General features: G+C 38.3%; 2 protein-coding genes, 4 long non-coding RNA genes and 3 pseudogenes across 11 annotated transcripts; 1 reads left to right on the forward strand and 8 right to left on the reverse strand.

Moving 5' to 3' along the window:
• Nucleotides 1-6,713: 6,713 nt before the first annotated feature.
• Nucleotides 6,714-55,053, reverse strand: LOC118611445. 5 transcript variants are annotated; one of them, XR_004954441.1, is made up of 4 exons: nucleotides 54,393-55,052; nucleotides 48,405-52,008; nucleotides 8,996-9,082; nucleotides 6,714-8,520 (listed from the first exon to the last, which is right to left on the reverse strand). It is a non-coding gene; the product is annotated as an uncharacterized LOC118611445 (long non-coding RNA). The 5 variants fall into 5 exon arrangements; XR_004954444.1 differs by lacking the exons at nucleotides 6,714-8,520; nucleotides 8,996-9,082 and adding exons at nucleotides 14,686-17,211; nucleotides 38,407-38,475 and having other exon boundaries at nucleotides 54,393-55,053; XR_004954443.1 differs by lacking the exons at nucleotides 6,714-8,520; nucleotides 8,996-9,082 and adding exons at nucleotides 22,705-25,822; nucleotides 38,407-38,475 and having other exon boundaries at nucleotides 54,393-55,053.
• Nucleotides 7,272-34,579, forward strand: LOC118611446. The gene is made up of 3 exons (XR_004954445.1): nucleotides 7,272-7,403; nucleotides 20,817-20,911; nucleotides 33,116-34,579. It is a non-coding gene; the product is annotated as an uncharacterized LOC118611446 (long non-coding RNA).
• An 18,903-nt stretch (nucleotides 55,054-73,956) lies between the features above and the next one.
• Nucleotides 73,957-189,078, reverse strand: LOC107504812 (zinc finger protein 160-like). Its single transcript, XM_036232349.1, has 10 exons — nucleotides 188,946-189,078; nucleotides 185,930-186,017; nucleotides 178,575-178,701; nucleotides 177,978-178,106; nucleotides 163,455-163,541; nucleotides 161,613-161,680; nucleotides 92,644-92,682; nucleotides 87,103-87,229; nucleotides 86,524-86,652; nucleotides 73,957-77,990 (listed from the first exon to the last, which is right to left on the reverse strand). The coding sequence occupies exons 2-10, from the start codon at nucleotides 185,942-185,944 to the stop codon at nucleotides 75,541-75,543; spliced, it is 3,171 nt and encodes a 1,056-aa protein (XP_036088242.1). The 5' UTR covers nucleotides 185,945-186,017; nucleotides 188,946-189,078; the 3' UTR covers nucleotides 73,957-75,540.
• On the reverse strand, nucleotides 112,555-112,673 carry LOC118611798 (annotated as a pseudogene).
• Nucleotides 170,783-178,055, reverse strand: LOC107504813 (zinc finger protein 160). Its single transcript, XM_016134351.2, is given in 3 exon segments — nucleotides 170,783-171,455; nucleotides 171,457-172,843; nucleotides 177,978-178,055. Coding segments are annotated over 2 exon segments (1,395 nt in total). The 5' UTR covers nucleotides 172,767-172,843; nucleotides 177,978-178,055; the 3' UTR covers nucleotides 170,783-171,370.
• A 4,779-nt stretch (nucleotides 189,079-193,857) lies between the features above and the next one.
• On the reverse strand, nucleotides 193,858-194,612 carry LOC118611442 (annotated as a pseudogene).
• LOC118611443 lies at nucleotides 194,591-195,253 on the reverse strand (annotated as a pseudogene).
• Nucleotides 195,254-208,564: 13,311 nt separating this feature from the next.
• LOC107507361 lies at nucleotides 208,565-218,053 on the reverse strand. Its single transcript, XR_001596152.2, has 4 exons — nucleotides 217,892-218,053; nucleotides 215,133-215,330; nucleotides 214,143-214,974; nucleotides 208,565-209,514 (listed from the first exon to the last, which is right to left on the reverse strand). It is a non-coding gene; the product is annotated as an uncharacterized LOC107507361 (long non-coding RNA).
• A 20,148-nt stretch (nucleotides 218,054-238,201) lies between these two features.
• Nucleotides 238,202-257,908, reverse strand: LOC118611449. Of its 2 annotated transcripts, none has more exons than XR_004954451.1 (3): nucleotides 257,572-257,908; nucleotides 256,407-256,561; nucleotides 238,202-238,520 (listed from the first exon to the last, which is right to left on the reverse strand). It is a non-coding gene; the product is annotated as an uncharacterized LOC118611449 (long non-coding RNA). The 2 variants fall into 2 exon arrangements; XR_004954450.1 differs by lacking the exon at nucleotides 238,202-238,520 and adding an exon at nucleotides 254,659-254,819.
• Between the last annotated feature and the right edge of the window lie 5,062 nt (nucleotides 257,909-262,970).

Below are 262,970 nucleotides of genomic sequence, written 5' to 3' on the forward strand. Positions count from 1 at the left end.
ATGTCAGCCATAATATCCCCTCTTTCATCCCCGATTTTGTTTACTTGTGTCTTTTCTCTTTTTTCTTTAGTGAGTCTAACAAGGGGTTTGTCAATTTTATTAACCTCAAAGAACCAGCTTTTTGTTGTATTTATTTTTTCTATTGTTTTGTTGTTGTTGTTTTCAATTTCATTTATTTCTGCTCTAATTTTGATTACTTTTTTCCTTCTGCTGACTTTAGGCCTCATTTATTTTTCCTTTCCTAGTTTTTTAAGATGAGTGTTAGGTTGTTTATTTGGGCTTGTTCTTGTTTTTGGAGATAGGCCGGTAATAATGTGAACTTTCCTCTTCTGACTGCTTTTGCCGTGTTCCAAAAGTTTTGATTTGTTGTACTATTATTATCATTCATTTCTATGTATCTCTTGATCACTTTTTATTTCTTTTCTGATCCAGTTGTTCTTCAGTAGCATGTTGTTTAATCCCCATGTATTCGTGGTTCTTCCTGATTTCTTTTTGCAGTTGATCTGTACTTTCAAAGCATTACGATCAGAGAATACGGTTGGTATGATTTCAAGCCTCTTGTATTTGTTGAGGCTATCTGTGTCCCAGTATGTGGTCGATTCTTGAGACTGTTCCATGTACACTAGAGAGGAATGTATAAATAGCTATTTTGGAATAGAAGGCTTTATAAATGTCAATTATGTCCGATTGTTCTAATGTGTCATTTAACAATGTTATTTCCTTATTGATTTTCTGTTTGGATGATCTGTCCCTATCTGACAGTGGGGTATTTAGGTCTCTTACTCTGATAGTGTTTTGGTCTGTTTCTCCTTTAGTTATGTTAGTAATTGCTTTACATATTTCAGGGCTCCATGATTGGGAGCATAGATATTAATAAGTGTTATGTCTTCTTGGTGCATGATTCCTTTTATCATTAAGAAGTGCCCCTCAGTATCTTTCTTTACCTTTTTTATTTTGAAATCTATTTCGTCCGATATTAGTACCGCTACTCCCGCTTTTCTCAAATGCTATTTGCTTGAAATATCATTCTTCACCTTTTCACTTTAAATCTGTATTTGTCTTTGGAGCTGTGATGTGTCTCTTGGAGGCAGCATATGGTTGGGTTTTGTTTTTTTTTATCTATTTTGCATCTCTGTGCCATTTTATTGGTTTGTTCAGTCCATTTATATTTAGGGTGATTATTGAAATATGAGGTCTTCTTATAGCCATTTTATCTTTTTTGCTTTCTGGTAGCTCAGTGTTTCCATTGCTTCTTTGTCCTTGTGTTTCTGTTTTCTTTATTTTGGTTGGGTTTTGTAGGTTTTGCCTCTTATTCTTCTTGTTTTATGTTATATACTTCAGTTTTGACTCTATGGTGTGTGGTTACCATACATATATGAAAAAAATAGTTATACATATGCAGTCATCCATTTTCTTCTGTGTGTGCCATATCTCTGTTCACTTTGAGCATCTGGATCTTTGAATCCTCCCTTTTTCAGTCATTGTTATCTCAATTTGTTTCTATGTATGCTGAATGTTCATTTCTCCTTTGCTACAGCAATTTTCTTATTATTTCAGCTTAAAATGCCCTGTTTTTAGTAAGTATTGCACTCCTCTGCTTCTATTTGCCTGATAGTCACTTTACTCCTAATTATGTATTTTTTGTTGTTTTTATTTTGTTTTAGGTGAGCTGACCCCTTTCAGAATTTACTATAGTGCAGACCTCAGAGTGGAGAATTCCCTCAATTTCCATATATCTGAAAAGATCTTAATTTCTCCTTTATATCTAAAGAAGAGCTTAGCTGTATATATTGTTCTAGGCTGGTAGTCCCTTTCACTTAATAGTTTAAATATTTGATTCTATTCCTTTCTGGTTTGTAAGGTCTGTGCTGATAAGTCTGATGATAACCTAATGGACTTTTCTTTATATGTTACCATTTTCTTCTCCCTCGCTGCCCTGAGAATTCTATCTTTGTCATTGAATTTTGATAACTTTAATACAATGTGTTTTGGTGAAGGCTTTTGGGGGTTGAGATAATTAGGTGTTCTATTGACTTCTTGAATTCTTAGCTCCAGCTCATTCCTTAGATTTGGGAAATTCTCGTCAACTCTTTGTCTTAAAATGGTTTCTAAACCCTACTTCTTTTCCTTGCCTTCAACAATACTCATTATTCTTACGTTTCCTCTCCTGATGGTATCAGCTAGTTCTTGTATTTTTCTTTCATTATTTTTCATTCTTTGGTTTCTCTCTTCTTCCTTCTAATTTATTTCTAGTATTCTGTCTTCAGTACCACTTATATTTTCCTCCATTTGTTCAATTCTATTTCCCAAGCTTGCTATTTCATTTTTCAACTCTTGCAGTGTGTTTTTTATCTCCAGAAGTTTTATTTAGTTCTTTTTGAGGGTTTCAATCTCCTTGCTCTGCTCATCTGTTTTTTGCAATTTCTGAAATTGATGATATGACTCATTTTGGAACTCATTGAGATTTTTCAGAGTATCATCCTGAATTCTCTGTCACTTAAGTCACATATTTCTATGTCTGTAAGCTCATTTTCTGGAGATTTTTCTCTTTGTTTCTGAGATGCCTTGGTTGTTCATGATATTCAATGGACTATTTCTCCACCTGGGCATTAATAGAAGTGTATTCTGTTGTTTTTCCAGAAAGAAGATTTATTATATAAAGGTCTCTTTGGCCTGCTGCAAAGAAGGCACTTTTCTTTTGGTTTCAAGTAGGTGGTGTCTAAGCCTCTTGGATCCCTGCTTTATATAGAGTCTAACGTGTTTTATTTTCATGTAGATTTTAATTACACTCCTACTCTCAGTTTCATTCCCTCTCACTGTTAGCAAAAGTTTTGATAGCATTTGCTCAGATTCCCCTGGGGCTCAATGTGATCAGTCTCAGAGGGTATGGGGGGAGGGGCTCTCTGGGTTGGGAGTTGGGAGCTGCAGCTTAGCCTGTTCTGCAACCAGGGCCAGTAGAAATCAACTGTTGTTCCTCTGCTCTCCAGTCCCACTTCTCTGCTTTTTGACCTGATGATTGAGCCCTGCTGCCGGGCTGTTCAGGGAAGTTGATGCACCTTCTCTCCTACCCCAGACCAAGCTTACTCCTGGGGTTCTGACCTGTGGTAGCTCTTATGCACAGATCCCATACTCAGATGTGCTGGTGTGCAGTTTGGGTGTCTTTTGTTGAATTTTAGATGTTCAGCTTATTGTTGTTTCAATTGGAGAGATCTGAGGACATCTTGTACCCCTCCATGTTTTCCCAGAATCTACATTGAACTTTAAATTGCTTTGGGTAGTATACACATTTTAGTCATATTAAATTTTCCCACCCATGAACATGGTATTTCCTTCCATACATTTGTGTCATCTTCATTTTCTTTCATTGTTATTTCTTACAGATTTCAGAATAGAAGCCTTTATCCTTCTTGATTAAATTTATTCCCAGAACTCATTTTACTTCTTCCTTTTTGATTTAGATGCCTTTTATTTTTTTCCCCTGCCTAATTATTTTTGTTAGGATATCCAGTATAATGTAGAATGAAAGTGGTAAGAGTAGGAAAGATTTCAGTCTTCCACTATGGGGCATGATGTTAATTAAGGTAGTTTTTTTTTTTTTTAATTCCTAGTTTTTTTTAAATTTCTGAAATGGTGTTGAATATCATCAATTTGATTTTTCTCCATCATTTGATAATATCGTGTGATTTGACCTTCATTCTGTTAGTGTAGTCTTACATTTTCTGATTTCCATATGTTGAAACACCCTTGATTTCCACTTGTTTGTGGTCTATAATTCTTTTAATGTGCTTTTGAATCTAGGTTTCTGCTATTTTATTGAGAACTTGTATTTGTAGGTTTCTTTCTTTATGGTGCCTTTGTTTGACCTCAAAAAAATGTTTTAATAATTTTTTACTCTTTAACCATTGGAAAGGTTCATGGAAAATTAATAATTCCACAAATAGCTGTCTTTTTGATGTTCTTTAAATATTGCTAGAATTATTCAGTGAATTCATCTAGTCTAGGGTATACTTTGTTGGGAGTTTTTAAAAATTATTATTACTGTTTTGATTTATCTACTAGTTTTAGGTCACCTGCAAGTTTTTTTTTTATTTCTCCCTGTAAATTCTAAGTAGGTTATATTTTTATAAAAATTAATGATTTTATCCTAGTCATGCAATTTGTTGTCATATAATTGTTCATAGTAGCCTTTTATAATTTTATATCTATGATATTATAACATCTCTGCTTTCACTTCTGATTTTAGTTTTCTTCTCTTTGTAATTCTTAATTAGATAAGGGTTTACCAATTCTGTTTTTCTTTTAAGACACAAATCTTCACTGATGTATTTCTATTTCTGCTATTTTCTGTTTTGTTTCTTTCTGCTCACCTTTTAAATTTCCTTACTCCTGCTAATTTTGGGCTTAGATTGATCTTTTATTTTTTCCTTGAGGTGTAATATTATTCATTTTAAATCTTATTTTTATTGTAAGTGTTTATCTCTATAAAATTCCCTTTTATATTATTTTCTCTCAATCCCATTAGTGTTGGCATACTGCATTTCATTTGTCTCAAGGTATTTTCTAATTTCCTCTTGAATCCTTTTTAACTCAATAGTTATTCAAGAGTGTGTTCAATATACAACTATTTGTGGAATTATTAAGTTTCTATCTGGTGTTGATTCTTGGTTCCATTCCCATGTGGTCAGAAATTATATCTGGATGATTTCCATCTTAATAAATGTGTTAAGACTTGTTTTGTAGACTAACAGGTTGTCTGAACAGGAGAATGTTCCATGTGTGATTGAGAAAATTGTGTATTCTAGTTCAGTGAAGTGGATTGTATTTTTACTAATTAGTATATAGAGTTGTTGAGGCCTCTTGTAATTGATCTTGTTTTTATCTAGCTGAAATTGGGGCATCGACATATCCTACTATTACATGACTTTCTCTTTTTTGTTTTTATTTTTCAATTATTGTTGACATTCAATATTTTATGTTAGTCTCAGGTGTATAGCACATTGGTTGGACATTTATATAATTTATGAAGTGATCCCCTCGATTAGTACCCTGCCTGCACTGTGCATAGTTATTATAGTATGATTGATTACATTCCCTATGCTGTACTTCATCTATTTCATTTTAATTCTGTCTTGCCAACTTCATATATTTTAGAGTGCTAATGTTAAGTGCATCCATATTTATAATATAATTGTTATAGCTTCCTGTTGAATTCATCCTTTCATCATTCTAAGATGTCCTTTGTGTTTGACTCTTTTTGACACTGTGTATTTGTCTGATATTAATATGACCACCCATGTCCTTTATTGATTACCATTTCTATGGAATATATTTCTATATCCTTTTAGTTACATTTCATGTGTGTCCTCACATCTAAAGTGAGTTTCTTGTAAACAGCAGGTAGTTGGATTTAATTTTTAAATCTATTCAGCCATGTCTTTTAATCCATGTTTTCTGGCTAGTTGAGTTCCATCTGTTTACATTTAAAGTAATTTTTGAAAGGGTAGGACTAGTATCATTATTTCAGAATTGTTTCTTGTCATTTTGTAACTATTTTCTCCCACTTTTCCTCTGTTTTTCATTGTGTTTATATTGGTAGTGATAGGCTTTGATTTTTTTACTTCCCTTTTGTTTGTCTAGTATAGGTTTTTTTCCTGGTTATTATGCAGGTTACTTGTAGCTGAAAGCTATAAAAATATATCAACAGCATCAATTGCATGTAAAATCCCTACTATGTAATATCTCAATCCTGTACCCACTTTATCTTATTAGTATCACATATTCTAGTTTTATATTGTGTATCTTAAAACATAGATTTATAATTTAAATGCTTTTCTAAAATTCGTAGGAGAAATATGAGTGATTTGTGTTATATCATTACAGTACTGATTTCTGTATTTGTGTGTATTCATTTATGAGAGAGCTTTATATTTCCATATTGTTTTGTGTTGTTTAGAATCCCTTTATTTCAACTAGCAGGATTTTCTTTAGCCTTCTCCTACCTCTCCTCCCACTTCCCCTTCTCCTCCTCCTCTCCTCTGCCTTCTCCTCACAGGTCTAATGGTGAGGAACTTCTTGGGATTTTTCATCAGGAAAAGTCTTCATTTCTCCATTGTTGAAGGACAGTTTTGCCAGATATAGTATTTGAGGTGGATATTATTTGCTCTTTCAGCACTTTGAATATTGTATCTCACACTCTTCTTCCTGTAAGGCTTTCGCTGAAAAACTCACTGAGACTCGTAAAGGAGCTCTTTTGTACATGACAAGTTGCTTAAAACATTTTTTTTTTTTTTACTGCTTTCCAAATTCACTTTTCGTTTGTGATTTTGGATAGTTTAATTATTTTTCTCTCTGTTGTTTTTACATCCATCCTACTTAGAGTTCAGTGAGCTGCTCGAATTTGTATTCTGTTTCTTTACTCAAATGTAAGAATTTTAAGCCATTAATTTTTGATATAAGCTGTGTGCCCTATTTCACTCTCCTCTCCTGCTGGGGTCTATTTAATATGCATATTGGTCCACTTGTTGGTGTCCCATGAGTCCCTGATGCTGTTTTCTCTTTTCTACATTTATTTTTTGCTTCCCTAAATTGATAATTTGAAATGAACTGTGTTTGAATTGTCTGAATCTTTCTTATGTTTCACCAAGGCTATTGTTGAAGAGTCTAGTGTATTTTTATATTCAGCTCACAATTTCTGTTTTGGTTCTTTTTTATTCTTTCTGTCTTTTTGCATTTTCATTTTGGTCATGCATAGTTGTCCTGATCTTACATAGTTGTTATTTCTATTGAGAATCTTTAAAGTGGTTATTTTGAATTTTTTCGGGTATCTAATAGATCTCCATTAATTTAGGGCCAATTTCTTCTGGTTTATTTTGTTCCTCTGATTGGACTAAGTATGTGTTTTTCTGTATGCTTTGTGATTTGTTGTGTCATGGAAGAAGAAACAGCCACACTTCTAGGTTTTGTTAACTTGCTTTGTACAGGACAACACAAATAATAGGCAGGTGTGCAAGAAATTCGAAGGCTTGTTAGAACATTTCTAGGAATGTGTACTCTGTGTCTGTGTGTGTGCACGTGAGCACGCATGTGCAAATTCCCCACTTAAAATGTGTGTGTGTGTGTGTTTTTTTAGAAGCCCATGATATATTCCTTTACCTTATGTCTGTCTTCAGTATTGCAAGCTCCCTGGTGTTTGAATAGTTAGTCACCTTTTTTTCTTAGCAGCCATTTCAATGCATCCACACTATACTGCTATTCTGTCAGCACGCTACGTCATGAGTCTCTCAGACAGCTGCAAAAAGCCCTGATCATTGGATCCACAGTACACTCAGCTATTTCTCTCCTAAGAAGAAACTTGGAATTGGGAGTCTCCTCACAAGGAGGGTGAGCAGCTATTTTCAGCAAATGTAAGCATTTGATTGGAAACTAACAGTGCAGGTGCTATGCTGAGATATTAGGAAGAGTGAAGTCTAGTCACAGGAGGGCAGAGTGTGCTGCTGTCTTCTGGGCATGTTTGAGTGTGGAGTAGGGAGATGTGGGAGAGATGTCACACTGAGTCCTCAGGCCATGCTGCATCCAGGTGAGATGTTGAGGTGCTAGATGAGAAAAGTGCTCAAAATGAAAGGTGGAACTGTGTGGTGTCAAAAGTTAAACTGACATGTAAATTTGCCTGTGTTATTTTGAGCTGCATATTCAAATCAGGAAGTGCCAAACTGAAGTTGGTTAGGAGGCTCCGTGAGCAGGCGGAGGCTTTTATAGAGGAGATGTGGAAATTAGACAAGGACAATATTTGATTGGCTACAAGTTAACCAATTTCTTTATTTTTAGAAAACCTAGTTGGCTATTTGCGATTTCCATGCTTTGTGAAGTAAGTTGTGGTTTGCCAACATAGGCTATAAAACATTAGAGCCACCTCAGAGTACTGGCCTGTTTAATTACTTTAACTGTGGAGACACAGTTGGCATATTACATTTTTATTCATTTGCAAGAGTGGCTTAGCAGTTGTGCATTCAAGGTCAGAATGCAAAATCATGATGGTTCAACAATCTCATTTCCTACATCACCCAGATGATTGACACATGCATAAATCAAAGATGCACTTCCCATGACGTAAGGCATAGTAGGAGAAAGACATGGTGGGAGGGACTCTGGGTGCAGGTTGCAGCCACCATTGCCTGTGTAAAAGGGAGGCAGCCAGAGCCTGAAATTGGGATAGTGGTCCTGTGACCTTACCTTCCTTCTGAAGTACTATTGTCATTGTACTATAGTGGCAGTGTAGGCTTGGGAACCTGGGAACGTTATGTGGGGAAAAAAATCCCAGTTGGTAACAACTGAATACAGTTAGAACCTCCTCATTGGCATCTCCCAAGAGATCTTTGCTGATTTTAGGACAGGCTCATCTTTTCCCATGATCCTTGGAGGCAGGCAGGGTCTCAGAGGAAGCAGGAAACGCTGAGGCCCGACAGGTGATAGACTGGCTCATTTTCTCACTGGATTCTCTGCGTCACTGAATTGTTCTTATACCTAAGAATGAATTCTTCATGAATGTGCAGATCACAGAGAGGCACCATGTCTTAATTTACAAGCAGACATGTGGAATCTGACAAAATATTTGGTTAAAGATAGTTCATGAGACACACTAATGTGCATTAGAAACTATTGGATTCATTTGCACAACTCAAGCCAATGGAAAATTAGATGATGTGGAATTTTTGTAGGAAAATATAACTTAGCAATATTGACCTGAGTATGATAAGAAGTCTAAACAGAACAGGAGCTATAGAAGACAGATTTATAAAGAAATCAATGAAACACCATCATTAAAAGTTTTAATAGGTGATGTCCACCCTTTTCTAAATATTTGATAATTCTGTTTTTTACTGAGTTTAAGAACATTGACGAATTACCAGAATCCTCTATAATTCTTTTTATTCTTTTTTATCGATTGAGCACGCATTACTATTGTGTAAATGAAGAAATATAAAATATGTCTACAAACCAGTTCTTGATATTTCCATGAACAATTCCAGGGTTTGATCCTGCTTCACCATCTAGTTTTCCTGGATTTCTAGGTGAGGGATCAGAGCTGTAATGGTGGACCAATCATAGTTATGTCACATACACATGTGAACACTTGTGTGCATACACACTCATGCAAGCACACACATCCCCCCACACTCAAACTTCTCTATCACGAGTACCCCCATCTACATACTTACTACCAATTTAACTCACATTCACACTGATGACAACACATACGAACTCACACATTCCCACTCACGTTCATAGGAGCACACTTCACAACTACAATGCAAACATGATCTTATATGGAAGAATAGCAGTGCCTCCAACCTCAGGATGACTGAAACTCGGGACCTTGTGCCCCTTGTATGTTCCTTCCAAATCAGGATGGTGCATACACCGGGAATTATTTAAAACGTGCTGTGAACATTGCCTTTGTAGGGTAAGGGGTGTGGCAAGAAGCTGAGGAGCATTTGTGGAGCGTTTGTGGAGTAATCCACAAACTGCTTTTTCTCTGTGTGAAAGCACAGGGAAAAGGGAGTATAAACACAATATGGGGTGCAGGGGACATGGGGACATAGAGAGATTAGGGATTCAAGGGGAGAGGGCAGATGCTTAAATGCACAGGGGTTAAAGGTCATAGAGTAATAGAGAAAAACTGAGACTACAGGACAGAGTGTCAGAGTCAGGGCAAGAGACAGAAGGGAGAGGCAAGAACAAGGGTGCCAGACACTGTCTCCCTAGGTAGGTTAATGGCCCCAGCTTTGTCCCTAGTGACCATGTGCCAAGAAGTTGATGATGCCTGCTACATCTAAGAATCACTGTGACCCTACTGGACTAACAGGGCAGCCAGTCCCTGTGGCTCTGACCCAGCATAGCCAGGAGAGCCCTGGGGGAGATGATCAGATATCACTCCCCAGAGGACTCTGATGACTGCTCTTGGCATTTAACTGTGGGACTGATGTGAAGAGAGAAATTAAAATAAATTTTACTGTAAAATTCAGCTTCCAATATGAGACAAATAGACTTCCACTGTCCCTTTTATTATCAGAAGCTCTCATTAGACTCACATAGTAATTACAGAGTCCCACCCAGGGCAAGAGCTGACAGTGTAGGAGGGAAAAATACAACGAAAGGAGAAAAGAAAGAAAGAAGTTAGTTCTTACAAGACCACATGCCTTGTTTCCTAGTTATTATCCCAGGACTGTGGACCGGAGGCCTATCAGAGAGACCTCTAGAGGGAATGTCAGAGAGTCCTTATACATCAGTGTCAACAGCTGCCCCATTTGCTACACGGGACTCTGGCAGGCCACCAGGCCCACTCCTGCAGTAAAGCCAGAAGAAACAGCAAAGCCAGGTTTATCTGCCATCCACAAGGGCGAGCAGGCAAAATGGGAGAACACATCACAGGCAGCCGTCTGTACAGATCAAGGGAGTTTCAATCCCTCCATTTATGAGTTTTGTACATTTGGGTAGGTGACTTGATCTGGCCATGCCTCAGTTTCTTTCTCTCAAATCACACACAATTATACTAAGAATAACAGAGACATTACATGAAGTACCAAGAATAGTGCTTGACACCTAAATTGTCAGATGTTGCCATCATCATTTGTATTATGAGGTGCTGAGCCCCAGGAGAGAAAGGGGCTAATACAAAGGAGCTTAGCCTCTGAGAGCACTAACTTGTCTCACCCCTGTCATTGTCCTTTTCAGGTAAACTTATCATGTCCCCAGAGACATGAGAGCCAGCCTCAAGCTGACCCTTACCACCTATGTTAAATAAGAACATCTCCAAAAGTGACAGGTTGAGAAACAGTTATATGAGCCAGCTTCCTGAGGAAGAATGGAGGCTACTAACTACTATATGGAAACCTAAGTAAGGGAAGACATTAGTCAAGCAGGACCTACTACCTAAGTAGAAACCAAATGGCGGGCAGGCAGAGAGACAGGCAGGCAACTATCTGAGTGAAACATAATTGTGGGCAGGCAGGGAGGCAGGCAGGGTACTAACTCCCTAAGTAAAAACTTAACTGTTGTAGTCACCGAGGCCAGTAACTAGCTTTGTAGTAAATTAGGTATGGAGTTTGCAGCAAGATATCTTATTTTCTCTCTCCAATCCCCAGGTTATGTAGCATACTTTTCATTGAGTGTGGATTTTTTTTTTTTTTTTTTTTTTTTTAGGTAAAGTCTTGTCAATTCTGGAGCCCAGAACCCAATCCCATTGTGTGTGGACAACAGACACAGCCTGTAGTAAACAGCTTTGTAGTGGGCTTTCTGGCCAGGTCCTTGTTGTCATTCTTATATTGCTCATCATTTATGCATCTTCCTCACCCTAAGTCTACGTGCCTGACATGTACCTCATTGCAGATCCACAGACTTGCCTACTATTTTATAGTAAGCATGAAACTCATTTTGTTGTGGTGACTCCAGAAGCACTTCCCCCACCAAATGATTGCTGAACATTGGTGTTCCTTGCCTTAGGTGGCTTTTTCTGAGAACCAGTATCCATGTGTGCTACGACACCTTTATCCCAGGGACTGAAATTTAGGTACAATCACAGAACAAGGATGCCTGCTGGCTCATCATTTGTGGCCCAGGCACAGCAGGAAAGAAGTGCCTTGGTCATGGGTGCCCCTCAATGTCTTCCCATGAGAACTGTGGATATCCACCCCCAGGACCAGGGAGAATAATTCATCTTTAATTTTGAACTGACTGAAAACTATGTTTGTGACATCACAGTGCATCTTCTGTGATCCCCACTTCATGTCACATTTGGGGTGCCCTAGGATGGGTGAGTGCTGATCACCCAAGACTGGCCATGTTTGCTAAGTTTGGCAGAGTGGATGAGCCACACCAGACATAGGCACAGACACATGGTGTAGCTTCCTCCAATACTATCGAATAATTCATAAGTCTGTAGACACTGATTGGACAGGCAGAGAAAAAATCTTTAAAGATTGATGCCTTGTTGCCCCCAAAGAAGGAATCTGGGTACGTGGCAAAAGTTTTGGCCATATCTCCCCAGTGGACAGACAGGCCACTATACACTGGACTTTCCTACCTGACAAAGGAAATTCATGAGACCTTACCAGGAAGCCCTCACACCTTACCTGCTCCAAAGTCCAGGTGAACTCACAGTCTGTCTGGTGGGAATGGCCTGGTCCCATCTTCCCACCCAAGTGGGCCGGGTCAGTGCCAGGCTAGGAATCCAAGCTGTGGCTCAGTTCACAGTAACTGCCTTCAGTGGTAATTCCAGACAGAGCGTTTATTTTGCCGAACCAAGAAACTGCTCCGGTAAGAAAAGGGTTTTCTCAAAATTAGATGGCTTCAAATATTCTCATTGCAACAGAAGGTGGGACCTGTGCCCTCACTAAATAAGAATATGGTACTTATACTCCTTTGTATGACTAACATTACTGACCTCCTACCCCATATGGAAAATTGCTATAGGTGAATGTGGTAGGATTCCTTTGTTGATTCACTGAAGTGTCAGATTCCTTCTCCTCCTGGGAAATGGATTTCAGCCATGTTGGGGTTATCTTACAGCTGGTGGCTCCCTATGCTCTAGTTGCTGCTGTTACTGCTATTTTCCCTGGCCCCAGGGAACCTATGGACAATGGGCAGATAAGATCGTGTGGGCCACCAAGATGTTGGAGGTGGAGTGTATAGGCATCAATGTGAACAATACCGTCTCCATCTTTCTGTCCTTACATTCTGTGACCTTTGACCCACCTCACTGTCCTTAGCACAGCATAGCCTTCTAGTTACTGATGATCTCTGTTCCTTATACTGTAACCTCAATACTTTTATTAGTAATGGCGAGGATGACAACCGAGATGAATATCAAACTGTGACAGTACTGACCACCGGGATGTATAGCCCCTGGTGCTACTGCATTTTCTTTGTCCCTTTGTCTTGTCAATCATTTGTACCTGTTATATTATACAAACAGTACATAACTAGAGTCTTTCGCAGAGACTAATCTGCACAGGATTGCTTGGTCGTCTCTTCTGCTTCAACCAAACTTTTTCATGAGTAAATTACCTCATAATGAATTCTCTTGTATTCTATGGAACTGCCTGCTTCATTTGTCCATCTTAAGGTACCTTCTTGTTATGGTGGCCATTACGCCTTTGCCCTACTGTCAGATATCGCACTGAGCAATGAGGCAAGGAAAAAAATGGACAGTCACCCAAATCAGACAATGTAAAATCATCATTATTCACAGATAATACAATTTTGCATATAGAAAATACAAAGAACTCAAACAATAAGCTGGTGTAACTCATCATCAAATTAGGTAAAGTCAAAATATACAAGAAACATTAAAAAATCACTTGCATTTTATACACATAGTAAAACATCTGGAAAAATCCCATTCACAATAGCATTAAAACCAATAAAATAGGTATAAATTTAACCAAGGAGGTGGAAAATCTGTATGTCGACTGTGACAGTCCATTGATGAAAGAAACTGAAGACATAAACAAATGGAAAGATATCCTGTATTCATAGCTTGAAAAAATAATATTGTTTAAATGTCCTGCTACTCAAAGCCATCTGTAGATTCAAGATAATGCTTATGAAAAACCTAATGGCAGTCTCCACAGAAATAGGAAAAATCCTAAAATTTGTATGAAACCACGAAAGACCTAAATAGCCAATGTTATACTTAGAAAGAAAAAAGCTGGAGCTATAACACTTCCTGATTTCAAACTATACGACAAAGCTACAGTAATCAAAACAGTATGTCATCAAAATAGACACAGACAAATGGAACAAAATAGAGAGCCCAGAATTAAATGCCCACATAAACAGTCAACTAATATTTGACAAGGGAGCCAAGAACAACCATGCGGAAAGGGCTTTAACAACTGGTTAAACCTGAAGAATAAACACATGGGGAAAAAGGAAATTGGACCCCTATCTCACACGACTGACCAAAAAATGACTGAAAATGAGTTGAGCACTTGAACAAAAGAACTGATATCATAAAACTCCTGTAAGAAACATAAGGAACAAATTTCTCAACTGTGGTCTTGGCAGTAAATTTTTTGGACACAACACCAAAAGTACAAACAACAAAATCAAAAATTAAAAAATGCGACATCAGATTTAAAAGCTTTGTATAACAAAATAAATAATCAACAAAAAGAAAATACAACCTATAGAATGGAGAAGACTTGCAAATCATGTATTGGGTAAGGAATTAAAATTTAAAATACATAAGGAACTCATGTAACTCAATAAAATCCCAAAACGATCTGATTAAAAATGAAGAAATAGACAATATTACAAATAAGACATACAGATGATGGCCACCAGGTACCTGAAAAAGCACTCACCATCACACATTATCAGAGAAATGCAAATCAAAACCACAAGGAGATACCATTTCACAACTGTTAGAATGGGTGTCATCAACACAAGAGGTAATAAATGTTGGTGTGGAGAAAAGTGAACTCTTGTGCATTGTTGGTAGAGATTTAATCAGTGTAGCCACTATGAAAAACGGTATGGAGTTTCCTCAAAAAACTATAGGTAGATATATGATATGATCCAGCTGTTCCATTTCTGGATATTTATCCAAAGAAAGCAAAAACACCAACTCAATAAAATATATATGCACTCCAATGACTATTGCAACATTATTCACATTGCCAAGATATGAAGTCAACCTAAGTGCCCATCAGTGGTCGAATGAATGAAAAACATTTGACACACACACACACACACACACACACACACACACACACACACAAGCACGTAGTGGTAATTCCACAATGCTCTTGAACTGAGTAAGGAGAACTGAATTATATAATATTTAGAATAAGGTAGTCATGGCCTGTTAAACTCTCTAATAATGGTGCTTCATTAGTTTATTTCTTTATAAATCTCTCTCCTGTCTGTTTAGACTTTCTATCATACTTGGGTCAATATTGCTCAATACGTTTCCTTCAAAACTTGCATATCATCTAACTTTCAAATTTCTTGACATTAAGTTGTGCAAATGAATCCAATAATTTCTAATGCGCAGTAGTGGCTTCATGGTCTTTTACTTGTAATTCGCAAAATATTTTTAATCAAGTACTTTGTCACATTCCACATCTCTGCTCATAAATTAAAAATGGTACCTCTGACCATGTAACATATTTAGGATTACTTGATCTCCATTCTCTTTTTTAATAATTCAACATTAACTTTTGAGAACTAAAATTTTATTCTTAAAGAAATACCCCCGAAAAACATTGTAAATAACAATTAAATAGAACGAAACCTTACCATTTGCAATAACATGAATGGACCTGGAAGGTATTATGCTAAGTAAAATAAGTCAGATGGAGAAAGACAAATATCATATGACCTCATTTATATGAGCACTCTGTAGAAAAAAATAAAAAAAGAAAACAGAAACAGAAACATAAATGCAGGGAACAAGCCGATGGTTGCGAGATGGGAGGCAGTTGGGGCTGGGGACTCAGAAGTACAAATTGGAAGTTACAAAATAGTGGGATGTAAAATACAGCATAGGGAATATAGTCAATGATATGGTAATAACTGTGTATGGTGCCAGGTGCGTACCAGTAGGGGGATCACCTTGTAAGTTATATACATGTCTAGCCACTATGCTGTACACCTGAAACTAATATAGAATATCGAATGTCAACTGTAATTGAAAAAAATTTTTAAGTGGGGGAAAGGTGAAAGAGAATGAGGTTCAGACCTTTGTGTGTAAAACAAAAGTCACTCATGTACAGCGTAGGGAATATAGTCAATAATATTGTGATAGCACTGTATGGTGTCAGATGGTTGCTGGACTTATCATGGTGATCACTTCTTTAGGTATATAAATGTTGAATAACTATGGTGTACTCCTAAAACTAATATAATAGTGTCTTTTAGCTACATTTTAGTAAAACTCTTTAAAAAGATGTGAAAAATTAAAGTTAATTTTTAAAACCCTATGTTCAGGAACACTATAACAAATGTTTATTGTAGAATGTTGGTAATCAAATTAAGTATGTCATTTCGTTCTTTTTCTTTTCTTTTTCTTTCTTCCTTCCTTCCTTCCTTCCTTCCTTCCTTCCTTCCTTCCTTCCTTCCTCTTTCTTTTTCTCTTTCTTTTAAATTGCAACTGTTGGACATCAAGTCTCCTCCACTCCTCTTCAGACATCAGATGGGTTTTGGGTACTTGTCTGGAAAGTTCTCTGGATAACATGACATGCCAGTACTCGTAGTGCTCATCAAAGTACTTGTCTGAGTAGTAGATCTGCTTGTAGGCCATCCTGCTGACAGGCAGGCAGTGCTGAGGTGCAGTGACCGGGCAAGAAAAACAGGTACAGTGGACAAACAGTCCGAGTTGAACCAAGACAACGTCTCAAGTATTGCATTTCTTACTGAAATCAACTATTATCCAACTTTTGAAAGCATTTAATTAAATATAGTTGGAAATGTCAGCATAAGGAATACTTAACATAACATATATGAATAACATGATTGTCCAAACTGTTTTTTTTCTTATTTACTAAATTTAACTCTTGTTTGAACTTTTTTTTTTAGAAAAATGTGGTTTGTAAGAAAAAAATTGAAAACTTACTATTTTAAGTTGAGGAATAAAGGTGAATCATAACAACAGTAACAGATGAGATTATGTATAAATTCACTATTAGACACTGCCGTCTAGCAGGAAGCCAACAAATCAAGAGTTAAAAAGAACTCTCCGTGGCGCCTCTTCGTGGACTGCAGGTTACTGAAGAATTTGTTTTTAGGCAGAAGAACAACTCAGTGAGGCAGAGAATTCAGTGAGAAAATGAGCCAGTATATCTATCACCTGTCAGGCCTCAGCATTTCTGGTTTCCTCTGACACCCTCCAAGGATCATGGGAAAGGACAAGCCTGTCCTAAACTTGGTCTTTGGTCTCTTTGGAGATGCCGACGAAAAGGTTCTAAATGTTTTTAGTTGTTTTTCTCCATAAATGTCCCCAGGTTCCCAAGCCTGCATCGGCATTGCCACTAGATGTGAAATGACAACTGCACTTCAGAAGGGAGGTGAGGTCACAGAGCCACTATCTAGATTTCAGGCTCTGACTGCCTCCCTTTCATACAGGCAATGGTGGCTGCAACCTGCACTCAGAGTCCTCCATCTCCATGGCAGAAATGTATCCCTGTAGTTTCTGTTTCAGTCTCAGGACATCTGCAAGGGAAAGAGGCATGTCAGAGGAGGGTGGGTCCACTGGAATCACATGATGCTTTTCAAAAATGGTGTATCTGAAAGACAATTTCAGAAATAGAAGCGTTTTTCCTCTAACTATGGGTTACTTATGATGACCATAAAGGTGACATTAATGGCATTTCTACTGGGAACATCCATAGCCTTATGACTGTGGTGACATGGTTTTCCTTCTCGAAGTGAGGAAAAGAGCTTTCGCAGAAAGGCAGCATTATATTTGTGTTTCAGACAGGAACTCTTAGACTCAAACTCATCGTGTGCTATTTTCTCTGGTTTGAAAACATGTTAATATTAAGCCCAAGCTCTGCACACATTTCTCTACAATGTCATCCCATGGACAAGATTTCACAAATATCACCTTGTCGTTCATAGTCTCGCCGAAGTCAAGTGTGAATCAGTAGGTATGAGACTGGATCTCAAGTTATGACAGACTGTTTCATAATGGGTAATTACTTTCAGTTACTGTGATCTTGCACTTGTGATCCTGGCTTGAAAGCAAACAAGTATTTCCTGATATTGAGTCAGTCTTGTGGCCATTACTCCAAGTTGGCCATGAGACAGATCCCTACACTATTATCCTGCTGTAGTTCACCTAAGTTATCAGGAACTCTAAATCTTTCTTCATAGTTGATGTTGACCTATGAACATTTATACAGAAAAAGAAACTTGTGAAAACAAAAATGATAAAATACCATCCATCTAAAATATAATGGCAAGGTATAAGAAGCAAAACTGAACCTAGATCTGAGTTATTTGAAAATCCAGCATGTTCGATTGTAGCGAAGTGGTTAGGAAAACTGTCCCTGCTACATGCCCAGCTGCTCTGCTCGAAGCACTGTGTGCAATATTGACAAATCACTAACATTCTGTGCCTAATTTATTTTCCTCTGAAAGAGAAAATTCACAGAAGTGCCTATATCACAAAGTTGTGAAGATTTAAAAACTATGCACAGTATTCATCCTAGTGATTCATACGAATTGTTATTTAATGGTTAATACACTCAAAGGAGCCTCTTAAACAAAGAAACCCTTAATTGTAATAAATATTTTTGAGGAAGAACTAGTAGTGAATGCAAAACACTGGCTTTCAGTTGCCATGCTGCATGTAACTCTGCCGCATGTGTCCATGCAGGATGCTGGGCCTAAAGGTGAATGTCAGTCATCTAGAACGTACCAGAATGGCCTCCAGACGCCGGGCAGTAAGGGTGGTGTTTATTTTGCAGACTATCTTAAGAGTCCTGGGGAACTTCTCTCTTCTTCACCGTTATGTCTTTCCATTGGTCACTGAGTGCAGGCTGAGTCCATGGATTTGATTCTGAAACACCTGACCGCATCCAGCTCCTCGGTCACTCTGTCTATAGGAGTCCCCTGGACAATGGTAGGCTTTGGGTTGAGACATTTCCTTGATGACTTGGATGCACATTTGTCTTCCATGGCTGCAGCATGGGCAGGGGTGTCTCCACGGGCACCACCTGCCTCCTGAGTGTCTTCCAGCTGGGGTGATGGAGATTGCAGGGGTGGATTGGAGGTCACTAAGACACTCTTCTCTTCATTAATTCCATAATATTCCTTTTGCATGGTAATTGTGAATAGTTTCTATTTTGAGCCCATGAGGCAAAAACCTTATTTATATAGAATACCCCTGATGAGCCCTTCAAATGAATATATAATAAAGGGCCAGGGGAAAGGTTTGAGTGAAAAATAGGATAAAAATTTTTCTCTTTTTTGGAGAAATACATAACCATGGAAGGGTCATGTGGAAACTTGGAGAAGGAAATAAATTCTGCCAACAGCCTGTGTGGGCCTGGAAGTGGATTCTCCCCTCGCAGCTGCAGATAAAAGCCCATGCCTGATGAAACCTCGATTTTGACATTCTGAGACACTAAGCAGAGCCCAGGCAAATCCTCTGTGATTCTAATGCATGAGTTGTAGAATGGTATGTAGTAGCTGCTAAATGCACGGTAATTTGTTATGACAGTGATAGAAAACTACTACACATAGGAACACATTTATTTCCAAAATAATAAAAATTATAAAATAGAAATTTAGAAAACATTTACACAAAATAAAGCTAAGATCTCCATTAATTGTCCCCCAATCAATCGATCTCCACATGTAACAGTTTTAATCAGCCTGAGGTATATCCTTTTAAGCAATGTCAGAGTGTATCTGAGTTTGCATAACACAGACCAAACATTAAAAGTTTTTGTATATGGTTCAACATTTATCCAAATATTGTCATAAAGAACTGTCGGATTGCTTTCCTTAACCAATGATACATTAAGGTGAGTTTTTCACACCAATAGAAACAGATCCACTATATTCCCTAAATCATAACATCATGTTCCATGGTGATTATGAATAAACGCCTTTACTGACATGTTCCCTGTTTATACATTTACATGGCTGAATGTATCTTTCTCCTGCTATCACACATATCACGGAAAGTGAGTCTTTGATTTGTGCACATGTCAGTCATCTGGGTGGTGTAGGACATGAGATCTTGCACTCTCATGACTGTGCATTGACCTGGGATGCACAACTGCTCAGTCACCCTTGCAAGTGAGTGAAAACCTAATATGACACTGGCACTGTCTCTACCACTGAAGTAATTAATGAGCGGGCCTGAGGTATCTGTAATGTCTTGTAGCCTATGTAGACAAACCACAACTTAACCACAGTCAAACTAATATAGGGAAGAGGCAAGAGAATTAAAATGTTAAATCAAGCTACATTTGGAGATTGCAATATGCAAATTGACTCTGCAGCCAGGCCAGGAGGACACCTTCAGTACAAAGGAAAATGTCTGCTAGGATTGCTAACAACCCATTTCCCACACCTGTGAAGGAGAATCGGGAAATATCATCTTTAAGTGGCTAACCTACATAAAAAAAAAAAAATCATTCATTCCCTATGAGGAAACTGGATTGAAGGCTGGGAACTGCCAGCAGGTCTTTCATGCTATATGCTCTGCCCTTTCTCCTTCCTCATTCTATGTCCATATCGAAGGGAATAGGTAAACGAAGTCCTTAAACTGTAACTCACAGAAACTAAAGAATGATATATACACGGAATTCCCTGAACACAAGGTCCCTCTCACTACTTTTACTCAGTCTCTTTCTCTCAGTCCCTCTCACTGTCCACGTCTCTTTTGGTCCCTCTCACTCTCTTTCTCTTAGAGGAAACCACACTTTGTCTAATAAACTTTGTTTGACTCCGACTTTGTCATGTGATGAATTCTTTCTACACTCTCCGCCAAAGGACCCTCTTCTCTCGGTGCAGGGCTTGGTTTGACCCAACTCAGGGAAATTTGCCTTACCCTGCATCATGTTTTCTGGCAACTACGAAGGAATCAAAGGACATAAACTCATCCCTCCCAAGTTCATGGCTCCTCTCAGCTGAGAGTGGCTGAGGTCTCCCCTAACGCCTCTGTGCAGATCCATTGGCTTTGGGCAAATGGTTGATGGCATTTCTAGGAGGCTGGTAAGAGACTTGTTCTCTAACTAAGCAGAAGTCCCCCGGTCCTATGTACTTTTCTTACTTTTCTTCCTCTAATTTCCCTGACTTAGCATCACCCTTGGAATTGGAAAAGACCTGCTGAGTGACCCCAATCCAAATTACAAATTAAAAGACTGCACAGAATATTTTGGCCACAACAGGATGGGTAAGCCCCCAGGGAGTCTTCTGTTCCTTCCTCTCGGCCCCTTGTTTTCATTTTTGCTAGGGGCTTGCAACTGGGAAGCAGTGGGCTACGGAAGCTTGTCCAGGCTTACTCCTCCATCTTTCCCCCTAGCCTTTTCTCTGCTTCCCTCCCTCTCCAGTGGGAACTAACAGGGAGGAGGCAGGTCCATGGTAGTAGCTCCACTGAACTCTCCTAACTCATCTCGTCTTTCCTATCCTCATTTCTTTCTTTCCCCACCCCCTGGCTTTACTGAAATATAACAGACAATTAGTTGCTTGTATTTACATTGTACAATTCAATAACTTTTTTCATTTATAGTTGGCATACAATCATATATCAGTTTCAGTTGTATATCATAGAGAAGGACATATAACTTGCAAAGCAGTCACCCAACTAAATCGAGTACCCCTTATCCCCCTTTCATTTTATTACATTATTAACCACCGTCCCCATGTACACTCTATATCTCTATGTCTATTCTGCAACTATCCATTTGTACCTCTTAATCCTTTTGCCTCTTTTTGCCGTCCTCCCCAACAGCCTTCCATATAGTAGCCCTCAAAATACTTTCTATGAGTTTATTTCCACTTTTGTTGTTGTTTTGTTGTTGTTGTTTATTTTGTTCTTTAGATTCCACATATACATGATATCATGTGATATTTGTCTTTCTCTATCCAATGCATTACATTCAGCGTAATACCCTCTAGGTCCACCAAGGCAATATCTTTTTCCATCCCCTTCCTTTTATTGTGTGTGTGTGTGTGAGAGTGTGTGCGCGTACGTGCGTGCCTTTTAATCTGAAGTGAGTCTCTTATAGGCAGCATATGTAGGGGGTCTTGTCTTCTTGTCCATTCTTCCACTCTATCTTTTGGTTGGAACACTTAATTCTTTTCCGTTTGAGGTACTTGTTGATAGGAATGTAGTTATTATTCTTTATTTCTGTTTTTGATACACATTTTTCTTCTACAAGAGGTCCTTCCAACATTTCTTGTAATATTTGCTTGGTGTTGATAAATTCCCTTAGCTTATTTTTGTCTGGGAAGCTCTTTATCTGTCCGTCGACTCTAAGTGATAGCTGTGCTGGATAAAGTGTTGTTGTTGTTGTTGTATAAAGTATTCTTGGTTTTAGATCCTGGATTTTCATCACATCAAATATTTTGTGCCAAGTCCCTCAGTCCTGCATGGTTTCTTTAGAGAAATCAGCTGCCAGTCTTAAGGGTGCTCCCTTGTAGGTAACTAACTGCTTTTCTCTTGCTGCTTTTAAGATTCTCTCTTTGTATTTAACCTTTGGCATTTTAATTACGATGTGTCTTGGTGTGGGCCTCTTTGGGTTCCTGGTTTTTGGGACTCTTTGAGCTTCCTGGGGTTGTAGGTGTATTCCTTCACCAGGTGAGGGAAGTTTTCCATCATTATTTCTTCAAATATATATTCGACTTCTTACTCTCCCTCTTTACGTACCCCTAATGTATTTTCACATTTGATAGTGTCCCATAGGCTTCTTAAATTATTATTATAGTCTTGGCTTTTTTCTTGCCACTCTGAGTGTCCTTGGCTTCCCCATCCTCTATATTGGTGGTTTGATCTTCTTTATCCACTCTGTTGATTCCATTGAATACACTCCTCACCTCTGATATTGTGTTCTTCATATCTTACCAGTTCCCTTTTATAATTTCCATTTCTATTTTTATGTTTTCTATCTCTTTGTTAAAGTTCCCAATGAATTCATCTACACTTCCTCTAAGTTCATTAAGCATCTTTATAAACAGTGTTTTGAACTCTGCACCTGTTAAATTGCTTGACTCCATTATTCCTGGATCTTTGTTCTTTTCTCTCATACGGTTTCTGCTACTTTGTCTTCCCATTTTGGCTGCATTTCTGCGTGTTTCTATGGACTAAGCAAAGTTTCCAAGTCTTCTGGTCTCATTAGTGTGGCTTTGTGAAGTAGGCGTCCAGTGGCACTGTCCTGAGAGGGGTTCAGCTGCAGGCCAAATTTAGCCCCAGCCTGTGCCCCTCTTGGGCCACCTGTTAAGATTCAACAAGCAATCCACAGATGTTGTGCTTATAATTTCCTGAAGAAGCAATGCCAGAAACTGCAGTCAGCTGCCACTAGTGTGAGTCTAGGTGCTGCTAAGCAAAGGGCACCTAACTCTCCGAGGAAACATTTGGATATGGCTTGGGTGGGGCCATGAGTTGGGCAAGGCAGAGTTTTAGGGAATCCTCTCAGTGGAAAGACCTCTGCCATCCAGTTTGATGATGTCTCAGTTATGACGGTGCTGAGTCTTCACACTGGGAGGGAGAAGGGTTCAACAGAGTAACAATGCATACCTGTGAGTCCCAGGTCTGGCTGTGATCCAGGCTCACAGCTAGGGATAGGACTCTGGATTTTAAATGTTACATTAATGTAGTAAGGCCCCTGCACCTAACTTATGCGTGTATGACTCAGCTTATTGTTTATTATGTATGTGTGGCAGAATGCCACTATTGTTCTATGACATATGTAAAGCCCACAAAGTCCCCTAGCGCAGAAGCGCATGCTCCCCACAATAAAGTTGGTGCCTGCCATTTCATTCGCATGTCAGCTCCTTGTGCATTCTTTCAACTGGGCATTTCACCACTGAAGCCTTCTCTTCTTGATCAGCTCAGTGCTGACAATACCGCCAGTACTTCTGTATAGAGTGAGTCTCTTCTCTGGCCCTTCGACAACTCAGTGTCCCCCTCTAAGTCCCTGGTGCCACTTGTGTAGCCAACTGGGTGCTGTTGCTCAGAGATAGCAGGTCGGGTACCGTGAAAGTCTGCTCATGGACACGGCCTATTTTAGAGGCATCTACAGCTGTCTATTGCTGCTGTCTCACTTAGTGGCTTGGGACCAGGCAGCCTCGCGTCCTCGCCCTGTCCTACCTCCTCCCATTGCAGGGGGATTTCTTAATTCTCTCCTTAGTTGTAGGGCTTTTTCTTCTAGATCCCAGGCAATTTTCTTTGCTATTTGCTCCTTGTTTCTGTCACAACTTTGATTTGGTCGCCAGAGGGATGAACAGAGCCTCTATCATCTATGCCATTTTTTCCCTCCCCTGTCTTCATTTTCTTGATTGGCTCCACGAAGCCGGAGTAATCTTAGGATGGCCTAATCATTCAGAACTGAGCACTGGGCCAGCCATCCTCAATCACATCAGGTTCCCTGGCCTGCATCCCCTACAGTGCAAGACTCTAAGGTAGTTTTTTCCCTGAAGAAAACTAGCCTTTACTATATCTCTCTATCTCTGTCTGTCTCACTCTCTTGCTCGAGGTGCAGATAAATCCCTACACACACTTGGGGCAGCACGAGCCCAGGCCCATGCTGCCATTCCCTCTTCAGCAGTGGGACCCAGGACCCCCATCTGTATCCCTGCTGTTGGAACCACAGGTAAACCCCCATGCACGCTCGGAGGAGTAGCGGGCCCAGATCTCTGTTGCATTCACTCCCACAGGCAAACACCAAGATCAGTCACATGAGTACTCTGGGGAGCTATGTCTGATTCTCTCCCCTAGAGCTCTCCTTGCCATGCTGGGACAGAGCCGCAGGAACCAGGCTGCCCTGTCAACCTAGCAGGTTCACACTGATTCTTAGATGCAATGGCATCATTGACTCCTTGGCACATGGTCACTGAGGACAAAGCTGGCACCATTAACCTACCCTGGGAGATAGTGTCTGGCACCCTTGCTCTCTCACACCTCCCCTGTCTCTTGCTCTGACTCTGATACTCTGTCCTGAATTTTGTCTGTCTCTATCATTCTGTGACTTTTAACCCCTGTGCTTTTAACCACATGCCCCCTCCTCTTGCATCCCCTTGTCCCCATGCTCCCTGCACCCCATATCGTGCCTATGTTCTCCTTTCCCTGTGCTCTCACTCTGCTCACCTATCTCACACTCACATTGTTGCCCCACAAATCCTCCAGCTTCCTGCCACACCCCTCATCCTAAAGAAGCAATGCTCACAGCACTTTTTAATTGATGCATGTTGCACACACCTTCCTGGTCCAGAAGGAGCATAAAAGGGGCACAAGACACCATGTTTCAGTCATCCTGAGATTGGAGGCAACACTACCCTTCCATATAAGAACATGCTTGCATTGTGGTTGTGGAGTGTGCACCCATGAATGTGAGTGGGACTGTATGAGTTCATGTGTGTTGTCATTAGTGTGAATGTGAGTCAAGTTGGTGGTAAGTATGTAGATGGCGGTACTTGTGATAGAGAAGTTTATGGGTGTGTGGGGGACCACGTTGGATTGTGTGAGTGTGCATGCACATGAATGTTTCTGTGTGTGTGTGTGTGATATAACTATGATTGGACCACTTTTACAGCTCTTATTCCTGACCTAGAAATCCAGGGTAACAAATGTGAACCAGGATCAAACTCTGGAATTGTTCATGGAAAATGAACTCATGTTTTATGTTTCATTTGTTGCAAAAGAGATGATTACCCTTTCTATAAAATTCAAAAACAGCGACAAGTATAGAGAACTTTGGTAATTTTTCAATGCTCTTAAATTGAGTTAAAAGAATAGAATTGTTGGATATTTAAAAAAGGGTAGACACCACATGTTAAACCATCTGATGATGGTGCTGCCGTTGGTTTATTTCTTTACAAATCTCTCTCTTCTGTGGCTCTTGTTTTGTTTATACTTCCTGTCATACTCGGGTCAATATTGCTCAATTACATTTTTCCTACAAAAATCCAACACCATTTAACTTTCAATTCATTGGCTTCAGTTTTACGAATGAGTCCAATAGTTTCTAATGCACATTAATGGCTCCATGATCTTCCTTTTATTTGTCTTGTGTAATATCCTTAATGAAACATTTTGTCAGACTCCACATGTCTGCTCATAAATTAAGAGATGGTGTTTCTTTGCAACCTGCAAAACAGTATTTATTTTTATGCAGAACAACTCAGTGAGGCAGAGAATCCAGCAAGACAATAAGTCAGGGCTCAGTATTTCCTGCTTCCTCTAACACCTTGCCTGCCTCCAAGGAACATGAGAAAGGATGAACCTGTCCTAAACATGGCAATGGTCTCTTGGACATGCTGACTAGAAGGTTCTAGTTGTTTTTAGTTGCTACAACCTGCGATTTTTTTCCTCATAAACATCTCCAGTTCCCCAAATCTGTACCATCATTGCCACTTAAGGTGAAATGACAATTGCACTTGAGAAGGGAGGTGAGTTCACAGGATCACCACCCCTATCTCAGGCTCTTGCTGCCTCCTTTTCACACAGGCAACAGCTGTTGCAACTTGCAGACTAGCTCTGGGTCCTGGCAGCAGGTGACTAACTGTTCAACCACCAGGGAGACTACAGTACTAATGACAGACATGAGGTAGAGGAAAATATGAGCTCCAATAAGGAAACAAAAAAATTTTAATCTGGGAATTTACACGCACGCGCGCACACACACACACACACATCCCCAGAACTGATTGACAGGCTTTAGAACTTTTTGCACGTCTACCTGTTATTTGTGCTCTCCTGTACAAGGCAAGTTAACAGAGCCTGGGATGGTGGCTGTTTCTTATTATAAACCTCAACGACAAATCACAAGGCTCACAATGAAATAGAAAAACTTGATCCAATCAGAGGAACAAAATAAACCTAAAGAAATTGTCACCAATTTAATGGAGAATTATTAGTTATCTGACAAAGAATTCAAAATAACCACCTTAAAGACACTCAATAGAAAAGAGAAAACAACTAAATAAGATTGAGACAAATATGTATGACCAAAATTAAAACGCAAAGAGACAAAGTATAAAAAAGAACCAAACAGAAATTAAGAACTGAAGAATACAATGCCTGAATATAAAAATACACTAGAATATTCAATAATAAACTTGGTGAAGCAGAAGAAAATTCAGACAGCTTAAACACAGTTCATTTTAAAATATCAATTTAGGGAAGCAAAAACAAAATGTGCAAAAGGGAAAACAGCATAAGGGACTCATGGGACACCAACAACTAAGCCAATATGCATATTAAATAGATTCCACAAGAAGACTAATATAAAATAATATTGAATGTCAACCGTAAGTGAAAAATAAAAATGCAAACAAAAAAAGAAATAGAAAGTCATGGAATAGTAGGACAAGTGAATACTCCAATTTCAACTAGATAAAAACAGAAAAACAAGATCAATATGAAGAGGACTGAACAACACTATAAACTAATTAGATATAACAGACAGATACAGTCCACTTCACCAAACTAGAATGTACAGTCTTCTCAATCACACATGGAACATTCCCCAGTACAGACAACCTGTTAGTCCACAAAATAAGTCTTGACAAATTTAATAAGATGTAAATCATCTACATATCATTTCTGACCACACAGGAATGAAACCAAGAATCAATAGCAGGTGGAAACTTGGGAATTCCACAAATAGTTGGATATTGACCAACACACTCTTGAATAACTAGTGAGTCAAAAAGGAATCAAAAGGAAATCAGAAAATACCTTGAGACAAATGAAATGAAACACAATATACCAACACTTCTCAGATTGAGAGAAAGTAGTACTAAGAGACAAGTTCATAGAAATAAGCTCTTACATCAAAAATAAGAGAGATTTAAAATGAACAACATAACATTATACCTCAAGGAAGAAGTAAAAGAAGAACAATCTAATCCCAAAGTTAGCAAAAGTAAAGTAAGAAAATTTAAAAGGTGAGCAAAAATAAACAAAATAAAGAATGGCAAAAATAGAAAAATATCAATGAAAGGAAGATTCATATCTCTAAAAAAGATAACTAGAATTGACTCTTACCTCATCAAGAATTATAGAGAGAAGAAAACTAAAAGCAGAAATGAAAGCAGAGATGTCCTAAATAATGCCATAGAAATAATTGTAAGAGGCTACTATGAACAATTATATGACAACAAATTGGATATCTAGGATAAATCATCAATTTCTATAAAAATACAATCTGCTTAGTCTTTACAGAAAGAAATAATAATAATAATAATAATAAAAGCCACAGGCGACCTATAACTAAGAAGTAGATCAAAACAGTATTAATTATTTAAAAACTCTCAATAAACTGTGCACTGGACAAGAAGAATTCACTAGGTAATTCTAGTGACATTTAAAGAACATTAACATTAATTTTCCATGAACACTACTAAAGATTAAAGAGTAAAGAAATTATCAAAACATTTCCTATGAGGCCAGCATTGCCCAATATCAAAGCCAAACAAAGGTGCTACAAATAAACCTACAAACAAAAATCTGTAATGAATACTGATGTACAAGTTCTCAATAAAATACAAGAAACCTACATTCAAAATCAAAATCACATTAAAAGAATTGTAGACTATGAACAAGTGGAATTCAAGGGTATTTCAACATATGGAAATCAGAACATGTACATTAGCTCTTGCACATTAGCAGATTGAAGGTCAAACCGCAAGATCATTATTAAATGCTGCAAAAAACACCAAGCTGATGATATTTGACAGCATTTCATGATAAAAACACTCACCAAACTAGGAATCTAAGGAAACCTGAATGTAATAAACGTCATATATCAAAAGCACTGAGCTAACATCATGCCCTATAGTGGGAGACTGAAATCTTTTCTCTACAATCAGGGGAAGGGCAAGAATGCCTCGCCTTACCACTTTGATTTAACATTGTACTGGATGTCCTAGCAAGACTAATTGGGCAGGAAAAAAAGATAAAAAACATCTAAATTGAAAAAGAAGAAGTAAAATGAGTTCTGGCAATAAATTTAACCAAGGGTATAAAAGGACTCCATTCTGATATCAATAAGAGATAATGATGAAAGAAAATGAAGAAGACACAGATAAATGCAAGGGTATACAATGTTCATAGATGGGAAGATTTAATGTCATTAAAATGTTTATACTACCCAAAGCAATTTAAAGTTCAAGGTAATACCCATTTTTCACAGAACTAGAACATACAACCCTAAGATTTGTATGGAACAACAAACGACAACAACAACAACAAAAAGCCAACCAAAATTGTCTTGAGAAAGAAATACAATGTTAGAGGTGTCATGAGCCCTAATTTCAAACAACACTACAAAGCTACAGTAAACAAAAGAGTAGGGTACTGAAACACATGAAAAATAGACCCACCAAGGGAATAGAAATAAATCTACACTTATACTGTAAATCAATCTATGATAAAGGAGGCAAGAAAATATAGTGTGAAGATGTGGGGAGACAGTCTCTTAAATGAATGATATTGGGTAAACAGGACAATACATGGAAAATAATGAAGCTGGACCACTTTCTAACACCATATATAAAAATAAACTCAAAATGTATTAAAGACTAATGTAACACCTAAAAAGTCCTAGAAAAAATCATAGCCGGTAAAATCTTTGAGATGGGTCTTAGCAACTATTTTTTTGTTATGTCTCCTAAGTCCAGGGCAACAAAAGCAAAAATAAACAAATAGGACCATATCAGACTACAGTTTTTGCACAGCAAAGGACGCAATAAACAAAACAAAAAGGCAACCTATTGAATGGGAGAAGATATTCCCAAATGATAGATCCAGTAAGAAGTTAATATCCAAGATATATAAAAAGTGCATATGATTCCATATCAAAAACACAAAAGAAATCTGACTGAAAAATGGGTGGATGACCTAAATAGACATGTCTCTGAAGTGGACATCAGGGTGATCAACAGACACATAAAGAGATGCTCAAATCACTCATCATCAGGGAAATGAAAATCAATACCATGATGAAATGTCACCTCACACCTGTCAGTATGGCTATTAACAAAAAAGCAACCAGTAATGAGTATAGGTGAGGGTACAGGGAAATGGGAATCCATACGCACTGTTGATGGGATTATAAAATAGTGCATCCAAAATATCCTCAAATTACTACCAGAACTTCTATACAGCCCAGCAATTCCACTTTGGGGCACTTATCCGAAGAATATGAAAACACTCATTCTAAAAGATACACAGACCCTTACATCCATTACAGCAGCATTTACAATAGACAAGACATGAAAGCAACCTAGGTGTCCATCAATTGATCAATGGATTTAAAAAATGTGATAAATATATACAATGGAGTATTTTTCAGCCAGGAGAAAGAAGTAAATCCTGACACTGGCAACAATATGCATGGACCTGGAGGGTTTTATGCTGAGTGAAATAAGTTAGACAAAGATAGAGAAATATCATATCATTTCACTGATATGTGGAATTTGAACAAGAACAAACAAATCAGAAAAAGACTCAGATACAAAGAACTGATGGTTGCCAGAGAAGAGGGGGCTGGAGAATGAAGAAAAGGGTGAAGGGCATTGAGAGGTATAAACAAGTTATAAAATGAATGAGGCTCAGGGATGTAATGAACAGCATGGGGGATGTAAGCAATGATATCGTGATATCTTTGAAAGGTGACAGATGGTTACTTGACTAAGTGTGGTGATCACTTTGAAAGGTCTATAAAGGAAAAATTACTATGTTGTCCACCTAAAACTAACATAATATTGCATATTAATTATACTTTCACAAGAGAAAATAGTTGATCCCGTAGTTGACCACAAAGAAAATCTTGATAATCTTTCTACTGTTTCCATTTTTACTATAATCTTGTATTACTTTTATAATGGGAATAAACAAAATTATTTTTGGACAAAAAAATCTTTATGATGGTGCTGTACAATTAGAAGTGAATTAAAAGATGTCAGCATAATTTATATATATTACATTGTCATTAAAGTAAAAAGTCATCCTCATACCTACTTCTCTGCAATCTCTTTTCTTAGCTCCATGTGTCTTTCCAGTAGTCTTTTATGCATATCTAAGAAATAAATGTTTGTATCTTCTATTTAAAAGCAACACAAGAAGATATCACCTCACCCCAATTAGGATGATCATTATCAAAGAAACAACAAATATCAAGTGTTGGCAAAAATGTGGAGAAATTGGATATTTATGCATGGTTGTATGAAATACAGATTGGTGCAAACAGTATGATATTTCTCAAAAAACTAAAAATACAGTTATGCTGTGATGCGGTCATCCCACTTCTGGGTATATATATCCAAGAGACTTCAAAGGAGAGTATGTGTTGGAGACAGAGTAAGAGAGAAAGAATAACAGAGACTGTAACACCTCAAAATATGTCTCTCTGACATAGAAATTATATTGAGATGAAGGCAAAAGCAGTAAGCAAAATTGCTCTCCCTTTTCTGCCTAAAGAGAGGAAATAAATTTTCCTTTTCCCAGAGACATTCATATCATCCCAGAGATGGCACCAGAGGAATCTGCAAACACAATCTGTCCAGAGTTGAAGGTGTCTGTCTCTCACTATCACACACATCACAGATGTGGATTGTTCCTTTGTGCATAAGTAGATTACCCAGGTGCATCTGGGGTATGAGATTGTGCCCATCATAACTGAACATTGCCAATGTAGGTGAAAGTTTTCAAAACGGTCCTTGCAAATAAATATAAAGCCTAAAATTCCACCGTGTTTCCGCACGTTCCACGTTTCATTTTTGAAGCATTTTTGTTATCTGGCTCCTTCATGTCTTCCCCAGATGCAGTGTGGCCTATGGACAGAGAGAGTCTTTGCTCCTCCCCTTTCATGACACCAGCACACTCTGACCTCACTCAGCATTCGTCCTTGCTCATCACTCACCACTGCGCCTGTGCTGTTGAGTTCCCCAGCCAAATGCTGCACATGCACACATGCACACATGCACACAGGAGGACTTTTGGCCCACACACCCATCTCAGGGCCAAAACCTGCAGTCGCGTGCTCCGTTTTTCCCAGCCCCTATCTTTAGACCATCAGCATCAAATCCCATCTCAAGCAGGTGCACATGCCAGAGACCAAATTCAGGGAGCTGGGCCTAAAATCTGTGGCACAGACTAGATCTCCCACCAACTGGCATAGTTACTCGGTTTTTTATGCTGTCTCTCATTTCTGTCTTTTCCTTTGCTGGCCCCTCACCCATGCACACACTGGAAACCCCAACCAAGGACCTAAATGGAGCCCCTCCAACAATGCACATGACCCCAGAGAGGACCGAGGATCAGGGACTGGTCGCCCAGAATCACTGTGTGTAATACAGACACATAAGGTGTCCATCAATCTCACCTCTAGACTCGTGACTCTTGTGAGGTTTCTACAATTTTCGACCCAACTTGTTCAATAGAGAAGAGAGGTCATTACAGATGGTATACAAAATGACTTCACAAACACCTGGCTGACAGCTTCTTGAGAGTACTTAAAAATTATTTTCAATTTCTAGATCCTTAAGTTAACCTCCAAGTACTACTGAATCAAAAATCAGAAGTGGAGATATAATTTTTAAATGTGGCAACAATATTTCAGAATTCTAGTAATTCTCACTAATCTAGACTGAGGGATGCAGATCACCTCAAGAAAGGAAAAATGAAGGTTAAAATGAAACACCCTGCATTCTTCTTCTTTACACCAACAAATCCCTAATTATTCCCTGGAATTTTATTTATCATTTGTGCTGAGTTTTATGATAGAATTTGAAGATATCTGAACATATGTTAATTATATGATTGGTGTTTTCTTTGATGAAAATACAAGAGCTGTCTGGTCATGACTGGAATACAATGGAAATGTACAGGCCCCAGGTCTGACTGAGAACCTCACTAGCAAGAGCCATTATCTCCACTGAAGAAAGGCGAGCGCTTCCATTTTCCAAAACAAACTACAAGCAGAGAGGAACTAAAAAGAGAGAGTCTTCAGATGAAATGTGATGGCTTACTCACCTCTCTTGGTAAATCCCTACAAGACCGTGATGAATGATAACAGGGAAAATATTGACTTCATAGAAGAGGAAAGTGGCAGAGAGCCCCTGAACCAAGGGAACAAAGATCACATCAGCTGGGGTGAGACAACCTGATTATCAGCTGTCTGATGCGCTCATCGTTGCTGGGATGTTTGCAAAAATCCAAAAAACTAAATAATATGAATGTAATCATGAAATTTAAAAAAGTTTCACACAAATTTTGAGCTCCAGACAGCTCCCACACACTAGGTTCCTGTGTATTTTAAATCGGTTTTCTCTGTGGCAGTCTAAGGAACAATACTGTGCTTGAGCTCGTGCTCTTGAGATCTCTCTCACTCTCTCTCCCTTTTTCCCTCCCTCCCTCCCCCTCTCTCTCTTTCAGATCATGGGAGTTATTCTGGGCCACATAATGATTGTTATTTGTGCATTTTCCTAATCCTGGTCTACACAAGACAGGTGTCACATCCAGATGGGACCTAAACATGAAATGCTCTCCTTCATCACTGATCCCCCAGGACCCAATCCCACCCCCAGTGGGAATCTTGGTACCAACACATTCTTGTGTGGATCTGTCACAAGGGAACATTTGCAGCAGGTACGGGTTAGTAGTTCATGGTGAGACTCCTTCATGCCAGAAGGGACAGTTTAAAGACAGGGTCTGGGGGACAAGAGGAACACCCAGAGTAGACCTAGACTTTCATCAGAAAGGACACAAACTAGTTGAATACTACTTTGTTTACAGGACCACCAGACATAGAGACGGCAAGGTTTGAACCTTCTAAATACGTAGTATTTTATTTAGTAAGAAAAGAAGACATAACCTCTGACCTTGACACCATGTTTACCTGAGAAGCAGTCATTTCGTCCTCATCCTCCTCCTGCTCTAGGTCATTTGCTCTGGTGACATTATGTGAAGTGTCACAGCTTCATGGTGAGAATGTGTCTTCAAATGCATTGGCACAGCCCCTTCATCTGCTTCCCCCACACTCACAGGCAGAAGGACCTGGAAATGCTGGAGACCACCCTCCCCTCATCTTTATCCTGGAAGTCATGAACTGTGAACTCCAACATGGGGGACCTAACTGTGTAGTCATCCCTTCTTGTCCTCAGTCACCAGCTGACTCTATCACAGTGCAGGTAGTACTGCTGCTCTTCTGCCCCTTCTAAGTGTAGGCACAGCCAACATCACCTCCTCCTGCCCAGAGACTGTGCACAGCACTCACTTATCTACTGAGCCCTTGTGCCCAACACTGATGGTCTGATGGTCGTCCTGCAAATTTGCCACGTGATCTGCTGCAAACTCGAGCTGACAAGTGCACACAGACACTGCATCTGTTTAATGTGTGTGTGAATCAGCGGCTGTTCTCGGCCCTACTGGAAGGAACTGCGATTGTCCTGGTCTATGGAGGGCATGGGGGCGATGAAGGGGGCTGGGCAGGGACCAGCCTCTTTAACAGGCTCCCTGACACTGCAGACATTGACCCCGAGCCATTTTTAGGAGTAGTGTGTTAAAGGAAGCAGACGCAACACACTTGAGACCCCCATACTAACCATCATTTCAATGCACCAAATTATGTTGAGTTCCCAGCAAAGAGTTGACTGCTTATCGTCATCTCTCAGTAAAGACCACAGCCACAGTCCTGAAGGATCACAGGCTGTGCTGGCACTTTCAAGTTTACAGGAAACCATTGAAACAGTAATGGCTGAGCAAGCATGTTTGGAAAATAATGTGTACATGTTCATTAATGCAGGTCTGTTGAGCATCTACTGTGTGCTCATGGGGTTAGCAACCTCCCCACATTATGAGTTAATCCTCATGACACCCAGAGGTGACATTAGGTGTCCCATAATATCCATGAGCGAGTAGATCCCGGGCCCTTTCTCTCTCCTTCTGTTCCCCAACACTGATATGTAACAGCGAGTGTATACAATAGGAGAAAAATAAGGATGGAAGGATACAGAAAGGAGGGTGGATTTAAGTTAATACTGTTTCCATTGTTGTTTACATTTACTTGTTCTGTAATAGGATAAATGTTTAAGTTTATAAGTCAATGCCAAATACGTTTCCTAATTGCATGTACTTTTCACACTCTTATCAGCAATGGCGGATCACTGAAGGATCCTCTGCATCCTCAAAATATTTTAATTTTGCCATTCTAGAAACTATGAAGTAGCATCTCACTATTGTTTCCCTGCTGTCCAGGAAGAATGGATAAATAAATGCATATATGAATACATAAAGAAAAATATATATAGTCAGCCAAATCCCTGCCTGACATCTAGTCAGTTTTCTGGGAGTATTTTCCTTCTGAGCTAGAGTTTCCTGCATAGAAATATGAGACATGGGCTACATGTATCATATATCCTCTTAAATCCAACATTCCCATTTGTCACTGGTTTCCAATGAGAAATAGTTAATATTTTTCTTTCACTAAAAGCTTTCCAAGGTTTGAATCTATCAACATATGAAACTGCAGTTATAATGAACAAATCACTGCTATAAAGATCATTTATGTACTGGGGAATTTCTTTATTCTTCCCAGATCCATAAGCCAGGTACTATTAAAATAAAAGAATTTAGGCATGGGTGAGGGAATAAGTGATTTGACTCAATTCATACCCTAGGTACAAGCAGGATGGGACTTCAACCTTACTGGGCTAAAAATGAACCAAACACATTTATTTCACGACTATGATACACAGAGATATCTACTTAGCTATGTCCTTCCAAAAGTCTAGATATATAGACAGCTCTTCGTATAACTTCCCTATATATTTCAAGCTGGTGAGAAATGATTTATAATTTTGAGTTGTAACAAGTTTCCACTTTGTGTAAAAATTTATTTCTTAAGCCAATATAAAGGATGCATAAGATTTAAGGTCTTAACAAGATGTAGATGCTCTGAGTGCAATACTACTGAATGCAGCCAGATGATCAACTTGCATTTAATAAACACAAGAATAGCTCAAGTATAGCATGGCAACAAAAGGCTCATTTGCTTTTGTACTAGGAACAATATTTAACATCATTTGTCACAGAAACTGTTAAATGTTACACTGTGCTAGAAACTAGGACGCGAATCACTAATATGTAATAAAATTACGTAGATGAAAAAATATTACTTATTTCAAATCACATACTCATTAATGTATTAATACGTGCACAAAGTAAAACAATTAGAAAAATGTTAAGATTTGTCTTATATTTTAAGATTGTTATGCAAAATTGAAATCTAATATGTGAAATATTGTGCATTTTGTGAAAATAATGCATTTTAAATAAATAATGCACAGGCAGCAATATCATGAAGTAGTTTAGCTAAACTCTCAAAATTACTCCCATATCACCGCATGTTAATGATTATAATATTCCAGTAGGTACAATAAAAACAAACCTATATAAACAATGAAGAAAAAACTGCTAATGAAGTGATTCAAGTATATTACCAAATAGCATAATACTTCATTCATTACACATCAGTGTGAACAGATTCAAATTTATTCAGCTTTATTAATCAAAATATATTAAGTTCACACATAGTCTAAGTGAAGCATGATAAAAACAATATATGAGCTTTTGCAACTCACAAATTATAACAAGTCAAGCAGCATTCAGGTTCTTCTGGTATATTCTGAGTATGGTGTTTTCTATCATTTTCAAGACTGAGGCTCACTGTTTTAGTAAAAAGATTAATTTAGTAAAAATTAATACAATAATTTTATGCATTTAAAATGACTTGCCTATAGCTTCTGTTATCTCAAGACTTCTTTAATTCATCCACATCACTTAATACTCAACTCCAACCATGGATACTACAAAAACACATTAGAACTTTAATGAACCGCCACTTTATTCTTCTTAAGGGAGCAACTGGTAAAACTAGTTAAAAAACAGAATGCTCCTCTATCTTATATTAATGCAAAAATTGATGACCTGAATACCTACGTTGAGCACGAACACCATCTCCACTTTGATGTTCTTCATACATCATCTATTACAGTGCCCTCAGTCATCAAGGGAAAAGCACTTGGGAGTGAATCCCACCTAATATACAAGGGCATTCAGCTCCTAAGTCATCATCAATCAACCCCAGAATATCCATACACACTGAGTAAAAACATAGGATCAAGTGATTTGATAGTGGAAGCACATACTTCCTTTCCAATAAACCTCAAGTACTGTCAATATATAAAGACACATAAGTAATTATACCTGTCCTAGCTTATTAACAAGTACATTTTGCTTTTTCTCTACAAGTATTCTTATTTAGAGTGGTCTCTGAAACACGTTCTTGGTTTACTACTTTATAATGTCAATTCTGTAATACTTCAGATGTGATTTTTGATTAAATACTTCCCTGTACTTTTTTTTTTTTTTAATCTTTAGTCCTTCGCAGAATGAATTCTGTTGGGCTTTCTGAAGTGTATAGTTTGGACAAAGTTCTTTCATCATGTATTAGGGATGTACAATTTCTCCCTAGTAGGCATTCTGATGTGCCATGAGACTGTAGGTCCAGATATAGAATTTCTCACATTCTTCAGTCTTAAGGTTTCTCTCCACTATGAATTCTTTCATGCTCAGTATACTTGAACACTGATTTAATTATTCACCACATTCTTCACATTTGTAAGGCTTTGCTTCAGTATGAATTCTGTGTACTAAGACATGAACACTAAAAAATATCTTTACCAAAATCTCCAAAAAGATGTCTTCTCTACACTGTTTTCTCTCACATTGAGTAAGCTGTGAAAGCCAATTAAAGGCTTTGAAACATTTTTCACATTTGTTAGGCTTCTGTCCAGTATGAATTATCTCGTATCATTAAGTGAAAAGGCTACATACTGTATGACTCTGACTATATGACTTTCTAGAAAAGGAAGGAATATAATGAAAAGGCATATATGGTTGTTAGGGTTTAGAAGAATGAATAAGCGTAGCACAAAGGAAATTCGGGGATGTGATACTAATCTATATGATATTATAATGTTGGATAATGTCATCATAAATTTGTCCATACCCACAGAATGAACCCTACTTGAATTCTAAGATAAATTATAAACTTTTGGAGTTAATGCTGTGTCAATGCAGCTTCATCTATGTAACGAATGTACCACTCTAATCAGGGATGGGAAAGACGGTGAAGCTATCCATGTGGGGAGAGAAGGCATATGGGAACACTCTGTAACTTCCATTCAATTTTCTTGTGAACCTCAAACTGCTCTTAAAGACGAAGTCATGCCCAGACTTCTGCTTCTAAAATATGTGTTCTCAGGTCCATGTGTCTTTTCCAGTAGTTCTTTATGATCATCCAAAAATATGTTTGTATCTGCTACTTGAAAAACACATACACAATAAGAGCATTTCATACTAAACAGGAAGAATACTATCAATAAAAACTCAAGTGCTGAACCAATGTTGAGACATTAAACCCTTATGTAGTCAGATGAAATGTAAATTGGGGCAAGCCACATGAAAAACCCTATGGCGATTCTCAAAAATTGAAAGTAGAATTATCCTATGATGCAGCCATCCGACTTCTGGGTAAGATATTTTGATTATAGCCTCCTGTATGTCATAGGACAGAGAGTGGAGAGAATAACCCAGGGGCACACAGTTAGTATATAAATGCTAACTTGTTTGATACCATCATGAAAGAAAATTGTTATACATACCTTTGACCTTGAGAGCCCAATGGCACATTGCTCATTTGTTATGAAGTACCCGAAAAAGGTGGGATGAAACTGTGTTGGTATAAGAAACACGATTCATTCAGGGTTGTAAAATAAAAATAATTTAAAAAAATATTTTCTAATTTTAAAAAATAATAAATTTTATTCAGTAAGACAAGAACCCTAGCATATAGTTCCAATAAGCCCAGCAAAAGGTAATGCCAGCACCTCAGTCACAACCACACGCACACACATTTTATTCTGGTTCTTTTGATTAAGCTCCCCTCTAAGGTACCAGCTCTCTCTACAATTTCCAATAAGACAAATTTCCACGCATATTTGATATACAACAGTTATTGCCATTTTATGGAGAAAGTCATCACTTATGCATTTCTACCACTAATCACCCCTTAGTCAGCTATCACTCTCCTCCCATGAAAAGCCCAGGACTTTCATGTCACACACTTGGTTGGTGAAGCCTTCTTTTCTATCAGCAACCATGGCTTGTACAGGAACTGTCACCCTGCATGTAGTAAATATGAAGACTGAGAACATAGTTTTCCATTATTCTGTGCTTTCCCTGATGCTAATTCATACAATAATGAATTAGATAATCAGTGTCCTTGTTTTTCCAAGGGACATGGATATAAATGAACCATGCCCAATGAAGTAGGCCCTTTCATCATATGTACTGCTTCCCAGAGACCAGCATGAAAGGCCTGTAAGAAAGGCATAAGTTCAACAGACTTTAGACTTCAGGTTAAAACTCATAGTCATGTACTCTTTTCAAGAAAATGAAACTAAATACTATAAACACTAAAGATAATGAGCTATTTGTACATGTCATTATTCCTATGATATATAACATGTCCAGAGTTTTAACACAGTGCAATTTGTAATGTTTCTGCAGTATGTAATGTCTTAGCTTAATCTTGGAGACCTGGAGACTCTGTTATTCCTAATATGGATTCTTGACTATGTGGTTAGTTGTGAGAATTGGTTAAAAAAATTTATTACATTCATTACATTTGCATGAATTCTTAGGTGAATCTTGAGAACACACTATTGCTTAGTATTTCCATGTTCAGTATATATGTATAGTTTCTGTCCTCACTTAATTTTGTCATTACCCAACCATGTAGGTATTTGATGAAAAGCCTGAATGACATTCACTACATCTTTAAGTATACTCTCAAAAATATGATCCTCTGATGTCCCAGTTTTGATCTTTGAGTAAAAGCATTAACACGTACATTACTGTTGCAAGGTTTCTCAAAATCTGTTGTCTAGTGACTTGGGCAGCCAGGATAAAGGTTGACACATATTTACATAATTTCTCCTCACTGTGGAGTTTGTTCTTGCATAATACTTGAACTCTGATGTCTTTGCCACACTCATTGCAATTGTAAAAAAAGCTCCAATGTTTTCCAGTCGTTGAACTTTGGATAAACACTTCGCCACACAGTAATTTCTGTGGTTTCTCTCAAAACGCATATTCTTACAGCTAGTAAAGAGTGAGTTCTACCTTAAAATTTGCAAGTATGAACTTTTTTGTAAATCCTGAGTTTAAAGCAACGCCTAAAAGCCATGTTATATCCATCACTTTTCTAAAACCTCTCACCACTATGAAGTATCTAATGAGTTAGGCTTGAAGAGACACTAAAGGTTTTGCCATTCTCAATACATTTTAATGTTTTTATCCAGGGTAGTTTCTCTGATGACTCAAAAGGTGGAATTTGTTACCAAAAAACATTGCCAGTCATCACATTTGTAAGGTTTCACTCTATTAGGGACAACCTGATATCTGGTCAGGTGTGCACACAAACTGAAGACATTGCCACATTTGTTACATTTGTAAGGTTTTCTCTATAGTCTGGATTCGCTGATGTCTAGTTAGGCTTGAATGCACAGTATAGGCTTTGCCACACTCATTGCATCTGTAACATTTCAGTCCAGTATGAATTTTCTGATGTCTAATTAAACCTGAATACACAATAAAGGCTTTGCCACACTCATTACATTTGTAAAGTCTCTTACCAGTATGGAATGACTGATGGTAACTGAAGCAGGAACGCAACCTAAAAGCTTTGCCACACTCATTACACTTATGAGGTTTCTCTCCAGTATGGATTGTTTGATGAATAGTTAGGCCTGAATGCAAACCAAAGGTTTTGCCACATTCTGTACATTTTGTAAGCTTTCTCTCCAGTATGAATTCTCTGATGTGTGGTTAGCATTGAATGTGCGATAAAGACTTTGCCACACTCATTACATTTGAAAGGTTTCTCTCCCCTGTGAGTTAACTGATGGTAAATTAGGCTTCTACGAACCGTAAAGGCTTTGTCACACTGATTACATTTGTAAGGTTTCTTTCCAGTATGGACTGATGGGAAGTGAGGTTACAACGCACCCTAAAGGCTTTGCCACAATCACTACATTTGTAAGGTTTTTCTCCACTGTGAATTATCTGATGACTAGTTAGCTTTGTGTGCACATTAAAGGCTTTGCCACACTCATTATATTTGTATAATTTCTCTTCACTGTGAATTAATGTATGACTAGTTAGCCGTGCATGCCCAATAAAGGCTTTCTCACACACACTACATTTATAAGGTTTCTCTCCAGTATGGATTCGCTGATGTGTAGTTAGGCTTGAATGCTTACTATAATTTTTGCCACACTCATTACATTTGTAAGGCTTCTCTCCACTATGTGTTAACTTATGGTAAGTTAGGCTTCTATGCACCCTATAGGCTTTGCCACACTCACTACATTTGTAAGATTTCTCTCCAGTATGAATTCTCTGATGTGTAGTTAGGCTTGAATGTTCTCTAGTCTTTTCCACACTCATTACATTTGTAAAGTTTCTCTCCACTATGCATTCTCCGATGACTTCTTAGGCTTCCATTCGCCCTAAAGGCTTTTCCACACTCATTCCATTTGTAAAGTTTCTCTCCAGTATGAATTCTCGGATGTTTAGTTAGGCTTGAATGTTCTCTAAAGTCTTTACCACACTCACTACATTTGTAAGGTTTCTCTCCACTATGAGTTAACTTATGGTAAATTAGGCTTCCACGCACCCGATAGGCTTTGCCACACTCGCTACATTTGTAAGGTTTCAATTAGAGCATTTTGACATTTCATTTTTTCTTCAAAAAAGGCTGTTTTAAATTTCCTAATAATTTCATTGAATCTGTTGATGGCTTTGGCTAGTATTGACACCTTAACAATATTGCAAGAAAAAATGGCAAGAAAAAAGATGCTGAGACTATAAAAATAATTTAAGCAGCATATAAGACACTATTAAGGGGTCAAACATCCATCTGACTGGTGTAACTGAAGAAAATCCAGATGTTGAATAGCTGTTTGAAGAAATGATAGAAAACTTCTCTAACTTAGTGCAGGAAATAAACATAAAACCCAAGGAAGCTCAGAGAATCCAAAAATCAGGGATCCAAAGAGGCCCACACCAAGACACATTATAATTAAAATGCCAAAGGTTAAATACAAAGAGCGAATCTTAAAAGCAGAGAGAGAAAAACAGATAGTTACTTATAAGGGAAAACCCATAAGGTTAGCAGCTAAATTCTCAAAAGACACTATGCAGGGCACAAGGGCTTGGCAAAAAATATTCGACGGGATGAAGAACGAGGATCTACAACCAAGAATAATTTATGCAGCAAAGCTTTCATTTAGGGTTGAAGGACAGATAAAGCTAAAGGACAAAAATAAGCTACAGAAATTTATCACCACCAAGCCAGTCTTACAAGAAATGTTAAGAGAGACTTCTTTAAAAAGAAAAAACATGTATCAAAAACAGGAATAAAGAATGGTAACAACATTCCTATCAACAAGTACCTCAAATGGAAAAGAATTAAGTGTTCCAACTAAAAGATACAGTGGATGGATAGAAAGGAAAACAAGGCCCTTACATGTTGCCTATAACAGACTAACTTCAGATTAAAAGACACACACAGACTAAAAGGAAGGGGATGGAAAAAGATATTCCTTTGATGGACTGAGAAGGTATTTAAGTCAGACAGAGAAAGATAAACACTACATGATTTCACTTATGTGTGGAAGCTAAGGAAAAAGAGCAAACTAATCAAAGACGGACTCACAAAAATAGTGGACAATTAGGAGAAGGGTTTAGGGGGCTGGGAGAATGGAGTGAAGGGTTAAAGAAGTGCCAATTAGTAGCTGATGGATAGTCACGGGGATGGGGAGCATGGCATACAGAATGCAATTAGCATATATAGGTTGGCTAGGTGGAAGGTGAGGGGAGGGACGGAGCATTTAGGATCATTTTATGAACTACGCAGATGTCTAATCAATGTACTATGTACTTGAAACTATTAAAATAAATAAGTTTAGAAAAATTATCCACTAGGAAAGTGGGTAAGGGTGAGGAATATGGGGAGTATAAATTAAATGAGACTGGTCATGGGTTGGTTAACTATTGAAATTACAAGATGAGTAGGAATTTATTATACTATTCCCTTAATTTTAATATTTGAAATTCTCCATAATGAAAATTTTAATCCAAAAAAAAAGTGGTACTGAAAGTTCTCACCAGAACAAAAATGAAAGTAAATAAAAGTTGAAAGATATGAAATCAAGATGCCAAAATCTATTTGAGTTTTATACATTAAGAAAGAACAATCTTCTAAATAATTCCATGACAATGCAACATAATAAAATAAAATAAATTTAAAAAACAATAAAGTAATATAATAAAATAAGAAAAATAAAATAATATCCTTAGGTGTAACCTTATGCAAGGAGAGGAAGATTTGTGTACTCAATGAAAAACAATACCGGAAAAAGTAAACAAGACACAAATAAATGCAAAGATATTCCAAGTTTATAGACTGGAAGGCAATATTGTTAAGGTGTCAATACTAGCCAAAGCCATCAACAGAGTCAATGAAATTATTAGGAAATTTAAAACAGCCTTTTTTGAAGAAAAAATGAAATGTCAAAATGCTCTAATTGAAAAAAAACACTTAAGAAATAAAAATCAAAAACTCACAATTCCGTATTTCAGAATCTATTACAAAGCTAAACTAATCAAAATATGTTGTATTTGGAATAAAGACGGACCAGCAGAATAGAGTCAAAAATAAACTGAGATACATATAATCAAATGATATTACACAGGGTTATCAAGACTACTCAATGGAAAAAGCAAAACAAAAAACACCAGGCTATTCAATCAAAGATGTTGAGGGAACAAAATATAAATATAAAAAAGAATAAATTTGGAACAAATCCTTACAACATAAGCAAATATTAACTAAAAATCAAATGGGCACCAAACCACACTGAAAGCTATAAAACTTCTAGAAGGAAACACAGGAAGATAACTTATATTGGATTCAATAATAATTCATGAGATGACACCAAAGTAAACAGATAAATTGAACTATGTCAAAATTACAAACTACTGTGCAGCAAAGGACACACTCAACTGAGTAAAAGAATACATGGAACAGGAGAAAATATACGGAAACCATAAACATAACATTTTACTGACTACATAACCAATTTATTGACAAAGGATAAAGGCAAGACAGCCAGATGAAGACATGCATTGGGAAACCTACAGAGGAAGGGCCAGAAGCTCCCATGCTCTTCCCAGCATTCTACTCCTCCCAGTCACCACTGGTTCACTAAACATGGAACACTCTCCTTTTGAGATTTAGAAAGTCTCATTACATAGGAATGACTAATTAAATCACTGACCATTGGTGATGAAACTCAATCTCTAGCCTTTCTCCCCTCTCAAGAGGTCAGGTGGTGAGACCGTAGCTCCAACCCTCTTAACTGTATGATTGGCTCCCCTGACAACTAGCTTTCTTGTCATTGAAGATTTCCAAAAGTCACCTCAATCACATACAGAGATGTGACTGAAAGAGCTGGCAATGAATAAGACCCCCAATTCACCTTTAAGGCCCTGAAGAGACTGAAGAAACTAATCTCTTGTCACAAGAGATCACCCCATTGCTGTTATCACTCAGTGAATTCTAAGCCTTTGGAGCTCAGATCAGAAATGGTTGTGAAGACCACATACATATTTCTTATCACAAATCACAGTTTTGTAACCTTCTACACTCAATGTGAACAAATCCACATGTCTCAATTAAAAGTGGATGAAGGATGTAAGTAGACACTTCTCTAGGGATGATGTGTAAAACACATGAAGAGATGTTCAGTATCACGGATCATTAGGAAACGCACATCTTAACTATGACATCACCAACCACCATTATGATGGCTACTGTCAAAAAAAAAAAAGTGAAAATAACAAATGACAAAGAGGATGTGAAAATATGGGCATTCTACTCTGCTGTTGGGAAGGTAAAATACTGTAGCTGCTATGAAACACAGCGAGGCAGGTTCCTGAAAATTAAGCACTGAATTACTATCTGTTATAGACTGAACGTGGGTGTCCCTTAAAGTTATGACGCTGCAATCCCCCAAATGACAACAGTGAACCTGTGGAAGGAACTGGGTCAGGAGGGAGGATTCTTCATGAGGAGTATTAGTGCCCTCCCGAGGGACCGGACACCAGGCCTCCTTCTGCCCTGCGAGGGACAAGGAGAAGTCCGCCACTTGCAATTAGGAGGAGGGTCCTCCTCCCAATCTAACCATGCTGGGCTCGACCTCAGACTTCCAGCCCAAGAACTGGGAGAAATAATTTCCTACTGTTAACAGGCTACCCATTTGGGTTCTCCGTTATAGGAGTGAGAACAGACGGACATACCCTGTGACTCAACTTGTGGGAACACATACAAAAAACTAACAAAAGGAAGTTGGCATCCTCGTGTTTACAGTAGCATTATTCACAATAGCCCAGGGGTAGAAACAACCCACATGGCCACTGGGAGATGACTGCACAAAAACATGGTAAATAGATACAATCAAATATCATTCAGCTTCAAAATAAGACATTTATCCAGTCATTTGCTAAATGTTGATAACTGAGAACATTATGCTAAGTGAAATTACCACTCACAAATAAGACAAATGCTACAGGAGTATTTATAAAAAGTACTAAAATTGTCAAATTATTGGGCAGAGAAAGGAGAACACAACAGTTACGTGCACAAAACATCTTCAGGAAGTAACGTGGACACCACAGAGGAGGTTGATGTGCAGACAGGTGGTCAGCAACATACAAAGGAAATAAGAAGCAGAGAACAACAGAACCTGGAGGGAGGACAACAGGGCCCAGGCACATGCTAAACAGAGTTCAGCTGCAAAGAAAGATGAAAAAAATTGTCTTCATAGGTTTGCTTGAAAATGCAATTCCCAGAACTTTAAAAATTTTACAGAAATTACAGGTGCTATAAACAGTGAGAGAGGTGTTTTTAAAATGAGAGAAATCAGCTTAGCTTCCTGTAAAATACAATGGAATATTTAAGGATTAATATAGTATAAGAATGTGGACACAATGGTTCCAGATACAGCAAGTATTATCAGAAAAGGTTATACCAAGATAAAAATGCAGTGAAACTTAAAAAAACTCAACAAATTATACATAGAAAAGAGAAAATGATTTATAGAAACGCCAAAGAATCATACACAACTATGACAAATTTAATGCTATGCCTGAAATTAAGACTGTGACACAAAAATATAGTCTCGAGCTATTAAAAATTCCAAATTTAAGACTTTAACTGAATTCAATTGACAGAAAAGTAACAACATGAGGTCTTAAATCAAGTGAAAAGGAATAGAAAAATTGATTGAGACTATCTTTTCAAGTATTCTAAACTAAGTTTAGAATTTAAGGTAAAGTGCTAGTGATCCGTTTTCCAATTCCACCCTCCAAAACACACCATATATAAAACACTACAGAATCACCGAAAATATAAAACAAATGACTAAATAAATAAAATTCAAGTTCATTTGTAATACTGGGGATTGTGTAAAATGAAAGGATCACTGGCTTAAACAAAAACAAATGACAGTGACTTCACTGAGGGAGGCACCATTCAACTTCATAACCTCCCTCAATAAGCTTCAAAAATGCACTTGCTGAGGCAGTGTGCACAACGGCACACACAGGGGATGAGAACTGTGGCATGAAAGACAGTATAGTCAGTAGCCTCAAAGGTAGGAGGCTGTGAATTTAGACGGTTCTACCAGGAGAAATTCTACCCTGGTTAGTACATGTGTGCATGTGTGATAGACGTACATGTGTGATAGATGTGATCACGGAGTTCCAGAGAGATGCTTATTGACAGTCCGGAAACGGGAAAGCAAATTGAAAACACTTATCAGTCAGGTTGTCGTGACACTTTCTATGTTGGTGTCCTGGGACATGCTGACAGCTCTACTGGGCACACCAAGTGCTGCTCTGTGCATAGCGGGATAATATTTCAACATACCAGTCAAAGTATCTTCATTAAGAATTTTCTGTGACCAAGGACACTCACTCTACAGTAGAGCCCACCAGGAGTTATCCATCCCCTAAAGGTGGATGACACCAGTAAAAGACTTTGAACTATCAGACCTTAGCAACGTGTAGTTCACAGGCAAGTTTCAGAGGCAAACCATGCAAACTACAGAGAACATGAAATCCGGAAGAGTCTATATTCCCAGACGATGTAGCATGGTGCAGAGAGAGAGATGAATACCAGGAATGGGGCCACACACTGTAAGATCATGATGGGACCATACACGCCACCACAGACACCATGCTATGAGCTTGGGAGATTGAAATGTGCTCCCCCCTTGAAGGACTGGAGACTGAAGAGATACTCTCCGTCCACTGTCTCTAGAGATTTCGTAATAACAGTTACAAAAGATCCGACCCACCTCCCTGTGACACACACCTCTGAAGTATAAAGCACAGGCATACAGAAAAAATGGCTGAGGGACTGGAACAGGCAGACAGGACAGGGGTGAGCCCCATGCAGTTCCTAGGGCGCCAGATGGAATAGACGGAGAGATAGTACATCCCCTCTTCTGGTCAGAGCTTCCAACCATAGGAAATGGGGATGAGACCGGAATGGGTCCAAAAAGCAGAACTGCAGGGCTTCAGCTTCACTCTTTACAGACTGAGAACTGAGCATCCAATGGAACCCAGTTCAGGAAAGACCAGAGGGACAGAGACCGACTGAAACAGCCCATACCACGCTCAAGTCAAAGAAACAAAGATTTCACAGGTGGTACACAGAAGAGTATTGTGATTATGATAAAGACTCTGCCTTAGACTCTGTTGGAACTGCAGTCCTGCTGAGGGTGAAAAAATAATTTTTTTTATTTTTGGAAAGTTGGAAAGAAAAGTTACCTCCTTAGAAGGTTCCCACACAAAAAAAATTCTGTTTGCCCATGGAACATTCTCCCTTGGGGTGGCTTTGGCCTCCTCTCTCCCTTCCTGAGATCTTACTTGTTTTTATCCCTTTGATACATTCCTGCCGATTTGTTTTTTGTGCTATTTTTAACTCACTCTCCAGAGTTCAGAGTGCTTTCCCTTGCTCCAAAATGGAGACAATATACAGATCAGAAACAGAAATTCCTGCACATAGGAAGAAAGCAGCACGAAGACCTGTAGTTCTCCCAGAATCCCTGACCTCTGGTCACCTGAGGAACAAGAATAGTACAGATGGCTCAAGAAAAATAGTTCTCAAATCCATTGACTCGCCTCCTTCTGTGCATAGGGACCAGTGTTATATGCAGATACTGAGTTCTCTTCCAAAAGCTACTCAATCAATACATGGGATAAAAGACAAAGAATTCAACATTTTAAGTTTGCCACAGGGTGTTATAAACACGTTAGCTCTGGAATGACCCCTGATGTCGTGGGCAGATAGATCATCTGAAGAAAAGGCAATGTTAAAGTCCTGACGCCACCTCATGAAACCTTTTCATGCCTCAGTAAATGAAGCTTCGATCTTGGTCAAGCAGGCAGGGGCTCCCACGAAAGCACCTAAGGGGAAAGGAAGAGACACACAGGGCAGATCCTGACCCTGGAGGGAAGTCATCCTCACCCAGGAAGCACAGGCTCTGGTAGCTCTCCAATATCACCTCCCTGTACAAGGCCCTCTGAGCTGGAGCCAGGCATTCCCACTCCTCATGAGAGAATTCTATGAACACATCGCCGAGTGTCAACTGTCCCTGAAAGGAAACATATTTCGGCAAGAGGAAATGGTGACAGTACTTACCTTCACATAGAATGAGAAGGGGAAAGAGATGTAAAATTGATTCAGTTAGTGTGGTCTGACACATTCACATCAGATACTTCTGAGCAAGTTATATGCCCATAAATTTGGTTTCTACTACTTCCCCATAAAAGGTTATGATATCTGTATATCAGGAAGGGTATCTCATTTTTCGGACAACATATGGAATTACAATTAAAATTCACTACTGGGCTGTCTCTACAGAGGGGTTAAATGTTATCTTCTACACACTGAGTACTATTCAGTGTCTGGATGAGTGAGAGCATGAGCAGTATCTTCAGAGATGACAAAGTCCACAGCATCTTGAAAAAAATTCAGACTCTTAAATTGTGATGAGGATAACAACAGCCTCGATTAAAATTTTTTGAACGTGTCCTATGATCATTATTCTAAATGTTTTACATATTTTAACCTGTTATCAACATAATAGCTCCCTACAACCTTTTCCTATCTTACAGAAGAAAAAGGCGTGACTGACACTCTGAGAAACTCGCCTGAGGTCAAAATCTAAGATTTGACCCAGCAAACACATTGACTCAGGTGCTGAAATTTATATTTAAACCTATGGAATCAAACAGTTATGTTAACAGTCAGAACCTCACAAGCACACAAAGCTTTCTTTGAGAAAACTTGAAATAAGTTCAAGGTTAATGACACTGAACTCTGTAAAAGATCATTTCCTTTGCACGTGCACACACACGTACATAATGTGACATTTCCTACTCTAGAGATATTATGAACATGAGGGTATAGAAAAAAAATTAAGATCATGGACCATGTTTAAGATATTTCAACTGATAAAAAAATTAAAACTTATTTATGAAATATTAATGTCTTTCACAAAAACCATGACCTTTTATAAAACTATTCATGTGTTCATGCACACACGTATAAACAAACCAATTAACTGAAAAAAGTTGTCTCTTGACATTTTTGGATGATTTTATACACTGCCATTTTTATTCATGTGTATTTGAGTATCTTAGGTCCATAGAAGTCTATCAGTGGTACTTATTTTCATTTTTCAAAATTGAATACTAAAGGAGACTATTAAAAATTATACAAACTGAAAATAAAGACTACCTCAACTACTATTTCTATAAAGTACTTATTGGAACATACAAAATATAATTTTATCCATTTACATTAGATATGTAGGCTTTAACAAAAGCCAAATAGCGTACTGGTTGATTTGAAGAGAGTAATATAAAAAATACATGAAAAGATTACATAACTTAGAAATATATGGGTAAATTCCTAATAACATATAAGAACCAATCATGAAAAAATAAAAAATGTGAACCAAATGAGAACTACAGAGGTTCAAGCACTAACCAAAGATGTACAACAACAAAAACAAACCCAGAACAGATGGCTTCACTGCTAAATTCTACCAAATACTGATAGAAAAATAAGAATAATCCTGATACGCATCTTCTCAAAAATTCAAGAATGAACACCTGCAAACTCATTTTATAGTCTTCATGACAGCAAACCCAAGAAAGGCACAAAGAAAAAAAAAGACTAACATCCCTGATCAGTATTTATGCAAAAACAAGTACAAAAGAAATTCAGCACACATTAAAAGAATTATACATCATGACCAGGTGAAATTTATTCCTGTAAGGCAACAATGTTTCAACATACAAAAATCAATTAACTCACATTAAGAAAATCAACACAAGGAAAAAACACATGATCTCAATTGATGCAAAAAAGCATCTACTAAATTCAACAACCTTTAAAGAAACTATTAATAAAATACCTGAACAGGGTAAAAGCCACATATGAAAAGCACAAAGCTACTGTCAGACACAATGGTGAATGTCTGAAAGCTTTAGCTCTAAAGTGAGGAAAAAAGCAAGGACGCACACTCTCAACATTAGCATTCAACAAAGCACTAAATCAATTAGACAAGAAAAAAAAAGTCATCCATTTTGAAAGTAAAATACTCTCTTTTCCACATTAAATAGGCTTACATGTAGAAAACCATAGTGATTCCACACACACACACACACACACACACACACACACAGAATAAGTGTTACAAGTGGAAAACTATTTTAGAAAAGTTGCAATAAAACTAATAAAAAAATTTTTTAAAATTTATGATAGCATCACAAAGGATGAAACACAGAAAGAAATGTAGTCAAGAAAGTAAAAGACTTATACACCAAGTACTACAAAACATTACTAAAAGGAATCAAAAGAGGTAAATATAAATAGAAAATATCCCTTACTCATAGATCGTAGGCCTTACCATTGTTCAAATGCCCATGCTACCCAGTGTTCTACAGCTTCGATAGAATCCCTATCAAAATTCCAAAGGCAATGATGGCAGAACATGAAAAAAAAAACCCAAAACACACCACTAGAATTCATATGGAACCAACAAAAAAGATCCAGAAGTACCAAAACTCTGGAAATAAAAGACAAGTTAGAGCTCCACATTTTTAGATTGAAAAACATATTAAAAAGCAAGATTAAACAGGTCGATGGGACACTGGCATGAACCAGAGGAACAAAACAGAATGCCTCGAAAAATATCCCTGCATATATGCCAGACAACTTCCAACAAGGATGCCAAGACTATACAATAGAGAAAGGTCAATCCATTTAATGAACTGTGCAAAATAACCTGAACATCTACATGCAAAAGAATGAAGCTGGAACCTTATCTGCATCAAACAAAAAGTTCTGTGTGTCAAAGCATACAATCCATAGAATGAAAATGCAACCAACAAGAAATGGACGTGAGAAAAAGAATCTAAAGAATCTCCAACTTTCAGATTTTATGATTGACTTCCTATTTAAAATCCATGATGGAATAAAACACCCTCTGTCGCCGATGTCTGTCTGTGAACTTTCCGCTCCACTCATAATCATGAAGATTTTGAAGTCAGAGATTCACTCATTTAACTTCAAATGCACTGTAAAAGCAGTCAGAAACATTTCCCCCTATTGATTCCCTTTCCAGAACTTAGGTATCCTGGTTGACAGAGAAGCGGCACTGCATCCAGATGTGACCACTGAAAAATTCCCATTCCCTAATGACACTGATGCCACAAAGCCCAAACCCTATCTCCAATCCAAGGGCGTGAAGCTTTGCCCAAGATGATGCCCACTGGAGCCTCAAGTCCCATGTCACTGCATCGCCAGTGAAATGAAATCTAACTGGAGATGACAAGAACTGAGTGGGAAGGCTCAGGTTGAGTGTCAACAAATAAACATCACGAAGGACAAGTCAGAGTCAGAGAAGATCAGCAAGTCAACGGGCATTTCAGGAAGGAAAGGCACAACAATTAACAGGGAATATGACTTTACCTGAGAAAGAGCCATCACTGAACTTGTTTCTTTCCTCCTCCTCCTCTTCTGGGCTTCCTCCTTAGGCAACGAGTCTCTAAGAGTCCATCTGGAAAGTTAAAAATATCCTGTTTATCAACATGCCCCCTTCATGTGCCACCACAGCACACATAGGGAAGATCCCACTACTTGGAAAGATGGTATCTGCTGCCCCTGTCACAGGATGCATTCAGGGACAGTAACTGCTCCTCAGAGACCAAGTGAGGTTTCCCTCTCTGTAATTCAGATCACACTGCCCTCCTTGTCACACCTTTACATACACTGCAACAGCGGGGACCTCGGCTGACCTGACAGTCCCCCGTTCAGGTAAGAGACCTTGCCCTGATCACACCCTGTGTGCAGAGCCCCTTCACTCCCACACCAAATCTTAGCCCCCAGAAATGGAGGACCCAGAGCCTTGCTGCTCCATGACAGATACACACTAGAGTCACATGAAGCACTTCCAATGTTATTGAGGCTGGGCCCACCCCGAATATTTCAGTGCCACTTTTTAGACAGGGTACACAAAAGATGTCACTGTAAAACACCTCAGCAATCTAATGGGAAGCGAGATTTAGCACCACCCAGGAGGCAGGACTAGCATACCACCCACCTATTTTTTCTTTCCCAGGTTTATTGAGGCATAATGGACAAATACAAATTATGAGTGTTTAAGGAGTACAACATGAACATTTAAAATACATATCCAAAGTGAATATCACAATCAACTGAATTAACTTATCAGTCAATTCACAATGACTATTTTTTATGTCCGTGTGGTGACAACAAATTTCATGTATATAATACAGTGTGATTAAGTGTACTCACGAAGCAATAGACGGCTATATCATATTCATTTTACACCTGAAAGCTTGTACCGTTTGACCACTGTCTCGTCATTTTCTCCACTCCCAGCTCCTGGTAACCACCATTCTCTCTGGTTCTATGACTCTGACTTTTAGACAGCACACATGGCAAGACCATACAATACTTGTCTTTCTCTTCTGGCTCTATTCACTTAGCATAATGCTCTCCTGTTTCAACCATGTTCATTACTTCCTTCATTTTTAGGGATGAATACTGCATTGTGTATAAATGTATGGATCACATGTATGTTCTCCATTCATGTGTCAACAGCTTAATGGATTCCACATCTTGGCTGTGAATAACTCAGTAATACTCATGGGAGTGTAGACATCTCTTCAAAATATGATTTCATTTTCTTTGGCTATGTACCCTGAAGTGGAACCCCTCTTTCTTCACTTCTATGCAATTTCTTCCCTCCCTCTGTACATCTAAGGCCATCTTTCTTTCTTTCCTGCAATTCTGCTCATTTTGTTCCCCTCTCCTGTTGATGTTTCAAGAGTTTATTTGAGCCAAATTAAAAATACATACCGGGGAGCAAGATCTCAAATACTCCCTAGAATGACAGTTTTGCAGTTTCTTTTATGCATTTGCAATTAAGGAGGCAGGGATAGGTTACGGGACAGCTAACCAGAGGACATGCTCTTGAAGGTGGTCAAGTCTGGAGGGATAACACTTCTGACACATCAAAGATATGTTAACCTGAATGCATAAGAATAATGGACAAGGCTGCCTTCAAAACCTTTCTTTAAAGACGTCACAGGCCTGGGGTGTGACTACCACCATGACTACCCAGTTAGGGATTCCTGATTCAGTATAGAACCCCTTGTTCCTCCACACTTCCATTCTCCGCCCTCTCCAGCCCCACCCCCCTCCACTTTTCACTCTTACTATCTTCTTCCAAGGGCCTCATTCATTCTCCACATTGGCATGTTCTCCTCACTCTTCTCCCCTCACTTTCTCAACTTCCCTCTCCGAGACCTGTTTCTCTCCCTCACCCTGGCCGCACAGAAGGAATGGGATGGAATAAGATGTCTGCCTCCCTAAGGAGCGCACTTCCCAGTGGGGTGGAATGCGGGACGGAAGACTAGGCCCAGTTCATTCTCACAAGGGCGGGGTCAGAGGAAGGGGGCTACGAAAGGCAGGCCTGAGTAGAAGGACGGGACCTGAGGGGCACACGAGGACACAGCGGAGTGGTTGTCTCAGGAGAGGGCTGGGGTCTCCAGAATCCCAGCACCAGGGAGAGGACGCGGTGTCTCCTGAACGGGGATGACCGGCGCTGCCCCAGGGACCGCGAGGTGAGGCCGCGCCGCAAATCCACCTCATGGAACGCGGCGAGGGCGCCTGACTGGCGGAGAGGTCAGGAAACCCAGGCGAAAGGCGGGTCTATGTGAACCGAAGAAACGGAGGGCAGGGAACAGCCCCGGAGCCATTTTACACTCCAAGGGACTTGCAGCCCCTACCGCGACACTGGAACTTAAAAAGGGAAGGGCGGCTGCGAGGACGATAAGGTCCACGGCGACCCCAAACCCCTGTATGAAGAAGTGGGACTGTGAAATGCAAGTTTCAGCAGGAAAGAGACAAACTCACGCTGCGCAGAGAGATGTCCGCTCCTAGGTGCCAGATCCTTCCTCTGCAAGAAATGACGCTAAATGAAAAGGGGGGCGGGGAGGGGTCTGGGGGCGGCACCTGGTGGCAGTCAAGCCTGCCCAGTAGCCCCTAGCATAGGAGAAAATGACCGTGGGGCAAGGATAAACCGGGGGCGGGTCCTGGAGAGAGTTCAGGCATGCGTACTGTCCACAAAGGGGGTGGAGGAAACAGGCTTAGGGGTGGGACCGGAATCGAGCTAAACCGATGAGGGGGTTGCCGCTGGGGATAGACCGCACCTGCACGGCCACCACCAACGAAAGTAAATTAGGCGTTGGAGGTCCAGCAGCCTGAAGCGGAATGTTTTGAGATGCTAGGCATGCGCAGTGTCCGCGACGAAGTGAAATGGTAACGGCTTAGAGTCCGCGGGTCCCGGTTGGTGGCGAGGCTTGAGCATTCTGGGGTTTAGCTTCCACGATTTCTTTCCTGGTGTTCGGTTGCTCATGGGCGCCATTACGCCAGCGGGAAGGTGGCTCAATACCTAAGATGGCCCACGGCTCACAACCAAAGTTACAGCAGAGGCTTCCCGGGCTACGGGATCAGCCAAACAGAAAAGTCCCCGCCTGGTAACCCCTCCGACATCCTGAGATCAGCCAAACGAAAAAGTCCGCGCCCTGTAACCCCACATCCTGGGCCAAAACCTTTAAAAACCGCCCATATACCTCAGATACGTGCGACTTCCCTGGCCCCTTTGCTGGACCAGTGAATCTCGCCCGCAGATCCTAATAAAGCCTGTTTCATACTTTGCTTTGGCTCAATTTCATCCTCATTCTCATCTCCTCCGCGGATCACCTGGGTGTCTAGCTCCTGTTGGAGCTGTCTCTCCATTTTAAGTTAGTACGTCTGACAGTTTGAAGATAAAACATTAGTCTTATATGAGCCACTTATGTTGGAAACTAAAATGTTTTCCGCTTCACAAGTTGAAAGAGATTCAAATCACAAGCTATTTTTGCGGGCTAGTAGCACTCAGGTCCTGCTAGTTGGACTGCAGCAACAGTGGGAACTAGGAGTTGGTAAGTGGTGGATGTGGGGACGGGCGGGACCTAGGAACATTTCTGCTATTAGAACTAATATAAGCAGTTTAATTAAACAAGACCTCAGTTGTCTGTGTAGGGATTACGAACTAGAATGTGAAATACAAAGCTCTCCGTGGGTAGAATAGGCAAGTTCATACTGATACCAATGGATCAGATTTTTTTTTCCCTAGTTCCCATCCATCACGGAGGCCAAGACTCAAAGTTTCACACACTTCCACATACATGCAATGACCAGAAAGGTAAAACCATGGAGACAAAAGTCTTATATTGGTGTCCAGAGAGAGAGCTGGGAGAAGGTGAAATGGAAGCAACTGATTCATAGCTAAAGAGTTTTCTTTGCGGCTGACAAAAATGTGTTGGAACTGGATGTGATATTTGCACAACATTCTGAATGTGTTAAATGACACTGATTGTACTTTACATGGCAACCTTGTATTATTTGAATTTAACTTAAAAACGAATACAGAGATATAAATTCTTCCAAATTATCTAACATGGATTAGTGAGAATACTCGCTGGCCAAATTCATTTTTGTCTATCTCTGCTTCTCCCACATTGTGTAAAAATAAGAACTGCCTCTCTGTCCACTGGGTGAATGGCATTTTTTGTTTTGTTTTTGTTTTTTTGTTTTTGTTTTTTTCAAGGACAGTTAACATTCATGGTCGTGGCCAACAATTCCCTTAGGGGGAGTGGAAATGCCCAGACCTAGGTCAGAGGGCCTTGCACAGGAAAGTCACATTGAAGAATGTCAGCGCTGAGCTGATCAGGAAGGGAAGGTTTCGTGGTGAGACACCCAGGTGAACACACGAGGCACTGACATAAGAATGAAATGGCAGGCACCAACTTTACTGCAGGGAGTGCACTTCTGCATGGGCTTTGTATATGTCAGAGAACAATAGTGGCATTCTGCCACACATGCGTGATACAATAAGCTGACTCAAGTTAGGCATAGGCGCCCTACTACATTAATGTAACTTTCTAAATCCAAAGTCCTATCCCTAGCTGCAAGCCTGGATCACAGCCAGACCTGGGACCCACAGAGAAACCTGCTTCTCTATAAAAATCACTGAGTATATTCGTGTATCTGCATTTTCCCTCGTAAGCCTCATGGAAGCTCCAGACAATCACTCTCTAGAATCCCTGTTTTAAGAAAGTGATTGAAGCTTTTCTAATTTGGGAGCAAAGTCTTCCTCATGTGGTATATGGACTTAGACCTCCCCTCTCTTCATGACTTCTACTTATTTTATGCCTGATTAGTGCTGGATGCAGCACATGAGTTGTCGGAAAACCTTATGGAAAACCTTGTTCTGTGGTTTTCATCCTTATGCTTTTGATTTAGTAGTCATTGGAATACAGCTAGCTCTCTGCATACTCAAAAGAATTCCTCAGCCTTCAGGAGGAGGCAGTCAATTGACTAAGGTTTGAAATGCTTTCCTGAACCCATCTATCATATCCTCTTTTCTTAACTAAACAAGAGCTAGGAATGTGTTCTGGAAAACCAGAGCATGTAATGGTTTCTTTTTCTTTATATTTTGAAATGTTTGAGCTAAATATGATCTCCACTTTGCAACAAGAGAAATAGCTGTGGATCTGGAAAGTGAAGGGAAAATAGGAGGAAATCCAAACCGGAGAGAATGAATTGAGACATGAACAGAAGTAAGAGCTCCCATGAACACAGAGTAACCCGCTCCATGGCTGTTGGAAAAGTCTACTGAAATGGAATGATCTGTGAGAAATAAGTATATGTCTTAGGAGTTTTCAGGGGAAGTCTTCCTCAAATAACACTGCTTTCGTGAACAGGTGAATGTTGTTTCCCATCCACAGCCTCACTCAGACACCATTGCCTTCTCCATCCCCTTTCAATTAGTACATAGTGACCAAAAAATGCCATCTCTGGAGAAGCTGCTAGGTGATCTTCCCTGGGAACAAAAAGTATCTGTGCTGAGACAGAAGAGCAGGCTATAAAGCACTCAGATGGTCTTGCTTTCTCAGACTGAGTGCTGCTGGAAATGAAATCTAGGGGCAGCAACCTTCCCTGTTGTTAAAAAGGCAAATGAAGGGGCCTCACCTCAGACCTGGGCAGGTAGAGCGTCAGAGTGTGGGTCCCAGGTCCTATTCTTTATGGGATCCTCAAGCGATGTGTAAGGACATGAGCAATGGTCAACAAAGTCTTCAGCCTTGACTTCCCATTGGAATCCCTTGTGAAGTTGTAGAACTACCATCTCCCGTTTCCCCTCCCCCAGGGATTCCATCAGGAGTCTGTGGCACCAATGATGTCATCATGGAGTGGCCCAGGGTATTCTACCATGACGCCAGGGCTAAACACTGGGAGGATCCCAGAGACACTTCTGAGGACCGATTGCAGGTCTGGACCAGACAGAAGCCCCCATGGATGGTCTGCTCTGCCTAAGATCTGATAGGGGAGGTTCAGTCTATCCCACATTCCCTAGTTGGCAGCAAATTCGCAGGAGTCTCGGAGGCAAAGGCACAGAAAGATAGGGGAGGGGACACTCACATTTGGCCTCCATATAGGATATCCAGATGTGCTGATTGTCTCAGGCCCCCAAAGCAATGGAAGTACAGTGACACCATGCAGGCCCTCACTGGCCATGGGGAGGCCTTTGGCTCTCACAGGGAGTGTAATGGAGATCACAGGAGTGCGGGAGAATCTTTGAAGATGTAGGAGCATGATCAGATGGTACAGGATAGGTTGCTCTGTGACAAAAGAAACCTGGACTCCTCAAAATCACCTCCACTGAAGCAGATTTTCCCAGTCTACATTTTAAGGTCAGGCGTTCTTGATTTTTGGACCTCTTGCTGTGTCATCTGCTTTGCTCATTCCCACCTACCTGGGTGTATAACTATTGTCTCCTCTTCCTTGCATCCCAGCACTTTTTTCCTTTGCTTCCAAAGGAAGATCAAGTTTGGCTTACAGACAACAAGATCTGATTATTAGAAAAAGGAGCGTGACCTTTGCTGGGGACCCTACAATTTCCGACCCGATATTGGGCTCAATAGAGAATATATTATAGAAGGATACAGAAAATCATTTCCCCAAATACTGTTGTCTGACAGCCCTTTATGAAGCTTAGAAAGCTTTTTCAATTTACAGATTTGAACTACACGTCAAACATGGAATGAAACATAGAGGGTAGAATTGGGGTTTCAGATGTAGGCAACAATACTTAATGACATTGAATTTCTAGAATTAACCCTAATATAAAGTGAAAAATGCAGATCATCTCATGAAAGGTGAAGTTCAAAATGAAACATCATAAACAAACAAACCCTAAAGGGTGTTCATCAACGAGGATCAGACATTCAATCATTGCAATGCGGAAAACCTAAGACACATTCTACAAGTGAAACTGGACCTTTCAAGCGGACTAGGAATTCTGGAAGGAAGTCCTCCTCACCCAGGGCGACCAGGTGCTCATAGTTCTCCAATGATATATCCACATACAAGTCCCTCTAAGAGGCCCAGTAATTCCCTCTCCTCGTGATCAGTAATCCAAGTGGCAGTGGGAAGAGTTCTTAATTTGATCAAAGATAAAAAAGAGTTAAGAGACATAGCTTTGACTTAAGTGAATTAGATTTGGTAGTATAAAATTAGATTACTTTCAAATGGTAATATTCTCCAATACTTTCTCTAATTGAAAAAAGAAAGTGAATGACACTGATGTAAAAACTCACTATAAATACTACACGTTAGGGAAGATAAAATATGTAATTAAGGCATCGACACAGGCATGTACATATCTGAGTGTGTATATCCCTGTGGGAAATTCATGACGAGTTTGAAGTGCATTTTCCAAATTCTAATGTGCACAACAATGAATTGGAGATCCTATTAAAACGCAGCTTCTGATTCAGAAGATCTGAGGTGGGGCCTGGCTTCTTACACCAACATTCTAAGCCTAGCATAAACTGCATCTCCACTTCGATTTTCTTCATACATCATACAATACAGTGTCTTCAGTCTTCAAGGGAAAAGTAGTTCAGAATGAATCCCACCTAATATACAAGAGCTCTCAGATCCTGACATCAATAATCAACCCCACAATTTACATACACACTAGGACTAAAAACATAGCATCAAGTGATCTGATAGTGGAATCACATATTTTCTTTTCAATAAACTTCAAGTACTGTCAATATATAAAGACACACTGTAAGTAATTATACCTGTCCAACCAGCCATCCCCTTGATACTCCGAAACATATAAACAAGTACATTTTCTACGTTTTTTAACTTCTGCTTTTTCTTTACAAGGATTCCAGTTTAGAGTGATAACAAATGTTCTTGACTTACTGTTTTCTAATATGAATTGTCTGATATTTCAGATTTGATTTTTCATTAAATACTTCCCCACATTTCTTTATATCTTTAAAGTTACTTAGCAGCATAAATTCTGTGGGTTTTTCTGAAGTGTATATTTTGGACAAAGACCTTTCACCACATATTAGAAATGTAGAATTTCTCCCCAATAAGCATTCTCTTGAATATGAAGTGAGGCTGTAGGTCCAGATCCAGGGTTTCTCACTTTCTTCACAGTCTTAAGGTTTCTCTCCATTATGAATTCTCTCGTGTTCAGTAAGATTTAAAAACTAATTAATGACTTTTCCACATTCTTTACATTTTTAAGGCCTCTCTGCAGTATGACTTCTCTCATGTTCAGTAAGATTTACAAACTGATTAATGTCTTTTCCACATTCTTTACATTTGTAAGGTATCGCTCCCGTATTAATTCTCTGACGTTTAGTAAGACATGAACGCCAGAAAAAGGCTTTACCACAATCTCTACATTTGTAAGACTTCCTTGTAGTATGTGTTCTCTCGTTTAGTAAAGTGTGAATGCCAATTAAAGACTGTCACATTTTTCACATTTGTAAGACTTTTCTCCAGTATGAATTATCTCATTAAGTGAAAGAAAGCAATCTGAAAAGGCTACCTACTGTATGATTCCAACTATATGATATTCTAGAAAAGGCAAAATGATGGAGATGGTAAAAAGATCACTAGTGGCTAGGAGTTTAGAAGAGGGATGAACAAACACAGAGAATGTTCAGACCCAAGAAACTAGTCTGTATGATACTATAATGGTGGATACATTTCACCATAAATTTGTCCATACCCACAGAATGAATAACTCAACAGCAAACTCTAAGGTAAACTGTGAACTTTGGGGGATAATGATGTGTCAATGCAGCTTCACTTATGTAACAAATGTATCATTCCGGTGGGGGACATGAGGAGAGAAGGCATGTGGGAACACTCCGTATCTACTCTATTTTTACTCAATTTTGCTTTGAACCTCAAACTGCTCTTATAGAAAGTGTCATCCTAGACTCCTGCTTCTCTGAAATATCTGTCCTCAGGTTCATGTGTCTTTCTAGAGGTTCTTTATGCTCACCCAAGAACATAAATGTTTGTATCCACTATTTAACAAAAAAAAAAAAACTCAATAAGGTATCACCTCACACATAATTAAAATGACCACTATCAATGAAACAAAAAATATCAACTGTTGGCAAAATTGAGAAAAAATTGGATCCTTATATACAGTTGTATGAAATACAAATTGGTTCAAACATTATGAAAACCGGTATGAAGGTTTCTCAAAAAATTAAAAAGAAAATTATGCCATGATGCTGCCATCCTACTTCTAGGTTCATATCCAAGAAACATCTAAAAATGGTCTGTCTACAAGGGATATTTCCCACCATGTACATTGTAGCATTATTTACAAAAGCCTGTAACCGGTGGAGGCAACCCAAAAGACAGGTGAACAAATAAAGAAAATGTAGCATAAAACATACAAAAAAAATCATCCAGCCTAGAAATAGAAATGTATCTTCTCACCTAGTACAACACAGACAGACCCTGAGGACATTTTCTTAAGGGAAACACATGAGTCACAAAGAGGTACATACTATGATTCCACTTCTGTGAGTCTTCTAAGGTAGTCTGCCTCATTGGAAAATAAAAGTTAAGCGGTAGTAGCCAGGGGTTTGGAGTAAAAAGAAATGAGGAAGTAGAGGTTTAATAAACATTGGGACAATTTTGCAAGATAGAAATTTCCAGAGATCATTGTTCAACAATGTGAATATACTCAACACGATTAGAATAGACAGTTACAGATGGTGAGATCTTAGATTTTTGATGACCTGTTTTTCTGTTTCTTTTTTTGTTTGTTTTTAACCACAATTAAAAATAAATTATATGTAATAGACATGGAATTCTAAAACTTTTAAAATATTACCTTCATTTCAAAAAGTTTCACAAAGAGAATTTAAAAGCATCAGTAAATATGCATGAAATTAAGACTATTTCCATAATGACTTAACTTCACAGCATAAAAACAACAACAACAAAAACCCCCACAAAACAAAGAACAAAAAAAAAAAACCTCTGACCATTAACTAACAAAAGAAATAACAAGATATGTCATGAACAAAGTTGTGGGAAAATTATACAAACGTGATGAAGCACTGATTTACAAAATCATTTGAGATTAAAGTACACCATGAATAAGAGACCTGCTGAGCAGGGCAGATGAAAAACCCAATGATTACTTTTTGCCTCAAGTAAACTGAAATAGAGGACATTTTTCTAAATGTGGGAGTCTAAAAACTCTATAACTCCTTTCCAAAGGAGTACATTTGAGAATATTACATCGGCATATCTGAATCTAAAAGTACAAATTTGACACAGATCTAATCAGAAAGTGAAAACGTACAAGACACATACGAGGCAGCCTGGACAGAACAAGACAGAATGAATGAAATAATAGTTTTAAGAAACCAGGTAACAGTGGAGACTTTCCTCTTTGGTAGGCAATGTTCTAAGCTCCCCTATGGCATTAAGTTATTGACAAATGAGGTGAGGGAAACAGATACCTTAACCTATCGTAACACAGATGGATTGAGGAAACACAGAATTGGAATTTCTTATGTTTGTTGATAAAAAGCAAAAGAACATTTTGAAGTGAAACACAGAATGAGGTTTTCTCATTTTAGGAAGTGCCTTGGGCTGCGATGAAATTACTGAGTCTGACCTTTGTAGGGCCATGTTTGAAGGCTCCTTAGGATTAGAAATTATAAAGTAGAAAACAAGTGCCATCTGTCTCCAGTGCCCCTGGGATTTCTGCACCAAATTCCAGGATTTCCATGACTACCTTCACAAAGTCCTCACATGAGGCAAGAACAGAACTTAAAAAATGGCTTCTCATAGGATTCCTTAGTACATGCACAGACTCTCCCAGTCCTCAAGGCAATGGAAGACCAGGCAGACCCTGCCGGCACCCATAGGCCAAGGGCAAAATGTTGGTCCCACTGCAAATGTAACAGAGATGACAGAGCAGGTAGAGAGTCTCTAGAGGATATAAGCACAGGACATATTGGAGAGACCTGTCCCTCTGTGACAGTGACAGAAAGAAACTGGGACTTCTCAGATCCTTTCTACTGAAGCAGAGCTTCCCAAATGATGTTTAAAGATCTGGCTTCCTCCGAGACCTTTGGCCCTCTCACCTGTGTCATCTACTTCCTTTATTCCCACCTGCCTGGGTACATGAACATTGTGTTTCTTCTCTCCACATCCCAGGCCTCTTTCATGTGCTTAAAAAAAATGTGACCAAGACTGGCTTAGAGACAGCAAGAACTCTTTAGTAGAAAAAGAAACATGAGTTTTGATAGATTCTCCAATTTACAATCCAGTATATGCTCAGGTGAGAACAGAGGATGTTCCAGAATGTTAAAATATTCTAGAAAATAATTCCCCAAAAGACTTTTTCTGACAGCACCTTGACTCTACTAGACAACACATAAAGTTTCAGACCCTGAGTTCCATTTCCAACTACATAATAAAGACTTTTTTCTATACCAGAAAACCCCAATTAGCTTATTGAGAGCAGCCAGGATCTGAAACTCTACCAAAAAAAGCGCAGAAGCTCCCAGGAGATGCTATACTGATGAAGGAAACAAACCCCTGCAGGTGGGGTAGGAGTTCTGGAAGGAAGTCTTTCTTACCCAGGGAGACCAGGTTCCTATAGGTTGCCAACATCACGTCCATGTACAGTTTCTGTTGAGCTGGATCCAGGCAATCCCATTCCTTGAGAGAGAAACCTATGGCCATATGCATGAATGTCAACTATCCCTGAAAGAAAAGACATTTACCAAGTGGTATCGGGCAGAGTTGATAATGTGACCCAATGTGAAAACAGAGTTAAGAGAATTACTTTTGACCTAAGAGAGTATCCAGACTTAAACAGTAAGACCAATGTTCTAGCATATTTTCTAACTCTGAGGAAAAAAAAGAATGATGTATAATTCACTGAACCATTGAAGAGACTTTGCTTGCCTGAAAGGTGAATACTGAAGTTAAGGCATATGGATTTTTGACTATTGTCTTTGTATCATACAGAATTCATTGTGTACATTTCTCAACTGGAAAAGTCATGACAACTTAGAAATGTAAAGTATTTTAAATTTTTAACATTCATACCAATGAAAATCAAAACATGGAGATCCCAATTGAGGAGTTTTGGAATGGAGCTGTCATTTCCACATTTTTAACTAGCTCACTTTTACCCAGTGACGCCAATGTCTGGAAAATTTAATATATCCTGGATAATGTTTTAGCAGTTTTGTATATACTAACATATAATGCACATAGGTAACATGAAGACATTAATGTTCTTCCTCTTTAATGAAAATATTTTCTGAAACATCCAGTAAATGATAAAGCTGGGGCTTTCCTTTAAAAAAAAAAAAACAATACAGACTGATACACATAGACAACCTTCACAAACGCTCATAGCAGTTTGTGTAACTAAAAAGAATAGTGACAATTTAAGCATGACTAGCTCCAACAATGTTAACATTTTATGCACAGACAGACATATCAAAACTAAGTACACATGAAAAGTGATACAGAGTAGAATGATCATAGCCATGAAATCAAGATTATTTTGCAATTCTGTAAATCTAATAAATCTATTGCAGATGATCCTTTTTGTATTTTATAAACACGAAGGGGAGAGGAACACACAAAATAACATAAAATCAGAGCTATCATTTCATGGCCTTTCATTTCTTTGAAAAATTTTGCATATCATTCATGCTGAGCTACCCAATAGACATTTAACACACTTGAACATACATTATTAATATGATTCTTGTAAACTTTCTTGAAAGTACAAAAAGTGAAGTAGGGTATGTCTGTGACAAGTGTGCAATGTAATAAAAGTTTACAGGAACAAGACTTATCAATTAAAGCCTCCACTTCAGAAGCCAATGATCTCGCTTTATTTTTGTTCAGCAGCAGCAGGAGGAAGGTGGAAGAGACACCATCGGCCAGGCGAGTCATGTGGACCATGTGGCCTGGGCTGCAGCAGCTGTGAGCCAGTAGCCTGGATTCTTTATGTACAACAAGGCCCATTAGTTGAACATGAATAAAAGTTGTCACAATGAAAGTTTTCGAACACTTATCATAGAGGATGACTATGTCACAAGTTGGATGTTTTCAATAGCTGTGGATCATTAACTCCCAATGACAATTCTTCATGCCCTTAGGAAGCCTGGATGGACAACATACAGAGAAGGCTCTGGACAGGGACAGAAGTAATCTCAAGAGCTAACCTTGACTCTCTTAAGGAGGCAGAATGAAAACAAGTAGTTGAAAACAACCTCACTAGGCAGGAACATGAGAAGTAGGAAATCAAAGGTCTCAAATCATAAATCCACCGATTTTAGGGGAAAAAGTGGACATAGCCTCTGACCTGGGATGGAACCATTTGCCTGAGAAGCAGCCATTTAGTCCTTGTCCTCCTCCTGCTCTGGGTTATTGGCTTGGCTGATGTTATGTGAGGAATCATGGGCATGTTGGAATGTTTCTTCATGGGAATCAGCTTCCCCCTTCATCTTCATCTGCTTCCCCCACACTCACAGGCTAAAGGACACTGAAATGCTGAAAAGGCCACTCTCTCCTATCCATTGTCACAGGAGAGAGTCTACTACACTGAGCTCCTGCATGAAAAACAAACTGAGTCTTTCTTTCCTGTCTTCCTGTCCTCTCCCCTCCCATAGATATCCACAAATTCCCACAGCAATGAGAATAAGGGCTGTTCTCTTGCCCGCCACCCCAACCCAACAGGGCACCCTGTTGCCTCTCATTGATCAAAGCCTGCTCTCATCTCTCATAAATGCATCCAGGAGCCCTCCTGCCAACTTCTGGCCTCACCTTAGAATCACCTGGAACACCTCATTAAAACAGTGATGCGCCACCCAGACCAGTTGTCCAATCTGTGGGGTGCCAGGCACAGGCAGCATGTTGTATCTTAAAATTCCTCACACGATCTAATAGCAAAATGGGAATCATTTAGCTTGAATGAGCACCAACCAGATCCCTGGGAGATTTGAACCCACTCTAAGAGGTTATAGCTCTGCAGGTCTGTAGGGGGCTCGTGAAATGGTATCTTTTAAGCGCTCCCAGGTGGTGCTGATATTGCTCCTCAGACCTTTTTTCCAGTAACACTGGGCTATAGGTATCAAAATTGGCAACCTGAGACCTCTGGTGGTGTGAGGGGTAGGGTAGGAATAGAAGTCCAGGATCCCTGGGTGGATTTCCTCTCTCTGTTCAAGGAAATCACAGAGAATTATTTTCAAAATATAAAATAATGAACATAGATTTTGCTGCTGAAAACCTTGAAAACCTGTGAGCTGTGGAAATATGCTGACCAAATTACTTCACCATAAATGGATGGGTTGTGTAAGAACCAAGTTTCAGTTTGGTCCATTCCCTCCTTCAACATTTTCTTAGCATGGACAAGAGGGACTTGAGGGCAACAGCTCCTTTGTAGCTCCCAGCTCACTAACTCCCAGCTTCCTAACTCACGAAGCTATGTTCGGACAATGTGACCGCGTAGAGACTGGGGTCTGGGGCCAAGGGAATGCTGGATGGCCAGGAGAAACTCCGGAGAAACTGACCACAAGAACGCCACCACCTCTTACACAGAAATGCAGAAGTAGCTGATTATGTCTCTTCTAACCCTTTATTTCCGTACAGGTGTCGAAACCACTATTCCACCTGCCCCGTTCCTCAGTTTGCAGGCTTTACGACCTCTCTGGGCTGGCGATACAGCACTGTCGGCCACCTTGCCCCACAGCGCAGGCGCGAATACGATTACCAGGCGCTGTACCGGGTAAAGGAAGCCCGCCACTTTCAAAATGGGCCCGTTTCACGCAAGCGCTCTGCGTCCCCAGCTTATAAAAGGCAGCCAGGCAGAGCCAGCCCCTGAGTCAGTTCGGAGAACCTTCCTTTTGAAACGCTGTGCTGCCTTCCTTGTACTAGAGCATAAGCTTAATAAAATTTCTCTGGAAGTTTTTTCTGAGGTTCCTTCCACTTCTATTTCTATGTTGGAGAACAGAGGAGCCCCAACGCAGGTGACATTATGATTATCCAAGTGCACACTGAAACAGCCTAACATTATTTATTAAGTGCAAATGGATGTTTCAACATATGATAAAGATTAGAAAAAAATGCAGAAATTGTAATCTAAAATAGAAAATTTATTTAAAAGAAAACAATTCGGAATTTTTTTTAAATGTGATGATTTCTAGGGTCAATATTTTTCAAAAAAAATTTGAGACAACCTCATATTTATAAAAGAATAAGACCTTGTTAGGAGATGTCAGCAAAACTTATTTCAAAATTTGACTATTTACAAAAAAAGCAGAAGTTTAACAGACTAAGATTTATCTCCATATGCTTTAAAAAAAAAAACAATGAATCAAATGTAGATTTGGGAACCTTTGGATAATAGTTTTATGTAGATCATATGCTATTATGTAACATTGCCAATCTGCCAAATTGTCATGATAGAGATTTTAATGTGGACTCCCATGTTCACAAACAAATAAATTCATGGCCTGTGGACCCTTTTATCAAACTCAGAATAGTTTGGGAAAATCCAATTATACGTCAACATCAAAAGTTCATTTTGTTTGTAGAGTTTTGTTCCTTGTAAAATTGACAAAGCAGTATAATGAACATAAACACAAGGAAAAAGAGAACTTCCTCAATTGCTGGAAAATTTTTCACGTGTCTCACTGTAATATCATTATACTACAGATGAAAATTATTAGATTATTAAAGAAATCAGAATTATCGAAGACTTCAAAAATTTGAAAACAGAGGAACCAGTCTGACCTGGTGAATTAATCTGAGTCACAAAAACGACGACTGTACATTTTTAAGCACACATGGAACACATAATATTTACCATTATTAATTTTTAAAAATCAGAACTTAAATAAAGAGACTATATAGGAAAGATTATTACTCTAGAGGGACTGTTGTGAGTGCAAGATTTACAAGGGCTTCACGGATCAGACAGAAAATGGCTTTTCTTTTATAGAGAAAGGTTAACGAGAGTAGAAAGAATTTTAAAAAACATAAAAAGACCCAAAGATATAAAGAACAAATTGATGGTTATAAAACATGAGTGAGTGGGGAAAGGGAATAAAAAAATCGAATCCAAGAAAATAAATTTAAAAAGTATATAACAACAACAACAACAACAACAAGGGAATTAAACATTTTTTAAGTGCAAAAACACGTTTGCAGGTGGAGGAGGTAGGGAGGGGTAAAGCGCTTGAAGTCCTCATCATGGTTGGAAGGTTAACCTATAAACACTCTTAGAAAAATACATGATTCAATAATATTTTTAAAATTTAAAGTTAGTAGGAAAACAAACTCAAACAATGAAAAAAATAAAAATAAAAATAACACAAAGTCCACAAAAAGATAAGCCATTTGCATACTATTCAAAAGAGTAGCTTTATTAAGATCAAAGTGTTTTAGAGAACAAATACTATGACCAAGGATAATATTTTAAAATCTTGAAGAGATAAATTCATCACATGGACATGACTATAGTAAACTGTTTCCCTAGCAGCAGAACTTCAAAACCTCTGAAATAACTGACAGGGTTGCAATGAGAAAAAACCCATCCACACATATGTTAAGAGTGTTAGGTCTAGGAGGGCCCTACCCCTACCCCTGTATTGTGCGAACCAGACTCCTCCCTTACCTTTTGTGTGGGAGCCTAGTTGGCAATGCTACATGCTCACCTCCCATTTCACTGGATTTTCCTCCCTTCCTTGTCAATTAACCCCTCTCCCTGAAATATTCTCACCGAAAAAGCCCACCTCAAGCCCCATGTAAGTTTCAGATTCCCTCACATTCCGGGCCAACATCATCTTTGGCTCAGCCTGGCTGTCGTTCTGCTACAATAAACCTTTCTTAACGTCTTCAGCCCTGTGCGTTCCTCCTTCAGTGAACTCATCAGATTCCCGTGGACCATCTCTCCATAATAGATAGAACAAGACGACAGAATATAAACACCCAGAAGTTTCTATCAATTCTATCAATCAGAGATTTGACATAATTGGTATTTATTAAACTATGAGATAATACACTATACATATATTGGTCTCTGCCCCTGGTTCCTGACACAGAACTCCTAAAATCCTTGTGATTTCCTAAGTGATACGAGCAATAGAACATCTTTTGTTCTACTGAGGTGACTCTGGGTGGGCTTCTAGATGGGGACTGGTGACCAGAAAGATCACTACATGATTAGAAGTTTGGAATTATTAGGCTCATCCCCACTCCAGAAAGGAAAGAACTGCTAGATCTAGTTACTTATTGATCATGCCTACATGAGGAGCCTCTATAAAATCCTAATAGTAGGAAGTTCAAAAAGACTTCCAGGTGGGTGAACACATCCACATCAGGAGGGTGACACATTTTGACTCCAGGGAGACAGAGGCTCCTGTGTCTGGGACCCTGCTGCACCTGGCCCTATGTATGTCATCATCTGACTGTTCATCGGTATTGTCATATCCTTTAACAAACTGGAGATCTGTCAGCTGATCTAGGAAATAAATTGAACCTAAGGAGTGGGTTGTCGAATCCTCCAATTTATAGCTGATTACTCATAAGCAAAAGTGACAACCCAGAGCTCCAACTGGGAATCTGAAGTATGTGTGTGTGGCGGCAGGGAGTCTTGTGGGACTGAGCCCTTAACCAGCGAAATCCGATGCCATCTCTGGGGGATAGTGTCAGGACTGCATTAAGTTGTAGGACATGCAGCTAGTGCCCTAGAAAATTACTTGGTGTGGAGGGAAACCACCATATTTGGTGACCAGAAGTGTCAGAAGTGAAGTGTTGTGGGTGAGTGGGTAGTAGTGTGACAATAAAAAAGACACAGAGAAAAGAAATACACAGTAGGAAAGAGCTAGATTTTTCCCTACACAGGAGGAAAAAACAGATTTTCCTTCATAAAAACACTCCACCTAGCAAGGAAATGATACAAAATCTGTAAATGCACATAGTACTACACCAACATAAACCATATTCTTGGTTATCAAACAAGTCTTGATAAGTTTGAAAATAATTCAAATACACAAAATATGTCTATAACCACAATAAAATTGAGATAGAAATAAATAACAAAAAAAATCTCTGGGAAACCCTCTAATAACAACATATTTGGAACTAACCCTAGGATAATGAAGAAATTAGGATAAGAATTAGAATGTAATCTGAATTCAATGAAAATGAAAAAAGAGCATATCTACATTAACAACATAGCTACATTAACAATTTGCAGAAATTAAAATAACACCCTTCAAAAACAGATAACCATTTCAACAAACAACTATAAGCCTAAAGGTTCTTGATTGTTACTCTTTTGTTAGCTTTGGTTTTATGACATCATCGTGAACTTCCTACCTGTAAAGCTACTTTCATTGAAAATAGTTCATTTGTTCGGAGGCTTCCTTAGGTGAAGGCAGCTTGGTGAACAAGGGCAAGGTGCTTAAGGTCACTTACAAAAATTTGAAAATGTTGTAACTGAGAATACAGTCCAGAGAGAGCAGGTACACAATGAAAGACAATATATACTTAGATGAATTAAAAATAAACATTCTAATGAAAATAGAGAACATAAAATGGAAGGAATGAAGGTAATAACATAGAAAGAAAAATCTTGAAATGAAAATGTCAAATGTGGTATAATTACCAGGGATAAAGCGCTTCCATCTGTAACCTTGACTTTGGCAGGTGCAGGTGGGTAAGGGGAAACAAAATGTAATTGACAATATCAGTCAGATTTCTGAAACTAGCAGTGGTATCATGTATCCCTGAATTCTCTTTGGCTAATACAACAAAATTTTGCTTCTTTCTCTTATTATATTTATCATTATTCACCTCTTCCTTGGCTTCATAGTTCAATTCTGGGGTTCAGGGTAACATTTCAGTCTGTCTGGGATACTAGCAAAAAGAAAACAGGGTTAGAAGCAAATAAAGATGTTTAAAGTTCCCATTCAAAATGGAAATGTGGAAACATGCCATTTCTACTCACAGCAAACCAGCAAACTGGCCAAAGACATCACAAAAACTCACAAAGCAAAGGTTGCCTTAAAGTTGACATAAAGTACAATCTTCTCAAAGGAAGGAAGGGCTGCCTGAGTCAAGTCAAGCTTAATATCAAAGGGCAGAGATGGGTAATCTCACACAAGGATGATACATGAAAATAATACTATGATATATGAAAGTGCACCTTCCATCAGCAACAATGTGCCCCTCCTTTGTTTACACAAAACATATTTAATACTGTACAAAGGAAAATGATTAAAAGTTCTACCTATACATGACTTCAACCACAAGTAAGTATCTGAGGAACACAGAAATAACACTTCAACACCCCTATTCAGAAAAGAAAAAGCAAGGCCGTACCCTGTAGTCTCTGGTCAACAACAAACATGCAATGCTGTTGGGCGGAATGTTTCTTGTTCCGGATGTCACCTAACCACACCTAATAGAGTATTCAATACGATGCCTTCCTTGTTAAATAAGTGCCATTTCCCAAAGACTTCCTTCTCATAAGTAGTTATAGTTCCCATGATTGCTGTAAGTCTACCAGGTCACGGTGTTTTTATGGGACAACTTTGTAGAATTCTCAATGGTACAACAGTATATCAAAACATAGCACTTTTTAAAAATTAAAATTGGGGTGGCATTGGTTAATGAAACTGTATAGGTTTCAAGTGTACAATACGTCATATGTACATTGCATTGTGTTTAACAAAGATAATTTCCTTCTGTCACAATATATTTGACCCCTTTACCCTATCCACGTCCCCCGTCCATCCCTCTTCACTCTGGTAATCACTAATACGATGTCCCCATCCATAGGTATGTTTGTCATGTTTGTTTGTTGCTTTCAGTTTTATACCTCACATATACATGAAATCACATGGTTCTTGACTTTTTCTGACTTATTTCATTTAATGTGATCATCTCAAGATCCATCCATGTTGCTGCAAATGTCATTTTCCATCTTTTCTTATGGCTGAGTAATACTCCACTGTATATGTACCACCTCTTCTTTATTCAATCACGTATCAAAGGAGACTGGTTCTTTCCACGTCTTGGGCACCATGAACATTGGGGTGCATATATATTTGCAGATAAATGTTTCAAGTTTTTTGGGGGAAATACCCAAAGAAGGGATTGCTGTGACATAATGTAATTCAACTCTTAATTTTTTGAGGAAACTCCACACTGCTTTCCATAGTGGCTGTACCAATTTACATTCCCACCAGTGATGTATGAGGGTTCCTTTTTCCCCAGAACCTCTTTGACACTTGTTATTTCTTGACCTCTTGATGATAGCCATTCTAACAGGTACGAAGTGGTACCTCTTGCTTTTGATCTGCATTTCTCTAACAGCAGAAACATGGCACTTGGTGATAGCAAACAGCTCCACACTCTCAGATGCACCCACAAATTTAGCAAGACATGCCCAGAGCTTTTGATTTATTCCAGGGTCTTTGTGCTTCTCAGGCCTTCCTAGGAGAGCCACACTTGCAGTTTCCATTCACTAAAGCATTTTGCCCTGAAGGAGCAATTTCATGGATTTATTCTAACCAATAGGCAACTTATGTCAAAGGACATTAGGGCATGTCCTTCCCTTACACTTTGTCCTGTTTTTAACTTGTCCTTGACACTCGAAGTATTTCTTAACGGTAACCTTTACCAGAGACACAATTACACCCTTTCAATCCTGCCTGCAAATGAGTTCCTTCATTCTGATGTCAGGACTTTACTGGAATACTGTCATATGCAGTTGAAAACAACACAGCATGTTATCTGTTGCTTTGCTGAACTCTACATAGATGCGAGGTGTGATGCAGGAGTGGTCACGCCCCTCCTAGGAAATATTTGCAAAAATTGGAAATCATTTTTATGGTCACACCGGGGTGGAGCCTATAGTCCTGGCAACAGGAAGGACTCACATGAGTCTTTACTTCAGTCGGAGAGGCAGTCTATAAGGGAAAGAGGTGGATGAAGAGTTGGGGTAACTGCTCACCTCACAAGAGATTCCTGGGGGTAGAAACTAGTCCAGTAACAGACACAAGGTATAAAGAATGATTTGTGACAAGTTTGCTGAATGTGTGGAGGTAAACGAGAGGGCCTAACACCACTCTGATCTGGTGCTGCTAAAATACTGCAATGTGATTCTCACTGAAGATCGGTCATGGTTCACCATTTATCTTAGCATTTAATCTCAAATTGACCTAGTTTTGTCTGATTTGACTGACACCAAAAAGCACATGACAGAACTCTCAAGATGGCTTTCATATGTAACCAGTAATCTAATACTTTAGTGTATGACAGCATCAGTACTGATATGCAAAACAATGTTTGGACAGAGTTCCAACCTATTCCAACAAATGGTCAGAAATGTAAATTTAAAAAAAAGAAAAAAGATAAAAAGGTTTTAGAGTGACTAATGAAAATCTCTCCCCCTCCCGCCCCCAAAGTCTTCATTCTATTTTTCATTTAAATTATTTCCGAGTGATCCAAGCTCATAAAAATTTCATCCTTAATTTCTGAAATTTCCTTTCCTAATTTTACCATGTTTTAACTATGTTTCTATTTTCACTTCATGTAAATCAAGAAGCCATGGGGTGTATTTGGGTACAAATAGGACATAAATACAACACTACGGTGTATATTCATAAAAGACAGGCAGGTTTTAGAGGTCAGAATCTGGAACTGTACAGCTAAGGTATTTTGAATATCACCTCATAAATGTCATGGGGCAGAGTGTGGAGAGAAAAACCCAGGGGCACATGAGTATACAAGGACTAAACTGTGTTCTTTGATCCAAAGAAAATTGTTATAGATTCCATTGACCTTGAGAGCCCAAGGTGCACTGCTTATTTATGTTATGAACTACCTGATAGAGGTGAAATAAATCTGTGTTGGTACAAAAAAACATAATTCACTTACGGTTAGAAAAAAAAAGGTTAAATTTTGTTAAAACATGAGCATTAAGATATGTTCTAAGTAAAATTAGCAAATACCAACACTTCAATATGAATCACACACATGCTCATACTGTTCTTGTTCTTTTTATTAAGTTCTCCGGTCAGGTAACTGCTCTTTCTACAATTTCCAAGCTTAAGACAAGTTTTCCATTCATCTTTGATATAAGTTATTGCCATTCTATGGACAGTCTCCACTTGCTCTGCATTACTTCTACCCCATAAATTACCCACTAGTCACCCATCAATCCCCTCCCATGAAAAGCCCAGATCTTTCACATCTGGATCTGCTGTTTCATGGTCAGTTGGTGAAGCCTTCTTTCCTATGACCAACCGTAGCCTGTCCAGAGACGGGGCACTTTGACCCCAGTAAGTAGAAATACTTCGAACGTAGTTTTTTGTTATTCTCTGCCTTCTGTCATACTAATTCATATAATAATTAATATGATATTCAGTGCCCTTGTCATTCCAAGGGATAAGGATATAAATGAACCATGCCCAATGAAGTAGGCCTTTTCATCATATGGATTGCTTCCCAAAGACCAGTATGTAAGGCCTGGAAAATAGGCATAAGTTCAACATACTTTGGATTTCAGGTCAAAAGTCATAGTCACATAGTTTTTCTCAAGAAAGTGCAACTAAATATTATAACACTAAAGGTAATGAATGGGCTGTTTGTACACATTCTTGTTCCTGTGATACATCATATGTCCACAGTATTAAAATAGCTGGATTTGCAAAGTTTCTGCAGCACATAATGTCTTAATTTATTACTGGAGAGAAACCTTACAATGTAGTGAAACTTAGTTATTCTTAGCATGAAATCTGGACTGTGGGGTTGGTAGGGAGAATTGGTAAAAAGAAAAAAACCATTAACTACATTCGTTACACTTGCATAAATTCTTGGGTGAATCTTGAATACACACCGTTGCTTACTATTTCCATGTTCAGTATATTAGTATAGCATCTGTCCTCCTTTGTCATTACCCCCAAAATGTAAACATTTGATGAAAAGCTTTGACATTAAGTACATTTGTAAATTTACTCTCCAAAAAAAAATCTTCTGGTGTCCCAGTTTTCATCTTTGAGTAAAAGCATTAGCATGCACATTACTTTTGCAAGGTTTCTTGAAGAAGTTTCTCATAATCTGATGTCTAGTGAATTGGGAGACCTGGATAAAGGTTCTGACACATATTCACAGAATTTCTCTTTCCTGTGGAGTCTCTATTCTTACATAATACCTGAACTCTAACGGCTTTGCCGCACTCATTGCAATTTTAAGGATTCGCTCCAGTATTTCCCAACCATTGATCTTTGGATAAACATTTTGCCACACATTAGTTTGTGTAGGATCTCTTCAAAACTTATATTCTTCTAGTAAGTAAAGAGTTCTAATTTAAAACTTTGACATATTCATGGCATGTGCAATGAAGAATTATTTGGTGAATACTGCGTGTAAGGCAATACCTAACAGCCCTGGCACATACATTATATTTCTAAGGCCTCTCATCAGTATGGGATATCTGATAGAAGTAGGTTTGAACTCACATCACAGGCTGTGCCAACCTCAATCAATACCTTTTAGTTTCTTTGCGGTATGGTTTCTCTGATGACTCACAAGGTGAGATTTCTTATGGAAAACCTTGCAACACTCATTACATCTGTAAGGTTTTTTCTCCTGAATGGACTTGCTGATGTGTAGCTAGGCTTGAACGCACACTGAAGTCTTTGCCACATTCATTACATTTGTAACATTTCTGCCCAGTATGGATTCTTTGATGTCTAGTTAAACCTGAATGCACACTAAAGGCTTTGCCACACTCATTACATTTGTAAAGTTTCTTATTAGTATGGACCGACTGATGGTAACTGAAGCTTGAACGCAACCTAAAAGATTTGCCACACTCACTACATTTGTAAGGTTTCTCTCCAGTATGGATTGTTTCATGACTAGTTAGGCCTGACCGCAAACTAAAGGTTTTGCCACATTCTTTACATTTGTAAGGTTTCTCTCCAGTATGGATTCTCTGATGTGTGGTTAGCGCTGAATGAGCAATAAAGGCTTTGCCACACTCATTACATTTGTAAGGTTTCTCTCCACTATGAGTTAACTGATGATAAATTAGGCTTCCACGCACTCTATAGGTTTTGCCACATTCACTACATTTGTAAGGTTTCTCTCCAGTATGGATTCTCTGATGTGTAGTTAGACCTGAATGAACACGAAACTGTTTGCCACATTCATCACATTTGAAAGTTTTTTCTCTACTATGAATTACCTTATGACTAGTTAAGCTGGCACGCATACTAAAGTTTTTGCCACACTCATTACATTTGTAAGGTCTCTTTCCAGTATGGACCAACTGATGGTAAGTGAGGCTTGAACGTACCCAATAGGCTTTGCCACACTCATGACATTTGTAAGGTTTCTCTCCACTATGAATTAATTGATGGTGAGTTAGGCTCGAACGCACACTAAAGGCTTTGCCACACTCACTACATTTGTAAGGTTTCTCTCCAGTATGGATTCTCTGATGTACAGTTAGGCTTGAATGTACACTAAAGCCTTTGCCACACTCATTACATTTGTAAGGTTTCTCTCCGCTATGAATTATCTGATGACTAGTCAGGCTTGCACGCACACTAAAGGCTTTGCCACACTCATTACATTTGTAAGGTTTCTCTCCGGTATGGAGTATCTGATGTTTAGTTAGGTTCGAATGCACACCAAACTGCTTTCCACATTCATTACATTTGTAAGGTCTTTTTCCAGTATGGACAGACTGATGATAACTGAAGCTTGAACGCAACCTAAAGGCTTTGCCACACTCATGACATCTGTAAGGTTTCTCTCCACTATGAATTATCTGATGACTTGTTAGGCTTGCACGCACCCTAAAGGCTTTATCACACACATTACATTTGTAAGGTTTCTCTCCACTATGGATTCTCTGATGTGTAGTTAGGCTAGACTGAGCACTAAAGTCTTTGCCACACTCATTACATTTGAAACTTTTCTCTCCACTATGAATTATCTGATGACTAGTTAGCCTTGAACGTACACTAAAGGCTTTGCCACACTCATTACATTTGTAAGGTTTCTCTCCAGTATGGATTCTCTGATGTGTAGTTAGATTTGAACTCACCCAATAGGCTTTGCCACACTCATTACATTTGTATGGTTTCTTTCCACTATGAATTAACTGATGGTAGCTAAAGCTTGAATGCAAACTAAAGGCTTTGCCACACTCATTACATTTGTAAGGTTTCTCTCCAGTATGGATTCTCTGATGTGTAGTTAGGCTTGAATGCACATTAAAGGCTTTGCCACACTCATTACATTTGTAAGGTTTCTCTCCACTATGAATTATCTGATGTCTACTTAACCTTGCACGCACACCAAAGGCTTTGCCGCACTCATTACATCTATAAGGTTTCTCTCTGGTATGGACTATCTGATGTTTAGTTAGGCTTGAATGCACACTAAACTCTTTGCCACACTCTTTACATTTGTAAGATTTCCCTTCAGTATGAATTATCTGGTGGCTAGTTAGGCCTGAACGTGCACTAAATTCTTGGCTACACTCATTATATTTGTAGGAATTTTTCCTGCATGCTTTCAGGTCTTTTGTCAGTATTGAAGGACATCTAGAATCATTCCCATATACAGTACCAACAGTGGCTTGGACTCTAGAGAAAACTCTTTGAAGTGGAGAAACAAAGGAAATATTGTTGATAGACTTCTCGGCTGGATTACATTCGCCAACGTTCTCTTCAGTATGAACTATCTCCGTAACAGCCCGATGTGACTGAAACTTCTGTCCAAACCCGTTTTTAATAGGCTCCTTTCCAGCATGCTCACTACCAAGTTCACCTTTTCTATCAGTGAGATGTTTTCTAGGACTTATAGACATTCCTTTGCAATTGCTTTCATCATCTCTCTGCTGACAAGCAAAATCATGCATATCTTCCTGGATTTCCCTGAAGTAAAAATCTTTGATCACATGGCTTTCACATCTTCTGAACATCATCGATTGGAATGCTCCTCCTGTATTACTGGGTTTTGTTGGTTTTAATTTCTTGATAATATATGGAGAACATCTATCTACGAGGAAAAAAAAATTCCACATTTACCCTATTAGCTTGTAAATAAATGTTTCATATAGAAATCTAATATTACACCAAAAGTAAAGCTATACTGAACATAGTTATGAAACTTCCCAACATGACCCTCGAACTTTTGAACTAATAAAGAAACAGGATTCTTTACAAGGAAATAGTGGTCACATGCAATTCAAATTAATTTTAGGGTGGCCTAGTTTCAACATCCTATGATAAAAATATTCAAGTCATGTAAACTTATGTTAGCTTTCAAGAAAAGAATAACTTTCCACCATGACTACAAAATACATACCATTTGTCAATAATCATATGCTATCTCATAAGTGTAGAAAAACATACATGATACACATTTTTACCTAAATATTTGACATAAATGCTAAAGAATAAGTAGTACATTGTAAAGGTAAGTTATACAAAGTATTACCTAAAGAATAATCTGAATACAGAGCAGTCTAAAATTGAACAAATATAACACTGAGAAAATTAAAATGTCTATAAAACATTTAAAAAAACAAAACACTTTTAACTATAAGTTATAAGACTATCAGCACACATGAAAATAATGCATTTGAGAACATCAACAAGCGGTGCATTTTAGTTATATTGCATAATACATGCTGAAAGAATATCATCTGTACATCATAATAATAGTTAAAAATAAAAAAAAGGATCCTAGGAACCCGTGAGAAAACCAGCAATAAAAAACAGGTAACCATATTACAGAAAGTTAACTCTGTCGATCTCTAAGCATTCCCTCTTTAAGAAAAAAAGAACTTCCGTTCTAGAAGGAGCACACAACATGAGAATTGGAAACTATATGGGGATCACTGATGTCTAAAGATCAGATCAGGAAGACACATAACTTTATAGAGAACAATATTAGAATGATGCCAATACTCACCACTAAACTTTTATGACTGCTACAAAACAGCCAGTCCATAGAGCGAAACAATATGTATGCACAGCCATTTAAATATCTAGTACATTGGCCAACAAATTGACTAAGGTGAGGGAACATGTTAGACAATAAAAACACAGAATATGATGCAGGCAAAAGAATATCTCATAAGAAAGACACTAGAAAGTTGATATGTCTTGTTAAAGAAAAGTAACTTTTGAGTCTTCAGTAGAAAAGATGCAACGTCCTAAGCCATCTAACAGCACTAATGGGTTTTGAAAATTCTTGTGGGAAATTAGCAAAATGCTTTTAAATAACAGCAGTAGACTCACAGGGTTTATGTACATAACCTCGATTTACATAAAAGTGACAAAAACAGGATTGGAATCTGGTCCTACAGACACAGCTGACATGTTTTGAAGCATGACTGCCCACCTGGCTATACAGATCACAAAGGCTTATAACAGATACCAGGATCTTAGAAATACTTCCAGAAAATAAAACAGCTGACCTTTCTCACTATGAGACTGTTGCGCAGCCATCCACTCTAAAAATGGTTTCTGAGTCACCACCTACCGAGGCTGAATCATGAAGAGATAAAAAAATATGGACATATCTATAACTTGCAGGGAGATAAAATGACTAACTAAAACCATCCAACAAAGAAAGGCCAGATAACATCACTAAAAAATTCTACCAAATGTTTAACAAGAGCTAATGCCAATCTTCCTCAAACACCATGTGATGCAGCAATTCCACTTCAGAGGCATATATAAAAAACTAACAGGAGGATCTCGAAGAGATGTTTGCATCCATGTGTTCACAGAAGCATTATTCACAATAGCCCAGATGTAGAAACAACCCACATGCCTACTGAGAAAGGACTGCACAAACAAAATGCTGTAAATACACACAATGGGATATGATTCACTGTTCAAAATAAGACACTTATCCTGTCATTTGCTACGATGTAGCTAATCAAGGACATTCTGATAAGTGAAATTACCACTCACAAATAAGACAAATAGTATATGATTCTACTTATAAAAGTTATCTAAAATAAACAAATTACTAGGCATACAAAGGAGAATGCTGTTTGGCAGGCTCAGGAAAAAGAAGAAAATAGAAAGAAAACAAGATTCTGGGAAAACATGGCAGAGTGAGAGACATCCTCAGATCTCTCCCCTTGAAACAACAATAACCTGAACATCTACAACTGAACAAAAACACCCAAACTGCACATCAGCACGTCTGAGCGTGGGATCTGCGCATAAGAGCTACCACAGGTCAGAACCCTGGGTGTTGGGAGATGGGCTGGGACAAATAAAGACGCTGCCTCTCGCAGTCGCCAGAGCTCCTTGAAGAAGGAGGGCAAGGGGAGAAGGTTCAGCGACTTCCCTGAACAGCCCTGCCTGAAAGTGCCAGGACTTTTCTACACAGCTGGCAGCAGGGCTAAATCATTAGGGCAGAGGGAAGAGAAGTGGGACGAGACCACAGGGACACAATAGTTGATTTCTACTGGCCCCAGTTGCAAAACCAAAGCTGACACACAGCCCCTAACCCCAATCCAGAGGGACCCTCCCCCCATACTCTCCGAGACCGATCACCGCGGAGCTCCAGGGAAATCTGAGCAAACGCTACCAAAACTGTTGCTAACACTGACAGGGAATGAAACTAACAGTAGCAAGTGTGATTAAAATCTACAAGAAAATAAACAACATTAGGCTCTATATAAAAAGCAGGGATCCAAGAGGCTTAGACGTCACCTACTAGAAACCAAAAGAAAAGTGCTTTCTTTTCAGCAGGCTAAAGAGAGACCTTTATATAATAAATCTCCTTTCTGGAAAAACAACAGAATACACTTCCATTAATGCCGAGGCACAGAAATAGTCCATTAAACACCATGAACAACCAAAGTGACAAGGCATCTCAGAAAGAAAGAAAAATCTTCAGAAAATGAGTTTATAGACATAGAAACATGCGACTTAAGTGACAGAGAACTCAGGATGGTACTTGTGAAAAAGCTCAATGAGTTCTGAAACAAGTCTTATCAACAATTTCAGAAATTGCAAAAACAGCTAGATGAGCAGAGAAAGGAGAATGAAATCCTCAAAAAGAACCAAATAGAACTTCTGGAGAAAAACACACTGCAAGAGTTGAAAAATGAAATAGCAAGCTTGGGAAATAGAGTCGACCAAATGGAGAAAAAGATCAGTGATAGTGAAGACAGAAATCTAGAAATAAATCAGAAGGAAGAGAGAAACTAAGAAATAAATAATAGTGAAAGAGAAATACAAGAACTAACTGATACCATCAGGAGAGGAAACATAAGAATAATGGGCATTACTAAAGGGGAGGAATAGGAGCAGGGACTAGAAAGCATTTTCAAACAAATAGGAGACGAGAATTTCTCTAATCTGAGGAATGAGCTAGAACTTGGAATTCAAGAAGTCAACAGAACACCCAGTTAATCTCAACCCAAACAGTCCTTCACCAAGACACATTGTATTAAAGTTAGCAAAAATCAACGACAAAGATAAAATTCTCAGGGCTGCCAGGGAAATGAAGACAGTAACCTATAAAGGAAAACCCATTAGATTATCATCAGACTTCTCAGCACAGACCTTACAAGCAAGAAAGGACTGGAATAAAATATTTAAGCTATTAAGTGAAAGGAACTACCAGCCTAGAATAATGTATTCAGATAAGCTCTCCTTTAGATATGAAGGAGAAATAAAGACCTTTTCAGACATACAAAAATTGAGGGAATTCTCCACTACAAGGCCTGCACTACAGGAAATTCTGAAAGGGGTCAGCTCACCTAAAACAAAATAACAACGAAAAATACATAATTAGGAGTGAAGTGACAATCAAGCAAATGGAAGTAGAGGAGTGCAATCCTTACTAAGAACAGGGCATTACAACCTTAAATAATAAGAAGAAAATTGCTAGAGCAAGATAGTAATGAACATTCAGCATACATAGAAACATAATTGAGATAACAATGACGAAAAAGGGGAGGATTCAAAGATCCAAGTTTGCAAAGGGGAAAGGAGATAAGGCACACAGGAAAAAATGGACAACTGTATATGTATGTGTATATGTAAGTGTGTGTGTGTGTGTATAACTATCCTTTACATATTTGTATATTTGTAATGGTAACCACACACCAAAGATTTACAACTAAAGTATATAACATAAAACAAAAAGAATCAGAGGCAAAACCCACGAAAGCCAACGAAAATAAAGAAAACAGAAACACAAGGATAAGGAAGCAATGGAAGCTATCAGAACGCAAAAGATAAAATGGCTATAAGAAGACCTCATATTTCAATAATCACCCTAACTATAAATGGACTGAACTAACCAATAAAAAGGCACAGAGATGCAGAATAGATCAAAAAACAAAACCCAACCATATGCTGCCTCCAAGAGACACATCACAGCTCCAAAGACTAATACAGACTCAAAGTGAAAGGGTGAAGAATGATATTTCAAGCAAATGGCATTCAGAGAAAAGCGGGAGTAGCGGTACTAATATCGGACGAAACAGACTTCAGAAGAAAAAAGGTAAAGAAAGATACTGAGGGACACTTCTTAATGATAAAGGGAATCATGCACCAAGAAGACATAACACTTATTAATATCTATGCACCCAATCAGGGAGCCCTGAAATATGTAAAGCAATTACTGACAGAACTAAAGGGAGAAACAGACCAAAACGCTATCGTAGTAGGGGACCTAAATACTCCACCGTCGGATATGGACAGATCATCCAAACAGAAAATCAATAAGGAAATAACATCGTTAAATGACACATTAGACCAACTGGACATAACTGACATACACAGAGCCTTTCATCTCCAAACAGCTGCTTGTACATTCTTCTCTAGTGCACATGGAACATTCTCAAGAATCGACCACATACTGGCACACACAGATAGCCTCAACAAACATAAGAGTACTGAAATCATACCTACCATATTCTCTGACCATAATGCTTTCTTTGAAAGTAGAGATCAACTGCAAAAAGAAAGCAGGAAGAACAACAAATACATAATTAACAACATGCTACTGAAGAATAACTGGGTCAGAGAAGAAATAAAAAGAGAGATCAAGAGGTACAGAGAAACAAATGATAATGATAGCACAACATATCAAAACTCTTGGCACACAGCAAAAGCAGTCAGAAGAGGAAAGTTCATATTATTACAAGTCTACATCCAAAAACAAGAATGAGCCCACATAATCAACCTAAGCCTTCACCTTAAAAAACCAGAAAAGGAAAAACCAGAAAAGGTCTAAAGTCAGCAGAAGGAAAGAAATAATCAAAATTAGAGCAGAAATAAATGAAATTGAAAACAAAACAAACAAAAAAACAACAAAAAAATTAAATGCAACAAAGAGCTGGTTCTTTGAGAAGGTTAATAAAATTGAAAAATCCCTGCCTAGACTCACTAAAGAAAAAAGAGAAAGGATGCAAATAAACAAAATCGAGGATGAAAAAGGGAAAATTACGACAGCGCAGAAATAAAAAAGATCATACAAGAATACTATGAAAAAGTATGCAATAACAAATTTAATAACCTAGGAGAAATGGACCAGTACTTAGAAAAATATAATCTTCCTAGACTGAATTAAGAAGTTCTGGAAAATCTAAATAGACCAGTCAGCAAGATGGCAATTTAAACAATCATCAAAAACCTGCCGAAAAGTAAAAGTCCAAGACCAGATGGTTTCACCAGTGAATTCTACCAAACATTCAAAGAAGATTTAATACCTAGTCTCCTCAATCTCTTCCAAAAAATCCAAGAGGAGGCAAGACTTCCCAACTCATTTTATGAGGTCAATATTACTCTGCTACCAAAACCTGGTAAAGATAACACACAAAAAGAAAACTATAGACCAATATCTCTCATGAACGCAGATGCAAAAATGCAAAATAAAATACTAGTGAACTTAATGCAGCAACATATTAAAAAGATTATACACCACGATCAAGTGGGCTTCATCCCAGTGGCACAGGGATGGTTCAACATATGCAAATCGATCAATGTGATATACCACATAAACAAATTAAAAAATAAGAATCATATGATTATATCAGGAGATGCAGAAAAAGCCTTTGATAAGAGACAACATCCATTTGTGATAAAACGCTTAACAAAACACTTAACATAATAAAGGCCATTTATGACACTCAGCCAACATTATACTTAATGGTGAAAAACTAAAAACCTTCCTTCTAAGATCAGGAACAAGGCAAAGCTGTCCACTATTGCCGCTGTTATTCAATAAAACATTGCAGGTCCTAGTGAGTACGATCAGGCAAGAGAAAGATATAAAAGGCACCCAAATAGGAAATGAAGAAGTCAAACTGTCACTATTTGCAGGTGATATGATTCTAGGTCTAGGTGCACGTTACATGGAGTTCAGATACAAAGATGAAAAAAAGTCTTCATATCTGAGCTTAAGAATGCAACTTCCAGAACATTAGAAAATTTGCAGATATTACAGATGCCATAAAGAACAGTAGAAAAAAAGTTTTTAAAATGAAAGAACTCAGGTAAGGTTCCTGAAAAAATACAATGAAATATTTAAGAATTAGTTCAGTAAACCAATGTAGACATCGATGTTAGAGACAGGGTATTATTAGAAAAGAACAGTTAAAGGAAGAAGCAGAAATATAGTAACAAAAAAACTCAATATATTATGGACAGAAAATGTAACACATTCTGTAGAAAAAATAATAAATCTTATAAATATGAAAAATCAATTTGCTATGTCTGAAATAAGAATGTAACAAAAAATATACATAGCCTCAAGGTATTGAAAATTGCCAATTTAAAACTTGTACAGAATTCAACTGACAAAAGAGGAACTTTATATGAAGTAATTAGCAGGTAAAAAAAGTAAAAGAATTAAGACTATCTTTTCAAAAGACTGTAACTTTAGGATTTATAGAACAGGGCTAGTGAGCCATACTCTCCACACTAAAGAAGGAAATACTGTCAATATGGCAAACAATATCCATTTCTTAATTTTACCCTCCAATACATAGTAAATGTAAAACACTTGAGAATCATGAAAAATATAAAACAGATGACTAAATAAGTAAAACTCAAGTTCATTTATAATGCATGGAAATATGCAAGATAAAAGAAGCAGTGGCTTAATTAAAAACAAAGGACAGTAACTTCGCTGATGCACTATTCACCTTCATAACCACCCTCAACAAAATGCTTCAAAAGTATACCTACTGAGACAGCTTGCACAACAGCACACACAGGGAATGAGAACCATGGCATGAAAGGACAGTTCAGTCAGTAGCCTCGAGGACAGGAGGCCGTGAACTTGGACAATGTTCCCTCAGGAGAAATTCTACTCCGATTAGTATGTATGTGTATGTGGTCCACGTGATCACAGTGTTCCAGAGAGATGCTTCCTGACATTCCACAACTGGAAACAAAACTGAAAACACTTATCCGTCTGGCTGTCGTAACACTTTCTATCTCAGTGTCCTGGTACATGCTGATCACTTTACCAGGCAGCTCCAATAGCTGCTTCTGTGCATAGTGGGATAATATTGCAACACGGAGTCAAAAAATCTCCACCAAGCATTTTCTGGGACCAAGGACACTCATTTCGAACGAGAGCCCACCAAGAGTTGTCCATACCATAAAGGTGAGTCGCACCAGCAAAAGACTCTCAACTATCAGACTCCAGCAATGTGTAGTTCATGGGCAAGGGTCAGAGGCAAACCGTCCAAACTACAGAGAATTTGAAATCTGGAAGAGTCTATATTACCAGATGAGGTAGTGTGGTGCAGAGACAGAGAAGAATACAAGGAATCGGGTCACACATGGCAGGATCGTGAGGGGACTGTGAGTGCCACCACAGACACGACACTATGAGCATGGAAGATTGAAATGCGCTCTCCATGTAGGACTGGAGACTGAAGAGATGCTCTCTCTGTCCACTGTCTCTAGAGATTTCATAATAACAGTTATAAAAGATTCTAACCACCTCCCTGTGACACACACCTCTGAAGTGTAAAGCATGGGCATGCAGAAAAAACGGCTGAGGGACCGGAAAATGTGGACAGGACAGGGGAGAGCCTCATGCGGTTCCTGGGGTGCCAGATTGAATGGACAGAAAGACACTGCGTCATCTCTTCTGATAAGACTTTCCAACCACAGGAAATGGGAATGGGATCGGGAAGGGCAGCAAGGACAGCAAGGCCTCAGCTCTGCTCTGCATGGACTGAGAACCGAGCATCCAATGAAACCCAGTCCAGGAGAGACCAGGAGGACAGAGACCATGTCACACAGCCAGCCCCATGCTCCTCTAGCTGGAGAACCAGACTTTACAAGGGCCACAGAACAGAGTGTTGGGACCATGATAAAGACTCTGCCTGAATCTATGTTGACCTGCAGCCCCACTGAGGGTGAAAAATAAATTTTACATCCTGAAGGACAAAATGATAAATTGGAAAGAAAAATTTCCTTTGATGGTTCTCCATAAATAAACTTCTGTTTGAACACAACTTTCTCGCTTCAGGCGAGTTTACAAACACGACGAAGGCTGTGGCCTCCTCTTTCTCTTCCTGAGTTCTTACCTGTGTTCACACTTTTGATATGTTCCCACCAATTTGGTTTTTGTGCTATGTTCAACTCGCTCTCCAGAGTCCAGGGTGCTTTCCCTTGCTCCAAAATGGAGACAATATACAGATCAGAAACAGAAATTCCTGCACATAAGAAGAAAGCAGCATGAAGACCTGTAGTTCTGCCAGAATCCCCGATCTCTGGTCAGCTGAGGAATGAGAATACAGATGGCTCAAGAAACATAGTTCCCGAATCCATCAACTCCTCGTCTTGTTCTGCACAGAGAGATCAATGTCATAAGCAGATAGCGAGCGCTCTTCCAGAAACTAATCAATTCATGGAGATAAAAAAGAAAAAATTAGATATTTTAAGGTTGCCGCAGGGCTTTAGAAATATTTGAGCTTTGGAACAATCCTTTATGTAATACGATGTGGGCAGACCATCTGAAGAAAGGGCGAGGTTAAAATCCTGATGCTACCTTTTAAATCCTTTTCATGTCTCAGTAACAGGGTTTCAGTCTAAGTCACCCAAAGCAGGGGCTTCCAAGAAACACTTAAGGGAAAAGAAACCCCCATGAAGAAAGTCATCCTCACCCAGAAAGCGCATGTTCCGGTAGCTCTCCAACATCACCTCTCTGTACAAGGCCCTCTGAGCTGGGGCCAGGCATTCCCACTCCTCCTGAGAGAATTCTATGAACACATCGCTGAGTGTCAACTGTCCCTGAAAGGAAAACATATTTCAGCATGGGGAAATGATGATGGTTCTTACCTTCACATAGAATGAGAAAAGTGGAGAGATATAAAATCAATTCAGGAGAAGTGTTCTGACAGGTCCACATCAGATATTTTTATATCTGATCTGTGCCCATAATGTAGGTTTCTATTACTTTCTCATAAAATGTTATGACTGCCCATAAATCAGGGAGGGTCTCTCATTTTGGCGAATCATACATGAAATTACAATTAAAATTCACCATCGGGCTGTCTCTACAGAAGGGTTAGAATAGATGTTATGTTCTATACACTGAGCAATACTCAGTGTCTAGATGAGCTAGAGTATGAGCGGTGTCTTTAGAGAAGACAAAGTCCACAGCGTCTTTAAAAAAAATTCAGAGTCATATGTTGTGATAAGGATAACAACAGCCATGACTAAAAGTTTTGAACATGTCCTATGTGCATTAATCTAAATGTAGTACATATTTGAACTAGTTATCAACATAATAGCTCACTACATTCAAGCCTATTCCCATCTTACAGAGCAGAAATCATGTCAGGGACGTTCTGAGAAACTTGCCTAGGGTAAAAATCTAAGATTTGATCCAGCAAACACTTGAACTCAAATGCTGGCATTTAGACTGAACCTAAAAATAAAAATTATATAATAGACTGAACCTCAGAAGTAAACTGACAAAGCGTTGTCAGAGAAAACTTGAAACTAGTTCAAGGTTAATGACAGTGAACTCCATGAAAGGTCATTACATTTCCATGCATGACCAAACACAGGCACATAATGCGACACTATTTTTACTTTTGGTTAAATAAGTAACATGTTTAAGGAAGAACATTAAGAACATGAAATATATTTAAGATATTTCAACTGTTCAAAAAATATAAAACTTAAGAAATGATGTCTTTTAATAAAAATCTATTTTATTTTTTAAAAACATATACTTTATTAAAAACCATCCATGCACGCATGCACACAGATATAGACAAACCAATTAACTGAAATGAGAGTTGTCTTGTGACATATTTTTGGATGACTTTATAAATTATAATTTTTATTCATGTGTATTTGAGCATCTTGGGTCAATAAAAATGTAACAGTGGTACTTATTTTTATTTTTGAAGACCATATAGTAAAGAAGGCTAGAAAAAAGGTATACAAACTGAAATATAGACTACTTAGTTCTAATTTCTATAAACACTTACTGAAACATATAAATACAATTTTCTCCATTCACATTTAGACATGTAGGCTTTAACAAAAGCCAAATAGTGTATTGGTTTATTTAACTCATAAAACGAGGATTTCAGATTTTAAGAATTATTAGTGTTATACATCAATTTGACAAATTAAGATTTCAAAAATTTTCACAATTGTGGACACTTGAAAAAAAATTCTTTGATAATTAGAAATCAGAACAAAAATGAATTGGAGTAAAACCTGTTATTAACCAGAAACATTTCACCAACCATTTTGATTACCATGAAACAGTGGGTGCATTTTCGCTGAAATTATAGTAAAGAAAGGGGGCTGACCACAGCTCCTCCTTCAGCAGAGACCAGGAGAAAAGAGGAGGAAAAAGCAGACTCAGTGAGACAAAAAGTCAAAGAGCTCAACTGTGGAAATTCACAAATTGAAGGATAGAGATCGGCTATTAGTGAAAGGAGGAAACGAGATATTCCATGCAAATCATTTCCTAGAGAGCGCTGGGGTGGTTATGTTCTAAGATGCAAAACAGACTCTAAGACAAAAACAAAGAACAGGCAAAGGACATTATAACTGTAAAAGAGTCCATTCACCAAAAAGTTCTAACAATTTTAGAGATGCACATAACATTAGAGCTCCCAAACATATGAAGTAAATGTTGGCAGAAAAGCAGATAGCAATAGGCCCAGCATAGTAATCGTATGAGACCTCACTATTTCAGTTTTAGTCATGGATACAACAACCAAACACAAGATACCTAAAGAAAACAGAACATTGATAACCTCACAGAGCGATGGAGTCTAACAGACATACAAAACACTCCACCTAACATAAGAAAACACGTTTCTCAAGCATGCATAAAACTTTCCACGACCAACTACATGTGAGGCACAAAACAAATATGAAAAATTGTTTACAAACTACAACCCTAAAAAGTATCTTCTCTAACCACAAGGAAATGACACTAGTAACAAATAGGAAAACACACACACACACAAAATGTGTAAAGTAAAGAAGTCATTCTTAAACAACCAATAGTTCACAGAAATCACAAGAGAACTTTTTAAAAATCTGGATGGATATAACAATGAAACTACAACAGACTAAAAAGTTTACAGGATGCATTGATAGTAGCACTAAGAGGTACAAAGTAGATTTACTTACAAAAAAGAGAAAGAGCTAAAATCAGAAATCAAATTTTACACCTCAAAAAAACGTAAACCATATTTTAGAAGTAAATAAGATCAGAGCAGAAATAAGAGAGATTAGAAAATACATACAAACAATCAAACTAAGACCTGTTTCTGTTTAGTATATTAACAAATTTACAAACCTTTATGTACACTAAGAAAAGTGGGAAGATTTAAATAAATTAGAAATGAAATAGGGAGAAGCATGGCAGAGTGAGAGATGTCCCCAGAACTCTCCCCTTGAAACAACAAGGGGAACATCTAAAAGTCAACAAAAAAACGCCTAACTCGCACACAAGCACGTCTGAGCGAGGGATTTGTGCATAAGAGCTACCACAGGTCAGAACCCTAGGAATTGGGTAGACTGGGAGAAACAAAGAAGCTGTTCTAGCAGCCAGAGCTCCTTGGAGGAAGAAGGCGAGAGGGAGAAGGTATGGTGGGTTCCCTGAACAGCCAGGGAGAGCTGTAAGCTCCACGCAGTGACAGTGCCTGGGATCAGTGCAGAAAGTGGAAAAATGGGAATGGCAGAAAAGCAACAGTTGATTACAACAAGCCCCAGTTGCAAAACGGGAGGCTGAGCTGCAGCCCCCATCCCCCACCCCAGAGAGCCCCTCCTTGTATATTCTCCAAGACAGAACACTGCAAAGCACTACAGGAATCTGAGCAAACGCTACCGAAACTGTCCTTAACACTGACACACAATGAGACTGAGAGTAGCGGGCGTGAATGCATATTTATAGGGAAAAAAAAAAAAAGGAATTATTAAGACTTTATATAAAGCAAGGATCCAAGAGGCCTAGACGCTACCTACTAGAAACCAAAAGAAAAATGTCAACCTAGCAACAGGCTAGAGACCTTTTACATAATAAATCTTGCTGGGGGCAGGGGCGAGGAGTAATTCCCAGGTGAAGAAATAATCTATGAAACACCATGAACAACTAGTTGATAAGGTAGCTCAGAAAGAAAAAGAAAAATCTCTACAAAAACAAGCTTAAAGACAAAGAAATACGTGACTCAAATGAGAGAATTCAGGATGGTACTTCTGAAAAACTCGAGATCCAAAACAATTCATATCAACAACTTCAGGAATTGAAAAAAACTACTAGATCAGCAGAATGAGTTCTTTAGCGAGGAGACTGAAACCCTCACAGAGAATCAAGTAGAACTTTAGGAGATGATGAACACACTACGAGATGAAAAATGAAATAGCAGGCTTGGGAAATAGAGGTGGCCAAATGGAGGAAGAGATCAATAATAACAAAGACAGAAATCTAAAAATAAATCCAAAGGAAGAAAAGAGAAACCAAAGAATAAAAAATAATGAAAGAGAAATACAAGAACTAGCTGATATCATCAGGGAAAAAAAACATAAGAATAATGGGCATGACTGAAGAGGAGGAAAAAAAGCAGGGATTAGAAAGTATTTTCAGACAAAGAGTTGATGAGAATTTCCCAAATCTAAGGAATGCGCTGGAGCTTGGAATTCAAGAAGTCAACAGAACAACCAATTATCTCATCCCAAAAAGGCCTTCACCAAGACATTGTATTAAAATTATCAAAAATCAGTGATAAAGAAAGTATTCTCAGGGCAGTCAAGGAAAAGAAGACAGTAATGTATAGGAAAACCCAGTAGATTATTGTCGGACATCTCAGCACCAACCTCACAAGCCAAAAAGGAGTGGAATCAAATATTCAAATTATTAAATGAAAGGAACTACCAGCTAAGAATAATGTATCCAGCAAAGCTCATCTTTAGATATGAAGGAGAAATAGAGCTTTCCAGACATAAAAAAATAGAGGGCAATCTCTACTACAAGGAAATACTGAAAGGGGTCAGCTCACCTAAAATGAAATGACGAGAAACAATACAAAACAAAACATAATTGTGAGTAAGGTGACTAGCAGGCAGATAGAAGCAGAGGAGTGCAACCCTTATTAAGAATGGGGCATTATAAGCTTAAACAGTAAGAAGAGATTTGCTATTGCAATATAGTAATAACGTTCAGCATGCATAGGACAAACTGAGACAACAATAACAGAAATGGGGAGTATTCAAAGATCCAAATCCACAAAGGGCAATGGAGATAAGGCAAACACGGAAGAAAACGGACTAATATGGGTGTGTGTGTGTGTGTGTGTCCCTTACATATATATAAACTATCCTCTACATATTTGCAATATTAACCACACACCAAAAATTTACAACTAAAGTATATAACATAAAACAAGAAAAGGAGGTAAAATCCACTAAACCCAACCAAAAAATAAAAATAAAAAATAACATACAAGGAACAAAGAAGCAATGGGAACACCGAGCTACCAGAAAGCAAAAGATAAAATGGCTATAAGAAGACCTCATATTTCAATAATCACCCTAACTATAAATGGACTGAACTAACCAATAAAAAGGCACAGAGATGCAGAATAGATCAAAAAACAAAACCCAACCATATGCTGCCTCCAAGAGACACATCACAGCTCCAAAGACTAATACAGACTCAAAGTGAAAGGGTGAAGAATGATATTTCAAGCAAATGGCATTCAGAGAAAAGCGGGAGTAGTGGTACTAATACCGGACGAAACAGACTTCAGAAGAAAAAAGGTAAAGAAAGATACTGAGGGACACTTCTTAATGATAAAGGGAATCATGCACCAAGAAGACATAACACTTATTAATATCTATGCACCCAATCAGGGAGCCCTGAAATATGTAAAGCAATTACTGACAGAACTAAAGGGAGAAACAGACCAAAACGCTATCGTAGTAGGGGACCTAAATACTCCACCGTCGGATATGGACAGATCATCCAAACAGAAAATCAATAAGGAAATAACATCGTTAAATGACACATTAGACCAACTGGACATAACTGACATACACAGAGCCTTTCATCTCCAAACAGCTGCTTGTACATTCTTCTCTAGTGCACATGGAACATTCTCAAGAATCGACCACATACTGGCACACACAGATAGCCTCAACAAATATAAGAGTACTGAAATCATACCTACCATATTCTCTGACCATAATGGGTTGAAGCTGGAGATCAACTGTGAAAAGAGAATGGGAAGAACCATAAATACATAGAGATTAAACAACATGCTACTGAAGAATGACTGGGTCAGATGAGAAATAAAAGGAGATCAACAGACAGATAAAAACAAAATGATAAGTGATATTGTAAATATGGAGGAGTGAGAGACATTTCAGATCTCTCCCCTTGAAACAACAATAAGCTGATCATCTAAAACTCACCAAAAAACACCCAAACTGCACAACAGTACAGAGATTAAAAAACATGCTACTGAAGAATGACTGGGTCAAAGAAATAAAAGGAGAGATCAAGAGATACACAAACATGAATGATAATGATAGTATGACATATCAAAACTTTTGTGACATGGCACAAGCGGTAATAAGAGGAAAGTTCATATCATTACAGGGCTATCTCAAAAAACAAGAACAAGTCTAAATAAACAACCTAACACTTCATCTTAAAGAAACTAGAAAAGAACAAATGAAGGCTAAAATCAGCAGAATTAAATGAAACTGAAAACAAACAATAGAAAAAGTAAATGTAACAAAGAGCTGGTTCTTTGAGAAGGTTAATAAAATTGACAAAGCCGTGGCTACACCCACTAAAGAAAAAAGAGAAAGGACACAAAAGCAGAGATGAAAGGGGACAGACACATTACGACATACACCACAGAAATACAAAGGATCATACAAGAATACTATGAAAAGGTATATAACATCAAATACAACAACCTAGAAGAAAGGATAAGTACTTAGAAAGATACAACATCCCTAGACCAAATCAAGAAGAAGAGGAAAATCTAAATAGACTAATCAGCAGTATGGAAATTGAAACGATCATCAAAAACCTACCAAACAGTAAAAGTCCAGGACCAGATGATTTCACCACTGAATTCTACAAAACATTCAAAGAAGATTTAATACCTATTCTCCTCAAACTCTTCAAAAAATCGAAGAGGAGGCAATACTTTCTAATTCATTTTATAAGGCCAATATTACCCTGATGCCAAAACCTGGTAAGATAATGCCAAAGAAGAAAACTACAAACCAGTATCTCATGGACGCAGATGCAAAAAAGATACTAGTGAACTGAATACAGCAGGTAGGTTTCATCCCAGGGGGACAGGGATGGTTCAATAAATGCAAATCAATTAGTGTGATATACCATATAAACAAATTTAAAAATTTAAGAATCATGTGATCATATTAATAGATGCAGAAAAAGCCTTTGACGAGATACACTATCCATTTATGATCGAAACACTTAAAAATCGGTATAGAAGAAAAGTATCTTCACATAATAAAGGTTATGTATGACAAACCCTCAGGCAATATTATACTTAATGATGAAAAACTAAAAACCTTCCCTCTAAGATCAGGAACAAGGCAAGGCTGGTCCATTACCGCCACTGTTACTTAATATAACATTGGAAGTCCTAGCAAGTGTAGTCAGGCAAGAGAAAGATATAAAAGGCATCCGAATAGAAAACGAAGAAGTCAAACTCTCACTATATGCTGATGACATGATTCTCTATTTAGAAAACTCTTGGGCCTCCACAAGAACACTACTAAAAACAATAAGCAAATACAGTAAAGGCTCTGGATATAAAATCGACATTGAAAAATCCATAGCATTCCTATACTCTAACAATGAGGTGTCAGAAAAAGAAGTGAAAAATAATTCCTTTTGCAGTTACAACAAAAAGAATAAAATACTTAGGAATAAATTTAATGAAACATATGAAGGACCTATATAATAAAAACAAGACCCTATTAAAAGAAATCGAAGAAAATACAAAGAAATGGAAAAATATTTCGTGTTCTTGGACTGGAAAAGAAAAACAGTTCAAATGACCTTATTACCTATAAAGCATTACACAGATTTAATGCAATCCACATCAAAATCCCATTGGCACTTTTAAAAGAAATAGAACAGAAAATCATCATGTTCAGATGGAAGCACAAAAGACCATGAATCGCCAAAGCCACCCAAAGAAAAAAGAACGACGCTGGAACTATCACTCTGCCCAACTTCAAACTGTACTACAAAGTGACAATAATCGAAATGGCAATGGTATTGTCAGAAAAACAGACACACTGACCAGTGGAACAGAATCAAGAGTCCAGAAGTAAACCCATGTTTATATGAGCAAATAATGTTCGACAAAAGAGCCAAAAACATACAGTGGAGAAAGGAAAGCCTCTTCAATAAATGGTGCTGGGAAAATTGGAAGCCACTTGTAAAAGAATGAAACTAGTCTGTTGTCCATTATCACACATTAAAATTAACTCAAAATGGATCAATAATCCAAATATAAGATCTGAAACAATAAACTGCATAGAAGAAAACAGAGTAACTAAACTCTTGGAACTTGAACTTTGTGCGTTTGAGGATTTTATGAGTTTGACCTCACAGGCAAGAGAAGTAAAAGCAAAAATAAATGAATGGGACTACATCAAACTAAAAAGCTTCTGTACAGCGAAAGAAACCATCAACAAGGTAAAGAGACAACCAACCAAATAGGAAAATATATTTGCAAGGAACACCTCTGATTAAGGGCCTAAGGTCCAAAATATCAAAGAACTCATCGACTAGATAACAAGAAAACAATTGAATCAAAAAATGGGAAGAGGACTTAAACAGACACTTCACCCAAGAAGACATACAATGGCTAAACAAACCTGTGAAAAGATGCTGAACACCTCTATTGGGGAAATGCAAATCAAAATCACAATGAAAGAGCATCTCACACCTGTTAGAATAGCTGTTATCCACAGGACAAGTAATAACAAGTGTTGGAGAGTGTTAAGGTAAATGCATGACACGCTGAGAGAAGTTTTAAAAGCAAGCCTTTATGGGGAGAGCGCTCCCGGGCAAGGTTCTCTGGTCCAGAGAGGAGAGGGGCCAGAGAAGTCGCACCCTGGGACGGAACAGGAGGGCATAGTTTTTATAGGGTTATGTGGGGGTAGGATATAGAATGGGGAATGTCAGTTGAGCATCCGGATTAGGGTGGTGGCGCCAGGGAGGCCTCCAGGCAGCCCCGCCCCCACCCCCAACCTAACAGAGAGGATGCCAAGAAAAAGGAACCCTCATGCACTGGTGTTGAGACTGCAAATTGGCACAGCTAGAATGGAAAACAGTATGGAGGGTCCTCAAAAAACTAAGAATTGATCTGTCATATGATCCAGCAATCTCTCTACTGGCTATTTACCCCAAAGACTTGAAAATCCATATCTGAAAAGATATTTGCACATCGATGTTCATAGCAGTGTTATTCAGTGTTATTCAAAACCACATGATATCACTTATATGTGTGATATAAACCTAAAATCAACAAACAAACAGGACAGCGAGTCATAGGCACGGACAATAGACTATTGGTTATCAAGGTATGGGGGAGGTAGATAGGGTAAAACAGGTCAAATATATGGTGCCAGAAACAAATCTAATTATGGGCAGTGAACACACAATGCAATATATATGCCTTCCTGTTAAATTGTACACCTGAAACTTACTGGATTTCCTTAACCAATGTCATCATAATAAAAATAAAAATAAATAAATATAAAGAAATGAAACAGCGACCATTTTAACTAATGTCACAGAAAAATTTTAAATGTTCTTAAGAGGGTAATGTAAGTCATATAATAGGAAATTATTACATAATCTAGAAGTCAAGAAGTACATTCCTAATATCATACAAGAACCAATCATGAAAAAAATTAAAAATGTGAGCCAAGTGATAACTAGAGATTCAAGCGCTCATCAAAAGCATGCAATAATTAAAAAACAAAACAAAACAAAACAAAACAAAAAACCTAGACCAGATGGCTTCACAGCTAAATTCCATCAAATAGAAATAAAAAAAATAACAATAAACCTGATAAACATCTTCCAAAAAATTCAAGAATAAACCCTTGCAAACTCATACTAGAGTCTGTATGTTTCTGATACCAAACTCAATAAAGGCATAAGAAAAAAAAACTAATAATGTCCCTCATCAGCACTGATGCAAAAACAAAATACTAGTAAAACAAGTTCAACAGTGCATTAAAAAAATTATGCATCATGACCAAATGAAATTTATTCCTGTAAGGCAAGACCGTTTCAACACACCAAAATGAATCAATTAACCCCCATGAAGAGAATAAACACAGAGAAAATATGTGATCTCATCTAACCCAGAGCAGGCATTTAATTAAATTCAACAACTTTTCAAAAACTATTTACAGTAAACTACCTCGTTATAATAAAAGCCATACTTGAAAAGAACACAGCTAGGGTCATATTAAATGTTGAAAAACTGAAAGCCTTAACTCTAAGATGTGGAAAAAGATAATGATGCATATTCGCAGCACTACAATTCAACAAAGTACTAGGTGCTAGCCAAATTACAAGAAAAGTCATCCATATTGAAAAGAAGTAAAATTCTCTCTTTTCCACATGAAAGAGCTTACAAATAGAAAACCATAAAGATTAAAGACACAAAAGTGTTCAAAATGGGTAAGTGTGTTTGAAAAGCTGCAATAAACAATCGAAAAAAAATTTTTTAAGCCAATTTATTGTAGTATCATGAATGATGACCTATGTAGGAATAAACAGCCAAAAAAGTGAAGGACTTAAATACTGAAAGCTATAAAACATTGTAAAAGGGAATCAAAAGAGGTATATATAAATAGAAAGAAATCCCTTACTTGTGATTGCAGGATTTAATACTGTTTAAATGCCCATGTTACTTCAATATTCTACAGCTTTGATGGAATCCCTATCAAAATTCCAAAGGCAATATTGCCAGAAATGGGGAAAAACAAAACAAAACAAAACAAAACGCTAGAACTCAAATGGAATCAAGCAAAAAAAAAAAAAAAAAAAAAAGATGCAGAAGAACCAAAAGTCTCGAAATAAAAGTCAAAGTCTTCATTTTTTTACATTGAAAAACATATTACAAAGCAAGATTAATCAAGTCCGTGGGAAACTGCCCATGAATCCAGATGTCTAAACCGGTAGAACAAAAGAGAATGCCTTGAAATAACCCCCTGCATAGATACCAAATGATTTTCTATAGCCTCCCAGACTACACAACAGAGAAAGGTCATTCCATTCAATGAACCATGCAAAAAACCCTAAATATCTACATGCAAAAGAATAAAGCTGAAACCTTACCTACATCAAACAATACCTTCTGTATGTCAAAGGACACAATCCAGAGGGTGAAAATGCAACCTCTGAGAAATGGATGTGAGAAAAACAATCTAAAGAATCTCCAACTGTCAGACACGACAGTTGATTTCCTATTCCCTGTCACCAATGTATGTCTGTGAACTTTCCACTACATTTGCAATCATGAAGATTTTGAAGTCAATGACTCACTCCTTTAGCTTCAAAAGCATCATAAAAGCAGTCAGAAAGATGTCCGCCTACTGGTCTCTTTTCCAGAAAGGAGGTATTTGTGCTTATCAATATGTGACATCTATGTGCATAATCTTTTATCCTGGTTAACAGAGATGACAGTGCATTAGGATGTGGCCCCTGAGCAATCTCTATTGCAACTGCACTGACGCCACGGGATCCACACACCAACTTGAATCCAAGGGCATGAATCCCTGCCAGGGACGATGTCCAGTGGAGCCTCTTCACAAGTCCCATGTCACTGAATCACAGTGAGATGGAATCTAACTAGAGATGATAGGGACTGAGAAAGACCCAGGCTGAGTGTTAACAAACAAAATTCAAGCAGGACAATTCAGGGTCAGTGAAGAACAGCAAGTCAAACGGCAATTAGGAAGGACAGAAAGAAACAACAATTAACCAATATGACTTTACCTGAGAAAGAGACATAGCTGAACCCCTTTCTTTCCGCTTCCTTCTCAGGCAGCAAGTCTTTAGAAGTCAGTCTGGAAAGTTGAAAATATGCTGTTTATCAACATACCTCCATATTCTGCCACAAGCATATAGAAAGAAAAGACCTCACAGGTTGGAAAAGATGGTGTTCGTTACCCCTGCCACAGGACACACTCAGGGACCAACAAGCAAGCCTCCACTCTCCTTTCCTCAGATCACCCTGCCTTTCTGGTCACACTGCAGCAGTAGGCACTTCAGCTGGCCTGAAAATCCCCTTCAGGTCACAGCCCTGGCCACGATCAAACCGCCAGCAGAAGAAAAGCTCCCTCAAACTCACCCGAGAAATGGAAGACCAAGAGCCTTTTGCTCAAGGATGGATACAGATTAGCATCACCTGAAGCACTTTAAATAGAGGCTGGACCCACCTTGATTATTTGAGTGGCACTTCCTAGTCAGGGGGCACAAAAGATGTCACTGCAAAATGCTTCCGTAACTAATGTGAAGCCAGTTTAGCACTGCCCAGAGTCAAGGCTAGCACATCTCCTACCTGCTTTTTCTTTCCCAGGTTTATTGAGACATGATGGACAAATAAAATATCTGTGTACTTAGAAATACAATGTGATCATATGAAATACATGTACACTGTAGAATTATCATAATCGACCAAATTAACACACCCGTCCACTCACAATGACTATTTTTTATGTCTGTGTGGTGAGGACCTTAGGACTTATCTCTCAGTAAATTCCAAGTATATAGTACAGTGCAATTAAGTGTATTCAAGATGTGGTGCTTTAGAAGTGGCATCACATTCATTTCACAACTGAAAGTTTGTCCAATTTGACCACATCTCCTCATTTTCTCAACTCACAGCCCCTGATAACAACCATTCTCTCTGATCCTGTGAGTTTAACTTCTAGTTAGCAAATACCATGAGATCATGCAATACTTGTCTTTTTCTGTCTGGCTTAACTCCCTAAGCATAATGTTCTCCTGTTTCTTCTACATTGTTCATTCTTTCCTTCATTTTTACAGCTAAATAATATTTCATCATGTGCATATATGCATCACATTTATGTTCTCGATTCATCTGTCAACACTTTTAGGTTGATTTTTGGCTCATGAGAACACAGCTATTTCTTCGAAATATTTCATTTCCACTGGATATATATGATGAAGTGAACCCCCCTCTTTTCTCACTTCTATGTGTAGCCCTCACTCCTTCTGTATATCTACCTCCATGTTTCTTTCATTTTTGCTATTCTTCTCTTTTGTTCCCCTCTCCTCCTCATGTCTCAAAAGTTTATTTGCATGAAACTGAGAACATATGATGGGTAGCAAGATATGAAATGGTCCGGAAAACAAAACTTTGCAGTTTTTTCGACGCATCTGAAATTAAGAAAGAAACGTAAAATAAGATTACATGAAAAGCGGGGCAGGGATAGTTTACAGGACAGCTAACAAGAGGGTGCTCTCTTGAGGGTGGTCAAGTCTAGAGGGCATTACTTCCCCCACATCAAAGGTGTTAACTTGAATGCATAAGAACAAAGGACAATGTTAAATTCGAAACCTTTTACTAAAGAAGTCAAAAGGCTAGGGGTGTGACTACCCATTTGGACATTCCTGATTCATTACGGAACCCTTGTTCCTCCACGGGCTCCTGTTTGCTCGCTGTCGTCTCCCTGGAAATTCTAATTTTCTCCAAACTTCTATGTTCCTGGCCTCCCCCCCGTCGTCCCAACTACTTCCACTCTTACTATCTCCTTGCAAGTCCCTCACTCATTCTCCACAATGACATGTTCTCCTCACTCTCCCCTCACTTTCTGTATTTCCCTCTCCCGAGCCCGCAGAGGAGTGGTAGGGAATAAGCCTGCCTCCCAGAAGCGCACACTTCCCACAGGAGTGGAAGGTGGGACGGAAGAACAGTAGAGAGCACAGGGTAGACTCTTGTTCACCCATACGGCCGCAGCGTTAGAGGAAAGGAGGTTACGAAGGAGAAGCGTGAGGAGCAGACGGACTGTGCCTTAGGGGTACGCGAGGAGGCTGTCTCAGCAGAGGGTTAGGGGCCCCAGAATCCCAAGTCTAGGGAGAAGATGCGGCGTCTCCTCGGCCGGGATGGTCGGCGCTGCCTCAGGGACCGCGAGGGCGAGGCCCAGGCGCGAACCTACCTCACGGAATGCTGTGAGGGCGCCTGACTGGTGGAGATCAGGGAAGGGTTTTACGAAGGAAAACAGGTGAAAGGCGGATCTACATGGGCAGAAGACAGAGAAGCGGACCGCTAGGCCCTGACTGCACCACCTGAAAATAAAGAGATAAGGGCTGGCTGAGGGGACAGTAAGGCCCGCGGCGACCCCAGACCCCTACGAGAAAAAAGGGAGGCTGTGAAAAGCAGGTTTATGCTACAAAGACCGAAACTCACGGTGATAGGTGAATCTCCACTTCCAGCACTTCGTTCCCTTCTCCGCAAAACTGGCACGCGGAGGACAAAGAGGGTCATGTTGCGACCTGCCCTGGTGAGGGATCAGACCTGAGCGAATGCCCTTCAGTAAGATGAGGAGATGGTGGTGGGGCGGGGATAAGCCGGGGGCGGGTCCTGGAGAGTTCAGGCATGCGCATGTTCAGAAAGGGGGCGGAGGGCTTAGGGGCGGGAACGGGATGGAGGAACGTGGACAAGGGGAGGGGTCGGGGAGAGACCAGGCCTGCACACTGACCGCCAAGAAAAATAAAGCCGACACACGCACTTGGAGGAGGGGGGAAGGAGTCGAGCAGCCTAAAGCGGAACGGTTTGAGGTGTCAGGCTTGCGCAGTGTCCGCGACGAAGTGAAAAGAAAATCGCGTTAAGGTTCAGATGGGGGCGCGGCTTGGGAATTCCAGAGCTTAGCACCCAAGACTTTTTAGGGTGTCTTTAGTCCCAGGTGAAGCTGCCTCCCCATTTTAAGTTAATATGTCTAACAGTATGAAAATAAAATATTAGAGTTATCTGAACTCTAATATTGGAAACTAAGATGTTTTCCGCTTAACGAGTTTAAAGAGATTTAAGTCAAAAGCTATTTTTGCAGGCTAGTTGCACGTAGGTGCTGCTTGTTGAACTGCAGCAACCCAGCAGGAACTGGGTGGGTGTCGGTGAGCGGGATGTGGGGAGGGGTGGGAAACAGGAACGTTTCTGCGATTAGAACTATTTTAACCAGGTTAATTAAACAAGGTCTGCAGTTGTCTATGTGGGAATTACCGTCTAGAATGAGAAACAAAGCTCTCCCTGGGTAGAATGGGCAAGTTCACACTGACACACACGGAGCAGCAGTTTTCTTCCTAGTCGCCATTCACCATAGAGGCCAAGACTCCACATTTCACACAATTCCTCGTACCTGCAATGTCCAGAAGAGCTAAATCCACAGAGACAGAAAGTATATTCGTGGTATCCAGAGAGTGGGGGAAAGGAAATGGAAGCAACTGATTTATGGGTAAAGGGTTTCCTCTGTAGCGGACAAAAATATATTAGAACTGGATGTGATATTTGTATAACATTCTGAAGGTACTAAATACCACTGAACTGTACTTTAACAAGGCCAACCTTATATTACATGAATTTCACATAAAAACAAAGAGATATAAATTCCTCCAAATTACTTATCATGGATCGGTCAGAACACTTACCAGCTGAGTTAATATTTGCTTCTGTCTGCTTCTCTCACTTTGTGCCAAACTAAGAACACCCTCCCTGTTTTTTTACCTTTGTGCTTTTGATTCAGGAGTTCTTGAAAGACAGCTAGTGCTCTGCATATTCAAAGGTATTTCTCAGCCTTCAGGAGGAGAGAGTCAGTTTACTATGGTCTGAAATGCTTTCCCAGACCTGTGTATAATAGTCACTCTTAGCTGAACAAAGATCTGGGAATGTGTTCTGGACAAGCATAGCATGTAGTGGTCTATTTTTCTTTATATTTTGAAATGTTGTTTGAGCTAAATATGATCTTCACTTTGCAACAAGGGAACGATCCCTGGACCTGGAAAGTGAAGGGAAAATAGGGGAAAATCCAAACAAGTGGTAATGAATTGAGATCCAAGTACAAGCTCACATAGGCACAAAGCAAACTGCTCCATTGCTGTTGAAAAAGGCTCCTGAAATTGAAAGATTTCTGGGAAATAAGTTTACTTCTTAGGAGCTCTTAGAGGAAGTCTTCCTCAGTTAACACTGCTCTTGTGAACAGGTGGATGTTGTTTCCCAACCACAGCCTTACGGAGACATGACTTCCTTCTCTTTCCCCTCTCAACTGGAACATAGTGAGTGGAGAAAGTCATCTCTGGAGAATGTGCTAGGTTATCTTCACTAGGAACAGGGAGTATTTGTGCTAAGACAGGAGAGCTGGGTATAAAGTGCTCATGTGTTCTTGCTTTCTCCAGCTGAGTGCTGCTGAAAATAAGGTTTTGGAGCAGCAACCTCCGTGGTTGTTAAAAAAGGCAAAGGAAGGGCCTTAGCTCCGATCTGTGGAAGTAGAGTGTCTGACCGAGTATGGGGCCCAGGATCTGTTCTCTATGGGATCCTCCAGTGATGTGTAAGGACATGACAGTTTGATGAGCAATGGTCAGCAAAGTCCTCCTAGGCTTTACTTCCTTTTGGCATCCTCTGTATGGTTTTAGATCTACCATTTCCCATGTTCTACTTCAGAGATTCTGTCAGTTATTCCATGGCAGGGACGGCACCAATGATGTCTTTGTGGAGTGGCCCAGCGTATTCTATCTAGACGCCAGGATTAAACACTTGGAGGATCCCAGGGACATTTCTGAGGACTGGTTACAGGTCTGGACCACAGGAAAGTCCCATGGGTAGCCTGCTCTGCCTAAGATCTGATAGTGGAGTGTCAGTCTATCCCACATTCCCTAGGTTTTAGCAAATTTGTAGGATTCTGTAGGAGGCAAGGGCAACCAAAGATAGGGGAAGGGACACTCAAACTTGGTCTGTATGTAGGAACTCCATACAGACCATGGAAGTACAGTGACACCATGCAGGCCCTCACTATCCGTGGGGAGGTGTCGGCTCTCACAGGGAGAGGGAGTGGAGAATCCTTAGAGGATATAGGAGCATGATCAGATAGGTTCCTCTGTGACAATGAGAACAAAACCTGGGTTTCTGAAAACCACTTCTAGTGAAGCACATCTTCCCAAGCCACATTTTAAGGTCTGGCTTCCACTTTGACCTTTGCACTTCTCACCGTGTCATCTGCTTTCTTCATTCCCGCTAATTGGCTGTACAACTACTGCCTCCTCATATTCCAGGGCTATTTTCTTTACTCCAAAGCGAGACTAGATTTGGCATAGAGACAACAAGACCTGTTTATTGGAAAAATGGATATGACCCTTGCTAAAAACCCCACAATTTCTAAACCAGTATTGGGCTCAGTAGAGAATACATTATCAAAGGATACAGAAAATTACTTCCCCACTTTCCTGACAGCCTCTTTATGATGCTTAGAAAGTATTTTCAATTTACAGATATGAACTCCATATCAAGTACTAATATGGAATAGAAACATATAGGGTAAAAATTAGGGTTTCAGATGGAGGCAACAATACTTTGTGACACTGAATTTCTAGAATTATCACGAATATAGGGTGAAGAATGAAGATTATCTTGCAAAAGTGGAGAGTAAATAACAAGAGGAAACATCGTGAATTTTACACCAAAAAACCCCAAAGAGAATCCACCAAATAGGATCAGAAATTCAGTCATGCAATGCAGAAACTCCCAAGAGACATTCTATACGTAAAAGAAAATGGACCCTAAGGGCACAGTAGAAATGCTGAAAGGAAGTTCTCACCTAGCAAGACTAGGTACCTAGAGTTCTTCAATGACATGTCCATGTACAAGTCCCTCTGAGAGGCCCAGCTATCCCACTCCTCCTGATCAACTTTGATGGCCACATCCCCGAATGTCAACAGTCCCATTTACCAAGTGTCTGTGGGAAGAGCTCTTAATTTGACAAAAGATGAAAACAGAGATAAGAGACGTGGCTCAGACTTAGGTGAACTAGATTCTGAAATATAAAATTAGATTACTTTTAACATGGTGATATTCTCCAATATTTTCTCCAATTGAAAAAAAGTGGGAGGGGGTAAAGTGGGATAGACGATAGAAGCTTTGTTCATTCCTCTTAAGACCAAAACAAAATTGTAACAGAAACATGGAGCAAATGGCAAGGAAAGTCACCTAGAATCTAGACGAACAGAAGCACTAGAACTAAGGAGAGAAATAATTAATCAACCTAGAACAATAGAAGGTAGGAGGGGATGAAGAAGCAAGGCTGCCCAGTCCCCGCCGGGCAGGTGAGTGGGACTTAAGCTGTGGCAGTGGCAGCGGTAGCTGCAAACGCCTCTTAAAGGGGCCATGTCTGCCATTGGAGTTTCGGGGGACAGATCTGCTTGTTCTGAGCACCAGTGCCGATTTGGCTGCACACAGGGGCACCAAGGACTTATAGGGGGAAACTGAGTTGTCAGAGTGAGGGCTGGAGGTGAGGCTCTCTCCCAAACAGAAGTGCCGGTGGTATCCATTGTTCTTCCATTGAGTCCACCCCCCTCCCAGTCTGCACACGAAGTGCCACCACAGATAAGATTTCATCAAATTAGATAACAGGTCTCTCTGCCCAGAGGATTTCCTGAAACTCTGCCTTCCCCAACACACGGCCCCACCCAAGCCACATCCAGGTGTGTCCTTGGTGAGTCAGGTGCCCTTTGTGAGCAGTGCCAAGACTCACAGTGGTGGCAGCTGGCTTCGGTTTCTGGTGTGGCCTTTTGAGGCAACTATCAGCATAGCACCTGTGAACTGCTTGCTGAATCTTAACAGGTGGCCCTGGAGGGGCATAGGCTGGGGCTAAATTTGGCCTGCAGTTGAATCTCTCTCAGGACTGTGTCAATAGACTCCTACCAAACAAAGCCATACTAATAAGACCCAGAGACTTAGGACCTTTGTTTAGTACATAGAAACAGAAAGGCAGCCAAATGGGAAGACAAATGTTGTGGCGCATTCAAATCTAAGACCCATGGAGCCAATTGAGATTAATTACGAGCCTTTATTAGCCGGCCAGCGACTGATCCTCCCCACCAGTCAGCCCTGAGCCTCCGGAGGAGGCAGCTTATAAAGCCCGAAACTACGTCCTGGTTGGCCTTGATCAAGCAAGCAAGCAGATTGTAAAAGCAAAAGTTAGCTGTTAGCGTCCAGCACAAAGAAATATGGTTTCTGGTGGATAGCTATGTTTTCTGTACTCCAGTAGCAATATTGTTTTATTTTTCTTCTTGGGAGCCTTGGAGTTATTTTCTCCTAGGCAGCTGGCACCTGGAGATACCACTCTCTGCCCTGTCCTTGGGGCTGACTTACTGAGGAATCGATACCAATAACTATAACAACATATGTTCCAAAGCAGTAATGGCCAGATCAACAAGGAAGATATTATTGAAATGCACTTTTACACTGTTACAACAAAGAAGCAGAAACCATATGAGAGAACAGAACGGAGATCCAGGAATAATGGAGTCAAGCAATTTAACAGGTGCAGAGTTCAAAACACTGTTTATAAAGATGCTCAGTGAACTTAGGGGAAGTGTAGAAGAATTCATTGGGAACTTTAACGAAGAGATAGAAAACAAAAAGAGAAATGGAAATTATAAAAGGGAACCAGTAAGATATGAAGAACACAATATCAGAGGTGAGGAGTGTATTCGATGGAATCAACAGAGTGGATAAAGAAGATCAAACCACTAATATAGAGGATGGGGAAGCCAAGGACACTCAATCAGAGTGGCAAGAAAAAAGAAGCCAAGGCTATAATAATAATTTAAGAAGCTTATGGGACACTATCAAATGTAAAAATACATTAGGGGTATGTGAAGAGGGAGAGTAAGAAGTCGAATATATATTTGAAGAAATAATGATGGAAAACTTCCCTTACCTGGTGAAGGAATAGACCTACAACCCCAGGAAGCTCAAAGAGTCCCAAAAACCAGGAACCCAAAGAGGCCCACACCAAGACACATCATAATTAAAATGCCAAAGGTTAAATACAAAGAGAGAATCTTAAAAGCAGCAAGAGAAAAGCAGTTACCTACAAGGGAGCACTCATAAAACTGGAAGCTGATTTCTCTAAAGAAACCATGCAGAACACAAGTGGTTGGCACAAAATATTCGACGTGATGAAAACCTGGCATCTACAACCAAGAATACTTTGTCCAGCAAAACTATCATTTAGAGTCAAAGGACAGATAAAGAGCTTCCCAGACAAAAATAAGCTAAAGGAATTTATCAACACCAAACCAGTATTACAGGAAATGTTGGAGGAAACTCTTTAAGAAGAAAAGGCATGCATCAAACAACAGGAATAAAGAATAATAATAACTACATTCCTTCCTATTAACAAGTACCTCAAATGGAAAACAATTAAGCACTCCAACCAAAAGATAGAGTGGCTGATTGGATAAGAAGACAAGCTTCCTATATATGCTGCTCACAAGAGACTAGCTTCAGATTAAAAAGCACACACAAACTAAAAGGAAAGGGTTGGAAAAAGATATTGCCTTGATAGGTCTAGAGGGTATTGCATTGAATGTAATGGGTTGGATAGAGAAAGACAAATATCACATGATTTCACTACAAGTGGAATCTAAAGAACAAAATAAAGAACAACAAAAGAGGAAATAAACTCATAGATACAGAGAATATTTTGAGGGCTACTACATGGGAGGGGTTTAGGGAGGATGGCAAAAAGAGGCAAAGGGATTTAGAGGTACAAGTGGATAATTGCAGAATAGACATGGAGATGAAGAGTGTAGAATGGGGAAGATGGTTTAATGTAATAAATATATAAGGGGGAAGAGGGGTACTAGATTCAGTGGGTGATTGCTTAGCAAATTATGTGGATCTCCTAATTCATATTGTACAATGTAAATATGAGCAACTAATTGTCTATTATGTTTCAAAAAAGCCAGAAAAAAAAGGAATGACATAGATATAAAAACAACTGTAAATACTACACATTAGGGAAGATAAAATATGTAGTTAAGGAATCAATACAAGCATATCTATCTTTGAGTGTGTATATCACTATGGGAAACTAATGGTGAGTTTGAAGTGTATTTCCCAAGTTTTAACATGCACAATAATAACGATATTATTAAAATGTAGGTTCTGATTCATAAGTTCTGGGGTGGGACCTGATTTTGCATTCCTAATAGGCTGCCCATCCATGCTATTGCCTCAGGGCCCAGGGCCACATTTCTTTATCCCAAAGCAGTAAAACACATTAAATCACATGACAAATGATGTGAAATGGAGTTTTATAGCATTAACAGGTTTCTATATAATACCAACAATAAAGGATCATTCCTTTTTTAACATCTGATATTAGACATTATTCTATCATGTTTTTGTAAATTAATGGATAAAAGTAGAAAAACGTAATCTAAAAGAGCAATATTACCTTTCTTTTATAAGGATATTTTCCAACATCCAGAAATTGTAGAACCTGGGATTTTACCTAGTTTATCTAACCTAGATTTATCATAAAAAAAAAAGACACAATAAGGTGAATTTACAGAGAAAATCCTAGTAGATTTTGAAGCTGAAAAGAGTCATAAAAGAGAAGGTACCAAATCGGAATTCATCAAATAAATAACTTACATTTTATGCACACATTCATATCTCTATAAAGTAACCATGCACATGGTAAAAGTGATACTGTAGAAAAATTTCAATGTCACCAAAATTAAGAAATATTTTCAATTGTATATACTTAAACATCTATTTGTGCAGGAAGTTTTTGGTGTCTTTAAAAAATACTATGGAGACGAACATGCACAATGACATAACACATATAAAAAGTATCATTGGTGACTGTCAACTTCATTAAAAATTTCTTTGTTACCAGTATGCTAGGTTGCATTTTAGAATTTTAAGATACTTGAACATCTATTCATTATGATTACTTTTCTCTTATGAAAATACAACAAAGTCATAAACAATATGTCAGACAGTAATAAATTGAAAAGTTAAAAACTAAGCCCTGACTTAGAACTGCCAGTTGTTAAAATCAGTATCTCTAATAAACAAAGGTGAGAGCCTTCATTTTCCAAAGAAAACTACAAGCAAAGACAGACTTGGCAAAAAGAGAGTTTCCAGAGTAACTGTCATGGTTTATACACAACACTCAGTAAATCTCCCCAAATCCTTATTCATGACAATCAAAAAAATATTACCATTATGGTGGAGGAACCAGGAAGACAGGACATGAATCAGTGAATGAAGTTAACATCAGCTGTGCTGGGACAATCAGGCATTGGCGACCTGACGCACATTTATAAACACATCATCTATCCTGTTAACATTGGGGGGTAAATAATGACATGAATCTAATCATGAGAAAATAGCTATGTTATACAAATGTCAAGCCACATATAGCTCCCATGTCTTGTAATCTTCAGTTTATTTTAAATAGTAAATCTTTCTTTAGCATGTAGAGAGCTAGGCTCTTTTTCTTCATCAGAGCCTCTTTGGCGCAGGAAGCAACACCTGATGGAAGAAACTGGATGCTCAGACAACTTTGTTAGAGGAAGGAGAATTTATTGGCTGGCGGACCACATGGGGTTAACAACATCAAGCCTGAGCTTGCTTTGGTTAGATTTATTATAGCTTATATACCTCTGCAGTGTCCCTGTAAGGTGGGAGTGATTCCTTTGTCTGAGGTTTCAATGTGCGCCTCATGACTCATGATGGGGAGAGGGAGCTTCGAATGGCAGGGCTGCAAAGGGGTAGGAATTTCCACACCACTGGTCTTACAGGTCATTTGCCTTGCGACCTTGGCATTATCAGCACTATTATAAGATTTTCGAACAGAGGGACGGGACACCGAGGCTATAAGCGGGAAGCAGCACTTACTAATGCTGGCACCGGCTCAGCAGATTCCTATCCAAAGACTGAACTCCAATTGTAACATAACAGGCAATTTTATACAGTCTTGTTATTCCTGCACAGCTAGGGAGATAAGGAAGGACATTAGTTGGTTGTCAAGCCATGAATCGACGGATGTAAGTTGGAGAGTTCTTGAGGTGGGGGGGGGGGGTAGCTATGGAAAAACAGGTTAGTTGGAGAGTCCTGGAAGGGGGAGAGAAGGCAGTCAGGAATGGATTTTAACTGGCTGAGTTGGTCATTTCTGCAAGCTCTTTCCTTTGCATTTTTCAGATGCCTCCACTCCTCTCATCTTCATCTGCTACCATCATACCCACAGGCAGAAGGACCCTGAAATGCAGAAAAGGCCATCCTTTTCTGTCCTCTCTCACAAGAGAGAGTGTCAAGAACAGTCACCTCCTAGATGAAAACCAAACTGTGTTTCTCTTTTTGTCATCAGAGATCCTCTCTTCTCACAGGTGCCCCAAATTCTGGCACAGATCAGTGATGTGGGGTGTACTGACCTGCCCACCTTTCAAGCCCTTCTAGAGCAGATTGTTCCCTCTCCTTGAATCAAAACATGACTCCTAATTGTATTTCTTGTGACTTTGTTATATAAGTATTTGTTAAGCAGACCCCTTTGTGTTGCATGCACAGTTCACCAAAAGGGCACAAGGAAAAAAGAAATGGACAAGTTTATGACTCACAGGTCCTAGAGGAAGTACACAGCATGCCTGAAAGGGCTATACAGGGAGGCCAAGGCAGGATGCAGGCTGAAGAGGGCACATGCGTTCATTGGGGTCCTTGGGATAGTGCTTTGTGGTTCTTGAGCTAAGTCCAGATTGGCTAATTCAAACGAGAAACAGTGAGGTTTTGCTGAGCTCTGCAGAGATCTTATCTAGGGGGTATACAAGGTGAAGGCAGGGGAGACTTATTCACAAGGGCTGCTGGAGAAGTCCTGTTTGAAACTTACACTTGTGAATCTGCGAGTGGTTGTCCAGAGTGTGCCTAGTGGGAGGGGCTAGCATCAGTTTAAGGTAACTTACCTACAGAAAACGGATTCTAAGGTAGCAATATCGTAGATTGGTGAACTCTCAAAAATACTACTGTGCCACCTTTATATGCTCCAGTAGTTACAAGCAGGAGAAAAGGATACAATACATAACTTATGGGGAAAAGAATCTTACATCACTTGTGGATTCAGGCCAGAGGGATGTGGATTTCTAGTGATGTCATTCCTCTGCATTTCCAAATAGTACGGGGTAGATACAATCATGACTAAGGTGAGAGAGACTCATGTCAGTGGTAAATAACAAGCCATTCATTACACATCGGTGCTAATACATTAAAAACCATTCACTTTTTATTAAGTTTATAAGTGAATATAAGTTTATAGTAGTCTAAATAAAGCATTGCACACCAACTACACAATCCATGGACAAAACAGATTACAAGCATTTATGAAGCATTCTGGTCCTTCTTATATAATGATTTCAGAGCTCTGTTTTTCTATGGGTGTTAAGACTGAGGCTAATTAAACAAGGATGTACAATAATTTTACACACTTAGGGGTGAGTTAACAGTACTTTATCCCAATATCTCTGAAGACTTCTTTATTCAACCACATAAAATAGTATTCATGACTCCAACACTGGCTACTATGAAGACATGTTAGAATTTAATGAACTACCACTTATTTTCCTTAGAGGGCAATTGGTAAAACTAGTAAAAATTCAGAATGTTCCTATGTCTTACATTAGTACAAAGAACAATGCTGTGAACACCTACTTCTTGGTGACTTACATCAATGTTTTAAATAAAGTACAAACAACATCTCTATTAAGATTTTCTTCATACATCCTACACCACAGTGCCCTCAATCTTGAAGGGAAAAGTAGATCAGAGTGATTCCCAACAAATATACAAGGGCTCTCAGATCTTTAGACAGCAGCAATCAACACTATAATTCACAAACACTCTGGGAGTAAAAACATAGTATTAAGTGATTTGATAGTGGAGTCACGATTTCCTTTTCAAAAAACACCAAGTACTGTCAGTATATAAAGATAAATTGTAAGCAATTTTACCTGTCCAAATATCCATTCTCATTATACCTTAAAGCATATTAACAAGTATGGTTTCTAAGTTTTTAAACTTTTGCTTATTTTCTACAAGTATCTGACTGAGTGATATCTGAAAAGTGTTCTTGATTTACTGCTTTCGATGGTAAATTCTCTGATATTTCATATTTGATGTTCAAATAAATACTTCCCCACATTTTTTGGTATCTTTAAAGTCACTTTGTAGCATAAATTATGTGGGGGTTTTCGGTAGTATATATTTTGGACAAAGGTTTTTTTATCGCATATTAGGAATGTGAGATTTCTCCTCAACAATCATTCTTGGATATGGAGTGAGGCTGTAGGTACAGATGATACAGGGTTTCTTTTACTGTGTAGAAGCTTTCTAGTTTGATGTAGTTCCATTCATTTATTTTTGCTTTTACTCTCTTTGCCTTTGAGGTCAAATTCATAAAATCTTCTTTAAGTCCAAGGTCCATGAGTTTAGTTCCTACCTTTTCTTCTATGTAGTTTATTGTTTCAGGTCTTACATTCAGGTTCTTAATCTATTTTGAGTTAATTATGATGTGTGGTGATAGACAACAGTCTGGTTTCATTCTTTTGCAGGTGGCTTTCCAGTTTTCCCAGCACCATCTATTGAAGGGGCTTTCTTTTCTCCACTGCATATTTTTGGCTTCTTTGTTGAAAATTATTTGCCTATATAATAAGAGTTTACTTCTGGACTCTCGATTCTGTTTCATTAGTCCATGTGTCCTTTTCTAATTTATTTATGATGAAGCATTAGGTTGTTTATTTGGGCTCATTCTTGCTTTTGTAGGTAGGCCTGTAATTATACGAACTTTCCTCTTATAATCGCTTCTGCCATGTCCCAAAAGTTTTGATATATTGTACTATCATTATCATTTGTTTCTATGTATCTCTCTCTCTCTCTCTCTCTCTCTTTTTAGGTGAGGCAACCCTTGGTTGACCTCACAGATTGCAAGGACCTCGTCAGCTAACAATCTCTTATTTTTTCCATTCTATTTTATTTCGATTTTTATGCCTACAGCGCCTGGTCTTCCTAGGTGGTCTCCCATCCAAGTATTAACTAGATCTGACCCTGCTTAGCTTCTGAGATCAGACGGGATTGGGCTTGTTCAGGGTAGCATGGCCACAGACTTCTATGTATCTCTTGTTCTCTCTTTTTATTTCTCCTCTGACCCAGTTATTCTTCAGTAGTATGTTGTTTAATCTCTATATTTGTGGTTCTTCCCGCTCTCCTTTCACAGTTGACCTCCTGCTACAAAGCATTATGGTCAGAGAATATGGTTGGTATGATTTCAACCCTCTTATATTAGTTGAGGCTATTTTTGTGTCTCAGTAGGTAGTCAGTCCTTTGAATGTTCCTTGTACACTAGAGAAGAATGTCTAAGCAGTTGTTTTGGGATGAAAGGCTCTGTGTATGTCAATTATGTCCAGTTGGTCTAACGTGTCATTTAAGGATGTTATCTCCTTATTGATTTTCTGTTTGGATGATCTGTCCATATTCGACTGTGGAGTATTTAAGTCCCCTACTATGATAATGTTTTGGTCTGTTTTTCCTTTTAGTTCTGTTAGTAATTGCTGTATATTTCGGGACTCCCTGATTGGGAGCATAGACATGAATAAATGTTATGTCTTCTTGGTGTTTCATTCTCTTTATCAATATGAAGTGTCCCTCAGTATTTTTCTTAATCTTTTTTTTTTAAAGTCTATCTCCTTCAATGTTAATATCGCTACCCCTGCTTTTTTTCTGAATGTCATTTACTTGAAATATCATTTTCCACCCTTTTATTTTGGGCCTGTATTTGTCTTTGGCACTGAGATGTGTCTCCTTGGAGGCAGCATATGGTTGGGTTTTGTGTTTTGATCCAATCTGCACCTCTGCCTTGTTATTAGTGAGTTCAGTCCATTTACATTTAGAGTGATTATTAAAATATTAGGTTTTCCTATAGCCATTTTATCTTTTACTTTCTGGTAGCTCAGTGCTTCCATTGCTTCCTTGTAGTGTGTGTGTGTGTGTGTGTGTGTGTGTGTGTGTGTGTGTGTGTGTTTAAATTTTGATTGGATTTTGTGGGTTTTCCCTCTGGTCCTTCTTGTTTTGTGGTTTATACTTCAGTTCTGAATCTTTGGCGTGTGGTCACCACTATGAATATGTAGACGATAGTTATATATATATATATATATATATATATATATATATATATATATATACATACACATACACACACACACACACACACACATACACACAGCAGTCCATTTTCTTATGCGTGTGCCTTATTTCCATTCTCCTTTGTGAATTTGGATCTTTGAATCCTTCCCTTTTCTGTTATTGTTGTCTCAATTTGTCCCTATGTATGCTGAATGTTAATTACAATCTTGCAATAGCAAATCTCTTCTTATTGTTTAAGCTTATAATATCCTCTCTTAATAAGGGTTGCACTCCTCTGCTTCTATCCGCCTGCTAGTCACCTAACTCACAGTTGTATATATTTTTTGTCATTTTGTTTTAGGTGAGCTGACTTCTCTCAGTATTTCTGTAGTACAGGCCTTGTAGTGGAGAATTCCCTCAATTTTTTTTATTTTATGTCTGAGAAGGTCTTTATTTCACCTCATATCTAAAGAAGAGCTTTCCTGGATAAATTTATTCTTAGCTGGTAGTTCATTTAATAGTTTGAATATTTAATTCCACTCCTTTCTGACTTGTAAGGTTCGTGCTTAGAAGTCTGATAATAATCTAATAAGTTTTCCTTTATAGGTTACCATCTTCTTTTTCCTAGCTAACCTGAAAATTCTTTGACATTGATTTTTGAAAATTTTAATACAGTGCATCTTGGAGAAGGCCTTTTGGGGTTGAAATAATTGGGTGTTGTTGACTTCTTGAATTCCAAGCTCCAGCTCATTGCTTAGATTTGGGAAATTCTCAACTATTTGTCTGAAAATGTTTTTAGTCCCTGCTTCTTTTCCTCACCTTCGATAATGCCCATTATTCTTATGTTTCCTCTCCTGATGCTATCAGTTAGTTCTTGTATTTCTCCTTCATGGTTTTTATTCTTCGGTTTTTTCTTTTGATTTATTTCTAGATTTCTGTCTTTGATATCACTGATCATTTCCTCTATTTTGTGGGCTCTATTTCCAAAGTGTGTTTTTTCATTTTTCATCTCTTTTTAGTGTGTTCTTCATCTCCAGAAGTTCTATTTGGTTCTTTTCAAGGGTTTTAGTATCCTTGCTAAAAAACTCATTTTGCTGATCTACTTGTTTTTTCAATTCCAGGAATTGTTGATATAAATTGTTTTGTATCTCATTTATTTTTTCAGAAGTGCCATCCTGAATTCTCTGTTATATAAGTCGCATATTTCTGTCTCTTCAAGCTTATTTTCCGGAGATTTTTATTTCTTTCTGAGCTGCCTTGTCACCTTGTTTGTTCATTGTGTTTAATGGACTATTTCTCTGCCTGGGCATTAATGGCAGTGTATTCTGCTTCCCCCCGCCACCCCCCAGAAAGATTTATTATATAAAGGTCTCTCTTTAGCCTGTAGGTAAGATGGCATTTTTCTTTTGGTTTCCAGTAGGTGGTGTCTAAGTCTCTTGGATTCCTGGTTTATATAAAGTCTTAACAATGCCCTTTTTAAAATAGATATGCAATCACTCCTGCTACCCTCAGTCCCTGTCAGTGTTAGTGACAGTTTGGGTAGATTCCCCTGGGGCTTCACAGTGTTCAGTCTTCAAGGATATGGTGGTGGGGGTGGAGGTGGCTTTTGGGTTTGAGGGATGGGGGCTGTAGCTTAGTTTTGCATCGTGCAACAACGGCTGGTAATAATCAACCATTGCTTCCCTGCCATCCCCACTTCTCTGCTTTCTGCCCTGATCCCTGGATATTGCCACTGCATGGAGTTCACAGCTCTCTCAGGCAGGGCTGTTCAGAGAACCCTGCTGCACCTTCTTCCCTCTCCCTCCTCCTGCAGTGAGTTCAGACTTGGAGAGGCAGCTTATTTGTTTTTCCTAGTCTACCACCAGTTCTGACCTGTGGTAGTTCTTATTCACAGATCTCTTGTTCAGGTAAGCTTGTATGTAGGTTGGGTGTTTTTTGTTTGTTTCAAGGGGGAGAGATCTTGGGATATCTCTCTCCACCATATTTCTGATGTCTGGAGGATCATTTAAATTCCCTCACAACCTCACTAAAATTTGGTGTTCGATTTTTTTTTTTAATTTAGCAACTGGGAAGTGCCATGTCACTATTGTTTCCCTAGTGTCCAGGAGGAAGGGATATATAGATGCATCTATAAATATATAAAGAAAAATATGAATATTAGTGAGGCTAAAAAAGAGACATCCTTCCATTTGGGACAACATAGATGAACTTGTAGGACCTTTTGTTAAGTGGAATAAGCCAACACAGAAAAGCAAATATGTATGATCTCACTTGAATGTGATATTTCATAAATTAGAACTCAGATAAGCTGAGGATCGTGAGCAGGTAGCTGTGGGGGAAATGGGAGAAGTGGGTCTAAGAATACAAGATTATATCAAGCTGGATGAATAAATTTTGGAGCTCTAAACCATAGCATAATGACTCTAGTTCATTATAGTGAATATTATACTGGACATTTGCTGATTAAGTGTATCTTAGACAAGGATGCTTTGGGTGGTTATACATTCTGGAGTGGACCAAAGGAAAACATTACTCCTATAACTGTGCTGGACCATCTCCTTATACCTGTACAGGAGGAAAACCATAGAGCCAGATCAAGCATAAAACATCGAGGAATAATAGCAATCATACATATAGTGAACCCATGATTCTGTCAAGAATTATAGAATGACATAATCCCAGATCTTTTTCTTTGTAATGTATTTGTTGTTTCATTTTGCACTCACATAGGTAGTAAAAATGATATTTATCAGCATGTGTAGAATCCAGTAGAGGAAAATAGAGAAACCAATGTACTTGGGAGCTCTCACTTTTGGCTCTGCAACTTGGAGTTCATAGGCTTGGTCATGATGGCTTGAAAGAAACTCAAGAGGCAGGAGGTGCCCATTTACACACCCTTTCCCAGTCTGTGAGCACAGTCCATAAGTTTTCATTCAATATCATTGAGAAAATGTTTCCACCCCAAAACTGCCATAGTCTCAGGGATTCCTGTAGAGAGCATGACTAAGGAGTTGGCTACAGAAAAATGTGCAACAATCACATCGGTGGACAGCAGCCTGCAACCAGTGCAAGACAGAAAGAAATCATGGTAAAGCACAGAGATCCCCCAAGACTCCAATCTAGTCTGTAAAAGATCATTCTACCACCAAATCCCTGCCTGTCATGCTGTCAGTTCTCTGGGAATATTTGCCTTCTAGAATAGAGTTTCCTGCATGGAAATGAGACATGGGCTTCATGTATCCTATCCACTTAAATCCAGTATTCCCATTTGCCATTGGTTTCTAGCGAGAAATAGTTATTTCATGTTTTTCTTTCATGAAAAGCTTTCCAAGAAATGAATGTATCGATTTTTCAAAGTACAATTATAAAGAACAAATTACTGCTATAAAGGCCACTTATATCCTGGGTAGAATGTATTGGGTAATTTCTTTATTCTTCTCAAATCTCTGAGGCAGGAACTATTAAAGAAGAGAATTTAGGCATAGGTGGGGCAGGGGGTGGGTGCAGATATGTGATTTGACTAAATTCATTCCCTTGGTACAGGCCCGATGAAACTTAAACCTTGCTGAGCTGATAACAAACCAAACACATTTCACACCTATGATACACAGACAAATCTAGTTAGCTGTGTCATTCCAAGAGTCTAGATATATATTTAGCTATTCGTATCACTGGTCAATATATTTTAAGCGAGTGGTAATTTATTTTATAATTTGAGTTATAACAAATTTCTGTTACGTGTAAATTTCTACTTCTTAAGCCAATATTGATTATATATAAAATTTTAGAGGTCTTTACAAAATGTAGATGCTCTGAGTGTAATACTACTGAATCCAGCCAGATGACCAAGTTGCATTTAATAAACACAAGAATGGCTCAAGTTTAGGATGGTAACAGAAAGATTCATTTGCTTTAGTGTCAGGAGCAAAATTTAATAACACTTATCACAGGAATTATTAAATATTATAGTGTCCTCTATAAACTAGAGGACATGGATCACTAATATGTGACAAAATTATGTAGAGGAAAACTTGTTACTAATTTCAGATCACATACTCATCGATTTATTAATATGTTCATAAAGTAAAACTATTAGCAAGGAAGTAAGATTTGTCTTCTATTTTAAGATTGTTATGCAAAATGGAATCTCTAATATGTAAAATCTCATGCATTTTATTAAATTGGAATAATACATTTTAAATAAATGCCAAGGCAATCATATCATAAAGTAGTCTAGCTAAACTGTCAAAAATATTCCTATATCATCTCATGTTAATCATCACAATGTCCCAGTAAATACAATGAAAAGAAAATATATACGATATATTTAAATTATGAACAAAAAAAAAATTGCTAATGAAGTGATTCAAGTGCATTACCAAATAGCATTTTGTTACCTACAACCTTGAATAAGGTAGGATAAGTTAACAGCAGAATAACAATTCATTCATTACACATCAGTGTGAGTAGATTAAAATTCATTATTAATAAATTTTTATTAATTTCATACATAGCATAAATGAAGCATGACAAAAGCAATGTATGAGCTTTTGCAATTCACAAATTACAACCAGTCAAGAAATATTCAGGTTCTTCTGGTATAAAAATCTGGTGTAAACAAAGATGCAAAATAACTTATGCACTGAAAAATGACTTGTCTATACTTTGTCAGATAACTCTAAAAATTTTTAAAATTCAATCACATCATATAATATTCATGACTCCAACCATGCCCACTACGAAAACACATCAAAATTGTAATGAACCACCACCTTATTATTTTTAGAGACCAATTGGTAAAAATAGTTAAAATTCAGAATACTCCTGTCTTACACTGTTGCAAAAAATGATGACCAAAATTCCTACGAATAGTGACTTACATCAGTGTTCTAAGTCGAACACAAACTCCATCTCCACTTCAACTTTCTTCATACATCATGAATTACAGAGCTTACAGTGGCCTCAATCTTTAAAGGAAAAGTAGATTGGAGTGAAGTCCATATAATATACAAGGGCTCTCAACTCCTAAGGCTTTGACAATCACCCCACGATTCACATATATACTAGAATTAAAAACAGCATGAAGTGGTTCGATAGTAGAATCTCATATTTTCTTTTCAATACGCCTCAAGAACTGTCAATATATAAAGATGCATTATAAGTAATTATATTGGTCCAAACATCCATTCCTTTGATACTTTGAAGCATATTAACAAATACATTTTCTAAGTTTTCCAACATTTGCTTATTCTCTACAAGTATTCTGATTTAAAGTGATCTACAAAGTGTTGACATTATTTTCTACTGTCAATTCCATAATATTTCAGATATGATTTTGATTAAATGCTTTACTATATATATATTTTTTTTCTTTTTTTTTTTTTTTTTACATCTCTAAAGTCACTTTGTAACATGAATTCTGTGAGGTTTTCTAAAGTGTATAGTTTGGACAAAGGTCTTCCATCATGTATTAGGAATGTAAAATTTCTCCCCAGTAAGCATTTTGATATGGAGTGAAGCTTTAGGTCCAGATACAGGGTTTCTCACACTCTTCACAATCTTAAGGTTAGTCTCCACGATGAATTCTCTTGTAGTAAGATGTGAACACCAATTAAAGTCTTTGCCACATTCTTTAAATTTGTAAGGCTTCACTCCTGTTTGGATTCTCTAATGTTTACTAAGACACGAATGCCAAAAAAAAAAAAAAAAAAAAAAAAGGCTTTATAACAATCTCTGCATTCATAAGACTTGTCTGTAGTATGTTTTCTCTCATGTTTAGTAAGATAAAGGCTTTACTTCATTTTTTACATTTGTAAGGCTTCTCTTCAATATTAATTATATTATTAACTGATAGAAGCCAGTCTGAAAAGGCTACATACTGGATGACTCTAACTATATGAAATTCTAGAAAAGACAAAATAACAGAGATAGTAAAAAGGTAACTGGTTGCTAAGTTTTAGAATAAGAAAGAGTAAGCAGAGCACAAAGAATATTTAGGGCTGTGAAACTAATCTGTATGATACTATAATGGTGGATATATGTCACCATAACTTTGTCCAAACCCATGGAAAAACGACCCAACTCCAACTCTAAAGTAAACTATAAACTTGTGAGATAACGACATGCCAATGTAGCGTCATCTATGTAACAAATGTACCACCTTGCTGGGGTATATGGAGAAGGGGGAGGCTATACATGTTGGGCAGAAAGCATGTGAGAACTCTCTGTAACTTCTACTTAATTTTGCCATGAACCTCAAACAGTTTTCAAAGACAAAGTAATCCTCAGACTTCTTTTTATCCCCAGCTTTGTTGAAATATAAAAGAAAATTTGTTGCTCATATTTACATTATACTATTCAATAAGTTTTTTTCAATTATAGTTGGCATACAATAATATATTAGTTTCAGTCATAAAGCAGTGATTACAGATCAGGTGATCACCTCACTAAATCTAGTATCCCTGTTCCCACTTACATATTTATTGCAACATTGTTGACTATTTTTCTCATGCTACACTTTATATCTCCATGACTATTTTGTAACTATCCATTTGTATTTCTTAATCCTTTCACCCTTTTTCATCATCCCCACTAATAACCCCACAATCCAGTAACCCTCAAAATATTCTATTTATGAGTTCGTTTCCATTTTTGTTATTGTTGTTTATTTTGTTCTTTAGATTCCACATGTACATGAAATAACGTGGTAATTGTCTTTATCTGATTTTTTCATTCAGCGCAAATCATCTAGGTCCATCAAAGCAATATCTTTTTCATCCCTTTCCTTTTAGTCTGTGTGTGCCTTTTAATCTGAAGTGAGTCTCTTATAGGCAGCATATGTAGAAGTCTTGTTTCCTTACCCGCTAAGCCTCCCTATCTTTTGGTTGGAGCACTTAATTCTTTTCCATTTGAGGTACTTGTTGATAGATGTGTAGTTATTACCATTCCTTATTCATGATTTTGATACATGTTTTTTCTTCTTACAGAAGTCCCTCTAACATGTCCTGTAATACTGGATTGGTACTGAAGAATTCTTTTAGCTTATTTTTCTCCGGGAAGCTCTTTATCTGTCCTTCGACTCTAAATGATAGCTTTGCTGGACAAAGTATTCCTGGTGGTAGATCCTGGGTTTTCATCATGTCAAATATTTTGTGCCAAGCCCTTCTGTCCTGCAAAGTTTCTTTTGAGAAATCAGCTGCCAGTCTTATGCGTGCTGCCCTGTAGGTAACTGACTGCTTTTCTCTTGCTGTTTTTTAAGATTCTCCCTTTGTATTTAACCTTTGGCACATTAATTATGATGTGTCTTGATGTAGGCCTCTTTCTTGGGACTCTTTGTCTTTCTTGGGACTCTCTGAGCTTCCTGGGCTTGTATGTCTATTTCCTTCACCAGGTGAGAGAAGTTTTCCATGATTATTTCTACCCAAAGCAATCTATAGATTCAATGCAATCCCTCTCAAAATACCAATGGCCTTTTTCAGAGAGCTAGAACAAATAATCCTAAAATTTACATGGAGCCATAACAAACCCCAAAGAGCCACAGCAATCTTAAGAAAGAAAAACAAAGTTGGAGGTATCACACTACCTGATATTAAACTATACCACAAGCCTACAATAATCAAAACAGCATGGCATAAAAACAGATACATTGATCAATAGGATAGAATAGAGAGACTCAAAATAGATCCATGCCTATATGCTCACTTAATATATGACAAAGGAGATAAGAATATACAATGGAGGTAAAGACAGTCTCTTCAATAAATGATGTTGGGAAAATTGGACAGATATATGCAAAAAAAAAAAAAAAGAGCTGGACCACCTTCTTAAACCGTATACAAGAATAGATTCAAAATGGATGAAAGACTTAAATATAAGATCCCACACCATAAAATCTCTAGAAGAAAACATAGGCAGTAAACTCTCTGATATTAGTAACAGTAATTTCTTTCTGGATGTATTCCCCCCAGGCAAGGGAAACAAAAGAAAGAATAAACAAATGGGACTATGTCAAATTAAAATTTTTTGTACAGCAGAGAATACCATCGACAAAAGAAAAAGACAACCGACTGATTGGGAGAAGATATTCACTGATGATACTTCTGAAAAGAGGTTAACATCCAAAATATATAAAGAACTCATACAACTCAACAACAAAAAACAAATAATTCAATTAAAAAATGGGCAGAATACCTGAACAGATACTTCTCCAAAGAGGAAATATAAATGTCTAATAAACATATAAAAATATGCTCAAGGTCACTAATCATCAGAGAAATGCATATTAAAACCATAATGAGATATCACCTCACACCTGTCAGAATGCCTATCATCAGTAAATCAAAGAACAAGTGGTGGCGAGGATGCGGAGAAAAAGGAACCCTCATAAATTGTTGGTAAGATTGCAAATTGGTACAGCTGCTATGCAAAACAGTCTGGAGCTTTCTCAAAAAATTAAAAATGGATATACTTTTTGACCCAACAATTGTACTTCTGGGTATTTACACAAAGAAAACCAAAACAATAATTTGTAAAGTTCTATGTACCCATATGTTCATGGCAGCACAATTTACAATAGCCAAGATAGGGAACCAACCTAAATGACCATCAACAGAAGATTGGATAAAGAAGCTATGGTTCATATATACAATGGAATATTACTCAGCCATTAAAAAAATGAAATCCTACCATTTGAATGACATGGATGAACCTAGAGGTTATTATGCTGAGTGAAATATATCAGAAAGAGTAAGATAAATACCATATGATTTCACTTATATGCGGAATCTAAGGAACAAAAAGAACAAACTAATCAAAATCAGACTCACAAATATACTGGACAATTTGGTGACAGACAGAGGGAGGGGTGTCGGGAGGCTGGGAAAATGGGGTGAAGAGTTAAAGAAGTACAAATTAGCAGTTGATAGTTGGGCACAGGGAACGTGACAGAGGGAATGCAGTTAGCATTAATATGACGGTTAAGTAGAGGACTAGGGGAGGTAAGGAGAAATTGGGGGGATCATTTTATGAAGATTATAGATGTCTAGCCAAAGTACTATATACTTGAAACTAATTTAAATAAATAAATTTATATTAAATTTTTTTTAAAACAGCCAAAAAAAGTTAAGAATTTGAACACACCTATAACTTTTAAGAAGATCAAATAACTAATCAGAAGCCATTCAGCAAAAATATAACAAGAAATGTTACTACAAAATTCTACCCAATGTTTAAAAAGAGTGAACACCAATACTACTCAAAGAGCTCCCAAAAATTTGAAGAGGAGGGAATCTTTTCAAACTCATCCCATGAAACCAGAATTGCCCTAATTGCAAAGCAAGACAAAGACAATATAGGAATACCACAGATCAATATCTCCCATGAATACTGATAAAAAAATTATCAATGAAAGCATAAACCAAGTTAAACAACACATTGAAAGGTTAATTTACCATGACTAAGGGAGATATGTCCTTGGAATACAAGGATGTTTCCATGCAGGAAAATCATTCAACCATAGTACTACACTGTAAAAGAACAAATTAAAAAATACACAGGATCACCTCTACTGATGCAACAAAAGCATTTGAAAAATGCTTAAAATGATTAAAAAAATAAAACCTCAATAAACTAGGAAGTATAATCAAGTTCCTCGACATAAAAGAGAACCTATATGACAAGCTCATAGCTAACATCAAACTGGTGAAAGATTAAAGCCTTTATCTAACATCAGCAACAAGACAGGGAATACCACCAATATTTCTATTAAAAATCGTACCAGAAGCTCTCAAGAGAAAATATAGTTAAGAATAATAATTAAAAAAAAAATTGAAAGACATAAAATCAAGATGCAAAAATCAATTTGGGTTTCATACATTAACGAAGAACAATCCTCAAAACAATAGCCATGCTATGCTATGCCATAAATTAAATAAATTAAAATAAGATAAAATGAAGTGGAAATGAAATGAAGTGAAATGAAATAAAGTAAAAAAAATAATGAAATGAAATAAAATAAAACACTTAAGTATAACCTTACCCAAAGAGGGGAAGATTTGTGTACTGTTAATAAAAAAAATACTGAAAAAATTTTAAAAAGACACAAATACATGCAAAAATATCCCAAGTTTATGAATTGGAATATTGTTGAGGTGTCAATACTAGCCAAAGCTATCACAGATTCACTGTAATAATTAGAAAATTTAGGGCAGTGTTTTTGAAGAAATATAGAAATCTACCCTAAGGTTCATATGGAATCTCAAGAGTCTCTGACTAAAAAAACAAACTTGAGAAAATACAGGTCAAAGACTTACATTTCCTTATTTCATAATCTATCACAAAGCTCAAGTAAAGAAAATAATGTGATATTGGAAAAAAGACAGAAAGACCAGCAGAACAGAATACAGGTGTCAGAAATACATCATGGTATATATGGTCAAATGATATTCTACAGGGTTATCGAGACTATTCAGTGGATAGGCAGGCTGTTCAATAAAAGGTGTTGAAAAATGAAATATGAACTAGACAAAGAGTAAACTTAAAATAGTTATTTGTATCAATGGTCCCCAACCTTTTTGGCACCAGGGACTAGTGCTCCTATGAGAATCTAATGCCTAATGACTGAGGTGGAGCCAAGGCATTGATAGTAGCATTGAGGAGCAGCTGCAAATACAAATGAAGTTTTGCTCACTCACCCACATCCGCCTACTGCTGTGCAGCCCGGTTCCTAACAGGCCACAGACTGGTACCAATCTGTGGCCTGAAGGTTGGGATTCCCTGCTTTATATCATATATAATAATTAAGTAAAAATGAAACAAACACCAAAAAGTAATACTGAAACCAACCCATAAAACCCTTAGAAGAAAACACAGGAGGGTAACTTACACTGGATTCAATAGTAATTGATCAGATATGACACCAAAAGCATAGGCAATGGACGTATACCCAGATAAATTGAACTACATCAAAATTACACACACACAAAAACACAATCAAATTTAAAGCCAATTGAGTTCAGAAATAGAATATTTGCAAATCATATATATCGAATAACATTTTACTGATTAGATCAATGACTTATTGAGAAAGGATAATGGCAAGAGCAGCCAGATGAAGAAATGCCTTGGGGAATCTATGGGGGAAGGGCCAGAAGCTCTCATGCCCCTCTCAGAATTCAACTCTCCCAAGTCACTGTGGTTCACTAACTGGAAGATCTCAGAACTCTCTCCATTTGGGTTTTCATGAGAGTCTCATTACATAGGAGTGACTGATTAAATCACTGACCATTGGTGATAGACCTCAATCTCTAGTCTTCCTCCCCTTCCAAGGGGTGAAGAGGTAGGATTGTAAGGTCCAATCCTCCAATTCTATGGTTGGCTCCCTTTACAACTAGCCTTCCTGTCATTGGAGATTTCCAAAAGTCACCCCACTCACCTACACAGAATTGTGACAAAAAGGGGCTGTTTATGAATAAGGCCCCCATTTCACCTTTAAGACCCTGAAGAGAGTGCAGGAACTGAAGACAAGAGACTACATGCCATAACAAGAGATCCCCCATTGTTCTTATTGGTAAGGGAGTTCCAAGCCTTTGAACCTGGGACAGAAATAGGTATGAAGACCACACATACATTTCTTATTATAAACTATATTAACTGCCGATCCTACACCCATTATCACAGCTGCTATAAAAAACAAACAAACAAACAAACAAACAGGAAATAAAAGTGACAGAGAGGATGTGAAAAAAAACGAGCATCTGCAGTGCTACTGGGGAGCACTAGGTAAAATGCTGCAACTGCCAGGGAACCCAGTAGGGCAGGTCTTTGAAAATTGAACACAGAATTACTATACGCTATAGACTGAACGTGGGTGTCTCTTAAAGTTCCGATGCTGAAATCCTCCAAATGATAATGGTGGGCCTATGGGAGGTAACTGGGTCTCGAGGGCAGATTCCTCCTGAGGAGCATCAGTGCCCTCCTAAAAAACCAGAGACCAGCACTCCTCCCCTGTTAGGGAACAAGGAGACTTTGGCCACTTGCAACCAGGAAGAGGGTCCTCCTCCCAACCTGACCATGCTAGGTCTGACCTCAGACTTCCAGTCCTGGAACTGGGAGAAATACTTTCCTGCTGTTAACAGGCCACCCACAATGGTTCTCTGTTACAGGAGTGAAAACTGACAGACATGTCATGTCACTCAGTAAATCCACTTGTGGGGACATATATTAAAAAATCGAAAGCAGGATCTCAAAGAGATGTTTCCATCCCCACGTTCACAGAAGTATTATTCACAATAGCCTAGGGGAAGGTACAACCAATGTGCCCACTAAGAGATGACTGCACAAATAAAATGTGGTAGATAAATGCAGTGGGATATGATATAACATGTAAAATAAGACACCAGTTATGCACTATAGCATTGATAACCCAAAGGACATTATGCTAAGTGAAATTAACAAGTCACAAATAAGACAGATCTTACATAATTATACTTATAGGAAATACTTTAAATAGTCAAACTACTAGACATAGAAAGGAAAATGCTGTTTGTCAGGTACTGGAAAAAGAGGAAAACAGGAAGAAAAAAAGTGATTTTACATATTCATGGTCATCAGTTGAATCTGTACTCACACATCAACGACAACTAAATATGTGGTAGATAGATATGGTATAGATTAACTTTAAGAACAAATAATGTAAAATAATATGTTATGTGATACAATTAAAAGGCACACAGGAGGTCAGGGGAACTCTCACTCTGTGTATTAGTAGACACACAATTGTTGTTGAATCAATGGGACATAAGGGGCACTTATCTAAAATTCACTAGTTCCACTCCATAAATAATATCAAGAAAACTAAGTGTCTTCTGGAGGAAAGAAGTAAATGACTCACAATGCAGAAGGACTTGTATTCAAGGCCCCTTTAAGTAGCAGCAGTTATGTACAGAAACATCCTCTAGAAGTATTGTAAATACCATGGAAAAAGTTGATATGCGGACAGGTGGTCAGCTACATATATAGCAAATAAGAGCCCCAGAATAACAGGACAGCACCCGGAGGGGGGACAACAGGGCTCAGGCGCACTAAAGTTCAGATGGAAAGAAAAACAAAAACAGAACAGTCTTCACATATTTGTTCAAGGATGCAATTTCCATTAACAGCGCTGCCCATCATCTGATGACTTTATTTCTTATCCCACTTATCTAAAAGCTAGTAATTTAAAATCTTGTTTGTTTTAGAATTAGAGTCTTTAGTAAAGTCACTTGTTACAGGTGACTGAAATACTTCCAAAGGAGCTATGTTGGAGTAGTTGTAGAGAAATGCATTTGAACTAATGTGATGTAAAACTATAATAAAATGGAAATTTCATTAAAAAAATGCAATTTCCAGAATTTTATCAATCTTGCAGAAATTACAGTTGCTAAAAAATATAGTGGAGAAAAACTTTTAAATTGCAAAAAATCAGCTAAATTTCCTGGAAAATATGACAAAAGATTTAAGTATTGACTCAGTATCCCAAAGTAAACATGATGGTTCATGGCAGGGCAAAAAATTACTAGAAAAGAGCACTTACACCAAATAGTGAAAATGCAGTAAAATTTACAGAAAACTAACAAATTATGGATAGAAAATTGAAAACATTCTATAGAAAAACCATGACAAATCAATTTAATGCAATTGACATTAATACATGACCTAAAATATATGTGTGTGTGTGTGTGTTTGTGTATTTATACTTAAACCTAAAGAATCAAACAGTTATGTAACAGACAGAACCTCAGAAGTGCACAAGGAGTTCTCTAATTGAGAAAACTTGAAACGAGTTCAAGGCTAATGACACTGAACTCCATAAAAGGTCATTACCTTTGCACACGCACATACATAATGTGACACTAGATTACTTCTAGTTAAAACATGAACAGGAGAGTATAGGAAAAAAATCATGGAATATAATTAAGATATTGCAACTGCTAAAAAATAACATTTATTAAATATTGATCTTTTATTAAAACCATGTACCTTTATAAAAATCACTCCTGCACTCATGCACATGCATATAAATAAACCAGGTAACTGAGAGAGGAGAGTTATCTTTTGACATATTTTTGAATGACTTGGTGCATTACCATTTTTATTCATGTGTGTTTGAGCACCATGAGTCAATAAAAAATCTATCAATGATACGTATTTCCCTTTTTTGAAATTCCATACTAAATGAGGCTGCTAAAGAAAGTATACCAACTGGAAAGAATATAGACTCCTTTAACTTTAATTTCTGTAAAATAATTATTGAATCATATAAATACAATTTTATCCATTTACATTTAGATAGGTAGGCTTTAACAAAAGCCAAATACTGTGTCAGTTTATTCCACTGATAAAACAAGGATTCAAGACTGTAGGAATTATTCATTTATACATTAATTTAATAGATTATGATTTTAATGGTTGTATCCCACTTTTTAAAAAAATGTATTTAAATTAGTCTCAAGTATACAGAACATTGGTTAGACATCTATATAGCTTATAAAACTATTCCCCCAATTGCTCTCTCCCTCCCCTGTCCCTCTACCTAGCCAACATATTAATGCTAACCGCATTCCCCATGCCATGCTCCCTATCCCCGTCATCATCCATCAGCTACTAATTTGTACTTATTTAACCCTTCACCCCATTATCCCAATCTTCCAAGGCCCCTGCCCTCTGTCAGTCACCAAATTGTCCACTATATTTGAGTCTGTTTTTGATTAATTTGTTCTTTTTATTCCTTAGATCCTGCATATAAGTGAAATCATATAGGGTTTATCTTTCTGTCTGACTTAAATACCTTCTAGGGCCATCAACTTTTTTCATCTCCTTCCTTTAAGTCTGCATGTTTTTTAATCTAAAGTGAGTTTCTTGTAGGCAGCATGTAGGGGTCTTGTTTTCTTTTCCATTCATCCACTCTATCTTTTGGTCGGAACACTTAATTCTTTTTCCATTTGAGTACTTATTGATAGGAATGCAGTTGTTACCATTCTTTATTCCTGTTTTTTGATACATGTCTTTTCTTCTTAAAGAAGTCCCTCCAACATTTCCTGTAATACTGGCTTGGTATAGGTAACTAACTGCTTTTCTCTTGCTGCTTTTAAGAGTTTCTCTTTGTATTTAACCTTTAGCATTTTAATTATGATGTGTCTTGGTGTGAACCTATTTGGGTTCCTCTTTCTTGGGACTCTCTGAGGTTCCTGGGGTTGTATGTCCATTTTATTCATCAGGTGAGGGAAGTTTTCCATTATTTTTTCAAATAGCTGTTCAACATCTTGTTTACCTTCAGGTACACTGATCAGATGGATATTTTGACCTTTAATAGTGTCCCATATGCTCCTTAGATTATTTTTATAGTCTTAGTATCTTTTTTCCTGCCATTCTGATTGAGTGTCCTTGGCTTTCTCCTCCTCTATATAGGTCATTTGATCCTCTTCCTTATTTACTTTGTTTATTCCATACTTCTCATCTCAGATAATGTGTTCCTTGTTTCAGACTGGTGCACATAACTTTAGAGCTCCCAAATATAGGAGGTATCAAATGAGACCTCACTATTTCAGTTTCAGTCATGGATACATCAACCAAACACAAGATCCATAAGGAAACAGAATATTTAATATCCCCATAGAGAGATGGAGTCTAACAGACACATACATCTGTCCCTTGATTTATGCAGTATTTTTTGCATGAGTTTTTTTAACACGGTAAATATTCCTCTTGTTTACGTAATTTTTTTATGAGCAGTTTCCATTTATGGAGTTTCATTTTATGTGATTTTTCATTTTCATTGTTAACGATTACTCTTTCTAAAAAACAATAGCTTAACTCAGCAATGCACAATGAACTAACGATTACAAACACACAATTATTTATTATCTTTCCATTCAATTATTTATTATCTTTCCATTCATTGGATGGCAAAGAAGAAAGCATGGGTGACTACTTATGTTTTTCAAGATTGGTTTTACAAATGTTTTGCTGTAGAACTTGAAAATTATATGAAGGAAAATGTCTTTCTTTTAAAATACTTTTACTTTTAGATAATGCACTTGGTCATCCACACAATTTAGAACATCCAAATGTAAAAGTTGTATATTTGCCACCAAATACAACTTCCTTGACCCAATAATGCCTTTATACCAAGGCATTATTTCCACCTTTAAGATTAATTATATTAAACAAAGTTTTACTGACATTTTTAATAAACTTGAAGATCATGAGTCACTTACAGTTATAGAAGCCTGGAAAAAATACATAATTTTAAGTTGTATCAAGAATATTGCTTTAGCTTTGAGTGACAGAAAGCCATCAACTTTCAATTGTTGCTGGAAAGCAATATGGCCAGGAGTGGTTGTACCAGGGAATATGGTTCCAACAACTGAAGAGGGGTTAACTGGTATTATTAGTTTATTAAATAAATTTTAAGAAGGCGGCTCTGATAATTTGAAGATAGATGATATTAACAAATTATTGATCGATCATGAATTAACTGATAATAAATTAGTTTATTTAATGCCTGAAGCCTATCCTGCTGATGAATACATCAGTGACTTAGAACTAGTACCATTCACTGCTGAAAATATTTACAAAGCTCTTCAATTAGCCACTAAACTGAACTGAAATTCTATAGATTAATCAAAACATCCAATGAGGCTAAAAGTTTAAAATTTTTTTTTGTTTAAATGTTGTAGTGAATAGCAAAGAATTTATGAAAACATAGCAAAAGACAGGGTTGGAAAAAGGTCATACAAAACCATAAACATAAATCATGAAACCGAAGTAGTACCTCCAAATATTTCAAGCAATGAAGATAGTGACTCTGTGCCAACCAAAAAGAGGTTGATCACTTTAGAGTATAGTACAGACACCAGGAGTGAATAAACTTTATTTTGATTTTTCTGAATTTTAATTAGCATTTTTTGTAAAAATATGTGAAATATTTTTATGACATATATTGGCCTTTTAGTATTTTTTCATACTTGTGGACTCTTTTCATGTGATTTTCTTGCACATAAAAAATGTGAAATGGATAACCCATATAAACTGAGGGACAGGTGTACAAACCATTCCACTGAACATCAACAAAAAACACATTTTTTCTCAAGCACACATTAAACATTCTCCATGATTGACCAATGTTAGCCACAAAACAAACATGAAAAACTATTACAAACTAAAATCCTAAAAAGTATCTCCTTTAGCCACAAGAAAATGACACTAGAAACAAATAGCAGAAGAAAACTAGAAAAATCCACAAAATGTGGAAAGTAAACAAGTCTTCTTAACCAACAGTTAAAAGAAATCACAAGAGAATTTTTTTAAAATTTAGATAAAAAGAACAATAAAAATACAACAAACTAAAGTTCATAGGAGGCAGTGATAGCAGCATTAAGAGGTGCTAAGTGGTAAGTATTTGCATAAAAAAAGGAATGATCTTGAATCAGAAATCAACTTTTACACCTTAAAAAAAGAGATATACTTAACCATATTTAAATAGAAGAAAAAAGTAAATAAGAGTAGAGCAGAGAAAAATAAAAGAGAGACCAGAAAATCAATATAAACATCAAGAAACTAAGAGTTGTTTTCTTTTTTTGAGTACATTAACAAATTTACAAACCCCTAAGTACACTAAGAAAAGTGAGAAGGTTCAAATAAATGAGAAATCAAACAGAGACCACTATAACTGATGGCACAAAAAATTTTAAATGATTTTCAGATTGTAATATAAACAACATTATATAAAAAGATTACATAATCTAGAACAAAATGGATAAATTTCTAATAACATACAAGAAAGAACTAATCAGGAAAAAATTTAAAATGTCAACCAAATGATAACTAGAGATTCCAGTACTAATCAAAAATATGCCAAAAAAAAAAAAAAAACCACCTAGAACAGATGGCTTCACTGCTCAATTCTACCAAACATTGATAGAAAAATAACAATAATCCTGATAAACATCTTCCACAAAATTCAAGAACAAACACCCGAGAACTCATTCTATAGAATCTGTATGATAGAAAACCCAAGAAAGGCACAAGAAAAAAAAACCTAATATGCCTTTTAAGTATTTATGCAAGAAGAAAGGCTAGTAAAACAAATTCAACACACATTAAAACAATTATACATCATGACCAAGTGAAATTTATTCCTGTAAGGCAGAAATGTTTAAACATAGAAAAATCAATCAATAAACCCACATTAAGGGGATGAACGTGAGAGAAAAAACACATGATCTTAACTGATGCAGAAAAGGCATCTGACTAAACTCAACAACCTTTAAAGAAACTTTTCAGAGTAAATTATCTCAACACAATAAAAACCACATTTGAAAAGAACACAGATACTGTCATACACAATGGTGAATGTCTGACAGCTTTAGCTCTAAGGTGAGGAAAAAGGTAAGAATGCATCTCAGCATTCCTATTCAACCATGTATTAGAAGTCCTAGCCAGAGCAATTAGACAAGGAAAGAAATAAGTCATCCAAATTGAAAAAAAGTAAAATACTCTTTTCCATATGAAATGAGCTAACATATAGAGATATATGTTAGAAAATATAGAGATTTCACACACATACAGAAGAGTTACAAGTGGAAAACTATTTTAGAAAGGTTTCAATGAACAGTCTAATAAAAAAAAAACTTAAAGCAACCCAATTTATCATAGCATCATAAAAGATGAAACTCATAGGAATAAATGTAGACAAGCGAAAGATGTATACATTGAATAATAAAAACATTGCCAAAAGGAATCAAATGAGGTACATATGAATAGAAAGACATCCCTTACTAATGGATTGCAGGATTTAATATAGTTCAATGCCCATGTTACCCAAAATGTTCTAGAGCTTCAATGGAATCCCTATCAAAATTCTAAAGGCAATGTTGGCAGAAATAAAACACACACACACACACACACACACACACACACACAAACACACACACACACGCATTCTGATGGAATCAAGTAAAAACAAGACAAAACAAAACAAAACAAAAAATGGAAGAGCCAAAACTCTAGAAATAGTAGAAAATTCAGAGGTTTCACTTTTTTAGATTGAAAAACATTACAAAGCAAGAGTAATCAGGTCAGTGAAATATTGACATGAATTCACATCACTAACCAGTGGAACAACACAGAATGCACTGAAATAAACCCCTGAATATATTGCAAATGATTTTTGACAGGGACACCAACACTACACAATGGGGAAAGGTCAATCCATTCAACAAACCATAGGAGGAAACTGATCATACATGCAAAGGAATGAAGCTGAGCCCTTATCTGCATCAAAGAAAAACTTCTGTGTGTGAGTGTATGTCAAAGGATACAATCCATGGAATTGAAAATACAATCTCTGAGAAATGGATATGAGAAAATGATCTAAAGAATCTCCAACTGTCAGACATTACAATTGATTTCCTATATAACATGCATGACAAAATTCTTACAGTCACTGATCCCTGTCTGTGAACTTTATGCTCCATTTCCAATCACAGAAATTTTGAAGTCAGTAATTCGCTCATTTAGCTTCAAATGCATCATAAAAGAAGTCATAAAATTATCCACCTATTGATCCCTTTTCCAGAACTTCAGTATTTGTGCCTAACAATCCATGACTTCTTTGTACATTGTCTTTTATACTGGTTGACAGAGGTGACAGTGCATCCAGATGTGGCCACCAAACAATTCCCATTCCCTGACAACACTGACACTGCAGGGTCCACACATTGTCTCCAATGTAAAGGTGCGAAGCCCTGCCCAAGATGATGCCCAGTGGAACCTCTTCAGAAGTCTCATGTCACTGGATCACTGTGAGATGGAGTCTAACTAGAGCTGACAGGGACTGAGGAAGACCTAGGTTGAGTGAAAACAAACACACATCAGGCAGGACAATTTGGAGTCAGAAAAGATCAGCAAATTAAATGGCATTCCAGGAAGGACAGACACAATTAACAGAATATGACATTACCTGAGAAAGACCCATTGCTGAACACCTTTATTTGCTCCTCCTCTACTTCCGGGCTTCTACCTCAAGAAACAAGTCTTTACAAGTCAATCTGGAAAGTTGAAAATGTCCTGTTTATCAATATAAGCCTTCTGGTGCCACCATTGGAGACACAGGGAAGACCTCGCCATGTGGAAAAGATGGTATCTGCTTCCCCTACCACAGGATGCGTTCAGGGACATAAACTGCTCCTCACAGAGCAAGTGAGCTTCTCCTCCCCTTTCTTCAGATAGCATTGCCCTCCTGGTCAGGCCTTTGCATAAACTGAAGCAGTGGGGACCTCAGCTGATCCTACAGGTCTTCTTCAGGTCACAGACCTGGCCCTGATCTAACCTGTGCAGAGCAGAGAATGCTAACCCTCAATCCAGATCTCAGCCCCCAGAAATAGAGGACCCAGAGACTTACTGCTCAATAATGGATATAGATTAGAATCACCTGAAGCACTTTAAATATTATTGAGGCTGTGCTCACTCTAATTATTTCAGTGACACTTTCTGGTCAGGCAGCACAAAAGAAGTCACTGAAAAATGCCTCAGCAATCTAATGAGAAGCAGCATTTAGCACTGCTCAGAGGAGGCACAACTAGCACAGTTCCCACCAGCTTTTTCTTTCCCAGCTTTATTGAAACATAATGGATAAATACAAATTATGTTGGTTTAAGGAGTATAATGTGAACATTTAAATACATATACACTGTAAAATAAATACAATCACCTGAATTGACATATTTATCGACCCACAATGACTATTTTAATATATGTGTGGTGAGAACGCTTAGGACTTATCTCTCAGGAAATGTTAAGTTCATAAAACAGAATGACTAACTGTACTCATGGTATGTTAGTGGGCCACATCTTATTCATTTTACAACTGAAAGTTGGTACCGTTTGACCACCATTGCCTCATTTTTTCCGCTCCCCACTGGTTACCAGCACTCTCTCTGGTTCTGTGAATTTGACTTTTGTAAATAACATGTATGGCAAAATCACACATTACTTGTCATTCTCTTTTGGCTTAATTTACGTATCAAAACATTCTCCAGTTTCATCCATGTTGTTCATGTCTTCCTCCATTTTTATGGCTAAAAATATTCATTGTTGTATAAATATATGGATCATATTTATGTTCTCCATGCATCTGTCAACAGACTTTTAGGTTGATTCCACACTTCCGCTGTTGTGAATAAGTCAATAACACTCATGGGAATTAAGATATTACTTCAAAATATGATTTTATTTCCATTGGATATATATCCTGACGTGCATCTCCCTTTTCCTTCACTACTATGCATTTTCCTCCCTCCTTCTGTACAACTAATGCCATCATGTCTCTCTTTATTGCTATTGTGCTCATTTTGTTCTCCACTCCTACTGACATTTCAAGAGCTTATTTGAGGCAAACTGAGGACATCTTCCAGGGAGTAATGTCTGAAATATTCCAGAGAATGACAGTTTTGCAATATCTTTTTTGCATTTGAATTTAAAAAAGGAATGTAAGATAGTTTACATAAAGGTTAGAGAAAGCAAGGGAGGGATAAATTTACAGGACAGCTAACGAGATAATGTTCTCTCTTGAGTAATAATGTTCTCTCTTGAGCATGGCCAACTCTGAATGGGCATTACTTCTGGCACATCAAAGGTGTGTTTAGCTACATGCATAAGAATAAGTGACAAAGGTGACTTCAAATCCTTTCACTAAAGAAGTCACAGTCCTAGGATGTGACTATCCAGCATGACTGCTTAATTAGAAATTCCTGATTCAGTACAGAACCCCTTGTTCTTCCACAGGCCCCTCTATTTGCTCACCATCATCTCCCTAGAAATCCCACTTTTCTCTGAACTTCTATTTCCTCCCCCTGCGACTTTCACTCTTATTATCACCTTGCAATTGTCTCACTTATTCTTCACATTGGCATCTGTTCTCCTCATTCTACTCCTCTCATTTTCTCTGTTTCCCTCTCCAGGGCTCTATTTATCCCAAACCCTTGGCTGCACAGGAGTGGGGTGGAATAAGATGCTTGCCTCCCCAAAGAGCACATTTCCAGGTGGGATGGAATATGGGACAGAATGGGCAAAGGAAGAACAATGGGTGTCTCGGGGCCTGCCCAGGTCATCCCTACTATTAGGTAGTTAGTCATGCATGAATGACCACGGCAAAAGCCCATCTCTGTAACCATGGAAACTTCCCTTGAAGACCTTCCTTAAAAACCTCCAAGATACCTCCCTTTTAGGATTATAAATAGTCCCAACCCTAGAGCACAAAGGCCATAAAAGCTCCTGGCTGAACCAGATACAAATGCATGTGCAGACAGTACTACTCTAACCTGCCCTTAACTTCAGCCTCATTATACCATCGTTTGTTCATGAATCTAATTAAAACAGACTGAATTCTGGGTAAGCACAAGCTCAGTAGGCAAAGTGTTATCAGTCAAAGTAACCTCACATACAGATCATCTAGGACCCCCCATCATGGCCCAAATACCAACAGACCTTCCTATTTCTGCATTGTTATTGTTTTTGTTGTTGAAAACCCACTCATTCTTTGGGGTGTACTCTGTCTTATCTCTTGACCTCCCAAATTCAACAGAGCTGCAGCTTCCCTTAGCGTGGCCTGTTTCCTTCTTAAGTGTACTTTCATAGAACAAAAAATCATCAGATTTGTATGGAAGCACAAAAGACCCCGAACTGCCAAAGCCATCCTGAGAAAAAAGAATGAGGCTGTAGGCATCACAAGCCCAATTTCAAATTATACTACAAAGCGACAGTAATCAAAACAGCAATGGCATTGGCTGAAAAACAGACACACTGATCAGTGAAACAGAATTGAGAGTCCAGAAGTAAACCCATATTTATATGGACAAAAAAGCCAAAAACATACAGTGGAGAAAGGAAAGCCTCTTCAATAAATGGTGATGAGAAAATTGGAAGGCCATCTGCAAAAGAATGGAATTAGACTGTTGTCTATCACCACACACCAAAAGGAACTCAAAATGGATTAAGGACCTGAATAAAAGACCTGAAACAATAAAATGCGTAGAAGAAAGCAGGAACTAAACTCAAAGACCTTAAACTTAAAGAGGATTTTATGAATTTGAACTCAAAGGCAGGGAAAGTAAAAACAAAAATAAATGAATGGAACTACACCAAACTAAAAAGCTTCTGCTCAGCAAAAGAAATCATCAACAAGGTAAAGAGACAACCATCTCAATGGAAAAATATATTTGCAAGCAACGCTCCCAATAAGGACCTAATATCCAAAATATACAAAGAACTCATATGAATCAAAACAACAACAAAACGATCCAACCAAAAAATGGGCAGAAGACCCAAACAGACACTTCTCCCTAGAGGACATACAAATGACCTACAAACATAGGAAAAGATGTTCAACATTGTTAGCTATCAGGAAAATGCAAATCAAAACCACAATGAGATACCATCTGACACCTGTTAGAATAGCTATAATCAACAGGACAAGTAATAACAAATGTTGGAGAGGCTGTAGAGAAAAAGGTTAACCCTCATACACTGTTGGTGGCACTGCAAATTGGTACAGCCACTATGGAAAACAGTATGGAGGTTCCTCAAAAAAACGAAGAATTGATCTACCATATGATCCAGCAATCCCACTACTGGGTATTTACCCCCAAAGACTTGAAAACACATTTCCAAAAAGATATTTGCACACCGATGTTCATTTCAGCATTATTCACAGTGGCCAGGACATGGAAGCAACCAGTGTCCTATGATAGATGATTGGCTAAAGCTGTGGTACATGTATACAATGGAATATTACTCAGCCATAAGAAGAGATGAAATTCTGCCATTTGCAACAACATGGATGGACCTAGAGATAATCATACTAAATGAAATAAGCCAGACTGAAAAAGTAGAAAATCACATGATATCACTTATATGTGAGATATAAACCTAAAAGCAACAAATGAACAGGACAAACAGAGACTCAGGGATGTGGACAATGGACCAGTGGTTACCAGAGGGTAGGGAGTAGGGAAGTAGGGGGAAGGCAGATAGGATAAAGGGAGTCAAATACTGGGGAGTAGGGGGAGGGTGAAATGGGTAAAGGGGATCAAATATATGATAACTGAAGGAAACTGGACTTTGGGTGGTAATCACACAAAAGAATACATAGATGTCAAATTATATGTACTTTCGATAAATTGTATTCTAAATCTTTCTGACATATAATTACTTGCTGTGTTGGCAGGGAAGAACTGAGGGATAGCACACCACACAACACTACACGACCACCGTTCTCCCCCATGCCACTGGAGCAACGCCGAATTTAACATCACCCCAGAGGTAATAGCACACCATGGGGTCAGAGGAAGAGGGGCTAGGAAGGGGACACATGAAGAGCAGAAGGACTGGGCCTGAGAGGGATGTGAGCACAGAGCAGGAAGGGTATATCAGGAAAGGGGTGTGGTCTCCAGAATCCCAGGGCCCACCAGAGGTTCTCGGTGTCTCCTGGGCTGGGAGAGCTGGCACTGCCTCAGGGACCGCAAGGGAGAGGCAAATCCACTTCCTAAATGCTGTGATGGGTGGAGAGGTCAAGGAAGGGTTTTACGAAGGAAAACAAGGTGCAAGGCAGGTCTGCATGGACCGAAGATGAAGAAGCGGAGGGCAGGGAGCAGCCCTGGAGCCATTTCACATACCAAAGGAAGTGCAGGGACCCCTATGGGGTCACCAGAATTTAAAGAGGGAAGATCTAGCTGCTGGCTGATAAGGTCCACGGACAAAGGTCAGGCCGGTGCAGTGACCACAAGGAACTGAGTGAAGGAAAACCAGAGTAGAGGCAAGACCACAGCAGAGCAAGAGCAAAAGGGGATAGAGTCAATGAGATGCCAGGCATGTACAGAACCATAAGATAATGAAAGGGGCATCTTCGCAGGGCAGGGTATGGGTTTGAGCAGTCAGATGCTTTCCTCCAAGGATTTCTTTCTTTGGTTTAAAAATGCTTCCATGTCTTAATCAGCCTGTGGAGCAGCATCGCTTCCTACCCTTTTAAATTTACTGTCTAACAGTTTTAGGAAAAACAATTAGACATATGTGACACCCTTGTGTTGGAAACTAAGATGTTTTCCGCTTAATAAGTTGAAAATGGTTTAAGTCAAAAGCTATCTTTGTGGGCTGGTTCCATATTGGTCCTGTTAGTGAGGCTGAAGCAACTTCTTGCAAACTGGAGGGGTGGATGTAGGGAAGTGTGGGACCCAGGAACCTTTCCACAGTTAGAACTAAAGTAAGCACTTTAATTAAACAATACTTGCTGTTGTCTATATAGGGATTATGAACTAGAATGTGAAATACAAAGCTCTCCCTGGGTAGAAAAAGGCAAGTTCATATTGACACCAACAGAACAGCATTTCCTTTCCTATTCCCCATTCCCACACATGCCAAGACTTAACATTTCATATATTTCTGCATACATGCAATGTCCAGAAGAGGTAAATCTATAAAGACAGAAAACATGTTAGTGGTGCCTAGAGAGAGGGGGAAGGAGAAACAGAAGCGACTGATTCATAAATAAAGGTTTTCCTTTGTGGTTGATAAAAATGTGTTCAAACTGGATGTGATATTTGTACAACACTCTGAATGTACTAAAGCACTGAATAGTACTTTAACATGGCCAATTTTATATCATTTGAATTTCACTTAAAAATAGATATAAATTTCTCCAAATTATCTATCATAGATTGGTCAAAACACTTGCTGACCAAGTTAATTTTTGCCTATCTCGGCTTCTGTTTGTGTTAAAATAAGAACTCCTTCCCTGTCCATTGGGTGAACTGTGTTTTTCTTCCAGGGACAATTAACATTCATGACTGTGGCCAACAATTCCCTCAGGAGGAGTGGAAATGCCCAGACGTAGGTAAGAGGGCCTTGAACAGGGAAGTCACGTTGGAGAGCTATTGAAACTTGTTTCTCTCTAAAAATTGCTGAGTATATGTATCTACATTTTTCCTTGTAAGCCTCATAGCAGCTCAGGACAATCACTCTCTAGAACCCCTGTTCTTGAGAGAGTGATTAAAACTTTTTTGATTTAGGAGAAAAGGCTTCCTCATGTGGTGTATGGACTTAGATGTCCCCTCTCTTCATGACTTCTACTTATTTTGTGCCTGATTAGTGCTAGATGCAGCACATTAGTTATCAGAAAACCTTATGAAAAAGCTTTAAGAATACCTGGTTCTGTGGTTTATATCCTTGTGCTTTTGATTTAGTAGTTGGTGGAATACAGCTAGCTCTCTGCATACTCAAAAGAATTCCTCAGCCTTCAGAAGGAGTCAATTGACCAGGTTTGAAATGCTTTCCTGGACCCGTGTATAATATTCTCTTTGTAGCTGAACGAAGAACTGGGAATGTGTTCTGGAAAAGCATAGTATGTCTTAGTCCATTTTTCTTTATATTTTGAAATGTCGTTTGAGCTACATATGATCTCCACTTTGCAACAAGAGAAAGCCGTGGACCTGGAAAGTGAAGGGAAAATAGGGGGAAATCCAGACAGGAGGGAATGAATTGAGATGCGAATGGAAGTAGGAGCTCCCATGAACACAGAGTAACCTGCTCCATGGCTGTTGGGAAAGTCTACTGAAATGGAAAGATCTATTGGAAATTAGTGTATTTCTTAGTTTTCAGGGGAAGTCTTCCTCAAGTAACACTGCTTTCGTGAACAGGTGATTGTTGTTTCCCATGCACGGCCTCACTCAGATACCACTGCCTTCTCTGTCTTCTCTCAACTAGCACATAATGAGCAGAGAATGCCATCTCTGGAGAAGCTGTTATGTGATCTTCACGGGGAACAAGCAGTATTCATGCTGAGATGAGAGCTGCATGTAAGGCTCTCAAATGGTCTTGCTTTTTCCAACTAAGTGCTGCTGGATATGGGGTCTTGGGGAAGCAACTGAACAGGCATCACCTCAGGCCTGGGGAGGTAGAGTACCTGAGTGTGGGACCCAGGATCTGTTCACTGTGGGATCCTCAAGTGATGTGTAAGGGCATGAAAGTTTGATGAGCAATGGTCAGCAAAGTCTTCGCCTTGGTATCCCGTTGGCATCCTCTGAGTGGTTTTAGAACTACCATCTCCCATGTCCCACCTCCAGAGATTGTCAGTTAGTCTGTGGAAGGTCCCGCCATCAGTGATGCCTTCAGGAAGTGGCCCAGGTACTCAACTGTGACACCAGGACTAAACAGTGGGAGAATCCCACTGACATTTCTGAGGACTAGTTACAGGTCTGGACCACAGGGAAGCCCCCATGGGAGGCCTGCTCTGCCTCATATTTGATAGAGGAGTGTCAGTCTATCCCACATTCCCTCGGTTTTAGGAAATTTGTAGGAGTCTCTAGGAGGCAAGGTCACCCAAAGACAGGGAAGAAGACACTCACATTTGGCCTCTGTGTAGGAATTCCATATGAGCAGATTGTTTCAGGCCCCAAAAGCCTGGAATGGAAGTACAGTGACATCATGCAGGCCTTCACTGTCTGTGGGGAGGCCTTTGGGTGTGTGATAGAGATCACAGGAGTGGAGAACCTTTAAAGGATATAGAAGCATGATCAGGTGACAGGATAGGTTCCTCCGTGACAATAAGAGAACAAAACCTGGGCTTCTGAAAATCACTTCCATTAAAGCAGATCTTCTCAAACCACATTTTAAGGTCAGGCTTCCTCCTTAACCTTTGGACTTTTTATTGTGTCATCTGCTTTGTTCATTCCCACCAACTGGGTGTACAACTACCACCTCTTCTTCTTCACATCCCAGGACTTTTTCCTTTGTCCAAAAGGAAGACCAGGTTTGGCTTATAGAAAAAAGATCATGACCCTTGCTGGGGACTCTACAATTTCCAACCTAGTACTGTGCTCAGTAGGGAAAAGGACACATTATAGAAGGATACAGAAAATTATTTCCCCAAACACTGTTTCCTGACAGCCCCTTTATGATGCTTAGAAAGCATTTTCAATTTACACATCTGAACTCCACATCAGAATACTAATATGGAAACAAACATAAGGTATTGAACTGGGGTTTCAGAAGTAACAATACTTTAACATTAAATTTCTAGAATTATCTCTAATATAGTGTGAAGAATGTAGATCATTTCATGAAAGGGGAAGGTGAAGGTCAAGATGAAATGTGAAGATTTTACACCAATGAACCCCAAAAAGCATTCATCACTGAGGATCATATATTCAGTCATGCAATGCAGAAAATCCCAAGACACATTCTACAAGTGAAAGAAAAGACCCTGATGGTGGACTAGGAATTCTGGAAGGATGTCCTCCTCATCCAGGGAAACCAGGTGCCTGTAGTTCTCCAATGACATGTCCCACTATAAGGCCCACTAATAGGCCTAGGCACTCCTATTCCTCATGATCAAATTTAATGGCCACATCTTTGAATGTCAACAGTCCGTGGAGTAAATAACACATTTACAAAGTAGCGACGAAAGAGTTCTTACTTTGAGCAAAGGTGAAAAGAGTTAAGCAACATGGCTCTGACTTAGGTGAATTAGATTCTGAAATAGAAGATTATATTCGACACGGTAATATTCTCCAATATTTTTTCTATTTGAAAAAAAAAAAGAATGATATTGATGTAAAAACCCACTATAAATACAAGTAAAATATTAAGGCATCAACACTAGCATATACTTGAGTGTGCATATACCTATGGGAAATTCATGGTGAATCTGAAGTGTATTTCCCAATTTTAACATGCACAATGAGTTGGAGATCTTATTAAAATGTAGATTCTGACTAAGAAGTTCTGGGGTAGAACCTGACTGCATTTCTAAGAGGCTGCCATTCGTACTAATACCTCAGGTCCCAAGGCCACATTTTTTAATCCCAAAGTAGTAATACGCATGATAAGACTTAAAAGATGTGGAATGGGAAGTTTCACAGCATTTACAAATTCTTATATAAAATCAACAATGAAGGGCCATTCCTTTTTGAATGTCTAATGTTAGACATTATTGTATTGCATTCTTGTAAACTAATGAATAAAAGTAAAAAAATATATAACCTATAAGAGGAATATTATTTTTATTTTTCTTTTATAGAGATATTTTCCAATATCCAGTAATTGTAGGACCTGGGATTTTACTTAGTACAACTGAGGTAAAATTTATCTAAAAGGGAGACACATACAAGGTTAATATACAGGGAAATTCCTAAACAAATAACCATAGCAGATTTTGTAACTGAGAAGAGTCATGGAAAAAAGAAGTTACCAAATGGGAATTCATCAAATAAATAACTTATATTTTATGCACATATCCATATCTTTAAAAAGTAACTATGTACATGGTGAAAGTGATACAGTAGAAATTAAGAAATATTTTCAATAGCATATACTTATATGTCTATTTGTGGAGGAAGCTTTTTGTGTCTTTTAAAAATACCATGGAGACAAACACACAATGACAAACACTCATATAAAAGGTATTGTTTGTGAGTGTGTACTTCACTGAAAATTTTTTAGTTAACATAGTGCTGAGTTGCATTTTAAAATTTTAACATGGTTGAACATCTATTATATGATTCTTATTTTCTTCTTATGCAAATACAAGCTCATCTAGAGCATACTTGAACCTCCTTTGAACTAAAATGTGGCTTCTAATTATATTTCTAATAACTTTGTTACATTAGCATTTCTTAAGCAGAACCCCTTCCTGTTGGATGCTGAGTGAACAGTTCAACAAAAGACCACAAGGGTAATTGAAATGGTCAAGTTTATGAGTCACAGGTCCTGGTGGAAGTACATAGCACAAGTACAAGGGTTACATAAGGAGGCCAAAACAGGATGCAGGCTGAGAATGGCTAGAACCAGGGCACAAGCTTTTACTAGGGTCCATGGGATATTGCTTTGGGGTTCTCGAGCTAAGTCCAGATTAGTCAATTTAAACAAAACAGTAAGGTTTTGGTAAGCTCTGCAGGGATCTCATCTAGGTATATACAAGGTGAAGGTCCTCAGAGGAGACTTACCCACAAGGATTGCTGTAAAAATCCTATCAGGGACTTTTATTTATTTGTGAATTTGTGAGCTATTGTCAAGGGTGTGCACAAGTAGGCAGGGCTAGCATTGGTTCAGGGCAACTTGGCTACAGAAAATGGATTCTAAGGTAGCAATATCATAGATTTGCTGAACTCTCAATAATACTACTGTATTAGCTTTGTTGTAAACACCATGATGCTCCAGTAATTACAATCAGGAGAAAAAGATACAGTATATAAATTATGTATAGATACATTGTGTAAATTATAAAAAGAATCTCACATTACTTGTGGCTTTAGACCACTGGGAGATAGATTCCTAGTGAGGTTATTCCTCTGAATTACCAACAAGTGCACGGTAGAGACAACCATGACTAAGTGAAAGATTTTAATATCTGTGGCAGGACAAGTCATTCATTAAACATCAGTGTTAATACATTGAAAATCTTTCACCTTTATTAATGAATGTAAGTTCACAGATAGTCTAAGCAAGGCATTGCAAACCAACTCTATGTTGCATGGACCAATACAGATTATAAAGGTTTAAGAAACATTCTGATTTTTCTGATATGATGATCCAAGACCTGTTTTCCAAGTTTTTTAAGACTGAGGCTAATTAATGAGTAAACATGGATGTACAATAATTTATGCACTTAGAAATGAGTTATCTGTACTTATCTCAGATACCTCTGTAGACTTCTTTATTTCTACCACATCAGATGATATTCATGACTCCAAGTATGACTACTACAAAGACACATCAGAATTTTAAGTCTGTTACCTTATTTTCCTTAGAGAACAATTGGTAAAACTAGTAAAAAATCAGAATGTTCCTGTCTTACATTAATGCAAAAAACAATGCCCTGAACACCTATTTATGGTGAGTTACATCAACATTTTAGTCAAGCAAAAACATTTGTATTTAGATTTTCTTCATACACTGTACATCATAGTATTCTCAATTTTTAAAGGAAAAGTAGTTTGGAGTGAATCCTACCAAATATACAAGAACTCTCAAATCCTGAGGCAGCAAAAAACAGCCCCACAATTCATATACATGCTAAGATTAAAAACATAGCATCCAGTGATTTGATAGTGGAATCATGTATTTCCTTTTAAAAAAACCTCAAGTACTCTGAATATATAAAGACATATTCTAAGTAATTATATCTGTCCAAACATCCATCCCCTTGATGCCTTGAAGCATATTAACAAGTAGGTTGTCTAAATTTTGTAACTTGCTTAATCTCTACAAGTATTGTTATTTAGAGTGATATCTGGAAAGTGTTTTTGACTTACTACTTTCTACTGTTAATTGTCTGATATTTCAAATTTAATTTTTGATTAAATATTCCACTTTTTTTTTTTTAACACATCTTTAAAGTCACTTTGCAGCATGAATTCTGCGGGATTTTCTAAGTACATATTTTGGACAAAGGTATTTCATCGCATGTTAGGAATGTAGAATTTCTCCCCAGTAAGCATTCTCTGACATGGAATGAGGCTGTAGGTCCAGATACAGCATTTCTCATATTCTTTATTCTTAAGGTTTCTATCATGAATTCTCTCATGAAAGTAAGACTCGAACGCCGAATAAAGGCTTTGTTACATTCTCAACATTTGTAAGGTTTCTCTCCAGTATGAAATCTCTCACGTTCAGTAAGATTTGAATGCCAATTATAGGCTTTGCCACATTTCTCACATTTGTAAGACTTGTCTCCAGTATAAATTATCTGGAATTAAGATTTGACGTATTCTCTACATCTGTAATTCTCTGTAGTATAAAGTATCCGATGTTCGCTAAGACGTCAATGCTGAGTAAAGGCTTTGCCACATACTTCAGAGTTGTAAAGCTTGTCTGCACCATGAATTATCTGATGTTGATAAACTATTAAGCACTTGTTAAGCACCTTCTTTACATTTGTATGGCTTCTCTCCAACATGAAATATCTCATGTTCAGCAAGATATGAAAGCTGGTTAAAGGCTTTTGCACACTCTTTACATTTGTTATGTTTCTTTCCAGTATTAATTACCTCATGTCTAATAAGATGTAAAGGCCAATTAAAAGGTTTGCCACATTGTTCACATTTGTAAGGCATCTCTCCAGTATAGATTTTTTTATGTTTATTTAGATTAAATGAGTAGACTCTCCCATTTCATTTGTACATTTTCTCACTACCATAAATATTCTCATGGTCACTATAAGATTTAAAGATCGGTTCAATGATTTGTCATATTCACTATATTTGTTTATCTTCTCTACAATATAACTATTCTGATATATAATAAGATTTGAGCTTTGATCAAAGACACTCCCACATATATAAAAGTTCTCTGGAAACTGAGTTCTCTGATGTTTATAATGATTTGACCTTTAGTTATAATTTTCATAAGATTCATGAACTGATATCTTCTCTCTCCATTATATGTACTCTGGTAATCATTAAAGATAGAAAGGCCTTTAGTAAGGGCTCTAATTTCATTAACCATGTGAAGTTGTTCCCAAATAACTATTGTAGGGACCTACTGAACCATGATGGTTTTAAAAAGACCTTCCAAAGTTTATGAAAATTAGAGACTTTGGAACAAGGAGGGACTATTTCTCAGTATAAGAATAATATATTTTTAGTAAAGGAATAATCTAATTTTACATTTTAAATGATGCAAATGATCATTCACCACAGATTAGTGACCTGCAGAATGTCCACATTCCCTTTGTGAAAAATATAATCTTTAAAAAAAATATTTTCCATCTTTAAGTGCAAAAATACATTGTTGTGCTACCGTAATTGCCTTAAAGTGATGGTTTCCACAAGATGTGTTATATCTTTGATATCTTTTTGAAACAGAAATTTATTATGAGTAATTGTTCCAGTTAGGTTATCTCCATAACCTAACATCCATTCTGTCCTTCACACACACCCTCAGATTCCCAGTCTTTCATTAATTGTAAATTCTCAAAGTCACACATTCCATATCTTACCATTATTAACATTTTGTGGAATGAATTTTCTATGCCTGGCTTTGGCAAAAAGTCCTTGGTGTCTTCAGAAGACAATGCTGAAAGATATCAAATAGATTCTCACATTGACCATACTCAAGTAAATATACTTTAATTTCTAATTTAACAAATTTATACCAATCAGAAAACTTTAGCACAATGGCAGAATAGAAAGCACAAAAACTTTGCTCCAGCATGGAGACATGAACTTACCAACAACTACTGATCCAATTGCCTTTTTGGGTACTTCAGAGTGAGTTAAAAGTTCACAGCATGCCAGGAATGCAAAAAATGAGAAAGAGTCACATGAAAAAGCAAAGAGAAGTTGCTTAGAGTTGCCGACAATGCTCACCCTCCCTAGAACACCATGGCGATGTTGTGAGAAAACCCCAATTCTCAGGTTCTCCTCAGGAGAGAAACAGGTGTTTTGTGTGTTCAATGATATGGGGTTTTTGTTGTTGTTGTTGTTTTGTTTTGTTTTTTTTGCAGCTGCTTGAGGAACTTGTTACTGTTTTGCATGCCTCAGAATGCTAAGGGAAATGCAATACACTGTGAATACATTATGATGGTTACTAAGTAAAAAAGATGAATAATTTTTTCAACACCAGAAGGACTGCAGTAGTAAACAAAAACATTAAGAATAGAAAGATACCATGAGATCTAAGCAAGAAAACAAAACATTTTAAACTGGAACACACACAAAAACCACAGAGAATGCACACCACCAGAACAGGTTTCAAAAATCTTAGAATTTCATGCACAGCTGATTGTTATTTGTGTTCTCTTATACAAATCAAGTTCATAAAGCCTATTGTTTCTTAAATTCCCAAACCTCAACAAAAGATATCAAGCACAAAAAAAAGAAAAGAGAGAGAGAGAGGGAGACAGAGAGACAGAGAGACAGAGAGAGAAACATGGTTAAATCAGAAAAAAATAAATACACAGAATTTGAACAGAAATCAATAAAGATCTATTAATTACTTGATAAGGATTTCAAAATAATCCTATTAAAATGTTAATGGAAAATAGGAGAAAACAGAAAACTAACTACATAATATCAGCAAAAATATGTATGATCAAAATGAAATGCAAAAAGAAAGTATCAAAAAGATTCAAACAGAAATTACAAGCTGAAAAACGCATTATCTGAATTAAAAAAATGTAGGAGAAGCATCAACAAAAGATTTGAACAAGTAGAAGAATCAGACAACTTTAACACAGTTTATTTAAAATTATCAATATAGGAAAGCCAAAATATATATATAAAAATATAAAGACAGCATAAGAGAATTATGGGATATCAATAAGTGCACTGATATACACATTAACTGCACCCCATAAGGAGAGGAGAGTGAAAAATGGCAGAGTTTATATGTATAAAATGATTAAACCCACATTTGGAGAAGGAAATAGATCTACAAATTAACAAAACTAACTGAATTCTAAGTTAGATGATTATAAAACCATCAACAGGAAGACATATTATAATCAAAGTATCATGGTTCATAGGCAACAAATAAATATTGAAAGTAGCAAAAAGAAAAAGTAACTTGTCATATAAAGGAGAGCTTTTTTTAGATTATCAGTGGGCTTCTCTACAGAAGCTTTATAGGAAGAAGAACATGGAATAAATATTGAAACTGATGAAAGAACAAAAATCCACCACGAATACTGTATCTGCAAAACAGTCCTTCAACAATGTAGAAATGCAAATATTTCCTGATTAAACACCCCAAGAACGTTCTTACCACTGGATCTACCCTACGAAAAATGATAAAGTCCTTCTAGACAAAATAAAGGGACAGCAAACAACACAAAGCCATATAAAAATATAAAGCTTTCTGGTGAATGAAAATACATACACAAATATAAAAATCTATGGAAGTCTGATGATAAAACACATTCTCTTTAATTCATTGTATAGAACTTTAAAAAATAAAAGCAATAAAATCTTAAATTTATGTTGTATATGACATAAGATATGTAATATTAATAACATAAGTGAGTATAGAGGTGAAAATGGCAAGAAGCAGAGTTTTTCTATATAATTCATGCTATCAGTTTAAAGTATATTGTTATAACTTAAAAATGTTTTATGTAATCACCACTGGTAACTGCAAACAGTGAAGAAATAAAATGATTTCTGTTAACATATGACAGAATTTTATATGAGAAAATTCAAAAGAATCATGGAATAAGAAAAACAGAATTCAAACAAATTTATCAAAAGGCAAAATATAAAATCAACACATAAAACTTGTTTATATACAGTAACAGGAAGCAGTACAAAAAAATTAAAATATAATTCCATTAGCAATAGCATCTAAAAGAAAATACTTAGGAGTAATGTTGAAGGAGGTAATTGACTTGTATGATGAAAACTATAAAATATTGATGTAATTAAAGAAAAAAAAATAAATGAGAAAACCCATCCCATAATCCTCAATTGGAATGCTTAATATTATAAGCTATCAGGACTACCCAAGATGACCTACAGATTCAAAGTAATCTGTCAAAATCCCAGTGACACTTTTCACAAAAATAGAAAGTTCATTCTAAAATTAATATAGAAAGTTACAGAACACCAGATTACCAAAACAATCAAGGAAACAAAGTGTAAAGTTGGAGGTATCATGCTTCCTGATTTTAAAACATACTTCAAAGCTACTGTTATCAAAAAAGTATAATATAACTATTAAAACATAGAATCATGAAGCAGAGTAGAAACAGTACCCAGATACAAGCTCTCGTGGAGAAGGTCAAACGATCATCAAAAAGGATGCCTATACCACACAATAAGAAAAGTGCAATAAGAAGAGTGTAATTTCAATAACTGGTGGTGAGTCAACTAGACAGACACATGCAAAAAATAAAAATTAAACCAGAAAACTTTCTTACACCAAAATTAACTCAAAAAGGAGTAAAGACTTAAATGTAAGACCTGAAACCATAAGAGTCATAGAACTCCTGGAAGTAAGCATAGTCAGTAAACACACTGACATCACTCTTAGCATTATTTTTCTGAACATGTCTCCCTGGGCAAGGAAAACAAACAAACAAAATAAACCAATAGACTACATCAAACTAAAAAGTTTTTGCACAGCAAAGGAAACCATCAACATAACACAAGAACCAACTGAATGGGAGAAGATATTCACCAGTGATACATCTGATATGGAGTAAATATCCAAAATATATAAAGAACTCGCACTGCTTAACACCAAAAAAATCAAACAATTTGACTAACAAAATGGGCAGAGGACCCAAATAGACATTTCTCCAAACAGAACATACAGTCAACAGACATACAAAAAGTACCTCAACATCACTAATCATCCAAAAATGCAAATTAAAACCACAGCGAGGTATCACCACACACCTGCCAGAATGGCTATCATCAATAAATCAACAACAATAAGTTTTGGTAATGGTGCAGAATGATGAGGACCTTCATGAACTGTTGGTGGGAATATGAATAGCCACTATAAAAAAAATGGAGTTTCCTCAAAAAATTATGAACTACTTACTGTAAGACCTAGCAATTCCAATTATAGGCATTTATGCAAAAAAATATGAAAACACTCATTCGAAAAGATATATCCACCCTACATCAACTGCTACATTATTTACAATAGACAGAATATAGAATCAACCTAGGAGTCCCTCAATAGATCAATGGATAAAAAATATGACAGATATACAATGGAATATTATTTAGCCACGAGAAACAAGGAAATCTTGCCACTGGCAACAAAGTGGATGGACCTATAGGGTATTGTGCTACGTGAAATAAGTCAAATGAAAACTATCAAAACAAATCAAAAAAACATTCCTAGATACAGAGAATTTCCTGATGGTTGCCAGAGAAGATGGGAGTGTGAAAAAGAAAAAAAAAATGAAAGGAATTAGGAGTTATAAACATCTAGTTACAAAAATGAGTAAGGCATGGGGATGTAATGTACAGCACAAGGAATATGGTCATTAATACCGTGATAACTTTGTAAGGTGACAGATGGTTACTTTACTCAATGTGGTCATCACTTTGTAAGATATGATACTGATAATATAAATAATTACTATACTCTACAAATGATACTAACATTGCATATCAAGTGAACTTAAATAATATGAATAAGTGAATAAACATATCATATAAATAAATAAATGTCAAGTACATGATAATAGCTGATCTCATACTGAACCATAATAAAATTGTTAATTACTATTTCATGTTTTGCAACAAACATGTATTATATTTTATAGTGTAAAAAAGAACAAAAATAAAGAAAAAAATTGAAAACCCATCTTTATAATGGCATCATATAGTATGAATGAATTAAAAGATTCCTTTAGAATTGATATATAATACTCAGAAAATTTACACCCAATGTCTTGTCAACAAATAGTATATAATGTGTATATTCTAGGAATAAACACATAGCTTCAGTTACTTTAAATTTTATTAAATTCAAAGTAAACTTAATTTCATACACTTCAGATTTTTTCAAGGCAAATTCTTAGCCGTTTTTTTTTTTCCAGATGTAGTATTAAGATTTAAACACTTATGTTTAAAATCGAATATTAAGTAGACAAACAAACAAGTCTTCCTCAACAAGAGAATACAAACAAAGCCAAGACTGGGGAATAAAACAAAACAAAACCATTTAAAAAAGACGTACCTTTAAAGACATGCAAAGAACTCTTCAACTCAACAGTGAGAAAACTACCTGATTTAAAAAATGGACAGAGGCATTAACAGACACCATGCTAGAGAAGATATATAGATGGCAAAGCAGTACATAAAAAGAAGCTCCACATCATATGTCACCAGGGAAATGTACACAAAAACTACCATGAGAATTAAACAAACAACAAATTAAAATGACACTACACACCTATTAGAAAGGCCAGAACCCAGGGCATTGAAAACACCAAGTGCTGGTGAGGATGTGAAGCAACAGGAACTCTCTCTCTCGTTCATGGCTGGTGGGAATGCAGAATGCCACAGCCACCTGGGAGGACAGATGGATGGTTCTGACAACACTGAACATTCTCTCACCATGTGACCTAGCAATTGTGCTCTTGAGTATTTACCCAAAGACTTGATAACTTTGATCCACACAAAAGCCTGCATGTTGATATTTATAGCAGCTTTATTTATACATTCCAAACTTGGAAGCAACCAAGATGTCTGTCAAATGGTGAATAAATAACCTGTGGTACAGACAGTCTATGGAATAAGATTTAGTGCTATAAAATAATAAGCTATCAAGCTATGAAAAAATACAGGAGAAACCTAGATACATATCAAGTTAAAAAAGCCAATCTGAAAAAACTACATAGTATATCATTCCAACTTTATGACATTCTAGAAAAGGCAAAATGATGGAAACACAATAAACATAACTGGTTTCTGGGTTTTACAAGAGGGAGGAATAAAAAAGTAGAGCACAGAGAATATTCAGGGCCATGAAACTAGTCTGCATGATACTGACATGGTAGATACATGTCACCATAAATATGTCCATACCTATGGAATGGACAGCCCAACAGTGAACCCAAACTATGAACTTTGGGGGTAATGATGTGTCAGTGTAGCTTCATTTATGTAACAAATATACCACTCTGGTAGAAGTTATGGAGAAAGGGGAGGCTACGTGTGTAGGGGCAAGTGGCTTGTTGGAACTCTCTGTAACTCTATGCAATTTTGCTGTGAATCTAAAACTGCTCTTAACATAAAAATTCATCCTCAGACATCTGCTTCAATGAAATATCTGTTCTCAGATCCATGTGTCTTTCCAGTGGTTTTTTAAATGTACATCCAGGAAATGTTTGTATCCTTTGTTTAACAAGAATAGCACAATGAGCTATGACCTCGCACCAGTTAACATGACCAATATCAAAAACCAAAAAGTATCAAGTGTTAGGAAAATGTAAAGTAATTGGACCCTTATGCACGGTGGGATGAAATATAAATTGGTGCACAGTATAAAACACAGTATGGTGTTTTTAAAAATAGAATTATACCATGATGCAGCCTATCTATTTCTGGATATGTATGCAAGAGATTTCAAAAAGGATCTGAAAGAAACATTTGCACAACCCTGCACATTCCAGCATTATTTTAAAAAGCCTGTAACAGATGAAAGCAATTCCAATGTCCATGGGCAGGTGAATGGATGAAGAATAAACATGCAACAAAGAATTATTCACCTTGAAATAGAAATAGATCCTCTAACATAAACCATGAGGACATTTTTTTAGTAAGCACATGAGTCACAAAGAAACAGATAATGATATGATTACACTTAGGTGAGTCATCTAATGTAGGCCACCTCATAGGAAAAAAAAAATTAAATGGTCATTGCCAATGGCTTTGGGTAAAAGGAAATGAGAAAGTAGTAGTTTTATGGATACTGAGATAGCTTTTAAGATGAAAATTTGCAGAAGTCACTGCACAACAACATGAATATACTTAACACAACACAGATGGTTGAGATGGTAGATTTTTAGTCATTTTTACAAAACTTGAAAATGATTCTGTCATATAACAAGAATATAAATTCATCCATAAACATACATAAGACTATTTCCATAACTACTTAACTATACAGGATAGAACACTGATCATTAACCAAAAAAAGAAAGAAACAAGATAAGTCATGAACAAAGCTGGGGTAAAATTATACAAACATGCATGTAATTTTAACAGCAACATACATATGACTGATCCATTATTTGAATTAAACTCGTTTGTCTCAAGTGTACTGAACTGAAAAAAGACATTCACGTTCATAATATGTAAGTAAAAATCAAAAATGCAAGTAGCTAAATTAGAGGATCCTACCATTAAGAAGTAAAAGCATTGTTATAAAATTACAAAACAAAAAATAAAAAATGTATTCCTAGAATTCTAATACTACATAGATGTAATACTGAATAACAATTCTATATAACTGCAATTTCCAACCTTGAGTGTGCCCCCATGAAGAGCAAACATTTTGCATTAGTGGCATGTGTTATAAGGCAAGAAAATTTCATAAAAAATGCATTAGAATCATTCATAAATAGCTCTAAAAATGTTTTAAATAAATAAGCATGTGAATGACACTAGAGGAATTTATTACATTATTAATGAATTTCTGGTATTCTTACGCAAAATGTAGAGGCTGTGATCCAGCCTACAGAGAAAAAAAAAAACAAACCTTCATTTATAAATCAAAGAACAAGAAAGTTGTAAGATATCAGAGAATCACTGATCTATAAGATAAACATTTGAAATTAAAGTATGCCATGAATTACAGGCGTGCTGAGCAAGGCAGATGAAAAACCTAATGATTACTTTTTGCCTCAAGAAAACTGAAATTAAGGAAGCAAATATTTCCCTAAATATGGCACCCAATAAATTCTATAACCCACTTCATGTGGAAGAAATACATTCGACCACGTTGTATCAGCACTTTGGAATCAAAAAGCACAAATCTGACACAGATCTAAACAGAAAGTGAAAACATATAAGGCACAGGCCCAGGCAACTTTAACTTGAACATGACAGAATGATGAAATAATTATTAAGACATCAGATAACAGTGGAGACATTCCTCTTTTGTGGGCAATATGCTAAGCTCCCCTATGGCATTTATTGACAAACTCTATGAGAAAAATAGATACATGAACCTATTCGAACATGGAGGAATTTGGAACAGACACTTGTAATTTCTAAGGCTGGTTCATATAAAGCAAAAGAACATTGTGAAGTGAAACTGAGAATGAGGTCTTCTAGATTTAGAAAGGTACCTTGTTATGAAATTAGAGTTTGAACTTTGTCGTGTTTGAACCATTTTTAGGATTAGAAATTATAAAGCAGAAAACATATGCCATTTGTCCCTAGTGCCCCTGGAATTTCTGTACCAAATTCCAGGACCTCCATCACTTCCTTCACAAAGTTCTCACATGAGGCAAGAATGAAACTTAAAAATGGCTTATCATAGAACTTCTCAACACACACACACAGTCTTCCAGGCCCCTAAGGCAATGGCAAAGCAGGCAGACCCTGCTGGTCCCCACTGGCCAAGGGGAGGATGTTGGCTCTCACTGTAAATGTGACACACATCATGGGGCATGTGGAGTTCATAGAAGATGTAGAATCATGAGACATCTTGGAGAGACCTGTCCCTCTGTGACAGCGACAGAAAGAAACTTGAGCTTTTCAAATTCTTTCCACTGAAGCAGAGATTCGCAATCAAAATTTTAAGGTCTGACTTTGCCATGACTTTTGTCCCTCTCATCTGTGTCATTTGCCCCTCTCATCTGTGTCATTTGCCCCCTTCATTTCCACCTATCTGGGGGGATGGATATTGTCTTTTTTTCTCTTCACATTCCAGGCCTCCTTCATTTGCTTCAAAAAGGTGACCAGGTCAGGCTTAGACACAGCAAGACCTGTTCATTAGAAAAAGGAACATGGGTTTTGATGGAGAGTCTCCAGTTTACAATCCATTCTGGAAAAGAGAGGACACTGCAGAATTTTAAAATATTCTAGAAAATAATTCCGCAAAATACTGTTTTCTGATAGCAACTTTATTCTACTAGACAACGTGTATATTTTCAAATCCTGAGTTCTACTTCCAAGTATAGCATAAAGACTTCTTTTCACACCATCAAACCCCCAATATGGTCCTTGAGAGCAGAGATCTGAAATTCTACCACGCAAAGCAGAAGCTCCAGGGAGATGCTATACTGATAAAGGAAACCCTGTGGGTGGGGTAGACATTCTGGAAGGAAGCTGACCTCACTCAGGAAGACCAGATTCCCGTAGTTCTCCAACATCATGTCCATGTCCAGTTTCCGCTGAGCTGGGTCCACTCTTCCTAAGAAAAATCTATGGCCACAGTCTTAAATGTCAACCATAATTGAAACAAAAGACACATTTACCAAGTGTCCATGAACAGAGCTCATAACGTTACCCAATATGAAAACAGAGTTAAGAGGACTAGTTTCAACGTAAAAAAGTATCTAGAATACTTTTGGATCATTGACGGAAATATTCTCTAGTGTATTTTCTAACTTTGAGTAAAAGGATGACATCTGACCCATGAAGCAATGGAAAAGACTTTACTTTCCTGGAAAATAAATTTTAAAACACCATGCATGTCAACACAGGCATATGGGTTTTTGAGTGTCATATTTGTATCATACAAGATTGTTGTATACATTTCTAAGATAAAACAGTCATGATGGTTTAGATGTGTAAAGTATTTCTCAAATGTTAACACAGACAACAATAAAGATCAACAAATAAAATTCTGATTGAGGAGTTCTGGGATGAAAACTGTTTTCACATTTTTAACAACCTCACTTTTAACTAGTTACATCAATGTCTATGGTTTGTGTGCCCAACCGTTGAATAGCATAGTGAAACAAACCACAGAGGAAAATTCATACATGACTTGGAACTGAAAGAGATTTATGGCTTTTAAAGTTCTTTCTCATAGAATAGAGAACATAGCAACCACAATCCTTTTGAAAATTTACTACATACTAGATATTGTTCTAAAAGCTTTTATATATTAATTTCTAATGCACATAAGTAAGCTGAGAACAATATTCTTCTTCTTTTATTAGAGAACATTTTGGAAAACATTCAGTAAAATGGCACAGCTTGGGTTTTACTCAAAACTTTCTCTAGATTTTTCAGAAGGACACAAATTAAAACTCACAGGCAATTCTTATGAATGTTCATATCAGTTTTGGTAACTGAGACTAGAAACAACTTAAGTAAGCGAGGAGAAAGAATAGCTCCAACAATGTTAACATTTTATGTACAAGGACAGATAAGCATATAGAAACTACATATGCATTGAAGTGAGAATTAAATTTTCACATCAATAAAATCAAGATTGTTTTGCAATTCAATGAATCTCATGCATCTATCTGCAGATGACACTATTGTATAAACACAATAGAAAGATAAATACACAGAATAATATAAATTAGAGCTATCATTTGTTTTAAATTTCTTTGGAACATTTTACGTATCATTTGTACTGAGCTATCCATTAGAAATTTAACACACTTAAAGATAACATGATGCTTGTAAACTTTCTTGAAAATTCAGTGATGGAGTAGGGTATTTCTGTGACATGAGTATGGAATATAATGAAATTCATAGGAACAAGGCCTGATTGATTAAAGCCTCCATATCAAAAGCCAATTCCCTTAATTTTTTTTTTTTTTTTTTTTTTTTAGTCTTTGTCTGTATCTGATTTCTTTTTTCTGGCTTTAATAAAATATAATAGACAACTAGTTGCTCATATTTATATTGCACAATTCAATAAGTTTTATTTTCGATTATAGTTGGTCTACAATAACATACCAGTTTCAGTTGTATAGTGGTGATCAGAGATCCACATAACCTGCAAAGTGATCACTCCACTAATTCTAGTACCACTTTTCCACCTTACATATTTATTATAACATTATTAACCATCTTCTCCATGCTATACTCTACATCTCCATGTCTATTCTGCAACTATCCATTTGTACCTCTTAATCCTTTTGCCTTTTCACTGCCGTTCCCCAATCCCCCTCCCATATAGTAGCCCTCAAAACATTCTCTGTATTTGAGTTTATTTCCACCTTTGTTGTTGTTTATTTTATTCTTTAGATTCCACATGTTTGTGAAATCATGAGATAGTTGTCTCTCTCTATCTGACCCATTACATTCGGCACAATACCCTCTAAGTCCTCTAGTCTGTGTGTGCCTTTTAATCTGAAGTGAGTCTCTTATAGGCAGCTCATGTTGGAGTCTTGTTTTCTTATCCATTCGGCCATTCTATCCTTTGTTTGAAGCACTTAATTCTTTTCCATTTGAAGTACTTGTAGTTATTACCATTCTGTTTTTGATACATGTTTTTTCCTTTTAAAAAATTCCTTCTAACATTTCCTGTAATACTGGCTTGGTGCTGATAAATTCCTTTAGCTTGATTTTCTCTGGGAAGCTCTTTATCTGTCCTTTGACTCTAAATGATAGCTTTGCTGGACAAATATTCTTGGTTGTAGATCCTGGATATTCATCATGTTGAATATTTTGTGCCAAGCCCTTCTGTCCTGTACGGTTTCTTTTGAGAAATCAGCTGCCAGTCTTATGGGTGTTCCCTTGCAAGCAACAAACTGCTTTTCTTTGCTGCTTTTAAGATTCTCTCTTTGTTTTCCACATTTGGTATTTAATTATTATGTGTCTTAGTGTGGGCCTCTTTTGGTTCCTCTTTCTTAGGACTCTCTGAGCTTCCTGGGGTTGTATGTCTATTTCCATCACCAGATGACAGAAGTTTTCCATCATTATTTCTTCAAACAGCTCTTCAAATTCTTGCTTTCCTTCAGGTACCCCTATGACATGGATATTTTTACATTTAATAGTGTCCCGTAGGCTACTTAAATTATTATTATAGTCTTGGCTTTTTTCTTGCCATTCTGATTAAGGATCCTCTTATTTATACACTCTGTTTATTCCATCTAATAATATACTATTCATCTCAGATAATGTATTTTCTTCACTTCTGACTGGGTCCCTTTTATAATTTCCATTTCCATTTTAATGTTTTTTGTAATCTTTTTATTAAAGTTCTCACTAAATTCATCTACACTTCCCCTAAATTCATTGAGCATCTTTATATCCAGTGTTTTGAATTCTACATCTGATAGATTGCTTGACTCCGTTATTCCTGGATCTCTGTTCTGTTCTCATATGGTTTCTACTTATTTGTCTTACCATTTTGGCTGCCTTTCTGTGTCTGTTTCTATGTACTAAGCAAAGCTCTTTAGTCTCCCGGTCTTCTTAGTGTGGCTTTGTGTAGTAGGTGTCCAGTGGAACAGTTCTGAGAGGGATTCAGCTATAGGCCAAGTTTAACCCTAGCCTGTGCCCTTCTGGGGCTACCTGTTAAGGTTCAGCAAGCAATCCACAGGTGCTGTGCTTATAGTTGCCTCAAGAAACCACACCACGAACCAAAGCTTGTTGCCACAAGTGTGAGTCTTGGCTCTGCTGAGCAAGGAGCACCAGACTTACAGAGAACAAAACTGGATGTGGTTTGGTGGGGCTGCAAGTTGAGGGAATTTGGAGTATCAGGGAATCTGAGCAGAAAAACCTGTTATCCAGTTTGATGTCTCAGCTATGGCGGTGCTGTGTGTAGAAGGAAAGTACCTTAACATAATAAAGGCCCTATATGACAAATCCTCAGCCACCATTATACTTAATGTAGAAAAACTAAAAACCTTCCAAGATCAGGAACAAGGCAAGGCTGTCCACTATCGCCACTGTTATTCAGTGTAACACTGGAGGTCCTAGCAAGTGCAATCAGGCAAGAGAAAGATATAAAAGGCATCCAAATAGAAAACAAAGAAGTCAAACTGTCACTATTTGCAGATGACATAATTCTCTGTATAGAAAACCCTAAAGACTCCACAAGAACACTATCTGAAACAATAAGCAAATACAGTAAAGTTTCTGGATCCAAAATCAATGTTCGAAAATCCAGTGTTCCTATATTCTAATTATGAAGTGTTAAAAAAAAAAAGTGGAGATAATTCCTTTTGCAGTTGCAACAAAAAGAATAAAATACCTAGAAATAAATCTAATGAAACGTGAAGGAACTATATAATGCAAACTATAAGACTCTAGTAAATGAAATCGAATAAGATGCAAAGAAATGAAAAAATATTCCGTGTTCTTGGATTAGAAGAATCAGCATAGCTAAAATGACCATATTACTTAAAGCATTATACAGATTTAATGCAATCCCCATCAAAATCTCATCAGCGTTTTTTAAAGAAATAGAACAAAAAGTCATCAGATTTGTATGGAAGTACAAAAGACTCCGAATTGCCAAAGCCATCCTGAGAAAAAGAATGAGGCCAGAGACATCAGTCTGCTCGACTTCAAATTATACTACAAAGCCACAGTAATCAAAACAACATGGTATTGGTACCAAAACAGACACACGGACCAGTGGAACAGAATCGAGAGTCCAGAAGTAAATCCATGTTTATTTGGGAAAAAAATTTTCAACAAAGAGGCCAAAAACAGTGGAGAAAGGAAAGTCTCTTCAATAAATGGTGCTGGGAAAACTGGAAAACCACCTTCAAAAGAATGAAACTAGACTGTTGTCTATCACCGCACACCAAAATTCACTCAAAATGTATTAAGGACCGGAATATAAGACCTGAAACAATAAAATGCATAGAAGAAAATAGGAACTAAACTCAAGACCTTGGACTTAAAGAGGATATTATGAGTTTGAACTCAAAGGCAAAGGAAGTAAAAGCTAAAATAAGTGGATAGAACTAATTAAACTAAAAAGCTTCTGCTCAGCAAAAGAAACCATCAACAAGATAAAGAGACAACCATCAAATGGGAAAATATATTTGCAAGCAACACCTCTGATAAGGGCCTAATATCCAAAATATACAAAAGAATCCATACGACTCAATAACAACAACAAAAAAATCAAATGATCCATTCAAAAAATGGGCATATGACCTGAACAGACACTTCTCCCTAGAGGACATACAAATGGCCAACAAATATATGAAAAGATGCTCAGCGTCTCTAGCTATGAGGGAAATGCAAATCAAAACCACAATCAGATACTATCTTACACCTGTGAGAATAGCTATAATTAATAGGACTAGTAATAACAAATGTTGGAGAGGATGCAGAAAAAAGGAGCCTTCAAACACTGCTGGTGGGACTGCAAATTGGTACAGCTACTATGGAAAACAGTAGAGGTTCCTCAAAAAACTAAAAATTGATCTACCATATGATCCAGCAATCCCTCTACTAGGTATTTACTCCAAAGACTTGAAAACCCATACCTTAAAAGATATTTGCACACCGATATTCATAGCAGCATTATTCACAGTGGCCAGGACATGGAAGCGACCGAATTGTCCTACGATAGATGATTGGATAAAGAAGCTGTGGTACATATATACAATGGAATATTACTCAGCTATAAGAGATGAAATACTGCCCTTTGCAACAACATGGATGGACCTTGAGATATCATGCTAAGCGAAATAAGCCAGACAGAAGTTGAAAATCACATGAAATTACTTATATGTGGAATATAAACCCATAAGCAACAAATGAGCAGGACAAACAATCAGAGACTCATGGACATGGATTACAGACTAATGGTTACCAGAGTATAGGGGGGTGAGGGGAAGGGGGAGGTAAACGAGGTAAAGGGGGTCAAATATATGGTGACAAAAAGAAATCTAACTATGGGAGGTGAACACACAGTGTAAATATATATACGCCATACTGTTAAAAGTGTACAGCTGAAACTTATTGGATTTCATTAACCGATGTTACCATTAAAAAAAAGTTTAAAAACATTAAAAAAAAAAATCAGTGATGCTCCACATAGACCACTTTTCCAACTCTTGGGGAGGCCCAGGTGATGCTATTTCTTAAAACTCCCCAGATGATCCAGTGGCAACCGTAACAAAAACCATCTAGTTGGAATGAGCATGCAGATACCTGGGGATCCTTGCTCACTCTAAGAAGTTATGGCTCTGCAGGTCTGCAGGAAGGAGGCCCTTGAAATGGCAGCTTTAAGTCCTCCCCAGTGGTGTTGATCTTGCTCTCTCAGACCTGTTCCAATAGCACTGGGATACATATATCAGAATACACACACTTGAGACGTCTGGTGGTGTGAAATGTGGCCCAAGAACTTTTAGAAAGGCAGACTCACTGAATGGATTTCCTTCCTTTTTTTCAAGAAAATCACAGCAAATTATTTTAAAAACTGATGAAGATAGGTTTTGGTGCTGAAAACTCTGAAAAAGGGTTAGGAATGAAAATATGCTGATCAAATTAACTCACCATGAAGCTCTGTGGGAATGAAGCTTCAGGTTCATCCAGTCCCTCCTTCAACATTTCCAGAGAACTGACTAGAAGGACATGAAGGTAACAGTTATTTTGTAGTCACCAGATTGCTAACTTGAAAACTCATATAAGGTAGGGGAAGGGAGGTGCTCAATATTAGAATAACTCAAAAAACTAGGTTATCTGTTACTAAAACTACCTCATATGTAGTAAAGAATAAGAAGTGGCCATGTGATGTCACCAAAGCTTCTTTCAGGAGTTAAAGATCATTTACATAAATACGGGAATTCACCAGACTTAGATTTCTCAATACACTTTACAAAAAACAATGAACTAAATATGAGCAAAGTAGGGGGGGAAAAGTATATCCCAAGTAAAAGAAAAAAGATCCAACGGTTTTAACATTCCCTCAAAAAGCATCATTCAGTGACAGATTCACTCTTTTCTTATCCCAGGCCACCACCACCAGGTCATCCCAGAAAAAAAGAAGGGATGCATGACTGGCTAACGCATGACTGGTCTCCCCCCTCTGGCTACATAAGGAAGCCACCCGGTGATGCAAATAATTATAAAATGCACAAGCCTTGGAAACTGCAGTTTTGCAATTCTCATTCACATCTGTATCACTGTCAAATTAAATTAATTATAAAGCCCCAAGTCAATACGTCACAACACAGTCATCCACGTCCCATTAGTTCACCGCGCACCCAGGTTGGGGTCCCTTTCTTCCTGGATTTCTGTCTGTAGATCTGTATGTCTCTCTTCTCTGTTTCTCTGCACTGCTGTCCTTTCCTGCGTTTCCTCGCTATTGTCCTGCTCTTTCTCCCCCTTTCTCTACTCCTTTCTCAGCAGCTGCTCCGCCAAACACTTGAAATCTATTTCGGCCGCAGCGGCTCTTTCTCATCTTTCTGATTACGCCCCATCTCCACGTATTTCTGCCTCTTTCTCCCAATCCCTGTTGTCCCCTCTGATTCCCATAACCACTCTTTGCCCCGATTCATTGGCGCCCCCAGCTGGCTGAGCTCTCAGGGCGACTTCTCCATTCGCCATCACCCGGCCGCCGTCACCTGGCTACCCTCACTGTTCCCGCACCGGCATCCCCAGCCATCTCTCTTCCCGAAACTCTGAGGACGACGCCCTTAGTCGCCCCCGCTTCTGCTCATCAGGCGCCTCCTCCTGGATCCCCTCCATCTCTCTGGAGCTCCTCCATTCCCTGTATATTCTCCATTTTCTTTCTCCTGTGCCTACTTCCCCGGGTTACTGTCCGTCAAACCATCGATGACAAGTCCTTCCAGAGCCTCTGATTTGTCGTCTCTTTAACTCCCTGACCGCTGTGCTTCCTTCCATATCTAACCCTCTCTTCTCTTCCGTGATCCCCTCACACCCTCGTCCTGCCGCTCTCCTGGTCTCCCCGTTGCAGTCGCTGCTTTCACAAAGCCCCTACCGCGCGTGAGTGGGAGTGTGGAGTTGACCTCTGCCGGTGACACCCTCCTAAATCCCACCCCTAAACAGTGTCCGCTTCCTGGGATTCGGGCCCCTTGTTAATTGGGGCCAGCAGAACCCCATGCCAAGGGAGAAGCCGAGCTCCCTCCTCCAAGAGTGGCGAGGCTGAGGGAGGGGCGCCAAGGGTCCGAATCCAGCTCCTGAGTCCATCTCCCAAGACTGTACACCGCGCAGGGAGGGCGGGCTGCCGGGTGAAGGGTTTTAAGCAGGAAAACGACCCGAAGGCGGACACATCACAGACGGAACCCCATTAGAGTTTACACGAAAGGAGCGCAGACCCTCCATCCCGCAGCGAGGTGTCAGGGATACGGACGTCTCCCCTGGATCAGTACTCACCGCTGTAGTAAGTGCGGGTGGGGAACCTCAGCGTCCGTTGCGACCCACCAGGCTTCCCGTGTGCAGGACTGTGAACCAAAACACTGTCTTCAACCAGAAAAACCGAAAATTACGGTCGCAAACAAGATTCGCAGCAGCATTAATGCATCCGGGACTGCAAGAAACTCCGCGTGGTCGCTGAAGAAAAATTTAGGTCGCAGGAGGGACCTGAATCGAGCACTTCCGGCGGAGGGCGGGACGGCGGGCGGAGGGGCGGGAACCACGCGACGGGGGCGGGATCTAGGCTCCTTTCCTCCTCACATCATTACTCAATTTGCAAGATTTCTCTTTTAAATTAATATGATGATCCTCTAAAGACTGAATTCTCGATAAAAAGTTTGCCACATATGATATTGTAAAGATTTCTCTTCGATGTGTATTTACTTAAGTTTAGTGTTGCTCAACTCTTGGTTAATTCATTATACTTTAAGGTCTCCTTAGTACGAATTTCTGATGATTAGAGAAGACTCATCCTGCCTAAAGGCCCCAAGTTTATTATATTTGTAAAGATTTTCTCTACTATGTACAATTGTGACATTTGGTCATCGATGAAGAACGGATCAAAAGTTTGCCATCTTGATGCAAATGTTGATTTTGATACTAGGATGGATTCTTTCCAGTTTTGAAAAGAACCATTTTGATAGATTTCTTAACTTGATTACACGTAGGATGTGCATTCTCAGTTTTAATTGCTACGATTCACCCTGATGCCACTGAAAACTTTTTTTTTTAAACCACAATGTTATGAATAAACTTGGGGATCTTAGGAAGGTAGTTCATGTAGATCATATACTATTATGTAATATTGCCAACCAGCCATATTGTCATCAAAGAAATTTCAGTGTGGACTTCCATGTTCACAAGGAAATCAGTACATGGCCTGTGGAACTTTTTATCAAACTTATAATATTTTGGGAAAAGCCAATCAAACATAAAAGTCAAAAATTCAATTTTTTATAGTTTGGTTCCTTGTAAAATTGACAAGGGAGTAAAATGAACATAATCATAAAAAGAAACTTTCCTCAATCATGAGAGATTTTTAACACATGCCTCATTGTAATATTATAATACAGATGCAATTTATTAGATTATTAAAGAAGTCAGAATTATTGAAGACTTCAAAAATTTGAAAACAGAGGAATGTCTAACCTTGTGAATTAATCTCTGCATCACAAAAAAAGAGACTGTACATTTTTAACCACACATGAGAACACAGTATTTACCACTATTAACTTTTTTACAAATCAGAATTTAAATAAAAAGATGACATAGGAAAGATTACTACTTTAAAGGGAATGTTCTGAGTGCAAGTTTACAAGAGTCTCACAGTTTAGACAGAAATGGCTTTTGTTTAATGGGGTGGGATGTGCAAGAACAGAAAGAATAAATAAAAACAACATGAACAGATGTAAAGATGTGAGAGAGAACAAGTTGACAGTTGCCCAATGTGAGGGGGTGGGGAATGGGAATTAAAAAAATCAAATCCAATAAAATAAATAAAAATGGTATTACAACAAAGAGAGGGCATAAAAAATTTTTAAATGCATTAATAAGATTGCAGGTGGAGATGGTGGGGGTAAAGTGCTCAAAGTTCTCATCATATTTGGAAGGTTAAAAATACTAACCTATCAACACTCTTAGAAAAATACATGATTCAATATTTTTAAAATGTAAAGGTGGTAGGAAAACTAATCTACACAATGAAAAATAAAAATAAAATCACCAAAGTCTGCAAAAAAGATAAATCATATGGATACTATTCAAAATAGAGTAAGCTATATTAACATCAAAGTGGATTAGAGAACAAATACTATGAGAATAATAAAATTTGAAAATCATAGAGATAAATTCATCACATGGAATTGACAATCATAAACTATTTCCCTAGCAGTATTTCAAAACCCCTGAAAATAACTGACATGCTAGCAATGAGAAAAAACACAATTCACATATATGTTGAGAGATTTCCATTGACTGCCTCTCAATAATAGAACAAGACGACAGAAAATAAATACCTGGAAGCTTCTATCAATTCTAATTGACATTTATTAAACTATAAGATAATACACTATACATATATTGGTCTCTGCCCCCGGTTCCTGACACAGAATTCCTAAAATCCTTGTGATTTCTTAAATGATAGAGTATTAGAGCATCTTTTGTTCTACTGAGGTGACTCTAGGTGGGCTTTCTGAATGGGGACTGGTGACCAGAAAGATCACAACACAATTAGAAGTTTGGAATTTTCAGGGTCTCACCCCTACAATCCAGAAAGGAAAGAACTGCTAGGAAAAAAGTTACTTATTGATTGTCCCTACATGAGGAAGCCTCTGTAAAATCCCAATAGTAGGGGGTTCAAAGACTTCCAGGTGGGTGAACACAACCATATCAGGAGGGTGACATGCTCCACCTCCAGGGTAAGCTCCTGTGCTCAGAAACCTGCTATATCTGGCCCTATGTATGTCATCATCTGAGAGTTCATATTTATTGTCAAATCCTTTAATAAACTGGAGCTCTGTCAGCTGATCTAGCAAATAAACTGAACCCAAAGAATGGGTTGTTGAAACCTCAAATTTATAGCCAGTTACTCAAAAGCAAAAGTGATAACTTAGAATTCTGACTGGCAATCTGAAGTATGTATTTATGGGGGTGGGGAGGAGTCTTGTGAGATTGAGCCTTTAACCAATGAAATATGATGCCGTACCTAGAGTGATGGTGTCAGAACTGCATTAAGTTGTATGATACCCAGCTAGTGCCCTAGAAAATTACTTGGTGTGGAGAGAAACCTCCATATTGTTTGATGACCAGAAGTGTCAGAAGTGAAGTGTTCTGGCTGAGTGTGGGGTAATGTGGGAGTAAAGAGAACATAGAAAAAAAAAACCCTGTATTTTTCCCTATACAAGAGAAAAAAAATACATTTTCCTCCTTAAAACACTTCACCTACCGAGAAAATAATACACAACTTATAAATGCACATAGTACCATACCAACAGAAACCATATTCTGGTCCATCAAACATCTTGATGAATTTGAAAATAATTCAATCACACAAAACATGTCTATGATCAGAATAAAATTAAGACAGAAAGCAATAACAGGAAAAGCTCTCGAAAATTCTCAAATATTGGTAAAATAGTAACATACTTGTGCCTAACCTTAAGACAATGAATTAGGGTAAGAATTAGAATGTAATCTGGATTCAATGATAATGAAAGAGAACATATCAACATTAACTATCTGCTACTAAAGTAGAAATTAAAAATAGCACCCTTCAAAAACAGATACCCATTTCACTAAACAACTATAATCCTAAGAGTTCTCTAGTGTTATTTTTGTTAGTTCTGGTTTTCCGGACATCGTCGTGAACTTCCTGTCTGTAAAGGAACTTCGGTTTAAAACAGCTCATTGGTTCTGAGGCTTGTGTAGTTGAAGGCAGCTTGGTGAACAAGGACAAGGTGTTTAAGGTCACTTACAGAAATTTAATTCTGATAAACCAGTCGAAAATGTTGTAACAGAATATAGTCCAGTGAGAGCAGTTACACAATGAAAGGCAATATATTGCTAGATGAATTTAAAATGAACCGATATTCTAATGGAAACAGAAAATATAAAATGGAAGAATGGGGGTAATAAAGATGTTAAAGGTGGGTGTAAAGGACTTCTATATGTAACCTTGACTTTAGGAGGTTCAGGTGGGTACAGAGAAGAAAAAAAAAGTCTTTGTCAGAATGCCGGTCAGCTTCCTGAAAGTTTAGCTGCAATAACACATTTTTGAATTCTCTTTGAATTGTAACAACAAACCTTTGTTTCTTCCTTGTATTATATCTATCATTATTCATCTCCTTGTTTCTTGTTCCTGATGTTACCTAGTCATATCTAATAGAGTATTCAAAATGATGCCTTCCTTGTGAAAGAAGCGGCTTTCCCTCAGAGACTTCCTTCTCTTAGTTATAGTTCCCATGACTACTCTAAGTCTATCTGGTCAGTTTTTTATAGAACAAGTTTGTATAACTCTCAATGGTACAACAGTATATAAAAACAGCACTTCTAAAAAATTAAAATTATTGGAGTTATATTGGTTAATAAAATTGTATGGGTTTCAAGTACACAATTCAATGTTACATGTGTATTGCATTGTGTGTTCACCACCTGAAGTTTAATTTCCTTCTATCACCACATATTTAACCCCTTTACCCCATTTACCTCTTCCAGCCCCCTCTTCATTCTGGTAACCACTAATCCACTGTCCGAGTCCATAGTCCGTTTATTGCTTTCAGTTTTATATCTCAGATATGCATGAAATCATATAGTCCTCAACATTTTCTGACTTATTTCACTTAGCATGATAATCTAAGATCTAGCCATTCTGTCACAAATGGCAGTAATTTTTTCTAATGGCTAAGTAATATTCTACTGTATACATGCACCACCTCTTCTTTAACCAACCATCTTTAAGAACACTTCGGTTGTTGCCACGTCTTGGGCACCATAAATAATGCTATGAACTCAGGGTGCATATATATTTGCAGATAAATGTTTTCAAGTTTTGGGGGTAAGTACCCAGAAAAGGAACTGCTGAGAGATCAGGTAATACAGTTCTTATTTTGAGGAACTGCCATACTGTTTTCCAGTGGCTGCATCAATTTATATTTCACCAGAGGTTTTTTTCAAGAACCTCTCCAACACTTACTTGATCTATTGATGATAGCCATTCTAACAGGTATGAGGTGGTATCTCATTGATTTTAACTTGCATTTCCCAAACAGCAAAAACAGCACTTTATGATACCAAACAGCTCCACGTTCCATTACCTGCACCCACAAATTTAGTAAGACATGCCTAGAGCTTTAGATTTATTTCAGGGTCTTCATGCTTCTCAGACCTTGCTAGGAGAGCCACACTTGTAGTTTCCATTTTGTGTAAAGGGAGCCATTGCCTAGGAGTGATTTTAATCAACTGACAGCTTACATCAAAGGACATTAGGCCATATTCTTCCCTCACACTTTGTCATGCTTTTGAATTTTAACTTGTCCTTGATACTCAAAGTATTTCTTAATGGTAACTCTTAACAGTTAGAGACGCTGTTATAACCTTTCAATCTTGCCTACAACTGAGTTCCTTTATTCTGATATCAGGATGTTATTGTATTATTGTCATATGCAGTTGAAAACAACATGGCATGTTATCTGTTGCTTTCCTGAACTTTACCTGGATGGAGGTGAGATCCAGGAGTGGTCATGCCCCTCCTAGGAATGATTTGTAAAAATCAGAAGACATTTTTATTGTTACAACCAGAGTAGAGCCTGCAATCTTGGCAGCAGGAATGAATTAGATGAGTCTTTAACCACTTCAGTTGGAGGCTAGATGAAGAGTTAGGTTAAATGGTGAACTTGCAAAAAAGGTTCCTGCAGGGTAAAAACTGCAGGTACAAAGAATGATTCCTGACAAATGGGCTGAGCATGTGGAGAGATGTCTGAACACCAAAGTGACCCAGGCACTGCTGAAATACTGCAGTTTGATCTTCACTGACTGTTGTGATTCATGGTTTATCTCTGTAGCATTTAATCTCAAATTAAATTGACCTACAGTTATGAGTATGATTTGCCTGACATCAAAGAGGCCGTGAGAAAACTCTCAGAAAGATGACTTTCTTATGTAACAAATAATCTCTTAACATTTCGGTGTTTTGACATCATCGGTACACCAAGACACAAACCAATTTTGGACAAGATTCCATCCTGTTCCAACAAATGGCCAGAAGTACAAATTAAAAAGAGGAATATTTTGGGAGGCAATATATGAAATTTTTAGTTTCCCAAACAAAAAAAAAAATGATCCATTGTATATCTTTCACCTAAATTATTTCACTGGGTGCTCCAAGCTCAAGAGATATATCTTTACTTCCTGAAATTTTCTTTGATTTCCTAATTTTACCACATTCTAACTATATTTCTACTTTCACTTCATATAAATGAAAGAGTGAACCATAGGTTGTATTTGGGTATAAATGAGACATAAATATAACCCTATGATATATATTCACGAAAGGTGGGCAGGTTTTAGACATTAGGGTCTGGAATTGACTGCCAAACTATTTTGATTATAAAAGGCATAGGACAGAGTGTGGAGAGAATAATCCAGGGGCACAATATGTGTATAAATCTACTGAATTGTATATTCTTTGATCTCATCATGAAAGAAAACTGTTATAGATTCTTTTGACCCTGAGAACCCAATGGCATATTGCTTGTTTGTGTTATAAAGTCCCTATGAAGGTGTGATAAAGCTGTGTTGGTACAAAAAACAGGATTCGTTTAGGGTTACAAAAAAAATAAATAAATTTTATCATTAAAACATGAGCCCTACGATATATTTTCAAATGAAACTTTCAAAAGGTAATGCCAGCACTTCAGTGAGAACCATACATACCCACATACTATTCTGATTCTTTGGATTAAGCTCCCATCTCAGGTACTTGCTGTCTACAATTTCCAAAAATAGAACAAAATTTCCATTACTTTTTGATATGCAATAGTTATTACCATTCAATGGAGAAAGTCACCACCATTTCTTCTGCATTATTTCTACTACTATCACCCTCCCCCACCCCCCATCACTTATCGCTCTCCTCCCTTGACAAGCCAAGTCCCTTCATGTCCAGACCTGCTCTGTTTCAGGGTCAGCTGCCTTCCTACGACCGACAGTGGCCTGTCTAGAGGGCGCCCTGAAGCTAGCAAGTATGAAGATTTAAAACATAGTTTTCTATCATTTTCTACCTTCCCTGATTCTAATTCATACACTAATGAAATTGATATTCGGTGTCCTTGTTTTCTAGGGGACATGGATATGAATGAACCATGCTAATGAAGTAGATAGATCCTTTGATTGTAATGACTGCATCCCAGAGACCAGCACAAAGACTGGAAAGCATAAATTCAGCAAACTTTTAACTTCATGTTAAAACTCATAGTCATGAAGTCTTTTTAAGAAAACGTAGATAACTAAATATTAAAAATACTAAGACCTGTTTGTTCTTGCGATACATGGCATTTCCTTAGTTTTAAGATAGTTTGACTTGTAATTTTTCTGCAGGATATAATGTCTCACGTTAACCTCAGAAAACTGGATGCTTACTCATTGCTAATAATGATTCTTGACTATATTGTCAGTTGTGATAACTGGTTAAAGTTTTCACTACATTCATTAAATTTATATGAATTCTTGGGTGAATCCTGAGGACACCCTATTGCTTAGATTTCCATGTTCAGTATATTAGTATAGTTTCTGTCCTGCATGAATTCTGCCATTACTCCAAAGGTACAGATATTTGATGCAAAGCCTTATGACATTCACTACATTTGTAAGGTTACTCACTAAAATGAACCTTATGATGTCCCACTCTTACTTTTTGGATATAAGCATTAACACACATATTACTATTCTGTGGTTTCTCAAAGATGTAAATTCTGATGTCTAGTCAACTGTGAGGCCTAGTTAAAGATTCTGTCACATATATTTCCATAATTTCTCTTCACTGTGGAGTTTCTGTTCTTACACAATATCTGAACTCTAATGGCTTTGCCATATTCATTGCAATTGTAAGGAATCACTCCAATATTTTTCAATCGTTGATCTTTGAGTAAAAACACTGCCACACATTAATTTGTCCAGTTTCTCACGAAGATATATATTCTTAGCTAGTAAAAAATGAGCTCTAATGTAATATTTTGCCATATTCATGGCATTTGCAAGTATAAATTATTTGGTAAATCTTGAGTTTAATACCTAGTGCATTTCTAAGGTCTCTCACATTTATGGAGTATCTGAGGGTAAATTAGGTTAAACTCACATGGGAGGCTTTGCTACTCAATATATTTTTAATGTTTCTCTCTAGCAAGTATTCTCAGATGTCTTGCACAGTGTAAAGTGTGACTAAACACCTTGCCACACTCATTACACTTTCTCTCCAGTATAAAATAACTGCTGTCTAGTCAGGGAAGAACGTACACTAAAGACCATGGAACACTAGTTGCATTTTTATGATTTGTCTCCTGTATGAATTCTCTGATGATATGCAAGGTGTGATTTCTGACTAAAGACCTTGCCACACTCATTACATTTGTGAGGTCTTTCGCCAGTATGGATGTTTTGATGACGTGCATGGTTTGATTTTTTACTGAAAACCTTGCCACACTCATTACATTTGTAAGGTTTTTCTCCGCTATGAATCACCTGATGCCTAGTTAGGCGTGAACGCACAATAAAGGCTTTTCCACACTGATTACATGTGTAAGGTTTCTCTCCACTATGGATTCTCTGATGCTGAGAAAGGGTTAATTTTTGACTAAACGCCTTGCCACATTCATTACATTTGTAAGGTTTTTCGCCAGTATGGATTCTCTGATGATTTGCAAGGTATGATTTGTAACGAAAAACCTTGCCACACTCGTTACATATGTAAGGTTTTTCTCCAGTATGGATTAACTGATGGCTAGTGAGGGTGAAACGCGCAGTAAAGACCTTGCCACACTCATTACATTTGTAAGGTTTCTCTCCAGAATGGATTAACTGATGGCTAGTGAGGGTGAAACGCGCACTAAAGACCTTGCCACATGCATTACATTTGTATGGCTTGTCTCCTGTATGAATTCTCTGATGACATGCAAGGTGTGATTTCTGACTAAAGACCTTGCCACATTTATTACATTTGTAAGGTTTCTCTCCACTATGAATAACTTGATGTGTAGTAAGGCGTGAACGTACAGCAAAGGCTTTGCCACACTCACAACATTTGTAAGGTTTCTCCCCAGTATGAATTAACTGATGGCTAGTTAGGCTTGAACGCACACTAAACTCTTTGCCGCACTCGGTACATTTGTAGAAATTTTTCCTGCATGCTTTTAGGTCTTTTGTCAGTGTTGAAAGATGCCTAGAATCATTTCCACATAGAGTAGAAACATTGGCTTGGACACTAGAAAAGGCTTTTTTAAGTGGAGAAACAAAGGAAGAATTATTCATTGACTTTTCGGCTAGATTACATTCATCAATTTTCCCCTCAGTTTGAAATATCTGCATATCAGCCAGAAGTGACTGAAACCTTAGTCCAAGCCCGTTTTCACCAGGTTCATTTCCGGCGGCATGCTTTCTACCATGTTGATCTCGTCTATCAGTGCGATGTTTTTTATGAGTTATAGGTATTCTGTTGGAATTTTTTTCATCATCTCGCTGCTGACACAGAAAGTCATGCATATGTTCCTGGATTTCCCTGAACATCAGTGTTTGGAATACTCCACCTGTATTACTAGTTTTTGTTGGTTTTAATTTCTTGATCACATATGAAGGAGAGCAATCTACGAAATATAAAAAAATCAGTTACCTTATTTATTAGTCATAAATGTTTCATGTGGAAAACTAACATTACACAAAAAAGTTATACTGAACACATTTATGATACTTCTGAAACATGACCTTCAACCTTCTAAAATAATAAACAGGATTCCTTAGAAATGATATAGTGGTCACATGCAATTCAAATTAATTTCAGGGTAGCCTAGTTTCAAACACCCTATGATAAAACAGTGACTTTATACAAAATTATGTTAGCTTTCCAGGAAAGGGTATTTTTTAACCATGACTCCAAAACACATACCCATTGTCAGCAACCATACTGCTATCTCACAACTGAGGAAAAATATATCTTATACATACTTCTACATACATATTGAACATTAATAAATGCTACATGATAGACAACATATATAATGGTATCTAATCCAAAAGATTATGTAAAGAATAACCTATATACACAGGCAGTCTAAAATTGTACAACAGATATAGCATTGAGAAAAAGCAAAACATCAATAATACATTAAAAAAAAGTTTTCTAAATATGTTATAAAACTATCTATACTCACAAAGAACAGGCATTTAAGAACATCAAGAAGTGATGCATGTTAGTTGTATTACATAATACATGCTGAAAGGCTATCATCTGTCTATCAAAATAAAAGTAAATAAAGAAAATATTCTAGGAACTCATGAGAAAACCAGCAGTAAATCAAGTAATCATATTACAGTAAGTTAACACTGTCGAACTCTATATGGTCCCTTCTAAGAATGAAAAAAGAACTTCCATTCTAGAAAAAGAATATAATAATAAGAGAACTGAAAACTACATGGAGATCACTAACTTCCAAAGTATCAGGTCGCGAAAATACAAAATATTACAAAGAAGAATATTAGAAAGAAGCCAAAACTCACTGTATTTTATGACTGCTATATAACAGCCGATCCATAGAGTGATTCCCTATATACGCAGGGCCATTTACTCATCCAGTACATTGGCCCACTATATAAATAATACAGAGTCTGTGCTTTGAAAATTGATTAAGGTGAGGGAACACATTACAATACAAAAACATCCAATACGATACAGGCAAAAAATATCTTATAAAATAGATGGCAGAAAGTTGATATATCTTATTAAATCAAAGTAACTTCTAAGTCTTCAGTATAAAACATGCTATTATCCTAAGCTATCTAAGAGCACTAATGTGTTTTTAAAAGCCTTGTGAAAAGCTGCCAATATATATTTAATTAACAATAAGACACTCATGAGATTGATATACATAAACCTCATTTGCATAGAAAGCGAGAGAAATAGGATTGGAACCTGGACCTACAGACTCATGTTCTGACCATGACTGCCCACCCAGGGAGTATAGATTATGAAGGCTTACAATATATACCAGGTACTTCGAAACAAATACTTCCAGGGACAAATGACTGTTAAGCTGTGTTACTGTGACAGGGATTTATAGCCATCCATCCTAAAAATAGTTTCCAAGCCATCATCTACCAAGGCTGAATCATAAAGAGATAAAAAATCTGAATACACCTTTAACTTCCAAGGAGAATAAATGACTATCAAAATCCACTCAACAAAAAAAGCACAGAAAACTTCAATGCAAAATTCTATCCTACCTTTAAAAATAATTAACATCGATGTTCCTGAAACACCTCACAAAAAATTGAAGAGGAAGGAAGCCTTCCAAACTCATCCTGGGAGGCCAGAACCATCCTTATACCAAATCAAAACAAGGACAATAAGTGGATACCACAGACTATTTTCAATGAAAACTGATGAAAAATTTATCAATAAAACAATAAGTTACACAACACACTGAAAGGATTATCCACTGTGAAGAAGAAGAAGGTCCTTGGAATGAGAGGATGATTCAGTATATGCAAATCATTCAATGTAATATGGCACAGTAAAAGAATGAAAAAAAAAAAACACATAACGATCACCTCAGTTGATGCAGCAAAAGTATTTACGAAAGTTAGCATTTCATGATAAAGAGACACGATAAACGATAATAATCAATTACCTCAATATAAAAGAACCCACATAACAAGACTAGCATCATGCTCAATAGTGAAAGACAGAAGGAAGGCCTGTTCTTTAACATCAGAAACACAAGAATGCCACTTCCCAATACTTTTATTAAAAAATGGTACCAAAAGTTTTAACTAGAATAGACAAAATAAATAAATAAAAGTTGCAAGATATGAAATCAAAGCAAAAATCAATTTAAGTACTATACATTAACAAAGAATAATCAAATGAAAACTCTATAACAATTCCACTACAATAACATGAAATATAATTAAAATAAAATAAAGTAAAATAAATAAAATAAATAGAATAAAATACTTAAGTATAACCTGACACAAGAGAAGAAAATTTGTGTACTGTCAATAAAAACCTATCCTAAAGTTCATTAGAATTTCAAGAGTCTCTGATTAAAAAAACAAACTTGAAAAAATATAGGTCAAAGACTTACACTTCCTTATTTCAAAATTTATTATAAAGCTAAAGTAATCAAAATAATGCAGTACTGGAAAAAGAGAGACCAGCAGAATACAGGTATCAGAAATAAACTGAGGTATAAATGGTCAAATAATATTCCACAGGGTTATCGAAACCATTCAATGAAGGAAAGGCAGGCTTTTCAACTAAAGGTGTTAAGAAAACGAAATACAAACAAGAAAAAGAATAAATTTAAAATAATTCTTTACACCATATGCAACAGCTAACTGAAAACAAACAAACACCAAAATATAAGACCGAAAGCTATAAAACCCCTAGAAGAAAACAGGATAACTTACATTGGATTCAACAATAATTGATCAGAAATGACACCAAAAGGACAGGCAACCAAAGTAAACACAGATAAAGTGAACTAAATCAAAATTGCAAACTACTGTGTATCAAAGGACACATTCGATCATGCACAAAGCCAATCCACAGAACAGGAAAAAGTATCAGAAATCATATATAAATATCAAATAACATTTAAATGACTACAACACTGACTGGGTCCCAGGGCAGATCCCTTCTGAGGAGCATCAGTGCCCTCCTGAGAGACCAGCCCTTCTTCTGTCCTGCAAAGGGACAAGGAGAAGTTGGCCACTTGCAATTGGGAAGGGGGTCCTCCTCCCAACCTGACCATTCTGGACCTGACCTCAGACTTCCAGCCTTGGAACTGGGAGAAATACTTTCCTGCTGTTAACAGACCGCCCACTTCGGTTCTCCATCATAGACATGAGAACAGATGGACACACCGTGAGATCCAGCAACTTCACCTCTTGGTATACATACAAGAAAACTAATAGAAGGATATAGAAGAGATTTGCATGCAAGTGTTCACAGAAGCACTATTCACAATAGCCCAGAGGTAAAAACAACCCATGTGCACACTGAGAGATGACTGCACAAACAAAAAGTGGTAAGTACATACGATGAGATATGATTCAGTATGCAAAATAAGACACTTAACTAGTCATCTGCACCAACATAATAATAACTGGAGGACATTATGCTAAGTGCCGTTGACCAGTCGCAAATAAGACAAATGCATTATGTATTTATGGGAAGTACCTAAAATAGTCAAATTACTAGAAAAAGAAGGAACAATGCTGTTTGCCAGGGGTTGAGGAAAAAGGAAAATGGGGTGAAACGAGAGATTTTAAATACTCATGGTCATCAGTTAAATCTGTACTCAAAGAACAACAATGAAATACAGTACAGATTAAATATGCAAATCACAAATGATGTAAAATATTAAGTTATATGATAAGAAAAAGCGAGACATGAGGTCAGGGGAGATCCCTCTGTACTTCAAGGGTAAGAGGGTGAGAACTTGGACAATATTCTCCCAGGAGAAATTCTACCCTATTTAGTACCTGTGTGCATGTGGTACACATGATTACAGAGTTCCGGAGAGATGCTTACTGACACTCCTCCAACTGGAAAGAAAACCGAAAACACTAAGTCAGGCTGTCATAACACTTTCTATCTTGGTGTCCTGGGATATGCTGACTGCTCTACCAGGCAGCTCCAAGTGCTGCTTCTGTGCTTAGCGGTATAATATTGCAACATATGAGTCAATGTATCTCCATCAAGAATTTTACGACATATGAGTCAACGTATCTCCATCAAGAATTTTCTATGATCAAGGACACTCACTCCACAGGAGAGTCCACCAGGGGTTGTCCATTCCCTAAAGGTGGATGATACCCACAAAAGATGATGGTGAACTATCAGACCCTAGCAAGGTTCAGGGCAAACCATGAAAACTACACAGAATATGAAATCTGGAAGAGTCTATATTCCCAGACAAGGTAGCAAGGTGCAGACAGAGAAGTACAAGGATCGGGGTCAGACACTGTAGAATTGTGAAGAGACCGTGCATGCCACCATAGACAATACACTACGAGCCTAGGAGACTGAAATGCACTCCCCGTGTATAACTGGAGGCCGAGAGATGCTCTCTCCAGCCACTGTCTCTAGAGATTAACTAATAACAGTTATAGAAGATCCTATCCACCTCCCTGCGACATAAACCTCTGAAGTAAGTAGCAAAAGCTAGAACAGAAGAAATGGCTGTGAGACCCAATTCAGAATACAGGGGAGGAGAGTGCCCCATGCAGTTCCTGGGGCATCAGATGGAGTGGACAGACAGTGTGTCCCTCTTCTGATTAGGCCTTCCAACCACAGAAAAAAGTGCTGGTACCAAGATGGGTCCAGGACTCCAAGGCCTCAGCTCTGCTCTGTACAGATTGAGAACCAAGCATCTGATGGAGCCCAGTCAGAAGAGACCAAGGGGACAGAGACCATCTGACACAGCCCACCCTACGCTCAAGTCAAGTAACCAACAATCTCACAGGGTCCACAGTATAGACTGTTGTGATCTCTATAAAAACTCTACTAGTGTCTGTGTTGGAATGGCAGCACCATGGAGGGTGAAAGGATAAATTTTACACATTAAAGGACAGAATAGTAAGTTGGGTAGAAAAAAAATTTCCTTTGATGTTTCCCCAGAAATAAAATTCTGTTTGCCCACAGAACTTTCTCACTTCGGGTGAGTCTGCAAACACTATGAAGGCTGAGGCCTCCTCTCTCTCTTCCCGAGCTCTTACCTGCGTTCACACCTTCAATATGTTCCCACCAATCTGGTTTTTGTGCTATGTTCAACTTGCTCTCCTGAATCCAGGGTGCTTTCCCTTGCTCCAAAATGGAAACAATATATAGATCAGAAACAGAAATTCCTGCACATAAGAAGAAAGGAGCATGAAGACCTGTAGTTCTTCCAGAATCCCCAATCTCTGGTCAACTGAGGAATGAGAATAGTGCAGATAATATAAGAATAGTTCACAAAGGTGTTGACTCTTCATCTCCTTCTGTGCATAGGAACCATTGTCATATGCAGATATGGAGCTGTTTCCAAAACTACTGAATCAATACACAGGGATAGAAAACGAAGTAGATATTTTAGTTTGCTACAGGACTTTATAAACACTTATTCTCTGGAAAAACCCCTTTTGTATCACAAAGTGGGCAGACCATCTGAAAAAGGGCAAGCTTAAAGTCCTAATGCCACCTTTCAAAGCCGTTTCATGTCCAAGTAAATAGTTTCTATCTCAGTCATGCAAGGCATGGGCTTCCAAAGAAGCACCCAAGATAAAAGGAAGAGACACTGAGGGCAAACCCTGACCCCGGAGGGAAGTCATTCTCACCGAGGAAGAGCAGGTTCCAGTAGCTCTCCAACATCACCTCCCTGTACAAGGCCTGCTCAGCTGGAGACAGGCATTCCCACTCCTCCTGAGAGAATTCTATGAACACATCGCTGAGTGTCAATTGTCTCTAAAGAAAAACAAAAACAAAAACACACACACACACACATTTCAGTAAGGGGAAATTGCAAGTTTTTACCTTTATACAGATGAGGAAATTATAAGTGACTCAGTTGGAGTTTTCCAAAAGATTGACATCAAATATTCTTGATCAAGTTATGTGTCCATAGTGTTGGGTTATAATACTTTCCCATAAAAAGTTAGATAGCCCATATCAGGGAGGGTCTCTCGATTTTGTGGACCATACATGAAATGACAATTAAAATTCACCACCAGGCTTTCTCTACAGAGGGTTAGATGTGATGTTCTATGCACTTAAGTGATATTCATTGTCTGGATGAGTGAGAGCATTTGCAGTGTATTCAGAGACGACAAAGTCTAGAGTGTGTTTTAGGAGTTTGTAGAAACATGGCAAAGTGAGAAATGTCCCCAGATCTTTCCCCTTGAAACAACAATAAGCTGAACATCTAAAACTCAAACAAACAAACAAACAAAAGAAAAACCACTCTAACTGCACACCAGCTCGTCTGAGCGTGGGATCTGTGTATAAGAGCTACCACAGGTCAGAACCCTGAATGTCGGGCGGTGAACTGGGAGAAATAAAGAAGCTGCCTCTCACAGCCACTGCAGCTCCCTGATAAGAAAGATAAAAGAAGGTGTGGCGACCACCCTGAACAGCCCTGCCTGGGAGTGCTGTGAACTCCACAGGGCCGGTGGCAGGGTCCAGTCATCAGGGCAGAAAGCAGAAAAGCAGGATGGCAGAGAAACAACGGTTGATTTTTGCTAGCCGTGGTTCTAAAACTGAGGCTGAGCCGCAATCCCCAACCCCCAACACAGAGGGACCCTTCTCCCATACCCTCCAAGATGGAACATCATGAAGCCCCAAGGGAATCTGAGCAAACGCTACCAAAACTATCACTAACACTGACAGGGACTGAGACTGAGAGTAGTGAGTGTGATAAAACATTTATAAGGGGGAAAAAAAGGCATTATTAAGGTTTTATATAAATTAGGAATCCAAGAGGCTTGGACGCCACCTACTGGAAATCAAAAGAAAAATGCCTTCTTTGCAACAGGCTAAAGAGAGACCTTTATATATAATAAATCTTCTTTCTGGAAAAACAACAGAATACACTTCCATTAATGCCCAGGCAGAGAAATAGTCCATTAAAATCATGAACGACAAAGGTGACAAGGCAGCTCAGAAAAAAAGAAAAATCTCCAGAAAATAAGCTTACAAACATAGAAGTATTTTTGGATGGTACTTCTGAAAAAACTCAGTAAGATACAAAAGGAGTCATATCAACAATTTCAGGAACTGAAAAAATAACTAGATGAATAGAATGAGTTCTTTAGCAAGGAGATTGAAACCATCAAAAAGAACAAAATAGATCTCCCGGAGATAAAAAAAAAAAAAAAAAAAAAAATACCGCAAGAGATGAAAAATGAAATAGCAAGCTAGGGAAATAGGATCAACCAAAAAGAGGAAAGGATCAGTGATACTGAGGACAGAAATCTAGAAACAAATCAGAATGAAGAGAGAAACTGAAGAATGAAAAATAATGAAAGAGAAATCCAAAAACTAGCTGATACCAACAGGAGAGGAAACATAAGAATAATGAGCATTATTGAAGGAGAGATAACGGAACAGGGACTAGGAAGTTTTTTCAAATAAATAGTTGATAATTTCCCAAATCTAAAGAATGAGCTGGAGCTTTGAATTCAAAAGTCAACAGAATACCCAATTATCTCAACCTAAAAAAACTTTCACCAAGACACATTATCTTGTCAAAAATGAACAACAAAGACAAAATTCTCAGGGCAGCCAGTTTCTGGATACAAAATCAATGTTCAAAAATCTGTAGTGTTCTTATACTCTAATGATGAAGTGTCAGAAAAAGAAGTGAAAAAAATAATTCCTTTTGCAATTGCAACAAAAAAAAATAAAATATCTTGGAATAAATTTAACAAAACGTGTAAAGGACCTATATAATAAAAACTACAAAACCCTGTTAAAAGAAATCAAAGAAGATACAAAGAAATGAAAAGATATTCCGTGTTCTTGGATTGGAAGAATCAACATAGTTAAAACTACCATATTACTTAAAGCATTATACAGATTTAATGCAATCCCCATGCAAATCTCATCGGCATTTTTTAAAGAAATAGAACAAAAAGTCATCAGATTTGTATGGAAGCACAAAAGGCCCTGAATTGCCAAAGCCATCCTAAGAAAAAAGAATGAGGCCAGAGGCATCACTCTGCTCGACTTCAAATTATACTACAGAGCAACAGTAATCAAAATAGCATGGTATTGGCAGAAAAATAGACACACAAACAAGTGGAACAGAATTGATAGTCCAGAAGTAAACCCATGTTTGTGTGGACAAATAATTTTCAACCAAAAAGCCAAAAACAGTCAGTTGCAAAAGGAAAGCCTCTTCAATAAGTGGTGCTGTGAAAACTGGAAAGCCACCTGCAAAAGAATGAAACTAGACTGTTGTCTATCACCAAACACCAAAATGAACTCAAAATGGATTAAGGAATGAATATAAGACCTGAAACAATAAAATCCATAGAAGACAACATAGAAACTAAACTCAAGGACCTTGGACTTAAAGAGAATTTTATGAATTTAACCTCAAAAGAAAAAAAAAAAATGAATGGAACTATATCAAACTAAAAAGCTTCTGCTCAGCAAAAAAAATCATCAACAAGGTAAAGAGACAATCATCTCAATGGGAAAATATATTTGCAAGCAACGCTCCCAATAAGGGCCTAATATCCAAAATATACGAAGAACTCATATGACTCAAAAGAATAACAACAAAACGATCCAATCAAAAAATGGGCAGAGGACCCAAACAGGCACTTCTCCCTAGAGGACATATAAATGGCCAACAATTATTTGCAAAAATGCTCAACATCGCTAGCTATTAGGGAAATGCAAATCAAAACCACAATGAAATACCATCTTACACCTGTTAGAATAGCCGTTATCAACAGGACAAGTAGTAAGTATTGGAGAAGATGTAGAGAAAAAGCAACCCTCATTCACTGCTGATAGGACTGCAAATTGGTATAACCACTATGGAAAACAGTATGGATGTTCCTCAAAAAACTAAGAATTGATCTACCATATTATCCAGCAATTCCTCTACTGGCTATTTACCCCAAAGACTTGAAAACTCATATCTGAAAAGGTATTTGCACACCGATGTTCGTAGCAGCATTGTTCACAGTGGCCAGGACGTGGAAGCAACCGAAGTGTCCTATGATAGATGATTGGCTAAAGAAGCTGTGGTACATGTATACAATGGAATATTACTCAGCCATAAGAGGAGATGGAATACTGCTATTTGTGACAACATACATAGACCTTGAGATAATCATGCTGAGCGAAATAAGCCAAACAGAATAAGTTGAAAACCACATATCGCATATGTAAGATATAAACTTAAAAGCAACAAACATTAAATAAACACAGACTCATGGACATGGACAATAGACTACTGGTTATCGAACAGTGGGGGGGATGGGGGAGATGAGAGGTAGATGGGATAAAAGGGGTCAAATATGTGTTCACAGAAAGAAATCTAACTATGGGTAGTGAACACACAATGATATATATATGCCTTACTGTTGAATTGTACACCTGGAACTGGATTTCGTTAACGTATGTCACGAATTAAAAAAAATACACACACACACACACACACACACACACACACACACGGAAAAAATAAAATAATAAAAATTTTACTCTTAAATATTTTCTATTTAGCATTAGTTAAATTACTTGTTTTCTCTCAAATTCTTTAGAATCAAAGAAGCATTTACATCCTTTACTCATACTTTTATAGAACTGTAAATAAGAATGATGGGTACCATTTGAAGTATTATGCAAATAGTTATTAGAAATTGACTTGTTGATGAATTCTCTCAAACAGGAATAAAAATACCCATAGAAGACAGCCTATTAAAATGATTAACAGAGCAATCACGTGACCAAGGAGCCAATAAGTTAATTAACATCCATTTATTCTACTAGCTCATTTCATGAGAAAAAAGTTGACTAAATTGAGCATAGTAAAAAATTTTGTATTCAACTTGATTTGCTTTCTAAATAAATTTTACATTAAAAAAACAAACTGACAAAAGGCAAAGGACATAACAGTAAGAGTCCACTCACCAGGAAGTTATAACAATTATAAATATAGATGCATAAAACATTAGGGCTCCCAAATATATGAAGTAAACATTGACAGAAATGCAGGTAGAAATAGGCACCAGCACAGTAATAGTATGAGACGTCACTATTTCAGTATTGGCTCTGCCTACAATAACCAAACACAAGATCCATAAGGAAACAGAACACCTGATAACTCCATAGAACAGTGGAGTCTAACAGACATATGCAGAACACTCCACCTCACGCTAGCAGAAAATACATTTTTCTCAAGCATACTGAACATTTTCCAAGACCAACCACATTAGCCAAAAAACAAATATAAAAAAAGTTTACAAATTGTGATTGTAAAAACTGTCTTCGCTAAGCACTAGGAAATGACACTAGAAACAGAAAACAGAAAAATCCACAAAAAGTGCAATGTAAACAAGTCATCCTTAAACGACCAATAGTTCAAAGACATCACAAGAGAATTTTTAAAAATCTGAATGAAAATAAGAGTGAAAATACAACAGACTAAAATTTACAGAATGCCATGATTGCAGCACTAAGAGGTGCTAAGTAGTATTTACATAAAAAAAAGGAACAATCTCAAATCAGAAATCAATTTTAATACCCCCCTAAAAAAGAATACCTATTATTTTAGTTAAAAAAAAGAAGTAAATAAGATTAGAGCAGAGGTAAATAAAAAGTAACTAGAATATCAATATAAACATCAACAAACTAAGAGTTGGGGTTTTTTTGAGCACATTAACAAAATTTCAAACACTGAACTATACTAAGAAAAGTGAAATTATTCTAATAACTTAAATCAAAAATGAAAAAGAACACAGCAACTGATGTCACAAAAATTTTGTAAACGATTTTAAAAGAGTAATATAAACAGCATTATAGGAAAAGATTATACCATCTAAAAGACAATGGGTAAATTCCTAAAAACATACAATGAACAATCATGAAAAAATTAAAAATGTAAACCAAATGTAAACCAAACTAGAGAGATTCAAGCACTAATCAAAAAATCCAACGAAACAAATGAACCCCAAATAGATGGCTTCACCACAAAATTCTACCAAATGCTAACAGAAAATAACAATAATTCTGCTAAACATCTTCCAAAAAATTTAAGAATAAACACTCAAAAATTAATTCTATGGCGTCTGCATGGTTCTGACCACAAACACAAAAAAGGTACAAGAAAAATAAAAACTATCCCTGATCGGTACTGATGTTAAACAAAATACTACTCAAATACAAATTCAAGAGCACATTAAAACAATTATACATCTTGACCAAATGGAAATTCTTCTTGTGTGGCAAGAATGTTTAATACACAAAAATCAATCAACCCACATTAAGAGAATGAATACAAAGAAATAACACATGATCTCAACTGATGCAGAACAGGCACTTGACTAAATTTAACAACCTTTTAAGAAACTATTAATAGTAAACTTCCTTGACATAATAAAAGCCATATTTGAAAAGCACAAAGCTCTTGTTATACTCAATGGAGGACGTCTGAATGCTTTATCTCTAAAATGAGGAAAAAGGAAAGGATGAATACTCACAGCACTACTATTCAACAAAGTACTAGAAGTCTAACCAGAGCAATTGGACAAGAAAAAAATAAAAGTCATCCTAATTGAAAAATAAAATTCTTTTTTCCGTATAAAATGAGCTTACATATAAAAAATCATACCGATTACATACATGCAAAAAAATATTACAACTGGAAATTATTTCAGTTTCAATGAACAATCTAAAAAGAAACTTAAGAAAGTAATCCAATTTATCATAGCATCAAAAAAGATCAAATACATAAGAATAAATATAGCCAGGAAGGTACAAGTCTTATATACTGAAAACTCCCAAACAATGCTAAAAGGAATCAAAGGAGGTACAGGTGAGCAGTAAAACCTCCCTTACTCATGGATGGCAGGACTTAATATTATGCAAATGTCCATGCTACCCAAAGTGTTCTACAGATTTGATAGGATCACTATAAAAACTCCAAAAGCGATTTTAGCAAAACGTGAGTGCGTGCACCCACCCACACACACTAGAATTCATACAGGATGAAGCAAATGCAACTGAGAGGAGCCAAAACACTGTGAAAATAGAGAAAAGCCAGATTTTTCACTTTTTAAGATTGAAAAACATATTACAAATCAAGCATAATTAAGTCAGTGGGATACAAGCATTAATCTAAAACTAACGTATAATAAAAGACAATGCCCTGCAAGAAACCTCTCCATGTATGCCAAATGATTTCCAACGAAGCCAGCACTTCACAATGGAGAAAACTCAGTCTATTCACAAAACCGTGCAAGGAAAAGTGAATATCTAAATGCTAAAGAATGAAGCTGGAGCCTTACCTGCATGAAACAGAAACTTTTATGTGTCAAAGGATACAATCTACAGGGCGAAAATGCAACTTCTAAGAAATGGATATGAGAAGATCTAAACAATCTCCAATTGTCATTATGGTTGATTTATTTTAAAATGGATGATGGAATAAAACACCTTCTGTCACCGATGTCTGTGAACTTTCCACTCCATTCCCAATCATGAAGATTTTGATGTCAATGATTCACTCGTTTAGCTTCAAATACATCATAAAAGCAGTCAGAAACATTTTCGCCTGTTGTTCCCTTTTCCAGAACTGAGGTATTTATGCCTATGAATATGTGAAATCTATATGGATCATCTTTTATCATGGTTGACAGAGAGGTGACAGTGTATCCAGATGTGGCCCTTGAACAATCTCCATTACCCAACTACACTGAGGCCACAGGGCCCACACCCTATCTCCAATCCAAGGGCATCAAGCCCTGCACAAGATGATGCCCAGTGGAGTGTCTTCACAAGTCCCATGTCACTGGATCCTGGTAAAATGGAATCTAATTAGAGATGAGAGGGAATAAGGAAGGCCCGAGTTGAGTGTGAACAAATGTCGGGCAAGACAATTCAGCATCAGAGACAATCAGCAAGTCAATGGGCATTCAGGAAGAACAGACACAAAAATCAACCAAAAATATGAATCTACCTGAGAAAGAGCCATATCCGAATCCCTCTCCTTCCTGCTTCTCCTTTTCTGGGCTTCTTCCTTAGGCAACAAGTCTTTATAAGTCAATCTGGAAAGTTGAAAATATCTTGTTTATTAACATACCACTTTCCCGTGCCACCAACACACGCACAAGCAAAATCTCGCCATGTGAAAAACAGAGTGTCTGCTGTCCAACACAGGACACATGAAGCAACAGTAAACTAACTAGTAAACTTCTCCTCAGAGATCAATGAGTAAGGTTCCCATCCTTTCTTCAGCTCATGCTGCCCTCCTGGTAACACCTTCACACATGCTGCAGCAGTCTGGAACTCAGCTGACCCGACACTCCCCTTCAGGTCACAGACCTAGCCCTATCACCCTCAAACCAGATCTAAGCCCCTAGAAATGAAAGACCCAGAGCCTTGCTGCTCAGTGATGGATAAAGACTAAAATCACCTGAGGCATTTAAATATTATTGAGGCTGTGCCCTCCCTAATTATTTCAGTGACACTTTCTAGTCAGGAGGCACAAAAATGTCACGGCAAAATGCCTCAGCAGGGGAGAGGTAGACAGGGTAAAGGGGGTCAAATATAGGGGGTAGGGAGAGAGTGAAATGGGTAAACGGGATCAAATATATGGTAGCTGAAGGAAACTGGACTTTGGGTGGTAATCACACAATAGAATATACAAATGTTACATTATAATGTACACCTGAAAATGATATATTGTATTAACCAATGTTACCCCAATAAACTTTACAAAAAAATTTTTAAAAAGTGAATGAGGAACAAATGGGAGCTATCTTTACTATCATTGCAACTTTTATGTAAACCTAAAATTATTCTAAAATAAAAAGTTTATTTAAAAAAAAGGAATGGGTAAAGGGGGTCAAATACATGCTGATAGAAGAAAATTTAATTTTGGGTGGTGAACACAATGCAATACGATATATAGAATTCTACTCTTAAAACCTATATAATTTTATTCACCAATGTCACCCTAATAAATTTAATTAAAAACGCAAAAAAAAAAAAAAAATGCCTCAGCAATGCAATGTGCAGCAATGTAATGTTCACCATGCAGAGGAGGCAAGATTAACACATTTCCCACCTTCTTTTTCTTCCCTAGCTTTACTGAGGCATAATAGACAAATACAAATTGTTTAAGGAGTACAATATGAACATTTAAAATACATATACAATGTAAAATAAATATCAGTCAACTGAATTAACATATCAACTCAGAAGGACTATCAGAACTTAGCAAATTTCAAATATGCAATGCAGTGTGATTAAGTGTACTAAAAATGCAGTACTTTAGATGGCCACATCTAATTCATTTTAAAACTGAAAGTCTGTCCTGTTTGACACCATTTCCTCATTTTCTCCACTCCCCGCCTCTGGTAACCATCATTCTGGTTCTGTGAGTTTGACTTATAGAGAGCAAATATGGTAACATCAGATATTTCTTTCACCGTCTGCATTAATTCATTCAGCATAATGTTCTCCAGTTTCAACTATGTTGTTCATTCCTCCCTCCATTTTATGTCTGAATAATATTTCATTGTGTATGTAAATATAAGGATCACATTTCCATTCTCCATTCATCTGTCAACAGACTTCTAGGTCGATTTCACATCTTGGTTGCTGTGATTAAGTCAGTAATGTTCATGAGAGTGCAGAATATAATTTCATGTCTCCTAAAGTGGACTCCCCTCTTTCTTAACTACTATGCATTTCTCTCCCTTCTTATGTATATCTAATGCCATCTTTTCCTTTTCTCTTTATTGCTATGCTGCTCATTTTGTTCCTCTCTTCCTGATGTTTCAAGAGTTTATTTGAGCCAAACTATCGATATAACCCAAGGAGGAAGATCTCAAATGCTCCCAAGAATGGCAGTTTTGCAGTTTCTTTTACTCATTTGAAATTAAGAAAGAACATAAGGTAGATTAATTACATGAAGATGAGAGAAAGAGAGGCAGGAATAGGTTATAGAAAAGATGATATGCTCTCTTGAAGGTGGCCAAGTCTAAACTGGCATTACTTCTGGTACATCAAAGGTGTGTTAATCTGAAGGCACAAGAATAATAAAAAAGCTGCCTTCAAAACCTTTCTGTAAAGAAGTCACAGACCGGGGGTATGACTACCCACCATGACTGCCCAGTTAGGAATTCCTGATTCATTACTGAACCCCTTGTTCCTCCACCAGCCCCTCTATTTGCTAGCTGTTATCTCCCTGGAAATTCCTCTTTTCTCTGAACTTCTACACGCTCGCCCCCTTCCTTTGACTCTTGCTCCCAAATCCTTGAAAGTCTCTCTCATTCTCTACATTGATATCTGTTCTCTTCACCCTTCTCCCCTTTACTCTCTCCGGGGACCTGTTTTCCCTGAACCCCTGGCGGGCATAGGAGTGAGATGGAAGAAGATGCCTGCTTCCCTGAGGCGCACCCTTCCCAGTGGGATGGAATGTGGGACGGAAGATCAGTGGATAGCAAATGGCAGACCCAAGTCATCCCCAGGACCGCGGGATCAGAGGAAGGGCCGCTACAAAGGGCAAGCCTGAGGAGCAGAAGGGCCAGGCCTGAGCGGGACGCAGGACAGGGCATTGAGGCTGTTTCAGGAGAGGGGTGGGGACTCCAAAATCCCCAGCACCAGGGAGAGGATGCGGCGTCTCCCGGGCCAGGATGGCTGGCGCTGCCTCAGGGACCGCGAGGGCGAGCTTAGGCCGCGAACGCACCTCACGGAATGCTGTGAGTGCGCCTGAAGGGCAGAGAGGTCAGAGAAGGGTTTAACAAAGGAAAACAGGTGAAAGGCGGGTCTACGTGGACCGAAGACGGGGTTAGAGAAGGGCAGAGTGCAGCCCTGGGGCCATTTCGAATACCAAGGGAAGCGCTCAGCCTCTACGACGACGCCGGAATTTAAAGAAGGAAGGGCTGGCGGAGGGAACGATAAGGCCCACGGGGACCCCAACCCCCTGTTTGAAGAAGGGAGTTTACGCCAGAAAGACGGTAACTCACAGTCGACAGGGTGACCTCCGCTCCCTGCTCGCAGCTTCCAGTCTGTAAGAAACAGCGCAGAGGGAAGAGGCGCGCGGTGCCTGTTGAGAGGTCAAGCTGTAGCAGTGTCCCCTGGGAAGACAAGGAAAGGGCCTTAGGGCCTGTTCTGGAGAGAGTCCCAGCCTGCTACTTTCCGCGAAGAACGTGTGGGGGCGGGGCCAGGATGGAGCAAAATCAACCAAGAGACTTGCGGGTCGCGAAGACACATTGGTTTGAAGCGGGGCGTGGTGAGAGGCCAGGCATGCGCAGTGACCGCAACGAAATGAAAAAGAAAGCGGCGTAAGGGCGTAGCGTGGGCGGGACTTGAGCGTTCCCGGGCTTTCCTCCCAAGGTTTTTTTCTGAGTGGGTGGAGCGCATGTTGGAGCTGTCTGTACCTTTTCAGCTACTATAGCTAAGAGTTTGAGGATAAAATATTTAAGTTATGTGAGCCACTTCTGTTGGAAACCAAGTTTTCTGCTTAATAAGTTGAAACTGGTTTAAGGCAAAAGCTATTTTTGGGAGCTGTTTGCACGCAGGTCCTGGTAGTGAGGCTAAAGCAACCCAATGTGAACTGGAATCTCAGTGACAAGTGGCTGTGGGGAGGAGTGGTACCTAGGATCATTTCTGCAATTAAAACTATGTAAGCAGTTTAACCGAACAAGAACAGCAGTCGTCTGCGGAAGGTTTACTAACTGTACTGTGAAATACAAAGCTCTCTCTGGGTAGAACAGGCAAGTTCATACACCAACAGAACAACATTTCCTTTTATAGGCCCCATTCACCACAATTTCATGATTCACATGATTTCATGTACTTGCAAAGTTCATAATAGGGAAATCGACAGAGACAGAAAGTATATTAGCGCTATCCAGAGACTAGAAGGGGAATGGAAGGAACTGATTCATGAATAAAGCTTTTTTCCTTTGCTGCTAAAAGTGCATTAGAACTAGGTGTGGTATTTGTAGAACATTCTGAATGTACTAAAGGGTACTGAATTGTACTTTAACGTGGCTAACCTTATATTATTTAAATTTCAGTTAAAAGCAAATAGACATAAGTTCTTCCAAGTTATCTAAGAGGATCAGTCAGAACATTCACTGGCCAAATTAATTTTTGCCTATCTCTGCTTCTCTCACTTGTATTAAGAACTCTCTCTTTGTCCACTAAGTGAACTGTGTTTTCCTTTCAGGGACAGTTGATACTCAGGGTTGTGGCCAACAAATTCCCTCAGATAAAGTGGGAATGTTAGGACTCAGCTCAGAGGGCCTTTTACAAGGTTATGTTGGAGAACTACAGGAACCTACTTTTCTCTAAAAATCTGTAAGTATATTTGTGTATCCCTGCATTTTCTCTTGTGAGTCTCTTGAGAGCTCTTGACAACCACAGCCTGGAATTCCTATTCTGGAGAGAGAGAAGCTGTTTTTATTTGGGAGCAAAGGCTTCTTCATGGCCCAGGCAGTTTGGAACTGAACAAATAGAATAATAAAATGATAGTTATTAAGAAATCAGGTCACAATATAGACTTTACTCTTTGGTGGGCAATGTTTTAAGCTTCCCTCTGTAATTAATTTATTGATGAATTCTCTGAGGAAAATAGATACATTAACCTATTCTAACATGGAGGAATTGGGAAACAAACTACAATTTTCTAATGTTCATTGATACGAGATACAAATGAAAAGAACATTCTCAAGTGAAACAAAGAATAAAGTTTCCTTATTTTAGGGAGATGCTTCATGCTGTGATAAAATTACTGAGTCTCAGCTTTGTAGGGTCATGTTTGAAGCCTCCTTAAGATTAGAAATTATAAAGCAGAAAACATATGCCATCTGCCCCCAGTAGTCCTGGGATTCCTGCACTAAATTATACGATCTCTACCACTTTGTTCACAAACTCTTCACATAAGGCGAGAATGGAACTTAAAAAATGGTTTAACATAAAATTCCTCAGTGTATTCGCAGACTTTTTCAGGGCCCCAAGGCAATGGAAGCATAGGCAGACCCTCCCAGTGCCCATAGGCCAAGGGGAAGACATTTGTTCTCACTGTGAATGTGATAAAGATCATGGAGCAGGTAGAGAGATTCTAGAGGATATAAAAGCACTGAATGCCTTGGAGAGGACCTATTTTTCTGTGACAGTGACAGAAAGAAACCTGGGCTCCTCAAAATCCTTTCTATTGAAGCAGAGTTTCCCAACTGACATTTAATAATAAGGTTCCTTTGTGACTAGCTTGCTCGCTGTGTCATCTGCTTCCTTTATTCCCATCTACCTAGTGAATGGACTTTGGATCTTTTTTCTTCATATCCCAGGCCTTTATCATTTGCTCCATGAAGGTGACCAAACCTGGATTATAGACAGCAAAACCTGTTTATTAAAAAAGGAACATAAGTTTTGATGGAGCTTCTCCATTTCCAATCCAGCATGTGCTCAGTTGAGAAGATAGGACCCTTCAGAGTGTTAGAATCTTCTAGAAAAAGACTCCCCAATGTCCTTATCCAAGTCACTCTCTTTCTTGGACTTATGCACAGGTGGCTTTGCTTGTTCCTTAAGGCCCTTAAGCTGGTTCGAACCCACGACAGCATTTTGCTTAATATACTTAAATATGAAGAAACCAGCAAGACAACTAAGTAAGGATGCAGACACACAAACAAATAAGATTGCAAGCATGCTAGGGTTTATTCATACCAAATCCTGATGGTTTTCAGTCCTAGCAGACCACCCGGTGATGCTGGCTGAGACAGACACATGGTGAGCAGTAATGGTGCCATATCAATGCTGGGTCAATTGCTGGTCGATCAACCGTAGATAGGCGAAGAGGCCTCTCGTTTGGATGGACAGAGTCTTGGGCCGAGAAGGGAATCAAGGGACGGAGAGACATGCTCTTGTGAGACAGAGAGAGTGCTCTGATTCAGGCAGAGAGTCCTGAAGATTTTATGTGTAGTGGTGACGTCTTCAGTGTCTTTTCAGCCAGGTACACGGGTGTCTGGTTATCACTCTTGGTCAAAACAATTTCACTCTTGGGGTAAACATTTTCAGTTCTGCAAAACAGGTTGTTTACATTTCTGAGGTTTAACATTAGTGGAGCCATTTTACACACATGTAATATAATTTAAATCTAGTTCACACAAGGACAAATAAACTCACAATCCACATGTAATAAATTACTGTAACAGTTCTGTTGCGACAGCACCTTTACTCTACTAGACAACATGTAAAGTTTTCAAGTCCTGAGTTCCATTTCCAAGTACATCATGAAGACTTTTTTTCTGCACCAGCAAACCTCCAATTTGCTTCTTGAGAGCAGGGATCTGAAACTGTACTACACAAAGTAGAAGTTTTTAGGAGACATTGTACTGATGAAGGAAACAAACCCCTGTGAGTAGGGTAGGAATTCTGAAAGTAAGTCAACTTCACCTAAGGAGGGATGGAGACCAAGTTTATGTAGTTCTCCAGCATCATATCTATGTACAGTTTTTGCTGAGCTGGGTCCAGACGTTTCTATTCTTCCTGAGAGAAATCTATGACTACAAATCTATGACTACAACCCTACAGTTAACCATTCCTAAATCAAAATACACTTCCCAAGTGGCCACAGGCAGAGGTCATAATAAGACCCAATATACAAACAGACTTAAGAAAACTAGTTTTGACCTAGTAGAGTATCCTGCTGGAGCCAGCTGGCTGAGATCGAACAGCATCTAAAAGAGGGGGGTGAAGCCTAAGAAAAAAAAGAAGACAGAAAAGATCTTTCGGGAGGGCATACAGTCAATGCTGCAGCCCCGTCTTTATTTAGCATAGCCTTTATATATGTTTTTGGATAGATAGCAAAGCACAACATATATCATTTGAATGCTAACATTTACACAAGATCATAAAACATCCAGCTCTCAGAGTACAAACATCCTTGCTCTCAGGCTGTAAAAACATTCCAATACCTTAAAAGGGTTTGTTAATGAGGCAAGTCTCCCACCAGGGTCAGTTAAGTTTAACTCAACATTCTGCTTCCTTGAACCATTGTTTACACAGTCTCAGCAGCTGCTTTATGGCTCCTAGCTATATGACACCTTCAGTGCCTCATAATGGCTCCCGACATCTCCCCCTTTTTTATTTTTTAAAATGCCAAGGCTTTCCCAGTTATGGTGCAGAAAGACTGTGCCTGTCTTAGGTGACCCTCCACAGGTCTGGGGCTTACCCGTCATTGGCACATGAAAGTCTTGCAATCATGCCCTGTCTTAGGTTGGTCCCAGCCCTGAAGGATTCTTACCCATCTTTGACTACCAGCCTCTGCTAAATGGGAGATTGATTTACAACCAGCTCAAACCTGAGCCTGGAGCCTGATGCCATGCATATCTGCATGGATCTTTATGAGGGAGTTGAGGAAATACCTCAATAAAAGAGGAAAGCAACACAGACTTACAATTACACACAGACCTAAGGCAAGCACCGAGGTGACCAACTGAGTAAAGGAGGACCAGGATGGTAAAGAGCTTCTTAACTGCTGTAAAAATTTAGCTGCTGCATCAGCAGCATCAAATCGAAGTGGCTCAGCATCCCTTAGTCCTTGTCTCCATGGCCTTTTATTAAATTCTACAATAATGCTGGCTTTGTAGTTATTATTAGTTACTATCGGGTTAGCAATTACAAACTATAGCTAACTCCCAGATTCAGCCTCAAGGCTACCACCCTGTTATCAGCTATTTCTTCTCTTTTTCTTATCCTTGTCCCTAGAGCAAGAAGTCCCAGAATAGGTCAGGCTTGTGTGCCCTCCCTGCAATGTGTCCTTCTGTGCAAGTCCACACCTACTTCTGATGACTTGTTGCTCCAAGCACCAGGCATCCTGCCAGAACTACAGGCGTTTCTCACAACACATCCCCCTTTTCTTTGTGCTGAATTTTATTCAGCATAACTGAGACCACAGCGGCCTGAGTCTTTCTTAGTCTTTGGCTTCTTGAGAATCTCTTTCAGACTAAACAAAGAAAAACAAGTAACAAACAAATTACAATCCAAGAAACGACAGATGAGTTCAATAACCCATGAATTTGTGGAATAGAATGTAAATCTTCAATACTATTGATCATGCTTTGTAGCACTGCAATCCCCTGTAATTCAGGAAGCTGTTTTTGAAAAGTGTCAGCAATATGTGTTTGCAAATCTGCAATTAAACCTGAAGCATTACCATACCCTAAAATAGGCTATCTTACTTTATCCCATTCAAACATACTTTCATTATACAATACAGGAGTTATACAAAAAGAAGTAGCATTCCAATTACATTTAAGTTGCACATGTTTCTGCAAACTAACAATTCGATCTCCTAACAATATAACTGCTTGCTTTAAATCTACTACTTGACTATTGCAATTCAGTCGATTTGTCTTTGAGAAGTCCATAACTGTTCAGCATCCCGACGCCAGGTTCGAACATAATCAGCAGTCTGTACAGATTGATGCAGAGCCACTCCAGCCACGGCAGCAGCAGCAGTAACAGCGATGATACCCCCAACAGCAGCGATCAGCATGCTAAGGAATCTTTTAGCTCTTCTTTTAACATGGTCCATCAGTTGCTGCAATATCATAGTGGCAGGAGAGTCCTGCCAGGGTCGAGACAATCGAACTGGCATCCATACTCCAGTTCTAGCTCTAAGAGTATATTAGCTTTCATATGACTTGTTAAAAGGAATAAAAGAGTTAATACACGTGTAAAAAGAACAGTATTTACATGAAACATAACCTAAAGTTTCATTCCACTTCACCTTGCCCTTTATAATGATATAGGGGAGCCGAACACAGGCTCGAGCAAAGTGAGTAACATTTTTAAATCCTTCCATACTTAACAAAAATAAGTGACCTACCCCAGCATTCTGTTCAGAAGTCTGCAAAATTGTCAACCACGCTTGAGCACCTAGCTGCAAACAGTGCTCTCCAGCTCCCATGCAAATTGGCATCCCTTCCTTTCCCACCAGGTAGTTCTCAATCACTCTCCCTTCTTCTTCAGGCCTGAGAGCCCCTCTAGTATCATAAGATCTAAGCATCTAATCAGAATCATGAACATAAACTACCACTGAAGCATCTCCCCATTCCACTGCCTTATTTAAAGGAGGATTGGGTACATACGTCCAATATAAATAATTTCCTGTCTCAGCTTGTACCCCACTCACCTGTGCTATAATCAAGGCTGTCATTACAAGGAATAGAGTAGTTGGAGTTATCTCCTGCCCCAACTCACTGATTACTTGCTGCTTTTCTCCACTCCCGGAGCCGGACATTTTTGCCTGGGACCCAAAGCTTCTCTGTTCCTGTAGAGATATAAGCAAAACCTCGGCCCCATTTTAGTACCTCAGCAGGCACGCAATCCCATTGTGCTTTGATATCGTATCCAAAAACGTATATAAAGGCTATGCTAAATAAAGACGCGGCTGCAGGGAGACAGGGTGAATGGCAATGCTAGCATCCCCTACCCCTGTCTCCATGGCTTTTTATTCTCTCTCACAAAGCTGGCTTTGTTATTATTATTAGTTACTATCAGGATAGTAATTACAAACTACAGCCAACTCCCAGATTCAGCCTCGAGGCCATCACAGTGTTTTCAGCCATTTCTTTTCCTTTTCTAATCCTTGTCCCTAGAGCAAGAAGTCCCACAATAGGTCAGGTGTGTGCACCCTCCCTGCAATGTGTCCTTGTGTGCAAGTCCGCACCTACTTCTAATGACCTTGTTGCTCCAAGCACCAGGCATCCTGCCAGGACTGCAGGCGTCTCTCACACCATCATTTGAAGTAATATTATAAAAGAGTAAATGTTCTCTGATTACTTGACACATAGTCATTTTAACTTTTAAATATTTACCTTCAATTATATACTTTTAAAAGGTGAGAAAATATAGGTAAATCAATGAAAGAAAAAAAAAAAACCTTGCTCTGGTAGGTACCACATCTTATGGACATATACCTCCTTCTCATATTATTTTCTATAAAAACACTATTATGCATACATTGCCTTTTAAAAACCACTCTGATTATCTCTACATGTTTTATTATCACTTGCTTTATTTCTTTTATAGGTCGAAAACCACTTTATTTCTATCGTGGGTCATAAACTACTACTGATACAACCAATTACAGTTTATCTTATTTTAAGAAATTACCACATTTTCCCCAACCTTCTGCACCCACTACCCTAATCAGTCAACAACTATTAACATTGAGACAAGACGCCCCACCAGCAAAAAGATTATGACGTGCTCAAGGCTCCGATGATGGTTAGCATTTTTTAGCAATAAAGTGTTTTTTAAGTAAGGTATGTATGTTACATTTTTGGACATACTGCTATTATTGCACACTTAGTAGGTTGCAGTATATGATAAACATAACTTTTACTTGCACTGGGAAAACAAAAAAATTGATGCGATTTACCTTATTGTGATATTTGCTTTATTGCTGTGATCTGGAATCAAACCTACAATATCACTGAGGTCTGCCTATTAAACTATGACACAACAATACCACTGCTATAAGTCTATATCAAAAAGAAATTTCTACATGTTTGGTTGCTCATGGGCGCCATTACACCAGCGGGAAGGTGGCTCAATACCTAAGATGGTCGAGAAGGTTCATGACCAAAGTTACAGCAGAGACTTCTCTGGCGGCAAGATGAGCCAAATAGAAAAGTCCCCACCCTGTAACCCCACCGACATCCTGGGCCAAAACCTTTAAAAACTGCGCCTATACCCCAGGCACGCGTAACTTCGCTGGCCCCTTTGCTGGACCAGCGAATCTCGCCCGCAGACCCTAATAAAGCCTATTTTATACTTCGCTTTGGCTCAATCTCACCCTCATTTTCGTCTCCTCTGGCCGTGGGTGCCGAAACCCACGAGAGGGTTTTAGCCGCCTCTCGGAGTGGCGGCTACCCTCCTCCTGACCAGTCTCCGACTCATTCTCTCTGGACCCCGGCTGCTCGTGAGTAAGTTCTCTCCCCTGTCTTCCCTCTGCCTCCCCTTCTCCTTGGGGGGCCTAGCCCTAGCCGAGGCTGCGCCTAGCGCTCCCCCACCGCCGGCCCCTCTGTTAGGGCCTCCGCCACTGGTCATTCTCAGAGATGTCTGAGACTGCCCGGTTTGGCCCCTTGGCTTTCACCACTACGACCCAGGTCTCAGGTTGGGACGAGGACGCTCCTCCCAGCCCCCAACTTCAAGGGTGAGGCTAGATCCATTAATTCTGACAAAAGAAGAGACTGACCATGGGCAACGCCGAGTCTAAACCAGACCCTAAGACACCGCTGGGGTGCCTCCTGGCCAACTTTGTCCGCCTGGGTTACTCAGACCTTAAAAAAGAAAAAACTTCTCTTTCTGTCCCAAGTGGCCTGGCCACAATATAACCTGCCCAATAGCTCCCACTGGCCTCCCACGGGCACATTTGACTATCAAGTCCTTAACAACCTAGAAAATTTCTGTAAGCAGAACTCAAAAGATTCCGAAGTTCCATATGCACAGGCTTTATGGGATCTGCGTTCCCATCCAGACCTTTTCTCCCCCTGTTCCACCCTCCAAATCCTCCTGGCCCTCTCCCTCAACCGCTCACCCTGTTTCCCAAGTCCCACACCCCTCACTGCCTCGTCTTCACCCCCATCTCCCAAGCTGCCTATTGATCCCTCCCCGGAACACGACCTCCCCGAACACTACACATCTCATTAAAACACATTGTAGAATTCAGATATATGCATTATTCCTAGTAGCGCCAAACAGAAAAATCACTCAGATGTGCTTCATTAGTATAATGATTAAATTGTATGATCTTCACACAATGAAATTCTGTCACCAAAGCAAATGGGTGATCAAGAACAACACACAATAATAGCAATAAAATCACAAACAATATATGGTAGTTAAAAGTCAAAATACAAAACAGTTTATGCTATATGATTCCATTTACATAAAGTACAAAATAGGTAAAAAGATTTAGATGTTAGATGTCAAAATAGGAGTCACCATTAAGGATAGTGACTGGGAGTGCTCAGCAGGAGGACATATCTGCCAGATGACAATGTTCCCTTGTTTGATGTAGAAACTGATTAGAGGTGTGTTCAGTTTGCGAAAGGTCATTGAGCTGTTCATGTAGGACCTGTGCATATACATTGATTTTTTAAAATATATATCTACAATTAAAGGGAAAGTTGAAATGATATGTCAAGATTAATGTCATTACTCCCTTATAACATCAAGGTAGAAGTTAAAAGTATTAAATAACTTCACGCCATGATTACTTTTTTAAAGTATGCTGTAATGTCTTAAAGAGATACTGTAAATACAACCTCCAAATAAAATGGGAAAAGTATGCAGTAATTTAAAAAATTAACAAAAATGTTAAGATAGAATAAGAAAATAAAATGAGTGTCATGAAGAACACACAGTAAGTTGATAACTCCAAACCCAAATATATCTATTACTATTTTAAACACATATATATTAATTGCTCCTGTTAAAGTAATCATTGTTTCACTATATTCAATTGGATTTTTGTTCAAGACACAGCTAAAATAAGAATTAAAGTAAAAAATTGAAAAATACATTTCTTGCAATATTCAACAATCAACTGGGAAGGCCATATAAATACTAGATAAAATAGACCTGAAGTTTAAATTAGTTTGGCACAATTAGTATCATTTTCACATTTTTTGAAGTATATATTAATTTTACTTTCTTATTTTAGCCCACAAAGCACTTTAGAGATTTATACAGTTGTTGCATTTATAAATACCTCTTTGTTTTTAAATTAGTTTCAAGTATACAGTACATTAAACGCTTAAATAGTTTATAGAATGATACCCCTAATTGCTCCTTCTTTCCTCTGATTTTCCACCTAGCCAATATATTGATTCTAACTGCATTCCCTATGCTGTGTTTCCCATCCCCGTGACCATTTATCAACTACTAATTTGTACTTCTTTAACCCTTCACACCATTCTCCTAGCTGCCAATCCCCCATCCCTTCTGTTCCGCACCAATTTGTCCTCTGTATTTGTGAGTCAGTTTTTGATTGGTTTGTTCTTTTTATTCCTTAGGTTCTGCATATAAGTGAATTTATATGGTGTTGATCTTTGACTTTTTTGACTCAGCATAATAACCTCTAGGTCCATCCATGTTGTTGCAAATGGTAGGATTTCATTTTTTTAATGGCTGAGTAATATTCTATTGTATATATAAACCATAATTTTTTTATCCGATCTTCTGTTGATGGATATTAGGTTGCTTCCATATCTTGGCTATTGTAAATTGTGCTGCTATGAACATAGGGGTACATAGATCTTAACGAAGTATTGTTTTGATTTTCTTTGGATAAATACCCAGAAGTGCAATTGTTGGGTCAAAAGCTATATCCATTTTAAATTTTTTGAGGAACCTCCAGACTTTTCCATAGCGGCTGTAAAATTTGCAATCCCATCAACAATGTATGAGGGTTCCCTTTTCTTCACATCCTTGCCAACACTTTTTCTTTGATTTATTGATGGTAGCCATTCTGACAAATGTGAGGTGATATCTCATTGTGGTTTTAATTTGTATTTCTAGAGTCTTTAGCATTCTAGAGAGCTCTTTTTCTCAACTTTGAGTAATTCTGGGCTACATAGCCATCCTGTCTATTCATGTATTATCTTAATCTGGTCTCTAGTAGAGTTGATGGGGCATCCAGATGAAACCTAACATGAAATGTTCTCCTCATTCTCCTCATTCACTGATATCCCAATGGGAATTTTGAGAATCAACACATTCTTATGGTCATCTCTCACAAAGGGAATGTATTCCATAGCTGCAGGTCATTAGGTCATGGTAAGAATTGTTCACCCCATGTAGTAAGTCAGGATGGAGAGAGTGGACAGAAGCTCTGGGACACAGAAAAGAAATGACCTAAATGGCCAATCTTGAACTTCATGAAAAAAAAAGATGGAATAAAGGAGTTGAAAATGTATTGGTTAGCTAGCAACGTTGAAAGCAGAGAAATATTTGCAAGTTCTAAATATATGTCATTAAAATTAAAACAACAACAACACAGCCCCTGCATTGAGATGTGGCACTTACCAGAAAACCTGTCATTTTGACCTCTTTCCTCCTCCTTACAGAGTTTTTTTGAGAACTCACACCTGAATCTTGAGGATCTGTTTTTAAAGGCACCAGCAAAGTCTCTTCGTCTGCTACCCCCACACCCATAGACCGAAGGACCCTGAAATATAGAAGCCACCCTTCTTTGTCCTCTGCACAGGAGAGAGTCAGGGACAATCAGCTCCTATGTAGAAACAAAACTGTGAGTTCCTCCTTTTCTGTTCTCAGGGGCCCTCCTTTCCCACAGATGCCCACAAATTCTGGTATGGAGGATGTGGGGTGCACTGAGCTGCCCACCTTTCAAGCCCATGTACAGCAAACTTGACCCTCCCCTTGAACCATTGTACAACTTCAAATGATATTTCTTGTGGCTTTGTTAAATAGCATTTGTTAAGCCAAGCCTCTTTGCATTGGATGCTGAGCATGCAGTTCAACAAAAGATCACAAAAGAAGCTGAAATAGACAAGTTTATGACTCACAGGTCCTGAAGGAAGTACACAGCACGTCTCGAAGTGCTACATAGGGAGGCCAAGGAGGAGGGCTGGACCCAGGGCACATGCCTTTATTATTAGGGTCCATGGCATAAGAGCTTTGGGGATACTCAAGCTAAGTCCATATTGGTCAATTCAAAAGAAAAATAGCAAGGTTTCGGTAAGCTCTGCAAGGATCTTATCTAGCGGGTATATGAGGTGAAGGCCTTCAGAGGCAGGGGAGACTTGCTCACAAGGGCTGCTGGAGAAGTCCTGGTGGGAGCTTACACTTACTTGTGAGTCTGTGAGCAGTTGTCCAGAGTATGCCTAGTGGGAGGGGCTAGTGCCAGTTCAAGGCAACTTGGCTACAGAAAATGGATTCTAAAGCAGCAGTATTGTAGATTGGCAGAACTCTAGATACAACTATATCACCCTTTCTACAAACATCAAATTTCTCCAGTAGTTACAATCATGGGGAAAGGATATGTTATATAATTATGGAGTAAAGAATCTCACAATATGCAAATTCAGGCAACACGGAAAATAGATTCCTAGTGACGTCACTCTCCATTTTCAACTAGTGCAGGGTAGATATAACTGTGACTAAGTGAGAGATTTTAATATCTGTGGCAGGAAGAGCCAGTCAGTCATTACACATCAGTGTTAATGCATTAAAAACCTTTCACTTTTATTATTGAATGTAAGTTTACAATAGTCTAAATAAAGCATTGCAAACCAACTCTAATCCATAGACAGAACAGATTATACACATTTCAGATGCATTCTGGAACTTCTCATATAATGATGTAAGATCTTTTTTCCAAAGGTTTTCAGACTGAGGATAATTAATTAGTAAACATAGATGTACAATAATTTTATGTATTAAGGGATTAGTTGTCTGTACTTTTTTCAGATATCTCTGAAGACTTTATTTCAACCACATTAAATAATACTCATGACTCGCACTATGGCTACTATGAAGATACATCACAATTTTAATAAACTGCTACCTTATTTTCTGTAGCATGCAAGTGGTAAAAGTAATCAAAATTCAGAATGTTCCTATGTCTTACGTTAATGCAAAAAACAATGCCCTGAACTCCTACTTCATGGTGACTTACATCAATGTTCTAAATCAAGAACAAACATCTTTATTTTTATTTTCTTCATACATTGTACATTATTACAGTACCCTCCAGTTTAAGGTAAAAAGTAGATCAGTGTGAATCCCATGAATATACAAGGGCTCTTAGATCTTTGAGACAGTAGCAATCAACCCTTTGATTCATATACACACTAGGAGTAAAAACATAGAATTTTAAAAAATAAAAGCAAAAAAATCTTAAATCTACGATAAGATACACAATATAAAAGACATAATGTGATATCAATAACATAAGTGGGTATGGGGTGAAGATGGCAAGCAGCAGAATCTGGCATGCAATTGATGCTATCAGTTAAAAGTATATTGTCATAATTTAAAAATGTTTTACATAACCCCTATTGCTAACCACAAAAATAAGAAATGATTTCTGTTAACAGGTGACAGAAATTTATGTTAGAAAAACCTAAGGAATACACACACACACACACACACACACCAATTCAAACAAATTTATCAAAAGGAAGAGTACAAAATGAACACATAAAATTTGTTGTTTCTACACAGTAACATGATTGAATACAAGAAAACAAACTCAATATAATTATATTAACAAAAACATCAAGGTGAATAAAATACTTAGGAGTTCACTTGAAGGAGGTGAAACACTTGTATGATGAAAACTATAAAATGCTGGTGGAAGTAATTTAAGAAAAAAATTAATAGATGAAAAAAATCCCATAATCCTCAATTAGAATACTTAATATTATAAGCTGTTAGGACTCTCCTAGATGATCTACAGATTCAAAGCAATCTCTATCAAAATCCCAGTGACACTTTTCACAAAAATAGAAAAGCTTTTTTCTAAAATTAATATAGAGAGTTACAGGATACCAGATAACCAAAATAAGTGAGGTAAGAAAGTGTAAAGTTAGAGGTATCATGCTCCCTGATTTTAAAACATACTCCAATGCTACTGTTACTGGACGTGGTTCCATAGTGTAGCAGTTAGCATGTCTGCTATACTCGCAGAAGGTCCTGGGTTCGTGCTCCAGTGGAACCATGCTCCATAGTCTATGGCTATGCCACCCTGATCTTGGAAGCTAAGCAGGGTCGGGCCTGCTGGTTAGTACTTGAATGGAAGACCACCAAGGAAAACCAGGTACTGTAGGCATAAATAATAATAATAAATTTTTTAAAAAAGCCGAAGCTACTGTTATCAAAAAAAGTGTAATTCAAATATTAAGACATAGAACTATAAAGCAGAGTAGAAATAGAGAGCCCAGATACAAGTTCTCATGGATAAAGTCAAATGATCTTCAAAAAGGATGCTTATACCATACAATAAGGAAAGTACATTCTCCTAAACAAATGGCATTTTTAAAATTTGATGCCCACATGTAAAAGAATGAAGTTAGACCTTTAGCTAACACCATATACAAATATTAAATTAAAGCAGACAGAAGATTTAAACATAAAGCTAATAATTCTTAATCTCCGTAAACAAAAGGTATGAAAAATTTTCCATAACACTAAATTTGGCAATGACTTCTTGGTTATAACATCAAAAGCAAAGCCAAAAAAAAAAAGTAAATCTTGTCAAATGGAATTATATCAAATATAAAAATGCCTACACATTAAAGGAAATAATCAGTGGGTGAAAAAAACAACCTCTGGAATAGGAGAAAATTTATGCATAGTATATATCTGATTAGTTAATATCCAGAGTATATACGAAACTTTTACAAAACAACATCAAAAAGAACAAATACAATTAACAAATGAGCAAAGTGGTTGACCTATCCAGTCAACTAATCTATGAGAGAGGAGGCAAGAATATACCTCCTTGAATAAGAGTGTTACTTAAATAAATGGTGTTGGGAAGACTGGACAAAAACGACAAAAAATAAATATAAAACTACACCACTTTATTACACCATATACCGAAATTAACTCAAAATGGAGTAAAGACATGAATGTAAGTCCTGAAACCATAATTGTAGAATTCCTAGAAGAAAACAAAGTAAACTCTTTGACATTGCTCTTAGCATTTTTTAAAAATTTTGTCTCCCTGGGCAATGAAAACAAAACAATAAACAAATGAGACTACATCAAACTAAAAAGTTTTTGCCCAGCAAATGAAACATCAACAAAATGAAAAAACAACCAACTAACTGGGAGATACTCACCAATGATACATACAATAAAGGGTTCATATCCAAACTGTATGAGGAAGTCACACAACTTAACACACAAGAAAAAAAGTTTTGACTAAAACATGGACAGAGGACCTGAACAGACATTTTTCCAAAGAGAACATACAGATGGCCAGTATCACAGAAAAAAATGCTCAGCATCACTAATCATCAAAGAAATGCAAATTTTAGCCATAGTGAGGCATCACCTCACACTTGTCAGAATAGCTATCATCAATAAATCAGCAAACAAGTTTTGGTGAGGGTGTACAGATATAAGGAGCTTCAGATACTGTTTTGGGATAATAAATAGGGTTAGCCACTATTAAAAATAATGGAGTTTCCTGAAAAAATTACAATTACTGTATGACCCAGCAATTTCAATTATGGAAATTCATCCAAAAAAACCCAGTCATTCAAAAAGGTATATCCACCCATATATCAATTGCAACATTATTTTCAATAGTCAAAATATGGAAGCAATATGGGTGTCCATCAATAGATTAATGGATAAAAAATATGTGATAAATGTATAATGGAATATTATTCAGCTAAAAGAAACAAGGAAATCCTGCCACTGGCAACGAAGTGGATGGACCTAGAGGGTACTGTGCTAAGTGAAATAAGTCAGAGAAAGACAAAGAAACACCATATGATTTCACTTAAATGTGAAAACGGATAGGGAGGTATAAACATCTAGCTATAAAATGAGTAGGGCACAGGGATGTAAAGTATAGCACAGGGAATATGGACAACGATGTCATGCTAACTTTAAGATGACAGATGGGTACTTAATGTGGTCACCACTTTGTAAGATATGAGATCAATAACAAAACAAAGAATCACTATGTTGTACAACTGATACTAATTCAATGTTGCATGTAAATTGCACTTTAATAATATGAATGAGAATACAAGTAACTAAATGAATAAATAGTCAATCCCATATTGAACCACAATGAACATTTTGATAACTCTACTGTTTCATTTTTGACAATCATGTATTACATTTATAATGCAAAAATAATAATAATAAAGAAAAAAGTTGAATAAAAACCCATCTTTATGATGGTGCTATACAATTAGAAAGGAATTTAAAATTTTCATTATAGTTGACATATATTGTCAGGAAATTTACAAAGTCTTCTCCATCAACACATGGCACATTATATGTTTATTCACTTGGCTGCAAGTATAATTTAAATGTCATTAAATTTAAAGTAAACTGAATTTTATTTGCCAGATTTTTTCAAGGCAAATTCTTAGCCAAGGACTTTTTTCCTGTTGTAGTATTAATATTCAAACTCTTATGTTTAAAATCAAATTTGAAGTAGAATAACAAACAAGTCATCTTCAACAAGAGAACACAAACAGAGGCCAGAGACTAGTAAAAAATATTATACAAATGTACAAAGAATTATTCAAACTCAACAGTGAGGAAACTACTAAGCAGATTGAAAAAAGGTCCAGAGACATTAACAGACATCATGTTAGAGAAGATAATACAAATGGTAAAGCACTACATAAAAAGATGCTCCACATCATATGTCACTAGGGAAATGCATATGAAAACCATCAGGATTAAACAAACAGCAAATTAAACAATACTAAACACCTACTTGGAAGACCAGACCCAGAGCACTGACCACATCAAGAGCTGATGAAGATATGGAGCAACAGGAATCCTTGTTCATGACTAGAGAATGCAGAATATCACAGCCACCTGAGAGGACAGTTCAGTGGTTCTGACAACTCTGAACATTCTTTCACGATATGATCCAGCAAATGTGCTCCTGAGTATTTATTTACCCAGAGACTTAAAAACTTTGGTTTACATGAAAGCCTGCACGTTGATATTTATAGCAGCTTTATACGTTCCAAACTTGGAAGCAACCAAGATGTCTGCCAAGCAGTGAATGGATAAGTGAACTGTGGTACAGACAGACAATGGACTATTATTCAGCACTATAAACAAATAGGTTATCAAACCATGACAAAATATCGAAATTAGATACATATTGAGTGAAAGAAACCAATCTGAAAAGGTTATGTACTGTATGACTCCAAATCTATGACATTTTAGAAAAGGCAAAATAATAGAAAAAACAACACCGGTTGTCGAGGCTTAAAGAAGGATGAGCAAGTGGAGCACAGAAAATATTCAGGGCTGTGAAACTATTCTGTATGATATCGTCGTGGTGGATACACGTCAGCATAAATCTGTCCATGCCCACAGAATGGACAGCCCTACAGTGAACCCTAAGATAAACTATGAACTTTGGGTGATAATGATGTGTCAATGTAGCTTCATCTATGCAATAAATGTAGCGCTCTGCTAAGAGATTTGGAGAAAGGGGAGGCTATGCATGTGGGGGCTGGGGGCACCTAGAAACTTAATTTCTCAATTTTGCTGTGAACCTAAAACTACTCTTAACATAAAAAGTTATCCTCAGACTTCTGTTTCACTGAAATATCTGTTCTCCAGAACTTGTGCCTTTCTGGTGGTTTTTTATGTACATTCAGGAAATGTTTGTATCCTCTATTAAACAAACAAAAAATATCAAGTGTTGGGAAAATGTGGAATAATTGGACCTTTTAATACAGTGGGATGAAATATAAATTGGTGCAAATGGTATAAAACACAGTATGGCATTTTAAAAAAATTAAAATTATGCCATGATATAGCCATTCCACTTCTAGGTATATATCCAAGAGACTTCAAAAAAGGGTCCACGAGAGACATTTGCACATCTCTGTATATTAAAGCATTATTCCAAAAAGCCTGTAACAAATGAAAGCAACCCAAATGTCGACAGACAGATGCATGGATAAAGAAAATGTAGAATAAACATACAACAAAATATTATTTGGCCTTGAAATGGAAACAAATCCTCTCACACAGGTAAACTTTGAGGACATTTTTTAAATACATGAGTCACAGAGACAGATACTACATGATTACACTTAGGTGAGTCATCTAATGTAGACCAATTGTTAGGAAAATAAAAGTGAAATGGTTGTAGCTAAAAGCTTGAGAGAAAGGGAAATGAGAAAGTAGTGGTTTAATGGATATTGAGATAGTGTTGCAAGATGAAAATTTCCAGAGATCACTGCACAACAATGTGAATATACTTCACACAACTAAACTGTACAGTTAGATGGTTAAAATGATAGACTTTGAGTCAATGTTTTTACCAAACTTGAAAATGATTCTCTCACATAAAGAGAATATAAATTCATTAGCAAAATGTATGTAAGACTATTTCCATAATTACTTAACTGCACAGGATAAAACACTAACCATTAACCAAAAAGAAAAAAAAAGAAAAGAAATAAAAAGATAAGTCATGAACAAAGCTGGGGTAAAATTACACAGGGAAATATGCACCTAATTTTAATGGCAATGTGGCTGATTCATTATTTGGATTAAACCCACATTGTCTCAAGTGTACTCAGCTGAAAACTCATTCACATTCATAATATATAAGTAAAAACCAAAACTGCAAGTAACTAAATTTAAGGAAACTACCATAAATAAGTAAATGCACTGATAGGAAATTATAAAACAAGAATAGAAGAAAATTTATTCTTAGAATTCCAAAACTACTTAAATGTAATACTGAATAAGAATTCTATATAACTACAATTTCCAACCATGAGTGTGCCCCCATGAAGGGCAAGCATTTTGAATTATTGGCTTGTGCTGTAGGGCAGAAAAATTTCATAGAAAATGCATTGGAATCATTCACAAATGCTCTGTGGAAAAATTTTAATAAGCATGTAAATGACACTAGAGAAATTTATTAAATTATTAATATATTTCTGCTATTACACAAAATGTAGAGGCTATGATCCAGCCTACAGAAAAAAAAAAATTCCCTTCATTTATAAATAACAAGAACATTGTAAAATATCAGAATCACTGATCTATAAAATAAACATTTGAGATTAAAGTATACCGAGATAAAGAGACATGCTGAGCAAGGCAGATGAAAAACCTAACAATTACTTTTTGTCTCAGGTAAACTGAAATTGAAGCAGCAAACATTTTCTTGACAATGAAAGCTTAATAACTCTATAACTCACTTCATATGAAAAAAATACATTCAAGCCAGTTGTATCAGCACTTTTGAATTTAAAACCACAAATTTGATAAAGTGAAAACATACAAGACATAGGCCCCAGCAGCTTGGGCTGAACAAGACAGAATGATGAAATGGTCGTTATTGAAAAATCGGGCAACAGTGGAGACTTTCCTCTTTGGTGGATGATGTGCTAAGCTCCCCTATGGCATTAAGTTATTGACAAATTCTGTGAGGGAAATAAATACATTAACCTGTTCTAACACGGAGGAATAAGGGACATAGACTTGAAATTTCTAACACTTTTAGGTATAGCTTACAGCCTTTTAATTCTACGCAAGCAAACCCCCAATTTGCTCCTTGAAAGCAGGGATCTGAAACTCTACAACACAAAGCAGAACTTCCCAGGAAACTAAAACCAGTAGAACAGCTGCATCCAAGGAGCACATAGGTAGCTGCGGATGAAGGGTCAAAGCCTTAGCCATAGTGTCTAAAAATCCTGCATAGCCTCAGAGGTGTGGCGTGCAACACTTTAGAAGGAAAAATGAAGACTTGGTCAGGAAGACATGAACGAATTGAAGCAAGTTATGAAAATAAATTTATTTAACACTGATCACCTCACAATAAATTATATAAAAATATATGCTTAAATACTTTTAATTACTCAGTAATAGTCGGTTTGTTTAAAAAATAAAAGCCAATTATCTCTAGTCAAAAAAAGGTAAAAGCCTTCATTTTCCAAAGCAAAGAGAAGCTAAGAAGAAAAGGAAGTTTCCAAATGAGATGTAATGGTTTTTGCACATGTCTGAACACATCCTTCTGTTAAGGAGAACGGGGTTCCCCTCTTGGCAAGTTCTTCAGGCTGTTGATGTCTGGAACAAAGAATTGAGCAAGATACCGAAAAGACAGCAGAAAAGCTTTATTAGAGGGAAAGTAAAACCACAGTATACTTCCAGACTTGGAAATGGCCTGAGCAAGAGAAGGGCAGCTCAAAAGTCTGAAGAGCCCAAGAACACAGTAACAAAGTCTTTGGGGGTTTTATACCTATTTGCTATGGGTGGTTACTTTTCTTTAAGGAGTGGGCTTTCTTGATTGACAAATAAGATTGATAGGACTCAGTGACTCATTGTTTGCTTTCTGTGCATGTTCATTCGCAGAAGTCAGTTATATCAATGAACTTCTGGGCATATGTGTCATATTATAATGAGGGTATAATGAAACTCAGGTGAATTCAAGTTTGTTGGGTCTTCATTGCATAGGTGTGAGTGACTGGCTGAAACTAGTACCCAATTTTCTGCTTGTTTCCTTGTGTGAGTTACTTTTAGTCTAAAAATGCTTAATTGTGAGGGTGGATTGTGGCAGAACTTTTCTAGAATAGGATGATCTCAGCATCTTTATAGGAGGACCTGAAGCCCCCTAACTTTCCTGCCTAATCTTTTTTTTCAAAGAGCTACAAATTCTTTTTTATTAGTATGGATGTTGAGGGGAAGGAAGTCTCTTCTTCTGTATCTGCTTCCTGATGAGGCTGTCGTCCCTCCCTTTTGAGGAAGGTTTTGTGGAGCTCCTTCCCTTTCTGCCTTGGTCAGGACCGGTATCCCGCCAAAGTGCTGCCTCTGTCCCTAGACAATGAAAAATGAAGATACAACTTGTTATTTGACTCATATGTCTAGTAACATTTCTATTATTGATTGCCTATCAAGCAGGTAAAGGAAAACAGATTTGGTTAATATATTTTGTAAAAGGAAAAAAGAGAAAAACAGACAAACAAACAAACAAACAAACAAACAAACTTGGGTTAAAGGTCTCCTCCCCTCGACTCCAAGGGTCCTGTTTTTGCCTAAAGACATACCTGCTTTATAATGGACCAAGGAGAATGCTGAGTTTCAATGATCCTTATCAAAAACCTGAGTCATCAGTTTCAAGGTAATTATTTAAGTTTGAAGGAGAGGGTTTTTCCCCTCTCCTTCAAAGAAAGGAGGAAAGACTGTTGCTGCAGATTCAAGGTGCCAGGGTACGCAGTATGAGTCAGGCAGTTGGAAGAGAACGCGGGGAGCCGTAGGCAACTGCAAGATGGCTCTTTATTCCAGCAAGGGCACAGCCTGTCTCACAGGACTGCAATGCTATCCCATAAGGACACTGCATGCACCCCACATGGTGGTGCCGTTTTTTTTACACACAGGTTAAACAATAGTGGCATACTGCCAAATAATGGAAGCCCCATGTTCCAGGCACCTGGATACATAAGGGGAGAAGTGCTGAGTTTCTTCCCCTTGAAAATTAACTATGGGTGAGGAAAGGGAGTCTGACTATGGTTATCTTACTTTCTTGACACAAGACTTAACTAAATTTACTAAAAAGATTAAGAATTTTGCAAAGGATGGCCCATATCACTTCCAAGACCCTTATTAATGATAAAAAGAAAAATATTTATCATTATATTTGAAGTGAAGAGAGCTCATCAACCAAGTAAAAATCAGATGGACAGAAACAAAGGAATCAGGTGACCAAAACACAGGGAAGGACACATCATCAGTGCTATGATTTTACTGGCATAAATTATCATACTCTGAATCTGATCATAAAACATTAGTTTTATGCACATTTCAATCCACACACAACTCTTATGTTCTATAACTCTAAAAGAATATTTAAATAGTAACTCTTAACAAGTCCATTTGTTGCAGGATACTCAAACAGAGCGAAGGAACACCAAGGCAATAAGCAGGAAGTAGTGTTTATTGGTGCTGGCACCAGCTCAGCGGATTCACATCTAAAGGCTGAGCCTCAATAGGAGTGAGGCTTTCCCTTTTATACATGTCTTAGTGTATTTTGATTGGTTGGCGGGCCATAAGGGGAGTGACCAATCAGGGCTGGTGGTCTGTACCACATCAGCTGTGACACTGAAAAGTCCCTCACCTATTATAAGAAGGGAAGTGAACAACTTTTAACTGTTATAGGAAAATGTTAGCTTGGCCTCCACTACCACATTCCCCGCTTTGATGCTCAGACCCAAAATTGGGTCAGAGAGCATGAGCTTCATCCTGTTCTTGGTCTAAGGGCTGATATTTCCATACTATGTGACCTGACTACCTATCCTAATTCCCTCTCTACACTTCAGGGGTCATACTCAAGGGTGAGCTTAGGAGAAATACAGAGTCCTTAGAGGTATGTTGGCCATCTTGGTGTGGTGTCGACGTCTTTACGCTTCTGTCATGTGTGGATTGGTCAGCTTCCAGTGTGACCAAAGTAAGACTGATGTTTTTTTGATCTGCAAGTCCAGTGGATGTCTTCTTTTGGAGGGTTAGTCTGAGGGGCTTTGTGGAGTCCGAAATGTACTTGTAGTCTGTGGCTGCTGGCTTAAGCCTGCTATGGTGAATCCAAGGTGTTATCTGGGTAACCTTTACTGCAGTGTGGGTGGACAACAGTGAATGGGCCCCTCCAAAGAGGCTTTAAGGGTTGGACGTTCCATTCCTTGACCCACACCGAATCTCCTTGCCTAAAGGAATTGGCCTAGTAGTCAGATTAACAGGCAGCCTTTCCCTATCCCAGTGGTTGAAAGCCTGCAAAGTAGAACCCAGGGCTTGTAATTGCCACCTGAGTCAATTCATCTATTTCTTGTATTCCCTTGATGAGCAGGGGTGATCACCTATACAGAATCTCATAGGGGGAGAACCCAGCCTTCTGCTCTGCGGTTTCCCCTAGCAGTCACCATATCTCTAGAAAGGCTGGTAGCTCAAGGATCTCTTCCATACATATGTCTTTCCCCCTAGTTGATCAGGCTTTTCTCCTTATATAAGGCCCCATGTAGTAAAGGCATATTTAGCTTTCTGGGCTGAGGTTTTGCCTCAATGGTGGAATGTAGGGTCACTATAGCATATCCTCCTGCAGGGTGTTCTTCTCCCCTCATGAAGCTGCTACCATCAGTGTAATCCACAAAGGCCTTTTGTTGTACCTGTTCCTATACTAGGGGCTCTTGTTTGCCCCCTTCCCCTGCCCCCACCACTTTGTGGTCTCATAAAGGGGTTTCGCCAAGGCAGAACCTAATAGGTCTTGACCCATTAAAGCCACTGGGTAGTAAGGGAGATATAAGAACTCGTGAATGACTTCACGACCTCCCAGATTGCATCGTTGGGGCAGCAAGAAAGAGTGACAAGTCTGGCTGCCTGTAGTCCCCACAATGGTGGCCTGTCTGTGAAAGGGGGCCTACTGGTGAGTCACCACAGAATGTTCTACCCTTGTATCTACCATAACGTCAGTGGGTCAGCCCCTGACAGTTATTCGAACCACAGGCTCCTGGGGGCCTTACAGAATTGAGCCCGGTCTGGCCTACTCTTCTCTGTAGTCTCAGGGCAACCAAACCAACAAAATCATCTTCTGGGGCCTTGGATGGTTGCTGTTGTTGGTTCGTACTATCCTTGGAACACTTAGGTTCTTCCTCTTGGGCCTGGAGTAGGCTGGTAACTGCCCAACTGTTGGGGCCCTCACTTTTCCAGTGACCCTTTTGGTGGCAATGAATGTACTGGTCCCACCCCAACCTCATTTCTAAGTGAGGTGGTTCTTCCAGTTTCCTTCTCCTCTGGCTCTGTCCCTGGCCTGTCAGGGCACCTCTCCTGGAGTGTCCTGATCATTCTACCAGTGTAACAGCAAGCAGATCTACTTTCCTTCTCATTTTTCAGTCTGCCTCCCATCAGGCTTCTTGGATACTTTTGTTGCCACTTCTAATAATCCACTGGCATTCATACTAGCAAAGCCCTCCAATTTTTGCAGTTTGTGCAGGATGTTCCCTGAGTCTGAATGACAAAAGATGCATTAACCATCCTCTAGTTTTTGGCCGCCTCTAGGTCAAAGGAGGTGTAAAGGCAAAACGCCTTACACAGCCTCTCATAGAATTGGCTTGGGCTTTCCTCAGGTCCCTGGAGTACCTCTGAAGTCTTACTCATATTCATGGCTTTCTTCTCATCTTCTTTTAGACCACCTAGGAGGACCTCCTGATAGTGTTCAAGGATCTGGAGTCCTCTGTCCTCCTTCTCCTTGGTGTCTCATTGGGGGTCCTCCTCAAGGAACTGGTTTTGGGCCTATGCATTTAAGGTCCCTGTCGGGGCATGCTCTTCTAGCCACTTTGAAGCAACCTGGGTGACTCGCCAGTGTTCCTCTGTATTGAAGAGAGTCAGGAGGAGCTGGTGGCAATTGGCCCAGGTGGGCTTATGCATCTGGACGATAGATTGCAGTAGATGGGTCATAACCTGAGGCTTCTCTGTGAAGGAAGGAGTACGGTTTTTCCAGTTTAAGAGGTAAGAGCTGGTACACATAGGTGCATCGGTCACCCTGTATGTGGCTATCTTGGTCATAGTATATGGGGCCCCGTGTTTCACACAGGGGTAATTGGAGGGCCTCTCCTCTAGAGACTGCTGCTTTTGATCAGGTTCCATTTGGGCCCTTGGGGGTCAGGACAGGAAGTGGTGAAGAATCTATATCCTCTGTCTTACTTGGCAAGATTGGTTTCTCTTCTTTAGGTTGGCATTTGGAGGTTGTAGTGGCCCAGGCCAACATTATTCTGCAGTTCTCTTCTAGACAGGCTCTCAACCAACAGGGTCGGGTCAGGACCACATCCTGCCAATTATCAATATAGGGGGACTGGTCTGGATGACTGGGAATCTCTACAATGACCTGATGGATCCTGGCTATGACTGCCTTGGCCAAGGATCCTTCTGACGGCCACCCCACATCAAATGAAGGCCAGTCTTTCTCACAAAAAGTACGAAGTTTCTGGGGGATGAGCTTCATACCATAATCTCCTGAAAAGCCCTCCTTAAAATTCTTTATCATACATCCTAAGGGGGTCTGCTTACTCTCTTGTCTACCCATATGATGGTGACACACACGTATTCAGGGATTCACTTTGCCTATCTCGTGGCCACTCCCCTTGCGGGGACATTTCAGGTGCCTCTTAGCAATTGGTGGGTTGGTATGAAACCTCGACTCAGATCTCTAGAGTAGACCTCTCATAGAGATCCAGGATACCACCCTAACCTGTATGAGGTTTGTTGCGGAACCACGGATAAAGGCTCAACTCTTACTTTGTGGCAAGGCTGCGTCTCATTCACACTCAGGCTCTCATCATTCAAATAGCACCCTTCGCCCCAAATAAACCTAAGTGTTCACAGTTTCATCTTCCTCCAGAGACTACTTGGGTGACCTCAGGAGTTGATCAGACTTCCTTCTTCCTCTATAGAGGCAGGTCAAATACCTGGATCCGGATACTCGCCAGTCCATCGGGTGGTGCTCCTGCGCTGGTTTCTGCACCTCACCAGGTTCCATTGTGCTCAGAGACACTGCCCGGTCTGCTAGAAGAGTCGTTTTCCCCTAAGAACAAGGTCCGCTGGCACACGGTGGAGTCCGCTTCTCCCAGCATCCCGGGGGGCAAACTCCGACGATAAAGGAGGCAAAAACTCACTGTCTTCAATCCTGGATGATCCCCCAGAAATGCTGCAGAATACTCGGAGAGACAGGACATGGAGGCAATAAGCAGGAAGTAGCGTTTATTGATGCCAGCGCCAGCTCAGCATGTTCACATCCAAAGGCTAAGCCCCAATCGCAGCAGGGCTTTCTCTTCTATACATGTCTTAGTGTATTTTGATTGGTTGGCAGGCTGTAAGGGGAGTGACCAACCAGGGCCAGTAGTTTGTGCCATGCCAGTTGTGACACTGAAAAGTCCCTTAACTATTATGAGAAGGGACTTGAACAATCTTCAACCATTATAGGAAAGGGTTAGCTCGGCCTCCGCTACCACACCTTGTAATTATTCTCACAAAACTGAGCTATTCTGACCACTAACACCACTCTGGTCAAACATGCACTTTCTCAATCCTGTTTTACAGTGTTGACTTTGCTACCACAGGGACCTACAATCTACACTCCCCTTCTTCACAACACCCAAGGATCTGACCTGTGCCACAGCAATAGCGGACATCAATGCCTTCCCCAGTTGGTTTGTCACAAGGGGATGTTTTCAATAGCTGAGGGTCATTAATTCCCAGTGAGAATTCTTCATGTCCTTAGGGGGCCTGTATGGAGAGAATCTGGGACAAAGAACAGAAGTATTTTAAAGAGCTGACCTTGACTCTCATAGGAGAAAATGAAGAAAACAAGTAGTTGAAAACAACCTCACTAGGCAGGAAGATGAGTAATAGGGAATCAAAGGTCATAAATCCACACATTAGAAGAGGAAAAACTTTACCTGAGAAGCAGCCATTTCATCCTGGTCCTTCTCCTGTTTTGGGTCGTTTGCTCAAGCGATATTGTGTGAGGAATCACGGCTGCATCTTGAGAATGTGCCTTCAGTGGAGTCAACAGAGCCCCTTCATCTGATTCCCCCACACTCACAGCCAGAAGGACCTTGATATGCTGAAAAGATCACCCTCTCCTGTCCGAGCTCCTAAGTGAAGAACAAACTCTAAGCTTTTTCTTTGCTGTCTTCTCGTGTTCTCCCCTCCCACAGACATCCACAAATTCCTACAACCATGAGAATGAGGGCTGCTCTCCTGCCCCTTTTCCAACTGAACACAGCACCCTATTACCTGCCCTTGACTAAATCCTGCTGTCTTTTCTCACAAATGTGTCCAGGAGCCCTCCTGCCAATCCTGGCCTCGCCTTGGAATCACCTGGAACACCTCATTAATACAATGATGATGCTCCACCCTTACCAGTTGTCCAATCTGTGGGGTGTAGGGCACAGGTGATGTCACATCTTAGAACTCCTCACCTGATTTAGTAGAACCTGAATGGGAATCATTTAGCTTGAATGAGCATGCAGGTCCCTAGGGGACTGAGCTACACTTTAAAACATTACGGCTCTGCAGGGGGCCTGTGAAATGGCAGTTTAAGTCCTTCCCAGTGATGCTGACCTTTTTTTTCTCCCATACCTATTGCCTGTAGCACTGGGCTACAAACATCAGACTCAGCATATCTGAGACCTCTGTAGGGTGAGGCAGAAATTTCTAGAAGTTCAGGCTCCCCAGGCAAATTTCCTCCCTCTTTTCCAATAAATCAGAGGGTTTTTTCCTTTTTTAAAATATAAAATAAACTCAGTCTTTTGTGACGAAAACTTTGAAAAAAGGTTAGTTATGGAAATATGCTGATCAAAGTACTTCACCATAAATGGATGGGCTTTGCAGGAACCAAGCTTCAGGTCCAGCCAGTCCCTCCTTCAACATTTTCGGAGACTGGACAAGAGGGATTTGAGGGGAATAGCTACTCTGTAGCCTCCAGCTCACTAATTTGACAAATCACATAAAGGTAATAAAGAATATTAGACTAACTCAGGTAACTAGGTTTTGTTTGTTATTGAGACTACATTACATTTAGAAAGGAATAAGAGCTGGTTAACAGAGAGGTCACCAAAGCCTATTTCCTAAGTTAATGATTATTTACAAAAGAGCAGAAATTCAACAGACTAAGATTTTCCTCAGTATGTTTTATTAAAAAACAATAAATTAAATGTAATAAAGGTAGAAAAAAAGAAGATGCAATGCTTTTCATATTCTTTGGGAAAGTATCAGGTGGTGACAGACTCAGTCCTTCCTTGTCCCAGGTAACCATTCTCAGGCCATCCCAGGAGGGGACCCATGACTGACTGACTGACACAGTTCTAGTCCCTCTGGCTACATAAAGGCTGTACATGGAAGCTATCCAGTGATCGAAATAATTATAAAATGCATAAGTTTTAGAAACTGCAGTTTTGTAATTCTCATTAAAATCTGTATCACTTAAACAGTTCAATATGTTAAATCAATATGTCAGAATTCAGGTCCAAGTCCCATCAACTCACTGCTCATCCACATTGGAGCTCCCCTTCTTTCCACCTCTGGATTTCTGTGGTTCTGTGCGTCCCTTTCATCCCTGTTTCTGTGCACTGTTGTCCTTTCCTGCGTTTTCCCGCTCTCCGCCCTGCTCTTTCTCCCCCTTTCTCTATTCCTTTCCCTACACCTGCTCTGAGAAACTCTTGAAACCTATTTAACCTTCAGTGGCTCTTTCTCCCTAATCTTTCTAATCGACTCCCATCTCCACACATATCTGCCTTTCTCCACATCCTTGTGTCCCCTCTGATTCTTGTCCCCGCCTTTGCCGCATTTCACTGGCGCTCTCCGCTGGATGAGCTCTCAGGGAGGTTTCTCCCTCTGCTATCACCTGGCACCCGTCGCTTTTCCCGCACCGGGTCCCCTAGCTATCCTCCGGACTCCCTCTCTGTCCCCAGGGCCGCGTTGCGTCCTTTGTCGCCCCGACTCCTGCACCTAAGGCCCCTCCCTCCAGGTTTCCCTTCACCTTTCTGGAGCTCCTCCCTCCTCTCTACATTTTCCATTTTCTTTCTCCTCTGCCTACTTCCTCGAGTTTCTCTCTAACCGTCGATGACAAGTCCCTCCAGCTCCTGTTTTGTCGTCTTTTTAAGGACCCCTCCCTAACCCCTGTACCCTCTCCCGTGTCTAATCCTCACATTCTGTCTCGCTCGTAATCCCCTCACACCCTCTTTCTGCCTCTCTCCTGGCCTCTGCGTCGCAGTCGCCGCTTCCACAAAGTCGGCGCACGTATGTGTGTGGAGGGGTGACCTCTTCCAGTGACACCCCTCATTCTTCCCTCCTAAATCCCACCCTCTGAACAGTGTGCGCTTCCTGGGATTCGGGCCCCTTATTAAATTGGGGGAGATGAGAGGGTCTGCAGAACCCCTGGACAGGGAGGAAGCCAGGCTCCCTTTGCCGAGAGTGGAGAGGCTGGGGGAGGGGAGCCGAGGGCCGAATCCAGCTCCCGAGTCCGTCTACCAAGACTGTACACGGCGCGGGGAGAGCAGGCTGCCCGGTGAAGGGTTTTAAGCAGGAAAAAGACCTGAAGGCGAACAGACCACAGGTGGAACCGCCTCAGAATTTACCCAAAAGAACCGCGGACCCTTCACCCAGAAGCCGAGCGTCAGGCACCCGGAACGTCTCCCCTGGACGCCAGACTCACCGCTGTAGGAGGCGCGGGTGCGGAAACTTCAGTGTCAGTAGGCTTCCCGTGTTAGGTCTGTGGACAGAGAAGCTCAGGTTTCAACCGGAAAAACCGAAAATCACGGTCGCCAACAAGACCTCCCCCAGCATTAGCACTTCTGGGCCAGCAAGAAACTCCGCGTAGGCGCTGAGGCACACCTGGGCTGCAGGCGGGACCTGGGCCGAACGCTTCCGGCAAAGAGCGGAGCCTGAATCCCTGCCAGGCCTAGACAGGGTCACGGGAAGGAGGCCCGGGACATAAGCGGAGGGGGAGAGGACGGCGCAGGGATGGGTCCTTGGCTACCCTTTACTTCTTACCTCTCTCACTTATGTAATGTTTTGTAAGGCTTGAACATTCTTACTTATTAAATTTGTAAGATTTCCTTCAAAATGAATATGACGATTCTCCATGGACTGAATTTTCGGTAAGAATTTGTCACACACATATTTTTAAGATTTCTCTTAGATATCTTTACTGATGTTTAGGGATGCTTGACTCTTGGTAAATTTGTAGCCAATTCATTATACTGTAAGGCTTTCCCTAGTATGAATTTCTGATAGAGAAGACTCATCCTACCTAAAGACCTTCCAGGTTCATTATGCTTGTAAAAATTTTCTCTAATAACTGTGATATTTGCTTATAAATGAATAGATCAAAACTTTCCTATCTTTATTGCAAATGTTGGTTTTGATACCAGGACAGATTCTTTCCAGATGTGAAAACTAAGGAACCATTTCTGAAAGATTTCTTACCTTGATTATACTTATAATGTGTGTCCTCAGTTTTAATCTCTATGGTTCACCCTGGTGTAATTGAAAGCTTAATCCTATTTTTTTTATCATATCATTCCATGCATTTGTTTCCTGAACATGCTTTTAAAAAATTATAATTTTTGCAATAGATTTGGGGATCTTTGAAGGGTAGACTAGGTTACTAGGAAAGAATTTTTTAAAAACCCATGAGTACTAAGGATGTCACTTTTTCATGAAGTATAATAAAAGACTGTACAGAATTCTTTTGCTTTGTGACATTTCTGTGACTTCATCTGCCAGACACAAATATAGGAAAGAACACATTTAAAAGCATTTGCATAGTCCAGCACAATTGTTGAAGGGGCCAGTGTGCTTGGGAACACTATCCACCTGGAGTTCCTGGGGCTGATCATGATGGCCTGTATTTACCCCATTTGCAGGTGGTGTCATAAGATAGATTCCTGGTCACTTTGAAGATAAGATACAAATTTACATCCTTAATCATTGAGGAGCTATTTCAACCCAAAAGCTGCCATTGTCTGGGGGACTCCTTTAGAGTAATTGACCAAGGTATTGGCTAAAGTCAAGTGCTTGACAATCAGATCTGTGGACCTCTATCCAGTGAAGTTAGGGTAGGTGTGATAAAGAAGAGAGATTCCCCAGGATTCCAACTACGATTTTCACTAAGGAGGTAGTCCCCATTGCCATGTCCCTAGAGGACATTCCACCACTTTTCCACTAATACTCATATTCGTCTTGCCACTTGTGACAAGATGGATGGACCTAGAGAATATTAGATTAAATGAAATAAGTTGGACAGAGAAAAATAAATACTGTATAATTTCACTTATGAGTGGAATCTAAAGAAAATAACAATGATAAAAACAAAACAGAAACAAACTCATAGATACAGAGAACAAACTGATGGTTGCCAATGGGTGAGGGGTTAGGAATTGGGCAGAAAAAAGAATTTAGAAATTCAAACTTCCAGTTAGAATTTAAGTCACAAGGATATAATGTACAGCATAGGGAATCGAGTTGATAATAATGTAATAACTATATGGTAACAGATGGTTACTGGGCTTCTGGTGGTGACCATTTTGTAAAGTATAAAAATGTCGAATCACTATGTCAACCACCTGAAACTAATATTATATGTCAACTATAATTAAAAACAATTAAAAATGAAAGATAGAAAAAGATATCAAGAATAGATGTTGAAATGATTCAAAAATAATTTGCACAACTCAATGTGTATGGGTTTGGAAAACAAGATAATATGAAATTTTCTAGGACAATAGAATTTACCGAGATTTACATTTATTGAAAGCAAAAGTCTAGACCAAATAATATCTACACATTATAAAAGAGGCCCTCAAAATAAATTACATGAACAAGTGATTTAACAAGAGTATTCTACAGTGATTTTGAATGTCAAATAAGCCAAATACTTTTACACGATTCAAGAACACTGAAATGAGAATAATGCTTCCAAATAGAGTTTAAAACTCAAATGGAACATTGGTACTAAAACCTTCCAAATTTTGTACCAGAAAAATCATGTCTACTTACACATATCTCTGCCTACAACTAGGTAAGAGAAAATACTTACAAATATCAATGTGTCATATACATAATAGCCAAATACAGTTTATGTCTGGAATTCATGAATGATTCAATATTAGAAAATACATTGATATAGTTAATGATTTTTATAGCGATGAAAAGTCACATGATCATGTTCAGTGACACAAAAAATTTTGCAGAATTTAATATGCATTAATATTAAATTAAAATTATCAAATATTAGTAATGTATTTTTTTATTGAGATATAACTGACAATATCAGTTCCGGGTGTACTTGATAATGATGCAATATTTGTTATAGTTTAAAATGATGACCACAATAAGTCTAGTTAACATACTTAGTTGAAAAAAATGTTTTTATTGTGATGAGAACTTTTAAGAATTTCTCTTTTAGCAACTTTTAAACATACAATAGAGTATTGTTAATGATAGTCACCACTCCGTACATTACAAACCCAGAACTCACTTATTTTCTAGAGGAAAGTTTGTACCTTTCGACTCCATTCACCCATTTTATCCAACCCTCCTCCTCTGGCAACCACCAGTCCATTCTCTGTAACTACGAACTTTGTAATTTTTGTTATTGTTCTTTGTTTGCTTTTAGATTCCACATATAAGTGTGAGATCATGTATTATTTTTCTCTGTATTATTTATTTCACTTTGCATAATGCCCTCAAAGTCTATCCATGTTGTCTCAAATGACAACTTTTTTTGTGTGTGTGGCTGAATATTACATTTTAAACACACACATTGAAACACACACACACACATACATACCACATTTTCTTCATTCATGTATAAATGGCTGTTTAGGTTGCTTCCATGTCTTGTCTATTGTGACTGATGGCTGCAATGAACATGGGGGTACAGATATCTTTTCCAGCTAGTAATTTTGTTTTCTTTAGATAAATACCCAGAAGTGGAATTGCTGGATCTAATGCTAGTTCTATATTTAATTTTTAGCAGAGACTCCATATTGTTTTTTGTTGTTTTTTTTCCCCCTAACTTGACAGAACAGTGTTTTGCCCTACTGGAGTACAGGTTGATTTGCATATTCATTTGCATACTCATGTCCTAATGCTACTCATGGGAAGCATTAGGGAGATACTACTATTGTTAGAAGCTTAGCCAAGGCACTTTAAAGTGGCAGGAAAATTGGAAATAATGATGGAAGACCCAATTTGAAATTGATATTATCGTATATCTAGGAACACAAAGAATTGAAAGAAAGAAAAAAAAACCTGATACAGTGATTCATTAAACTAGTACGATATAATGTTAACCCCCAAAATAATCGTCTTTTTCTGTATAACTAATAATCATTTATGGAAGATGCATGGAAGATGTATGATAAAAAAAGTAAATGAAAAACATGAAACCATCAAGCCAACGTTAAATTGAGCTGTGAACATAATTGTGATGATTTCTTAGGTAAAGTATGAGCATCATATCATTCTTTTTATTTGCATCTCTCTGAAAATCCTGCTCAGGTGTTTTGTGTCTCATTTTTGTCTCTGCTAATGACTTAAATGTTGGTGCCGCTCGATAGTCTGAAAATAAGGAAATACACTTATTTTCTTTTATTTATTTTTTTGGTAAAAGGACTTCTCATGGAAATTCTCAGAGAATGCAGAGAGACACATGTGCTTGGCTGCCAGTCCCGTAAAGGTCAGACCTTAGAGTTCCCTGGTCACTTTGTTGCAATGTTACAATAACCCTTCAAACAAGCCCATATTAACAAGTGTCTGCCTGTGGGGACCAGAATGAAAGAGCCACCTCAAAGATCCCTTTGGAGAAGCTAACTAGAAACTTGTAACTGTTTTTGTTTTGTTAATTTATTTTTTGTAATTAGCAACTGAAAATAGATTTCAGAAACATTCTCCCTCTCCGGCATGCATTCTAATGGCTGCTATAGCTCAAATGACAAGTGTAGTCCTGAGGGGCATGGTAGTGATGTCACAGAATCACTAACCCATGTGTCAGGGTCCAGCTGACTTCTTCCCACATGTTCCCTGGCTGTTGTGACCTTCGCATGAGCCCACTGTCCTGTCAGTGGGAAGTTAGGTGTTTTCTATTTCAACTTGAGAAGCAGAATCTATCATGAAAGTGTGGCAACCATAAGTCTGGGTAAGTGATCATGTTGGAAAAAGTGATGCTTCTGGGGCAGAACTAGGTCCAGTGTCAAGGCCACGTAGGAATTAGGAATAGTTCTTGTGGCATGAGTCTGGCTAGTAAAGGTAGATGGAGTCATATATTGCACACCAATGTTGACTCCTAATTTAATTTAGTGTAGTTGACAATGACAGTCATTTTAGTGTTTAAGTGCTAATGAAACCTGATTTTTAAAGTACTTAGCGACTGTAGCCCTGAGGATCACCAGCTGTTCCATCTGCCTTACAGGAATTATAGACTAAATTTCAGGCTTACTAGTGTTGTGTTTGTAACACATTCATGCTTTAATAAAGAACAGGGTGAATGTATAAGGACCATATAATACTGTGTATTCAAATCACAATTGCTGGAATAGAAGTGTTTTCTCTAACTGGTGTCAGTAATTGTGTTTCTGCTGAAAACCTATGGTCTATTGATAATTGAGCATTTCCCCTTTGAAGTTAAGGAAAAGGTAACTACAAATTTCAGATGATAGCTGTCAAAATTGAATTTACCCTGTGATATTGTATTTGTTTTAAAAATATTCTAATATAAAATAAAAAACTTTGCTGTTGTAATTCATACAATGCACAAGATGTCTATTAAATTTTGTGCATGTCACTCATGTTATAATATCTTTCAAATTCACACACCATTGTTAATTTTACTAACTTGTGTATTAATAAGTATGAAAGTATATGATCTAAAAAGAATAATATAGTTTCTACCCAACACTATTTTATCATGCGATATTGTCTTATGTCCTATAATTTAGGGCATAGCATGAGTTTTTCAATAGTTCCTATGATAGGGGCCATTTATCTTTTTCCTGGCATAAAAGCAAATGAATCTTTCTTTTCCCTTTTTATATGAAGCCATTCTTCTCTTCATAAAATCCAACTTATCATGGGGAAGGGTCTTGTGGTGTTAAATTCCAATCAGTGCATCTACATTTCTGGAGATGCATAATCTTCATTCTTAAGTCCTATTGGTCTATAGAAAATCTACACATATAAATGGAAATTTGTTATAACCAAAATCATAAAATTACCATCAACATAAAACCAAACAACAAAGTAGAAACAACACCAAATGTACATCTGGGTTATCCGAAGGACATACCCAAATGGCTTTTCAGTGTACTTTAGTGTTTCCATCCATTGTACTGTTTGTTACCAGCACAGACATTTTCAAGTTCTCACCCTGCTCCTCCTCAGCATATAAATTTAGACAAATCACTTAACCTCTATTTGCAGGCTTGGAACTTGCCCTTGGGTTTGGATATTCTGAAAAAAAAGAGGACCAGAGGGATAAGAAATGTCCTTTATTACTCATGAGGTAGGGAGGCTTCAGCAGTAGCTGGCCAGAGCTGCAGGAAGAAAAACTGCTGCTGACTAAATGCCAGCAGAGTTTTTTATGCCCATGAGCAGAGGGAGGGGTAATCTCATTGAGCAATCGGCAGGCTTCTCAGAGGAATAGGAGCAAAATGTGCTGCTTGGGTACAGGAGCAGATAATGTCCATGAGAGTAGGCACTGTTGAAAACTCTTTTTGTACTATCTTCCTTAGCTGTTGGCTGGGCAGCTACCAGTCTTCTGAGTATGTGGAGGGCTATGTTGCCCCTACATTGCCTAAGTTGCCCTTATAATTAAAGGAATAGTAGTGTGAGCTTCATAGCTTTGTGAAGAACAAAAGAAGTTACCATGTATATACTCCTCACAGCAGTGATCCACACATTGTAAGTTTCCCCTGAAGGTTATATAGTCAATTCTTAAAAATCTCTTAGTCACAAATAAAAAAACAAAATAGAACTTAGAAATATGTAATAAAGAACCAACAGAAATGGAAAATATTGGAATTCATTTGACCCTGTAAAGCCTGTGCCTCTTATTCCCATGCAGGATCCAAAGGCTTTCAACAAAAATTTCAGTTACGAGAACAGGAAGGCCACCAGGGATTTGACAATAGGAATGGCCTTATTATCACAGACTATATTTGAATTCCTGGAGAATATCTCCCATATTTACCATTATCTCCTTCATATCAGTTTGCATGGTGAAGTACACAGATTTGATTCTCAGGCACCTGAGAGTAGCCAACTCTGGTCATTCTGTTTAAAGAAATCCCTCAGACAATGGTAGTTTTTTGGTCGAGATATTTCCCTAGTGACGTTGGATGCACATTTATTTTCTAGGTTAAATAGTGGCCAGGAGTGTGTCCATTGGCAGCACCTGCCTCTTGAGTGTCTGTCTTCCAAGCCATCATGGTCAATCCCAGGAATTCTCAGTGGGCAGAGCTGAAAGTGAGAGCTCCACCGGCCTGTGCTCAGTTCTGAACATACTGATAAGTACCATATTCCTTCTTTGTGTGATAGACAAGTGGATGAACACAAACATCACAAGGAAAAGAGTCTATGGATACTGTTCTGCTGTTCTTCATGACAAAAATCGCAGACTCAGTATATGCAATATTGTTGTCATCCCCTGACGTTTTGTGTTTCATGCTCATGCTTTGGACCAGTGGCTCCATGCTCTTCATCCTGCACAGGTACCAGCAGAGGGTCTAACATAATCACAGAAGAAATATCTCCCCGAGATCCTTCCCTAAGACCAGAGCCACCCAAAGCATTCTTGTCCTGGTAAGCACTTTTGTATTTGTATATACTCTCTCCTCCATCATTCAAGTTTGTTTGGTTCTTTTTAATAATCCCAGTTGGTTGATGGTGAACATTTCTGAACTTTGCTTTGTGTTTCTCAGCTCTCGACCCCTTTGTTCTAGTGCATTGTACCAGCATCTCCAGGTTCTACTTTGTCTGAATAAGGACCAAAAAAATATATACAGAAACATGTATATTATATGTTTTTTTCACACTATTCAGTTGTTAACTCACTCATTCCCCACAAATCGATAGAATCATAAGCATAGTTTTGTGACAGTCACATTACAAGTGATGACATACGCACACATTCTATGCATTTATATACATAAAAATGTGTGTATATATCCGCACACATAGGTAGGTAATAGGAAGATAGATAGATATAAATGGAAATATATAGATACATATGTATACACACAATTAAATTATATTTCTTAGCTCTCAACCAATAATATTAGAAAAGTATATGTTAAAATAAGAGCAGAGACGAGGCATCTGAAAAATGCAAGGGGAAGGACTTGTAGAAAAGACCTACTCAGCTGGATATAGATTAACCACACCCTAAAGATCTCTAAATGGCCTTCTGGAAACTCTTGCCACACCTACAAACACAAACAATCTGTAAATAGATAGGACCAGTGGTCTGGGAATTCCTTCCCTCTTGCAGTCCCCACCTGAAACTCCCCCTCCCCATCCTGAGTCATGAGGTGCACCTAGAACCTTAGACAAAGGAATCACGTGCTCCTTGCATGGACACTGCAGAGGTATATAAACTGTAAGAAATCAACCAAGAGGAGCTTGTGCTTTAGCGCTAAGTCCCACACGCTCTGATGGCTAATAAATTCTCCTTTCTCTAACAAAGTTGTCTGAGTGTCCAATGTCCTCCATTAGGTGTCGCTTCCTGCCTGGAAAAAATGTGAAAATGGGAGTACTGGGAAGATTGCAGACTAGGTAAAAGCAGAGTTCACCTCCTCCCAGGTACGCATTGAAATTACGACCAAATAATGAAATAATCAAAGTGGAGAATCACTTGAAGTGTTGTGGCACATTCAAATCTAAGACCCACAGAGCCAATTGAGATTAATTACGAGCTTTTATTAGCTGGATGGCGACTGATTCTCCCCACTAGAGAATCAGCCCCGAACTTTCAGAGGAGGCAGCTTATAAAACCCAAAACTACATCAAACAAGCAAGCAGGTTTACAGAAGCAGAAGTTATCCATTAGCATATCTTTGCACAGGATAACTACACCCTTAACATTAGCATATCTTTGCACAGGATATCTCCTAAAACTATACCCTGGTTAAACATTAAACAAGCAAGCAAAAGTAAATCCTCACTGCTGGCTTACTGGAAAATTTTCTACCCTTAACAGAAGTCCAGCTGATCGTACGTAACACCTATGTCTGATAATATAAAGGAGCCACATTGAAGCTGGTAGGAGCTGGTAGGAGGGGCAAAGTTCGAATCAGGCTGGACCCATGCCCGTGGGTGGTGAAGGGAGAGCGAGGCTGCAGAGGCTACACTGAAAGAGAAGGGGGTCCTGGCCTCATTCAAGGGTTCCCCAGCCCAGGGTCCTAGCACAGGGAAAAGGAGAGTCCAATAACTCTGACTGTAAAAACCAGAGGGGATTCTGGCCGTCTGGGTGAGATGGAAGGAGACTTAAACCCTAAACACCACTTTGAAGGTCCCACACACAGGCTTTCTGACCTGTGGACACTCACTCGAGAGCACTACTCAGAAATCAGTTGGAGGCAGATCTCTGCTATCTGCCAGAGTTACAATACTTTGTCTTGGGGAGCACAGGGGTCTGTGAGACTACCCCAGACAGCAGCTAGTGTCACTGTGATCTGTGAATACAGAGGGAATGCCCGGGCACAGAAGTTGTAGCAAAACTGAGGCTGTATTGGCCGGATAGCCCTTGTCTCCCTGAGCTCCTGCCTTATCTGTGGGTACCAGGCCTGACTGGCCCAAGGTCTGGCTGGTCCAAGGTCTGGCTGTAATCCAGGGCCATAGCTAGGAATAGAACCCCAGACTTAGAAAATATGTAAACATACTTCAGCTTATTGTATCATGCATGTGTGGGTGAATGCCACTTTGGTACTCTGCTATGGGAGGAGCTATGCAGTCCCTTGGACAGCAGAAATAAGGGGAGAGCAGAGGGAAAGAGAACAGAAAGAAGGGGAGAACAAAAGGGGAGAGCCGAAGGTGAGCACAAGAAAGGGAAGCAGAAGTGTGCGCAAGACTACGTGTCCTGTGCAATAGACTGCACTCCCCAATAGAATGGCACTTCCCAGAAGAAGTGCACTTCACACAATAAAGTTGTTGCCAGCCTTTTTATCCTCATGTCTGCCTCTTGTGCAACTGGGCCTCACGCCACTGAACTTTCCCTTCTCGGTCAGCAATATCACTGACCCTGATGCTATCCAATACACAAAGCGCCCACTGCACATTGATAAGCAGCTGCCCTTGCCCTAGGGTAGCGCATTTAGGCCCAGAGTGGGAAGCAACTGGCCTTGCTACTAGTGGAAACTTGTACAGGGAGCCACAGAGACAGCATTGAGATGGAAACTGACACTGTAGCAGTAGTAGGAAATTTACTCAATAGACCCAAGAGACTCCCAGGGTCCCTGCGCTACCCAGTTTCAGAGACTTACAGGCAACTGACAGACAGTGTTAGGCCTTGAGGAGTACTGGTTCCTCTGCTAAACTGCCATAGGTCAGGGTGGGGAATAACTGACCTCTGCGTACAGCATTGTCTCTTCCACTTCCCTGTAGATCCAGCATAGGCAACAATCATCTGTGGATCGCTTTGTAGTTCCCACCAGGTAGGCCTGAGCAACCAAAAGTAGTGGCTGACCTTGGCCTACTGGGGAGCCCTTCTCAAGGAGCCACATAACCAACGCATTTGGAGGCTGGCACCAGACCACCACAGAGCAAGTCCTGACTAGCCCCATTACCGGTACTCACAAAGGGTGGTTTCAACAAGTACACAAGCCTGCTAGGGCAAATCCCACTCAGTGGGGTCAGCCCCTACACAGCAGCTCTTACCCTGTTGGTGCAGCCAATTCCCACAATTAGTCAGCCTGAGCATTAATCCCATCCACTGATCTACTAACAACAAAAAAGTCTTGGTGACAACAGAAGATCACACACAAACCACACAAAGATAATGTCCAGAGCCCCTGGCATAGGGGATCAGGGAGAGTGCACCACTGGGCCACATGGGACACCTTCCACATTAGGCCATCTGGCTAAGGTTAAGAGATGAAACAAATATTCCTGACACATAGAAACAAGCACAGAGAAGCAAATAAAATGAGAAAACAAAGAAACATGCCACAAATGAAACAACAGGAGAAAACTCCAGAAAATAAGCTAAGTGAAATGGAGGCAAACAATCTACCAGAGACAGAATTCAAAATAATGATTATAAGGATGCTCAATGAACTTATGGAGAATATAGATGAACACAATGAGAACCTCAACAGAGAGATAGTAAGCATACAAAAAGACATAGAAATCATAAAAAAGAACCAGACAGAAGTGAAGAACACAATAACTGAAATGAAGAATAGACTAGAAGGATTCAGCAGTAGATTGGACAAAGCAGAAGATCAAATACCAGGTAGCAGAATACACCCAATTAGAAAAACAAAAAGGAAAAAGAATTTTAAAAAATCAGAATAGTTTAAGAGACCAACATGAAGTATAACAATATTCGGATCATAGAAGTACCTGAAGGAGAAGATGGAGAGCAAGGGATTGAGATTCTATTTGAAGAAATAATGACAGAAAACATTTCTAACCTGGCAAAGGAATTAGACATACAAGTTCAGGAAACACAAAGAGTCCCAAACAAGAGGATTTCAAAAACACCCACACCAAGACATATCATAATTAAACTGCAGAAGGTCAAATGTAAAGACAGAATTTTTTTTTAAATTAAATTTATTGGAGTAACATTGATTAATACAATTATATAATTTTCAGGTGTATATTATAATTTGACATCTGTATATTCTATTGTGTGTTTACCTCCAAAGTCCAGTTTCCTTCAGCTACCATATATTTGATCTCCTTTACCCACTTCACCCTCCCATTACCCCTCTATATTTGACCCCCTTTAACCATCTATCTACCCCCTCCTCCCCTACTCCCTACCCTCTGGTAACCACTAGTCTATAGTCCATGCCCATGAGTCTCTGTTTGTTTGTCCTGTTCGTTTGTTGCTTTGAGGTTTATATCCCACATATAAGTGATATCATGTGATTTTCAACTTTTTCTGTCTGGTTTATTTCACTTAGCACAATTATCTCAAGGTCCATCCATGTTGTTGCAAATGACAGTATTTCATCTCTTCTTATGGCTGAGTAATATTTCATTGTATATATGTACCACAGCTTCTTTAGCCAATCATCTATTGTAGGACACTTCTGTCGCTTCCATGTCCTGGCCCCTGTGAATAATGCTGCAATGAACAACAGTGTGCAAGTATCTTTTCCACTATGGGTTTTCTAGTCTTTGTGTAAATTTACCCGGTAGGCAGATTGCTGGATCACATGGTAGATCAATTCTTAGTTTTTCAAGGAACCTCCATACTATTGTATATAGTGGCTGTACCAATCTGCAGTCCCACCAGCAGTGTATGAGGGTTCTTGAATCTTGAAAGCAGCAAGAGAAAGGCAGGTAGTTACTTACAAGGGTAACCCCATAAGAATGTCTGCTGATTTTTCAATGGAAATTTGAGGGCAGGAGTGACTGGCAAGAAATATTCAAAGTTATGAAAAACAAGAATCTATGACCACTAATACTCTACCCAGCAAGGCTTTCAATTAAAATGGAAGGTGAGATAAAGAGCTTTCCAGTCAGGAAAAAGCTTAAAGAATTCATCATCGATAAGCCAGTATAACAAGAAATGTTAAAAGGACTTCTGTAAAAAGAGAAGGAATAAAAAAGAAAATAGAAATAATAAATACAAATGTTAAAATGGCAGTAACTATGTATTTATTAGTAATCCCTTTAAATATAAATGGATTAAATGCTCCAACGAAAAGATATAGAGTAGCCAAATGGTTAAGCAAACGAGACCCATGCAAGTGCTTTCTACGAGAGATCCACTTCAAATCAAATGACACTCACAGACTAAAAGTGAATAAAGTAAAAGGGATAGAAAAAGATATTTCATGCAAATGGAAATGAAAAAAGAGCTGGGGTAGCAATACTTTCATCAGATAAAATAGACTTTAAAACAAAGGCTATGAAAGACAAAGAAGGGCATTACATAATGATAAAGGGATCGATAAATCAAGAGGACATAACCTTAGTATACATTTACACATCCAACATAGGAGTACCTACATACATAAAGCAATTATTGACTGACATAAAAAGAAGAGAGATCAACAGCAATACACTCACAGTAGGAGACTTTAACACCCCAATGACACCAATGGACAGGACTTCCAGGCAAAGAATCAACAAGGAAACAATGGGCCTAAAAGACACAGTAGACTAGAGGGACATAGTAGATATTTTCAGAGTATTTTACCCCAAAGCAGAAAAATATACATTCTTCTCAAGTGCACATGGAACATTTTCAAGGATAGGCCACATATTAGGACACAAATCAAATCTCAAGAAATTTAAGAAGATTGAAATCATATCAAAAATCTTCTCTGATTACAATGGTATGAATCTAGAAATCAACTACAAGAAAAAAACTGGAAAATACACAAACACATGCAGGCTAAATAACAGGCTACTAAACAATGAATGGGTTATTAATGAGATCAAGGAAGAAATCAAAAGATACCTACAGACAATAAAAATGAAAACACAACAAATAAAAACCTGTGGGACACAGTGAAAGCAGTTTTAAGAGGGAAATGCATAGCAATACAGGCCTACCTCAAGAAATAAGAAAAAGCTCAAATAAACAAGCTAACCTTACACTTTAAAGAACTGGAAAAAAAACAGCAAACAAAGTCCATAGTGAATAGAAGGAAGAAAATAATAAAGTTCAGAGCAGAAATAAATGAAACGGAGTCTAGAAAAACAATACAAAAGAGTAATGAAACCAAGAGTTGGTTCTTTGAAAGGATAAACAAAATTGACAGACCCTTAGCCAGACTTATCAAGGTAAAATGAGAGAATACTCAAATAAATAAAATCAGAAATAAAGGAGGAGAAATAATTACAGACTCCACAGAACTACAAAGGAAAATGAGGAAATACTAAGAGCAATTACATGCTAACAAATTGGACAATCTGGAAGTAATGGACACATTCCTAGAAACATACAATCTCCCAAAACTGAGTCAAGAAGAAATAGAAAATCTGAACTGACTATCACCAATGAAATAGAATCAGTAATCAAAAACCTACCCAAAAATAAAAGTCCTAGACCAGATGGCTACAGAGGTAAATTTTATCAAACATAAAAAAATAATTAACACCTATTCTTCTCAAACTATTCCAGAAAATTCCTTTTATGAGGCCACCATCACCTTGATTCCAAAACCAGGCAAAGACATTACAAAAAAAGAAAACTATGGGTCAACATCTCTTATAAACATTGATGCAAAAATCCTCAACAGAATATTAGCAATTGAAATTCAGCAGTATATTAAAAACATCATACACTATGATCAAGTTAGATTTATTCCTGGGATGCAAGGTTGGTACAATATCTGCAAATCAATTAATGTGATACACCACATTAACAATTCGAAAGATAAAAACCATATGATCATATCGATAGATGCAGAAGAGGCATTTGACAAAATCTAACACTCATTTATGATAAAAACTCTCAGCAAAGTCGGAATAGAGGGAACATACCTCAACATAATAAAGGTCATATATGACAAGCCTACTGCTAACATCATACTCAATGGGGAAAGGTTAAAAACATTTTCCTTCAGATAGGAACAAGACAAAGATGCCCGCTTTCACTGTTCCTCTTCAACATTGTATTGGCAGTCTTAGCCACAGCAATAAGACAAGAAAGATAAATAAAAGGCATCTGAATTGGAAAGGAAGAAGTAAAACTCTTGTTATTTGCCTATGACGTGATATTACTTATAGAGAACCCTAAAGATTCCACCAAAAAACTGTTAGAACTGATCAATGGATTCAGTAAAGTAGCAGGTTACAAAACAAATATTCAGAAGTCAGTGGCATTTTTATACACCAATGATAAACTTTCAGAAAGAGAAAATAAGAAAACAATCCTATTTATGATTGCATCAAAAACAACAAAATGCCTGGGAATCAAATTAACCAAGAGAGTAAAAGACCTGTTCTCAGAAAATTATAAGTCATTGAAAAAAGAAATTGAAGAAGATACAAATAGATGGAAGCATATACCCTGTTCATGGGTAGAAACAATCAACATCATTAAAACGGCCATACCCAAAGCAATCTATAGATTCAATGCAATCCTTCTCGAAATACCAATGGCCTTTTTCAGAGAGCTAGAACAAATAAGTTTAAAATTTACGTGGAGCCATAACAAACTCCAAATAGTCATGGCAATCTTGAGAAAAAACAACAAAGCTGGAGGTATCACACTACCTGATATCAAATTATACTACAAGGCTACAGTAATCAAAACAGCATGGTACCGGCATAAAAATAGATACATTGATCAATGGAACAGAATAGAGTCAGAAATAAATCCACACCTCTATGCTCACTTAATATATGACAAAGGAGATAAGAATATACAACGGAGTAAAGACAGTCTCTTCAATAATGGTGTCGGGAAAATTGGACAGATACATACAAAAAAAAAAAAAAAACTGGACCACCTTCTTACACTGTATACAAGAATAGACTCAAAATGGATTAAAGATATAAATAAACCCCAAACCATAAAACTTCTAGATGAAAACATAGGAATTAAACTCTCTGATATTACTAACAGGAATTTCTTTTCAGATATATCTCCTTAGGCAAGGGAAACGAAGAAAAAAGAACAAATGAGACTACATCAAACTATAATGGTTTTGCACAGCAAAGGAAACCAACAACAAAAGAAAAAGACAATTAACTGTTTGGGAGAAGATATTCACTAATGATACATCTGATAAGGGGTTAGTATCCAAAATAGATGAAGAACTCATACAACTCAACAACAACAAAAAACAAACAATCCAATTAAAAAGTGGGCAGAAGACCTGAATAGATACTTCTCCAAAGAAGAAATACAGATGGCTAATAGACATATGAAAGCTGCTCAAGGTCACTAACCATCAGAGAAATGCAAATTATAACCACAGTGAGATGTCACCTCCCACCTATCAGAATGGCTGTCGTCATTAAATCAAAAAACAAGTGGTGGCAAGAATGCGGAGAAAAGGGAACCCTCATACAATGTTGGTGGGATTGCAACTTGGTACAGCCACTATATGATATGGAGGCTTCTCAAAAAATTAAAAATGGATATACCTTTTAACCCAGCATTTGCACTTCTGGATATTTATCCAAAGAAAACCAAAACAGTAATTCGTAAAGATCTATGCACCTCAATACTCATGGCAGCACAATTTACAATAGCCAAGATAAGGAAGCAACCTAAATGCCCATCAACAGATGATTGGATAAAGAACTTATGGTTCATATATATAATGGAATATTAGTCATTAAAAAAATGAAATCCTACCATTTGCAATGACATGGATGGACCTAGAAGTTATTATGCCAAGTGAAATAAGTCAGACAGAGAAAGATAAGTACCATATGATTTCACTTATATGCGGAATCTAAGGAACAAAAAGAACAAACTAATCAAAAACACACTCACAAATATAGTGGAGGATTTGGTGATAGACGGAGGGATGGAGGGTTGAGGGGCTGGGAGAATGGGTGAAGGGTTAAAGAAGTACAAGTTAGTAGTCGATAGTCATGGGGATGGAGATCGTTTTATGAAGTATTTAAATGTCTAACCAATGTACTGTATACTTGAAACTAATTTAAATAAATAAACTTTTTAAAAAAGAATTTTGGAAAGAAAAACAGCACAGAGACACATTATAATCAAAGTATCACGAATCACAAAGACTAAATCTTGAAAGCAGTGAAAAAAATTTTTTAAAGCAACCTGTCATACAATAAGAGAGCTCCCTTAAGAATATAGTAGGTTTTTCAGCAGAGGCATTACAGGAAGATGAGTGTAGGATACAATATTCAAAGTGCTAAAAGACCAAAATCTATCCACCACAAATACTATGTATCTGGCAAAACAGTCCAACAATGGAGAAATGAACACTTTTTCTGATAAAAACCCCAAGATGTTCCTCGTCATTAGACTTGCCCTACCAAAAAAAAAAAAATCTAAAAAAAATCTTTCTAGTTAAAATAAAGGGATTCCAAACACAAAATCTATGAAAATACGAAGCTCTCTCAGTAATAAAAATATACACATAAATATAAAAATCAGTAGTATTGTAATGGTATAATAAATCACTTATTTCTCCTATAAATTTTAAAATATAACAACATTTAAATCATATCTATGTTTTAGGTTATACAATGTAAAATACAGAATGTGTGATATTAATAAGATAAACTGGGTACGGGGTAGAGATGCTACATAGTAGAGCTTTTGTATGCAACTGATGCTATCTGTTAATATATTCTTATAACTTTAATATGTTTTAACTAACCCCCATAATAAGCACAAAAAAACACCTATAGTAGACAGACAAAAATGACATAAAAAGCCTGCCACTACCAAAAGAAACACAACAGAACACAGTGAGAGAGGAAACTGGGACAAATTAGCTACAAAAAGACAGAAAAAAAATTCTAAAATGGTTATACTAGTCTCTTCCTTTCAATAATTACTTTAATGTAACCAGATAGAATTCTCCCAGTCAAAACACATGAATGAAAAGACATGGCTGCATGGATTAAAAAACAAAATCCAACTACCTTCTGTCTACAATAGACTCACTTTAGATGTGAAGACACAGATAAAGTGTAACTAAAAGAATGGGGAAATATGTTCCATGGAAATATTAACCAATAAAGGGCATGGGTGGCAATGTTAATATCAAACAAATACACAGTAAGTGTTAAAAAGTGTCACAAACAAAGCATGTTTTATAATAATGAAAGGGTGAATTCAAAGGGAAGCTATAACAATGATATTACAAATATTGATGCACATAACATCATGGCTCACAAATACATAAAACTGGCAAGACAGAATTAAAACAAGAAATAGATAAAGTACAGCATAGAGAATATAATCAATAATACTGTAATAATTATGTATAGCACTGGGAGGGGGGGTAATAGACAAATTGAGAGGACCACTTTGGAAATTATATAAACATCCAACCACTCACTGTGGTATACACCTGAGACTAATATAAAATATCCTATGTCAACTGTAATTGAAAAATAAAAATAAAGACAAAGAAATAAAAAGTCATGTAATAGATGTCAATACCCCAATTTCAACTAGAAACAAACAAAAAAAACAGGATTAATAAGGAGAGGCTTGAACATTACTATGCAAGAATTAGATATAACAAACATACACAGTTTACTTCACCAAACTAGAATGTACAGTCTTCTCAATAACACATGGAACATTCTCGTGTACAGACAACATATTAATCCACAAAACAAGTTCTAACAAATTTAATAAGATGGAAATTATCCAGGTATCATTTCTGACCACACTGGAATTGAACAAAGAATACATAGCAGATGAAAACTGGGCAATTCCATAAATAGTTGGATATTGAACAAGACTCTTGAGTAACTAGTGGGTCAAAAAAAATCAAAAGAAAATCAGAAATACCTTGAGATAATTGAATGCAATGCGATATGCCAACACATGGGATTGAGAGAAAGTAGTACTAAGAGGAAAGTTTATAGAGATAAGCATTTACATCAAAAATAAGATATTTAAAATAAACAATGTAACTTTACATGTTGACGAAAAAGAATAAGCCAAAAATTAGCAGGAGTAGGAAATTTTAAATTTGAGCATAAAAAAGAATAGCAAATATAGGAAAAATTCACTGAAAGGAAGATTTGTGTTTTTAAAAATGATAAACAAAAATGATATATTCTTACCGAATTAAATAAGAATTATATGAAGAAGAAAATTAAAATTAGAAGTAAAAGCAGATATGTTTTAATGATGCCATAAAAAATAATTATAAGAGGCTACTATGGACAATTATATGCCAACAAATTGGACAACTAATAAATAATAATGCATTAACTGCTATAAAATAAAACTTACTTAGATTTTACAAAAAGAAATTTAAAAATAACCAAAAGTGACCTGAAACTAGTAAGTAGATTAAAACTAATAATTAAAAAACAAACAAAAAACAAAAAAACAAATCAAAACAAAAAAAAACCTCCCAAAGTGCTGGACTAGATGAATTCACTGGATAATTCTAACAACATTTAAAGAAAGTTAATGCTAATCTTCCATGAACAGTTCCAAAGATCAAAGTGTAAGGAAGTTATAAAAACAATTTCTATGAGGCCAGCATTACCCAATATCAAAGCCAAGCAAAGGCACTACAAATAAAACTACAAACCAAGATTTGATGAATATCGATGCATAAGTTTTTAATAAAATACCAGCAACAAAGATTTGAAAACACATTAAAAGAATTATATACCATGAACAAGTGGAATTCAAGAGTGTTTCAACACATGGAAATCAAAAAATGTAAGAACACATTAACAAAATGAAGGTCAAAACCACAAGATTATCGAGGGATTAAAAAACAAACTGATGATATTCAACACCCTTTCATGATAAAAAATACTAACCAAACTAGGAATAAGAGGAAACTAACTGATGTAATAAAGATCACATATGAAAAACTAACATCATACTTCATAGTGAAAGACTAAATTCTTTCCTCTATAATCTAGGAAAAGGCAAGGATGTTCATTCTTATCACTTTGATTTGCCATAGTACTACATGTCCTAGCAAAAATAATTAGGCAAGAAAAAAAACAGGCATACAAATTGAAAAGGAAAAACTAAAATGAATTCTCTTCACAGATGACAGATTATATTAGAAAATTATAAAGAATTCACATTACAAAAAAAAATCAAACCAATGAAACAAAATTCAAGATACAAAAATCAACATATAAAAAACTGGTTGTTTCTATACAGTAGCAGGAAATAATCCAAAAAACAAAGAATATCACAATGTTAACAGCAGCATCAAGGATAATAAAATACTCAGTAGTTCACTTAATGAAGGAGGTGAAAGGCTTGTACATAAAAACTATAAAATATTGCTGGACATAATTAGAGGATAAATAATGAAAACACATCCAATGGTTCTGGATTGGAATACTTAATATTATAAGCTGTCAGGACTACCCGAGGTGGTCTGCAAATTCAATGCAATTTTTATTAAAATCCTAATCACACTTTTGGTGGAAACAGAAAAGCTCATGCTAAAATTAATGTGGAATATCACAGGACACCAAAATATCCAAAACCATCATGAAGAGAAAGTATAAAGTTGGAGGTATAATGCTTCCTGATTTTTAAAAAATCACAAATTTACAAAGCTATTGTTATCAAAAAGAGTGTGGTACAGACATAAAGACAGACATAGAATAATGGAGTAGAAAAAAGAGCCAGATACAAGCTTTTGTGGATAAAGTCAAATGATTTTCAACTGGGGTGCCTATACCACACAATAAGAAAAGTACATTCTCATAAACAAATGGTGTTGAGAAAATTGGGTCTTCACAGGTAAAAGAATAAAATTGAAATATTACCTAACATCACATGGAAATATTAACTCAAATAAAGTGAAGATTTAAATGCAAAGCTTATAACTATTAATCTTCTGAAGGAAAACAGGGGAAAAGTTTCAAGACATTTGATTTGGCAATAATTTCTTGGTTACAACACAAGAAGCACAGGCAACAAAATCAACTATAGTTAAATGGGATTACATCAAATATAAAAATTCATGATATTTAAGGATACCATCAGTGGGGTGAAAAAAAAACATGTGGAATGCAAGAAAATTTTGTGAAGAATATATCTGATTAGTAGTTAATACCCAGAATATATAAAGAACTTTATAAAATGACAAAAAATACAATGATTCAAAAATGGGCAAAATATTAAATAGACATTAATCCAAAGAAAATATCCAAGTAGAAAAACATGTGAAAGATGTTCAAAGTCACTAATTTGAGAAATGCACATCAGAACCACAATGAGGAAAAAGAATTTGACAGAACTCAACATCCATTGATGATAAAATTCTCAACAAAGTAAGAATAAAGGAACATTTCTCAACATAGTACAGGCTAGTTATGATAAACCCACAGGTAATATCATGCTCAGTGGTGATAAACTAAAACTTTCCCTCTAAGATCAGGAAGATGAGGATGCCCGCTGTCACAGCTTGTATTCAACTCAGTATTGGAAGTCCTACCTACAACAATAAGAAAAAAAAATCAATAAATAAAAGCATCCAAATGGAAAAAAGATATAAAACTGTCACTATCTGCAGATGACACGATCTTATATATAGAAAATGCTAAAGACTCCACCATAAACGAATTCAGTAAAGTTTCAGGATTCAAAATTAATATACAGAAATATGTTGCATTTCTATATACTCATAATGAACTATCAGAAAGAGAAATTAAGAAAACAATCCCATTTACAGTTGCATCAAAAAGAATAAAATACCTGAGAAGAAATTTAACTAGAGAGGTGAAAAGTCTGTATTCTAAAACATAAGAAATAATGATGAAAACAATGAAGATGACCCAAGTACTGGAACGCTATATGAATAGAAAAATTAACATGATTATAATGTCCATAATCCCCAATGCAATTTACAGATTCAATGCAATTCCTATTAAAACACTAATAACATTTTTCACAGAATTACAACAAATAATTCTAAAATTTGTATGGAACCACAGTAAAACCCAAATAGCCAAAGTAATCTTGGGAAAGAAGTACAAAGTTGGATGTATCATGCTCCTTGATATCGAACTATACTGCAAGGCTATAGTGATCAAAACAGCGCAGTACTGGCATAAAAACAGACACACATATTAATGGAACAGAACAGAGAGTCCAGAAATAAATTCACACTTATATGGTCAATTCATCTATGACAAAGAAGGCAAGAATATATAGTGGGGGAAAGTGACAGTCTCTTCAATAAATGATATTGGGTAAACAGGAAAAATACATACCAAAAAATTAAGCTGGGCCATTTTCTTACACCATATACAAAAATAAACTCAAAATGGATTGAAGCCTGTAATGTAAGACCCGAAAATATAAAAACTTCTAGAAAAAAATATAGACAGTAAACTCTTTAACATGGGCGTTAGCAATATTTTTTGGAAATGTCTCCTAAGACAAGAGCAAAAAAAAAAAAAAAAGCGAAATTAAACAAATGGGATCACATTGAACTACAAAGCTTTTGCACAGCAAAAGAAACCATCAACAAAACAGAAAGGCAGCCTCCAGAAGGGAGAAGGTATTTGCAAATGATATATTCAAAATCGAGTTAATATTAAAAAAAATTTAAAAACCCATAAGACTCCATATTTTAAAAAATTCAATTTAAAATGGGTGTAGTATCTGAATAGAGATTTCACCATGAAGACATATAAATAACCAACAGAAGAGATACTCAACAACACTCATCATCAGAGAAATGTATATAAAAACTGCAATGAGATATCACTGTATACCTGTCAGTATGGCTTTTAAGAAAAAGGCAAGTATTTGTGAGGGTACAGAGAAATGGGAACCCTCATACACTGTTGGTGGGATTGTAAATTAGTGCAGCCAAAAACAGTATGGAGACTCCTAAAAAAATTACAAATAGAACTACCATATGACCCAACAATCTACTTCTGGGCAATTATACAAAGGAAACAAAAGCACTAATTCAAAAAGATACCTGCACCTTTATGTGCATTGCAGCTTTATTTAAGACAGCCAAAATATGGAAGCAACTTAGGTGTCATCGATATATGAATAGATAGAGATACTGTCAATGTATACAACGGAATATTACTCGACCAAGGGGAAGAAAGAAATCCTACCATTTCTCACAACATGCATGGACCTAGAGGGTTTTATACTAAGTGAAATAAGTCAGAGAGAGAAAGACAAATGCCATATGATTTCGCTTCTGTGTGGAATCTAAAAAACAAATAAAACAAATAATAAAAAGACTCATATATACAGAGAACTGATGGTTGCCAGAGAATGGGGGGTGGGGGAAAAGGAGAAAAAGTGGAAAGGGATTGAGATACATAGCATCTAGTTATAAAACAAGGCACGGGGATGCAATGTACAACACAGGGAATATAGTCAATGATATTGTGATACCTCTTTAAGGTGACATGATTACTTGACTTAGTGTGGTAATCACATCATAAGATCTATAAATGAAGAAACACTATGCTGTGCAACTGAAACGAATATAATATTGCATGCCAATTATACTTTGATAATAAAATGGCTAAGCACATCTTTGACTACAAATAAAATTTTGATAAATTTTTCCACTGTTGCAATTTTCGCTATGATTTGTGTATTCCTTACATGAAGACTAGATTAACTGGATTTATATAACTAAAGCTATAGAGAAGCTGCATAAAGACTGGTAGGAAAGTCAGAGATGCAAAATGGGTGGCCCCACACCCATGTATGGCAGTCAAAAATTGAGAGAGACATCTCAGTTGTAGAGGTACTCACTGAGGAGCACCACCTCCTAGTCCCACACCAGGATCCCCAGCTTGGAGCACCAGTCATAAAACAGGAGTCAGCACAACAGGTGGTTCTGAAAATCAGCAAGGATGCAGTGCAGGTGAGATGGAGTGCTTCTGGAGACCCAGACATTCTCTTAAAGGGCTGAAACAAAGATTTACTCAGTTACCCAAAGCGCCAGAAAAGGGAAAGCAGATAGAAAAACATGAGGGACATAAAGGGAGAAATTGAATTGTCTGGCTTCAAGCATGGGATGGAGAGGCAGATCTCTCTGGAACTAAGGTGCCAGCAGTCATCATTGTTCCAGTGTTAAGCTCACCCACACAGCCTGCAGGTGCAAGCAGGCACTAAGTCTGTGACTCCAGGAAACTAATAGCACTGTTCTCACCCCATCCTGGTGATTCTCTGAGACCTTGCCCCATACAATTCACGTGCCCACCCTGATCCTCTTTCAGAAAAGAATCTACACAAAAGGCCAGCCTAGACCCTCACTACAAACATTCCTATACTCTCTCAAAGGCCCACAAATCTCAAACAAGCAGCAGCTGGCCTCGGCATGCCCTGTACCTATCGCTAAGTTACCCCCAGCCTGGCACCAGTGGAATCGAGCTTCGGTTCATGGTATAACCACTCCCAGGTGCCTATAAGCCCAGCAGAGACAGCTACTAACCACAGGTCACTTTGTAGCTCCTACCAGGTGATCCTGACTGGACACAGACAGTGGATGACCTTGGCATGCACTAGAATCTCTCCTCAAAGACCTCAGAACCAACATACCTGCTGGCCAGCTTCACACCACACCAGAATACCACCTAATAAGTGTCACATATGACCCACCCAAAGGGTGGACCTGGCAGTCAGCAAAGCCTTATTAAGGCAAATCCAGATCCATTGGATCAGCCTCCACACAACAGCTCGCCAGTAGACGTCATGGCCAGTACTTACAGCCAGTCAGCCTGAGGGTCAATTCCACCCACTTACTTACAAAAAGCAGTCAAGACTCAACTACAAAAGGAGAGCACACACAACTCACAGAAAAGACTCCTTCCTCGGCATCTGGCTCAGGTGAACATGGAGACTGCACCACTGGGCCCCAGCAAATACCTACTACAAAAGTCCACTCTACCAAGACAGGGATACATAGCAGATCTACCTAATACATGGAAACAAATTCAGGGAGAAGACAACCATGTCTCATAATAAAGAACAGGACAAAACTCCAGAAAGAACTAAACAAATTGAAGGCACGCAATCTACAGATGCAGAGTTCAAAACACTGGTTATAAGGAAGTTGAGTTAATTTAAGGGAATAAATGAACTCAGTGAGAACTTCAACAAAGATGGAAAACACAAAAAGGAGATAGAAGACAAAAAAGAACCAGTGAGAAATGAAGACTAAACAGAAATGAAGAATATGGACTCAATGGGAGATTAGATGAAGCAGAGGATCACCTTAGCAATTTGGAAAACAATGTAACAAAAAACACTCAAACAGAACAGCCAAAAAAAAAAAAAAAAAAGCTTTTTAAATTGAAGATAGTTTAAAGGACCTCTGGGACAACATCAAGCTTAACAACATTCACATACGAAGGGTACCAGAAAAAGGAAAGAGTGAGCAAGAGATTAATAACCTATTCGAAGAAATAATGATGAACACTTCCCTAACCTGGTAAGGAAGTAAACATGCAAGTAGAGGAAGTTCAGAGAGTCTCAAAAAAGATGAACACAAAAACACATCATAATTAAAATGTAAAAGGTTAAGGTTAAAGACATGATTTTAAAAGCCACAAAAGAAAAGCAGATAGTTACCCCCAAGAGAGCTCCCATGATACTATGAGCTGATTTCTCAACAGAAACTTTGCAGGCCAGAGGAGATTGGCCTGAAATATTCAAGATGATGAAAAACAGGAACCTACAACCAAGATTACTCTACCCAGCAAGTCTATCCTTTAGAATCAAAGGAGAGAGAAAGAGCTCCCTAAACAAGAAAAAGCTGAAGGAGTTCATCACCATCAGAGCAATATTACAAGAAATGTTAAAGGGATTTCTGTAAGAAAAAAAAATCAATAATATAAAAATGATATCACAAAGAAAAAAATTCTCGGTGACCAAGGCAAATACATATAAAAGCAGTGGATTAACCAATATTAAAGCTAGTACAAAGGTGAAAAGGCAAAAATAGGAACATCATCTTACATGTTACATTGCAACAATAAATTAAAGGACACACACAAATGCACACACATAAAAGTAAAAAATAATGACAAAAACAAATGCGGAGAGGGAGAGTAAAAATAGTAGTAATTTAAAAATATGTCCAAACTTAAAATAGACTGCTATAGCTTGTTATATATAAAAGTATATGGTAACCATAAACCAAAAATTTATAGGAAGTTATCAATATATAAAAGAGAAGAGAGGAATAGAGAATGACAAAAACCATCAGAAAACAATAAAATGAGAGTAAGTACATACCTCTTAATAATAATGTAAATGAATTAAATGCTTCAATCAAAAGATGAATAAAGAAGGTGGAACAGATATACAGTGAAGTATTACTCAGCCATAGAAAGAATGAAATCTTAGCATTTGCAACGACATGATAGGACTTAGAGGGTATTACACTAAGTGAAATAAGTCATACAGAGGAATACAAATGCCATATAATTTTACTTATATGTGGAATCTAAAAAACAAAATAAATCAACAAACTAAGCAGAAACAAACTGAAATGCAGAGAACAAAGTGATAGTTGCCAGATGACAGAGAGGTTGGGGAAATGGGTGAAAAAAGTGAAGAGATTAGAAGTATAAATTGGCCATTTTGATATAGTCACAACCACTTGAGGCCATATATAGTTATTATAAAAGCTCAAGAAATATAGCCAGTAATATTATAATAACTCTATTTGGCCTCAAGTGGTTGCAAGACTTACTAGGAAAATTGCTTTCTAAATTATATAAATGTCTGACCACTATGCTATACATCTGAAATTACTGTAATGTTGAATGTCAACTGGAACTAAAAGTCCTTAAAAATTCTTTACTAGGTGGAAGTAACCCAAATATTCATGGGTAGATGCATGAATGTTGAAAATGTAGCTTATATTACAATGAAATATTATTCAGCCTTGAAATAGAAACAGATCTTGTCATATGACACAACTTAGACAAAACTTGAGACTTTAAATAGAACACAGGAGTCACACAGAGATACATACAACATGATTCCATTTAGGTGAATCATCTAATGTCATAGAAAAAAGAGAATGTCAAAAACCAGGAGCTTGGGAAGAGGAAAGTGAGGAAGTGAGTGTTTAATGGGTACTGAGACAGTTTTGCAAAATGGGAATTTCCAGAGATCAGCTTCACAACAATTTGTACATACTTAACAGGACTGGACTGTACAGTTACAGATGGTTGAGATGGTAGATTTTAGTCATGTATTTTTGAAATAAATAAAAAAATATATACTAGAAGAGATATAAACTTTTCAAAAATCATTTTCAATTCAAAAAAGTGTCTCACACAAAAAAATATAATTTCATCAATAAACATAAAAAATTAAGACTATTTCCATAAATATTTAACTACACAGCATAAAACCATTAACCATTTTTAAAAAAAAACAAGATAAGTCATGAACAAAGTCAAGGTAAAGTTATTCAAACATGCACATAAATTAAAAAAAAAATTTTTTTAATGGTGACATTGGTTAATGAAATCCAGTAAGTTTCAGCTGTACATTTTAACAGTAAAGCATATATATATTTACACTGTGTGTTCACTTCCCATAGTTAGATTTCTTTCTGTCACCACGTATTTGACTCCTTTTACCCCATCTACCTCCCACCTCCTGTCTACTTCCTACCTTATGGTAACCACTACTCTATTGTCCATGTCCATGAGTCATTGTTTGTTTGTCCTGTTCATTTGTTGCTTTGAGATTTATATCCCATGTATAAATGATATCATGTAGTTTTCAACTTTTTCTGTCTGACTTATTTTGCTTAGCATGGTTATCTCAAGGTTTATCTATGTTGTCACAAATGGCAGTATTTCATCGTTCTTATGGCTGAGTAATATTTCATTGTATATAGGTGTATATACCCCACAGATTCTTTATACAATCATCTATTGTAGGACACTTTGGTTGCTTTCATGTCCTGGTCACTGTGAATAATGCTGCAACGAACATTAGTGTGCCAATTGGTTTTCAGTCTTTGGGGTAAATATCCAGTAGAGGGATTGCTGGACCACATGGTAGACCAATTCTTAGTTTTTGAGGACCCTCCATACTGTTTTCCATATGGGCTGTACTAATTTGCAGTTCCACCAGCAGTGTATGAGGCTTTTTTTTCCTCCTCATCCTCTCCAACACTTGTTATTATTTGTCCTGTTGATAACAGCTATTCTAGCAGGTGTGAGGTGGTATCTCATTGTGGTTTTGATTTATATTACCCTAATAGCTAGCAATGTTGAGCATCTTTTCAAATATTTCTTGGCCATTTGTATGTCCTCTAGGGAGAAGTGTCTGTTCAGGTCTTCTGCCCATTTTTTGATTGGATTGGTTGTTGTTGTTGTTGTTGTTATTATTGTGTTGTATGAGTTCTTTGTATATTTTGGATATCAGGCCCTTATCAGAGGCATTGCTTACAAATATATTTCCCCATTTGAATGGTTGTCTCTACCCTGTTGATAGTTTTTTTGTTTTTTTGTTTGTTTTTTTTTTGCTGAGCAGAAGCTTTTTAGTTTGGAGTTTGGTGTAGTCCTATTCATTTATTTTAGCTTTTACTTCCCTTGCTTTTGAGGTCAAATTCATAAAATCCTCTTAAAGTTGAAGGTCCTTGAGTTTTATTCCTATGTTTTCTTCTATGCATTCTATTGTTTCAGGTCTTATATTCAGGTCCTTAATCCATTTTGAGTTAGTTTTGGTGTGTGGTGATAAACAGGCTGGTTTCATTCTTTTGCAGGTGGCTTTCCAGTTTTCCCAGGCCCATTTATTGAAGAGGCTTTCCTTTCGCAACTGACTGTTTTTGGCTTTTTGGTCGAAAATTATTTGCCCACATGAATGTGGGTTTATTTCTGGACTGCCAATTCTGTTCCACTGGTCTGTGACATGGACATAATTTTAATAGCCATAGCATATGGCTAATTAAACCTCACATTGTCTTAAATATATAGGGTTGAAAGCTGTCATTAACTTTCATAATATATAAGAAAAAACAAGTATGTAATTATCTAAACTTGAGGAACCTATCATAAAAAAGGAAACACATTGTTCTAGGATAGCAAAATGAGACTAAGAGAAAATTTATCCCCTGAATTCTGAATACTACATAGATGTACTCTTGAAAAGGATGAAAGATGTACTCTTTCTCCAAATTGAGGAGATCTGTAGATTGACCAGTAGGGGAGCAGGACTAAGGCACAAAGGTGGTTGCTCTTCCAGCCCTCATTCTGGCACCAAGAAAAACAGATACCCCAAATTTACCCTGATTATTAACAGCCAGTTTAATCTTCAAGAAGGAATTTCAGACCCAGCACTTTCACAAGGTCTTTGGAAACATAGCAGAGTGAGAGACATCCCCAGACCTCTCCCCTTGAAACAACAATGAGCTAAACATATAAAACTCAACAAAAGACTACCAAACTGCACACCAGCACGTGTAAGCGTGGGATCTGCACATAAGGGCTACCATAGGAATTGAAAAAAACATCTAGATGAGCAGAGCAAGGAGATTGAAACCCTCAAAAAGAACCAAATATACCTCTAGAGATGAAGAACACACAGCAAGAGTTGAAAAATGAAATAGCAAGCTTGGGAAATAGAATCAACCAAAGGGAGGAAAGGATCAGTGATATCAAAAACAGAAATTAAAAAATAAATAAGGAGACAGAAGAGAGAAACTGAAGAATGAAAAATAGTGAAAGAGAAATCCAAGAAACTACCTGATACCATCAGGAGAGGAAATATGAGAATAATGGGCATTCTCAAAGAGGAGAAAAAGGAGCAGAGACTAGAAAGCATTTTCAGACAGTTAATGATAATTTCCCAAATCGAAGGAATGAGCCAAAGCTTGGAATTCAAGAAGTCAACAGAATACCCGTTTATATCAACCTAAAATGGCCTTCTCCAAGACGCATTGTGTTAAAATTGTCAAAAATCAATGACAAAGATAAAATTCTCAGGGCGGCAGGGAGAAGAAAATGGTAACTTATAAAGGAAAACCCATTAGATTATCCTCGGACTTCTCAGAGCAAATCTTACAAGCCAGAAAGGAATGGAATCAAATATTTAAACTATTAAGTGAAAAGAACTACCAGCCTAGAATAATGTCTCCAGCTAAGTTCTCTTTTAGCTATGAAGGAGAAATATGACCTTTTCGGACATACAAAAATCAAGGAAATTCTCCACTATAAGGCCTGCACTACAAAAAATACTAAAAGGGGTCAGTTCACCTAAAACAAAAGGACAAAAAAAAAATACATAATTAGGAGTAAAGTGACTATCTGGCAAATACGCTTACTAAGAGCAGTGCATTATAAACTTAAATAATAATAAGATAATTGTTATATCAAGATAGTAATGAATGTTCAGCATACATGGGGAAAAATTGAGACAACAATGACTGAAAGGGGAGGATTCAATGATCCAAATTTGCAAAGGGGAATTGAGATAAGGCACATGTAGATGAAAATGGACAACTGTATATATATACCTATCCTTTAATGGTAACCACATGCCAAAGATTCAGAACTGAAGTATCTAACATAAAACAAGAAGGACCAGAGGGAAAACCCACAAAACCCAAACAAAATAAAGAGAACAGAAACACAAGGACAAGGAACCAATGGAAACACGGAGCTACCAGAAAGCAAAAGATAAAATGGCTCTAAGAAGACCTCATATTTCAATAATCACCCTAAATGTAAATGGACAGAACTCACCAATAAAAAGGCACAGAGTTGCAGAATAGATCAAAAAACAAAACTCAACCATATGCTGCCTCCAGGAGACACATCTCAGTTCCAAAGACAAATATTGACTCAAAGAGAAAGGGTAGAAAATGATATTTCAAGCAATGGCATTCAGAGAAAAGCAGGAGTAGTGGTACTAATATCAGCCAAAATAGACTTCAAACTAAAAAAGGTAAAGAAATGTACTGAGGGACACTTCATAATGATAAAGGGAATCATACACCAAGAAGACGTAACACTTATTAATGTAATATGTAACAAAATATGTAAAGCAATTACTAACAGAACTAAAGGGAGAAACAGACCAAAACACTATTGTAGTAGAGGACCTAAATACCCCACCATTGGATATGGACAGATCATCCAAACAGAAAATCAGTAAGGGAATAACATCATTAAAAGACACATTAGACCAACTGGACATAATTAACATTTACAGAGCCTTCCATCCCAAAACAGCTGCTTATACATTCTTCTCTAGTGCACATGGAACATTCTCAAGAATTGACCACATACTGGGAGACGCAGATAGCCTCAACAAATATAAGAGGGTTGAAATAATACCAACCATATTCTCTGATCATAATTCTTTGAAGCCAGAGATCAACTGCAAAAAGAAAGCAGGAAAAAAACACACAAATACATGGACATTAAACAACATGCTACTGAAAAATAACTGGGTCAGAGAAGAAATAGAGAGAGAAATCAAAAAATACATAGAAACAAATGGTAAGGATAACACAACATATCAAAACTTTTGGGACATGGCAAAAGTGGTCATAAGAGGAAAGTTCATATCATTACAGGCCTATCTCCAAAAGCAAGAAAGAGCTCCCAAAAAACACCCTAACACTTCATCCATAAAACTAGAAAAGGAAGAACAAATGATGCCTAAAGTCAGCAGAAGGAAAGAAGTAATCAAAATTAAAGCAGAAATAAATTGAAAACAAAACAAAACAAAACAAAAAACAATAGAAAAAAATAAATGCAACAAAGAGCTGGTTCTTTGCAAAGGTTTATAAAATTGACAAAACCCTGGCTAGGTGCACTAAAGAAAAAAGAGAAATGACACAAATAAACAAAACCAGGGATGAAAGAGGGGAAATTATGACAGACACTGCGAAAAATACAAAGATCATACAAGAATACTATGAAAAAATATATAACACCAAATTTAATAACCTAGAAGAAATGGACCAGTACTTAGGAAAATGCAACCTTCATAGACTGAATTAAGAAGAACTGGAAAATCTAAATAGACTAGTCAGCAGCATGGAAATTGAAACAATCATCAAAACCTACCAGTAAGTAAAAGTCCAGGACCAAATGGCTCTCCTGGTGAATTCTACCAAACATTCAAAGAAGATTTAATATTTATTCTCTACAAACTCTTCCAAAAAAAATTAAAGAGGAGTTAATACTTCCCTATTCATTTGAGGTCAATCAGTAAAGTAGCAGTTTACAAAATAAATATTCAGAAGTCAGTGGCATTTTTATACACCAATGATGAACTTTCAGAAAGAAAAATTACAAAAATAATCCCATTTATGATTGTGTCAAAAACAATAAAATACCTGGGAATCAAATTAACAAAGAAGGTAAAAAACCTGTTCCCAGAAAATTATGTCATTGAAAAAGAAACTGAAGAAGATACAAATAAATGGAAGTGTATACTTATCATTAAAATAGCCATACTACCTAAAACAATCTATAGATTCAACACAATCCCTATCAAAATACCAATGGCATTTTTCAGAGAGTTAGAACAAATAATTCTAAAATTTATATGGAACCATAAAAGACCCTGAATAGCCAAGGCAATCTTGAGAAAAAAAGAACAAAGTTGGTGGTATTACACTACTTGATATCAAACTATAATACAAGCCTACAGTGATTAAAACAGCATGGTACTGGCATTAAAATAGACACATTGATTAATGAAACAGAATAGAGAGCTCAGAAATAAATTCACACCTATATGCTCACTTAATAGTGACAAAGGAGGCAAGAATATGCAATGGGGTAAAGACAGTCTCTTCAATAAGTGGTGTTGGAAAAACTGGAGAGATACATGTGAATAAAAGAAACTGGACTACCTTCTTACACCATATACAAGAATAGTCTCAAAATGGATTAAAGACTTAAATGTAAGACCCAAAACCATAAAACCTCTAGAAGAAAATATAGGCAGTAAACTCTCTCTGATATTAGTAACAGTAATTTCTTTTTTGGATATATCTCCCGAGGCAAGGGAAACAAAAGAAAAAATAAACAAATGAGACTACATCAAACTAAAAAGTTTTCATACAGAGGCGGATACTATCAGCAAAAGAAAAAGACAGCCGACTGATTGGGAGAAGATATTCACTGACGATACTTCTGATAAGAGGTTAATATCCAAAATATACAAAGAACTCATATAACTCAACAAAAAACCAAACAATTCAATTAAAAAATGGGCAGAATACCTGAACAGATACTCTCCAACGAGGAAATACAGATGTCTAATATACATATGAAAAGATGCTCAAGGTCACTAACCATCAGAGAAATGCAAATTAAAATCACAATGAGATATCACCTCACATCTGTCAGAATGGCTATCATCAATAAATCAAAAAACAACAAGTGTTGGTGAGGATGCGGAGAAAAGGGAACCCTCATAAATTGTTGGTGAGATTGCAATTTGGTATAACTGCTATGGAAAACAGTCTGGAGGTTTCTCGAAAAATTAAAAATGGATATACCTTTTGACCCAACAATTGCACTTCCAGGTATTTATCCAAAGAAAACCAAAACAATATTTCGTAAAGATCTATGCACCCCTATGTTCATGGCAGCACAATTTACAATAGCCAAGATAAGGAAGCAACCTAAATGCCCATCAACAGAAGATGGATAAAGAAGTTATGGTTCATATATACAATGGAATATTACTCAGCCATTAAAAAATGAAATCCTACCATTTGCAACAACATGGATGGAGTTAGATGTTATTATGCTGAATGAAAAAAGTCAGAAAAATACTATATGATTTCATTTATATGCAAAATCTAAGGAACAAAAAAAAAAAAACCAAACTAATCAAAAACTGACTTACAAATATAGAGGACAGTCTGGTGATGGCCAGAGGAGAGGGGGTTGGTGGGCTGGGAGAATGGGGTAAAGGGTTAAAGAAGTGCAAATTAGTAGTTGATAAATGGTCATGGGGATGGAGAGCATACATAGGGAATGCAGTTAGTATTAATGTAATTGCTAGGTGGAGAGCCAGAGGAGAGAAAGAGCAATTAGGGGGATCATTTTATAAACTATATAAATTTCTAAACAATGTACTGTATACTTGAAATTAATAAAATTAAATTAAAAAAAGAAAGACTTTAAAATAAACAAGATTACAAGATATGGGAGTTGTATGTGGCCTGAAATGTGCATAAAACAGCTTTTATCTCATGATTGGTTTTCTATAATTATTTACCCCACCCCCATGATAACAGTGTAAAAGTGCATTTCAATAACATCTTCCTTGTTCACATCTCCCCTCTTTATTCCGGCTGTGACTACTTTGGAAAATAATGTTGTTATGGTTATTGGCATCAGTTCCTCAATAAGTCAGCCCCAAGGACAGGGCAGAGGGTGATATCTCCAGGCGCGAGCTGCCTAGGAGGAAATAGCTCCCAAGGCTCCCAAGAAGAACAATAAAATGATATTGCCACCGGAGTATAGATAACAAAGCTGTCCACCAGAAACCACATTTCTTTGTGTTAGATGCTAACCGCCAACATCTGCTTCTGTAATCTGCTTGCTTGCGTAATCAAAGCCCACCAAGACATAGTTTTAGGCTTTATAAGCTGCCTCCTCCTGAGGCTCAGGGCTGATTCTCTAGTGGGGAGAATCAGTCGCCGGCTGGCTAATAAAGGCTCATAATTAATTTCAATTGGCTCTGTGGGTCTTAGATTTGAACGCGCCACAACAGGAGGATGGCCGGGGTGGTGGTATTGGCTGGCGCCCCACCCAGAGCGGGAGCAGGAGGCCCATAGGGGTTACCTGCTGGCCATTCGAGGAGGTGAGGTGGTGCTGTTGGGCCTCTGTTATCCTGGATTATAGGGTGGGGGACGGTCACTGTCCTCCGGTGGAGATTGGAGGATTGAGGGACTGGGCTGTCTAGGAGATTCAGTTGCTGCATGTTTCGAGGTACCCACAACTAAAACAGGGCACACCGGCAGAGCCAAGGAGGGGGGTTCTGAACAGAGTTTAACCATTGATCGATGTAGGGAAACTGATTGGGATGTCCCGGGTTTCCCGTGACAACCTTCCAAACATTCCTCACCAAACCCTTGTCAAAAGAGCCCTCCAGAGGCCAGTTTACGTCAAAAGACAGCCACTCAACTTCACATGTAGCTGCCAGCCCCTGAAAGACACACGGACCACCAGAACTCAGTGAGTGAGTTATAGGAAACACTCTTTATTCAGCCAGCTGGGTCTGCCAGGGGTACGCAGACCCCAAATTAAGCAGCCCCGAAATGTAGAGGTACATGGGGTTTTAAGCCCCAAATCCCATTCTTCTTTCTGTCTAAACACAAAAGTCTACTTGTCTTCTATTCATTACCTGTCAACTTCACAGGTCAGGTGCGTAAGCGAGGTTACAGAAGCAGAAAGCTTGTTAGAATGTTATGCTCCTATAATCAAAGGCCTAAGTTCCCATAGTGATAGCCAAGCAGTAATTTTTCCAGTAAGAGTCATTGTTTCAGCCACCACATTCCCCACTGGCCTTAACAGACAATCAAATCTTTGATTCTTTAAGCAGAATTTTCTCATAGCCTCTACTCTGTAATACTGAAAGTTTAATAGAATTGACTCTTTTTCTTATATATGCAAACAAGAAATCAAGGAAGCATGGGCCAAAAGTTAACAAGAGGAGGCGGAGGATTACAGGTCTAGCTACAGCAGATAAAAGGGTTGTTAGCCATGGTGACCAATTGAACATCCTATGAAACTAGTTATTTGATTCCAGTCTCTGTCTTTCTCTGGCATCTAAATTTTTCTGTACTAGTAGTAAACTTTCTCTAATTATTCCAGAATTATTGGCATAGAAGCAACAGGTTTCACTTAGAGCCATACATAATCCATCTTGTTCTAAGAATAATAAATTTAAACCTCTTCTATTTTGGAGGACTACTTCTACTAGTGAACTGATTTGAAAATCTAGCCTGCTGATGGTCAGTTAAGTTTAGGGGAGTTCATAACCTGACATAATAAGGGGGTTTTGGGTTTAGACACAATGAGCAATCTCATCCTATGTCTGAGGTGGTCTTATTTGAGACCTTATGTATTGTTGTTAGCAAAGTTATTAATGTTCCCTCTGGTTCTGGTTGTGGCTGGTCGAATGCCTGGGCTAAAGAGGAAAAGAGGAAGAAACAGAGGGTTATACTTATGTACGCTTGAGTCTTAGTCTTAAGGGTCCGTCTTCTTGAGCTGTCCGCTCTCGTGCTGCCTTTATGTGGGAGTGATGAATCCATGATGGGATGTCATCTACTTTAACTGCAGTGGGCGTTGTCAGGTAGACAGTGAAAGGTCCTTTCTATTTGGGTTCTAGTCCTTTGGAAGTGAACTTCCAGATCCACACAGAGTCCCCAGGCTGAAACTGGTGGGGAAGTCCGTCCCCCCGAGCTGAGTGGACAGCACGAACCCGGGACCAAATTTTCTTCTGTATACTTTGAAGGGCCTGTAAAGACTTAGTAAGACAAGGTTATGCAGTTCTGTTTTTTTCATCTTTTATTCTAAGTATTAAAGGTGGGGGTTTTCCAAAGAAAATTTCAAATGGGGTGAATCCATTAATATACAGAGTACACCTGGCTCGGAGAAGAGCAAAGGGGAGAAGTTCTACCTAGGTCTCACCAGTTTCTAATCTTAACTTGACTAATGTCTCTTTTAGGTTCCGATTCATTTGCTCTACCTGGCTCGAACTTTGGGGCCAGAAGGCGCACTGGAGTTTCTATTGCAAATTTAGGTAGCTAGCTAATTGTCGTGGTACCTTTGCTACGAAGGTTGGGCCATCATCTGACCCTAAAGTTCCAGGGAGACCAAATCAAGGGAGGATTTCTTGTAGTAGTTTCTTAGTAACTACTAAGGCAGTCTCTTTCCTGGTAGGGAAGGCCTCTACCCATCCTGAAAAGGTGTCTGTAAAAACAAGTAAATATTTGTAGCCCCCCGTGGTCGGGGTTACCTCAGTGAAATCAACTTCCCAGTGGTTCCCCGGATAAGTTCCTCCTTCTCTGTGCCTAGGTTCTTCTATCTTCCTCTTCTTTGGATTAACTAGGGCACAAGCTGGGCATCATTAGGCAATTTCCTCTGCAGCTCTTCTCCCTTCTGGAGCATCTTAGTCTTCCCTAGGTGTAAGGTCTGGTGTAGTTGGTGGAGGAGAGTCCTTCCAAAGGCCTGTGAGAGCCGGATTTTTCCATCTTGGGTCGTCCACCAACCCTGTTGGTTCCTAGTGGCTCCCTTATCTTGAAACAGAGGCAGTTCTGGGTAAGGGACAAAAGTCAGTAGATGTGGTGGGGGCCCCACTGGCATTATGGCCGCTGCTCTTGGCTCTACATCTGTTCGTTGGTTTCCCTCAGCCTCAGGACTATTTCTTTTTTGATGCCCTTTACAAAGAACAATAGCCAGAGCCTTAGGCATCCATATGGCTTCAAGTAAGCCTAAGATCTCTTCCTTGTTCTTAATGTCCTTTTTAGCTGGAGTCGGAAGCCCTCTTTCCTTGTAGATGGCTCCGTGTACATGTGCAGTGGCAGAGGCGTATTGGCTGTCAGTGTATATTGTGACTGCCTTATCCTTTCCCCATCTTAGTGCCTCAGTGAGGGCGATGAGTTCTGCCTCTTGAGCAGAAGTCCTATGGGGAAGAGCTTGTGACCAGATGGCCCCAGCATACCTCCTTCTTTCTTGCATGAAGCTCCTCCCGTCCGTGAACAGAACTTCATCAGCCTCAGGCAGAGGGGAGTCTTTGAGGTCTGGCCGTGAGGAATACACAGCATCTGTGAAATCTGTGCGGTCATGAATGGGGGTCTCGGGGTCTGAGTCTGGCAACAGATTGGGTGAGGTGACAACAGTAGCTTTGGATTTTAGCCATACATTTGGGGTCATCTGGTGCCTCCCTGTTGTTGAACACCTTCTGGGTTATCTCAACAAGTTGGGACAGGTTCATCCTTGCAAAACCTTCTAATTTTTCAGATATTAGGGGCTGCCTGAGTAGCAAAGGCTATATTAATTTCCTGCTGGTTCTCAGGGGCCTCAGGATCAATGGGGGGTGTATACCCGGTATGCCTCGTTCAAGAGACACTCCAGGGGATTCCTGAGGTCCTTCCCTGTATAACTTCAGTTACCTTATAAAGGTTAGTTGGCTGGTGAGCAGCCATCCTAATTCCCCCAATCAGAGTCTGGTGGTACCGATCTAATGCCATTCTCCCTGCCTGAGAATTGTGTCCCCAGTCTGGGTGGATGGAGGGAAATTCCTCTTCGATCTGTTCCCCTGCTTCCTCAACTCTCCTCCCTCCCACAGGTATCTTTTGTGTTTCAGTCCAGAGCATCAGAGTTCTTCTGAGGGGTTAAGGGGGTAATTAAAAGCTGTTGGCAATTGTCCCAGGTGGGACACTTTCTAAGAGTCCCATTAATGCCTGGGGTTTCTCAGAGAAAGGTGTTATTTTGTGACTTCCAGTTGTACAGGGCACTAGTCAATAAAGGCATGTAAACCATAAAGGGCCTGTCAGTGTGCTGCCCCTGGGGTGGTGCTTCTCCCAAGGGGAGGATGGCCAGGGTGGTGGTATCAGCTGATGCCCCGCTCGGAGCGGGAGCAGGAGGCCCATAGGGGTTACCTGCTGGCCGTCCAAGGAGGTCAGGCAGTGCTATTGGGCCTCTGTTGTCCTGAATTTTAGGGTGGGGAAGATCACTGTCCTCCGGTGGAGATTGGAGGACTGAGGGACTGGGCTGTCTAGGAGATTCAGTTGCTGTATGTTTTGGGGTGCCCACAACTAAAACCTGCTCCCCCAGAGAAAGGGCACACCAGCGGAGCCAAGGAAGGGGGTTCTGAACAAGGTTTAACCTTTGGTCAACGTAGGGAAACTGATCAGGATGTCCCAGGTCTCCTGTGAAAACCTTCCAAACATTCCTCACCAAACCCTTGTCAAAAGAGCCCTCTGGAGGCCAGTTTACATCAAAAGACAGCCACTCAATTTTACACAATGTTCTTAGTCTGCCTGGAGAAAACTTTATACCATAGTTAGCTCCCTCTACAAACCCTTTTTTGAAATGTGATAGGAGACACCCCAAAGGTGTCTTCTGTGAACTTGGGCTTCCCCCCTAACGCTTGCGCAGAAAACACAAAACACAAAACACACTCAGACAAGAACAATTACCGAGATGCAGGTGGACCCAGAGAAATCTGCCACCTACAACCTAGACAGGACCAGAGACAATAAACAGAACCCACCAACAGGGCACAGGAGGCGGCGTCCCGCGGCGTGGCCATGGTCCGGGAGATATGACTGCGTCCAGTCTCTCCACAGAGCCCCAGTGACCAGTCAACAGAACCAGGAAGGTACCTTTTATCCAGACACCAAGGCCTCGGAGATTCCAGATTCCCGTCGGGACCAGGAACAAAGAGCGTGTCCTAAAAGTTGCGTTCTTGATGACTGCATTAACCCCATCACAGCATTCAAGGGCCCTGGAACGTCTCAGGTTGACCACCCCTTTGAATCTGTAACAGGAACAGCAATCGCTTTGGAGGCCAGTCCGGTCTTAGATCCCAGGGCCCCTCCCTGAGATCTCGCTGGGGCCTCCAAATGTTGTAGCCGCCAGCCCCCGAAAGACACATGGACCACCAGAACTCAGTGAGTTATAGGAAACACACTCTTTATTCAGCCAGCTGGGTCTGCCAGGGGTACGCAGACCCCAATTAAGCAGCCCCGAAATATAGAGGTATAGGGTTAAGCCCCAAATCCCATTCTTCATTCTGCCTGAACACAAAGGTCTATTTTTCTTTTATTCACTACCTGTTGACTCACAGGTTGGGTGTGCAAGTGGGGGCACAAAAGCAGAACACTTATTGTTAGAATGATATGTTCCTATTGTAAAAGTGGAAAATTCTCCTGTAAGCTAGTTACAAAGACAAGACAGGGAGTGATATCTTTAAGCGCCAGCTCCCAAAAGGAAAAAAATAAATTAATATCACCGCCAGGATGCAGATAACAGAACTGTCTACCAGGCCCTGTTTGCTATAAGATTTAAGAGTCCCCCAGTAACAACATTTTTGCACCAGACAATAACAGCCAACTTCTGTTTCTCTAATCTGCTTAATGTATAACTAGAGTATACTTCTAGGAGATGTCCTGTGCAAAGATATACTGATGGCTAACTTCTGCTTCTGTAAACCTGTTTGCTTGTTTGATGTGGTTTTAGGCTTTATAAGCTACTGAACAACCAAAGTGACTCCATCTAAGGTATAAGACTCCATCTTACACAGGCCAGTTCCTGGAAAAGCTGCAGATAGCAAGCCGATCACCCCGCCCTAGACTCAGCCAATCGAAGCAACTATAAGTAACTCTCCAAATTCCCCGCCTTGTTCCTTGGCACCATCACCCAGCCAATCCTGCTAAGCTACAAGCTCGTTGTACCAATCCTGTAACACCAAGACATTGCTCCCCATGCTTAGGATTTTTCCCTTCAAATACCCCTGAAGCCCCATGTTCGGGACCGCCTCCAACTCACTGCTGCGTCGCTGTGCAGACTGTGGTCCGGACTTGAGTCTGAAATAAACTCCCTCTTGCTCTTGCATCGGTGTCGGCTTCTTGGTGGTTCGTGGAGATACAAGTCGGGGCATAACACTACCTCTTCTGAAAGCTTGGGGCTGATTCTCTAGTAGGGAGAATCAGTCACCAGCCGGCTAATAAAGGCTCATAATTAATCTCAATTGGCTCCATGGGCCTTAGATTTGAACGTGCCACAACACTACGGGTGACAGCCTATGTTCCCATGGACGTAGCCAAGCAGTAATTTTCCAGCCAGCACAGTGAGACATCACTTGTAAAATTCTTAATCTTTTTAGCAGAAAATGAAATGAGACATCTCTTGCAGAATTAATCTTTTTAGTAAACCTAGTTAAGTTTTCTTCCCTCCTTCCTATGGAAAAAGGCCCTCTCCCTCAAATCCTGATAATTGCCCTGGTGACTCAGATCCTCTGGCTATTGATAAGGATCATCAACCCATTGATAAGCAGAAATGGTGATAAGCCAGGCAGAGAGCCCTTAGAGTCTGAGGGGAGAGGGGATTTAAGCCTAAGGTCTTTTTTTTTAAACTCTTGAAGAGATATATTAACCAAGCCTGTTTCTCTTTACTCAATAGGCAAATCAGTAATAGAAATTAATGGATATGTGATTTAAATAACTAGTTTGTGTCTTTTCCTTTTCTAGGGACTGAGGTGGCACTTCAGCAGGAAACCCAAGATCCCGCCCGACTGGGGCAGAAAGGGAAAAAGTTCCATGAAACCCCTGTAGGCAGGGACTATGGCCATTCTCAGCAGGAAGCAGATACAGAAGAAGAGACTGTCGTGGTGCGATCAAATCCAAGACCCACGGAGCCAATTGAGATGAATTGTGAGCCTTTATTAGCTGGCCAGTGACTGACTCTCTACCACACAGGGTTAGAAGAGATCAGCTCCGAGCTCCCAGAAGAGGCAGTTTATAGAGCCACCAGCACATCCCTGAGCAGATCACCACACACTGGTTAACAGTTGGCCGTTAGCATATCCTTGATCAGATTACCCTGGTTAACAGCATCTCCTTGATCAGATTACCACACCCTGGTTAACAGAATCAGAAGTAAATATTTAATATTGGCTTACTGGAAAATTGTCCACCTATAACATTCCCCACTAGTTTTCTAGGGGAATTCAAATCATTGAACAGTAGGTCTAGGCCTCATCCAAAGCCATACAAAGACCCCCTCATTTTAGGACGGAGAGAATCAAGACGGTCCAGACTGGACCCTTGACAGTCTTATTTTTAGTGGGTCCTCTGTCCGACGCAGGGTCCATTGCTCTGATGTCTGTGGTGGATGCGCGGCCTTGATTCTGGTATGGTGAATCCAATGACGGTGTCCAGCTACCTTGGCCGCTGTGGGTGTTGTGAGGATGACAGGAAAAGGTCCGTCCCAGCAGGGATCAAGAGAAGCAGGCTGTACCTTTCTTACCCAGATCCAATCACCTGGAACATGGTTGTGTGGCTGGACTGGATGCTGAGCAGCTGTTCTGGTGGCTGAGACCAGTTGGTGGGTCTCCTGTCATGCAAGAGAGAGAGCTTGCAAAGATTAAGCAGTGAAAATTATGAATTTGTTAGCTTTTCCTCCCCTAACTTGGGGAGGAGAGGTGGGGGTCTTCCAAACATCATTTCATAAGGCGTGAAGCCCTTACAACAGGGCGTGCACCGTGCCCTTAAAAGGGCAAAGGGGAGGAGACTCACCCAGTTTTCGCCAGTTTCCAGCTTGAACTTAGTTAAGGTTTCTTTCAAGGTCCTATTCATCCTTTCTACCTGTCCTGAACTCTGAGGCCTATAAATGCAATGCACTTTCCAATTGATCCCTAACACCTTTGCTAGAGATTGGCTGGTCTGGGCGATGAACGCCAGGCCATTGTCGGACCCCAGTGTTATGGGCAGGCCAAATCTAGGCACTATTTCTGAGACTAATTTCTTTGCTACTACCTGAGCGGTCTCCTGCTTGGTGGGGAAGGCTTCAGTCCATCCTGAAAACGTGTCAATGAACACAAGCAAGTATTTGAATCTGAAGTTTCCCGGGCTGACCTCAGTGAAATCCAACTTCCAATGTTCCCCTGGTGCTTGTCCACGAAGTCTCGTCCCTTGTTGTATTTCCTTGAAGGGCTCTGGATTCACTTGAGCGCAGATGTGGCACCAGGCTGATATCTGCTTGGCCATTCGTTGCAGCCCCAGAATGTAATAGTCTCTTTTTAACAGTTCAGTTAACTTGGTTCCTCCCAAGTGAGTGCTCTGGTAAACCTGGGTTATAAGGTCTCAGCTCAAGGCCTCAGGTACTACAATGCGGCCGTCTGGGAGCCTAACCCACCCAGCAGATTCTTCTTTGCCTCCCAGCTTGTTGCATAGTTCAACGTCCCCTGGAGTGTAGGTAGGGGTGTCTGTTAGCACTCTGGGCAGTAGGGTCGGCAGAATGTCAATTGGCCCCACTGGTTTTCGGGCAGCCTCCTTTGCTGTCTCAGAGCTTGAATTCTGGTGCCCTGGGCAATGGATGATTGCCACTTTCTTTGGCAGCCAAATTGTCTCAAGGGCCAGTATTTCCTCTTTATTAATGCCCCATGTACGTGTGCCGTGGCAAAGGCATGCCTGCTGTCTGTGTAGATGTTAACAGTCTTGTTTCCACCCCACCGCAGAGCTTGAGTCACTGCTACTAGTTCAGCCCTCTGAGCTGAAGTGCCATGGCTTAGGGCCTGTGCCCAGATGACAGTCTCAGTGGTAAGCACTGCAGCCACGGCATACCTGACTCCTTCTGAGACGAAGCTACTCTCATCCACAAATAGAGTAGTGTCTGGATTTGGCCAAGGGCTGTCTGTCAGGTCCAGTCTTGTGCAGGTGACGTTCTCTAGGACCTCAAGGCAGTCATGCAAGGGTTGGCATCGTCGGGCAGTAGGGTGGCTGGGTTGAGTGCGGTAGTTTTCAGGAATTATATGTGAGGTGGGTTGAGAAGCATGACCTGATACCGGGTGATCCGAGTGTTGGAAATCCACCGGTCCAGTGGGCTGCGAAGCATGGACTAAACTGCGTGTGGGGCAATAATCTGAAGCGTCTGCCCTAGTGTCAAATTTAGGCCTTCCTTAGAGAGGATTGCAGTGGCAGCAATTACCCTCAAACAGTTGGGCCATCCTGCTGTCACATAGTCCAATCCTTTGGAGAGGTATGCAACTGGTCGCTTCCAGGGCCCTAGGGTCTGTGCCAGGACCCCTTTAAAGTTATCCTGGGCTCCCGGGGACTCATAATGTAAGAGGCCTGACCTCCTCATTCTGCGTCCTCGAAAAGGACGAGGGGGGCCTTCTTTTGGGGGGCTTGTCCTTTTTTAGGGTACTCATTCTTCCAATGTCCCTTTTTCTTGCAGTATGCGCACTGGTCCTTTTCTAACCCAACTCTTCTGGGTCTATTGTTCGCCCTGGGTGCCTGTTCTTGGCCTCTGCCTTTTCCTGGCGGTCCCTTTGGCTGGGCTTCTTGCATGGTTGCAAGCAGGACCTTGGTCATCCTTTTAGTCTGTGCTATATCTACCTCATCTCTATTGTTGAATACTCGTTGGGCTATCTTGACCAGCTCAGATAGGTTCTTTCCTTCAAACCCTTCCATCCTCTGCAATTTCTTTCTAATATCTGGGGCCGACTGACTGACAAAGGCTAAATTCACAGCCCTCCGGGTCAATGGGGGTATATAACCGGTACGACTCTAAGAGTCATTCCAGGAACGCCGGCCTCATCCTTAGTTTGGATGACCTCACTTACCTTAGATAAGTTAATGGGTCATCAGGCGGCAGACCGGAGGCCCTGGAGCAGAAGCTAGCGATACCGTTGGGAGAACCTCCTTACCTTGGTTGGTGTTGGGGTCCCAAGGCAGACGGGTGTTAGGGAGAACATGTTGGATGCGGGTCGGGTCAGTGGAAGGTTGCCCGTTGGGCTCTAATACCGCCTTTGCAGCCTCCCTCTGGATCTGCTCCCCCTCCTATGAGGTAAACAGGACCTGGAGGAGTTGCTGACAGTTGTCCCAGGTCAGCTGGTGGGTAAAGAAAATAGTCTCTAGGAGAGAGGTTAATCTCTGGGGTTTCTCTGAGAACGAAGGGTTCTGGTGTTTCCAATTGTACAGATCGCTGGTGGAGAAAGGGACATAGGCCATGAATGGCCTCTGAGTTTCTCCCCCAACTAGGGGAGCCAATTGCCGGAGTGGGGCCAGGACTGCTGTCCGGTTCAATGAGCCAGGGACAGTATCAGAGTATTGTGGGGGTTGGTACACAACCCCAGTGCAGGTGTGGGAGGACTCAGGAGGGGTTCTGCCTCCCTGTTAGATGGAGATAGGACCAGGTCATAAGGGGGAAGATTAGTGATCTCAGGATCCTCAGGGGGCACCTGTAAGACAGGGTAAAGAGGGTTATTGTCCAGACGGTTTCTCTTTTTGCTCCTTTGGTGTAGAGAGAAGGATAGACTTGGGAGTCGTCTTTGATTTTTTTCCGCTGCGGCAGTCCTTCAAATACTTGGGGGCATAAGAAACAATATCGATCCACACATCGATATATGGAGCCTGATCAGGGTGGCCAGGATTTCCGTAGATAATGTTCCGCACCTGAAAGGCTGTTTGCAGGTCGAGTGACCCCTCTGATGGCCACCCTATTCCAAATGTGGGCCAATGTAACTGGCAGAACCTCTGGAGGTCAAAGGGAGTGACACAGGCTCCATATGCGTGGGCTCGTCTCCTGAAATCCTTAAAATGATTAAGGAGGCACTGAAGGGGGGGTAGGATGATTTGAGGAAGAAGCTTGACTCATGTTAATAAAAACAGGCAAGATCCCCACAAAAGCCAAATAAGCCAGGGCTAGGATCGACTTCTGACCCAGCGTCCAATCAGACGGGGCCACAGAGGCCAGATCTAAGGAAAGAATTAAAATACCACACATCGATAAATGGAGTACGCTTATGAAAGCCAAGGCAATAAGAAGGTAACAGTGCATTTTGACCAGTCCGGACAGACAAACACAATACAGACAGACAAAACAGACTACAAGTAACACAAAACGCTAGCGTATCAGGCAGGTACTGGGTCAGGATCTGTCGTGTCAGACCTGACCGTACTAGGGAAGTTGTGCTGCGTCCAGCCTTCCTCTAGTTCTTAGGGCCCACAGACAGGAACAGGTCTAAGCCGAGACTCAGACGAACTCTAAGGTTTACCGGCAGACCGGTCTAAGCTGAAACTTAGACGTACCCTAGAGCTCACAGACAGACAGATACTCAGAAACCTGAATACCTGTAATACCAGAAGTCAAGTCTGATGTCTTAGACCTTGACCGAACTAGGGAAGTATTGCTTCGTCCAGCCTTCCACTAGTTCCCCGACAGAT

Source organism: Rousettus aegyptiacus, unplaced genomic scaffold (assembly GCF_014176215.1).
Source record: "Rousettus aegyptiacus isolate mRouAeg1 unplaced genomic scaffold, mRouAeg1.p scaffold_m13_p_14, whole genome shotgun sequence".
Classification (NCBI taxonomy): domain Eukaryota; kingdom Metazoa; phylum Chordata; class Mammalia; order Chiroptera; family Pteropodidae; genus Rousettus; species Rousettus aegyptiacus.

What these genes read in the sequence shown, in the direction of transcription:
- LOC107504812 (XM_036232349.1), bottom strand. An exon ending in TATTGAAGGTGTGAACGCAG is followed by an intron (nt 163,542 to 177,977) that starts GTAAGAGCTCGG and finishes TTCTGGTTGAAG; the next exon opens with ACAGTGTTTTGGTTCACAGT. An exon ending in CCGGAACATGCGCTTTCTGG is followed by an intron (nt 86,653 to 87,102) that starts GTGAGGATGACT and finishes TCTTATGTGCAG; the next exon opens with GAATTTCTGTTTCTGATCTG.